Source organism: Neofelis nebulosa, chromosome 3 (genome assembly GCF_028018385.1).
Source record: "Neofelis nebulosa isolate mNeoNeb1 chromosome 3, mNeoNeb1.pri, whole genome shotgun sequence".
NCBI classification, from domain to species: domain Eukaryota; kingdom Metazoa; phylum Chordata; class Mammalia; order Carnivora; family Felidae; genus Neofelis; species Neofelis nebulosa.
The window spans coordinates 146,324,699-146,587,473 of NC_080784.1; the positions used below are offsets into that span (position 1 = coordinate 146,324,699).

At 42.7% G+C, this 262,775-nt stretch overlaps 1 protein-coding gene and 2 pseudogenes across 1 annotated transcript; 1 reads left to right on the plus strand and 2 right to left on the minus strand.

The window, feature by feature from the left end:
• Positions 1 to 10,399: 10,399 nt before the first annotated feature.
• On the minus strand, positions 10,400 to 10,753 carry LOC131508053 (ubiquitin-conjugating enzyme E2 D4-like; annotated as a pseudogene).
• Positions 10,754 to 38,796: 28,043 nt separating this feature from the next.
• PARM1 (prostate androgen-regulated mucin-like protein 1) lies at positions 38,797 to 149,458 on the minus strand. The gene is made up of 4 exons (XM_058722275.1): positions 149,029 to 149,458; positions 78,941 to 79,663; positions 56,586 to 56,664; positions 38,797 to 42,975 (listed from the first exon to the last, which is right to left on the minus strand). The coding sequence occupies exons 1-4, from the start codon at positions 149,069 to 149,071 to the stop codon at positions 42,891 to 42,893; spliced, it is 930 nt and encodes a 309-aa protein (XP_058578258.1). The 5' UTR covers positions 149,072 to 149,458; the 3' UTR covers positions 38,797 to 42,890.
• Positions 149,459 to 199,234: 49,776 nt separating this feature from the next.
• LOC131506184 (NADH dehydrogenase [ubiquinone] flavoprotein 2, mitochondrial-like) lies at positions 199,235 to 199,735 on the plus strand (annotated as a pseudogene).
• Positions 199,736 to 262,775: the final 63,040 nt, after the last annotated feature.

The following is a 262,775-nucleotide window of genomic DNA, read 5'->3' on the forward strand; positions in this document are numbered from 1 at the left end:
CAAACAAAGGGAACAAAAATGATGCCTTTCTCAGGTGATTTTCTTTGGAGACCCAAAATGCTAAGCCATAATGAGGGCAGCTACAGAATTTTGGGAGAAAATATTGTGATCACAGAAGAAACATCCAGTCAGGATGTCTTTTGTATATAAAGACCACAAAATGACTCTCTGTGATGTCCATGGACTCCAAAGCTATTTCATTTGCATATCTTTCTTGAGAAACTTACTTGACTATATTCTCTAACTGACTGAGAAATAGATCAAAAGGAGGAGGTCAAGAATAGGAAGACTAAGAGGAAGCACCAAAATAAGCTAACAACAGAAGAAGAAATAATTGCTGTAAATTTGGCTACAAGCCAAATGCAACTAAAACATTTAAAATTTCTTGAGTTTTAGAACATAATAAAAATAACTTAATAGCAATTAAAAAGAAAGGATAGAGTAATGATCTTAATTTGTTAGTGATTATACTGATCTCCTGACTCAAGATATCTAATCTATTGAGAGAGCCAGATCTTATAAACTCTGTAATGTTATGTCTTGAATGTTTTTAAAAAGAATTTGCTCCAAGTTTCCTAAGAAATATCAATTTGTCTTACCTTGTTCTGCTTGCCATTTGTTGTCTTGGGTTATATGTCAGTTAAGATGGCTCTACCTATGGTACTTCTGTTAAATGACTTCATTCCCTCCAATTTAGAACCATATTGTGGCTCCTAGACTCTTCCATTTTCAAATATGTCTACTTTTCTGTTCACCGTAATGATCACGTTTATTAGTTTTCAAAGGTAACCATGTTCATTTATTCTTTAAAAAATTTATTAGGACAAATTTAAAATTAATATATTCTTGAGAGAGAGCAAGCATTAAGTGGGGAAAGGTCAGAGAGAGAGAGAGGGAGAGAGAGAGAGAGGGAGAGAGAGAGGGAGAGAGAGAGAGAGGGAGAGAGAGAGGGAGAGAGAGAGAGAGAGAGAGAGAGAAAGAGAGAGAGACAGAGAGAGAGAGAGAGAGAATGCCAAGCAGGCTCCATGCTGTCTGTGCAGAGCGTGATGCAAGGCTTGATCTCACGAACTGTGAGATCATGACCTGAGCTGAAATCAAGAGTCGGTCACTTAACCAACTGAGCCATGCAGGTGCCACTAAGACAATTTTTTTAAGAGCAGTTTTAGGTTCACAGCAACCAGCAGAAGTACAGAGATTTCCCGTATACCTCCTGCTCCCCCACATGCATAACCTCCCCACATTATCAACATCTCCCACCAGATGGGCACATTTATTACAACTGATGAACCTACACTGATACATCCTTAGCACTCAAAGTCCACAGTTTATATGATTTACTTTTAGTATTGTATATCCTAAGGGTTTGGACAAATGTATAATGACATGTATCTACTGTTGTAGTTTCATACAGAGTATTTTCATTGCTCTAACGATCCTGGGCTCTACCTATTTGTTTCTCTGTACATCTCCAACCTCTGGCAACCACTGATCTTTTTACTGTCTCCATAGTTTTGCCTTTCTCTATAGTATGTAGCATTGTCAGAGTGGCTTATTTCACTTAGCAATATGCATTTAAGGTTCCTACATATCTTCTAATGGCTTGATAGTTCATTTATTTTTAATTTTAATTTTTTAAAGACTTTTTAAATGTTTATTCTTGAGAGAGAAAGAGAGCATGAGTGGGGGAGGGACAGAGAGAGAGAGAGAGAGACAGAGACAGAGACAGAGAAAGACAGAGAGAGACAGAGACAGAATCTGAAGCAGGCTCCAAGCTGCCAGTGCAAAGCCCAACATGGGGCTCGAACCCACCGACTGTGAGATCATGACCTGAGCTGAAGTTGGACACTCAACCAATTGAGCCACCCAGGCATCCCGAGAGCTCATTTATTTTTAATGCTGAAGAATATTCCATTGTTTGGATCTATCACAGTTTGTTTATCTGTTCACCTACTGAAGGACATCCTAGTTCCTGCCAAGTTTTGGCAATTATGAATAAAGCTATTATAAACATCTGTGCACAGGTTTTTGTGTGGACATACATTTTCAACTCCTTTGGATAAATACCAAAGAGTGGGATTGCTGGGTTGTGTGGTAAAGGAATGTTTATTTTTGTAATAAATTGCCAAACTGTCTTCCATAGTGGCTGTACCATTGTGCATCCCCACCAGCATTTGGTGTCAGTCTTCCAGATTTTGGCCATTCTAATAGATGTGTAGTGATATCTCTTTGTTGTTTTGATTTGCATTTCCTTCATGACATCCAAGGTGGAGCATCTTTTCATATGCTTATTTGCCATCTGTGTGTCTTTTATGGTGAGGCATCTGCTAAAGTCTTTGAGTCCTTTTTTTTTTTTTAAATTGGGTTTTTTGTTTTCTTACTATTGAGTTTTAAGAGTTCTTTGTACTGAGGTGTCTACATTTTTTCTATTGCTCCCTTTTCACCAGGTTATCTATAATATTTAAGCTATATTATTTTCCAAGCTTCATTTTTTTCTCAATGCCTAAAACCCAGGCAACACTTAATAGGTCCATCTCCCCCCCAGGTATAACTTCGGGATCTCTTCCCTACAAAGTGTCAAGTGGCATGTTATTCAGGTAGAGGGGGTGAGGCAGAGAACCGAATATTACAACAAGCTTTGCTAATGTTCTTCATCTTGCCAGTGAGTGCCTATTGATGCAGGAAGAGATTCTAGACCCGCGGGTGTCCGGCTCTCACTTCAGAGATGAGGAGATGGAGAGAAAGAGCTGTCAAAGGGAACCACTGGTTAATCACAGTTGAAAAGGCCAGAATCTAAGGTTTCTGACTCTCAACTCATTAACAATTATGCCTTGGTTTTTTCTTAGAAATGAGAACTACAAATGATAAGGAATTGGGTGAAGAGGAAGGAGATAGTGAGGGCTAGAAGGGATGAGCCCTCGGTGCTGTCATCGAACTTGTGGTTAAATGACCTCATTTGTACCTTTCCACCTTGTTCATTATCTCTCCACTAAGGCTACTATCATCTGGTCCATATTTTACTATCAAAGCCATCCTCTCATATAAGTAGACTTTCTTGGTATGTGATTCTTTACAACCCTTGAAAGGGGTTCCTTTGTTTCTCCTGACAATTTCTATTACTCATTGCTAAGCATTAGCTGCCTTATGTTCCTCTCAATGGGCTTCTCTCTAAGGGGCATTAGCTAGAGGCATCTTTAAATGTATACCACATACTTTCTTTACTTCCCTTTCTTTTGCTCTTTCAGGGTTTAATTCAATCCACAATTGTTAGAGGTTCTTCAGAATTTACATCCAACACTTCCTAGTTTGCGTGATCTTTAAAAAATTAACATGATTTTTAAGTGTACAATTCAGTAGTGTTGAGTACATTTGTATTGTTGTGCAACAGATTTCCAGAACTTTTTCATCCTTGAAAACTGAAACTCTATGCCGATAAAACAGCAATTCTCTCTTTCTCTCTTTGGTTCGATTTTACATTATGGGATAACATCATATAACAAAACAATTGTTTGGACTGCCATTGAAGAAGGAAACAGCTTCCAGTTCCTAGAACCTAGTTTTATGTAAAGATGAAGATGTTAGGATGATTATGTTTAAATTAGGGGGGGAAATATAATCCAGAAGAAACTTTCATCTCTTTGGGTGCAGTAGTCATTATGTATGTATGTGTGTATGTATGTATGTATATACAGGTGGGTTGGTTCTTGGCCTCTGAATCATCAATATTTTAAATATAAAACAGCCGCAGCCATGAATAATGTACAGCACATAGGATCCAGACCATTTTTGTCATAGTTCTTAAATGCATTTGTAGTTCTAACACCCACTGCTCCTGTTGTTCTAACTCTATGCAATTTCTATCTATGAGGCAGCCCTAAATCTTTCCATTCCCAGAGGAAGCCTGCCATCTGTTCATCAAACTTGGAGTAGTTGGAGGGAGCAGCTGCAGTTTCTATCTGAATCTGAATGTGTATATGTTAGTCATTAAGAAAGAAATTTGTGCTCATTTATGTTTTGAGTCATAACTCTGCCATTGGTTGGTCCCAACAAAACTGTCCATGTCAGTCCCAAGGGAGCAAGATCTGTGTTCTGTTCCCGGAAATACTCTTCTGATAGATTTTGGGCAACTCATGTAAAATCACTTTGACTCCATCTAAAAATGGAAAATGTCTTGCTTGTTGTTGTTGTTGTTGTTTTAATTCACCCTTTTTTCTTGTTGAGAATAAACAGGCAGCTCTTTGATCTTCCTTATTGGTTTGGAGAGAGTAGCTTATGTTCAGGTCTGGGGCCAAGTTCTCTTTGAAGGGTCTAAGGAACTATCATGGCTGATAGCTGAGATGAGCTTTGGAGATCAATTGGTCCAGTGCCCCTCAATCTTCAGATTTGCCTATGATCTTGTTAATTTGTGCAGTGTTTTTATATCACCTATTATGTATTTTGTATGTATTTAAATAGATTTCAGATAAACTTATTTTTAACACTTATTTTTGTCCTATGTAATAATATCTGTACATTATAGTTTAGATATGACATTAAATTTATATTACAAATTTAAAAATACAGAATTTATAAATAAATGTATGTCCCCAAATTGCATTAAAATAAATGCACTATTCTTTTTGAAATAATTTTTAAATTTTATATTGTGCTATAATTGTCAGATAACATATTAGTTTCAGGTATACAACATAATAATATATTTGATATGTTTGTGTTATGAAATGATTACCAGAATATGTCTAGTTAACATCCATCACTACACATAGTTACACACTTTTTCCCCTTGTGATGAGAACTTTAAAGATCTACTCTCTTGGAAGCTTTCAATATATAATACAGGATTATTAACTATAGTCACCATGCTATATACATTGTATCTTCATGACTTACTGATTTTATAACTGGAGGTTTGTACCTTTAGACCTCTTTCACCTGTTTCTTTCACACACACACCCCCCAAACCCCACCTCTGGAAACCACTAATCTGCTCTCTGCAAACACACAATTCTTCTAATAAAAAGCAACCGTGTATCATCTAAAACCAGTGGTTTGTGTATCACACTCTGGGAAATGCAGATCTAAACCAGCTCTGACAGCTTTTGCATGTGGAAAGTGAACTTCAGAGTGTGATTTATGAAGTCCCTTAGCTACTTGGAATCCAGAGCTTCTGACTTCAGTTTCCTAACTGGGAAATGTAAATGGGAAAGGCATTCTGGTGATAAATCTATCTGGAATTTTGTCAGGAGAATTCGGGAAGATGTGATGGCTTAGAAACATAGTTTCGGAAGACTGTGGAGGACCTTGGATGTTCTGTGTAGGAGCAGAACTATCTCCTTGGGCTCCAAGGTCTTAATCCTGGGATCCAAGGAACATCTAAAACTGCATGTGATGGCTAGTGGATTTATGCACATGGATATTTTGGTGGGGCACGAAGAGTCCTCTATAAAAAGTTAACAACCACTGCTCTTGGAAATGTGATCTATTTTAGTTCTCAAACAGAGGAATAAGTGCATTTTAGAACGATCACTCTGGTGCAGTATGGGACATAGAACAGAATGAGGGTAGCCAGAAAGAGTGAGAGCAGGAGGTGACTGAAGCTGTCCTAGCAAAGGGTGCCTGAAAGGGCCTTCAGGAGTCACTCTTTTAGATGGACCTAAGAACATACATAGATATAGGTAACAGTGATCCAGAGAGAACTCACATTGGTTTTCTTCATTTATTTTGTGAGGATCACCCTCAGAGCCAAATTGTTGAGTGAAAAAGTTATATACATAAATATTATCCGAACAACTCCTGATTTTTGTGTATGATCAAGAGGCGGATTAGGGCAAAGGAGGGAGAGAAAATGGTGGTAAAAGAAGGGACTTCTGCACCGTCAGAGAGTTGCTAATTTTGCAGCTAATGGGGACACATGTAAAGTAATATTTTCTGGTACTTCTGCCTGAAGGTTAGTAATTTTAACACAGCTGTTGGCCCTTACCTCTCTCAGAGCGCTGTGCTGCCCTGAGGGTAAGAAATGTATTTAACAAACATAGCAGCCCCTGTGAGTCCGGCACCGTGCTTTTGCAGAGTATTTCATTTGGTAAGCATGACTGAAGAGAAGTGCTTCTGTAGAACATTGAGCAATACAGAATGAGGATTTATTCATTCATTTACCAAATGTTCGTTGAACATCTATTATGTTCATGGCTCTGATAGACACTAGGGCCACAAGAGAGGGAGAAGTCATACATAGTCTTATCCTTAAGAATCTCACAATCTATTAGGAATAGCAAAACAAATCAATGCATTTATCTACATACATATATGGAAATTTGCATAGCAAGTTAAATTAAGAAAAATAATCATACACCTGATGATTAACTATTTACCATCTTACAGTAGTTTTTCTAAGGAAGAGCACCAGTACTTTTTATCCCCCCAGAGATTATCATCCTAATTTTTCACTGCAGTTTTATCGTAAACCTGAAAAAGTAGACTACACAAGGGATGATAGAGAAGGGTGAACATAGAAGGAGACAGTCATTTGGGGACTTGTTGATTAATGACATAGGCTTCACTTTGAATAAATAGCTTTGCATCTGGCTCAGAATGCTACTGATGGAAAGCTACCACAATTATTATTTAATACTTTGGAGGTGACATCTATGTTCAAGAGACTGCTTCATAAATAACAGGCTCCCATAAATAATGAAGACCTAGTCTGCTTCAGAAAATTGGAATTGAAAGTCATAAGTGGCTCAGAGGAAGATAAAATAAAAGATGGAACTTTCAGGAAAGCCATCCGTGAGTGGGCTGGTTGGACTTTGGAAGTGCTGATGGAGCCTCAGTCCGGGAAAATCAGAAACAGATTTTCTTCTCTTTATATATAAGGCATCAAAAATCCCACTGAACCTTTTTGACTTTTCAGCAATACCTTTAATAACTTTCTCAAAGATGGCATTTGTAGTTGATCTTCTGTGTTACCATCCTTGTAACTACAGAACAACTTTTTCATGAGAGTGACATGAATAATGTCAAGTTCAGTCTGTTGGTAGCATTTGCATTGGGTAGCTATTGCTGCAAATCAAATGACCTCCAAGTTCAGTGGCCAGCAATGACAATCATTTAATATTGTAGCTCCTATGTCTACAAACCAACTCTGGGTTGGGTGGGAGATTAGGCTTGGATGGACTCTGCTCTATGTGTATCTTGTCCTCCTCTTGGGACCAGTGAGGCTGGATATGTACTACTCATGGAGGTCCAACAAAGCAAGTGGTAAATAAGCAAAGCCTCCGAGGAGCTTGGTGTATAGTTACTTCCCTTTTGCTCTATTGGGCACAAGTCATATGGCTGAACCCAATGGGAAGGGGTGGGAAAATATACTTCATCCACATAATGGGAGGATCTATGAAGTTACATGCAAAGGATGTGGCTAAAGAGATGGTGAAGAATTGGGGGGGGGGTCTCCTTCCTTGTGCCAAGATGAGAAATACTTAGGTAGAAATGTCAATTATATTGCTTACTGATTAAATGTCTTGCAAAGGTTGCTTAATCTTTTTGAGTCTTAACTTACTCATCTGTATTTTTTTTTTTAATTTTTTTTTCAACGTTTTTTATTTATTTTTGGGACAGAGAGAGACAGAGCATGAACGGGGGAGGGGCAGAGAGAGAGGGAGACACAGAATCGGAAATAGGCTCCAGGCTCCGAGCCATCAGCCCAGAGCCTGACGCGGGGCTCGAACTCACGGACCGCGAGATCGTGACCTGGCTGAAGTCGGACGCTTAACCGACTGCGCCACCCAGGCGCCCCACTTACTCATCTTTAAAACTAAACTACTAAAATGTTCAGATTTTTTGGTAAAACTCCTGGACTTAAACTGAATTATCTTTTTTTTCTTTTTCCTAATCTATGTATATGGCCATATATTTGCTATCATCACATTCCGATAATGATGCCCATATATACTCTCTTGTGCTGCTCAGGGCTTCCTCTATCACCTTTCAAAGATATGTTACTGACTAAAAATATTTAAAAAAAGGAAAAGAAAGGAGGGCATACTTTTTCTCCATGTCCAGTAATGCAAAGCTGGGGAGGGGAGAGTGTTTTTGGCCTTCAGAGTGACTATCAACACCATGTTAACTTTCTTTTTGCTCATGTTCCTACCCAGAAATCTGAAGGATTTACTTTACCTGAATAACCAGTGCTTTTCCAATATATCCTCCAATGATTAATATCAGAACTCTATTTGATATCAGCTATGACAATACTGTATGCCCTACTTTCTTGCCCAATGCAATGTGAGGTCTCCAAGGGAATGTATAACTTTTGCACAAAGGATCATTTTATAAAGGTATATACTAGAAAGGCAGTAAAAAGTTGTGATTAGGAACATAAATTAAGTAGTGGAGTGTGTCGTATGCCTTTCCTCATTTGATCCTTGAAACAGTTCCATGAGGTACTATTTTACATACCCATTTTACAGATGCAGATTTTAAGGCTTAGAGAGGCTGGGTAACTGGCTCAACATCATCTATCTAGTGAGTTGTAGAAACTAGTCCCAAGTATAGAGCTAATCCTAAAGTCCATATTATTAACTGCTTTTTTTTTTTTAAGAGCAACAGTGTTATAATCTGGAGTTGAATTCCTGATTTAAGATGTACAATGAAATAAACCATAGGTATAATCTTTGATGTCAAAAAGAAAAAAATATAACAATAAAGACATCTAAAATAATTGAAATTACTTTCCTGAGTCTATAAAATGTATATAAATATTGTGCAAATAAGCCTCCAACAATTATTAGTGATGCATATTTCACATCATAATTCAACTGTACGATATCTTTGACCTGTTGTCAGCATACTAACTACAAGAATATTACTTAAACATTCAAGTCAGTACAATTTTGCTTGCCTTTGGAAAAAATTTAAGGCCTTTCTGGAAATGATTTGAATGGTCTAGTTCTCTCCCTCTCTCTGTCTCTCTCTTTTTCTCAGAGAGAGAGAGAGAGAGAGAGCACGCTAAAGCAGGGGAGGGGCAGAAAGAGAGAGAAAGACTCTCAAGCAGGCTCCATGCTCAGCACAGAGCCTGATGCAGGGCTTGATCCCACATCTGTGAGATGATGACCTGAGCTGAGATCAAGAGTAGGACACTCAACAAAGTGAGCCACCAAGGCACCTCGTTTAGTTTTCTTTTTAAAGCAAAGGGGAATCTTGAACTGATAGTTTCCCCTTTTCTAAGTTTCCCTGCAGCAAGTGGAGGCCTTCTAAATTCCTTCACTGACCTTAGGTTGTTTGCCAAATTGGGATCATTATTTTTATTTTTTAATTAAAGTATAGTTGACACACAATGTTACCTTAGTTCCAGTTGTACAGCATAGTGATGCGACTGTGATCATTATTTTCCAAATTAGCCATTGCTGTACCTAAAGATTTGAAAACCTGGTGGAGATTTTAATGATGAAAATCTGGTAGAGGAGATATCCCTCTAAAGCAATTTTCTCTCTCTCTCTCTTTTTCTTATATTTTATTCTTTGTTTTCTAACATCTTTTAGTCCTTCTCCTGCATCAACTCCTCAATCAAGGAGATTACTAGGTTATATTTTGGGGTCTGTGTACGGAGGCTATTTGAAAGCAGATTTTATGACTATAAGTTTTCTCTTAGACCACCTGGCAGCCCCTTGGGTCTTACCTTCATTTGTTTTCCAGAACAAAGGCCCAACATAATCCACCTTGCCTGCAACACAACCTGAGAGTGAGCAGACAGTTAGTGCAGCATGAATATTTATAGGGTAGCAGAAAGTGGAGAAAGATTAGTACCCAGAACATGCCAAATGAGGGGCGAGTTAGCTACCACAATTGAGAACCTAAAAACAAATGGGGAGCAAATTGTTTTCTTGTTGGATATCATGACACCACCAATCCTGTTTTTCATCTGTCAGTCACCACCACTCATTGTCTTCTGCACCTTCTCTCAGCTCTGCTTCTCAGTGTATGGGTTCCCCGGGATTGAGACCTGGGCTTTCTTTTGGTTCACTCTACCCTTACTTTGTTTGGAAATTGTGTACTCTAACAAGGTTTTACATGTAAATTACATTCCCACAGTTTCAACTTGTTTTCTATCTCCAGCTTGGATCTTTATTCCAAACTTCAGCTCCTTATGTACAGATGCCAACTTGATCGCCCCACCCAGGCATCTCACGAAGCGTCTCAAACTCAACATGTTTGAAACTTGTTTATCCCTTTTTAGTCAGCCCCCTTTTGGTTGGTGCTTAGTAAATGCTAACTCCATCTTTCCTCCTGGTTGCTTCTGCCAGATACCCAGGAGTCATTTTTCCGAGCTTTGTTTTCTCTTTTAAAACAGCAATTTAAAGTTTACTCTAGCTATAATACAGGCTTCTCTGGCATGCTTCAGAACCCATTACAAAGACAGTCTGCTGTACTTGTCTGTCTGATTTATGGGTTGGTGCAATTTCTGGCACTAGGGCATCATCTGAGTTTGGACCAGAGAACAGTGATAGAATGGGCAGAATAACTTTAGAAATAGTTAAAGCTAGAGACCATTATGTTTCTAGGACAAATGGCTATCATTATTATTTAATGTTTGCGTGATAAATTAGAATCATTAACATTTAATTTTTAAATATGATTTAAAATTTAATATTACGTTAATATTTGGGTGATGAATTTTTGTTGTAAATGCAGTTGTCAAAAAGAATATGCATTGATACAGGCTGTCATTAGGGCCTGGAGTTGTGGCTTGTCAACTTGTCATAAGCCAAATGGTTAAGTTCCTTATCAGTGTTTTTGGTCACATGGTCTGTGCTTTCTCCTTCGGTTTTCCACTTTCTCAGTGCAGATGTCAGATGTCTGACCAAACTCCAGGGAAGGAAGAAGAGGCTGTCCTTTTGTGTCACAGCATTTTTGCTGAACACAAATGCCACGTGGAAGACAGGTTGGAGGTGAGGATGCGTTGAGAGGTGGATGAGGGCTGAGGGCAGTGAAGGGGACACAAAAACCTTTATAGGTTGGGAGTCACCCTCAGTGTCTCCTTCCCACCACTCACTCTCCACATCCAACGCGCCACTTAGCCTGGCCAACTAAAACTCAAACCCACCAGTCTTCTCCACCCCACCAGCCACTGTTGCCTTCCTGGAGCCTTGCACTAGCCATCCAGGGGTCTTCCCTCTTATTCTGGCCCACCTTGAATCCATCCCCTATGCTGCAGCCAACATGAGCACTTAAAAGTCATACATAAAACCGGGGCACCTGGCTGGCTCAGTTGGTTAAGCATTGACTTCACTCAGGTCATGATCTCATGGTTCATGAGTTCAAGCCCCACAACCGGTTCTGCATTGACAGCATGGAGCCTGCTTGGGATTGTTTCTTCTTCTTTCTCTGCCCCGCCCCCCCATCTCTCTCTCTCTCTCTCTCTCTGTCTCAAAATAAATTAATACACTTAAAAATCATACACAAAACTATGTCTTTTCCCTTATTAAAATCCTTTCATGGTTTCCCACTGAACTTATGATACAATCCAAAAGTCTTTTTTTTTTAATTTTTTAAAATTTATTTTTGAGAGAGAGAGCGAGCGTGAAGAGTTAGGGGCAGAAAGAGAGGGGGACAGAGGTTCTGAATCAGGCTGCACACTGACAGCAGTGAGCCTGACGTGGGGCTCGAACTCATGAACCATGAAATCATGAGCTGAGCTGAAGTCGGATGCTAACCCGACTGAGCCACACAGGCGCCCCAGTACAATTACATTTCAAAATTCTTAATGTGTCCTACAAAGCCCTGCATAATCACTATTTCCCCAGATTGCTTCTCCAGCACTTGCCTTTCACGCTACCCACCGCCACATTTTCTTCAACATACCAAGGACTTTCCCACCTCTTGATGATGCTTTCTGTCTGCCAGGATGCTTTCCTCCTGCTCTCTATAGAGCTAATCAATTCTTCCTCCGGGTCTAGGCTTAATTGTCACTTCCTCAGAGGGACAGTTCCTAAACTTACTGATCTAAATTGCCATCCTCTCTTATATTCTCACATAATACTTTCCCTTATAATCCTTATCAAAATATATAATTTCGTATTTTTTATGTAGTAACTGTCTCCTATACCAGTCAGCGACTCCAGCCAGCAGGAGAAGGGTCCACTTTGTTATCATGAGCACACATCCAGGTACCATCCATGTGGTAGGTTGGCGATAAGTATCAGTTGGAAAAAAGTTAATCTAATTTTTATTGTAAAATATATATATTTTCTGGAAAATCTAACTTTAGGAGGATCAAATTATTCTTTGCAGAATTTATCACCTAAGTCCACATATAAAAGACATTATTAGGTGGTATAACAGACAATGTGTTTAATTAGGATTTAAAAGAAATATGAAAATATTCATTAAATTGATATTAAAAATGTAATAGTGGCTGATTTTTAATCACAAAAAGAAATACTTGTGTAACTGATATCTTGAATAGGCAGGACTCTTGGGATATATTCAAAAAGCATATTTATTTTTTATTTCCCATGATCTGTTTCACATATATCCAATGGAAGAAGTATTTCCTTTCCCAGTTTACTTTCCATAGTAATGATAAAAATAATTGTATAGTTACAACCTCAGTTTCAATTCAGAAATTAAGATATCCATCCCAAGTAATGACCCAAACTCTGAACTTCATTTAAAGTTAAGATGTTTCTGGGGCACCTGGGTGGCTCAAATGGTTAATTGTCTGATTCGGCTCAGGTCATGATCTTGCAGTTCATGAGTTTGAGGCCCTCTTCGGGCTCTGTGCTGACAGCTCAGAGCCTGGAGCCTGCTTTGGATTCTGTGTCTCCCGCTCTCTCTGTTCCTCCTTCTCTCTCCCTCTCTCTCAAAAATAAATGAAAACATTAAAAAAATTAAAGTTAAGATGTTTCTGTCCTTCTGGTTGGTAGTTTTCTTCAGGCGGAAAAGTGGGGATGAGGATGGGTCACCCTCTCTCTCCTTTCCCCAGTTGGGCCTTCATTCCTCCTTTTTTATTTTGCTAATTGTGTTTCCTATCCTTACCTGTATTGATGTGGTTGGGAGAGGGGTGATAGAGGAAGGAGAGAAAAGAGGGACAGAGAACTTTTTCTAAGACGGATATTGTTGTTAGATAGCTGTGCATTTATTTATTTATATTAAAAATTTCTTAAACTTTACTTATTTATTTTGAGAGAGAGAGGGCATCTGAGCATGGGAGGTGCAGGGAGAGAGAGAAGATTCCAAGCAGGCTCTGAACTGCCAGCACAGAGCCTGACATAGGGCTCAAACCCACGAATGTGAGATCATGACTTGAGTGGAAATCAAGAGTCGGATACTTAATCGACTTAGCCACCGTGGTGCCCCAAGATGGCTGTGCATTCTTTATGCTTGGTTGGTGTTTAATATTCTCTTTCTTTCTTCCCCTTTGGAGGTCCCCTCTGAGAATTCTTGAATGCATGTCCTGTGAGACAGGGAATATATGTATACATATACATACATACATACATACATACATACATATACATATAGTGGAGAGGAACAGAGAAGGGAGGAAAGGAAGGGGGCAACTGATAAAGAGAAAGAGAGACGGAGATAATATTATTTTAAGGAATTGGCTCGTGTGATTGTGGGGACTGGCAAGTGCAGATCGGTAGAACTGGCTGGTAGGATGGAAATTCATGCAAGAATATTATCTGAAATCTCCAGGGTCTTGAATCTGAAATATCCAGGGTGGAAACTCAGGCAGGGTTTCTATGTTTCAGTCTTGAAGAGAATTCCTTCTTTTTTGGGGAAACCTCAGTCTTTGCTTTTAAGGCCTTCACCTGATTGAACGAGGCCCACCCACATTATGGAGAGTAATCTGCTTCTACAGAATTAAATGTTAAACCCATCTAAAAACTACCTTCACAGAAACATCTAGACTGATGCTTGATGGAGTATCTGGACACTATAGCCTAGCCAACTTGACACATAAAATTAACTGTAACTATTTCTGGTAAGACCCATCACACCCACATGATACTCTTTTGGGCAAGGTTTCAAAGGGCTTCAGCCTGGCTTTTTCTCAGGTGCCATATCAAATCTGAAAGAAACAGTCATACATCACTTTCCAAACAAGTTTTACTTTTTTTTTTTTTGCTTTTTTAAGTAATACCTTTTATCTTGTAGCTTTATTGAGGTATAATTCACAACTAAAATTATAAGAGATTTAAAGTATGCAGTATGATAATCTGATATTCATATACATTTTGAAAGGATTCCTCCATCTAGTTAATTAACACCCCCATCATCTCACATATTAACTCCCCTTTTTTTGCTTAGAATACTACATATACTATATTTTTCCTATACATATATCTATGATAAAGTTTAATTTATAAATTAGGCACAGTAAGAGATTAAGAACAATAACTAGTAATAAAATAGAACAGTTGTAACAGTATACTGTAATAAAGGTTATGTGAACATGGCCTCTCCCTGTCTCTCAAAATATCTTATTATACTACACTCACCCTTCTTTTACACTCACCCTTGTGGTGATGTGAGATGATAAAATGCCTATGTGATGAGATGAAGTGAGGTGCATGGCGTGTGTTGTGACTTGGCTTTAGGATACCATTGACCTTCTGGGGATAGTCAGAAAGAGGATCATCTGCTTCTAGACCATGGTTGACCACAGGTAACTTATACCCATAAGTGGGATTGCTGGATCATATGGTCTTTCTATTTAAAATGTTTTGAGGAATCTTCATACTATTTTCCATTGGGGCTACACCAATTTACATTTGCACCAATAGTGCAAAAGGATTCCCTTTTCTGCACTGCCTCACTTGTTATCTTTTGTCATTCTGATGATAGCTATTCCAACAGGTATGAGGTGATATTGTGGTTTTGATGTGCATTTCCCTAATGATTAGTGATGTTGAACACCTTTTCATGTTACCTGTGGACCATGTGTATGTTTTCTTTGGAAAGATGTCTATTCAGTTCCACTCTCCATTTTTTTTTTTTTATATATGAAGTTTATTGTCAAGTTGGTTTCCATACAACACCTAGTGCTCATCCCAAAAGGTGCCCTCCTCAATACCCATCACCCACCCTCCCCTCCCTCCCACCCCCCATCAACCTTCAGTTTGTTCTGTTTTTTTTTTTAATTTTTTTTAACATTTATTTATTTTTGAGACAGAGAGAGACAGAGCATGAACAGGGGAGGGTCAGAGGAAGAGGGAGACACAGAATCTGAAACAGGCTCCAGGCTCTGAGCTGTCGGCACAGAGCCTGACGCGGGGCTCGAACCCACGGACCGTGAGATCATGACCTGAGCCGAAGTCGGACGCTTAACCGACTGAGCCACCCAGGTGCCCCTGTTCTCAGTTTTTAAGAGTCTCTTATGCTTTGGCTCTCTTCCACTCTAACCTCTTTTTTTTCCCACTCTCCATTTTTTAAAAAATAAAATTGCTATTTTGTTTTTTTGTTTTTTGTGTTTTTGTTTTTGTTTTCTTTTTTGTTTTTTTTTGTTTCTTTTCTGTTGGGTTGTATGAGTTCTTTATATGTTTTGGATTTACACTCTTTATCACATATGTGATTTGCAAACATTTTCTCCCCTTCCATAGGTTGCCTTTTCATTTTGTTGGTGGTTTCCTTTGCTGTACAGCAACTTTTTAGTTTGGTATAGTACCACTTGTTTATTTTTGCTTTCGTTGATTTAGATTTTGGTGTTAAATCAAAAAAAATCATTTAAAAGATCAGGGTTAAGGAGCTGACCCTCTGTGTTTTCTTCATTGAATCTTATGGTTTCAGATCTTATATTCAAGTCTTTAATCCATTTTTGTGTTGATTTTTGTGTATGGTGTAAGACAGTGGTCCAGTTTCATTCTTTTGCATATGGCTATTCACTTTTCTCAATACTATTTATTGAAAAGGCTATCCTTTCCTCATTGTATATTCTTAATGCCTTTGTCATAAACTAATTGACCATAATATGCATGGATTTGTTTCTGGGCTGTATATTTTGTTCCTTGGATCTATGTGTCTGCTTTTATTCCAAAACTGTACTATTTTGATTACTACAGCTTTGTAATATTGTGTTATCAGGAAGTGTGATGCTTCCAGTTTTATTCTTCATTCTCAACATTTCTTTGGCTATTAGGTGTCTTTTGTGGTTTCATATGAATTTTAGGATTGTAGAAGATGCCATTGGAGATTTTATAGGAATCACATTGAGTCTGTAGATTGCTTTGGGTAGTATGGACATTTTAACAATGTTAATTCTTTCGATCTGTGAGCAAGGAATATCTTTCCATTTATTTGTGTCTTCTCCAATATTTTCCACCAATGTCTTGTGGTGGTTAGTGTACAGTTCTTTTACCTCCTTGGTTAAATTTATGCGTAGGTATTTTATTCCTTTTGATGCAATTGTAAAGGGGATTATTTTCTTAATTTCTCTTTCCAATACTTCATGATTATTTACATACATCAGATTCCGATAAAAGTCATGGCATTCAAAGTCTTGTTACTAGCCCTGTGGCTCTTTACCATTCCTGTTCAAGCTATGTGGATGGGGGTTATAGATTATGAGCCATCTTGAAGATTAGTAATGATATGAGTAAATCTAGGAGATGTAGGTAATGTGGCATCCTTTTAAATTTTGGCACCATTTAGGGGCGCCTGGGTGGCTCAGTCGGTTAAGCGTCCGACTTCAGCTCAGGTCACGATCTCGCGGTCCGTGAGTTCGAGCCCCGCGTCGGGCTCTGGGCTGATGGCTCAGAGCCTGGAGCCTGCTTCCGATTCTGTGTCTCCCTCTCTCTCTGCCCCTCCCCCGTTCATGCTCTGTCTCTCTCTGTCTCAAAAATAAATAAACGTTAAAAATTAAAAAAAAAATTTAAAAAAAAATTTGGCACCATTTATAGTGACTATAAATTGAACCCTTCCTATCAGTGTAACAGATAAAGATCTCATCCTATCCAAGGCCTTTGTCCTCTGGTGGTTAGGAAACTTCAGCAAACTAAGAAGACAATTCCCCTCTACCCCAGTTATTTGGACTGACACATTTGCTTCCTTACTGGGTAAGCTGGATATTCTCTTATTCTCTGTTTACTCTTTCAGGCTCAGTCTTTTCTCTACCGTTCTCTGTTCCCCTGAAGGTTGACATGTATCGACTGGATCAACCAGGCTCCCATTCTTCCAGAAGTTCAGAGGGTGTCAGAAGAGATACAGGTAAAGTATTTCTTTCCATGTCTCCCTCCTGCCCTGCTCAGGTTGGTAGTGGCTGAGTTCTCCTTCCAAAGACACAGCTCCTATCACGTGACTGTCCAGTAACTAAAGGTTTCACTGCTTTCTGGCAACTGCTCCGTCTCTTCAGGTCTAGGCATGGCATTCAAAGTCTTGGTACTAGCCCTGTGGCTCAACCATTCTTGTTGATTTCCACCACACTTTTGTGAATAATCCCTTACCTTTTCTTCATTACCCTGTTTGAATATGCCATCTGTATGCTGCCAGCAACCTGATGGATTATATAACTCGTACCAGGAGAGACCCCAGAAACGAACTCTTAAAATGGACTCTGATTGAGATTCTTACTTATTTGATGAATACGTGAATAATTTTTTTCTTCTGGGGGAAATGGGAAATGGGACATTGGTGATTGATAATATGTAGTGTCATCATGAATACTCAAAGTATCACAGTAATAGCATATGATGGAGTTCAGGTGGAGGGCAAAGTAATGGGAGACCAAGTTATCCAATTCCTCTGACACATTTATTGAATAACCCAGTCTTTCTTTACTGATTGAAATGATCTCCTTTACCATAAACTAAATTCTTTTATATACTGAGGTCTGTTCCTGGGCTATTTTGTTCCATTTATTTGGATGAATCTCACACGATCACTTTATTTTATTGACCCTTTATGTGAGTTGAGGACACAGCACTGATTCATAGTAATAACAGCCTCTGCTTCAATAGTGCTAACTCTACCAGGCCCCATTCTAAGTGCTTTGTGTGTGTTACCTCATTTCGTCTTCACGGCAACTCTGTGAAGAAAAGCTGCTGTTATCTGTGTTCTGCAGGTAGAAAATGAGGCACAGAGAAGTTAAACCACTGGCACCAGGTGCCACAGCCAGAGAGCAGAGGATCTGGGTTTGAATTTAGGAAGTCTGGATTCAGAGTCTGTGCTCCTAAGGACTATGCTACATTGCCTCTAACTATGAGGCAGTGAGGGCCTTTCTTCTGGAGACTAAAAAAATATAGTCTAGATGCACTGCTCCTGATGACCTAAAGTAATCAGATCAGACTTATATAACCTAAAAAAATTGATAGTTACTATATCTCCTCGACTGTCTCTTTCAATTACATGTTTCTCAAGTAACCTTCTAGTTACTGTCAGACTTTATCTGTATCAGACTAGGAAATCAATCCAAAACATTTTATACCTGCCCATCTTCCCTACTGTTCGTATTATTGAGGGAGCCAAATAATTTCAACTTTTTCTACTGCTGGTTTCTCATAAATTGTGGCTGGCATGTGTATATTTATGAAGCTTCTATTGCATTGCTAGATTCTCATTGTGTTGTTATAACAGATTACAGATTGTGTTGATAAATGCTGTGATGAGACATGATAAACACAGTCCATTTAGACTCGGTAAAATTCTCTTCAGTTTCCTGGTCTCTCCTAAAGGAAGGATTAGAATAACTGAGTCACAGTGTTGGGGTGAATATTGTAAGATCATGTATATGAGAGCAATTAATATAGTGCTTCGCATGTGTAGGCATTCAAATCACGTTGGCAGAATCTGATTCATTCCAGGCTATGGTTCTTACAGGGCTCAGACTAAAGACAGAGAGGAGGTGCAGAGTGATATCTATTTATTGGGCATTTTCCATGGTCCAGGCATTATGTTTGGTGGTTTCCACGCATATAGTTTGATATTAGTAAGTGTTTTTATAAGATGGCTTCTCTGTGTGGTACAATGCCTGAAATTAAAGTCCTATTCTCTATGCTACCCTGATATCTGGGGAAATCAGGAGGGCAAGGGGCACTCTTGAATATCCTAACCACAAGTTCCCCTCCCACTGTCCTGCAGGCAAGGTCCCCAAGTCAGACAACCCTTAGCAGCAAATGGACAAGGTACAGTTCCCACATATCCCTGATAGCAGGTTTCAGTTCCCTGCCAGTCCACAGAGTTATTCAAATGAGCCAATTGTATCCTCCCATGGGAAGCAGCTCTCTTGATACTACAAAGCTTATGTCCCATAGTCCTTGGTTGTTCATTCTGTTCCTGAGCACAACCCTTGTATGGCCTGTGGAGCATGTGGTGTCCTCCCTGCCTCTGGGCTCAGAATATGTGTGGCTACTAAGGCACTGTGATCTCATGCATCCAGTGTTGGGTGTTGTGGGTTGGCCACCCCCGTAGCCTTAGGACAGGAATCCCTCTTTTTACCCACTGGGTAAATAGGAGGTGGTCAAACACCCTAGAAGAAACTGAACTGAATGGGTCCCACTGAATGCCCTGGATCATTCTTCTCAAACTTTAATGTGGAAACCAATTACCTGGAGATCTCATTAAAATCCACTCTGACTGAGCTTTGGAGAAGGTCCTGAGTGGGGCCTGGGATATTGCATTTCTTTGTTTTAATTAATTAACTAATTAGTTTTTAGTTTTTACTTTTTAAGTCTTTTTTTATTTTTGAAAATATTGGAAGTATTTAAATATTTGAATATTTTTCAAAATATTTATTTTTTGAAATACTGCATTTCTAACAAGCTCTCAGATGAGGCAGCTGTTCCTCAGACTGCGCACTGAATAACAAGACCCCAAGGAACACAGAATCCAGGCCTAGGAGACCTGGAATGTTTCCTGCATCACTCATCAATGACCTTCCAATCATCTAGGAATCCAGCACATCAAAGGATGGCTGATAGTACTTTCCACAAACTGGGACATTCAGCCTGAAGGACTGGAAACTGAGCAGGATCTATGTTAAGATGCTAAGGTGGAACAATCCAGTGGTACCAGAAGAAAGAAACTGCTTAGAGATCACATGACCAAGACACCCATAAGTAGCTGGTAGAAAGGTACTTACCCATCCAGAAAGGACAAGTGCCTTGTCCTAGCCACTCTGTGATCAAAAAATTTTAAAGAAGGAAATACTGGTCTCCGTAAAGTTTATCAGACTTCTTAGGATGAAAGAACTTTGCTTATTTCTATTAGCTTTTTAGTAAGGATTGCTGGGAAAATGTCTGACTTGGGGGAAGGGGAAATGAGACAGAGGAGTTGTTGAGAGGTTTGCTAATAACAAGCAAACCAGCTACTTCTCATAGAGGAGGACAGGAGGGAAAGGACAGAAGCAGAAAGAGAAGGGCTGGATGAAATCGAATCATGTTTTCTCCAGGAAGCCTGACCTTAGTGAAATCTAAAAGCAGAGGCCCCAAAGGAGTCCTTCTGTTCCCAAGAGACAGTGCATATTAGATTGGCCTTATGCTTAGCAGACAGGCCTTGATGCTAATTTCTCTTGACCTTCTCATGTGATTCTTGTCAGCCCAGCCCTCATTTGTTAAGCTTGCTTTAATTATGTGCATAATGGCTCATTATTTTTTATAAAGGAAGCAGCAAAGGAAACAATTATGCAAATGAATGAGGTTTGTTGTTCACTAAGGAGTTGGGGGCTAATTGCGCATTGGTACAAAAACACTACCACCAAACACAATGCCAAAAAGTATCTCCCTAATCTCTATCTCTGAGGTCTCTTGAAGCACAACCAGAACCTACAAGATAAACTTAGTGTCTAAGAACAAAGATAAAATGCCAGAGGAATTCACCTAAGGCCAGGGACTTTGGAACCACTGATCTTCCTTGCTAAGGTTGAAGGTTTATCTAAGTTGTCCAAGATCAGGCTTCTCTAAGCAGCACCTCCTTTTTTGTTTGTCTTCAGTTGTCAGACAGAAAGGGATTTGTGTGTTTGGACTTAGTATTCTTCTTTTCTCTCCTTTGGAATGTCTCTCTCTCTCATTCATTCATTCATTCATTCATTTTGCCTGTTTTAATTCCCTTCCTGACTCAGCTTACTCATCACAGGTGGCCTTCTTTCAACCTTAAATGTTTCAACCTTCTTTCATCTTTGATATTTTACCTATAATAGACTAATTCCCCCCATGTAAACTCTAATTCTGATTTATTAGATTAGATCGGGGGTAACGTCATATGCTTCCCTGTTTCCCAATATTTCTCCCTTAGGGCTTTTGTAACATTTGAAATTAATTGCTGTTGTAAAATGACCTAAGCTAACTTGGTCATTTATAATTATTATATCTTCGCCAGAACTCACAACCAGCAAGGATATTATACTGAAGGCAAGTCCCAAAAGGGATTCTGCACAACAAATGTCATCAAGCAGGCACAAAAACTATCACACAACCTATTCTGTAAGCTCAATGAAATCCTAGCTTTCTTTTTATGCACCCAGACAAGCTCCTAATTCAAGGGTTTATTTGAGGCAAAGGGGAAGATATTCTAGCAGCAAGATTCAGCTATATTTCTAATCCATATCAAATAATACCTAAATGGTAAGATATGGAACCAGAAGAAATACCAAGGCCTAGGGCATCATTTCAAAAGATATAAGGCTATTAGGTTTGATAGATTTCTATATTTGTTTATGTGAGGGTAGCAGGGCTTATACAATATTTTCTGTCATTCCATACAACTGGAAGGTCATCTATTTCACCAAAGAAAAATGACTTCCAACATCCATTATACTAAGTAACAAATTTTCTGATGTTGATCAGATATTGAGGTAATTGTACTCTGGTGGTTCCTGGAGTATGGATCTTGATTAGAGTCTTTCAAATGCTAACTAACCACTCCTGGAGTCTGTATTTCTGATTAGGGCAGTTCAGATATTAACTAACCACCTCTAGATATAAATTAAAATGCCCACCTATATATTACATAGTCTGTGAAGTAATTTAAATTAAAATTAAGACAACACAGCAGTTGTTAAATCTGCAGGTTTACTTACTGGAATGTAAGCTCAATGGATGGGGTGGTAATTTATTCATATCATATACCCAGATCTATACAGTTCTAGATGCAAGAAATGTTGGAATAAATGGAGATCATCTGCCAATCTCTGCCCCTTCCCAATTTTGCCTTCTTACTTCTCATTTTCTTCTATCACTTTCCTTCCTTCCTTCTTTCCTTTCTTTCTTCCTTCCTTCCTTCCTTCCTTCCTTCCTTCCTTCCTTCCTTCCTTCTTTCCTTCCTCCTTCCCTCCCTCCCTATTTCTTTTCTTTCCTTTTCTTTTTCTTTTCTTTCTTCTTCCCTTTCTGTCTCTCTCTCTTGTCATCTTTCTCCCCTCCTTTTTTTATTTACATGGGAAATCATGTGGCTTTTTCAGAATTCTGACAGAATATTCTGCCATTGAAGACTAGAGTGTTTGAAGACTTGCTTTATCTTGATTAAATTGCTTTGAGGCTGTATTCTTTCTTTGTTTCCTCATCTGTAAAAGGAGGATAGCAGTGGTGCCTGCTTTGGAGGGTTGTTGGGAGAATTTGTGGAGTGTTCCCAGCATACTTAATTCTCCCCCCACCCCACTTCTAATTTGGGCCCAGCCCTCATTTTACTAATTATGTGATTACTTTAATTTCCTCAGCATGATGTCATTTATTTCTTTCTCCAACTGATCTTGAGAAGGTGAACACATAGCATGTTCTTTGCTGGGTGTATTGACATGTGTGTGAGGTGGATGGGGCAGGAGATGACAGGCCAAGGAGAATTACTTTGCTCCCCTCATCTTTATTTTCTAGTGGGATTTTCTTAGGCAAGCCAATTAATCCATTTCAGTTTTTTGTTTTTCTATCTATGAGAGGGAGTTATGATGCCAACCTCATATACATGTCATGAGGATAAAATGAGATTGGTATATGTGAAAGACAGTTGACCCAGCCAGATAGATGCTCAACAAATGTTAATGGGATTGAATGATTCTTTCTAGCCAATTGTAACATCAGGGTTCAACCAGGAAGCTAACCACTCTGAGCGACAGATAAGGGATTTATTACAGGAATTAAACCCTATTCAGTTGTGGGAGGTTGGGGAAATGAATGTCTGAAGGGTGAGTTGGTAGATCACAGAAGACACCAACCAGTCAGTCTGAAAGCCAGGCACATCCAGCTGCCAAAGCGAGACCAAATGGGGAGTGGATGGAGAGGTTCTATGAGGAACTATTGCCTGTCTGGATCCATAGCCACTCACCTGTTGATGAACTTGTGATCTCTCTTAAGCAGCAGGGTGTGTAGTCAGGAAGAAGAGCTTGACCTTGAGTGGAGGAGAGTGACAACAATATGGAACCAGCTGGTACCTGCGTCTGTCTGTCACCCACGTCTAAGCCTGAAGGCTTTAGAGAATAATGGCTGCTGCTTCATTTCTACCTTTCAAATTTCACACAGATTCCAATTTTGACCAACTTTAACCTCATATAATATACAGGTGTAAGAATTTTGGGAAATGTAGTTTCAGCTTTACCAAGCTGACCCAGAAAAAGAACCATACCAATATTTTACATTTTACAGCTAACCTATTTTAGATCTGATTTAAATTATCTTTTTTTAAAAGAAATAACAGGAGTTAGCCTTTAATCATGATCTTAAATCTATGGAATTATAGGAGTCATATTCTAGAGGAGTCAGACCCTTTACTTTGCACTTGAAATACGATGTCACATAAGAGAAGGATTTTAAACATAATCCTATATTAGTTTCCTTACAAATGGGGAAGGGAGATTTCATTGACTATAAATTTGGGTTTAAATTTCAAATAGCTGCTACAATGACTGTATCCAAGGGCTTTCCAGTTTATTCATTTGTTATTTATCTCCTCCTACTAGATTTTAGGTTTCATTGTCTATCTTGCCATTTCTTTTCTGAGCCTCTTGGGACTCCTGCCATGCAAAGTCTGGACTCTCAAACCTATGCTTCTAGATTTCCAGTGGGTCCAGAACACTTGTAGATAATGACTAAAACAGTAAATGCCATCTCTGACTTGTTGAGGAAAAATGAGTGTTAAGGTTCTTGAGTATATAAGGTTAGGTCCTTAAATTTTTTTTTTTCTGATCCTTAATATTTTCTTAAGATTTGCCTCCCTGGAAAAAAAGATTTGCCTCCCTGGGGTGCCTGGGTAGCTCAGTTGTTGAACATCTGACTCTTCATCTCGGCTCAGGTCAAGATCTCATGATTTGTGGGATTGAGCCCTGTATAGGGCTCTGCCTGATGATGCAGAGCCTTCTTGGGATTCTCTCTCTCTCTCTCTGCCCCTCCTCTGCTCACACACACACACACACACACACTCTCTCTCTCTCTCTCTCAAGATAAATAAATAAACATAAAAAAAAATTGTCTCTCTTAGTTGAGGCTAATAACACAACTGTGAGACTACTTACTTCAGGAATTCTGTAGAGTTTAAAGCATTAGTTCATCTTTCTTATTAAGCAACAGGAGTTGAATAAGATGCCAGCACTGTCTCAAGAGATTTAAAATCTAGTGTGTCCTGGGGGCACCTGGGTGGCTCAGTTGGTTAAACGTCTGACTTTGGCTCAGGTCATGATCTTGTGGTCTGTGAGTTCGAGCCCTGCGTCGGCTCTGTTGCTGATGGCTCAGAGCCTGGAGCTTGCTTCGAATTCTGTGTCTCCCTCTGTGTGTCTGTCCCTCACCCGCTTATGTTCTCTCTCTGTCTCAAAAATAAATAAAGAAAAATTAAGAAAACCTCACTCTTTTCATTAAATAAATAAATGAATAAATAAAAATAAAATCTAGTGTGTCTGGAGGGAGAGGGAGGAAAATGGTAAAGTAACTTCGGGAGTGAGTTTCTCTGGAGGAAAACATGGCCAGTGGCCAGTTCTTAGGAAGAAGACAGAAATTGGGGGAAGCCAGTAGAGAGCTGCCTTCAGGTGTCAGCCCTCGTGAGAGTTCATCAAGCAAAGAGAGCAGCCAGGGTGTTTATTCCTAGTAGAGGAAACTCAAGGAGAGGTGAACGTTTCATCTTTTAACGGCCTGGTTGAGCGAATGGAGAAGTTTCCTTCTTCTTTTAACTAATTGAAATCTGACAAGAATGGACAGAGGAGAAGACAGAGAACAAGCAAAACAGGACCCTAACGCCCTTTGTCTGGGGTCTCAGTCACCTTACGCTCTCTATGCTTGCTCTCTCTACTGTCATGCCATACCTTGGCTCACCGGAACTCTCTTTTCCCCATTAACCTGTACCTATCTTGTCTTATTCTTGGAGGCTCTGTTTATTTTCTATTTTATTTTTTAATTGTTTTAATTTTTTAAATGTATTTTTTAATTCATTTTTGAGAGACAGAGAGAGACAGAGTGTAAGTGGGGGGAGGGGCAGAGAGAGAGGGAGACACAGAATCTGAAGCAGGCTCCAAGCTCTGAGCTGTCAGCACAGAGCCCAACGTGAGGCTCAAACCCACGAACCACGAGATCATGACCTGAGCCGAAGTCGGATGCTTAACCAACTGAGCCACCCAGGCACCCCATGATTTCAGACTTTTAAATAGTCCTTGACATTTACCACATTATATATGAGGGAAAATTGCTTGACAGTTTTTTGTTTTATTTATTCCTGAAAACCTACGACCTAGGAGATCTTAGTTCACTTAGTTACATCACAACTTTTTAAAGTCAAGATGTAAATGGGAAAATATACATTCAGATTAGTTCTGAAGGAAGACCAGCCATGTTTACAGCAAGTAAAAGAGAATTCAATTGGAATGTGGAATCACTCACTGTTTTATTCACATGGAATAGTTGGCAGTGAAACAGGTCACAGGTTTTGATTTTAGAAGGAAGAGAAAAAGTTGTAAATACAAATAGTGGTTACGTAGTGTGTTATGTTCAATGTATTATGCAAAAAATTGGGCAGCAAATGAAATCTACTGATGGCAGGTAGAACACAGATAGCCTGGGGCATGCCGTGGTGGTGGTGTAATTGTTAAGCATTTTAATAGTGGTACACCTGGATGATATGCAGCCTTGACTTTGGCCTCATGAGACCCTCAGCAGAAAATCCAGTTAGGTCTGCCTGGTCCTCTGACCTAGAGAACCATGAGGTAGTATTAAATGGTTAAATGTGTGGTAATTTTTTCATGCAATGACAAAAAATTAATACAACTTAATACAATGTGTTCCAGAGGGTTGGAGTTAAACTCTAAAAAGACTCAGTGGCCCACAGCCTTAATGCAACTTTTAGGCTAATGGTCTGAAGCAAACTGGAACATTCTCTCTAGTAAGGGGCAGATTATTGTGTCTTGCACTTCTCATTACCAGGAAAGATCACAGTACCTGATAGGAGTCTTTGATTTCTGGAAGCAGCATACTAGGAATATTGATTCAGCCCATTTACAAGATGACCCTTAAAGATTGCCAGCATTATGTGGGTCTCAGAACAGAAAAGGGATCAGCAGTAGGTCCAGGCTGATGGACTTTTCCGTAATGGGTTTGATGCCTCTTCCAAATATGCATTTGCCTTTTCTGCCTACAGTACCTTAGCCAGCACCACAGACCAAGGGCTTAGAAAAAGTTTGATCCATAAACATGGGATCCCACATAAAATTGTATGGGACCAAGAGACCCATTATATAGCAAAGGAGGTGAGCAGTAGGCACATGACCATGATATCTGTGGTTCCATCATATGCGCCCCCATCCACAGGCTGCTGGACTGACCAGAGCACTGGAAAAGTCTGTTGAAGGTCTAGCTCATGTGCCATCTTTGAGAGGATGCCCTGTGCAGAGGAAATACTCTCCTTGAAGATGTGGTATACACCTAAATCATTAAATATTATACGCTGCTGTGTTTTAAGATGTAGAAGTCATGGATCCAGGAAGCAAGGGGTGAAAATAGCAGTGACCCTGCTTACCATTTCATCCACTGGCCCCATTAGAGAGTCTGAGCTTCCCTTCCTCCCAACAATGAATTCAGACACTTTATCATCTTGGTTCTTAGAGGGGTGATTGGTCCACTAAGGAAAACAGCAAGATCCTATTAAAGTAATAATAGGATTAAGCACTTGGTTACTTCAAAGATCTTGTCTTAAGAGACCAGCAGGCAAGGAAAGTAGTCACCATACCGGCAGGAATAATTGACCCTGATCATCAGGCAGAGGTAGAGCTGCTGTTCCACACTAGGGGTCAGGGAAGTATGTATTTGGCATTCACGTGATCCACTTTGACTGCTCTCGGTAACTGCCCAATTCTGATGATTAAGTGTGGCAGCAGTGGTCAGTCCAGCAGCCTGTGGATGGGGGCGCATATGATGGGGCCATAGATATCATTGTCATGTGCCTACTGCTCACCTCCTTTGCTATATAACCACCGCCTGGGAAGGTCATGGTGACCAGTGGCCCATTGCCTCTCTTAGAAAATAAGTGTCTGTGTCATCTCAGCAGCCTAGCCACCTAGACCAGCAGAGGTGTTAGTTGAGGGCAAAGAGGCTCAAGAATAGATGGTGGATGACAAGCAGGGTGAGTTTGTTACTGCCTCAAGATCCAGTGCAATGGCAGGGACGGTAGTTTTTCCTACTAAGCTTCCTCCTGTGAGATTCTCCCAGGAGGAGAGACCAAACAGAATATTGGAGGAGCTTCTCTCAGGATTTGCTGTATGAAGCTAGTGGATCCAAGTGGAGTGAGGAGTTGTCTACAAAGGATGCCATTGTGTGTCACCCAGATCCCCCGCCAGGTCGGTTCATTCATTCCTCCACCTGGTAGGAGTGTTGGTGGCAGATAGCTCTCAGCTGAGTTCCTCTTCTGGAACTTTCTATAGGCTGGAGAGAGCTGTCTTGCCTAAAGTTATGCAGAGGGGAACCTGCAATTAATACCCCAATTTGAGACCGCTCTGCAGGGTCATTTCAGCCCCAGAATTCCCTGTAGGATTGGCTGAGACCTTTGCCGCAATGGTATCGTAATTCCAATACACCCTCTGCCCAGCCCTGCTTCCTTCTTTCTCTCTCAGGTGTTGATCTCTATGTAAATAATCCCCCAGTAAACCTTTTGTACACAAATCTCTGTCTTGGAGCATGATTTTAGGGTTGATGACCTGTGACAGAAGGTTGGTGCCAAGCTATATCCTACTAGAAATATATGAAATAATGGTTCATCACAAAATTTCTGCTATTGGATACCTTGGGGTGTTTAAAGTTGGGGATTCAGTTTTTGTGGTCTAAATTTATTATGCAAAAAGGTGCACTGACTTTATGTAGAATTTTAAAAATTACTAACAAGGTTGAAAATAATCTTAAAATGTCTGAGGCATGAAGATGGTTGGATCCGGTCTTTACATGTCATCCAGACCAATGGCCATTTCTTTTTGCCTTTCATACTTCTTTTACATGGTGCACAGCAGGAGATTTTGAAGTATGCTGGTCTTTTCTACCATCAAATAAGACACTGTGCTGTCCTCCAATCTCCCAAATTCCTAGAAGAGCCAATTCATAAAACTGGGTTGGAAATATGCTACATATAAATGGGTTTTTTATTAGAGGCCCGTAAACATACTTCATGACTTCTCTTTGTTTGTTTAAGCTTTTCAAGCTTGTGACTTCAAATTTTCCAAGGCTGGGCTATTTTTTCTGGATACAGGGATACGTATTTCAGGACAAAATGTGCAGACATAGCACTCAGCATCCATGGCCCTGTACTGGGATCCCCTTCAGACTGACAAAAACTTCAACTTTTATCTGACTTCATTTTGAAAGATTAAACACATGTAAGGGTATTTGGAAACCTTTTCAGAAGCCAGAAATACTTTAATAACGCTCCAAACTGCTACTGACATTTAAAAACCTGATTATGCAAAGAACTTCATCTCTGGGACACGGAATTACCTACTTCCAAAAATAACTCATCTTTTTCCAGCTCAGAGAGAGGTGATGTTAGTAGGATTAGTTAACAGACCAGAATCCCCCTTTTGAGCAAAGACATCAGATGTAATTAAGGGAATATTTGGAAATAGACACCACCTGACTTGGGATGGCTTAACTTGAGAAGTGCAGTCTTTACAGGCTTATCATAAGTAACGCTTTAACCATACTGAGCAAATTTTGTATTTATGCATACGTAATAGCTGAAGCTGATGTGCTTTTAGAATAGCCTTCAGTCAATGCAAATAATTAGTGATGACAATATGGTGTGCCGATTTTAAAGGTGAAAAAAGCTCTTGGTGACGTGAATTCATGATTGGCTAAAGAGCACGCTCTTCAACTAAGCCATAAATTCTTGGCTTATTAATAGGTATTGGTCGCCACCTTTTAAAACTCTTACAGACAGAGCTTGGGAAACCATTGAGAAGAGGAAATAAGTGATGTAAAGGATGGCTTAATCATTCAGGAGGATGATAACTGGCTGGCAAATTTCAGATTTCAGGGGAAGCTGGAAGAGCTGATCCAAGGGACGGAAGGCTGCTCTGGAGTAGTTGGCGGACATCTTTGAAGATGAAGATGACTGAGCAAGATGGTGTTTCATGTTTTTGAAAAGGGAGCCGGGGGGCGCCTGGGTGGCGCAGTCGGTTAAGCGTCCGACTTCAGCCAGGTCACGATCTTGCGGTCCGTGAGTTCGAGCCCCGCGTCAGGCTCTGGGCCGATGGCTCGGAGCCTGGAGCCTGTTTCCGATTCTGTGTCTCCCTCTCTCTCTGCCCCTCCCCCGTTCATGCTCTGTCTCTCTCTCTGTCCCAAAAATAAATAAAAAACGTTGAAAAAAAAATTAAAAAGAAAAAAAAAAAAAAAAAAAAAGAAAAGGGAGCCGGAGATACTGTAAGAGAAGTTACCTTTGGAACTCCTCCCCGAGAATTGACCGTTCATGCTCATTAACTCATCAATGGAAAATTTTGCCCCAAGTGAACCGGATATTGAACCTTGGCAGGGTCCCTAGAGCAATGACAGCTGTTGATGCTGATTATAAAGATACCTACCAGGAAAGGAGGCACCTTTGGTCCACATTTTGCTGGACTCACATTTTCAGGAACCAGTTAGCTTATGCCCCCCCTCCCCGATAATTTCAAATATAGATTTATGATACGTGTTTGGTTTAAAAAAATTTTTTTTAACCAAACCACGTTTTATTTATTTTTGAGACAGAGAGAGACAGAGCATGAACAGGGGAGGGGCAGAGAGAGAGGGAGACACAGAATCAGAAGCAGGCTCCAGGCTCTGAGCCATCAGCCCAGAGCCCGACGCAGGGCTCGAACTCACGGACCGCGAGATCGTGACCTGAGCTGAAGTCGGCCGCTTAACCGACTGAGCCACCCAGGCGCCCCACGTGTTTGGTTTTATATATTAAATAGGTATCTGTCAAAGTGGGTATCCAAAGTGAGGGATTTTACTTTTTATGATTAGTATTTGGCATTTTAATTATATGAAATAGATTTTTGGGAATAAAACTCCAATTCAAGAGGCAACATGGGACTCTTAGCTGTCATCCAGAGACTTTATTGTATATCATGGGCCAGTCATATCTGCATTTCTAATTCCAGTTTGTCATTCCTTCCGAGACACAGAAGGGGAAGAGCAGAGATGGGGGTAATGGTTTTTGAGCGCTACACATAAAGGATCTTATTTAGTCTTTATAAACACGATTGCCAAGAAATGATTGCCATCTACACTTTTTTTTCTTAGGTGAGGAATCTGAGGCTCAGGAAGATTAGGTAACATGCCTGGGGTCTTTAAAGTGTGTGATCGACAGAACTGAGACGTAGCTGCAGGTCTATTTTCATATGCTGCTTTTGCCAACAACCTATCCTACAAGAAGATGAAGGTAATAGCATTGAATTACTAACTTGAAAGTAACTATCGTGACTTTTACTTTGTTTTATCCCAAAGAAGTCTAGCTCAGTGCTGGGTACTGTAAATGACCACAGGGGTAGGTGAGGAGCTGGGCAAAGCATGAAATTTGGAGCTGTGGCACCCAGGCTTCAGAGCCAATTCCCAGGGCTTCCCAGATTCACCACTAACCAAATACGTACCCTCAGGAAAGTCAGCTTCCTCGGACTACCTACCTTTTCGGGTGGTTGTGGGGATTAATTGAGTTGATGCTAGTAAACCACTTAGGATAATGTCTCATACATGATAAGTTCTCACTGGATATTAGTTTTTATTACGATTGATCAGACGGATTGTACCGTAGTGTAGGTATGTGAACTTGAGTAAGCCTCTTTTTCCTCCTCGGTAAAATATGGAAAACTCACTTATATGGCTATCATATTTAGCAAACATATGCTTTTATAGTCTTTGATCCGTGCTCTGTGCTCTTCAGGTATTAATTTATTTAACTTTCATAATAGGCCCACGGGGCATACACCATTCTGACCCCCATTTTACAGATGAAGAAACTGAGGACCTGAGAGGTTAAATATTGTCTTCAAGGCAATACAACTGGTAATTAGCCGAGGTGAGATTCAAACCCAGACACTCTAGCTCTAGAGTCTGAGTTTGTCATGTCTAATCCATGCCACGGCTGCAGTGAAACAACATTCGTAAAGCATCTGTCCATTTCCTGGCAAAGAGCAGAGGCTTAGCAGATGTCAGCTCCTCTCTCATTTTCTCAGTATATACCCTTCAAAATTGTCGTGGAGTGCAACATATGCATTTATTAGCTGGCCAGCGTGCCTTCCAAAGATGCCCACGTTTGTGTAATAGCAGCATCCCTGGACTCTTTAGGGGTGCCAGACAATATGTGAACATACCTCTCTCTGATTAGGCCTGTCCTGGATCGTCCTTTCTGTTGCAACGCTGGAGTCCAAGGAAGCAGGACGTCAACATGCACTCTTGCGTGTGCAGTGATCTCCTGCAGGGCAGCTGTTGGTGCTAACAGTGTGGAGTAGAGCAGCCGGAGGGCAGCGCTGATGTTTCCAATGACGGAGAACAAGTAATGGAGATGAGGCAGCCAAAGGGATGGCATCTGACAGTAGTGTGCACACCCCCAGCTGCTGTTCAGGGTTCCTTGATGAAGATGCTAGGAAAATTTTAGGTGAGGCAGTCTGTATCATGTGGGGCTGTCCCAAGAAAATCAACTGTGGATGATTTCATCCACTGAAGGATTTCTAGCATCCTTTACTCCCAGATACGAAATGCTGGTAACTGCATCAGTCATGGCAACAAGCAGAAAACAAAACCCAAATATGCTGCCACACATTGCTACCCGTGGGTAAGGGGCAGTGGTATTGGCCCTATTGAGAATGGCTCCCTGTCGGGCCCTTGGGGTCTACCTGGGATTATGAGTAGAAAGCTGCTTCTTCCACTGCCTTACTGCTCAACATCAGGGGGCAGCGGGGAACCCCTAGCATCAGCACCACCTGGAGCTTATTACAAATGCAGATTCTCACCCCTTCTCCCCAACCTGTGAATCAGAAGCTGCATTTTTTAATAGACTTTATTTATTTTTGAGAGAGAAAGAGTGCAAGCAGGGGAGGGGCAGAAAGAGAGAGAGAGAGTCATAGAATCCAAAGCAGGCTCCAGGCTCTGAGCTGTCAGCACAGAGCCTGAAGCAGGGCCCGAACCCACAAACCAACCGTGAGATCATGACCTGAGCTGAAGTCGGAAGCTTAACCGACTGAGCCACCCAGGCACCCCCGAAGCTTCATTTTAATGAACCTCCCCTCCAGTGATTTGTGTACACATTAAAGTTTGAGAAGCACCATCATCTAGATAGAACATGGACTTGGGAATAAGAAGGTCCAGAGCTGAAATCAAGATTCTGCCTCTTATTAGCTCTGTCACCATGGGAAGTTCACTTAACCTTTCTGAGCCTCAATTTTCTGGTCTCTAAAAAACCCTTCCTCACCATGTAGGCACTTAACAGGCATTCAACACAGGCCATTTCCCTTCTGTCCTCCTCTCTTCCATCAGACGACACAGTCAGGAAGGCCAGTTAAACTCCTTGGTAAACCTTAGCGAATTTTTACTGTAGGAAATTGTGGCAAGATGAGGATAGGATGACATTCTCTCTCCCTGCCCCCTCCTCACTCTCCGGCTTGCTCTTCTGCAGTGAGAGATACAATACTTACCGAGTTCCAGCCTGAGGCATCACTGGGCCATCACAAACACTGGAAGCACGGGCTGATCTGGGCGTGTCCAGGTTGGGGAGAAGCCAGTACCCTTGGCTCAAACAGGTCAGTTAGAAAGAGCAAGTAAGATTTCTAAGATAAAGTCTTGGACTAACGGTAAAGGATGGATCTTCAAAGCAACAGCCCAGAGGGCAAGTTCAGGTCCAGGAAATTCATTAGGCAGATGGTAGGGGACTGAGGATCAGAGAGATCTCTGGGAATGAGGAAGATGAAACCAAACTTGTCAGGACACTTTCAGATCTTTCTACTACATCCTGTTCTGTGCTCCCAGAGTACCCTGTACATTACCAAGGTACCCACCACTCTGCGTGGAGTCACTGTTTTTATTACTAGATTGAAAGCATTTTGAGGATGAGTATTATTTTAGGGATCATGTCTTGTTTCATTTGTTTATACATCTAGAATGTATACACGAATACTGTTTGTTGAGGGGTGAATGAATGAAATTTTTGCTTCCAATGTTACAGTTCCACCACAGGCTATTCCTTAGTGGAATCCACGGGACCTTTAATGGAGCAAACAGTGAGGCTCTCAATGAACAACCGCTTCTCTGTTGATCTCTAGTCCCATATACCCCTACCAGGTAGCAGCCTGGGTTTCCCACGGCCCCCTCTCCTCTTACAGCTAGTGTCCTAAGCACAGAGAAGGAACCGAGGGGAAAGGATACAAAGTGGGGCAGAATTTCTAGCCTACCCGTTCTCCTGTGTCGATGGTTTTGACTCTGGTTGGACTGAGAGCCTGTTATTCCACAGGGAACCAGCTGCCTCATTTCCAGGAGATTATAGAGGCTAGCAAAGAGTGATTTTACTTTTTTTTTTTTTTTTTTGAAGAGCCACGTGTCAGCTCCCTGGATAGCTCAGGATGTCCAGCCCCAAAGGAGCTAGTTCGGGAATTTACCTGAACTCATGGGGGCATTGAAACTGGCCTAGGGGAGACAGACGTAAAATCCAGCCTCTCCATTATAGAGGAGAGGAGGCCAACAGCCAGGTATTGCTGGGAACCCTTGGAGGGTGGAGGCAAAGGCAAAGGTTCCCAGGCTGTGCCCCATTGATTAGGGCTGCTTAGTGAGCTTGGCTGCTTTCCGGAAATGGATGTTCTGAAGGAGAGAGCACAGCCCCTCATGCAGCCCCCGGGCCTCAGGACTGGAGATTAATTGCCATCGGGGATTACTCATCCTGTAAGTTAAATGTATTTCATTTCATCGAGTATCGGCTCCAGAGCTTGTTATCATGGCTCAGCAAGACCATCTGCAGCCAGGTGTTTCCTCACAAGGGGAGATGAAGGAGTGGGCTTGTTGGTGGGATGTGGAGGGAAGAATGGCCGGTGGAACTTTGAAAGGAAATCTCGCTCTTACTTTCCCCCTCTCTTCCTAGCAGATGTTTTTATCAAGTTCTGGCTTTCTGAAGAATGCATTATTCTCCTCAGAAGACCCCAAGCAGAGACGAAGGTCAGGGAGGAGTTGGTGGGTGGATGGGGGGTGTGGAATGACCCAGGGCTCTTGCATGCAGCAACCTAAGTGTTGACAATGGTTTTGAACCCCTTCTCTACCCTATTTTTTGTTTGTTTGGTGTGTGTGTGGGTGAGGTGGGGTGGAGAGAGAAAAGAGCAAGGAAAGTAGGGAAGGGAGAGTATTTGGCACTTATAGACCGCGTAGGCATCTCTCTTTCTCATGTTCATTTGTTTGTAGGGTCCAGTTCAGTCGCACCCTTTCTTTTCCAGTCCCCAAGCTTTACTCACATTTTGGCAGAAAGTTTGAGTCACCCTGCCATGTAAAGACCCATGACCAGACGAGACGTTGGCTAAAACATGAGATGTTAGGGTAAAAGAACGTGCAAAGGCTAGTGGAAGAAGGAAGTTCTCAATGCCAACAAGGTCTAGTGATCAGTTGCAGAAAGGAAGTCTTTTGTAACTATGTGTTATTCTCTTCCTCAATTTAATATATCTCTGTATCTGCCTCTCTATTTGTCTAATCTACCTACAACCTGTTATTTGTATTCATCAGTTCCTCCTCTCTCCTTCATCCCTGCCATGTCTCCCCGCCCCCGCCCCTTATCCAATATGAAGTGGTTAATCGTAGAAGTTGGTATATAAGTCATTGGCTATCAAAGGAAGATTGCATCTGGACTAGGAGTAAATGTTCCCAGAGCTCAAGTCACACGTGGAATACTGTGTCTTTCTTTTTAGGGGGCAGATGAGTGTGTAAGAGACAGTTGCATCACCTTAGGGATAAAATGATGTTGTTACTCTCCTCTTGGGGGAAGTTGTAATCTGGAGTAAGAAGGGTGGACTGTGCTCACTTATTTTCAGCTCAGTATCCTCACCACCTTGTCTAAGGTCTCCTTTGCAGGACAGAGAGGAAGCTGGGAATTGCATTTCTTTCAATTCCCTTTCTTTCAGGGTTCTGGCTAGAGCTTGTCCATAAGACGTTCTCACATGAGATAGGAAAGATGGAAAAAAGGGAAAGTCATTCTCCGGACCATTGCTGGCAGGTGTGGGGGTAGCTGGGGCTCCCCAGTGAGCTCTTAAGAACCCCCTGCCTCACTGCTGGAGCCTGAGACAGTGGCAGCCTCCCAGAGACCCAAGAATTTCTTTTTTTTTTTTTTTTTAATTTTTTTTTCAACTTTTTTTTATTTATTTATTTTTGGGACAGAGAGACAGAGCATGAACGGGGGAGGGGCAGAGAGAGAGAGAGACACAGAATCGGAAACAGGCTCCAGGCTCCGAGCCATCAGCCCAGAGCCTGACGCGGGGCTCCAACTCACGGACCGCGAGATCGTGACCTGGCTGAAGTCGGACGCTTAACCGACTGCGCCACCCAGGCGCCCCGAGACCCAAGAATTTCAGCAGTTACCTGCTATGGCTCCCCTACCCGTTTTTCTTCCTGCTCTTAAAAAGTTTGTGCGAGACTGATTTCTACGTGAAATCCTTAGCTTTGTGTTCAGATGTTCTTATATATTCCAGGAATGCACGGGGAAGTGCTTGTTGTTTTCCCCGATGAACGCCTGTGGCAGGTCTCAGTGTCCTGGCACGGGGGCCAGGGGTGAGCATTTGTCTCTCACACCACCCGACGGCCCCTGGCTTCCATCGGGCTTGAGCTTTTCAGCACTTTGCCCAGCACTGTTTGCTGTGGTGAGTTCTGTCCAAGTGCTGAGGCAGACACGGCTAGTGGGAGAACAGGAGTGCTCTGCACTGTCTCACCACAGCTACTGTGTGGGCCTCGTGACAAGAGAAGGGTCAGCCCGGAGTCCCCTGCTGTTGAGCTGGAGGTTGTCAGGTGGGTGACCTTGTCTGGAAGGACCAGAATCTTGACAGAGGGAGCCCAGAGTCTGCCAGGCCAGGTGCCCTACGAGGGGGCCCCCGTGGTGACTCTAGAAGCCTCCCTTCAGGTAGGGACCTTGCTTCTGTGGCGGGTGCCCGGCCTTGGCCACACTGGATTCAAACATGGATGTCTGGCTGAGTGTATGTGCAGGAAACTCGGGCACTGAGTGAGGGCTCTGTGGAAGCGGTCAAGAGCATGAACTCTGGAGTCTGACGGTTGGCACCAGAATTCTGCTCCACAACTTACCAGCTGTGTGACCTCGGGCAAGTTTCGACACCTTTGGCCCTTAGTTTTCTCATCAGTACCATGGGAATACTGTATTAATAAGATCTACCCCCTTGGGATGTTAATCCACGTAAAGTACTTGGAACAGTATCTGGCTCATCGTAAGTGTTAGGTGAGAATAAGCCATGATGATGATGATACCATGGAAAGACAAGTTAGTGACATAATGGAACAAGAGGGCAAAAGGGGAAGACATTCTGAGGGTATTTTCTAGTCCACGCTGCTGGGGATTCACGCTTGTCTCCTACGGAGAGCAGGGTGGCTTCAAGTGGAAGCTAAGAGGGGGGTTCTTCACTAAACTCTGGGAGACAGTCGGGCCAGTGTTTGTGCTCTGACAGAAGGGGGGTAAGTAGAGGCAGTCTCTTCCTTGGCAGAGAACACAGCCCAGCAGGGCAGCATGAATTGGCAGAAAGGTGCCAGTGCCTGGCAGGGGACATGTGCTTGGGACCTGACTGGGCCTTCTCTGGGCTGCATGCCAGACCCCCTCCAGATCCCCTAAAATAGCTGAGGGGGGTACCTCACAAGACGGGGAAGGGCCCATTTTAGTGGAAGGTGTGAGAGTCTTAAGAGCTGGGTTATATTTAGATCGGAAACCAGCCCCTTGAGTGGAAAATAACCAACGGCTCTGGCAACAGACCGACCTGGTTCGAATTCCACTTCTACCGCTTACTAAACTGTAAACATTTGGCAAGCAGGGGCCATCTTGTTCATTGCGGAGTACATATGTGGAAGGAGTCAGTAGATGTGTGAGTGAATGGAGTATCCTGGCACCTTAGTTTCCACATCTGTAAGATGGAGAGAGTGTAGTGATCGCTGAGTTGATCCAAGGATTACATTAGACAATGCCCACAGGTACCCAAAGTTCCTAATGGATACTACGTTCCTTCTGTTTTATAGTGAATATTCAGTATCTTGCTTAAAATAGGAACACAATACACTTCTTGCCTCCAACGTATTAATGCTGCTTTAGTGCTATAAATGGGGAGTCCATTCTGTACTTGTCATAGATTAGGTCCTTTAAGAGAAGAGACCGTACTGCTTACAGGCATTTTCCCAATTTGATCATTGCTTTTCGATGGTCATTTATGACTCAATACTTTCTGACAAACATCAAAATATAGCCAGCTATTGGTGAGCTGGGTGAGTACTACTGAATTTTAGGAGAGTAAAACATCACAGATAGGTTACTAAAGACTTGAAACATGTTATGATCTGACTTGGAAAAGCTATCATATAGGAAAATATATTGTTGGGGACCCAACAACTCATAATATGTAAACACCACCCGTTAGGCCGTTTCTTTCCATGCACGTTCAAAGTGCTTTCTGACCGATTCTGTTCAGACAAGCTTGGTTGGAATCATGGACTGGTTACTTGCTTTTGTGCCCATGGAGGGCCTCAAAAAAATGGCCGAATCATCAACAGGAAAGGGTCTGTTTGATGTCTGGTCCTGTTTTTTCATCTAGACTCTTCCCAGTCAACCCTCCACGTCGTGCCACTGGAAACCAAGCACCTAACCTTATTAAATCTGGCCTTAAGTTTCACATCATCAAATCAACTTGCTCTAGCTTACAGGTGGCTCCGTTCCTCTCCTGTGTTGCAGAGTGCATGCATCTTGTTGCCGTTCTTCTCCTCAGAATCAGAATAATCTTTGGTTAGCTTCTGAGGGTTGATGGTCTATTCTGAATGATTGAAATTGCTTGCTATTTAACTGTCAGGATGGGTATGATGGACTTAATTTTTTTGAAGGAGAGCCAGCAAGCATCAAATGTACTTGCTGATGTCAAATATGCCTTAATAAGACTTGAGTTTGTCTCACTGCCTACTTACTGAATCAAAGTGTTTATTCTTACATCTACTTGCTAAGACGTGGTGTATTGTTAAGAGCAAAATCACTCCTTAGAAAGTTTTGTTTCTGACACTCTTCAATTCTGTTTCAAGATCAGAGAAGCCTTCCTGCCGTGCAGAAAATGCTATCTATTGATGTGGGGTAAATTTTCTTTAAGAACAAGTCAAGGCTACTTAATATGAGCAGAGCGACTCAATGGCTTGAATAACAAAACATATCAAAATGTGAATCACTACTGTCAGATGCAGGCTTTTAACAACTTTAATTGATATAATTAGTATGCAATATGTCTTACAACAAATGTAGGTACAATGACATCAAATATCAAAGAAGTTGCACATCTTTCCATCTTTTAAGTGATGTTGGCTAACTCACCCCAAGAAAGCAAGCTGGCATGGGTCTTCTGGTTAGCACTATTACCAGTATCAACTAATGCCTTAAAATCAAAGTTGAAATGGTACATTCATTTGCCAACAGGAGGTTAAAGGCAAAGAAGGTGAATCAGTGAATCAACGTGCAAATCAACACGGCCCAGTTGCAAAATTCATTTCCCACCCGTGAGGGTTTGAACCATGCACCCTTGCAAGCAAGACGAAGGACAAACAGATGACTTCAAACCAGAATCAACTCTGTAAAGAACCCAGAACAACTTCAGGGCGGTGAAGGCCAGAGGTCTACCGCTGTTAGTGCTCAGGTATCTATACTGTGTTACCCTAACCTCCTGGATCCTAACTCAGTAGTCCGGGAGACCTATGTCCTGGGACATCTTTTCATTTGGAGACAGAAACCATTCTGGTCCCGGGCACAGCTAACCCTGCAGTCAGTCAGCAGCACGGGGGGTAGCTCATAGCTATGACAGCTGCCCGACGTGGCTACCATAACAGCTGTCGCTTGATAGATGTAAGTGAAAATAACACACCAGTACCACAACAAACAAGAAACTGAAACTGAGATCCCTTATATATATCTGCGTTAATACTTTAAATGTCCATAAATATCTTTTCTCCAGAAACTGAAAACACTAGACATCGTTTCATTAATCCTCACAACACGTTTGTGAGGTAGTGTGGGGTGAGGTCAATGTGAAAGCAACACCCTCATTTAAGAAATGAAGACAGACATCCAGGGAGGGCAAGAGACTTCACTGGGGCCAGGAGAAAAGAAGACAAAGTTGGATCCCACTGTTCATCATTTGCAATCTGTGGTTTCGAAGAGGCTGCTTGCCTCCCTCCTGCTCTGACATTCTATCGCTTTATTGACCTAGTCCTATTCCTGGAAGGAATATGGTTGCTTTAGATCTGCTGAAGCTATTTCCCTTGGGTAGATCTGAACAGACTCTCTGATGTCTAGGCGTCAATTATCAGCATGTATTTCAGGGGTGTGTGTGTGTGTGTGTGTGTGTGTGTTAAGCAACCTATGTTGAATACAGTTGTTCAAATTCTTTGGCCAACTCAGAAAAAAAATGCACTTGGCAAAATAAGGTTCAACCTATGGTAGTTTACACTGACATAACACGGAGTGTTAGAGTTTTTATGGGAAGCTGTCACCTTGCTGAACAGATCTTCCTGAGGTCCAGATCTCTCCCTTTGCCATAAGGATTTGGAAAGTAACAGGAGCCAACAAACCCACCAATCGCTCTTGAACAACAGAAGACTTTGGTTAGGACAGATGTTACTGAGTCCGTGGTTCATAACTGGTCAGCATTTCCTGGGAAGAGGTTGGTCCCTCTGACCCAGCATAATGACTGACCCAGTATTTATCCAGAAGAGCACCGCTTTGAAGGTGTTTCATGGACATTTTGTCAAAATGTTTGTGGCTGAGGGAGAAAATAAAAGGGATATCCTGTTTTTACTGAATTGTCCTTTGCTAAACTGAGAGCCTCTAGGCTTTATAAAGGGCATGAGAGTAGGGAAGAGAGACAACTATTCAGGCCCATCACGGCCAGAGGGGGCACCACTGGTCATCCCTGGCCATTTTTCTGAGAATGTCCACTTTTTTTTTTTTTTTAAATCAGAGATATCAGAATTCTTGGCACTCTACTTCTCATTACCTAGTCCTATTGTAGAATATCTCTGGGGGTTGCTCATTCTCCTTTGATATGGAAGGAATTTAAGAATAATTTCTTCGCAGGGGCGTCTGTGTGGCTCAGTCGGTTGAGCATCCAACTTCGGCTCAGGTCATGATCTCACGGTTCGTGAGTTTGAGCCCCGCATCGGGCTCTGTGCTGACAGCTCAGAGCCTGGATCCTGCTTCGAGTTCTGTGTCTCTGCCCTTCACGTGCTCACGCTCTGTCTCTCTCTCTCTCTCTCAAAAATGAAATAAACATTAAATTGTTAATAAGAAGAATAATTTCTTTGCAGAGTGTGGGATGGCAGGCTGTGGAAAGTGGAACCCTCCTGGCAACTGTGAACAGCGTGGCAACAATGGTTTTCATGTCAGTACTTGCTGGACCACAGCGAGTGACAGGTTGACCTGAGGGTCAAGTTTCTGGAAACCAAACAGAGCCATGGCAGCAGGTCCAGGTTTAGAAAGAAAAACTGATCCCATTTCAAGTTCTTTAAAACACTGTGGGACAACAGAACACATTCTGAAACAGGGCCCAATTTATGTTTCCCAAACCATGGAAGTTTCCCACTCCAATCAGGACATGAGATGCCATTTGCTAACATCAGGTGTTACAGGAGGATAGAGTTTGAGCCATGAAATAAAGCTATCTAGAGAACACACAGAAATACACAGCCAGCCACGCATGCCAAAACAACCCATAAGCCAACAAACTAAATACTTTTTAGATAACAATTTAACAAATTGTTTCATTTAATTAAAAAGAAAAAATACTACTACTCTGGCAGTGTCCTGTTTTGTTAAAGATGGGCATTTTAGTAACTCATGGTTTCTCAAACTCCGTACTATTGACATTTGGGGCCAGATGATTCTTTGTTGCGGTGGGCTAGCCCGTGCCCTGTAGGTTGTTTAGCAGATCTGTGGCCTCTACCTACTAGGAACACCAAGTTGTGACACTCAAAAATGTCACAAGACATTTTTAAATGTTTCCTGGGGGATGCAAAATTGTCTGCCGGTTGAGAACCCCTGCAATAAATGGATATCTGCAAACATGATCGGTTCCTTCTCAAAATTCAAGTTCTAGGGTCTTAAGACTGTATACCTAAGAGTGCTCATTAATTAAAGGGCAGAATTAGTGAGGTAAGTGTATGGGAAGAATGCACGGATTACTCATGGTGTCTGTTTCCTATGGAATTGCCTCCCTGAACAACTGCATATAGACTAATGCCTTTACCCTTAAAAAAAAGAAGTTTACAGCCATTATCCAACAGACCGGAAGGCAGTGGACCAGCTGTTTCATGGGTATAAAGCCAGGATTCCAGACGCCCCTCCAAGCAGTGGATGACACTGTTAGTTATTGAGGGCCGATTCCTAGTTTCCTTAACGCGGCACTCAGTGCTTGTCTGCTCCCAGCCTGCCCTCCCAGCCTCCCCCACTGCCCCACCGCACGCTCACTCGCACACACGCTCCCCCTTTCTCTCCGATAACTAAACTCATGTCACAGCCCTCTCCCACGGAGAGCCTGGGGGCCGCGATCCCAGCCGCAGCCGACTAGAATGAGCATCCTTAGCAGAGATGGGTGGCCTGGAGGGGAGAACAGATAGAGGGCACGCTGAGCTCTAACAGCAACATGCTACTGTCCTTCGGCTTGCTGGCCTCCTCCAGGTCACCTTCTAGTTTCCTCTTCCATTAATGAGGCAGTGAAGAAGCCGGGATCCAGCTTGTAGAGCCAAGCAGGCATCCTGTCAGCTACAACTAGGTAAAAACAGATTAAAAAGGAATCCGAGCAGCCCCTGCTTCCTCACCTGTGGGGTGAAATCCTCCCAGTACTCATTTCCTTGCCCCTCACTGAGATTTAATAGAATTTCCTAAATAAAAGTATAAGAAACGCCACAAACAAAAAGTCCCTCCCAAAGTAACCCCCCCCCCCCCGACACAAAACAACTCAATCCCTGGCCCTCCATCCCTCTTCCAGTGGATCCTGTGGTGGGTCCAGAAGCCTCTACCACGGTGGTCTGGCCTGTGGCTCCGGCTCCAGGCTGGCCCATTTTGGCTGCAGATAAGCCTCCACTCACCTTAAAACAAAGATTCTTTTTGTACCAGAAAGGGGAAGTTACAGCAGCCAGAGGAGAGGGAGGAAAACAAAACAACCAAACCAACAAAACAGGGCTTAAGATTGCCGCGCGATGCGCATCAGGTACTTGTATTAATTCTACTGGGAAAGCACTTATAAATAAAGAACAGTTATTTCTCATCCCAGCCACGTTCCTTCGTTAGGAGTCGTCGTACAGAGGGTTGTTGTAGTTTCCCCAGGATCCGTAGTCGTGATCATCCAGAAGCCTTCCGTAGGAGGAATGCCTGGTGGGAGGAGGAGAGGGCTGTGGTTATTTGGAGAAGTTGGCCGTCTGGGGCTAGCCGACGGCGGCCCGACAGCCTGAACAGGGGAGGCCTCCAGGGCCCTCACGAGGGGGACAGGATGCTTGCACCCACCAGCTGTGGAAGCCTCAGTCCACAAAGCCCTGGAAGTTACCACCTGGGAACTGCTCACCTGGGAACCCAGCTGGCATCTTCCACTGAGACCAGCTGGGTCCTTGTCCCTCTCCTTGACCTCCAGTGCTAGAGAAGGAGGGGGACCCATTCCTATGGCTACTTAATAAGAAGTAATGGCAAAGGGAATGTTGCATTCGGGCATTTCACTTAAGTCCTGGACTCAGTTTCCCCGGAAATAATAATAACACCACTGTTCCTCTCTCCACCCCTCCTGACCAGCATATAGTGTTTTACAATCTACAAAATGCTTCTGTGTTCCATTAGTACTTGAGGGTCCTCAAAATAAGGCCAGGGACCAGGTATTGCTTATTTTTCTGCTGGGGAAAATTTCTCCCTCAGAGCTGTTGACTGACGTGCACAAAGTCACCCAACTGAGCTATGAATCAGATTCCTACCTCCTGGATCCCGAGCTCTGAGCTCAGCTTCCCAGAGTCCGATTAGCACCCCTCAGTTCAATGGCAATATGCGCTTAACAGGCTTTGATGGGTCATTCTGGGAACCTGTCTCACAATCAATATTATTTCTACAAGAAACTGAAATTAGATAGTGATCACTCCTCTGTTTAAAACCTCAGAGTGGCAGGGCGCCTGTGTGGCTAAATTGGTTAAGCTTCCAACTTTGGCTCAAGTCATGATCTTGAGGTTCACGAGTTCGAGCCCCGCATCAGGCTGTCTGCTGTCTGTTGTTGGCACAGAGCCTGCTTTGGATCCTCTGTCTCCCTCTCTCTCTGCCTCACTCTGTCCCTCCTCAGCTTGTGCTCTCAAACAAAAATAAACATTTAAAAAACAAAAAACCAACAACCTTGGAGTGGGTCCTCATCTCATAGAGTAAAAGCCAAAGTTATTACAACAGTGTTCAAAGCCCTTCGGGATCTGTCCCATTACTTTTCTGACCACATCAGCTACTACTCCAGTCCTTCTCGCTCTTTCTGCTCCAACCATGCCTCCCTGCTCCTTCCCATCATGTCTGGCACCCTCTTGCCTCAGGGCCTCTGCATGTACCATTCCCTCAGCTTGGAACAGCTGTCCTCCAGGTGTCCACACAGTTCATTCCTTCATCTCTATCAAGTCTTTGCACAAATGTCACCTTTCCAGTGAGGTCTTCCTTAAGAGCTCTATTTAACTTGCAATTCCCACCCCCCCAGCACCCCTGGCTTGATTTTCTCATAGGACTCATCACCTTCTCACACACTATATAATTTACTTGTTTATTTTGTTATTGCCGCCTCCCTTGACGAAACTGTAAATACGGATGATTTGCCTACTTTGTTTGTTCTTAGCACCGTCTCCAAAGCCTCGAAGAATATCCAGCACATAATAAGTCCTTAATAACTGTTTGTGGAAGAAACAGTGATTGGAAATAAACTACATCCTGAAAAGCCAATCTGTTCCCAAGACAGAAGCTTCCCAGGGAGGATTATCATCATTTTACGGCTAAAACTAATGTCAGGACTGGGAGAACAGCACAAAATGAAACATAGAGTGGTTCTGAGGTTCATGCTAGTGTGTGAATTATCACACCTGGCCACTGGAAATCATGTCTGCTATATACAGGACACACAAATGTGGCCCCCCCACCTCCCACCCCCCAATTTTTTTCTCGGCTCAATGTGAAAACTGAACAAAATGAAAATACAATCTGAAAGGCACAGAAAGCGTGCATTACAATTACATCTCTGGCTACCATAATTGCTGTTGCTCTTCTATATGGTGTTTACATATACCAGGGATTTGAAAAGAGAAGATCTGTTGCAAAGAGCCAGGCCCTTGCTGAATTTGTTTTGAGATTCTTAGACCTCAAAATTCTGAGAGCTGGCTCAGCTCACCCAGCCGATGCACCTGGAAATTTGAGAATGTTCCACCATGTGCTTTGGTTTCCCCTAACGACCCACACTCATTTCTGTAGGTGTGAGAAGGAAAGAGACCAGAAATAACACACCGTTGGATCTGATGGACGGGGATTAAGGGAGGCCAGTTTTGGTAAACATGGTCACAGGCCATGCATTGCCAACACCTCCCCCACACTTAACACCTCCAGCCTCAAACAAATCCTTCAATGGGACGGTTGAGAAATGGAAGCTATAGAATGAACTAGTAAAAACCTCAGGATTATAGGACTGGAGCTCAGCCTAGATTTCAGCATGACTTACTGTTGCACGCCTGGCCAACATCTACCTAATAAACTTGCTCTGATATTGATAGGGTACTCCTGCCTCACCTTTGTATGGTAATATAACGTCTCGCAGCATTTTACATCTACCATATAATTTTATTCCCATAAAGTATCAGTTGGGTCAATAGATGCATGTCCTTGAATATGTTTTTAAACATATGAATATGTTTATTCATCTATAAAATGGAGAAACTTAAAATGTGTTCGAGCTGGTGGGAGGACTAAATGAGGTAATGCATATAAAAGGCCTGGCACATAGTAAATGCACAGTAAATGTTGGCCAGTATCGCTGTTTAATTTTTATTATAATGAAACTTACACAAGCACACAGCAAATAGTGGAAAAGGGCACTGAGTGAAAAGCAAGCCTCCTTCCCACCAAGAACTCCTGAAACTACACTCCAGGCATAGTTAAAAAACCCGTTTCTGATATTATTGTTATTTGAATTAAAAAAAAAAAATATTGTGCTGGAGTGGGGCCAGAGGATTAAAACTCTCTCGGTCATCAGGTTTTACTGCTTATCGTTATTTTCAGGCAAGACTATTTGATCAGAGCCTCCCTGAATCTGCTGTTTTATAAGAGACATTCATGACATCAATACTAGGAAAATAAAAGCAAAAGACAGATCTTTACTTTCATTTTTCTTTGCTTTCTCATTTGAACGAACAGGGAGTTGAATAAATTACCAATAAATGAGGAAAGTGAAGCAAGAGATAGAGATAAGCCATAAGTGGGAATGTACTGAACTTGTAGCTTGTTTTAATATATTAACAAGGCTAAACAAGAAGAATTGGGTGTGCTGGGATCCCAGCCAGGTTTGGATAAAGACAAACACATTTGTGTGTGTGTGTGTGAGAGAGAGAGAGACAGAGAGAGAGAGAGAGAGAGGAGAGAGAGAGGGGTAAGAGGAGAACAATGACCCTTTTAAACTATCTCTCTAGGTCAGAACTTCTTAGATCATGCACGTTTTAGATGGAAATCGGGAGGCTTCAGATCGGTACTCGTGGTGTCTAAGAGGTGAAAACAATCTCACTTTCAAGATTAGGAAGATGAGGCTTAAGAAACCTATGTGACTCTGTCCACGTGATTTAATGGTAGAGCTGGTATTGAAACCTGGTCTCCTGGCCCTGTTCTGCAACATCGCTTCACCTAATTTCACTCCGAATAGCAGTCTGTACGAATGTCACCGCTGTCAGGTCGAGGCGGTTATCTTTACTCAACTTCATGAAGACTGGTACCATTCAACATAGCTGCATTTTCTAACCGCTGTGCCTTGGCTCCCTTAGATGGTAAACCTCTTGGGGGCAGCCTACGTCTTACCTTCCTTTGAATTTTCTGGACATCTAGTATGTTGCTCTTACTGTGGTGGCTCTTTCATAAATATTTGATGACGAGTGCTTACATCAGGTACAGATAAATAGTATATATGGAGTTTGTTTGGTCGATACCAGCAGGGATTAGTCTGGCCCGTGGCAATTCATCGTGCAGTGTAACCGCGGCAAACTGAAAATATTATTAAAGAATACAAAGGATCAAAGCCATCACTTTGACCTTAATTGTAGGGAGAGGAAAGAGAAGTATAGCTAAATTTCTCTCATGCAGTGATGTGGCTTCAAAGCACCCAGCACCGTGCTCACAGGCCCTGTGAATCAACGGCACTCTGCTGTCAGTGCCCTTCTGCGGTACCGTATGGTTTAGGGAGCTAACAGCAGAACCCGGGGAGGACAAAACAGGGAGTGATTTATGTTAAGCCCTGGCTTCGTGGCTTCCTTCTCAAATGGCTTGGCTCTAACAGGAAGCAGCCCTTCCTACTCCCCTCCTCCCTAACTGCTGATGCCTTGTGACAACTGGTACCTGTGGTGGTGACGTTTGTGGTTTGAGGCCTTTTCCACAACTGCAAAATGGTACCTATTTTAAGACCACCGTAGCATCAGTACTTAACGGAACTCCATTGTCTTTGAAAATGAATGAGGTGTTTTACTTGTGCTGAAACAAACTTATTTTAGATCTACCCTATGACCCAGCAATAGCACTGCTAGGAATTTACCCAAGGGATACAGGAGTACTGATGCATAGGGGCACTTGCACCCCAATGTTTATAGAAGCACTTTCAACAAAAGTCAAATTATAGAAAGCCTAAATGTCCATCAACTGATGAATGGAAAAATAAATTGTGGGTTATATACACAATGGAGTACTATGTGGCAATGAGAAAGAATGAAATATGGCCTTTTGTAGCAACGTGGATGGAACTGGAGAGTGTTATGCTAAGTGAAAGAAGTCATACAGAGAAAGACAGATACTGTATGTTTTCACTCTTATGTGGATCCTGAGAAACTTAACAGAAGACTGTGGAAGAGGGGAAGGAAAAAAAAGAGGGAGGGAGGCAAACCATAACAGACTCTTAAAAACTGAGAACAAACTGAGGGTTGATGGGGGGTAGGAGGGAGGGGTGGGTGGGTGATGGGTATTGAGGAGGGCACCTGTTGGGATGAGCACTGGGTGCCGCATGGAAACCAATTTGACAATAAATTTCATATTAAAAAAAAAGGAAAGAAAACACCTTCCCCTTTGTAAGAATCAACCCCAGTTCTCAGTGAAGGCTCCAGCTTTGCTTATTGTGACACCTCCCAAAGTTCTCACCTCTTTAGTCGAGGAGTGAGTCTTGCCATTCAATTGTTAGCTCTTATTATGTGCTAAGAAGAAGAGATGTAAAGATGAAAAAGATATGGCTTAGTGCTGGGAAAACACAGCCTTAACCTGCAGCTCATTAGTCATTGGTAATTAAGCCTTCAGACTCTTATCATCCATTTGCAAAGCCAGTTCGGTGCAGCTGCCACTGTCTCCTTATTCGGTTGGTGGCTTTCTCTGATTGTCATCTCCCTGGCTGGCTCCTTTCATTTCAGTAGTCACTGAAACCTTACGATCTATTAGGCCCGATTCTGGAGCTGGGAGAACGGCCACGATCCATGTCCTAAGGGACTTTACGATCTCCTGGAGGCCGACACAATAAATAAGACATGAAAAATAATAGGACGAATGGTAATATGTGCAACAGAAGGCAACAAAGCAATGAAGGGGAATGAGGAGTTCCAAACGTGAGGTGGGGACTGTAACCACGAATATGGTTGGTGATCAGAAAAGGTCTCACTAAAATGACATTTGAAAGTACAGGTAAACCAGGTGTGGGATGGGCCATGTGAAGGCCCGCCAGGAACTGCACAGGCAGAGAGAACAGGAGTGCAGAGGCTCTGAGGAAGGAGCAAACAACACATCTGTGTGGTAGCTACTGAACTACGATTGTTTCAAAATAAATTATTTATTGGAATGATTTTGGATTTATAGAAAAAATGCAAGGATGGTACAAAGAATTCACATATGGCCCCCACCCAGCTTCCCTTGATATTGACCTCTTATTTAGCCATGGTGCATTTGTTGAAACTAGGGAATTAGCATTGTCAGCTATAGTTTTGGAGCCGAGAAAAACTGTGACTCTTAGGGGTAGATTTATTTGCCCACAGTTCCTGAAGCAAGTTAGTGGCAGAATGAGTATTCTAATTTAGGAATCAGTTTCTGCCTTTCTACTAAAATCCCAATAATGGAAACATTCCAAACATTGATTTCCAAGGTGTTCTTCCCATGGTCTGGGTTTCTTTTAAAGAGCAGCTGTTTTAAATTTATCTTTAAGTAATGACCTCTACTGGGGCGCATGGGTGGCTCAGTCAGTTGAGTGTTCAACTCTGGTCATGATCTCAGAGTAGGGGGATCCAGCCCCACATCGGGCTCCACACTGAGCGTGGAACCCACTTGGGATTCTCTCTCTCTCTCTCTCTCTCTCTCTCTCTGCCCCCACCACTTGCACGTGCTCTCTCTAAGATAAATTTTCTTTAAAAAATAACCTTTACTTTGAAGGAGTAGATGAAATTTATTTTTTATTTTAAAATTATCTGCCAGTATCATACTGGCAGGCTCTCATCACTTGTTTATTTGTAAACAAGTTCAGAGTCAGGAGGTCACTACCGAAAGTGTATGGTTTAATAGATTCCCAGAGCTTCCCCTCCTCTAAATTTAGTTTCCCTTTATTTGGAATAAATGAACACTGCCCACTGCACCCTAAACTTTCCTACCCAGAATTATTCACTCAGCCAGGAACTGTTTATAAAACAATTATTACATGTCAAGTACTGCCAGGGGCTTTCTATCCTTCTAGTGGAGGAGCCCGACCAAGAATACAACGATTCCAGGACAGGGAACGGAGTGGTACAAAGGAGAGGTGTGCAGCTAGGAACTCACCCTGGAGAGGGTGGGAGGGAGGCTTCCCAGAGAGGGTCTCTTTTGAGATAGACAACCTGGAATTAGGCAGATAAAAAAGAGGTGAGCCAAACACCTGTGACCGAGGGATCAACTTGTCCAAAGTAGCCAAGACATGAACCAGCGGGGGCACTGTATCTAGAATGTGTGTGTCTGGTGTGTTGGGAGATGGGGGTAGATCAGGGTCACTCAAAGTATGGTTCTCACACCCAGCGGCACTGGCCTCACCTGTGAGCTGCCACACGGAATCAGAACCTATGGGGACCAGCCCCAGGAAACCACGGTGGTGTTTTTTGTTTTTGTTTTGGGGGGCAATGTCTTGAAATTTATTTATTCTAAAGACCCATGAATAACAGATATAGGAACGGGGACAATGGTCACAAGGAAGACACTTGAAGAAGAAAAAGCGATGAAACGATTATATAAATGAGTTCAGATAGAAATACAAATTTTTCCAATCATAAACATTTTTATAGATTGGTAATTTCTTTTCTTTTTTTTTTAAGTTTATTTGTTTTGAGAGAAAGAGAGATAAAGAGAGACAGCAAGCATGAGTGGGGGAGGGACAGAGAGAGGAGAGAGAGAATCCCAAGCAGGCTCCGCACTGTAAGTGTGGAGCCTGACATGGGGCTCGATCCCATGAACCATGAGATCATGACCTGAGCCAAAATCAAGAGTCAGACACTTAACTGACTGAGCCACACAGGCGCCCCTAGATTGGTATTTTCTAATCCTACATGTTTTCTCAGATTGGTATTAGCCTATAGGTGGATTAAATTGGTTGCTAAGCTTAAATATGCTGATTTGGAACATGACAATGAGCTGCCTAATGTCCATTAAAGCCTTTTTTCCCGTTTAGCAGACAGAAAAGGAGTGCCTAACTTTGCTTAGATAAGCCATGGACACATCCTGGGGATAAAATACAGGGTACTAAATTAATTTTCATTTTCATTTAAGACCCATTTCCTTCATGAAGAGTCTGTCTAGTATCAGCTCTGAACATCTTCCCTTTTTTTGAACTTCTGTCAAATAAGGTTGAACATTACTAAACTGGGTTTAGGGGAACATTTAGGAGGTGTTGCTAACATTGCCAGGCGATCACATGAAAAGGAACCGTGTTTTTAATTACCCCCCCCCCCCATTGATTCTTATGCACATTAAAGTCTCAGAACCACCGAAGTACAGAATCAAGTCAGTCAGACAGACTTGCATGCCAAAAGCTGATCCGAAAAAAGTCAGCTCGCAAGTAACAGATTCTAGAAGACCTTAGACTTTATGGCTGGGCCCTACTCTTCAAACCTACCAACATCCAAAAGGAATCCCGTTGTATAAAATGTGGTCACTGAAAGACTTCAAGCAAGACAGGTGACTTCTAAGAGAATGCCCTGTCGTGTCTCTAAATCAAGATCACATTTATTTTTGTGACGGGAACAGCCCCTGTTGTCCGTGTGGGTTACCCACACCTAATTATAGCAGCATCCACATTGCTGGCGATAGCAGATACGGTCTCCTGCACAGGGGATTATCTCGTGGCAGAACAGCTTTGAGCCAATTTAAACACAGCAAACCCGACTTACCTCGTTCTTCAATCATCACTAATTAAAACCACCCTTCTGCAAGAGGCAGGCAGGGCTCTTGCTTCCTTTTAAAGTTGCAAACAGGCCCTGAGATCAAGAGTGCTCAGAGATGGTTTCTGTTTATGAACATGTAACGTGGATGCAACCGCACGGGCATTTAGAAGAAGCACAACTGAAACCGCCAAGTGGAACACGGAAGTCCGTACATCGGCGTGTAATTGGAAAACGGAGCTGCTGTGTCATCTTCCCCCCTCTCCTCTCCCCTCTCCTTTGAATCTCTGCCTACCCAACGGGACTGTTGGCCGCTACCGTTCTACCGAGCACCTAAGTAGTAAGCGCTGCGTTAACAACCATTACAGTGACAGGACGTCGTCCTTCCATCGTGCTCACCTTGAACCCGGTGCTGAAGGTTTCTCTCTGGTACAATTTAACCCTCATACCAATTCCGAGCTAGGTATTAGGTATTAGTAGTAGTTAGGTAGTTGTATTACCTAACCTGAGTTAGGTATTAGTACTATAATACTGATATAAATATAACTATATACAGTTATAGAACACAAAACTGATCACAAAGTGCATAATACATTTGCCCTAGAGCACATGTTCTTAACCACCCTGCTGCACGGTCTTTGCAGGTGCCGTACGTTCATCACTCCATTTCATCTTCAAAAGAACCTTGAAAGGAGGGTGTTATCCACTCGATGTTTGCAGATGAAGAAATTCAGGATCAGGGAGGTTATCATTTGTCCAAGGCCACTTAAATAGTAAGTAAAAGGGTCAGTGCTGAACTTGACCGCAAAGCCCACGTTCCTCCCTCCGCACGATGCCACTGCAAGCTAAAATGCGGGGTCGGTAATAGAGAAGAGCCCTGGAAGGTTCAGGGCAGCTCATTTTTACGTCTCTTCCAAAAGTGGCTTAGATTACAGAAAGAGATGGTTCCCTAGGCGGGGGGTATTGTGACGAAACTAGAGGTCATGGGTCCCTGAAGAACAGGAGTGTGGAAAGAGATGGCTGAATTTACCAACGCCTTCAGAGAGAATTAAGATTTAGGAAAAGGGGCAACTACTGAGCCACCACTGGCAGAGCTGACAGGACGTGCCCCTCGTCTGGTTGTGAGGCTGCCCTTTGTTTTTTTTAAATTTTTTTTTAACGTTTATTTATTTTTGAGACAGAGAGAGACAGAGCATGAACAGGGGAGGATCAGAGAGAGAGAGGGAGACACAGAATCTGAAACAGGCTTCAGGCTCTGAGCGGTCAGCACAGAGCCCGACGCGGGGCTCGAACTCACGGACCGTGAGATCATGACCTGAGCCGAAGTCGGACGCCCAACCGACTGAGCCACCCAGGCGCCCCGTGAGGCTGCCCTTTGAAGCAGACACTTCTTTTGCATTTGCAGGGACACTGGCTGGGCCAGGGTGATAGCCCGTGGTCACACGCCAGCAACTAATGGTTCCCTCACGGGCTGTGATTTCAGTCACTTTCTGCCCAAGCCAAGTGAGCTGAAAGACCACAGAAAACAGACCGCTTTTCATGTTCTACTTCTCAGAAATCGGGGATGATAGAAATGGAATAAACTTCCAGCCAAGGAAAAACCCGCCCTTAGGTATACACACACACATGCATGCACACAGGCAGGGCCCCGTGCACACACGCACACGCACGTACACACACACATTTGTCGATTTAGCCAAATGTATTTTTGATGAATGATCAGTGGGGCTTTCCAAGAATCTGGCAAAACAACATTTGAAGCGCTTTTAGCCCAGCCTTAAGATGCACGAGGGCTCTTAACCTCCTTATGTTATCGTTTTGCCAAAATAATTAACAGAGCAGCAGAAAGGGGTTTTCCTTAGGGGGTTTCTAAAGAGGGGTCTGATCACTTTACCCATCCTTAAATGTGTAGTCCCAAAGATAAATAACCACCTCAAACCTATACCACTGGGGCCTTTCTACATTTAAGACGGAGGGCCTACACGGGGAGGGAAGCCATGACGAATTCAGTGTAATCATTCACTGAGTTCACCTCGTGTTGAGAATGCCCGGAGAAGATACACTTCAAATTTTTAAAATAAAACGTGATGCAATTTTAATCAGCACTCATTAGAACCAATTTTTATGACCTGCTAGCAAAATATTCCAAACACAGTACATTCTGCGATGGGAGCACTGTGTCTCATCACTGATGGGACCCCAGTGCTAGAAGGGTAACTGGCACACCGCTAATGCTCACGAACTAGAATGCACCTGTTCCGCTGAGAGCCCTTCCCGCTGACAACTTTGATGATGATGGTGATGATGATGGCAGTTCTAGGTACCTGGGAAGCAAGGTCCGTTAATTTTCCCAACAATGCTACCAAGTAGTTAATACCGTGGCCCTTATTTTTACGGGGAAGGGAGAAGTGAGGGCTCGTGAAGCTCTGTGACATTTTCAGGTCACACCAGAGCCTGCTAAGAAGTGGCAGAGTGTGGATTCAAACCGAGGTCTCCCTGCTTCTGGAGTCTGAATTTTTTTTTAAGGTTATTTATTGATTTTGAGAGAGAGAGAGAGAGAAACAGAGGACATGAGTGGGAAGGGGCAGAGAGAGAGAAAGAGAGAGATTCCCAAGCAGGCTCCACACTGTCAGCACAGAGGCTGATGTGGGGCTCGAACCCATGAACTGTGAAATCACGACCTGAGCCGAGGTCAAGAGCCAGACCCCTAACCAACTGAGCCACCCAGGAGCCCCTGGAGTCTAATTTTTAATCATGGTTCTAGACTGCCTGTCTGTAGTCAGTGGTTTGAGACAGTAATCTTGAATTCTCGCCTGGAGTCAAGATGAAGAATCTTTAGATTCTTCAAGATCCTTTTTGGCAAGTGCATGGCGAGAGGAGAGTGTTTTATTTCACTCCACATTCCAGTGGACGTCACACTTTTTGTGACACAGCCCTTAAGAAACTCACCACTGTGACAACAGAATGGTTCTCAAATTTACCCGTAAGTTCCTTTTCTGCCTCCTCCCACCCCAACACGGAGAAACTGGCTACAAAGAGGGAATGAGGTCCCCAGACTAGTTCATAAAAGCCAACTTAACTCAGAATTAAAATGGTGTATCTGCAGTGATAAACTAGTAAGGAAACCAGCTGGAAAAGAGTACCATTTAGTAAGATATAATTCATAAAATTAAGTTTTCTGGTCAAGGAAATACAAACTTAATGTAGAAAAAGATTTTTTAAACTACGAAGGAGACAAAGATGCTTTTATAAAGGCTTTTAGACACAGGTGACGCTGGCCCTTTAATTCCAATTTCTCTTTGAAACCTGGCTTTCCTGTGCTTTGTACCTTAGATACAGGTGATAGTACCAGGCGCTCTCATATTTAACATCATCGTTCGATTGATCCTGTGCACAATTTAGAACAAAAGATGGAGGGAGATAACAGGGCAAGAGGAGCAGAAGGGTACCTGGGTGGCTCAGTCGGTTAAGCGTCCTGAGTTTGGCTCAGGTCACGATCTCACAGTTTGTGAGTTTGAGCCCCACACTGGGCTCTGTGCTGACTGCGTGGAGCCTGCTTGGGATGCCGTCTCCCTCTCTCTCTCTCTCTCTCTCTCTCTGCCCCTCCCCTGTGCTCTCTCTTTCTCTCTCAAAAATGAATTAACATTTTAAAAAAAAGGGAAAGAGGCGGGAGAGTTGGTGAGTGTTGGTTTGGGCTGGGGTGGCCAGGGGAAATGAGACAGGGCAGCCACAGAGACGTGTGAAGTGTGATAGAGATGATAAATGAAGTCCGTGAGATCCACGGAGGCAAGCAGGCCAGGAGGGAAGCACCGGATGTGCACCTCTTGAGGAAGAAGCGCAGCTGAGGAGAAGAAAAACCAGTGAGGAGTGTACATGTGTGTGCACGGCAGTGCCTGAGTGACTAGGTATTCTTTTTTATTTTTTTTTAAATTTTTTAACATTTGTTTATTATTGAGAGACAGAGAGAGACAGAGCATGGGCATGGGAGGGGCAGAGAGAGGGGGAGACACAGGATCCGAAGCAGGCTCCAGGCTCTGAGCTGTCAGCACAGAGCCTGACGCAGGGCGCGAACTCACAAACTGCGAGATCGTGACCCAAGCCGAAGTCGGACGCTCAACAGTGCGTCTAGACAGTGATTAACAGCCAGACCAAAAGCAATGAGGCACTTAGATAGTAAAGAACAAGGGCACCAAACTGGAAAGGAAGCCTTCTGGAAGATGTGATGTGAAAGCTTTGCGTGAGAGGCAGCTAGAAGAAAAGCCTTCAGGGAGGGGGACCAGCCAGAGCCAAGGGCCTGGAGAGAAAAAGAGCCTGGCATAGTCTATAAGAATTGGGCAGACAGCCAGCGCACCTGTGGCTCTGTGGTTAGGAGGGAGACGTGTGATGAGTGAGAAGAGGTAAGGCAGGCCCCGCGAATGACCTTGAAGGTCAAGCTGAAGGGTTAGAACTGAACTCTCAGGGCAGGGGGAAGCCACTGGGAGCTTTTAAGGGAGGGAGCACCAGGGCCACCATAAAGATGGCTCCAGCTGTTGAGAAGAGAATGGGTTGGAGGTCAGAGAGGGGCTGTTCTCACCATGGCCGCACGTGCCCTTCTGTCCCTTATCGGAGGCACCGCACAGACTAGCATGGTGAATAAGACTGCTGCTTGCCATGAGGCATGTTTTCGCCGTGAGGACCCTCGGTGTAAGTCACGTGGTTTTGAGCCGTTGGGATTTCACAAAGCAGGAGACAACAAAAGTGGGCGCTCATAGTCTACTGCAAGTTTCTATTTGACTAGAGCAAGTAAAACCTCAGCTACCATCTGTGACCACCTTCATTTCATAAAAGAGGAGATATTTCGAAACCAAAGATAGAAGGGCATAATCTCAGAGGGGAAAACCCCATTTTGTAGAGAATACACTACATGTTCCGTGTATTTTCAACATTTTTGCTTTAGAACCCGTGAAAACCTCCTTATCGACCGGGTACACAGCCACACATCAGTGTTCCGTACGTCGGTATTCAGGAACCACTGAGCTCACGCCTCTACCCACTTCACAAGTGAGGAACCTGAGGTCCAGGAGGCAGGTGGCCTTCTCAGGGTAAAGGGGGTAGTTAAGGGCAGAGGGCCAAGGCTTCAGCCTCCTGACTACAGGTTCATTCTTGTCCTGTTACGTCATCGTGCTGCGTATGTCAGCTTATTTATTCTGCTTTGACAACATTCAGATACTGTACCATCTATTCCGGTCCAATGTGTAGTGCACCGGCCGTTTTTACTTCCCTGCCAGGATTTCCAAGAACTAAGTACGTATCAGGAAACAAGCACTCAGCAATCCAGCTCTAATGGAATCCTTCTCTTCATAAAGAAGAAAGTGTGGTGCGTCTCACCTGATCTTCAGATACGCTGCGACTCCGAACACCAACAATACGACGGCAATGACAGTCACCGTAATGGCGGCAATGCTGCCTGTGGAGAAGGAGAGGCACAGAGAGAGATGAAGGAAGGGCATTCGTTTCAGATCAGTCTGCACAGAAGTCAGAGCTAGCATGAAACCCAGGATCTTAATTCTGTCACCAAAATGCTTCTCATTCTAGGAGAGATTTGTTAAATGACCAACAGTATTAAGACCTTTTGGCTGGTCCGGAGTTCCGGAAACAAGCCAACAGTAACATTTTTTGCTTTAAGGATGACACAACCTGTTGCTGTTGCTATTGGTGTTTGCGGGGATTTTCGGGGACTCTTGTCTCAAATCTCCTGACACCCTGTTTCCTTCTTCTATAGGCTTGGGCTCCTCTTTCTATCCCTTGTGAAATCTTGGGAGGCTTAGGATGTTTTATTCAAGGGTCACTACAAAGTACTGTGGTTGGTTTTTAAATAAACCAAACCCACACAGCCGGATCAGTAGTGTCTGCTTCAAAAGGATCACCTTGGTAGGAGAAGCGCTCATTTTAATGATGCCATCAGATCATGTTTTAAAACTCCTTCTTGGAAAGTGTGTCGAACTTTCATCCTCGAAAGGTGAATTCGGTTTTGTGGAGAGTAAAGTCAAGTTTGGTGTAAAAATAAGGTCAAGTCTGATAGGTAACACCACTTCCTGTGTATAGAAATAACCAGGTGTAATTATAAAGTAACATGAACATTTCATTGTGTAGTTTGAAATCTGGCTCCAAAGGCAACTATTAATGAGCAGCTAAAAAACCCTTTGAGCACGTAGCCTTATGAGAATAGCCACACTGCTTCCAAGTATTACGACTTTGGAGCACAATGCTCTTTTTGTGTGAGCTTTGGATTGTGATGTATATACTTCAGTTTTGTTTCACCTGGGAAATGCCAAGAATCAATTGGGCTCTTGTCCCCTAATAATTAAAGTGACTTTTTTTCGATGCTAAAGCTGGTGCTAGGGACCCCATCAGTCCACTGAGAAACTATTTACCACTGCAACCAACACACGGGGCCCTTCGTCACACTGGAAAGAGCATCAGGGATCTGGAGTCCGAATATGTAGATCCAAGCGTGGCTCCATCGCGGTTAGCTGCGTATGTAGCACGGGTAATTTAGGGAACACCGACTTGGCATGCCCGTCACCTGCAGCACCCGAGAGAGAAGAGCTGCTCCACCCCCCACACAACTTGAGGAGGGATTAAATGAGGAGCCATGTGCGTCAAGCCCAAGTCTTATCCAAAGCGTACCGTCCTGCCCTGGTGCCCATCTGTCGTGTACTGGACCTCAAAGGTGATGCATCTGCCCCACGCTTTTGGAGATTTACCGTTTGTAGGTTATTTTGCCATTTCTCCTTTTATTCCTTTCCCTCTCTTATGAATGCCTTTTGTATATTGTTCTTATTAGACCTTTCCACCAAAGGAATTAGAGCAGAGCTAAGAAGCAAATCAGTCTACTTACTTATTAACTCTTTACTAACTCCCCAAAAGCTCTGGGTGAAAGAAGGCTACATCAAACATCCACGCGCTGCTGGTTATGTCTCTCAAAGGGAGCCAAGGAGGTCCGCTGCTAACCCTGAGGCTAAGACCAGAGCTTGACGTGTCTACACAGACTGACCACATTCCACCGTTTCAGAGTTGCCACACGTGTGGATGCTCACATGCCTACCTGCTTGCTCCTGGAATCCTTCAGAGCCAGCTTAGTACAATTTATCAGGTTAATCCTTTTCCCCTTGTTACTACTGTGAAGATAGAATTGTGGCACGGAATGGTCCAATGTACACATCGGATCGAGTAGAGAGAGTTCAAGGTCAGATCCCCTTATGGAAAACTTCCACTCCTCCTCTGAAAGGCTGCACTTGGCTTTGTGGCCTCCAAACTGTGCTGAAATTAGAACAATTCAAAGTTCACGGAAGCCTCTTAACAGCTCTTTTAAAAGAGCTTGTGAAATGAGGATTATGACTGCAAGGTAAGGTGCTGGGGGCCTTTCAAGACTCACAGAGATACAGTGGTTGCAATTAGGAGCAGTTGAAACACTGACCTTTAAATTTAATTTGCCCCTTTCAAAAAAATGGGAAAAGAGACAAAATAGAGTTGATTTCTTTCTGAGACGACTCTTTCTTGCTCCCGCAGAGTTTAATGCAGGAAACTGTAGGTTTGACCTTTTTCAAAGTTTCTTTCCTAACCTTAGGCAGTTGGATCTCCTCCAAATCCATGATTTACTGGATATATTTATGTATCACCTCTCTCCAGAGATAAATCAGGCAGTTCCCCAAGTCAAGTGCCATTCTCAAAAAAATGGCAATAGTGACCCGCTGCCCCTCTAAGTGGCTGCTGGCCGTCTAGCTCTTGATGAAGCCCCGATCCTCAAATGGGGCTCTCAAGGTCATCCTACCTTGTTCACAAGAGGGCAGCCCCTGCAACCAGAGCTGGGATTAGCAGGTGATTTTCCCCCTGCTGGGCTCTTGAGGGCAGCTGGGCAAAGGGGCCCTTCTGAGGGTTGGTCCTGCTCCACATGAGGTAGAATAGGTCGTACTTAAATATCTGGACCACTTATGAACTATTCCGCCACCCGCTGGCTCTCCTCACAGGGCGCCAGCCAAGGGAGCAAGGGTCCTCTGGAAGTCGATCTCTATCAGGCCCCGAGCCTAGGAGGTCTTGTGTGGCAAGCCTGCTCTGCCCCCCCCCCCCCCCCCCCCAGCAGCTACCTTCAGAAGTAGCCGGGAACCTCATCCTGGGAAGTTCCGCACCTCGGGGCATCATGGTTCCAGCATAATGGGTTGCTGAGCCAACATTAGCATAACTTTTATGGTAACTGAAAAGGCTTGATTTCCTCCTGGTGAAAACAAATGTCACTTCCCCCAGAGTTCTGTTTAAACTAAACTGGAATTTCCCTTCTCCTCCTACTTACTCTTTTTTCAAGGAGGGGCAGGGAGAGAGAAAAGGAGGAAGGTGTGGCCGGCCAGGGAAGGTTTTGCCCCGTGAGGAAGGTATGGACACTTGTGGGCAGGGTGCTGTGAGTGGGGGATGGGGAAGAGGCTGGCATTTCACTTCCTCCTTACTGGGGTTTGCCAGTTACCGACTGGGTGTGACTCATGCTGAAAAGCCCTGGAGCCAGAAGAAATTAGAGAGAATTGGAGGAAACTTATCTGTATATTTTACAAGCTGAGACGCAAGAATATTCCACTGTGCTAGCACATTCCACTGTGCCAACATGTTCGGCCTGACCGGAGGGGTTGCTGAAGATCCACGAAAAGCCTCCTTGAAAACTGGGCCTCTCTGTAGCTGGGATTTCTCAGGGTGCCATTTTTCCACTTTCACAACAACTCAGAACAAAAATAAACAAGCTAAAGGACAACCATAGTTGTGTCTGCACACGGGTACTTTGGGCCAGTACGTGCCCAGAGCCTTACAGCCATCAGGTCACTGAAGTCTCTTTAGGAGATGAGTGGAATTATCCCCACTTTATGGATAAGAAAGTTAGGGCGCAGGGAAATGAAGAGCTTGGTTCAGCTCTTACAGTCTGATAAATGGTTACGCTAACATCTGAACCCGGACTATTTCATCGCACGCTTTGTATTTGTAATCACTAATACACACGTTACGTCCACTGTCCCTTCTCTTAGCTTGGCCAGCTCCTTCTCTTTCCTCATGACCTAACTAAATATCAACCCTTCTGAGCGGCTTTCTTGACACCCCGACACGAATTACCACGTTACTGTGGGTTCTCAACTCTTCGTGTCCGCTTCTTTCAAATGCTGTGTGTTGTGTTTATAAGCTTCCCCAGGCAGGTTCTAACCATATTCATCTCTTCCTCTTCTTCCTGCCCTCGCAACCCCAGATGCAGTCTCTAGTCCATAGTTGGTACTTGACTCATTTACTTAATGCTGAATGACGAAGTGTAATGTTGGCAAAAAAAAGAGAGAGGGAGAACTGGCAGTTTTGGAGCCCCATCACTGTGCTGAGAAAGTTCCCAAGCAGCAGGTTTTCCGTCTACCCATCTTGGAATCCCCTGCCCCAGGTCTTACCTGATCACCTACACGAATGACTCTATAGCCATGGTCCAACCCCTGCATCATGAGCTTGTGAGTGCCCACGGAGGACAGAGCTGGAGGAGTTATTTGGGGAACAGCCATCCAAACAGAGTCAGATGACATCCTTGAAGTAGGCAGAGCAAACTCCCAGAAGGCCATGCTCCTGGTCAGACCTGGCACTCCGGGAGGCAGGCTGTTCCGGAGGTCATCACTTGCCCTGCTTTGAGTCTGTTCTGTGCCCTGTGCTGTCCTGTTATAAACGATGGCATCATTTTAAGGGGTCTTTCTTCTCACACCTGATACTCACGCAACAGGCATGTCCCTTTCTTGATCACACTCCTACTGGTCCTTCACGGACACAGAAGTCCTCATACTCTGAAGGGACTCCGCTCCTATCCCAACTAACCCCTCGCCCCACTTGACCTAAAGAGGCCCACCTATCTTAAATGTTCCTCTGGGGACTTTTCTTGTTGAAGGATTTTCTCTTTTCCCCACTTTAAACGTGGAAGAAATGTTTCATATGAAATATTCAGCAGGATACTTGTCAATCCTATGGAGGATGGGAATATTAGGATACGGCAGGGCAAACCCGAACAACCTCTTCCCAGGCTCTTTAAATTTTTTTTTTTTTTCAACATTTTTTAAATTTATTTTTGGGACAGAGAGAGACAGAGCATGAATGGGGGAGGGGCAGAGAGAGAGGGAGACACAGAATCGGAAACAGGCTCCAGGCTCCGAGCCATCAGCCCAGAGCCCGACGCGGGGCTCGAACTCACGGACCGCGAGATCGTGACCTGGCTGAAGTCGGACGCTTAACCGACTGCGCCACCCAGGCGCCCCTACCCAGGCTCTTTAAAGGAGCTGCCATCGCTCCGAGAGCACAGGAGGTGACAACGGGCAGTTCCTGGGTGATGAAGGTGAGCTGTCCACAGGCGACTCCTGAACAATGTTTTCCTTGGAAATGCAACAACCGGCTTATTTAGAATGCACTCGTAAGTATTTTGACCAACTTCCTGGGTATGTGTGTGCACGTCTGATCTATTTTGAGAAGTCTGTAACAGACCTTTGGCTGTTTTTCAATATTCTTGCACTTCTCTTTCCTTTTCCTGGTCCAGAGGGTAGGTAAGACATGGAGAAGAGGAGCAGGTGACCACTTCAGAGTGTGGCGGCCTCTCCAGTCAGGGTCACCAGAGGAAAGGAACATCTTTTCTCAAAGGAATTCTTCCTCTATAAACGCAGGTGTCTGCGCATGGGCTGGAGGAGGGGCGTGGGTAGTGAGTGGGGGAGAGGCTGCAGTGCAAGACCTCCGTGTGTGCCCGATTATACTAGGAAAAGTTCCTCCAGCAATAGTCTCCTATCACACCTCTATCCTCCCAACAACAACGATAACAGTAATAAACAACGCTCAAAATGATCGCGACTGACACTGTCTTGTTATTGGCTCTGGGCCGGGCACTGTTCTATGAGCTTCACTTACTCGAATTCATGTCATTCTCATGAGAACTTCGTAAGGCAGGTGCTCTCATTATTTTCTTCTTACAGATGGGGAAACCAAGGCACAGAGAAACTAAGGGCAGGGAGGCGCAGAGTTGATCATTAGAATTGCTGGGACCCCAGCACAGGTTGCGGAGTCCATGTTGCTTGGGGCTGGGCTCTCCTGACTCCCCGGGCTGCAGCAGTTAAGTGTGAGTCCACCTGGGGGTTAACTGGTGGCCCTGGCACCTCCTCTGCCCGCTGTCGCTGTCCGCGAACCAGGTCCTAACTCACGGCTGTGTGGCGTTTTGCGTCCTCCTGTAGGTACTGGTGAAGTTGGTCGAAGCTCTGCAATTCAGAATACTTGTAGGCAGGACTAGTTAGAAGCAGACAGTAGTCACAGAACAGCGACCTAATAAGGCCATGTCCTTGGTTTCCAGCATGTGTCGGGGTCCAGAAGAATCGCCGAGATCACTGCCCAGTGCTATTCACCGCAGCATACCAAGTCACCAGGGGTAGCTGGCAACTGTAATTCACGCTGGGGTGTGTGTGTGTGTGTGTGTGTGTGTGTGTGTGTGGGCGCGCCTGTGTGTGTAGGATGTGCTATGGGGGAGAGAAGGGAAAAAGAAAATCTCAGTTTTTGGATACTCTCACCCCAGTGGGTCCTAATTTTACCATTACTGAAGGTCACTTGGACTTTGGACCTTGAGTTCTGCTTGGATTTCACTTCTGTTTTTTTTCCCTGTTCACTCTGTCCCACAACAGGGGAAGCTAAGCTTATCTCACTCTGATCCCAAATCAATCCCATGAGTTTCTCCTGAATGAGCTGCATGGGTTCCTGTGAGCTAAGGCAGTTGCCGGGTGTGGAGAAGCAACAGGCAAGGCTGTGAGGTTTCACTTCCCAGTTGCAGAGACGTGTGTCAGGCTCGGGAACCACACTGGGAAGCGTAGGATTGGATGGATAGGCAGGAAGGTAGTTATGGGGGGAGGTGTATGGTACCGAATTCTGTATTTGTCTCTAACTTGGGGATGTCTATAAAAGTTGGAACCTTGGGGAGACATGGGAATGAGGCTGTTCTTTAAAGGATGGACAGGACTCGAATAGACAGTGATGAAGGTTTGAGTCTGGGGCCAGGTAGAGGGAGAATAGACACCTAACATTTCTAGGCTGAACATTTAGCACTGAGTCTGGAGACAGAAGCACCTCAACTGGTGTCCTTAAGTAAAAAATGGCATATTCCTTGTCTTCTCCATTTCATAGGAATATTGAGATGGGGGTGCTTTGTAAATCAGCACAAATGAAGGGGACTGTTGTGATCTTTGCAGAGCCCAGCCCCTTGACTTTAGGGTTCAGGAGTCCTAAGTACTGAGGGATTCACTGAGTAACTTACCCAAGGTCACCCAATTTACAGTGGTGACAAAACCAAAGTCACACTCTACGTAAAAGGACATAATAGAAATTAATAGGGATCATGAAATGGTTGGTATTTGGGACCAAATCATGGAGTATTCTCAAAGTCAGACATGGTATTTGGGGACACCGTGACAGTATGGGGAATGGGGACCATGGAAGCGTTTTGGGCAGAGGGATGATTTGCAATAACCTTCTCAAAAATCCAGTCTTCTCTTAGAACTCATCCCCAATGACGTCTGTTCATCTTGAGCCCTCTTTTTCTAGATATTTGCCCTTTTACTTAGCATGGCACCATTTTTTAAAGTTTATTTATTTATTTTGAGAGAAAGAGAGAGCACAAGTGGGGGAGGAACAGAGAGAGAGGGAGAGAGAGAGAATCCCAAGCAAGCTCCACACTGTCAGTGCAGAGCCCAACGCGGGGCTCGAACCCACAAACCGTGAGATCATGACCTGAACCGAAATCAAGAGTTGGACGCTTCACCGACTGAGCCACCCAAGTGCCCCAGCATGGCACCATTTAATAAACTTATTCTAGTATATAGCTAATACTGACACGTGTGGTTACGGGTAGTTATGCACACACACACAAGATAAAGACGAGATATGGTATTATACTAATGGTTTTATGTGAGCACGTTCTTTCTGCCCTCTCTAGACTGAAAATCCCTTAAAGCCAGAGATACCAAATACATTTCTTTATTTGTCTAGGCCCAAAGTAAGAAATTCATAAAATATACAATTGCTTCTGAAAAGCGTAGCTGTTTTTAAAATTGGACTTTATTAGCAGCTATGATGCAAATATGGAGCTCCCTTATAAGGCATACAGCTTGCACGCGAATATGCTACAGAAATGTTTTTAATTAGCAAAACCTAAATTTGCCTCCGTAAGTTAGTCCTGCTCCCCCATGCCCCATGCCCCCAAACCTTTAAGTCATTAAATTATTGCTTACTCATTTCTTCAGAATGGCGGGGGGTAAACTTTATCAAATTTAGTCAAATATGACCGCAACTGGCATCTTTTATTTCACATTTCTACTCTTATTTAAATGCTAGTTAATGAGCAGAATTGCTTAATGGGCAGATGTGGGATTCAAATTTTGGGGCAGGATCCCGAATACCTATCTTTTTCTTCTTCTGGTAATCAGAAGACCTGGTTTGGGGCCTGGTTTCACTTTCATTTAAATATTTTACCTACGTGGGTAGCATATAAAGATGTATACTGGAAATACTAATCTCTTCAGAGATGTATATTGGAAATGTCAGTATCAGGCAAATGCTTATTTCCTCTTACTCAGTTCCCTTTCATGTGAGCACATCAGATGTACTTCAAGGATGCAGGGAGCACAGGTTTGCAATGAATACAAGTGGGCACGGTCCCTGGTTATCACGGTTTTAAGGTTTTCTCATTTCGGGGCACCAGGGTGGCTCCGTTGGTGAAGTGTCTGACTCTTGATTTTGTCTCAGGTCATGATCTCACGGTTCGTGAGTTCAAGCCCTGCACTGGGCTCCGTGCTGACTGGGCAGAGCCTGCTTAGGATTCTCTCTCCCTCTCTCTCTGCCCCTCCCCTGCTTGTGCTCTCTAAACAAACAAGCAAACAAACAACATGTAAAAATTCTCCATTTCACTTAACATTGACAGTCTTTCCCAACACAAATGAAGCCTCTGTCCCACCAGGAATTTCTTCGGGCTATGTGTTCAGGTCCCCTGATCCCAACTCTTCTTCGACACTTGTAATGTGAACTAGCTTGGGTTTCTACGAACAGCAAACGGTGCTCCCCCGCCCCTTTGCCCATGGCCAGTTTTGCAGCCTCCAGTCAACGTCAGGGGGCATTCCTCTCACTCGGCACTCCCTAGACTAAAGGAGCCCTGGGGAATGAGAACGCCCTCCTGAAACGTGGGTGAGCCCTCCGTCTGAACTCTATTACAGAGTCTCCTCCAGGACTGCTCTGAGTTCAGTCTTGGCGCGGCAACCGTTCTCAGGGGACATCTGTAGTATTATGCTAAGAACAGTAATAACAACAGAAAGGAAAGCAAAGTCATAGCTGCCATCATTTACCGTGGCTACCCTGTGCCAGGCCCTGAGCTGGGCACAGCGGGGGAGTATCTCCACTTTGGTGGTTAGGAACTGGAGGCTCCAAAAGAAGTTACCAAAAACCTGCTCCACTAGTTAGTGGGAAGGAACGGGATTCAAGCTTTAAAGCTGCATCCCCCAAACCTATGCTCTTCTAGTTTTTGTCATCAGAAGACCCGGCATACAGACCTGCCTTACAGATGCACCCACGAGCTGAGTAACCGTGGGCAAGCCACTTTACCCCTCCCTGTCTGTGTTCATGACCTCATTTGTGTCTCTGTCTCTGCTTGTAAACCGAGGATTCTTTCAATCATTCACACAGCTGCTGTTTATTGTTTACGATGTGTCAAACTTTGATGAAACACACCCTGCCTCTCAGCGCCTCTCTACAAATTAAATCGTTCATTTCAAATGCTTTGTCCATCACGAAGTGCAACACAAAGGTCTCACGGGCTCTGGGCACCTTCTACCCATAAAACTCTAAAAAGCCAGTAAGGAACTTTGGTTCCATAGGAGATGTGAGCCAACCTGGGTATTTTAGAAATGACCGCAGATCTGAAGTTCAGGTTTTGCTTCCAGTGAGGTCATGACCAAAGGAATAATGCAATTTTACCATTCAACTGAAATTCTAAGAAGGTTCACTGAATCTAACCTCTTCATTTTACAGAATGGAAGGTGATAGAAATTAAGGGATTTGGTCGAGATCAGACTCCATCAGTTGCAGAGCTGGGACGAGATACCTTTTGATTTCTGGTTTGCATTCTTTTAAATTCTCTAATTCTGGGACTCATCCCAAGTGAAGCCTTAAAGGACTGATAGCTGAGACAACAGATAGGGATAAGATCCTGGCCTCTACTTCACAGCCATGTTTCCAAAAATCATATGGAGTCATGAATTCAACATGCTGTTTTATTCTTTTCTCAAATTCAGATGAAGACAAAAACCAGTCTTTATTAGGACAAAAAGGGTTCGCCACCTTGCATGCTATCCACCCAGAGTAGGGACCACACTCTGGGAACATAGCTCCCAGGAACATCAGTTTCTCAAAGGGGTTGGGAGAGGAGATGCTGGGCTGGGGGGGTGAGGCACCGGCCCTCAGGGCCCCGAAAGAGGCCAAAAAGAACAGAGGGCAGAGAGCTGGGGCCAGCAGCGTCTGCCCTGTCAACTCCTGTCCCTGCCCCTGGGAATGCAGCAGCTTTATGAATACTGCTTCTTGGTGAAGGCCCAAGTTGGTGGAAATGTGACGTAGGAGTGACAACTGTCTCACCCTGCCTCACCCACTCCCAGGAGCAGTGCAGACACGAGGGAGGACTTCACTTCTGGGTCCATCAAGCTAAGCCCTATGTCTGCCCCTTCACATGCGCTATGCCAGTTTCTGCCCTTCTCAGCTCTCTCCTGCAGGACAAACTTGCAGTGCCTGGCTTTATAGCCTAGCGTATTAGTTTTAAATTACTTTATACAAGGTATATAATTCAGCCTAGACTGAATTATAACTTCTTTACAAAAATGTTGTTTTTTTTTTTTTCAACGTTTTTAATTTATTTTGGGGACAGAGAGAGACAGAGCATGAACGGGGGAGGGGCAGAGAGAGAGGGAGACACAGAATCGGAAACAGGCTCCAGGCTCTGAGCCATCAGCCCAGAGCCCAACGCGGGGCTCGAACTCACGGACCGTGAGATCGTGACCTGGCTGAAGTCGGACGCTTAACCGACTGCGCCACCCAGGCGCCCCTACAAAAATGTTTTTTAATGTTTATTTATTTTTGAGGAGCGGGGGGAGAGGCAGAGAGAGAGGGAGACATAGAATCCGAAGCAGGCTCTAGGCTCTGAGCTGTCAGCACAGAGCCCGATGCGGGGCTTGAACTCATAAACTGTGAGATTGTGACCTGAGCCGGAGTCAGACGCTTAACCCAGGCACCCCTGGACTGAGTTATAACTTCTAATGAGCTAAGAGAACTACAACTTGCCATGGGGTGGGGAGGGGGGATTTCAGCTCAGATTCTTGGGGCAGAGGGAAGGCGGGCAGGGTCGGAGAACAGAGAATCCCCTCTATGGTTTGCCCCAGATGAAGGAGAATTCTCTTTCCTCTTCTGAAAATTCTGATCTCTAAGTGTGAGCGGGTCAGCTGTGTCATGTCAGGTCACCTAATTCCTTGACTGGGGGGCAGATATTTCTATTCAGGAGTCAAGTCAGAAAGAGGAAAAGAAATCCCTAAATCACTCTGCTACGCGAGTATCCTTAATGCAATTCGCGTTGAAATTATGGAAAAGAATTCCCTGGGGTTCTTTCAGGTGGGAACAACTAACTCCATGGCAGTGGGGAGGAGGAGGAGTGTGGGGGCTGAGAAGTCAGCCTTTTGTGGCCCCTGACTTTCAACAGTAAGGGACCAGGTTGAGAATCTCAACTCGGAAGTCATCCCTTTGTGAATTCCACGGAGGGGGCGAAGAATGGATGGCACTGCTTGCTTAAAAGCTGTCACTGATCTCCATGGACTCCATGGACGGGGAGGTTTTTGTTATTGTTCCTTCAGTATTTCAACGAGGACAATGAGGCATGACCATGGATAAATCAATTCTGGGTAAAATAAACCAGAAAAGTTGGCCCAGGCTCTTTTTGAGACTCACCCAGTCTGTAAGGCAAGGCTCAGGGTCCTTTGGGGTTCACCAGCCTTAGCAAGTGAGACCTTCCACACTAGTGTTCCCTTGAGGACATAACCAAGAAGGAAGGGAAGAACCTCTCAGAGCCCGAGATAGAGACCTAACCCTATTTGCCAAGCGGTGTGCAAATGTATGACTTTTATCATGGAATATGGGTGGAGAGCAGAGAGTTTCAGGACACCTGTTCCAATACTTACCTTGGCCAATGGCAGTGACACTAGTGTAATTAATGCAGCCCAAGGACTCAGGGATATCTGCAGAACCATTAATTAATTTAGCCTTGCCTCCATGTATTTAGTCACCTAGGCCAGGTAGAAATCTGCTTTTGGATATTATTATTTTACCAAATTTTAATTTTTCCCAGACTCAGGTCCCCAAGGTTTTAGCGTTAAAAACTTTGGAAAGAAAATAATTTCCAGGGCGCCTGGGTGGCTCAGTTGGTTAAGTGTCTGACTTTGGCTCAGGTCATGATCTCACGGTTCCTGAGTTCAAGCCCCGCAGCAGGTTCTGGGCTGACAGCTCAGAGCCTGGAGCCTGCTTCAAATTCTGTGTCTCCTCCTCTCTCTGCCCCTCCCCTGCTTGTGCTCTCTCTCTCTCAAAAATATATAAACATTAAAAAAATAAAGGAAAATAATTTCTAAACTTTGATGCCAGTAAAGAGGAGTGAAACCCTAGCTCCTAACTGGCCACACTCAGGGGCCAGTGGGTCCTTGGCAAAATCCTAGCTCGGCTTTTGTATCCCCGTCTCCCCGCAAGATTTCTTTTCTCCCCGCTAGAAGTCTCCAGTTGTTGGAGATTTCTTTACCCTTTCCCTCTGCGTTTCCCAAATTCCACAAAAGAGTTACTATTTCAAATGTGAACCTTTTTATTTCTCCTTTACACGCTCTTCTGATTATCCTTTTCTGTACTGTGTTATAGATGGGTACTTAAATGGATCCTTATTACCTAATATTTACAGTAATAATCCTTTTGGGAGTCTTAAAGTGTTTTACAAACATTCCATTTTTTTCAAGTTGAGAAAATCAAAGTCTAGAAGAGTCAGACTCTTGTTGGTATCCACACAGAGAGCTGGAAACCCACTGTAATAATAATAATAGCTAACATTTACTTAGTGTGAACTGTGCAAAAGACACTTTATATATACTTGTCTCAGTTAATGCTAATAAGCACCCTATAAGGCAAGTACTGCAATTCTGTTGTCCTTGTTTCATAGATGAGCAAAACGTGATACTCAACGACAAACAAACTTGTGCCCGTCTCCTCTCCAACGAGTGGCGTCGGTGGAATCTGAACCAGGCAGTCTCGTGCCAAAGTTTGTAATTCTTACCCCTCTTAGAGCCTGTCTTTAAAGTGACCCCACAATTTCTCCAAACAGAAATACGGCAAAGTGTTTTTGATGGCCCACCTCCATGGACTGAGATTTTATGATTTTAACCTAAATTCACCTTCAGTTTTGAGATTGTGGTTCCCCCCGCGAAGGTTGGGAGTCTGATAATAAAAGGAAAGTACTGTGACATAAGATGCTGGTTCTTACTGGCCAATATTTTCCTTTCGTAAGACCGGAGAAACAAGGCATGCTGAGGAAAATATCAATTAAGCATCCAGTATGCGTTCTAGAACACACTGGGGTGGGATTTCTACATTCTTATCTGATAAAGATGATGGATTGGTGCTGATCCGTTTTCACTTTCCTGTTATTATTTTATGATGAAAAAGACATGATCTTTGCAGTGCAAAGATTACGGTAAAGGGTCTGGATATAGAACTGGTTCTATTCCAACCAGTTTCCCCAGTGAGACAGTAAGCCACAGATTCATTAATGATATCAGCTGTGCTTATAAGCTAAATCCCACTCTCTCAGTGAAGCATTTCCAGAATCACTTTAGTCATATACGACTGGTGAAATTATTTGAAACAGAAAGTAAGAAAGTGTTCCATGGAGACAGAAACTCTCCAAATGTAATGAAAGGTGATGCTAAGACTATTAAAATATGGGATGGAGTTGCACCCCTACCAGGTAACAACATAAATGGTAACTAGCTGGTTTCATTACCTTGACATGTATTTTTTAAAGGATATTTTGGAAATATCTCAAAACCAGATTAAGGTTTAGGTAGTAAAAGTAAACCAAAGGAGAAATAAAAGTCATAGAGACAAGAATGCAGAATAATTTTTACCTAAAATGAAATCTGATCTTTGGAGTTCCTTTGGGCAATTTACTTGGAGTTAACAAACTTTGAGGTTTAGCCTAACCTTCAAAAATTAGGCACAAAATAAAAAAAAAATAAATGTGAGTGAGGGTTTTACAGCAATCCATAATCTCATCAGCTCTGAAGTCCATCGGAACCAAAGGCAGGAGGCAGTCAGCAGGTTAGGAAGCAGGTGTGGTGGGAAGGGGCAGTGGGAACCCACAGTGGCAGCACAGAGCCCTTTAGGTCGTCTATAATGATTGCAATGTATTACAGGGGTATCTGTGTGCATGGGTGTTATGAACTAAATGTTTATGCCCAACCCCCAACTCATATGTTGAAATCCTACCCCCGGTATTATAGTATCTGGAGGTGGGGCCTTTGGGAAGTGACTAGGTCATGAGGTGGAGCCCTCGTGAACGGGATTAGTGCCCTTATAAAAGAGTCCCCAGAGAGCTCCTATGCCCCTTCTGCCACGTGAGGACACAGTGAGAAGATAGCCATGTGTGAACCAAGAAGTAGGAGGTCTCATCAGACACTGAATCTGCAGGTGATTTGATCCTGGATATCCCAGCCTCCAGAACGGTGAGAAATAAATTGTTTAAGCCACCCAGCCTGTGGTATTTTTGTCGTACTAGCTTGAACTGATTAAGACAGTACGTGAAAGTGTTTTTCTTCATCCTCAATCCAAAGGTCAGGGTTTACGAGGCTAAGAAAATACGTGGATTTATTATGTGAAGTTTGATATTTAGTCATTAAACTATACACTGTCGGGTGCTAGGAATTTCTTTGTGAGCCCAAACAGACAAGGCCCCACCCATAGTTACCTGGAAATGCAGGGTAAATGACGAACAAAGAGCCACAAGCATAAATGTGAAGAAAAGACACAACTGAACTGTGACAGTGTAACTGGAAGACCAGAGCTAGACTGGGGGGCCCAAGAGAGACTTCCTGAACAGGTGATCTGAGCTGCTGAGACCCCAGGAATGAGTTAGAATTAACTGGTGAAGGGATGTGTTTTGGGTTTCCAGGAGAAGGTGTGTCAAGAGGGAGATCAGCATGTTCATGAAACGGACAGATGTCAGCGTGGGAGGGGCAGAGAGCAAGGAGTAGGGGGTGGGATGAGGCAGGGATGGCAGGGCTCTGTGGCCTTATGGATTCCATCCTAAGGGCAGTGGGATGTCCCAGAGGGGCTGGGATGCGGGGAGGAGCAAGGGGTGTGTGACCTGATCAGATCTGTGTGTGATCCTCACTCTGGCTGCTCTTTGGTGAATGGGCAGGATGGGGAGATGGGTGCAGGGGAGCACAAAGAGGGGCCATGGCGGTGGAATTATGGGAGCTCGGACATGAGAGCAAGAATGAAGTGAAGCGGATGCATTTGGCAGCTACGAAGATTTAGAAATCAACAGTGTTCGGTACTGAGAGGACACAGGGAGCAAAGAAGAACAACCTGAAAAGATGGTGGCACCTGTTATGGAAAGAGGCCAGGCTTGGGCATGCACAAGGATAGGATGTCTGTACCACTGAGCCTGAGATGGATATAATACACTTCAGGATTATCACTTCCTGACACATTCTGGGCATTCCAAAAGGATGTGATCGGCAAATTTGACATTCGTTGAGATGATCTTCTCACTATGTGCTCTTATTGAATCACCATTTTCTCCCTTTAACATATTTTTAATCATCTAAATACGATGGTAATTAACTTACTACAACACACATTTTTTATTCCTAAAAGTTTTCCATGTGTCCTTTAAAAAATATTCTTCCATAATTCGCCTATTTTTGAATGATATGGAAAATTTTAACACTTCAGTGTGACTGTCAACTATTCAAGATTACATAGACCTTGCAAAATAGTGATATTTTGGTTAAATAAGTAAGTAAGTAAATAAATAAATATATTCTTCCATCTTTTTAAGGACTTAATTCTTTCTCAAATCTATACTCATCGTTACGAGTTAATCATGGAGTAAGGAGCTGTCGTGTAGAGCTAAAAGTCCCCTGCAGGTATGGATGTAGAGATGTCTAGATGCCCATGCCTGCCGAGTGCCCTTTATTTAAGGGTATTTATTAGCACAGTTTGTACTGAATAAAGACGGGGGTTCAGACAAGCAATTTAAAGTTCGAAGGCCTGCGGGACCTGGGTGGCTCAGTCGGTTAAGTGCCTGACTCTTGATTTAGGCTCAGGTCATGATCTCGTGGTTCATGAGCTCTAGCCCCGCGGCAGGCTCTGTGCCAACAGCGTGGAGCTTGTTTGGGATTCTTTGTCTCCCTCTCCCTCTCTGCCCTTCTCCTGCTCACTCTCTCTCTCTCTCTCTCAAAATAAATAAATGAACATTAAAAAAAAAATAAAGTTCAAAGGCCTTCATCGATTTTCAAATATGTCCTCTTTGTAACGGGAAGTATAAGATAGCATAAAGAAGGCCAGTGGACGCTTGGATTTTATAGACAAAAGAGAATATCCCCTTTGCATCAAGCAAAGTGACTGTAATTTTAGTTTTCATTTGCATGAATTGAAGACATTTTGAATATAACTTGGAGCGCGATGTCAGTTAATCTCTCAAGCATTTGCTGAGCACCAAATCGTGCACGACACCGTTTAATTTAGTTTATGGGTCAAAACATATCATAGTCATAGTTTCCGCCCTTTTAGAGTTCTGATTCAATAACACAAGAGGATCCAAATTTAACATATCGTGCGTCTCTTTCTTTCTTAAAAACAAAACAGAAACAAACATCAGAACTCATTTGCCCTGCAGAGCCGCTTTGGGATGGCCGTGACTACCACCTGCCTCTCCTTCCATCAGGCAGCCCCACCGCCCCTTGGACTTGGCTGGCCACACTCCATCCACGGGGCTTATTTCCACAGTGGTGCTGGAGGCCATCAGTCCTCCCCTGACTTTTCACTTCTGTGATTTCAAGTAGGATGGGTCTAGTGGAATAAACTCTTGACTCAGGGCCAGTTAGGAGAACTGAATGGCAATCCTGGTCTGGGTGCTCAAGTGAAAACTTGAGTAAGTTACTGAATCTCTTTGGTTGAACAGATACCATCGAGATCACATCACTGGAATGTTCTGAACATCACACAAGGGGCTTACCTGTGTCAACTGCTAGCCTGACTCTTAGAACACGTATATTCTCAGTCAGCTTCATATGAATATGGATCTCATTCTTCTGCATCGGACAATTGTAATACACAATTTCATGGCAGATAAGCCAAAAGGACCTGAAAGACTGTCTCTCTTATATTTAGTTTATAGCTAAGAGCCCTAAAAGTCAAAGTAGTTAAGTGACATGGTTTATCAGTGGCAACAGCAAACTGGAAACCACGTAGAAACTGGTCTTTATGTTTCTAGCACTGAACTTCCTGCAACTTAACCATACGTGTTCCTGACAACTGAATATTCTTAAAATATAATTCTCAGCATTTTCTTCTCCTGATCAAAAGCTCTTGATGACTCTTAATGGTCTGGCAAGTAAAGTAAACCACCTTATCCTGCTACTCAGGGTCCTCTAACACTTGCTCTGAAATCTTGTTTCCTGCTTCTTCGAGTTTCCTCTCCATGCAGTCTGGGATCCACTAAACTAGGTTACTTGCCATGTTGTGTTCAGGCTACATTGTAAGCTCCATGAGAACAGTGATGTCTCATTCATGGCCAAATCCCCAGTACCTAGTCAGATGCCTGACTCATAGTTAAAGCTCAATGAAAGTTTGTTGAAGATGGTGGACATTCTTCATTACAATAAATGTAACAGCAACAGAAAGAATAATAACAACAGTAAAATGGCAATAATAATAATGATGATAAATCATAGTAAAATAATAATCAGACATTGACTGGGCCATTGGTCAATAGTCACTAAGCTATAAATTTCTTTTTTTAAAGTTTATTTTATTTATTTTGGGGGGGGCGGGGCACAGAAAGAGGGAGAGAATCCCAAGCAGGCTCTGTATCCTCAGCGCGGAGCTGGGATGGGGGTCGATCCCACAGACCATGCGATCATGACCCGAGCTGAAATCAAGAGTTTGATGCTGAACTGACTGAGTCACCCAGGCGCCCCTAAGCTGTAACTTTCTTAATTAAACCTTATAATAACCCAGTCATGTGGATACGGTTCTTATCCTATTGATGACATGACCAATGCTCAGGCAGATGAAACAACTTCTCTGGTGTTGGTTGACTGACTCTTTCATTCACATGTTCAACAAATGTTACCGAGGGGCTACCCTGTGTCAGGCTCTGTTCTAGGGATTGGGGATGCAGCCTACATATTCCTCTTCGTGAACAAGCTCTTTGCTTTCAGGGAGCTGACATTCTAATGGCAGGAAACACACACCCACTCACTAAATAAATGAGATAGAAAGTGGTAAGAGATCGTGATGGGATGACGGTTTCATACAGGGCTAAGGGTAAAGGCTCACTGAGGGGATGACCGACGAAGTCTTGACTGATGGAAAGGAGTGAGCCATGAAAGACCTAGAGGTTTTTAAAATATCTCAGGCAAAGGGGACAGCAAGTACAAAGGACCTGAGGTAAGAGTGTCTCTGGTATCTTCCAGAAAATGGCAGGCTGCCGGTGTGTCTGCAGGTGAAGGTGGAAGAAGAGAGCAGAAAGACCGCACAGATTAGATCACATGAACACTGCAGGCGCCTCACAAACTTGGCTTTGGCTCTGATTCAGAAGGTAAGCAACAGGAGAGTCAGAGCTGGGGAGTGACAGGTTCTATCCTGGGTTCTAAAAGGATCTCTCTGGCAAGGATGTAGCTAGTGGGGATCAATTACAGGAATATTAAAATTGTATCTGTGACCGAAGTCAGAGGAGCCTGGGTTCTGATGGGCTGCATGAGGAGTCTCTGAGGAAAGGAGTCCAGGATTAGCCCAAGGTTTCTGGAAGGTGAGGGAGGAGCAGGTCAGGGGGGCTGAGGATTTCAGGACCTTACCACATACATATTCAGTGCAAGACGCCTACGAGCCACGCACGTGGAAATACGAGTTAGCTGACAGCTGGATGTACACGTCTTTAGTTCACCGAAACGAAACAGGGATAGAACTTTCTGTCTCAAAGTTATCAGCATGTGGATGGCATGGTGAGTCCTGTGGTGGGATGAGATCATCTCAGGAATGAGTGTGGAGAGGTCAGCAGAGAGGAGGGCAGGACTGGCCCTGGGGTTGCTCTGGTGTGGGAGGGGGTGAGAGGCAGGGACTTTGGAGGAGTGGTCAGCAAGGCAGGTGAAGGAATGAGAGATGTGTCCTCGACGTCAGATGGAGACTGCGCTTTAAAGACCAGGGCAGTGACCATCCCTGTCAAATGCTGTGGAAAGGTCAGGTCAAGCCAGGCCTCAACCCCTAGACTCGGCAGACGCGGAGGGCATTGGAAAACTCACGAAGAGCGATTCTGGGGCTTGCAGCTGCTGGGTAGATTCTGAACTACTTTGCCACTGCTTCCCTACTTTGCACGCAGGTGCTTGGATCTCCCTTGCCCTGTCTCTCTTTAGGTCCAAATTCCCTTCCTCTCCTAGGACCCCGCTCCTGTGCCCCCTCCGTCACAGAACCTTCCCTGATCCCCTAGTCAAATTTCACTGCCGTGGCATTTACCTTGTTTTAGCATTATTCGTTGGTGACTGTATCTAGATATTTGTTGAATGGATGAGTCCCTGGGCCAATAAAAATATGCCATGTGAACTTCATGCAGAATAAGACAAAATGCTAAACAAAAGTGTGGTATTATTACTGCCACAATTAGGGCAGCTCACGCATCTGAACACGAACACCCCCAAACGGTAACCTGCCAGCACGGTCTCTGGGTGCTGCTGGGCCTGCGGGGCTGGGGGAGGAGGGAGCGCAGAGACACCGGCTGTTGAAAGAAGACTTGATTGTGGTTTTAAGGATCTGGGCTCTGGGCCCAGCTCTGCCACTGGGTGGTGTGACCTTGGGTGAGGCCCTCCAAACTTCTGGGACATAATTTCTTCACCTTTGAAACGAACGAACAGATTGTACCCCATCTGCTCAAAGATCCTTCCACACACTTCAGTTTATACTCAGGTTAGAAAGTAATGTGGTCACTCTAATGGTATTAAGAGTTACTTGCGCCCTTTCTCTCTACTCAAACTGCAAAGATTCAAAGACAGGTCTCCCACGTCTCTGCCTCAAGCACAGTATACTGGTGGATGCAGAGGAAATGTTTTTTGATTTAATAGATCACAAGAATAAATCCTTTCTGGCCTATGAAATGTACACTGGCCCGATCTCTCTTCACCCTGCCACCCATCTCTCTTCTCAAATCGGTCCCTCCTTCCTTCCTTAATTCACCTCGGAGTTGCTACTGGGTGTAATATTCCCTAGAGCTATAAAGGTTCATGACCCAGCTCTGTCACTAATTTTGCACCTCTTGACTCTGTTGGCTTAGAGTTGAGGACATCGAGACACAGGTTCTACAACACAGGCCAGAGCACTGGAACTGGACGGTCTCAGATAATCCAGCCCATGGAACTACGGTACTTGTAGAAAGTGGTAGGTTGTGTCTGATTCTGGAGATTTATGCATGGCAGGCTCAGAATCTGTGCTCAGGAATCTTAATCCACCATGTCTGAGTATCCCGGAGGGGACAGAACACGGAGAGAGGGCCATCAGCCAGAAAGCCGAAGACACGGCGTCACGGGGGTGGTGTCGTGGCCTGAACTAGGGAAGAGAGAAGAGATGAAGGCCACTTCGAGCCAGTACTTTGCTGGCACCTTTGACAGGGACAGTCCTTCAGACACTGAGTCAACACCCACCCTGTTCCAGGAACTGGGTCCGCGTTACAGAGGTCACCTGCAGGCTGGGAGCACAGCATCCTACAACACCACACCGAAGGGCACTGTGATGAGTGCTGGCCGGAGGTGTAAACAGGGTGCCAATGGGGACGGGGGCTGCACAGACGAATCAGCCTTTCAACTGGGTGTGCCACTCTCTACTGTACCCTTCTCCACTTTGCTCTCTGATGGGCCCTCCGGGAGGCTGACCTGTATGGACGACGTCCATGGGCTTCCCCGTTCTTGGCTTCTGGCTGTAAATCTAAGGGAAGGGAGACGGGGAGGGCAGAAGGTTTATTTATTTCACTCTCAGGGTTAGCTGTGTCTTTCAACCAAGAGTCGGTGCTTCTGTCAAGGTGGTCTGTTCTACAAGACTCTCCTTGTGGGTTCTGGTGACTGTTCCCTCCTCCAAGGTCTGACTCACGATAGCTCTGCTATTATGCTCCCCTGTGGTTACCCTGGACCTTCGTAATTAATTCCTTTACCCCCGTTTGACTGCCTCGCTGTCTCTTTCGGGACTCTCGCGGATGTATTAGGCCTTCGGCATCAGAACGCGTAATTCTTCGGGACTTCATCCCCTAGTGAACTCATCTTCCGTGAGGAATCATGTCTTGTTAATCTTAGCCCTCTCTCCCCACCTCCACTGCTTACTGGAGTTTCTGTTCGTAGAGGTTTTCATCGTTAAACGGGAGTTCAATTCTCCTCGGTCACAGCCATTCCTTTGACTCCAGCTGGTCATGTGTGGCTCTATGCTGAATACTCCCAGGGCAGCCCACAGCTCTGGCAGGACTGTCCCAGCGAAGGGGCCACAGAGCCATTTCCCCCTTCACCTTCTGGCTGCTCTCACCTTATTGTTTCTTGCTCAGGAGGCCAAACGCTCCCACTAAAGCCTATTCCTGCTCAATACCCTCAAGTTTACCATTTTTACGTCAATGTCACACACAGGGGACCTTCGAAGAGACCCTAGATCTCCCTCCACTGTAATTTCCGAGATTGGAAAATCAAGATAAAAATAATACTGACTTCACAGGGCTGCTGGGAGAATAAAAACAAATCCAATGTCCTGTAAAATTTATTGTCTTTCCCATGAACTCTAGCAGTGACTATCAAGAATCAGCCAAGTTCTCTACACACACACCCCGCCCCCTCCCTACTTTGCTTTACTGGTTTCCATGAAGTAAGCACTTCATTAATACACTGAGAAAAATACTAATAACTGACACGTCCTGAGCACTTACTAAGTAAGCACTTCACAGGCATCTCATAGAATCTCCCCAAGGATCATGTACGATAGAACCCCTTGTGTCCCCATTTTACAGATGAGGAAAAATAAGGGCACAAAAAGATGAAGTCACTTGCCCAAGGTCAGGAGCCAGAACTAAAACGTAGGAAGCGTGCCCAAAAGCCACACCGGTACCCCCTTTGCTTATACTGTCTCATCTGCTGCCATTGTCTGTGACATCTGTGAAGACAAATTGTAAAGACTGGCTGTAATAATGAGATATCCTGTAGAAATTATCACGTGACTAAAGGCAAAGTTTGCACTTCTGTGGACATTCTTGTGAATTCAGCTCAGGCACTGCACCCCCAAATTCAAATGTAACCTACTGTGTCGCGTTAGCGGAACCGCATTCTTAACATCTCCGTGGTCTAGTGACTGAGACTCACCTGAACTTAGAGCATGCTCCACTTCCTGCATGATCACCCCGGGGGAGGCAGTGGTCTCGACGTCGATCAGCATACAGGTCACTTTGGCCGGCACTGTCGCTTGGGGTGTCGTCTCCGTGGGCACGGGCTCTGCCGTGGCATGCGAAGTGGGTGTGTGGTCAGAGCTGTGCTCTTCTGCTGGGGACTCTGGTGTGGCTGGGGCTCCTGTGGGCTTGAGGCTGGTCTCAGCAGAGCTGTGGTTGGTGCTGGCAGAGGAGGCAGACGAAACCTCGGGGGGTGAGGTTGACAGGGGTGGAGGTGATGAGGCTGGAGCCTGAGAGGAGGTGAGTGCGGGAGACTCGGTGGGGGACTCAGCGGGGGACTGAGCTGGGGTCTCAGAGGGGGACTGCGACCCTGTGGGTGGCACGCTTGCCTTGGGAGTGCCTGAGCTGTGTTCTGAGGGCGTGGGTGTCAAGTGCTCCCCGCTTGTTGGGGAGGGGTCTGTGTTCTTGCGCTCCCAGTGAGAGGCCGGGAGGCTGGTGTCCTCCTCTCTGGGCTCTACGGAAACGTTCTTGGGGAGTGTAGGTGTTGGAGCCGAGGTCGTAACTGGGAAGACGGATGTGCCAGTGGTCGGGGAGGCAGGGGGGCTTTGCGGAGAGCTTGTCCAGATGCCGGTCGACGAGATGTTTGTCGGAAGAGAAAGAGGCAAGGGGCCTGATGTAGGCAGGCTCTGGACCCTCAGCCCTGTGGAAAAGCCAGTACGAACGTGGTGAATGCGTGGAAACCCGGGAGGCAAGGCTGCTTTATAGCACATTCACAGATCTTTCTCATTTTGCATTGCACCTCCCCAATTGTGCAGGTGACTTTTAAATGTTTTCTTCCCGCTAACGGCTCCCTCCTCCCTTTGTGACTTATCAGTAGGAACCAGCCCGAAGGCTCCGTAAGAATAATTAGTGGGTCAGGCAACACAAGCCCGGCCAACACACTGAATGAACCCATCTCGTCTCCTGCTTGCTTAGAAGTGTGCCCTTAAAATAGACTCTCTGAGGAACTGACCTTTATGGGGATTTGTCCAGACTGCTGAGGGGCTGGTTCCCCAAAGCCTGCAGTGATACCCAGGGTATGTGCTGAGGGTGGGGAAGGCGTGATTGGTGAGGACACAGCTGGAGGAGCTTACTGATTGTCTGGTCCCTCTGAGGGGAGCTCACTGATTGGCTGGTCCCTGTCCCAGGGTTGTGGGCTCTGCATTTATGCACAGGGATGCTGGCGCTATGGGCTTGCTGGCTGGCATGAGTCAAGATGTGGACACATCCCTTGAGAAGGAGGAAAGTGGGGGGGGAAATCCCAGAATAAAAGCTGAGAGGAGGAATTTGAGGTTTGGAAATATCATCTGAGACTGGAACCCAGTTCTTTCAAATTCTAGCTGGGGTCTTTACAATCGTACCATCTTGCAAAATGTTCTCCTTCACATTTTGTAAAATTTAGAATTAGTTTTTTCTTCCTTCCTTCCTCCCTCCATTTACACATTCCGTTTAATTAACTAATTAATTCTTTCATTCAAGTACTTAATAAATGGCTTCTATGTGCTATCACTCTGCTAGTACTGGGTTTTGATTTTTTTTTTTAATTTTAATGTTTATTTTTGAGAGAGAGAGATAGACCATGAATAGAGGATGGGCAGAGAGAGAGGGAGACACAGAATCTGAAGCAGGCTCTAGGCTCTGAGCTGCCAGCACAGAGCCTGATGTGGGGCTCAAACTCAGGAACTGCAAGATTGTGACCTGAGCTGAAGTACGTCGCTTAACTGACTGAACCACTCAGGCGCCCCTTGATTTCGCTTTTTATGTAAACCATCTTTTGATTGACTCCCATGCCCCTTATCATCCCCCCAACTAGCTTTTCCCCTAGTCGTTGGCACCCTCTCTCACTCAGCTGCTCACTTAAAAACCGAGTCAACCTTAAGTCAAAACCTTAAGTCATCTCTTTCCCTCATACTGCACATCAAATTCATTGGCAAATTATAATGGCCCAACCTTGAAAACATCCCAACTTAATCACTTTTCACCACCTCCCCCATTATCTCAACATCACCTGAGCCCCAGTCACTTGCTAGACTATTGCCATAGTCTCTTCATTGGTCTTCTGCTTTCCAGATTTTCTCCCTTTCAGTTACTTTTCACATAGCAGCCAGCATATTTTATTTTATTTTATTATTATTTTTTTTTTAATTTTTTTTCAACGTTTTTTATTTATTTTTGGGACAGAGAGAGACATAGCATGAACGGGGGAGGGACAGAGAGAGAGGGAGACACAGAACCGGAAACAGGCTCCAGGCTCCGAGCCATCAGCCCAGAGCCTGACGCGGGGCTCGAACTCACAGACCGCGAGATCGTGACCTGGCTGAAGTCGGACGCCCAACCGACTGCGCCACCCAGGCGCCCCAGCAGCCAGCATATTTTAAAGTGATCAATCAGATCATGTTCGTCAACTGGTCAAAACCCTCCAAAGCCATCTATCTGCTGCACCTAGAACAAAATCACAAACTAATCCCCCATTGTCTCCCCATGCTCTCTTCATCATTCCAGTTGGTCTCTACTCAAATGGCCACCTCCTTCTCAGAGGAGCCTTCCCAGATGATCCTAACTATAATCATTCCTACTCCAGCTAGCTCCTTGCTTATTTTTTTAAAAGATTACTTTTTTAATTGTTAAAATATACATAGCATTTACCATTTTCACCATCTTTAAGGGTACAGTTCAGTGGCATTAAGTACCTTCCCATTATTGTTCAACCATCACCACTAACCCATCTCCAGAACTTTCTTATCTTCCCAAACTGAAACTCTGCACCATTAAATAATAGTACTCCCCTTTCTTCCCTCTCCCCAGTCCTGGAAACCACTATTCTACTTTTTGTCTCTATGAATTTGATTGCTCTAGGTAATGCAAGCAAGTAGAATCATATTATAATTGTCCTTTTATGATGGGCTTATTTCACTTAGCATAATGTCTTCATGGGTCACTCATAGTGTAGCAGGTGTCATAATTTCCTTACTTTAAAAAAATGTTTATTTTTGAGAGAGAGGGAGAGAGAGAGAGAGAGCGCGTGTGCACAAGCAGGGGAGGGGCAGAGAGAGGGGGACAGAAGATCTGCTGTGTTGACAGCAGAGACCCCCGATGAAGGGCTCCAACTCATGAACTGCAAGATCATGACCTGAGCCAAAGTCAGATGCTTAACCAACTGAGCCACCCAAGAGTTTCCTTCCCAGAAAATTCCACCCAGAATTTCCTTCCTTTTTAAGGCTGAATAATATTCCATTGTATATATAGACCACATTGTATTCATCCATGCATTCATTGATGGACTTCGATGGGTTGCTTCTACCTTTTGGCTACCGTGAATAATGCTATGAATCTGAATGTACAAATATCCATTTGATACCTTGCCTTCAATTCGTCATATACCCAGAAGTGGACGTGGTGGGTCATATAGTAATTTTATGCTTGATTGCTTGAGGAACCACCATACCCTTTGGTCATTTTTGTGTTTCGTAAAATAAAATAGTTTCTTCCTGAAATCATTTTATTTATTTATTTATTTATTTATTTATTTATTTATTTATTTCTCTCTCTCTCTCTCTTCTATCAGAATATAAGTTCCATGAGGGTATAGGGACATGATCTTATTCATTGCTGTTTGCCTCAGAGAATGGCTAGGTCATAATAAGTGCTCAGTATGTACTTGTAGAAGGAAGGGAGGAAGGGAGGAAAATGAATTAACTTAAGAACTTCATTCAAAAATACCCCAGAATCTCTCTATTCTCTTCTATATATCCCTTAGTACGGCCACACCCATCATAGCTACCTCAGCAATGGCTGCCTACCGGGTGTAACATGAGGGAAGGAACCTTGCTTTGAAAGTCAGCCTCACTCTATGTCACTCTACCATGACATATACCTATCCCGGATGTCATGTTGGGTCTTCAGCTATTTAACCCTCCATACTCTGAGGAGATTTCCTTGGGGGTAGCATACAGGTAATGGTCAACCATGATCAAAATTCATAAGGAATAAAACATGGGCTAGATTCCAGCACAGAGGAAGGGGGGAAAAGATGTATATGGATGCATTCAGGCACTCAGGATAAAACTGCTTACTTCTTCATTCTTGTGCATAGTAGCCTCAGCAACTGATGAAAAGTTGTGCAACAGAATCTATCCTGAAAACATAATTTTCTCATGCTTAACCAAATTTAACATTTGGATTGTTATCAAAGCACTTGGTTTTATCTTACAGAAAAGGAGTTGGTCAAGACCGTAAACCATACGAGGGCGACTGTCCTAGGAAGCAGGAGGGCAGACCTCCTAAGTTAGCCACATAATAGTCCATGTTGCTAGGGCGGACTTTTGGCAGTTCTGAAGTGTCAATGGTTTCAGGATGGAAACAGATCAAGAGATCATTCAAATATAGACAAAACAACAGTTGGGACAAAGATTATTAAAACACTAGACCTTCATATGTGACCTTTGGAGCTTACTAGCTCTGCCTCCTGGTAGCTTCCATGGCTCATTATTCTGTGGCCACAAAACAAAAATGGTAATGTTTACTGTTGACAGTATCATTGAACAGACTGGCAGAGGGAGGGAGAAACAGTCTCAGTCTGGTAGCCGAGTCAGAATCTTTGGAAACCTGGGATAAACTAGGAATAAGTCATATACAAAGAAACACTCATTCATTCATTCATTCATTCATTCTTTCATTGAGTAGCTTCTATGTCTATAGCTTTGTCCTCAGGGAGTTCAATATCCAGCAGGACGGAAACGACACCTGACTTCCTGAAATGTGATGTGGTAAGTGCCTCGCTGAAGCAAAAGCAGGTTAGAGTGGGACCCCTGAAGTACAATGAATCCAATCTGCATAGGGACCATGGAATGCAAAAATATACAAATGTCATTTTCAGAGGACATTTAGAGAAGTCACAGAAGAGATGACATTTGAGTTGGTTCTGAAAGGATGAGAACACACAAGGTGCCACTTAAGGTATGTGATGTTCAGGGTGACACTTGCATTGTCATTTCCAGTGGAGCTAAAAGCTGTACCATGGAAATCATTACAGTGCTAAAAATAACATGCTCCAGTAATTGGTTTTGTTGCTAGAAATGTCCATTTTCTTGTTTAACCCCGACTAATGTACTTTAATAACCCCTACCCTTCCTGCTTCCAAAGAAGACTGGAGGCGGTCATTTCCCATGGCTACCTTCTGAATACTTATTTAAGGTTCTTTTAAGTGTTGATTTTTTGAAAGACAGAGACAGAGAGGGAGAGAGAGAGAAAACATGAGTCGGGGAAGGACAGAGTTGGGGGGGCAGAGTGTAGGGAGGGACAGAGGATCTGTGCCCCATATCTTCTGAATACTTACTTAAAATACTTTCCAGTCTAGGGGCGCCTGGGTGGCGCAGTCGGTTAAGCGTCCGACTTCAGCCAGGTCACGATCTCACGGTCCGTGAGTTCGAGCCCCGCGTCAGGCTCTGGGCTGATGGCTCGGAGCCTGGAGCCTGTTTCCGATTCTGTGTCTCCCTCTCTCTCTGCCCCTCCCCCGTTCATGCTCTGTCTCTCTCTGTCCCAAAAATAAATAAAAAACGTTGGAAAAAAAAATTAAAAAAAAAAAATACTTTCCAGTCTAATTCAAGCAATTCCTACTCCTAACGAAATAACAATGCAGGAAGTTGTGACTGTGTTGGTTATCTTCCCTTGAACAAGGCATCAGAAGCCTCTGATTTGCCTTATTTGACGGTACACACACCATACTGCTCTGATTGCATGGTGGTGGGTATCTTCAGTGTGAAGATATCCAAGGCTTATTCTGACTGTCCTAGCGAGTGCCTGCTGTCTTCATCCGCTCAGGCTGCCAGAACAAAATACCATGTCGACTGGACGGCTCTAAGAACAGAAATCTATTTCTCACAGTTTGAAGCCTGGGAAGTCCAAGCAAGGTGTGGGCCTATGCAGTTTCTGGTGAGAGCTCTATTCCACACTTACAGATGGCCACCTTCTATGTCCTCACAGGGTCTTGCCCCCTGGAGAGAGAGAGAGAGAGAGAGAGAGAGAGAGGGAGAGAGAGAGAGCTCCCTAATTTCTCTTCTCACAAAGGCACTAATCCCATCCTGAGGGCCCTACCCTCATGATCTCATCTAATCGTGATCACTTCCCCAAAGCCCCATCTCCAAATACCATTACATTGGGGTTAAGACTTCAACGTTCAGAACCACAGAGAGAGTCTGAGGAAGTATCATTTCTGCTTTCTTACATGTTGGCCTTGTGTTTCCCAAGGGCTACCAAACTGAGTAAGTCAAACAGATAAGGATGTATACTTTCTCAGATTAAAAAAATTTTTTTAGAGCTGAGAGGGCCTACGTAGTGAATGAGTACAGCTCCTCATTTGACAGACAGGGGACAGACTCAGAGTGGAAGTGGTGTCAGTGACCTCAGACTTCTAGGAGGAGGATCTGGGCCATGTTGCCTGGAAAGAATCATTTAGGGACAGAATCAGAAGTAGACCTTCCATCCTCAGCTCCCCCTACTCCACACACACACACACACACACACACACACACACACACACACACACTGCCCTTGACATGAAAATAGTGGTAGAATGTACTGTAGTAACCGCCATTACAGAGTAAGCAAGGAGGCGTCCATAGGAGACAGGGCAGTTGAGTCAGTTAAAGTAATGCAGTGCCCCATACACCTTCCCACCCAGAGTAGAGTCCCTTTGCCTTGAGGAAAACAATTAGTTCTAATATTTCCTTGAGAAAATGGCAGAACAAATAGGATGAAGAAATCCAACCCATTAATCTCTAAATTAGAGGTGAATTGTGCATTGTTCCAAAAAACAGTGACCCACGTTGTCAGATATGATGTGCGCTGCTTGGGCAGTGACAGGCCTCCATGCTTGAATGGACTGACTCAAGGATTGACTCTCTCAGACTTGGCCCGCATGAGAATTCTAGGGGTATGATGACCAACCAAATGCGATTGGAGATTCCTCCTTGTAGGCTAACAAACGGCAGTCTTTCCTGAAGTGTGGGCAGCTTGAGGCTTTTACATTGCGAGAGCAGCTGGCAGGCTGATGCTCAGAAGAAAAGCAGATTCTCAGTTGGATCGAAAAGGACTCACGTCCACGTCCATTGGGCTGTATGGGAGAGACTGATATCCTAGTTTGTGTCACTTGGATGGATGAAAGAAAGGTGTCTGGCTTCAGCCCCGGTTTCTTGCCTTGCTAGGAGAAGGGACTTGGCAGCTGATAGCTGGGGCGGGTAGGTGAGTTCTCCCAATGCCGAGAGGAGTCACAGGATATCCCGGGGAAGGGAGTCCGCACTGTGCACATGTGTTCGGGTCTCCCCACCCAACTGGCCGTCAGCAGCAGTCGGGAGCGTTGGCAGCCGGTGGACAACGAGTGCCCTGAACTGGCACCTTTTCCCGGGCTTCGTGAGCAGCAGCTTGGGTCAGTGCCAGAGTTCCAGGTAGCCCGATTACCTGTGCTGCTTGCCTATCCCCCACCCCCACCCCCGGCATGTCCTTTCCTGCCCTTGCCTCATCAAGTACCTGAGGAAACATGTGACAGAGCTTTGGCACAATCAGTGAAACTCGATCAAAACACAGTCAGGCTTTTCCCTGTTGCTGCCAAGTCAGCGTGAGCATTGCCTTTGACTGTGGTCTTGAGGATCATGCCAGGCCTGTCTGGCAGAGGCCCTGTGGCTGCTAAGTGATTGCTAAGGTTAGCCAGACAGCCACGACGGTGAGCTTCCTAAAAGGCCGACTGGACCCTATCACACCGCTCTGACGGTTGAGAGGAAGAAAGGAAGCCCACACTGGCTTCTCCCTCCACTGAGGATAAAACTTCAAATCCCCAGCAAGGCCTGGAAGGCTCTCCGTGATCCCAGTCTGCCCCTCCAGCCTTGCACCCAACAGGCCCTCAAAACACACCAGGCTTTTCCCTTAATTCTATTCCTTCTGCCTAAACAGTGCTCTCTCTTTTCTCTGCCTGACTTCCTCCTATTCATCATTCCAGGGTTAGCTTAAGGGCCTTCGCTGATTCTCCTGCTACATCTCTCCCTCGCCTGCTCCCAATCTCTCATGTGCTCCGAGCACCCAGTCCCTTAATGTCAGAGCACTGCGATCCACGTGTTAGCTATGTAATTGCTTACAAGAAGCTTGGTTTAATGCGTGCCTCCCTCTTTAGCCTCCAGAATGCACGTGGAACAGGGACTCTAGTGGATTTGCTCACCACGTATACCTCACTGCCTGGCCCATAATAGGAATTCAATCCCTAGAATGACAATATTTTGGCAATCTGAAATATTGCCTCCTGTCTACCTCTCTGCCTTTGCATTTGTTGTTCTTCCCACCCTGAATCCCCTCTTCCCATCCCAATTCCGAGAACTCCAGAGCCTCCCCTCCTCTGTGAAGTTGCCACAGCACTTCACACATATTTCAACTGAAGCACACTGAGCCATGATTTCTCTCCACGTTTGTCTTCCATCCGTTGGGAGCCCTAATAATAGAGACTGCGGCTTGTTTTGTGTGTGTGTGTGTGTGTGTGTGTGTCTTAGTGCCTGGCACAGAGAAGGGACTCAATAAATATTCATTGAGTACAAACATGGATCCTCTACCCTCTGAAAGACAGAAATGTTCTCTGGCTGATAGGCTGGGCCCTGATAGCTACAAATGCATTTTCCCTCTGATTTGTCTGTAAGTTCCATAAAAACCATTGGCTAATATGAAATTGTAGACGGGTCTTGAAACAGACGTTTGCTATTTTTGCTTGCTTGTTTCCACTTTGAAGACTGCAGGAATTTCCCCTCTGTGAGCATGATATAGACCAGAGTTACCAGCTCTTGAAACGCTGGCCATCGATCAGTTGGCCCAAACACAGGCCAGCCCTACCAACTCTTTACAGAATGGACTACCCTTCTGTTAAACAGACAGGAAAAGAGAGAATAAAACTCATCTTAACATGACATATAATTTTCAATATCAAAGCTAGGTCCTAGTGTTCTTTAGTTTGAGTGAAGTCACCATTAGGGACATTCACACTTACAAAAATTGCCCAACCGAGGACACCCGACACTTCAGAAGGTTCATCTAACATCTGCAAGACCATTACTAATCAGAGTCTGGTCCAACCATATGGTATTTGAAGGCTATCGTATGTCTAGACAGAATGTGTATGCCCCAAAGCCATCAAACTGTGCTAAGAAGACACTTGTTTGAAGTAGAAAAGCCATATTCTCCTGAGTGTTTTGTTTATGGAAATGAGATGCAATTCTAGTCCAAAAAGAGGAAAAATGTTTCTGTTTTTCAGCCACCAAATCAGAACCTGCAAACCTGGAGTATGACTCAATTTCTCTATCCATAAAATCAGGACTAATGATATCACCAGGCTCCCTGTGGGTGCTGTGAATGCCAACGAGGGAATAACACTTGTGAAGAATGTTGTACTTCCTGGAGAAAAAAAGTAACATTTTCTTCCTTTTCCCCAGAAGCCACATCTGTCTTTGGTCAGTCAGATGTCCCCCAAAACTCATTCTCTTTGGTTGAGTGGGGGTTGTGGTGGTCTGTCTCCAGGAGGAGGCTATGCTGAGCAAGGATGCCAACAGATACCCAAAATTCCAAAGTACCATATTGGGGTTTCTCAGGATAGAGCAATGGAGAGAAAGAGACAACGTAGGGAGGGCGAGAACCTTCTCATCGGCTGTTCTGTGGTTGAGGGGGATATGGGCGTGTACAGTGGGTGGTAATAGGATGGAAGAAGAAGAAAATCTAACACCTCCAAGGGGATGTCCAAAGGCTCAAACCCACGAACTGTGAGATCATGACCTGAGACAAAATCAGGAGTCAGACACTTAACTGAGGGCACCACCCAGGTGTCCCAGGGAATCTTCTTTTAGGTTTCAAATGGCCCCCGTGGCCGAGGCAGCCCTGGTGGAGGTCACCACTGTCTTTTCAGCCTAAATGCACTTGCCCACTTTTTCCCCCAGGTTGTGCCTAGTTCAGGGTGCCATCCATGACCCCTTGTTCCACACAAAGAGCTGGAGCTCTTTAGATGGCCAGCTCCACATCAGTCTGCCTTTGAAAGGATAGTTCTCAAGGGCATCCCAGACTGACACATCCTGGCATTCTTCTTGGTGAATTAGTAGGCAATCTGGCTAATTACAGGATAATGCCCCAAAATGCAATCAGATATTGTATTCCTGTTTGACTCACCACTAAAGTTCACCAATGATCACCCAGAGGTCATGGCTCCAGTGCAAACATATTTCCATGACCGGGCTAATGACTCAGAGGAAGTTTCCTCTGAAGGGACAGGACAGCAGATCTTTCTGAGAGAAGACAAATAACCCTTGACATTGGTGGGCCCCCTTCTTCTTCCTACCACCAGTTTTTTTTTAAGAGTTTCCTCCAGAAATGGCAGTCAGCATAAATGGTACGCTTCATAGTTTCTTTCTCTTACTTTTTATGTACTTTGAAAATCAAAATATAACATACCTGTGGTATGATGCACACACCTTAAGGGTACAAATCAATGCATTTTTACATGTGTATTTCCTGGCATAACCACCACTCAGACAAAGATACCCTCTCCAGCAGCCCAGAACGTTCCCTCATCCCCTCTCACAGACTTAACTCTCCAACGGTAACTCTTACTCTGACTTTTATCACAAAATATTAGTTTTGTCTGCTTTTGAACTTCACATACATGGAATCAGTGTGTACTTTTATGTCTGGATCTTTCACTCACTGTAATAACACTGTCTTGTGTTTTATGTTTAATAACCCATCATTTTTCATTGCTGGACAGTATTCGATTGTATGAATACACCACAATCTATTTATCCCCTCTTCCAGTGGCAGACATTTGGGCTCTTTCCAGTTTAGGGCTGTTATAAATGAGCTGCTTGCTTCCTATCTTCTTAGTTAACACTTTTCTAGTGCTTACTCCAAGCCAAATTTTCTGGGGACTTTATAAGCATTAAGGTGAGCCATCTAAGGTGAAAAGAGGTTAAATAACCTCTCAAGACATATAACTCAAAGGTGGTGCAGCTTGGATTCAGTCTAGAAGGCAATCTATCTCAGCGACTTGCCTTCTTAGCCACCTTGCTAGATGGCTGCCTTCTATGTTGAAAGCTATAAGCCCAACCACTTATTAGCTGATCGATCTCGGGCAGGTCTCTTGATTATCATCTTCTCATCTTCAGACTGGGGATAACTACAGTATTCCTTTTGTACATCTATCGTGAGGATGACATAAATAATATGTACAAGGCAGACACTGTTGCTTGACTAAGCTAACATCCATTCCAAATCCCCTCTTGCCTGCCTCCCTACGAGGCTGTGAAAGCTAGATGCACTTTTCCTAGTCTCCTCTGCAGCTAGAAGAACCTGTGGACCCCAGTTCTGCACAGTGAGATTGATGGGATGTAGGTTAACGGGCTTCTGGAAAAATTTTGCTTTCTAATGAAAGGCATATATAAGAAAGGGAAACTCCCTTCATACCTATTCTTTCCCCCTCCTTCCTGTCTTAATTTTTTTTAATGTTTATTTTATTTATTTTGAGAGAGAGAGAGAGAGAGAGAGCAGGGGAGGGGCAGAGAGAGAGGGAGAGAGAGGATCCCAAGCAGGCTCTGCACTGTCAGCACAGAGCCGGACACAGAGCTCGAACTCACAAACCATGAGACCACGACCTGAGCAGAAATCAAGAGTCGGTCGCTTCACTGACTGAGCCCCCAGGTGTCCCCCCTCATCCCCTGCCTCCTTCCTGTCTTTAATGCAGATGTGATGTCTGGCACAGTGGTAGCCATCTTGTGAAGCTAAGAATGAAAGTCAATCCACTAGGGAGGATGAAGGCGTAAGAAAGAGCCTTTTTCCTTGATAATACTGTTGATCTTGCCCAGCCAGGACTGGTTTGCCTTGTCTCCAGACTTCCTGTTAAATAAACAATAAATGCTGCTGGGGATTAAGGCACTATTGGTCAGGTTTCTCATGACTTGCAATTGAGATGAGAGACTATGTAAAAAAGCTTATCCCAATGCCTTGCACAAAGTAAGAGCTCAGTAAATATTAGGCCATTGTGTTGACCACTATCTAATCGGAAACTGGGCCCTATTGCCTTCACCTCCTTTAATCTGCTAATAACTTGCAGAAGGCACTTTTTAGGCACAATCAGAGAGAGACTATTACTCCCCATGGCATCAGCTGTGAGCCTTGGAGATGGAGTGCCCCCACATCCTTGAACGAAGCCACAGGCAACAAGGCCTGTCAGCGTTTCTGGGGGTGTTCGCTAGGCTGATGCTTCTGGACGCTGAGCCACCTCACACACCCACAACATGCCTCAGAAAGGAAAAAAAAAACAGCTAAAGGTGATTTGTATTTTTCCACTTTATTAAAAAAAAAACATTCAGAGAGTCCTGGGCGGTTTCATCATGAATCTTGATATGACATGAATGAGGCTGAGTGGCTTCAGTAGGCTGAGCAAGCTGAGGAAACAGCACTTAACTAACCACCAAGGACCTGCCTCTCGTTATTCTCAGGCAAGAACACCCTCACGAGAATGGCATCCTCCTACTATTTTTAAATTTTAAGCTTTGCTTCGCAGTTTACTTTTTAAAAATTCAATTAGACTTTTGTTTGTTTAGGTCCAATGTGACCAATCCCTATTGCGCGCCTGCTATGGAAGAAGGCATACTGGGGGAGATAGATTTCTTTCATATTTCATATAGCCTTTCCACTCACCGCGGCAATTTGACTCTAGTTTTCCGCCGTGTATGTTGATGCTTTATGCCTTTTGCACCTGACGCTTCTGAGTAAAGACCTCTGACACTGGAGCAGTCGTGACTCCTCCTCTCCCACTCTTCCCCCACATAAATCATCTGTTTTGTCAAGTGTGCTGAAAGGTGGGTGCTATAGTATGAATGTTTGTGCCCCCCCCAATTCATATGTTGAAGTACTAACCCCCAATGTGACAGCATTAGGATGTGGGGCCTTTGGGAGGTACTTAGATCATGAGTGTGGAGCCTTCATGAACGTGATTAGTGTTTATTTTTTTTAAGATAGAGGGAGAGAGGGAGAGAGCTGGGGAGAGGACCAGAGGGAGAGAGACAGAATCTCAAGCAGGGGCAACACACAGCGTGGAGCCCTACTGGGGGCTCGATCCCACAACCCTGGGAATCATGATCTGTGCTGAAATCAAGAGTTGCACACTCAACACACTCAGCCACCCAGGTGCTCCGGATTTGTGCTTTTATAAAAGAGACCCCACAGGACTTCCAGTCCCTTCCACCTTCCGAGGATGCAGAGACGATACCAGCTATGCCGGGAAGAGGGCTTTCCACAGAACTCAACAGTGCTGGTGCCTTGATCTTGGACCCTCCAGCCTCCAGAACTGTGAGAAATAAATTTCTGTTGTTTCTAAGCTACCCGGTCTGCGGAATTTTGTTACAGCAGCCTGAACAGAGTAAGACAGAAGCAGATAAACAAGCAGATAAACAACTAGGTGAAAGGGATTGGTAGGCTATGAAATAACACACTGAATTAATTAATTATAATTTCTGTGCTTTTGCTCTCTTTCTGCCTTTTAAACTGTCTCCTAAATAACAGGTTTAAAAGCTCAGAGTGTTGGCATGAAAAGGTGCTTAACATCACTCATTGTCAGGGAAATGCAAATCAAAACCACAATGAGATACCACCTCACACCTGTCAGAATGGCTAAAATAAACAACTCAGGCAACAACAGATGTTGGTGAGGATTTGGAGAAAGAGGGTGTCTTTTGCATTGCTGGTGGGAATACAAACTGGTACAGCCACTCTGGAAAAACAGTATGGAAGTTCCTCAAAAAGTTAAAATTAGAACCACCCTAGGATCCAGCAACTGCTCTACTAGGTATTTACCCAAAGAATGCAAAAACACTAATTCAGAGGGATACATGCACCCCGATGTTTACAGCAGTGCTATCAACAATAGCCAAACTACGGAAACAGCCCAGTGTCCATTGACTGATGAATGGATAAAGAAAGGGTGATGTATATACATATATACATGCATGTGTATATATATATACATATATATATACATATATATGCATGTATATATGCATGTATATATGCATATATATGCGTGTATATATGCATGTATATATACATATATATGCATGTATATATGTATACATATATATGTATATATAAAATATGGAATATAAAATATATACATATATGTGTGTATATATACATATACATATATATGTATATATAAAATATGGAATATAAAATATATATATACATATATGTATGTATATATATATATGCATATATATGCATGTATATATGCGTGTATATATGCATATATATGCATGCATATATGTATACGTATATATGTATATATAAAAATATGGAATATTACTCAGCCATCAAAAAGAATGAAATCTTGCCATTTACAACAACATGGATGGAGCTAGAGTATTATGGTAAGTGAAAATCTGTTGGAGAAAGACAAATACCATATGATTTCACTCATATGTGGAATTTAAGAAACAAAACAAAGAGGGGAAAAAAAAGAGGCAAACCAAGGGAAAAAAAAAGAGACAGGCAAACCAAGAAACGGACTCTTCACTGTAGAGAAAAACTGATGGTTACCAGAGGGCAGGTGGGTGGGGGGTTGGGGCAAATAGGGGGTCGGCAGTGCACTTGTGATGAGCACTGGGTAACGTATAGAAAGAAGTGTTGAATCACACTATATTGTGTACCTGAAACTAATGCTACATGGTGTGTTAATTCAAATAACAAGTTAAAAAAAAAACCACCATCCAGTGTCAGGACATAGCCCTAGGATCGGAGGATCTCTCTCCTCTGTAAACATCTGAGTGAGAATGCGGTCTGTTACTCATTTGAGTGTTCTAGGCGGGAAGCGCTTTGCGGGTGTCAAGGCCACGCACGGTGCCGTGGACATGCTGCTTCTCCTCTCTGAGACTCGAGTCTCCAGTCATTAACCCCTTTGCTGGTGAGGGGGCCTCAGTGCTGCACTTGGTCTCTCGGCTGAGAGGTGTCACTTTTCAGAACTAACCCTGGGTGGGGGCTGACAACTGTGTGGATGGAAACACTGCATGGGAAGACCTCATTCCTCACCAGACACTCCAGGAGAAGACTCTGTGTTTTATCTTCTCGTGGAATGTGGTCCGAGTCCTGCTATGTTGTCCAAGATAGGCACAGCATCCTAGGGGAACAGAGAACCATGTACCCATTATTTCCCTGAATAAAGAGGGGGGACTCGGTCTCTAGGCGCCTCCAGTCACATGTGCAGGCTCACAGCTCACACGAAGGGGTGAAGGGCAAAAGCTCAGTGGCGACAAAGCTTATTTCCAGTTTATGTGCTATCAGGGTACCCGGTTAATTTCGGAGGAGTGACTCTTCTCCGCAGAAACGTTCCCTATAATGAACTAAATCAGTAGAAATCAGTATGAGGAACCACGCTTTATAGAAGAGATGTTGTGGGGTAATGAATTTTAATCAAATACGTTAAGTGATGAGGGGAACTGGCTGTGTGAAGAGATTCCACGGTGAATCCTCATTTGATGTGATTAATTACTTCCTAATTTGTCGCTTGTGGAAAGCAGCTTTCTGATTTCTAATTTGCCTAGAAACCCAGACTCTCTCACGCTCTTGCTCCTGAACGCATTCACCACTCCAGAAAGAATTAGCCTGCTCTCCCTAATCGCCGAGTTTACGTCGCTGCTTAAAACACCGTAAATCACTAGTTGGGTACACACAACCGCATAAACATCGTCTCCAGGGTTTCATTGGTTAACCACCACCCCCCCCCCCACCCGCCCCCGACTGGCGCTCCTCTCAGTGTCTCTGCCACAAGGCCACCTCTGCTAGGAAAAGTGTCAGCAAAACCATCGGTGGGGATACTGGAGTACAGCGTATTCTGATGAAAATCTTCGGGATCCAAGAAAATGCTGCTCTGCAGCCCCTGCTGACAGATGCTATTAAACGCATCAATCTGGGAGGACAGAGGCCGGCGGCGTGAGCTAATTTGGATGGATTGACGGGAGAGATACAGAAATTGGTAGCTCAACTCGAAGAGTAATTTTTTTGCTTCGGTACACTTAGAGTAAATTGATAAGTGTTGCTGCTGAGAGAAAGTTTATGCAAAAAGTAACTCTGCCCATTTGATACCTTCTGAACCACTTCTTTAACATATTCCTAAATTCCCTCCGGTAACGCTGGGATGGATGACACAGCGACACCGAATGCACGTGTGCTTAATTTGAGGCCGAGGCAGGTTTAGCTCATGGCTGCATTTTAGGTAAAAACCTAAATGTTAGTTTAGGTTAGTTAGTTAGGTTTAGTTTAGTTATTTGTTTGGTGTGGAGGGGCAAAGAGAGAGAGAGAAAGAGGAAGAGAGAGTGAGAGGGAGAGAATCCTAAGCAGACAGCTGTCAGTGCAGAGTCCATCACGGGGCTCAATTCCACGAAGTGTGAGATCGTGACCTCAGCTGACATCAAGAGCCAGATGCTTAACCGACTGAGCCACCCAGGCACCCCCTCATGGCTTTATTTTATTTTATTTTATTTTATTTTATTTTATTTTATTATTTTACTTTTTTAAAGTTGATTTATTTTGAGGTGCCTGGGTGCCTCAGTCGGTTAAGCGTCCGACTTCAGCTCAAGTCATGATCTCAGGGGTTGTTGAGTTCGAGCCCTGCGTCGGGCTCTGTGCTGACAGCTCAGAGCCTGGAACCTGCTTCAGACTCCGTGTCTCTCTCCCTCTTTCTCTGGCCCTCCCCTGCTCACACTCTGTCTCTGTCTCTCTCAAAAATACATAAACATTAAAAAATTTTTGGAATATATTTATTTTGAGAGAGAGAGAGAAAGAGAGAGAGAAAGTGTGAGTGGGGGAGGGTCAGAGAGAGAAAATACCAGGCAGGGTCTACACTGTCAGTGCAGAGACAGATGTGGACTTGAACCCGCAAACCGCGAGATCGTGACCTAAGCCTGAGTTAGATGCTTAGCTGACTGAGCCACCCAGGCACCCTACTCATGGCTTTAATTTAAAAGCAATTCCCAGGCCAACCTATCCAGCCTCCTGGGTTCCAGTGCTCTATCTCCAAATGCCATTTGGGCTTTGCACTCAAACTCAGTAAGTCCAGCAACTGGTCACCTTTCCTCCTCTCCATCTTCTCCACCAGCTCCTTCCCTTATTTCTGGCATTACCTTCCCTTATCCAAGTTCCTTTTATTTTATTTTTAATAAAGACTGTATATATTTAAGGAGTACAACATGATGATTATACATATACACATAAAGTGAGATGACTTATGTGAGTCAAGCTAACTCACGTATCATCTCCTCACGTAAGTGCCCCTTTTTTGTGTGTGTGATGAGAGCACCTGAAATCTACTCTTAGCACACTTCCAGTATTCAGCACAGTATTATTCACGGCAGTCCCGGTGCCATACATTAGATCTCTAGACTTAGTCATCCTGTGTATCCGCAACTTTGTATCATTTGACCAGTCTCTCCCCATTTCCCCACCTCCAGCCCCTTGGTGACCACAGTTCTACTCTCTGCTTCTATGTATTCGACTTTTTAAAATTCCACATATGGGTGAGATCACAGTTTTTTTTTGTTTTTTTTTGTTTTTTTCCTTTCTGTGTTGGTTTGCTTCACTTAGCAGAATGGCCTCCAGGTTCATCCATGTTGTTGCAAATGGCAGGATCTCTTTGTTTTTTTAAGGCTGAATTAATATACATAGAGATAGAGATAGATATATAAATATAGGTAGATATAAGTGCCATGATTTCTTCATCCGTCCATCCAAAGTCACCCAGCCCACAAGAGGCAAACCTGGGGTTTGTTTCAGATAAATCTAACTATTTGAGCAATTCTGCAAGTCCTTTTGTAAGGAGGATCTTATTCCTGTAGATATGGAAGCCATAAAGGTAAGTGTTTACACTATGGTTAAATATTAAGCTACAAATGAATGCACATGTGCGCATGAGTGCGTACACACACACACACACACACACACACACACACACATATACACAGTCAAGCCAAACGTACAAATTCCTCATATATCCAGTCAGAAAGAAATGGGTGGGTCATTCTTTAGACTATAGAACAGGCACCCACATATCCTTTGGCAGGGATTATCTCCCAGCCAGACTACTGACACGCCTCTTGTCCAGCTCAGAGGCTATTTTTAGCATGACAGCATCACATCTCACCCTAAAAGCACTTATCAACTGTTAGTTGGGTCTCTGCAGACTGAAGCAGAAGGTCTCTGCTTGCTTGGTATGGCTATGGGGCTGGAATCGCATTCACAAGTCTTCATCCAGAAAATCTACCTTTTATTAAGTCCTTATCAAATAATGATACATAGAAAAGCCAAATTCTTTGCAAGATCAGGAATAGCATTTCTATTTGCTGTGTAATTGAATCAAGAGCATTTCGGCTTTGGCTTCTCTCTCTGAAATCCGTCCTTTCATTTATGACCTAAGCAAAGGACAGCAGAATAAAAAAGATACAAGCAACCTTTCTGAACCATTCAGACAAAATTAATTCTCCTTTCTATGTAAGGTTGCACACACACCCTGGAGAGGAATGTGTTTGATGATAACTTCAATTTCCGTTTCACTCTAATAAAGCTACACTTTATTAAAGTAAACACTACCGAGCGAAGAAAGGAAAGCAAGGTTCTCTTCAAAGAAAAAAAAGTTTGGGGCGCCTGGGTGGCTCAGTCGGTTAAGCGTCCGACTTCGGCTCAGGTCATGATCTCCCAGTCCGTGAGTTCGTGCCCCGCATCGGGCTCTGTGCTGACAGCTCAGAGCCTGGAGCCTGCTTCGGATTCTGTCTCTTCCTCTCTCTCTGCCCCTTCCCTGCTCGTACTGTGTCTCTCTCAGTCTCAAAAATAAATACACATTAAAAAAACTTTTAAAAAGGTGGTATAATTTTAAGAGGGTAACATTAGCAAGTCTGAATCTCCAGCTTCACAAATGAGCCCGCAGTTCCATCATTTCAGCGGCACACAGGGCATTCCTTAGATGACATTTCATCACCAAATTCAACAGGTCCCAATGTAACCTGAACAATTCCAAAACAGTTCTAAATGCTCCCTTGATGTTGCCCAATGGCACTAGCTAGTCCCAGTGAATTAGAAGGAAATTTGATTTCTTCCTCACTTTTGTTTTCTGTATCCCGTCAAACTCAATCCTTGTTTATCCTTCAATTAAAACAACTATTTAGAGCCCACTCTGTGCTAGGTACCATGCTAAGTGTTGGGGATAGAATGATGAACAAGGTCACTGCCCTCGCAGAGCTTAATATTCAGTGGAGTGAGCCAATTAGCAAGTGTGAGGTTAGACTGCTGTGTAATTAGCGAGGGCACAGGGCACTGGGTAGGCACATCAGAGGGAGGGCTGCAGGCGTATGCAGGTCAGGGGGTCAGTGTGGAATTTCTGAGTGAAGTGACCTCTAAGATTGGATGTGAGGGATGTGTGGAAGTTAGTCCATGGAGAACAAGGAGGGTGGGAAGAAGGGGGAACAGTATTTTTTTTTAATTTTTTAACTTTTTAATGTGCATTTATTTTGAGTGAGAGACAGACAGCAAGCAGAGGAAAGGCACAGAGAGAGAGGGAGACACATAATCCGAAGCAGGCTCCAGGCTCCGAGCTGTCCGCACGGAGCCTGATGCAGGGCTCGAACCCACAAACTGTGAGATTATGACTTGAGCCAAAATCAGATGCTTAACCACCTGAGCCACCCAGTGCCCTGGGGGAACCGTATTTTAAATAGAAAGAGCATCATGTATGGAATCCCAGAAATGAGACAGCATGAAGTCTCATGTCATGTCTGGAACCTAGAATGCCAGAAAATCTGGGACCAGACCAGGTAGGGCCTCAGAAAACAGATGAGCTTTGGACTTCATCCCAGTAATTCTGAACAGGGGGTGATGTGATCAGCTTTCAGCTTCTGGAAGATCGCTCTGGGGAAGGTAGAGAACTGGCCAGAGCCTGGTGAGTCTGGAGCTGGGGAAGGCAGCTGGAGGCTGTTTCAGAGAGGAGAAGCTACTGTCCTGGACGAAGGCAGGGGCCATGGGCTCCTTTTATGTCACTTTCTGTACTCACATGGGGACCGCACAGAGAGAACACTCGTGGGTCTGCAGAGCAAACATACCACTCTGGGGCCAGAACAAGATCTTCAAACCCCGACGCTGCTCCTCATTAGCTCTGTGACCATGCAGAAGTTACTTAATCTCTTGGTGCCTCGGTTTTCTCAAATGTAAAATAGGGATAATAATAGTGTACACCCCGTAGTAAATACACAGTAGATGCAGAACTCCTACACCTAAGCACTTAGAAAAGTGCCAGGCACAGAGGAAGCAATAAATATTAATTATTATTATTAAATGTGTTTGGAATTACGCTGCCATCTGCTTTATTCATTCTCATCACGCTTTACTTGGTCTACCCCATGGTGACATGTCCAGCCCTCCCGCCTCACTCCTTCCTTGCTTAATTCTACTCTGCTCATGCCTTCTACGTCATTGTCAGCACACCTTTCATCACGTCCCTCTCCTTTTCCAGATAGCAGAGGCCTCCCAATCAAGCCCCACATCCTTAATCTAACAATAAAACCCTTCTTTAACCTGGTCCTATTCGCTCTTCTCCAAGCTTATTTCCCAGGTATACCCCAGAGTATGCCCTTCTGGCTTACAAGAATTTAAATTTGCAAGGAGTTTCATGTAATATCGGCTTTAGCTTATGATGATGCTTTTATTCATGTTTATGAGAACTGCTTTGGTGTGTGCTTCCCAAGTATTCGAGTGCCAGGAAACAAGAGCCCCTATGAAGTCATCTTCCCAGTGGTGAAATATTCCCAGTGTTTTTTGGTTCATAAGTCTATAGCAGTGACAATCTGATGCTCCATTTACATTGCTTTTATTGATTTCTGTTGTCTTCTGTTGGCTAAAACAGAATAGTAAATGTTTAAATGTATGGTATGCAATAGCCATAAATAAGCTGAACAAAGGCATTCAGCCTTATCACAGAGTAATTAACGAAGGGAAATTGCCTTGGAAGGCCATGCCATGACAACTAATACCATTTAGTTAAGTGACAGTGTCCGTTTGAAGGGGATTTGATGTTGTCTTAGAATAAGTAGATTAATTTCAGGGCTCAGGAAGTATCAACATCTCTTGAAATTAATAGTAATTATGTCTCAGACATACAGGAATTTGCCTTCTGGAGGTTTTCAGGAACAAATTACCCTTGAAAGACTGAAGAAGGCTGTTTTCTCAAAAGATACATTCTGCTCAGTGTTGGGCACTGGCTTATTCTTCCTGTCCACACACCAATCCCAACTCCTGCTTCTTGGTCTTGACATTCTACCCTCTGCCTTAGTTCCCTCCCTGCTTTCCTTCTACCACTTTACCAAAGCCCGACTCTGTGGCTAGGTCCTCTGTCCTTTGTGAAGTCTTTTGTGATCATTACAATTTACAACCGCTTCTCCCCTCTCTAAACTGCTATCGTTTATTTTTTATTCTTTTATTCCCATCTTTTTCGAGCATATAAATAATGTATGATTAATGCACAATGGGATTTAACCCAAGCATACTCCTATGAAACCATCACCACAGTCAAGAGAATGAATGTACGTATCACCTCCAAAAGTTTCCCTGTGCCCCCTTGAAATCCCATCCTTCCCCATACCTAGCCCTGTTTCTAAACCGCTGATCTGCTTTCCGTCACCACTCAAAAAAATTCTCATGCATTTAACTTCTTCGTTTGCTATAAAATTAGTTTTGCCTTAAACACTCAGTTATCTTATAGAGATATGTAACAAACAGGGCAAAAGTATTTTATATCTATCCCCATATATATTCCGTTTCTCTTCTCCTGGCATACCAGTTGCTGCCTAACAAATTATTCCAAAAATGAGTAGCTTAAAACAACATGTATCATTTTGCAGTTCCTGTGGGACGGGAATTAGTATGCAACTTAATTGGGTCCCCTGTCTCCAGGTGTCTCACAAAGCTGCAAACAAGGTATCTAGAGCATCAGTCAGCTCAAGATTCAACTGGGGAAGGAGCTGCTTCTAAATTAATTCATGTGGTGGCAGGATTCAAGTCCTGGTGAGTTTTTGGACGGAACACTTCAATTTCATCATGGCTATTGGCTAGAGTTCACCCTCAGTTCTCTGCCACCTGGGCTTTTCTATAATACAGCACACAACATGGTGGTTTGCTTCATCTGAGTGGGCAAGCAAGAAGAAACAGAGAGAGAGTGTGAGCAAGATGGAAACCACAGCCTTTTATAACCTAATCTTGGAAGTGAGATTCCAGCACTCTTGCTAGATTCCATTCCCCACAAGCAAGTCTTCAGATCTATCTCACACACAGGGAAGGGAATTAAACCTGGAAGTGGGGATCACTGGGAACTACTTTAGAAACAGACTACTGCTGTTTTGTTCCTGTTTTTGTTTTTGGTACATATATCATAAAGAGCACAACACACTGTTTTCATTTCTGCTTTAAAAAGATAATTCCTGAAGCTCTTCATTCTTTGGTTAGATCTAGATTTCCACCTGGCATCATTTTCCTTCTGGATTTCCTTTAATATTTCTTACATTGCTTGTCTGTTGAGGCACAGTCTTTCAGCTTTTATATGTCTGAAAGAATCTTTACTTTGCCGTTGTAAAAGTTAGTTAGTTTAGTTTAATTCACTGACTTTTTTATTTTTGTGGGATACAGAATTCTTGACTGACAGTATTTTTTTCAAGTATTTTAATGCTGTCACTTCACTTTCTTATGACTTGTATTGTTTCCAATGAGGAATCTGCTATGATTTTTATATTTGTTCTTAATTGTCTTTTTTTTTTCCTGGTTGCTTTAGAGACTTTCTCTTTTTCATTGGTATTAAAACAATTCGATTAACATGTGGCTTGATGTAGTTTTTCTCTATGTTTCTTTTGTTTGGAGTTAGAATTGCTTATATTTCTAAGTTTATAGTTTCCATCAAGTTTGGAAACATTTCAGCCATAAGGTCCTCAAATATTTTTTCTGAACTCCCCATTTCCCTTGAAGACATGTATATGAGGCCACATGAAGTCATCCCACAACTCATTGCTGCCTTTTTCAATTATTTTTTAAATCTTTTTTTATCTTATTTCGGAAAATCGTCTTTAAATTTACTAACTTATCTTATGTTGCATGTAGGTCCTGTTAGTCCCATTCAATGTTTTTTTGTTTTGAATTTGGGTCTTTTTGGTTTTGTTTTGTTTTGTTGATGTTTAAACATTGTAATTTTCTTCTTTATACCTTTGTTTTGGCTCTTTTAAAAATCTTCTACATCTCAGAGTGCCTGGGTGGCACAGTTGGTTAAGTGTCCAGCTCTTGGTTTCAGCTCAAGTCATGATCTCATGGTTTGTGAGTTCAAGCCCTGCATTGGGCTCTGTGCTGACAGCAGAGAGCCTGCTTGGGATTGTCTCTCTCCGTCTCTCCCTGCCTCTCCCTCGCTGTCTCTCAAAATAAAGAAACTTAAAAAAAACCTTCCACATCTCTCCTTAAAATGCTTTTCATTAATTTTTCTCTTCACTGTGAGTTGTATTTTATTGCTTCTTTACATGTCTGGTAATTTTTGATTAGGTGATAGGCAGTGTGTATTTTCATGTTGGGTTATTTATTTATTTATCTTTTTAGCTATCTATTTATTTTTGCATTACTTAAACTGTTTTTGAACTTTGTTTTAGGACATGGTTATTTGGAATCATTTTGATTCTTTCATGGCTTACATTTAGGCTTTGTTAAGTGGGACCACAGCAGGCTTTAGAATAAGGTTAATTTGGCCCCTGTACTTAGGCAATATCCTTCTGAGTACTAAACCTGATGCCCCATATATTATTAAATTTCTCTCTTGTTGCTGCTGGGAACTTGGAATTACTCCCAGTCTTGAATGAATGTCAGAAATTTTTCTGTCAAATCATGTCTGATGATTCTTTCTTCAGCTCTAAGAACTTTTCACACAAACATGCACGAATCAGTACCCAGCTTAGGCCTTGAAAAGAAACTTCTTCAGGTTCCGGAGCTCTCTCCGTGTGTAGTTCTGGTAGGGTACCTTAGGAATTTTAGCTTCTTTGTCCTCCTCTAAAATTCTCAATTCCATTTCTTCAACTCAGGGAGACTGCCTGGCTCTACCTAAATTCTTTTTCTCTGTACCCCAGACTGGCACTCTAAGTATCAGACTGAGACAATTGTAGGGATCATCTTGATTGCTTCCCTTCCCTTAGAGATTACTCCCTATTGTCCAATATTGGAAAACCAATGATTCATATAGTTCGTCTGTTTTTTTTTTAGTTGTTTAAGGTTAAAAAAGTTAAAACTGGTCTCTGTTACTCCATTATGTTCAGAAGCAGAAATCTATTCCATATGCTTTAGTAAGCTATAACACAGTTTACCCTCCTTCCCTCAATTTTCATATATCCCTTATGCTCGTGAAAAAGTGCTCCTGGAGAGAGACACGTATCATTTTCCTTCTTTTTCACCTAACACAGTGCTGTACATATATTGAAAAATATATGTTTCTTTTTACATGGTCTCTTAGAAGGGCTGGCTGTGAACTATCTTCTGTTTGCTCTGTAATAGTGCATCCTTGTGTTCTTTCTCTTATCTCTGTTTTCTCCATATTTAGTTCTTCTTGTCACCCCCTGAATATAAGAGCTTTTTTGCACAATGTCACCAAATCTGATGGCTTCAGCTCTCATCTTTGTTAAATCCTGGGTGGCAACTTTACTACACCAGAGGACTTCAAAGTGGAATTTATGTGTCAAATATTTTAAAGAGGAACACAGGCAAAAAAACAAAAAAACAAAAAACAAAAAAATCCAAAACCTGCCATTTGGAAAAATTAGTCTAATGATCTTAATTATTATACTTGGTTGAATCCCATTAGTTTAGTTATCTTCCCGCCTTCTGATCCCGAGCTCCAGCTCTCTGTTGTGATTTTCAATGTCTTCTCAACTCAGATGGTAGCATCCTACCTGTGACTTACCAAGACTTTCCCCGGATGATCCTAAGTCCCTGTCTCTTGGATCACAGACAGAACCTAAGGTCCATTTGCTGTTTCTGGTACTGTCCTAAATTTCATCTTAGCTAGATCTGTGTTGTTCTGAGGCCAACAGTATTCTGGAGGAGCTCAATAATCCCTATTTATACTACAGTTGTGAAATTCTTCCTCCAGCTGGAAAAACTGGTTTTGTAGATGAAGATATCAATGAAATTACTATCTCATAGGTGAAATTCGTTGCCTTAAGCACCTACTGCAGTGGCTCCAAGGCCTTGCTTGCTTGAATTAAAAAGCCTGCCAACTATGCGCACACTCTGTTCTTACCTCGAGTCCAGTATATCCACAATTTATCTTATCATCTCTCTTGCCTTTCTGATCCTTCCTCCGTGGTTCCCATGTTCATTAATGGTGCCTTCAGTCTCCCATTTAGGTAAGCTTGAAGCTCAGGAGTCATATTGGACACCTCAGTCTCTTCCTGTTTTCACCTGATCTGTTTTCCAGTTCCAACAGTTTTATATTTATGATGTCTCCTGTATGTTACAGATTCTAACCCTCCAATGTGTTCTCTTATTCATTTTTTTCTCTATATTCCCATCGTCATTCCGTTCCTGCAAGGCCTCATCCCCGGACCCCTGACTCTGGTGTCACCAATCCATCCCACGTGGTCTTTCTAGATAAGTCTCCCTCAGAGGCAGCCCACTTATGGGACTTCCCTCCTCAAAGGTTTCAACAGCTGCCCACTGTCTACAAAACGAAGTCCAAACAAATCCTCCAGCACCGGAGGCTCTTTCCTCGGTGACTTTGGCTTATACTACCATCGTGATCTTACCCATCATGACTCCCCCCACAGCTGCCATCTCCATCCGAACTGCACTTCTCGTTTCTCTCGGAATTCTCTGAGGCTCGGTGACGCCTGTTTAAACCTACACGTCTGAACGTTAAGGTCCAGCACACATGCCAACCCCTTCATGTCATTTTCTCAAAGTTTCTAGCCACAAGTAATAGCCACATGCTTATGCTTAGAACACTGCCTGGCACACAGAAGACACAAATAAAGTATTTGTTTGATCAATAAATGACTCTTTCTCTTCCATGCTTTCACAACATTTTTTTCACTTGTCCAATAGCACTTTTATCATCATCCTGCCTTGAGGCACTAATTAGTTTATTCATTCAACAAGAAATGGTTGAGCACCGATGAGGTGCAAGGTTCCATGCTATAGAGTTAAATGAGTAATGTTCCGTCTGTCCCATAGCAGTACGAATGTGTCCACTGTATACACACCTATCTTTCCCATGGCAGTATGAAGGTGTCCGCTGTATACATGGCTGTCTCTCTCATGGCAGTGTGAATGTGTCCACTGTATACACAGCTATCTCTCCCACGGCAGTGTGAATGTGTCCACTGTATACACACCTGTCTTTCCCACGGTGGTATGAACGTGCCCATTGTATACACAGCTGTCTCTCTCATGGCAATGTGAATGTGTCCACTGTATACACGCTTGTCTTTTCCATGGTGGTACGAATGTGTCCACTGTATACATGGGTGTCTCTCTTCTGGCAGTGTGAATGTATCCACTGTATACACAGCTATCTGTCTCCCACAGCAGTGTGAATGTGTCCATGCATACCTGGCTATCTTTCCCATGGTCATGCACGGTCATGTATGGTCATGTCGAAGTATATCTGGCCATCTCTCCCATGGCACTGTGAATGTGTCCACTGCATACACGGCCATTTCTCCCCTAGTGAGGTTCCCAAAGGAACAGACCACATCTTATTCCTCCTGACTTCATTCATGGAGCCTAGCACAGGGCCTTGAATGACTTGAATGACTTCCGAAATAATGAAATAAATGCAGCTCAAACAAGAGTCAGGATGCTGACAACCTGTTTATGTCTCAAATAATGGAAAGGAGGACAAAGGTCACTTAGTACCCCCAGAGGAAGGAGGTGCTGACTTACTTCTTTTTATTTGACTTTAATCCCTTTCAAAACGGAACAGAATTCTGTCCTTCGAGATCAACCGTAAGAGAATACCACAACCAACACAAAATCTCTCAAGTTTAGTTTCTTCAAAAGGTAATCAAGCTAATGGAGTGGCAAACTTTAAAACTGCACAGTTTCATTTACTGACGTTGACAAAATCTGGCTTAAATAACACCTCAAGTATTTAATTTTTAATAAACAAAAGGGATATTCAGTGAAGCTATTATTTCAAATTTAAAAGGAGTCTTCATAGATAATTTTACTTCATGATCCTCTTATATACCATTTAGAATAGGGTTTGCTTTTGCACACCTTTCCTTAATATAATTGTTGTTTATAGATAGGGCTACTAGAATATTCACTGCCTCTAACTTTTAATGATGAATATTTATAGTGAATACAAAAAATGTCATCAAAATGTTAGTGTCTTCCCTTCTAACAATGAATAACGGAATGGGCCCCTGTCACACCCAAACACACTCCAATGACAGCTGACTGGACCGGGGGTGTCGTCACCTGACCCAAGTTGGACCAATCAAATCCTTTCCTCTGGAAAATTAATTGCATTTGGGACCGAGACATTAGGTGATTTGTCAGAATTAATGTTTAAATTGGGATGGCATCATCCCGTATGCATAAAGAAGGGGAAACCAATTTACAAATGAAAAAGAATGAAGCAAACATAAAAGAGAAGCACAAATAATATTGAACATTTAATGTGTCCAGGTACTATATCGTTGAATTCTCACAGAACTCCACTAAACTCAAGTATTTACAGTTAAGGAAACTGAGGCAGAGAGAGATTAATGGGAATGGCAGGGCCGCGATGTGAACCCTGTCAGACTCCAGAGCCCAGCTTGTTAGCATGACCTTATACTGCCCTGGACCAGCAGAGCTGGGTGAGGGACCTCGAGACCCCAGGGAGCAGAGTTGGCTGGCTTCTTTATCAGATTTCCTGATCTCGCCTGAGACTCCTCTGAACTTTCTGCCTTTGGATGTTATACGGAAGACCAATTTCTTTTATGAAATTCTCCCCCTTCTGCTTAAACCATGACAGAGGGTTCTGTTAACCTGCAATCTAAAAGTCCCATACAACAGCCCTGGCCCCTTCATTCACACTCAAAGTCAGACCTTGCTTTGTCATTGAACTTCACGTGCCTGTGCTCATATCCCCATTCCCAGCAACCTCTGGTGCTGTTGTATTAGTCTCTGTACATAGGCAACACCCATGTGCCTCAGGTCTTTGCACCTGCTTCTCTGCTGTACAAACAAATCCGTTACTTGTCGTGGAAACGTACAGAGAATAACACAAAGGGCAGGAGATGCCTGGGACTTTGCTTAATTGATGGGCCTGGTTAAATTATGAGAAAATATTTTATTGTGAGCTGGTGTCTGTAATGTCTGCAATTAACATCTTTAGTATAATTAGGCAGTTCCAACATTAGCTAGAGAAGGGTAATTAAATCTGTGTTTTGCCTTTCATACCACAAAAGAAACCTTTCAAAACAACCGAGAAAGGTAAAACCTAGCTAAATACATTTTTTTTTTAACCAGGAAAGTTTGTGGCAAACTTTTGTTGGCATCAAAACACATGTAAATCTTCAAGCCGGTTATTCGTGGCAGGCCCTGTGCATTGTAAAAATGCCACCTCTCAGCATTATCGTTATTAAAGCAAGAAGGCAAGCATCGAATTATTTTATCAAGCATATAATGGAAGTCTAGCCCTTGTGGTTCTTGGCTTCCGGCTGAAGAAAATGAAGAAACTGTATTCAGGGCTCTGCATTCAGACGGGTCAGGGCTAAATCACTGCTCACCGCCTCTGAGCTGTGCCACCTTGGGTAAGTCACTGTGTCATTCTCCTTCCTCTAAGCCTCGGTGTCTTCATCTGTAAAATGGGAGATTCATTGTATTTATTTACTTCACAGGATTGTGGCGAGGATGAATCGGATGATCCCCTGCTGGGAAAGGCCATGTGCCCCAGGCCCCAGCATCTGTAAACTTCCTTGTTGAGGGTACCAAACTCAAGGCCCAACTGTCCTCTGACACTGAGCCATTTCTGGAGCCAGTGACGTAGCCAGCGAAGGAAGGTCCCCAGGGGGGACCTGGCTTGTTCACTCCTTGCTATTAAAAGGTGCTGAGCCCCTCGTCCCGGATTCCTCAGCTTTGCACAATTGCCTGCATGGGTGACATCTGGGCCACAGTGTCGGGTGGGATTTAGTGGGAGAAGTGTTACCATGTGACACTCCTAATGTCTGCCGTGCTGTAAGGAAAAATGGGCCTCGCTGCAATCCACTGAGTCTCACTGTCTTCTTTCAGCGACTGTGGGGTTTTGGCAAGCCAGTCTTCCTGCTTGCTTGCTCACGCTCTTTGGGTCTTTTGGGGTCTTTTTTTTTTTTTTATTCCTTGCCATTGTCTGTGACGGGAGTTGGCAAACCTTTTTCTACAGGGGCCAGATAGTAAATACTTCAGGTTTTCGGGCCACGTACAATTTATACGGCAGATTTTTTTCTTTGTGAATTTCTTTTCTTGAACAACTCTTTCAAAAATGTAAAAAACCACTTCTAATTCACAAGCTGAACAAAAATAGGCTGAGGGCTGGACAGGACTCTCACTTTCATGAGGCTGGGGTCCTTCCCTGCTATCCACACATAGCACTTAAAACAATATGTAGTAGATTAGTGAAAATTCAGAAAACGTTAGCTCTTTTTACACTTCCTGCTTTTTGTTTGTTAATGTCTAAACCTAAGGAAGCCCTGTTAGTACTCAAAATCAGGGTCCCAAATGACGGAGAACTTTCTGGTACATATCATAATGCACCGTGACTAGTTTTTCCTACTCCTGCAAGTGAGTTCTGCCTCTTTGGTTACAGGACAATTCTTTACTATCAGGCTTCCCACTGCCATGCCAGGAAGAGATTACAGGTTAAAAACAAAAAGAATAGATTACAGGTGTGTGGAGACAGTGTGGAGACAGTGAACCCCTCAGCTTTCAGGGCAGCTGGGCAACTGGGCTGGGACACTCGCCTCTGTTTACCCCAGTGTGCTGGGTAAATGTTACCATTTTTAACATGATAAAGGTTGTTAAGCTCTGCTTCAAGCCATTAAGTTATTGTTTCCTTAAGTCCAGCTTTGGGCTATATGGGGTTTTACATGTTCAAATCACTCTTTTCAACTAGAGTATGGAGGGTGTGGAACTCCGAGTCTCTTTACTGATCCCAGGTGACTGTGGGATGGCTTCTCCGACAGGACAGGCGATGATACAAGTCACATTAACTGGTGAACTCTTAATGGTCTAGACAGCCTCTGAGGAAAAAGATGAACTAAAGCAGCTAGGAAGACATCAAGGTCGTAGAAAAAATAAAGACAAAGTAAATCTCAGAAGACCGCGAGACTGAAAAGTGAAGGGTTAGTGGGGAAAAGGAGGCCAGAGGGAAGTAATCATTCAGTGCCCATGAATTTCCAGGCACCGATTCTCGTGAAACAGGCAAACTCTCTGGGGCCTGACATAAAAAAGAGACGAGAGGAAAAGTAGTAGGAGAGAGAAGTAAATGGGAGGAAGAGGGAAGAAGCTAGGGTAAAGTGCTGTGGGCTGCAGAAGCTGTTCATAGGAACAGATGCACGACAGGTGACGCCGTGTCTCGGGTCCAGCATGGCCACCAGCCCATGGGAGGATAGACTCCCCCGGTGCCTCATGGTCGGACATGCCCACATCCCACGGCATCGCTGTATCACGGTGCCTAGCAAGAGTACCGTGTATCACCCAGAGATGTTAACAATGAGTTATATACAGTCTGCTTTATTTTCTGAGTCAGGAAAGCATTTCAGAAAGATTTCCCTCGAAAAACAGTTGCGAGTTATGGTTTCAAAAACACCTTCCATAAAAGGATAGAGATTTTAGTTTTCCGAACAGCCTCATTCCCAGACCATCGTCAGTAACAAAAGCCACACTCTGCTATGACTCTCACAGCACGTGAGTGGCGGTGCAGGTCCCCCTCGACGGACCTGTCCGGGTGCCCCCTGTAGTCGGCTCCTCTAATTTTTCCTCTGAGTATAAGATTCTGAGCTGTCATTATAGAAATACGACAATATCTGGTCCCTGGAATAATTTCTTATGATATCAGGGGTGAGCTAGGGCAGTGGGGATCTGATTTTTTTTTTCCTGTTAAAGTGTTAGCGGGAAAGTAGGCAAATATGCACGAGGCTAACAAGCATCCTTTATGGGGTCAGAGCCCAGAATCCTCTGAATAGTGAGCTGATTGACTCCAGAGGTGACAATGATTTTCTGTATAAAAAGAATTAGAACTAAACTGTACATGTCCTGGAATAATGGCATCTTAATTCAGGCATATCATTGGGGAAATTGCTTTAGAATTTTTTTTCTGTTAAAGCTTGACTGAACTTCTCAGAAAATGTTCCTGGAGGAAGTATTTCTGAAAGGCACCCTAAACCCTGGATGTGGAGGGCCACTGCCTCGGGACTAAGTTCCCATTCACCAATGGTGGCCAGGCTTGAAACCTTAATCCCCAGTGGCAGCGACTTTATTTGAAAAATGCATGCATTTCACTAAGGTGGAACACAGGTGTTCTTTGTGTGGTTGGAAGAAGAAGTTGTTATTTTTTTTTTTTTAAAGTTTGCTCATTTAAATTTCCTAATTTTCTACCAAACATACATATTACAACTGTAATAATGCAGAGCTTATTTATTTATTTATTTATTTATTTTTTAAAACTTAAAAAAAATGTTTTAATTTTTTTTGAGGGACAGAGAGAGACAGAACATGAGCAGGGGAGGGGCAGAGAGAGATAGGAGACAGAGACTTTGAAGCAGGTTCCAGGCTCTGAGCTGTCAGCACAGAGCCTGACATGGGGCTTGAACCCACGAACCGTGAGGTCGTGATGTGAGCCAAAGTCAGACATTTAACTAACTGAGCCACCCAGGTGCCCCAATGCAAAGCCCATTAAGAAAGAAAAGAAAAGAAAAGAAAAGAGAAAAGGAAAGGAAAGGAAAGGAAAGGTAAGAAAAGAAAAGGAAAAGGAAAAGAAAGAAAAAAAAACTATACCCAAGCCATTGTAGGAGGGTTGATTATACAGGGGTCGGTAAATTACCAATTTACCTGTCTCTCCTAACTCTATTAATCTAATCAATACAATGAACGGAGTCAAAGGCGACTCAATACCAGTGTTTCACAAACCTCTTCAGTACACAGACACCTGTAAATGTCTGGGAAGTGTCAAAAACTAGTAAGGGATATCCCTCCCTTTGTATTCATAGGTGTGCTTGCGTCTTTCAACTCTCCCAAAACTCACAAAGTGGATCAAGGAAATTGAGATCAGTGATCTATTGCTGGTTGGAGCCTCCCATCCCATATTGTTGTTTTGTTTTGTTTTGCTTTCCAGAAACAAAAACAAAATCATAATCTAGCCTGACTGGGAAGGGCAAAACTCTCATCAACTACATTGTCTGGTTATGTCTCATTACAGCCCAGTTAACTGTAACACTAGGCTCAAGATGCCTTAAAAAACAACAACAACAACAAAAAAACCCCGATACATCTGAATTTAATGCATCTAATAGAAGCTGTAATCTTTCAAAAACTGGATGGTGTGGCCCACCTGTTCTAGCTTTTCAGAGGCTGTGCTGACAACCAAAGGTGGGGGTTGGGTCAGTTGGAAATGTGCAAACTGTCCCCTGAGCTGATAGCACCAGCTTTCAGAGTAAGCTCGTGCTGGACAGAGTCTGAATGAACCATGCAGTGGGGTGGCAGGATCGCTGCTGTGTCTGGTACTCTACTGTGGATGCAACCACCTCCACATTCTATGCTGATAAACCAAAATGGGGAAGGAAGGCTAGTGTGGCCAATAAAAGTCTTATATGTCTCCCTGTCTCCTGAAATGGAACGAACAGCGCCATACTGGCAGAGATATGGAAGTCTAAAAAGCAGGACAAAGCCTCTCTTGGATACTATTCCACAGTTCCCAGTGGTGGTCTTTCCCCCAGCACATCTGTGTTAGGTAGAGAGGGAGCTGGGAGGTGCCAGAGTCCTGACACCTGAGAGAGGTGGCCTGGGCTCCCTTGCTCCAGGACAGAGGAGACAGCCAGAATCTGCAGCATGTGGACAGTATGGGTTTTCTACATCTGAAAAATGTATGTTCAACTCAATGGCCAGCTTGAGGCTTATGCCACTGCAAGACGGGGGAGGATCTGAGGTTATCTAGAACCCACGGCAGGACTTTGTCTTCAACTTATACTCTCTTCCAGGACCCAGATGCAGATGAGGACACCTGACCTGCCAGTGGCCTCCAGAAGAGACAATGTCCCCAGCTCTACCCCGGGGCTGTGAATATGAATACTGGAAAAAGTGCACTGACTGCTTTCAGGATGCTGAGAATTTTCGGGGGGAAATAAAAGTATTTTACATGCTGAGATCATTTATTCTTTTATACTCTTTGTAAGTCTGTTCACATTTATTTGAAAAATGTTAGTCTCTTCCACGTATACTCTCCCGCACTGTCTAAATAGCAGCTCTTGCTAATTATCCTATTTCAAGTATATGTTGCATACATGTGTCCCACTGTGAAAACAACCTGAAATACAAAACCAAAACCAACATTCAAACCAAAATACTGAACAAAGTTTCTGAAAGCACTGTGGAAATGGGAAGGGAGGAGTAAATTTAAATATCTAATGTGTGATGGGATTGTAGTGTGTACATTTGCATACTATTCATTTACTCTTAAGAATAACACTCTGGGGGGCCTGGTGGCTCACTGGGTTGAGCACCCGACTCTTGGTTTTGGCGCAGATCAGGATCTCACTGGTTCGTGGAACAGAGCCCAGTTTGGGATTCACTCTCTCTCTCTGCCCCTCCCCTGCTTGCCAGTGCGTGCTCTCCATCTCTCAGAATAAATAAATAAAACTTAAAAAAATTTTCTAAAAGAGTAACACTCTAAAGTATTACTGTCTCATCCTTTACAAATGAGGAAAATGAGGCTGGGAGAAATAAAGACCATTTAGCCGATAATGGGAAGGGCCAAGGTTTTCAACTGTCACCTGCTTGAAAGCAAATCCCATGCTTTCTCAGCTATATTGGACCAGCTCCCAGACGTCCCTCAACTCTCCTATGCCAAAATTGTAAACTTTCATTTCATCTCACTGCCTGGAAACCCAGTGCATCATCAAGATTACATCATCCAGGACTTTATGTTTAAAATGAAATAATCCAGGGGTGCCTGAGTGGCTCATTTGGTTAAGCGGCTGACTCTTGATTTCGGCTCAGGTCATGATCTCACGGTTCTTGAGTTTGGCTCCACACCGGGATCTGTGCTGACAGTGCAGAGCCTGCTTGGAAGTCTCTCTCTCTCCCTCTCTCGCTGCCCCTTGCTGCCTCTCTCTCTCTCCAAATAAATAAACTTAACAAATTATAAAATGAAATAATCCAGAGAACACAGAAGCACCCATTACTAGGCTCAGATTCAATCTGCATTACTCTCTTAGAGTCTCGGCCGATCAGAATAAGAAATCGTGGGGTACTACTTTGAATGTCTACAGAACATGTTTTCACATGGGTGTTTAAGTAAAAGATAAGTCCCTCAAATATACCTCTTGATTCTAAGAAGCCATTTACAGCACAATGTCAGCGCTCAAATAACACTACTGAAGAGAAACACTAAGAGACAGAATTTTGAGAACACTCAGATTCAACCATGATGTTTAGGAAGGCAAAGATTTCAAAAAGGTTTTAACTTAGTTTTGTGCTTCTTTCTGAAGTTACCTTATTGTTCTAAAACATACAAGCATACAGCTCAACGATAAACAGAGGAGTTCTGAAAGAAACGGAGAGGTTTCAAAAAACAAGTGGACAGAAAGGGTTGAGAGGGAAGTATTGTCACAGGCATTTTTGTTAACACTGTAAAACACACACACACACACACACACACACACAGTATTTAGAGCAAAAAGCAGGGATCCCTAACGCGGCACAAGAGGCTGTGGATGATTGAGAGATTCCAGAGCAGTGTGGCACTGACTTAGCTCATCCTTCTCGGCTCTATAGTCCCTCAGGAAGGTGATTCAGGCAGCCTTGCTCCACCAGGCAGGACTCAGGAATTTCGACGTTTCCACCCCCTGCCCTGCTCAGAGACAGGGACATGCATGTTATGTAGACTCCTGCTCACCCTTGCTCACCTTTGTACATGCCAGCCCGGCCCCTACTACCTGTGACCTCAAGGAGCTGTATGCAAATAAAGAACGATCTGCGACAAGAAGTCATTAGGCTGGTGGCTGTCCTCTGGTCCTGGGGCAGATGAGTACCAGGCAGCTAACTGGTGCTACAGGGAGAATGTGTTCTGATACCCTGGACTTCTCAGAAACCTTTGGGACTTTCTCCCGAAAAGAAGAGTGTAGACCAGACTGGGAGAAAATTAGGATGAGGCATGAGGTCATTAAACAGTTCCACCAGTGGAAGAAGGCGATGGAATGAACAATTCAGCAAAGTGGAACTCAGGACCTCAGAGCTGGCCTCCCCAATCTCTTCGTTTTCGGGTAAGCAAACGTAGCCCAGAACCATGACTGTACTTTTATGAAGCCTAAAACGTAATGATGATCAGATGCACCATTATTTCACGTACCATGAAGAGAGAGCCAAAGTGCTGCCCACAAACCACGACAGGCCACCAATTTGGAGACGCATCCAGGTTCAGGGGTGGTAAATGTAAGACAAAAAAGCGGGTGTCTTAGAACTGATGAGCTGTAGGAAGCAACTTGCCCCCAAACGCCCCAATCTCCGCCCTTGGGTGTCTTTTGTCTGTGCTGTACCGTGCGGCTTCACCTTACGGATGAGGAAGCTGGGGTCCATAGGTTGGGTGACTCACTGAGCCACTGAGCTGATGAAGAACAGAAGTGGGGCTCCGACTAGACCCTGACCCCTACACGTGGCCTCTACTTCAAGGTATCCATCTTTGGCTCTGGAAAACAGAACTAAAAACGTGTCTGCAGAACATCTGCTTCCTGACTAGGTTTTGCTTATGATAATACAAAAATTAGATTGCTGTCCTGAACCCAGGGAGCAGGTTGGAAGCAGTCAGCGTAAAGGTTTGCCAGTGCGGGAGACAGTGCCTCTGGACTTATAAATGCACTCGGGAAACCTATGAAGTAGGTAATTCACACGCCTGGCAATTGAGGAACTACTTATGGCAGATTTGATGTTTCACTCGACCTAGACTTACCGGAATGTGGAAGGGGGTGAAAGCCACTTTCTTTTCCACAGGCCTGGCCCTTCCCTCCCCAAAGTTACCCATGATTCTTCCACCAGTCCTGTGCCACCACGTAAATAGTGGAAGCTTGCCCTGTTTGTCACTACACGCTTTGGTAGCTGACCAGCTCCAGGTGGCCCAGAGCCCCCCCAGACTTGAGAAGAGGGCCAAAGCCACACAGGAAGATGGCCCCCTCCTCAGTGCCTCCTCTGGTCAGGCTGGCATCAGAGCACAAAAGAGGCTTGGAAAAGAATGATCTGGAATGTCTCATCTGGCTGGTGCCCCAGGAACCCCAGACACGGTGTACCTCTTGTCCACATACTGTCACTTCTAAGTTTAGCTCAGGGAGGCGTGGCCTCTAAGTCCTCGTGTGGGGACAAGCTTCCAGACCATTCCAATACCTGGATTACAGGTGAATGCATTTAATGTCCCTCTCACTCTTCCCGCCCCGCCGCCCCCTCCCCCCTGCCCCAGGGCCCAGGGCCCAGGGCTGGTCACCTGGCTGTGAACAGCCTTGGTTTCCTGAACATGCTGATGTCTTAGACAATAAATTAAAAAGGTCGTGCCCAGATTCACTTGGCCCCTGTTAGGAGCCCTGGGAGCTCAGCCCACAGATCTTCTCGAGATGAGAGTGTGATCTCAAAAGCAGTGGGAAACAAAACCCCACTGCTCTCCGGCCGCTCTCTTGTTGCCTGGCCTGACAGCAAGGTGTGGAAAGGCTCCCCAAAAGGGGAGCGGCCAGGCTGCCCGTGCTGGGACAGGAACAAAGGCATCGCGTCCTCTCCAGGTATCCGCTTCCATCATGCCCCCACTAGGTCTTTTGGCCTTTGTTTTCCTTGCACTCCGGGCCGCAAGAAGAAAAGGAACATTCTCAGAGCTGTGCCTTCAGACCCAGTTGCTGGAGAAAATGTATCATCCCTCTCGAGACACTGTTTTCAGGAGCATGACAGGCACTTCAACCCTTGGGATGAAACGTGAGGCCATCTGCCTTCCCTGTCTTCCTCTGCAGGACCACTGTGGGACTCAGGGAGGCAAGACATAGGCCTGCACTGAAGAAAATGGGAGTGGCCAGAGCATTCAGGTTCGGTGTTTGCATGTCAGCAGCTTGGGTAACACAACTTCTGGAAGCCGTGCTGTGCTCTCTGCATTTAAGTGCCTCCTCGTATGTTAAGCGGGAGTTTAGGTTTGTGCTTTCTTCCCAACGCCTACAGACCCTTTTTAAGCCACTTAACCGCCAGGAAGGGCCCTGGACCCCCAAGGTGACCACAAGGGGCCTGCGAGCTGGGCTCCCTCTGGGGGGTCTCCCAAGTAAGCCTGACCAGGAACGGCCGGAGGATATCAGCTGCTCCTTCCCACCCTACCTTGTCATCAGGAGAAGCCCCACATGCACACGCCAGGGCCACCTTAAAATAGCCACCTGCAAGGAGAGACCGCAGCCAAACGTGGTTTACCTCAGGCCTGAATTCAGTTTAGTCTGGTTCTCTGTCCGGAAGGTTATTTCTGGTTTTGAACACGAACAGCTTTGGCAAGCTATAGCTCACCATCTACTCTCGTCCCTCATGGCGTTTCTTTGGTCTTCTTTTACAAAGAAGTATTCTTCCAATTGTGGTTTTTCACTTGAGTTATACATTGGAAGCAGGCGGTGATGTTGCAAAATTACCAACATCCAAGCTCCGTCCCCCGAGTTTCGGGTTTGAATGCTCTGGTGTGGGGCCGTGACAGTGGAACGACACGGGTGTCAAAGCTCCTGACACTAATTACGTAGTTGGAGACGTTCTCCCCTTTACCCCACAGCATCGCTTAAATACGGGAAAGCACCGCTATTCTCAGAATGAGCAGAAACCCAAATCTTGCTGGTCTGCCTCTATTTCTAGGATACGAGTTTGAGACCCTCCCAAACTTAACGCTCGGTTTAATTCAGCCTGATGACAGCACATCAGGGATTTTGCTACCTTTAAGTAACAGGGAGACAGAAGTACATGATCAAAAGGAAAAGTTGCTTTTTTTTTTTGTTCAGGGGAACAAAGAAAGCAAGTGGATGCAAAACTGGCCAAGGAAAGCACGGCAGACAACTGACCCTAAACTGCCTTTTCTCCCTACATACGGTTAACAGGACCATGTCAGCGGGAGGGAAGTTGATTTCACACTGTTTAAAAGTTTTTTTTCTTTAGTTTAAATTTATTCATTCTGAGAGACAGAGAGGGAGAGAGGGACAGACAAAGTGGGGTAGGGGCAGAGAGAGAGGGAAAGAGAATCCCAAGCAGGCTCTGTGCTGTCAGCACAGAGCCCGATGCAGGGCTTGAACTCATGAACCATGAGATCATGACCTGGGCCGAGATCAAGAAAGAGTCAGTCGCTTAACCAACTGAGCCACCCAGGCGCCCCATGATTTTACAATTAATTATGGTTTCAGTTCATTTAAGTGTCAGTATTACACTTCCCTCCTTTTCCTTCTTCAGTGCACCCTGGCAAATAATCAGGGTATGACATGAGAAAATTTCAACTCTCCTTTTGGGTTGATATGGTATAGAATTCAGGATGCATGAAAGTCTTCTTACAGAACATGGAACCCACATAAAGGGTGAAGCATAAAACCAGAATAAATCAACTTTCTTATTTCCTGACCTGTACAAACTTCATTATCTAGACCTGATGTTTCGGTAACCTGATTTCCAAATGATGCAATGTCCCTTTCCTTTAATTTTTCTTGAGACAAATGCTCTAATTTTATTTGTAGGATTTGGGAGGAAGAAAAGTTCAATGTCTAATTTTTCTGATATATTTAGAGCTATTTTCCTCTGCTTTCTAGGAGACCAAACAGAGAAACAGAAATGGGACCAAATTTTATAAATCAATTATGGTTGGCTTGTCCTTAAATATCATAAACTGCTGAAAAGAAACGAAGTCAAATAGACATGTATTAGTTTTATTTTGAAAACTGCCTCAGAGAGGGTGTTAAAAGTAAAGAGTGCTGCAAGAACGAAAATGAAAGGAGGGGGAAAAAATCCTGGGAAGACTTCAGAAATAATGAACTATTTCTTACCAGCCTCTTCTAAGCCATCAGAATCCTGTGCCAGCCACTTTACCCACTGTGCTGGTCTGGATACGTAAGCGATCCAACGTGGTGGGGTTAACAGCTGACAATCTGTCACTGTGTTGCCTAATAATGGGTACATTTTGCCCAATATTCTAGCCACTGCTTCACCTTCTTGGCATATTAAAATATCCCCCAAGGAAAAACCACAAGTTAAATAACAGCAGAGCAAGAGGACCTTACAGGTAGACGTGAATTGGGCTGGATTTTGTGTCCTGTTTTCATGCCCTTTCAGAATTTATTTAAGGAGTTGGGAGAGTCAGAATGTGTTAGCTTATGAAGTTTTTTTGGAACTGAAACCAAGAAGAAAGAAAGAAAGAAAGAAAGAAAGAAAGAAAGAAAGAAAGAAAGAAAGAAGAAAGGAAGAAAGAAAGAAAGAAAGAAAGAAAGAAAGAAAGAAAGAAAGAAGAAAGGAAGAAAGAAAGAAAGAAAGAAAGAAAGAAAGAAGGAAGGAAGGAAGGAAGGAAGGAAGGAAGGAAGGAAGGAAGGAAGAAAGAAAGAAAGAAAGAAAAAGAAAGAAAGAAAGAAAGAAAGAAAGAAAGAAAGAAAGAAAGAAAGAAAGAAAGAAAAGAAACAACTTTGAACTTAAGTTTTCACCAGCTCAGCCTGTGTGCCAATGTCAACCTCTGCTGGTTTCCCCGACAAGACCCCCCCCCACCCCCCCCCCACCCCCACCCCCCCGTCTAGTGCGCCCCATGACAGTCTGTGTCTCTGCAGGCCGAGCCCTAAGGTGTTCCCACAGCCAAAGCCAGGTGGTGAAGCGGGACCACCGTGAAGATCATTTTAGGTCAGAATACAGGCCAGACCCCCAAACTGGTTCTGCCCAAAACTGCCTGGCTGTCCTTATTTTATCACTTGGCTTTACATGGAGAGATACGGTTCCAGGACTCACCACACGACAAACAACTGTGACATTCTACCCCAAGACTTAATGCGAAGTGGAGACTGAGCTGATCAGTGTTTGCAAAGCCTTGCACACCTGGATATGTTAATGTGAACGAATGTGCTGGCTGGCACAGGGGGAAACAAAGCCCTCCCGCAGTTCATCTTCTTGACCTAAACTGGCAGATTTAGGGGATTTGTGTTTGCACTACGTCCAAAGTTCTTACGTCTGCGTAAGGATTTCTGACTGGAAAAAGGACTTCTGCTCTGGGAAAGAACTGCCTGGTGGATTCGAGGTACCAAGCCATCTGCAAAATTCCACGCCAAATCCTCAAAGCTTGCTGTTTCCAGACCCCAAAGCTAATCAATTTGGGAGGAAATTGGCTCATACAATACCAACCCAGGAATGCCAGCAGCCAAGATCCAGATCCTGGATGTGAAATCACAGGTGGAATCCGCTCCCAGTCTGCAACACGCCAAAATTACAGATGTAACCAAATCATCTGGATAGGAGTCAAGAGGGCGGATACTGAGAGTATGGGCGCCACTCAAATTGGAATCAGACGGCATCAGCGAGACTGGTGGCGATAAAGACTCTCCTTGACCAAACTGTAGCCAGGTTCCTCTGGGTCTTCTTCTCCCCTAGGCCTTGACCCTGGGGTCCCTCCTCCCCCTCCGCATCCTGTCTTTGGCTTTCCTAGCCCAGTCTCAGCAAGAATCCTGCTAAGTCAGTTTACTGAGACTCCCCCCACCTTTGAAATCTGATCACCTTTGGTACCTGCTAAGGAGCCTCCTTCCTCTCCTTTGATGTTTTATACATTTACTTGCAGGTGTCTTTGGCCTACCTTCAACACAGTTCCCGGTGAGGTCAGTTTAGCAAGAATCCCCCAACCGTTGATGTGTCCTCTTAGTGATTTTCCATCCACTGCCCCCTCACCCTGTTCCTTGGCTGTAAGTCCCCACTTGTCCTTGCTGTATTTGGAGTGGAGCCTGGGCTCTCTCCTCTAACTCCAGAGTCTTGGCACCTACTGCAACCGTCTCGAATAAAGTCTTCTTTACCATTTTAATACATGTTGGAATAATTTTTTCATTAACAGTAATGACTGTACTGCAACAGGACCCAAAGGTCAAGGCATTTTGGTGACAACAAATGTCACCGTCTGCTTAGCATGGAGCTTATGTTTTCCTTTGTGTGATTGCTTTGTTTAAATAAACTTAAAAAAAAAAAAGAAAAAAACCCCTTAGTTATTTATTTTATTTGCTTCCCCTACTAGTTTAACAAAGAGCCGACACTGAGTATTTTAGCTTTAAGGCTTTATCTTTAAATAAACTGTTTATTTTGGAATAATTTTAGATTTATAGAAAACACTGGCTATTTCAGTTATGAGGCTTTACCTTTAAATCAACTGTTTATTTTGGAATAATTTTAGGTCTACAGAAAAATTGCAGCGGGAATACAGAGAGTTGCCACATAGCCCTACCCAGTTTTTCCCATTGTTAATATCTTACTTTTGTCAAAACTAAGAAATTCCCATCACATTACTATTAATGAAAAATTTAAATTTAATTAAAATTATTGTTAATTAGACTTTCTTCAGATTTTATCAGGTGTTCCAATAATGGCCTCTTTCTCTTCCAGGATCTAGCCCAGGTACACACTGCATTTAATTTTCATGACTCCCTAGTCTCCTGGGGTCTGGGACAGCTTCTCAGCCTTTCCTTGTTCTCATCCCCTTGGCCTTCAGGAATGCTGGTCAGGCATCCAGTGGGATGTCCCCCAATCTGAGCTGATCTGATGTTTTTCTCATTGAACTGCAGTGATGGGGTTTTAGAAAGGATATCACGGAGTGAAGTGTCCTTTTCAACACGTGGTCATGTTTTTGTGATTATCTGGAGTATTACAAAGATGGCAGGTTTTGCCCCTTAATTTCAGAGCATGAGTCTTCACATTGCAAAGGTATCCAAGGGGAAACCCACTACCCAAGACATTGGTGAGAAATTTTACTGGAGGGTTCACGGTGGAGGAGGAAAACGTTGTCTGGCATGTGACAGAGAACAAGTTAATGGAAATCCTCTCTAACGTCAGTGTTCCCTCTTACACAGGAAGGTCAGCTCATGCGGCCTCTTATGTGTGCCCAGGTAGCCTCTGGAGCCACCAACCCCACTCCATCTGCACCCCAAGAACCCCCTCAAACTCCCATCTTAAGCATCTGTACACCCATCTTCTGGCATAGCAAAGGCCATTCTGTAGACCCATCTGCACAAAAGTCACCTAGGGATAATAAACCAGATCATTTTGTCAGTCACAATTTTTGTCTTTTACATAAGGAAAGTTTATTAAATTCTTTTCTACTCATAATCTAGTAGGCAAAAAAGAAATGACTTCAATATAGAGTCCACCCATGCCAGATGAACTGGAGAGTTAAGGCAAATTGTCTTGGCCATGGGACCTGGTGTGGAGGGGCAGGCTGGGTGAGTAGAAACTTAATTTGCCTAAAGTTTCAAAATTGCCCTTCTTCACAGTCATGCACACAAGGCAATACCAAAGTCACTCAGTTCGCTTCAGTTGTTGGCCACTCACCCCTCCCTCTCTATGTCCCAGATAATCTTCAGGCAAGACCACCCCTAAATTCCAGGAGAAGGGAACATGAGATGAGGAGGGCAGGCCATTGAGTCATTCATTCCATCACTCAACAAAAAATTATTCCTTATGTTTAGCTGTTAAATCAGGCAGTCCCTGCCCTTAATGCAGCTTTTATTTCTTTAGGTTTTAATTCAACAGATGTTTTTTAAGCTCCTACAAAATGTCTGGGAATGGACTAGACCCTAGAAACACATAGTAAATAAAACAGATACAATCCTTACCTTCACAGAATCTATAGTCTAAGGAGAGATCAAAGAATCATAAAAATAAACTCATTTGGGGGCACCCAGGTGGCTCCGTCGATTAAGCATTCAATTCTTGACTTTGGTTCAGGTCACAATCTCACCATCATGAGATAGAGTCCCATGTCATGTTCCGTGCTGGGCAGGGAGCCTGCTTCAGATTCTCTCTCTGCCCTTACCCTCCCATCTCTCTCTCTCTCTCTCTCTCTCTCTCTCTCAAAATAAGTAAATAAATATTGAAAAATAAACTCATTTCAAGCTATGACAAGAATCATAGTGAAAGCATCAAGAAAAGATGTAATAAGATCTACTCTGTGTGTGTGGGTGAGAGAAAGAGAGAGAGAGAGAGACAGAGGGAGAGAGGGAGAGAAGAGAGAGAGAGAGATTTGCAGGGTGGGGGAGCAGGAGATTTACTTTTTGGAAGTAGGGGTCAGGGGATGCCTCTCTGGAGGAGTAACATTTATAGGGGAGGGACCTGGGGAATGAGTCAAATTAGTTAAGCTATGAAAAGCACAGTTCAGGCTGAAAGGAGGGCCTTCTGGAATGTTCCAGGAACTGCAGAGGACAGTGTGTCTGGAGCATAGCGACCCTTATGACCTTGGCAATCATTCAGGGCCAGGTTAAGACCATGTTCAGGGTTGTGAGTGCTGCCCTCCCTGTAGGAGGCATGGGAGGTGCTCGGGAAGGCAGGAATTAAGTACCGCCTTCACTTCATAGAAGAGCCCTGTGGAAACTGTGAATAAATGCTAACCGACCTGTCCCCACCTCCGTTAGCCAACCACCCTGCTTCTTCTACACCCATACCCACATCTTAGGAAGGAGAGCAAGGCAGCAAACCCCTAACCAGGGTCTGATACAGATAAAAGCTGAAGCTCCTCTCTCATGAGAAGGAAAGAGCTACATTTGTATACTGGGTACCATGCTAGTCCCCTGGGCATGCCTGCCTCTGAATTCAAGGATGACAAACTACACTGGTGGTTGCAAAGACTTGTGTCTACACCCCAGCATCCCTCCTTAAGCAATGACTCTGCTACATGGTTCAATAGCGTCAATTTTCCAACGGTAATTTGGGCTCACGTTTTGTAAATAGGGTAAGAAGGTCCGTATTTTTGTTGACAGTTTGGTTAACAACCAGGCAAAGCCACAAAAAAACAACAGTAGTAAAACAATGACAACGAAAGCCCTAGTTACAAAGACAATGGTGTTCAGCGTTTTGTACCAAATGAGCGGCCGCAGACGCGTAATGCTCCCATTAGCATTTGCCAAAACCAGGGACTAAAATATCTGTCAGTGAATTATGGATTATTGGCAATCTACTGGGTGCAGCATGTGTCTGAGAAACAAAAGGGACAGAAATGTTTACGATGGGGGAAGGAGAAGTGGCCCAACGGGACATCAGAACCCACAATGCTTATGCAACAGGAACTTTCTAGAGTGAAAAGGATAATCCAGACAAACTGCAGGATAATAAGAGCCTTGCCCAGGGAGCCAGAAGACTTGCTGGGTTCTAGCACTAAGTTTGTCATTAACTATCCGCGTGACCCTGGGCAAGTCAATTTCCCTCTCTGAGGCTCTATCGCCACATTTATATCATGGTGCGGGGAAGGAGAAGTCTGAAGAATGTTTATACCAATCTCTAAGGTCCTTATCATCTGAACCTTCTATGATTCCATGATGCTAGATCTCCACCGTCAACTCTAGAAGCCACCAGATGCGTGTGGCCATTTGAATTCAATACAACGAAATGAAAATTCTAGTTTCCTGTTGCACTGGTCACACTACAAATGTTCAATAGCCACGGGCAGCTAGTGGCTGGTGCCGAAAGAGAACATTTCCATCATGACAGAAAGTTTTATTGGACAGCGCTGTTCTAAACCTTCTTCTTTAAAAGAGACTCTTGAAGAGTCTAATGTGAACACTACTCATGTTCTTAGTTATTGAGTTTATTGTAAAATTACTGCTATCACAAACACTACTAAGAGTTGACATTCATTGAGCACTACTTTGCTAGAATTGTGCTATGGGCTCCTTTTGATTTAATTCTCACAAAAACCCTTAGAGATAGGGGCTGTTATTTTCCTTACTTATAAATGAGGAAAACAAGGTTCAGAGTGATTATGTCGGCTGTTCAGAGCCACATAAAAGTGGCATCCTAAAAGTGGCAAGGATAAGACTTGAGCCCACTTGACTGTCATCATCCAGAGCTCCTGATGTTTGTTCTAAACTTGTTCTCTGGTCTCACTGTCTTATGACCAAGCCTCTTGGACTTCTCAGTCTCTCCCGTGGTGGACGCTGGACCTTTGCACATGCTGTGTATAGGATGTCCTCCTTCTCCTTTTCTCCTTTGCCTGGCAACTTATTTGTCTTTTAAAAACTAACTCAGATATGGGGCGTCTGGGTGGCTCAGTCGGTTAAGTGTCTGACTTCAGCTCAGGTCACGATCTCGTGGTTTGTGAGCTCAAGTCCCGTGTCAGGCTCTGTGCTGACGAGCCTGCTTCAGATTCTGTGTCTCCCTCTCTGTCTGCCGCTTCCCCACTTGTGCTTTGTCTCTGTCTCTCACAAATAAATAAAAACATTAAAAAATTAAAAAAAAAAAACCTAACTCAGGTATCACTTCTCCATCAGGCCAAACAGTTGCCCTGTCTGCTTTGGGTTTCCACTACACTCCATTCATGCCTCAAGAAAGCCCACAAGGCTCCGTTATGAGATCTGTCTGCAGGTCAGGTCTCCTAGCAGACTGTTTGTGCATTCAAGATTAAGTCTATATAATTTTTATATATCCTCAGTTCGCAAAAGGTGCTGAGTCCATGTTTGCTGAACAAAAATACCAAATATCTTTCTCAGATTACGAGTCACCACCTTTTCCAACCACTGCCGCTTATCTAGATGCTTTGCATTTTCCCTGGAACTTGCAGTTTAGATGCATTCATTACCTGCAAGCAGACGGTTCTAGGTTCTGGGTTCTGGAGCCTGCTTCAGATTCTGTGTCTCCCTCTCTGTCTGCCCCTTCCCCACTTGTGCTCTGTGGCTCCAAGTCTCTCTACAAGCAGGCTGTCATTCATAAGCAAGGAAATGTTGCCACTTCCTACCAAGTCTGGTAAAGTTCTGTCCGCATTTTCCGCCATGCACCAGGCCTGGGCAGCACTCTGGGCTAACTGCCTACAGTGTTCAGAGGCTGTTCAGAAACACTTCAGTCCCATTAGGGTGCAGCTTGGCCAGTGTCTTGCTTCAGTCCCTCCCCGCAGCAACAGGACTTCCCGCAGCTGCTTTATGAAGGATGCTGAAGTTGTTCACAAGGGTCTTGGTGCACAGTTAACAAGATACCCGGTAACCCCCACACATTCTCCCCAGGAGGAGAATGGCATTACCCCGCTCCCTGCCTTGTAGCTCTTCACGGCACTTCTGTAGCTCTCAGAGAAAACAGGAGAACAAAAAGTTCTTCCTGCCTGCCCTCCCTGTCCTCTAAAGTCATACAGGCACCTGTATTCAGAGTTACCTTTTGGCTTCTGCATTTTCAAGAGCTGAGGTAGGTCCAAGTCTTAAAAACAAAACAAAACAAAACAACACAAAACAAAACCCCTAATTGACCAACCTAACAAACAAAAACAGAATCAGAACTATCAATAGAACAAAGCGTAGGAAGAGAAATGCTATTTCCGGTACCTGGGTGGCTCAGTCGGTTGAGCGTCTGATGTCGGCTCAGGTCATGATCTCAAGGTTTGTGGGTTTGAGCCCCGTGTTGGGCTTTGTGCTGACAGCTCAGAGCCTGGAGCCTGCGTCGGATTCTGTGCCTCTCTCTTTCTCAGCCCCTCCCCTGCTCACGCTGTCTCTCTCTCAATAATAAATAAACATTAAAAAAAAAAAAAGAAATGCTATTTATGAAGACCTTCTGTGTAACAGGATTGTTCTGGGTAAGCTCATCTCTTGTTATCCAACAGTGCAAGAAGGTATACTGAATGATCACATTTTACAGATGGGGATACTGAAGCCCAGAAAGCACTGAATAATTGAAAGAGCAAGGGCTTACTGGCAGAGAGAGCTGGGTTTAAACTTGAACATCACTAGTTCTTTGGTTTTGGACAAATGTTTGGATCTCAAGTCTCTTTTTCCTCATTTGGAAATAGAGACCAGTAGTACCAACCTTCCAGGGTTGCCGCAGAGCTGGACAAGAAAACGTCTGTAAAGTGCCTAACATGACATCTGGCACTTTATTAGGTGTAATGTTAGTTCCCCCTTCCCTTGCCTGCTACGTGCCTGAGATGGGAGTTCAAAAGCAGGGTCATGGGCTCCAAACCCGAGTTCTTTGCAGATCTGGAGTGAGAACGTATCTCAGCTGCCCTTCTACTGCAAGCTGAACTTGAGCGGTTCTGGCAAACGGTCTCCATTATTTTATGTATTTATGCCCAGCTTTAACTCTTTTAGAAACCAAAATCAAAATACGTAAGTCATGTATCTCCCAGTGCATTTTAATGCACCTTCAGCGCAGCCTGCTCATGAAAATATCTCTGCCAGCCACTTAATGTCATAGAACCACTTAGGATAAAGGTTTAACGTTGGCAAAAGATAAGAGAACAATCATTGGGTTTCAGTTCCTATGGAATTTGCAAAAAGCCCATAAGATACAGGGGGCAACCATAGTCTTTCCTGTCCTAAATCTTTATTGTAGTCCCCTTCCTTTGAAGGACGCTAGGTATTCTTGTGGAAAGAAAAAAAAAATCTTTTTGTATAAAGTGTGGGCTGCATTTAGAACTGGGGAGGATTTCAGTTTCAGTAGTTTCCTTGCTGGCCAGAGATATATTTGTTCTTTGCTTGGTATATGGTAGATTACTCTGAGCTTCTAGAAAAACTCTTCAAATCTAGACTCCAGGCAATGCACTGTTGATCCTCCCATGGAATTTCTTTCTCCTTCTCCAATGCACGGGTCTATGCAAATGTGGTCTCACATGTTTACGTACGTTGTCACATGACCACGTATTTCCCAGCCTATGCACCCCTTCCCTACTTTCAACGCCCTAAGAGCATTGTAGAGACAGCTGTGGTACAACGAGAAGGTGCAAAGTTGGAGTGGTGAGAGTAGCACTGAGTTCTGGCTCTGCCCCTTTCAATGCGACTTTGGACATGTTGCCTCACTTCTGTGAGTCTCGTTTTTTCTCATCTGTACAATGGGGGTACGAGCCAACTGCCAAAAGCTTGTGAGGATCCAGTGTCATTTTGCATCTGAAAGCTCTGTGGAAACTACCAGGTGCTATTCAAATGTTTTCATTAGAATTTAAGGAGCAAGAGCCTGAAGAACTACATGCTTAGGGTAGTCTTTTCCATTTGTAAAGGTTTTTTTTAATGCTTGTTTATTATTTTTGAGAGAGAGCAAGGTCAAGTGGGGGAGGGGCAAAGAGAGAAGGGGCAGAGGCTCCATGTTGATAGCAGCGAGCCCCACGTTAGGATCGAACTCATGAACTGTGAGATCATGACCTGAGCTGAAGTCAGACGCTAAATCAACGGAGCCACCCAGGCACCTCAGTGTTTTCCATTTTTAATTTTTTAAAATTGTTTTATTTATTATTTTTGAGAGAGACAGAGACAGAATGTGAGTGGGTTAGGGGCAGAGAGAGAGGGAGACACAGAATCTGAAGCAGGCTCCAGCCTCCGAGCTATCAGCACCGAGCCCACTGTGGGGCTCGGACCCACGAGCTGTGAGATCATGACCTGAGCTGAAGGCGGACGTTCAACCGACTTGAGCCACCCAGGCACCCCTCCACTTTTAAATTGAAATTCACCGTTGCCAGTAGTCTGATTAATTTTGGATCAGGTATTGAAAAGCTTAGAGATTAAAGACTTTAACTAACATACGTGATTTCCAAAATACGAAATTGTGCATTAAAATGTGGCTTTTATGGCATTCTACCAAACAGACTGTAACGGAAAGAGCAAAGTTAAAACACCCATGACTCGCTCCCAGGGCTCTCACTGACCCACCACCTCAGTGACACATCTCTGAACCATTCTGCCCCCCCCCCCCCACAATGATTTCCTTATCTGTAACTACAAGGACAATCTCTGCCTTTGTGGGTGATCAGAGGGTGACGAGGATGCATCCAAGAGCAATCTGCACATTGGAAGCTATAACCCATGTAAACTTGAGCCAGGACTACCCCTAGTATAAGGACATCCTCTGGCACCAGACCATCCTGAGGAGCCATATGTATTTTCAAAGCAAGAATGAACGTCAGATGTTCTTAACCTTATTAGGGACCCAGAGTTCAAGTACTGGATGCAATCTATGGATCTTCTCCCCACCCGTCCCCGCAAAAGGACACATAAGTACATATATGCAATGCTGGGTACAACTTTAGGAGTTTCATAGAGTTCCTGGTGGTCATTTATGGATCGGCCAGGTTTTCGTAGACTTCAGGTTAAGAATCTGTTGCAGGTCATAAAGAGCAGATGCCAGAGGTCCTCGCATTTGAGACTTTTACTTAACAGATGATACACGGAGGCAGGGCACTTATCAGTGACCTTGCCACAAATGTTAAATATAGTTTTAACAATGTTGTTCTTCCATTTTAAAAATCTGACCACTCATATTCTATAGAGAAAGCTCAGTTATTTGGAATATTTTATTGGTAAATAAACACTTAATTTGTCATCCCTGTTAAATCAAGACAAGTTTATGCATATCTTATCCATTTTCCATACCACAAATTGAATGTATACCTTGAAATGATGCTGTGTAGTAAGGAAGTATAGACTGAATTAACCAATGTCCCATTTGAAGCCAAACTGCTAATGCTTTTAGAAGGATACTTTATCCACCAGGGCTTAAACCTAAATTCTTAGATGCATTTTGATCTACCTATTAATCATGCTTCCTGAATTTATATACTAGCTAACTGCCAGTACCCCATCCAAAAGAAAAATCAAGTGTTGGTTAAGTCTGATGCTAAAAAAGTGGATCTTTATAAAAATAAAATCAAGAAAAGTTGTGAACAATATAATTTGCACATTAAGGAGTCCAGGTGGTAAGGGTTACCGCTTCCCTTGCAGATGGGGATTTAGTGCCTGTTACGTATTCACGGTCATCACAACCAGTAGAAATTTCTTTCTTGCAGTGCAGTGGGGTTGGTTCATGTTTTCTCAACATGTTAGAACATATCATCAGTGCCACAAGCGAACAGCAAATTAGCTGGTTTGTAGCACTGAGTTTATAGCAAAGTCCAATCTATACGTTGCTTGCTGTGTAGTTTCAAAATAGCAGCATTTTTTGGCCAGACATTATGAGTCAGAACACAGGTCAAATTTGGGATGTTAAAAACCTTGTAGTGTATAAAAGACAACCTACTGAGTGGAAGAAGGTATTTGCAAATGACATCTCTGATAAATGGTTAGCACTCAAAACATATAAAGAACGTATACACCTTAACACACACACAAAAAGACAAAACACAAAAAACAAAAAACCAAATAATCTAATTAAAATGGGCAGAAGACATGAACAGACATTTCTCACAAGAAGATATACAGATGGCCAACAGACACGTGAAAAGATGCTCAACATCACTCACTCTCAGGGAAATGCAAATCAAAACCACAGGGAGATATTACGTCACACTGTCAGAATGGCTAAAATATAAAATACACGAAACAAGTGTTGGCGAGGATGTGGAGAAAAAGGAACCTGCATGTACTATGGGTGGGAATGCAAACTGGTGCAACCACTGTGGGAAACAGTATAGACGTTCCTCAAAAAGTTAACAATAGTGTTACCATATGATCCAGTAATTCCACTACTGGGGATTTACCCAAAGAAACTGAAAACACTAATTCAAAAAGTTATATGCACCCCTATGTTTATAGCAGCATTATCTGCAATAACCAAATTATGGAAGCAGTTCAAGTGTCCATTGACTGATGAATGGATAAAGATGTGGTATACACACACACACACACACACACACACACATATGTGTATATATATATGTACACACACACACACACACACACACACACACACTGGAATATTACTCAGCCATAAAAAAGAATGAAATCTTGCCATTTGCAACCACATGGATTATTTAGAGCATATAATGCCAAGTGAAATAAACCAGTCAGAGAAAGACAAACACCGTATGACTTCACTCATATATGGAATTGAAGAAACAACGGAGCATGGGGAAAAAGGAAAACCAAGAAACAGACTCTTAACTATAGAGAACAGACTGATGGTTACCAGGGGGGAGGCTGGTGGGGGGATGGGCGAAATAGGGGATGGGGATTAAAGAACACAGATATTGTGATGAACACTGAATAATGTACAGGATTACTGAATCACTATATTGTACACCTGAAACTAATATAACATTGCATATTACCTACACTGGAATTTTAAAAAAATTAGAAGGAAAAAAAAAGCCCTTTTCAGGAAACAAAGAACATAGACGTTCTCTTAAATCCAAGCTGCTATTGTTGATAGTTTGACCAGAAGAGGCACAGCTTCAGACAGAAGATAAATGAAGTCACCTTGGCTAGCACAGACCTGGTGAAGTACCACCTGGCTCATGTCAGTGAACTTTGTGCCTCTAGTTCAAGTTTTCTGTGTCTTCCTAGAAACCCAACAATAATGACGTCAAAGAGAAATTGGGTCCTTTTCTCCAGAACTCCCTTCCCTTCATACACCATCTCAGCAGGCTTTTAATTTTTCCGGGGTAGTTCTTGCATCAATAGTGAATGACCTCTTCCCACCAATTCTGAGAAGAATTTATCATGGAGATTGAGGCTTAGAGCTTCGGAGGTTATATTCCAGATCTGCTCCTAGCTTCTGCCTCATGTGCCGTGTAGTCTCAGGCAGCTGCCATTCCAAGTTTGGAGAGGAGGTGGAGAGGTGGCCAGGCGGGTCATGACAGAACTGGTAGCCTCCAAACTGGCCAGCTTGACTTGCCAAGGGAGACAAGCTATTTCACCAGACCTGACCCACTTTCCTTCCTCTTCCCATCAGGCCCCTCAGGGTTTGAGCCCAGCTGGCTCATCTGCTTTCTTCGGTCTCATGTCTCTGGAGAGGCCAGGATGTTCTCAGATGTCAGTGGTGGGGATCGCTTTTCAGACTTTAATGGTTCTTGTCACTCCTTTCATTCTGGAAGAATTATCATAAAGAACAATCTTCCATGGAAAAGATTGGTCATCCCAAGCATGTGCCCCAAAACAGATACATGAGCTGGTTGACTTGCTCAACCCTTATATAACCTCAGATTTCCTGATTAACTCCTTTAATCTTAATTGTTTTAGAAAAAAAAAATTCAAAGCTTCTAAAGCTCTTTACTCCTAGTCTCCTGGGCACTGATGTTGGGTCCCAAGCTGTTTGACCACATTGCTTTGGCAAAACAATGGCTCTCCCTGGGATTTTAAAATATAATGAGGCTGTTCTCTTGCTTTGTAACTATTTATCTCAGCATGGACTCAGTTCTCATCAAGGAGCTTTGTTTATAGCTTTACATTTTTTTACTCCTTTGAGAATAACCCAAATCAATAAAGACTTTAGACAGTAGACCTCTCACTTTTCTTAGAATATTTCTCTTGCCTATATAAGCAAAACTATCTAGGTAATTACATCTCCTATAAGAGAAATTATACTTTTTCTGGGGAAAAGAATTTCAAATATTGATTTTCACTCTGCCCTATCAGGAAAGCTGTAATTCCAAAACAACTTTGACTAGGTAGAACCAAACAAATGTCCATGTCCTACCTAATCAGAAGATGTGGATGTATATGAGTATAGCTATTGAATATACAGATTATCCAGCTTTTTATGGAGACGAAGAGTTGAGTTTTAGATATTAAAAAAAATGCATGAATCCACTGAATATTAATTTTCCCTGAAAAAAACATCCTTTCTCACGTTACCTGGTCTCCTCCTTTCTAAATTCTTCTAATTATTTTGGTAAGGAAGGATCCAAGTAAGAAAGGAGGAAAACACACATTCCACCCACAAATACACCGGCAGAGAAGTGAAACAACGCCCTCAAATTTGCCCCATGCCTCCCAAACAGCATACATGCTACAAGCCATGCCAATATTACAACATTCCTGAAGCATCTAGAGTATTCTTGAAGTTAAGCTGGCTGCATAAGCAGAATTGCTATTGCTTAGTGCAACCCATTCTGTGATCTAAGCAGAGTCATTAAAAATCTCATTAATTTAGACCATTGGTTTTCAATGAGGCTGATAAGTTTAGAAATATGTGAAGGCATTTCCTTCCCTCCCTTTTTTTTTTTTTCTCTCTCTCTACTTTTCTTTTATCTTCCTTGTCACAATGTCTGTAGGTGCTACTGTTTATGTAGTGGTCAGGGACCAGGGATGCTGTCTTTTTATGCTATGTCCCCTCCAAAAGCCCACAGCACTCTGATTAAGAAATACCCGATTTAAACGGTCTCAACCAGCCCTCTACAATCAAGGGAAATAGAAATTAAAAAGTTAACAAGTAAAATAAAATATACCTGACGCGACTGCAGCTGCTATCTTGAATAAAAAGTTAACTTACAGTTGATTAAATTATTGCCTGCTTCTTTTATCAGTGGGGGGAGTGCCTCTCACGAACATGGCTTAGTAGTGAAAATAATACAGCTGGCGTGGGTTAAAAACCATGTGCCGGCAAAAAGATATGTGGAAACCCTAACCCCTAGGCACCTGTGAATGTTACCTTAGTTGGAAATCTGGTCTTGCAAGATATAATCAAATTAAGATGAGGCCATACTGGATTAGGGTTGGCCCTGATGCAATATGACTGAGTGACCGGTGTCCTCGTAAAGGGAATCTGGACACAGACGCAGAGGATGAAGGTCACGTGAAGACGGAGGAAGAGATTGAAGTTAACGCTTCCACAAGCCAAGGAATGCCTGGGTTACCAGGAGCTGGAAGAAGCGAGGAAGGGTCCTCCCCTTGAGGCTCTGGAGAGAGCATGGCCCTGCTGAAACCTTAATTTCCAACTTCCAGCTTCCACAACAGTGAGAGAATACATTTCTGTTGTTTTAAGCCATCCAAGTTTGGGGTAATTTGTTATGACAGCCCTAGGAAACTAAGACAATAGCTAATCTATATTTATCCCAAACTTGGCAGTTTGGCACAGCCCAAGGGAGCATGCAGTTTGCAGCGGAATGGGGGGAGTGCTGTTTGGGTACAGGCCACTTACTGGCATCTTCTGCTGCCGGGTGACAGAGAAGGCAGGAGCCGGTGTCCCCTCCTACCCGGGAGAGCACACTTTCCTTTGAATATCTCTACCTATGAATCCTTTAAAGGACAATCTTTACTGGATTCTCTTAGCTGAAGTGAAATTTTATTGCAAAAGTATGTGCCGCTAAGGGTGGTTGTCCAAAGACAGCACGCTTGTTTGGAAAGCGATTACAATTCCTTTCCAAATTTCACGAGCTGCTGTGTGATCCTGTGAAGCAGGCTAACAGGATCTCCTCTCCTTTCTGTGCTTCCCCTGGGACCTTCTGATGTCCGTTGCATTCGTGGAGCCTCTCACCATGCCTCCTTACCCAGGAGCTGTCCCAGCTCCCAGGCCACTCTCCACTCCCAAAATGTTTTTGTCCTACAGGCTACTAGAGGCTCTCTGCCCTTCTATGTGCCAGTCCATGGCAATAAATAAATTACTCTCAGCTACTCTAATGCATTACTTCTTTTTTTTTTAAAGCTTATTTTTTTTATTTTGAGAAAGATAGAGCATGAGCAGGGGAGGGCAGAGAGAGAAAGGGAGACAGAGAATCCCAGTCTCCACACTGTCAGCACAAAGCCCCACACAGGGCTTGAGTTCACGAACCCCAAGATCATGACCTGAGCTGAAACCAAGAGTCAGACATTTAACGGACTGAGTCATCCAGACACCCCAATGGTTTACTTCTTTCAGAGATCATGAAGCCTTTAATCCTAACTCTAAGTGGAGGAGTGCTAGGGAACAATGAAGAAGGGGCTTTGGAGTCTTTAAAGTCGGGACACTCCTATTCCTATAAACATGAGATTTGTAGTCTAAGTTCAGCCGCTAAGGAGCTGTGAGATCTTGGGTCTCCATCTTTGAGCTTCAGATTCGTCAGTTCAATCCAGTAAGTCCTGAGCACCTACTGTGTATACACTCACACCTGGGCAAGGGATTTGAAGCTAAGACAGCATTCTTCCTCTCCAAAGGCCGGAAGTCTAAAGGGGTAACGTATGCAAACAGCTGAAGGGGAACTCTGAGCTTACAGGATGAAGAGAATTTTGGCTGGCAGCCAATGGAGTACAGCATTCTAGAATGAGGCACTGGCAGAGCGAAGGCCTGAAGGTAGTGGCGTGTGCTTCCATCCTGGGGAAGACTTCCCAAACAAGAATCATCTATTTGTTTCTGTAGCCTCTCATACCACGAGTACCCGCACTATCTCTCTTTCGTTCTGCCTCTAACTCAGATCTTAAGCCACTTGCTAAGGAGTTTGGACTTGTTTCTGTAAGAAATGGGGGGTTTCTGGAAAATTCTTTATAAAAACTTTGAATAATGGGAAAATGTAATCATCTACAAAAAATGGGAGAGAAGAGTGCAATGGACCCTTATGTACCCTTTGCCCAGTTTCAAGAATTCAACCCCAAATCATTTTTTTCTGTTAATCCCCCCCCCCACACACACACACAAAACTATTTTCTCTAGGATTTTGAAGCAAATACTAAGCACAGTGGCACTTCTTATGTAAATATAACAGTGTGTATTTCTAAAAGATAAGGGCTGTGGGGCACCTGGGTGGCTCAGTCGGTTAAGCGTCCAACTTTGGCTCAGGTTGTGATCTCAAGGTTCATGAGTTCGAGCCCCATGTCAGGCTCTGTGCTGACAGAGCTTAAAGCCTGCTTCGGATTCTGTGTCTCCCTCTCTCTCTGCCCCTCCTCAACTCATGCTCTCTCTCTCTCAAAAACAAATGAACATTTAAAAGGGCTGTTGCTAAAAACATATGGCTATGTCATTGTCATACTGAAACGATAATACATTAATATCATCAAATGTCTAGGCAATGATTAAATTCCCAATTGTCTCAGAAATATCATAATTTATTCTTACAGTTTTGGTTTGATCCAAGTAAGGTCCACAATTGTGACTGGTCACTGTGTCTCTCTTAAAGTCTCTTTTTCATCGATAAATCCTGCCTCCCCATCTTTCTCTCAATCTCCCTTTTTTCCTTGCAATTTATTTACTGAAGAAACCAAGGATGTCTGTCCTGTAGAGTTGTCTGTGGTCAGAAGTCTGTTGATTCCACTTCTGTGGTGTTACTTAACACCCTCTTTGGGCCTCTGTATTTCCTGTGACTTCACAGTTGGATGTGGAGGCTTGATCAGATGTGGGTTCCCTTCAGTGTGGGAAGCCTATTTCACAGGGGATGGTGTACCTTTCCATCAGGAGATATAGTATCTGGCTATGCCACCCTTCACGGTGTTGTCAGCCAGCGGGGGTCAGTGCCAAGATTCACTAACTCATTAGGTGATACAATACGGTGCTATTCTGTTTCTACCATGACATCCTCATTTATTAGCTAGGATACCTATATAAAGACAGTCATCCCATCATCTAGTATGTGGTCACCCCGTGGGACACAGCACAAAATAAAGGCAAAAATAAGATCAGTCAATCAAGAATTTTAATTCTATTTATGTCTTATTTCCCCCAAATAACAGCCTCCTCCAAGGGAGACCAATGAAGCTGTGTGCTGTTACTGTTTTGTTCTGGTATCACAATTAACTCGTGAGTTTGAACAATGTGATCCAGTCCACTGCAGTTATCCTTACTGACGTTCAATTTGTCCCATCTTTGGCCAGCGGGAGCCTCATTAAGTGGTTCTGAGTCTTTCTGACAGGAGCCTGGTAGCCTTTGACAGCATTCTTACTACCTGGTAGAACAAGATATTCTAGGCTCATCTTATGTATTTTCTAACACAGACGTGGAATTCGCCACTTCTCTAAGAAGGCTTCGTTCTTTTTAAAATTTTATTTATTTATTTTTGAGAGAGAGAGACAGACAAGAGTGAGAGAGCATGTGTGAGAGGAGGAGGGACAGAGACAGAGGGAGAGAGAGAATCCCAAGCAGGCTCTGTGCTGTCATCACAGAGCCCAAGTCGGGGCTTGATCTTCTGAACTGTGAGATCACAACCTGAGCTGAGATCAGGAGTTGGACACTTAACCGACTAAGTCAGCCAGGCACTCCTCCTTTGGTGGAAATGGGGTTTAGGAGCCACAATCAGAGCACCTAGAAGACTCTTAAGTAGATCTAGGGTTGCTTCTCCTCCTTCGGTGGGGAGGAGGCAGTTTGGCCTGAATGATTTCCAAAAGAGTGGTGCGAGACTGTGAGAAGGGAAAGGGTGGCCAGTGACCATTTAGGAGTTACTGTGACAGTCTAGGAAAAGATGACAAAGTCCTCGGTCAAGTCCGTAGATGCGGGGATGGGGAAGAGGACCAGAGTCGAGAGAGAAACTTCCGAGACCAAATTTACATAGTCTGATTTGGCCATTCAAGACAGTAGGGGCTAAGGTGGGTAAAAGAGGACAGACCTGGGTTCAAAGCCTAGCTCTGTCACTTATCAGCTGTGTGATTACTTAACTTCTGAGACTCAGTGACCTGAACTACAACATGGGATTGGTACTGTCTCTCCCATGGGATTAGATGAAGTGGCAAAGGAAATCAACATCAGAGTATAGTGTGATACCTACTAAAACTAAAAATTACAAATGCGAAATCTCTGCCTTATACTAGCATGTTAATGAGCCTTATTTGGAATACAAAGGGGTTGACCTATATGCTCATGGGCTGTTAGTGATGGATGCTTTCACATTTGTTTAAACCACATTTTATTGATTATTTTATCAAAAAGATGATATAACAAATTTAATGTTGCTGAAGAAAAACAAATCCTATATTCTTTGCAGACTGTTTTTCTTATTTGATGTCTAAGATGACAGATTTCATTTTAGAGAAGCTTAGAATAATGTTTTAATTTAAAATTGCTCCCATAAGTGACAAAAAAATCAAAATCAAGATATTAAAAATGAATGAAGTATCTGAAATACTGATCAGTTAAGTCAGAGTTTCTTAAAATACTGAGACAGTTGTTCTGATCAATGATTTATGTAGCGCTCTGGTTTTACAAAATATAATATTACTTTAAGTCAATTCCTTCCCAGAACCTTCCCTGCCCGTTACGTCAGTGATATCCTGTAAACCTTCCTGAGGTTTTTGCTTTTCTAAGATATAGTGTTTGAAGGCTCCATCAGAAGGATTTCTGAATCAAGATTTTGAGGATAAAAATAGCTATCTAACAGTTACTATAGCCACATTAAATGTTAATAAAGAGGAATTGAATTACTGATACTATCTTTACCTTTTTAATTGTGAAGGTAATACAAACTATTTAAAAAATTTCAGACACAACAAAAGAGCATAAAAAGCAACACTGATCCAAAGCCCACCTGCCAGAAATAACCACTGGATTCTTCTGAATCATTTTCTGTGCAGGCACAGATATAAAAATAATGCTTTCAATATTTCATCACAATGTACATTTATTCTGTAACTTGCTTTTCTGATACAATTGTGAAATATAAAGTGACAATTATTATTTCAACAGATCATAACCTATTTAATGTGTTAGTACATAAATAAACTAACCGCCTCATTCATCCAAACACTTGGTATTACGTGATTGAATGAACCTTGAATGTATGCTAGTTTACTGGATTAGTGCTTTATACCTAGACATTTACATTATTTCCAATGTACTAACATTTTAATTATTTTTGCCAACATATTAATATTTTTACAAGTTCTTCACCAAGGGTTGCCTGGGTAGCTCCGTTAAACAGGTGACTCTTGGTCTCAGCTCAGGTCTTGGTCTTGGGGTCATGAGTTCAGCCCCATGTTGGGCTCTGCAATGGGTGTGAAACCTACTTAAAAAAACTACTTAAAAAAAAAAGTTCTTAACCAAAACAAACAGACTCTGAATCAGGTCTGGGCCAGTAAGAGACACATTCTTGTCAATTTCTGTGTCTATTTATAGTTTCCATAATAAGAAAAAAAAACAGTGGGGGGGGGCAGCTTTTAAAAACTGTTACCAAACAAGAGACAATAATCCCTTACTGACATTTCATTTTTTTTAACAAAAACTTGGCTGTAAATTTCCTAATCTCAAAAATCACATCTCTCCCTCTTTCTGATAACCCTCCAAACTGGAACGGTTCTCAGTGATGTAATAATTTTTGCTCCTTCAGCAGCCACATTTGTCTTCGAGATTTGGGGAAACTTGTCTTGTGGATGCATGTTCCTTTCCCTTCCTTTATTTAAAAAAAATTCACTTGAGGGGCGCCTGGATGGTTCAGGGGGGTAAGCATCCAACTCTTGATATTGGCTCTGGTCATCATCTCACGGTTGTGGGATTGAGCCCCGTGTTGGGCTCTGCACTAACAGCATGGAGCCTGCTTGGGATTCTCTCTCAAAAGAAATAAATAAAAACTTTAAAAAGTGTTACTTGAATAGCTTTATTGAGATGGACTACACAAATATAAAGTGATGCAGCTACTTTCGAAAACAGTCTGACAGTTCCTCAAAAATTAAGCCTAGAATTACCATAGGCCCTGCTTTCCATCTCAGTCGGGGACACGGTCTTTCCCAGAGCCGGGAGGTGGGGGAATGGTCACCTGTCGTCCAGAGTCACGCCCACACCCCCAGAGACGGTTCCCTGCTGGTCCTCCAGCATCGGGGCAGACTCACTGTCCTTTGCCCCTCCCCAGTTTACAGTCAATGTTGCTACACTTCAAGATGCCTGGGCGCCTTCCCGCCTCAAGAATGGGCAATGGACCTCACTGGTCAAGCAAGGCAGGTGTTTTTAATGCAAAGTGTCATCTTTTCTATTCTTTGGTTTGTTTATAGATTGCGCTTCAAGTACAATCTTAAATTTTACCATTGCCCCTGAGGCTTCCAGACAAGTATGTGGTTATATCCTAAGCTCCTGTTCTTTTTGGCAGCTGCTATATAATGAAATGTTTCTATGTGAGCCGGAGAGTTCCATGAACATTTGTTGGATAATGAAGCTGAGGGATATGCCAGCCTGGGTGATTTTAACACCAGCCCTGTCAGGGGGTGTCAGCTCCGCAGGTCGGTAACACGTGCTCTCGGGATGCAGGTTTGATTTAGTCAAGGCTTTAATCACTTCCATCCATTGCTTGTACTAAAACACAATTCATATTTCAGAATGACCAGTGAAGGCAGAATGCAGAGTCTTTAAGGTCAAGAAAACTCCCCATTCTGTTCAAGTTTATTAGTAAATAACTTATGCTCTCAACACTCAGCATCTGAATTTACTTCACTTTCTCAAACATCACTGGGAAACCGCCAGTCATGCTTCCTTCAGACTCAAATTATTTTTCACCATCGGGTTGTTTTTAGTTACTCAGAAAATTCTCAAAAATGTTCAAATAGTGGAGGTATCTTTATCTTTCTAGCTGAGCTCAAAGGTGACATTTTCTTTCTTTCTTTCTTTTTTTAATGTTTATTTATTTTGAGAGAGCAAGCATGTGCACGTGCAGGGGAGAGGCAGACAGAGGGGGAGAGAGAGAGAGCACAGAGCCGGATGGATGCAGGGCTCCATCCCATGAACCATGAGATCATGACCTGAGCCGAAATCAGGAGCTGGATGCTCAACTGACTAAGCCACCCAGGTGCCCTAAAGGTGACATTTTGTTTTTTTCTTTAAAGTTTATTTGTTTTTTGTTGAGTTAAAGGGAGAGAGAGCATGAATGGGAGGTGCGGAGAGAGAGGGTGAATCCTAAGCAGGCTTTGTACCATTAGCGTAGAGCCTGACATGGGGCTCAAACTCACGAACCAGGAGATCATGACCTGAGCTGAAATCAAGAGTCATATGCTCAACCCACTGAGCCACCCAGGTGTCCCAAGGTGACATTCTCTCTGTCTTTTAGTTGGGGAGGGAGGGAGAGAGAGAGATAGACAGAGAGAGAGAGAGTGGGAAGGGACAGAGAGAGAGGGAGAGAGAGAATCCCAAGCAGACTCTGTGCTGTCGGCATGAAGCCCAACCTGGGGCTTGATCTCAGGAAGAGTGAGATCATGACCTGAGTCGAAACCAGGTCAGATGCTTAACCGACTGGGCCACCCAGGTGCCCCCCAAGGTGACATTTTCTTAATTGGCCAGAGAACTTAAGACATTTCAGCTATTTTAAAGTGACATCCATGGGGGTGGGGGGGCAGGGAAGGCTTACATTTTTAAAAGAAGTGTTTTGTATGTGCATAGCTAAAAAAAAAAAAAAAAGCTGATTTTAAAGCTTAGCTTTTGTAACCCTCAATGAAAACTAAAGGCTGACTCATATTTTTTAAAAAAACTAACTGAAAACACTAGACATGTGCACCTGATAGTAAGCGAGTTTGCCAATGTCTCATTTTTGGGTGATCTAAGGTAAAATTTGAATTAAGTCTTCATTTTGGCCACCCTCAAAAATGTATTTTAATCATTCAGTTCAACAAATATATTTTGGGCACACCCTAAGTGCCACATAGTATTTAGCACTGGGGATCCTACAGAAAACAACCGACAAAATCCCAGGGGGGCAGGGATGGGTAAGGGGTGGAGGGAGATAGACATTAAAGAAAAAGCAGAGGGAAAGGCAGTTAAGGGGCACTGGTAATATGGTATTGTGAGGTGCAACAGGCTGTAATTTTAAAGTGCTGGTCAGGAGAAGTCTCATTGAGAAGGTGCCATTTGAGCGAAGATTTTCGTGAGGTGAGGGAATTAGCCATCTGGAGAAAGGATGCGCTAGACAGAGGAACCAGCCATCGAGGGCTTTAAGAAAGCCAGTGTGGCTAGCGTGGGGTGAGCGAAGAAGATGCAGAGGCCCAGGTCCAAGGATGAATGTGATGGTGGCTCATGGTGGTCTTAATGGCCACGGTAAGGACTTGGGATTTCACTCTGGGTGCAATGGGAAGCCACTGTAAAGCTGTGAATAGAATGATGACGTCATCTGATACATTTCGATTGGATCAACTGTTGCTATGTAGAGAAAAGACTTCAGGAAGGCAAGGGCAAAAGTTGGTTGACCTACGAGCCGGCCACCACAATATTCCAGGAGAAAGAGATGGTAGTTCACCCAGAGTGAGAGCAGTAGAGGTGGCAAAGCGTGTTTGAATTCTGTATCTATTTTAAAGGTAGGGCAAAGAGATCCTGAAGGATCGGATGAGGGGCGTTGAGAGAAAAAGACTCAAAAGATTTTCAACCTGACTCAAAGAGGACTCGTGATTTTCAACCTGAGCAGCTAGAAAGTTGAGTTGCCATGCAACATTCCCTAGAATGTAAATGATGAATGATCATTTATCCTTCAAAACTGGTAATTCCCTCCCTTGCTCAGGCCTGTCCGAACAGCTCTTCAAAAAGGAGAATTCCAGAGCTCTCGCCTCCTGAATGCTGTCCCCATTACCCCTGTAATTTTTAAGACAAACATCCAGGGTTCCGTTCCTCATCAGCTGGGTGGTGGCCATATTCATCTTGATGTTGCCTCTCAGGCAGCATCCATCGATAGCAAGGATTCCTGACTGGCAGAGTGTGCCCGCCGATAACTTGCCTCTTTTCCCCAGCCAACAAAGAGGTGTTAGGGCCACCAGATCCTTTAGGACCTTCTGATGAACAGATGGGCATCTAGATTCCCTTGTGTTCTCATTCTCAGATGTGTTGAAATCCTTTCATAATCTAATATAACTTGACATGTTCCATGAACTCAGTAGAATGACGGTGTCTTAAACATTTCCCTAAACACGTAGTGACAAGGCATTGTAGTGAATAAAGAGAGCATTCGCTATTTGCATAGTGAATAAAGAGGGCCTCCTTTTATCCTTACAATGATTGTCATTGTTCTTCCTAAAGAATCCGAGTTATAGTACAAAGCAAGAATCATATAGCATGGAGTGTTTAACAGTCAAATAAATGTTCAACACCAGTATAATGGTATCTGTCTGTTGCCCATATGCGGGACCACAAAAGCTTTTCTAACAGAAACTGAAAAGATTTTCTAAGAAGCGGATAGTACCGGTAATAATCCGATGTCACAGATACAATAGTAAGTGAGCAAACTCTGTCAGTAATGAGGTTATGCTTCTGGACAACACAAAACTGGCAAGAATATCGTAATTTAAAAGGTAACATATATTTTCATCACCCCATTCAACCATGGCCAAAAAACAAAACAAAACAAAACAAAAAAATCAAACAAAATCTTCTCCCCTCCAATTCTTTTCATGTTCAACACCTGCACTAGAGTTCCTCTGTCCTTATTTTCTCCCTCATAAAAAAGTAAATCAGGTGTCAGAATTTGGAAGATGTTATCATCAAAGTATTCTACCATTCATCTTATTTTGTATCCTATAGACATGTTTTCTAAATACCACACTGGTAACTTCCCACAATGGTTTTCCACGAACAGTTACCTATTCACAGATTTTGCCTTAGGTATAAAAGGTGCAAATTCCCACCACAGTCCAATTGCTTCAGGTTGTTGTTGTTTTTTTTTTTTTTCCAATTTGCCTTGAAATTCTAATATGCTGCTTGAGGCTCCATACCTACAGATTTCAAGTATTCCAATAGACCTATACAGCAAGAATTATGTAAACCTTACATAATTAATATTTGTGAGATGTACGAAGATCCTGGCACAGAAGAAAGCATTGAAATCCAAAGCTATTCTCTAACTTTCTTTTTTAATCAGTTGCCAGCTGGATTCTAGAAGGCTTCTAGTTCCAGCTTTCAGGCAAGAACATTGCTACCATTTAAAATACGTATACTGTTGTGTGTGTTTTTTTTTTTAAAGGAACGGTACAGGAGGCTAAGGTAATAGAGCCTCAGGAAGGCTACGGAAATCCCAATTGTTCAAAACCACGTAACAATGCTATCCTAGAGACAGCTGCTCTTAAATTTGTCTTCCCAAGAACAGACTGAAAAGGTACAGGACAACTAATGCTAGGTGAGGTGGGGTTCAAAATAGAGCTAATCCTGTATCAAACCCCTTGTTTAGGTGAACCGCAGATGAAAGGCTAAAGGTAGGGGTTCTAGATAAAATACGGGATGCCCAGTTAAATCTGAATTCGAGATAAACCACGAAGAATTGTTTAGTTTAAGTGTCCCAACTATTATGAGGGACATACTTAGAATACACTGTTTATTTGAAATTCAAATTAGACTGGGCAACCTGCGTTTTTATTTGCTAAATCTGGCAGCGCTAGCCAAAAGAAAACTAAAACAGCTTATTTTCAGTTGACATTATACCACCCTGTACCAATGAAAAACATAGATGGAAAGAATTATGTAATTGTCTGTTTTGTTGTAATGATTTCTACATCACTGAGACCTTGGCAAAGGTCTCAAAGTTTATAAACGACATTAAAACAGGTAAAAGACAGGTGAAAGAAACGGGCTACTTTGGCATAAGGATTATGACGAGCCCTTAATGATCTACACATCAGAAAATCTGATGTTACGTGAATTCTGTCATTTAAATAATTGAAGCTGTGACTAAAAATATAAGCAATGCCACACATAAATCCGTTTTATTTTATAGTCACCCCACTTGCACATTCACTGGACAACCTATTAGCCCTGCATTTCCAAGTAAAAAGCAATCATTGCCTAAGGCATGCACTCACTACCTGCCTACCTCTTTTCAGAATTGCCACTGTCTTCTATTTTTTTTTTTTTTTTAACGTTTATTTTATTTTTGAGACAGAGAGAGACAGAGCATGAAGGGGGAAGGGGCAGAGAGAGAGGGAGACACAGAATCGGAAGCAGGCTCCAGGCTCCGAGCCATCAGCCCAGAGCCCGACGCGGGGCTCGAACTCACGGACCATGAGATCGTGACCTGAGCCGAAGTCGGACGCTTAACCGACTGAGCCACCCAGGCGCCCCTGCCACTGTCTTCTAAATGAAACATTATTTTTTCCCAAATAACTGTTTCATTCAGTATCTTATTAGCAAAGTAAATATTTGATTCTGAAACTAACATGTCCAACTTAAGTGACAGATACTTGCAAAAGAAAGCAAACTGTTGTAAAGGCTATGGGTGTTAAGACAGCCAATCCCTTTTGAAAGTATTTTTAAAATGTCCATTGTTTCCAAATTCTGTGGCCACCTCCTCACCTACCCACCCCTGCAGAGAAAACTCTTGCTTAAGAATGTCTGATCAAACATCAGACATTGGCCAATATTTTCCTTATGAAAACACACAATTAAACCTGGCCCAAATGCTCAAGGTAAATTAGAGATCTGACGATTACTGATGATTTTGGGCTTGAGAGACAGAGACAGAGAGAGAGAGAATGAAAGAGAGCCATCCTGGATCATTCAGATAACCATGAGCTGCCTATTCCTAAGTTCTTGGATCTGAATCATCCAAAATTTATGGCTCTAGGAATCTGACTTTAAGGTTTAGCTGAGTTGGGCTTCTGAAACACACAGAGTTTGCAAAAGGCTTTGTGGAAGAAATAAAGTCCTTCATGAGACTTGACTTCTATTCGTTACAGAGCATTTTTTGGACTGTTGTGCTAAAGCTGAGAGGACACATTATTAACCTTTTCAAATTAGGCATTTAGTAGGCTCAGTTGAATATTTTCTTAATTTGCACATTAAGGTTTGCCAGAACAGCTGGCACTGTGCTAGGATATTAGTTGAGATCTTTGATTTACATAGTCTAAGCACAAGCACAGAAACTCTATTTCCGAGAGGGGGATGTGATGGGTAGCAATTGCTACTAAACTTTATTTACAAGAGTAATAAAAACAACAGTGGCTAACACTTATTGAGTGCTTACCACGTCCTGGGCACTGTAGGTATATTCAGTCACTTAACAGTTTCAACAACCTTATGGAGGTTTTACTTTCCCAATTTTGTTTCTTGTCCTAAATTATACACTGAGTACCTAGTAAAACTTAGCTTTGTACCTAGGCAATCTAGAATCTTCCCTCTTACCACTTTGCAACACTGCCTCGGTAAAGGTATCAGATAACAATGAAGAGCTTCCTCCTTCTCAGGTCAGGTTTCATGGGAAGGAGGTGTCACTTCTTTGTGCTACTGACTTCAGGGAACAGGAGATAACCAGGCTAGAGGACCGTGAGCAACCGGTCACCCCCACTCCCAGACAACCACGGATAACCTCACTGTTCTTAAATGTGTGTGCATTTTTGGTTTATTTTTAATAGGTTTATGATATGATTTATGGTGAGGCTTTCCTATGCTTATGATAAGCTCTTGACCTATATATCAGGATCGGCAGTGAGAACACAGCCATAAATGTGTAGGGTGGGGTTGCCCTTCCATGATAAGGACATTCTAGATGTTAGTCACCTGGAGAAGAGCTACCTGATAAGCCCAGAGCACAAACAGGAACTCTAGCTGGTGGCCGACTGCAGTCTAGCTCTCTTGGTCTTGATCACCAAAGGGCAACCAGTCGTTGCCTAGGGCAACCTAAGTACTGGGGTAAGATATGATAGTTTCTTCGAGGAGAGAGCAGGGATAGACAAGGCAGACTCTCCAGGACAGGAAAGTAGGATCATGGGGTTTGTGTTTCTTTTACCTGTGTTTGCTTCCCTTTTGTTCCCCTTGAGTGTTGGAAAAGGGCTTTATCTCAGATGTCTCAGTGAGGAAGTTTTTTTTTTTTTGCAGGGGTGGGGGAGAGCGCAAGCAGAGGAAGGGCAGAGAGAGAGGGACAGAGGATCTGAAGCGGGCTCTGCACTGACAGGCTGATGATAGCAGAACGCCCAGTTTGGGGCTGGAACTCACGAACCACAAAATCATGACCTGAGCAGACGCTCAACCAACTGAGCCACCCAGGTACCCTTGAGTGAAGAAGTTTTTAAACAATTCAGCCATAGAACACCAAGAGGTGGCAATGATGGTGGTGGGCAAGGAGAAGAGAATCCAGAAGGGAGAGGGAAAGGAATGAAGATGGAAACTTCCTGCGCCCTGCCATCCTCCCTCCCTCCCTCCTCAGTTCTGCAGCCAAAACGTGATGGTGCCGGCTTGTATTTCAATTTGGAGGCAGGACTCCCGTGTGCCTTGTACAGAGAGATGTTTGAGAATGGTCTGTAAAATACCCTTAACAGTTTATGCCACAGTCAACTTTGAAAGAACTGAAGATGGTCCAAGCTTTCTCTCTTCCTTCTTTTTAAAATGCAAGTGAGTAAGTGTCAAGATTACTTTTGTTGACAATGCCCACATATTTGCAAGTGTCCAAGTGTCTGTTATTCAGGCAGGAGTAAGTGCTCTGAATATACCAAGTGGATTTACTAAGCTACAAAATGTCCCCTGCCAAACCCCATTCCTGGCTCAAGAAGGTATCACCTGAAGAATTTTACTGGAGGGGTGAAAAAGAAGGAAGAGGAGAAGGTAGAAGAAGAGGAGGAGAAGTTGGAGGAGGAGGAGGAAGAGGAGAGGAGGAGGAAGATTACAGGAGAACACAAAAGTAGCAACTACTGGGTGAAACTAACCAGAGCTTCACCAGAGGAGCTGGGAGTCACTGAAACATACATGCCACACTCATTTCAGGAACCCTCACCCCTCTCTCCTTTACTGACCCCTCTATTGTTTTTCCTAGAAAAATGCTATTTTGGTTTCTGAAAACACCCTACTTTGAGATGCAAAGAATCACATGAGGTATTTATGCCAATTTTTATATTATTTTCCTGACAACTAACTGCAAGTAGCCTCCCCTAAAGAGATTCCTTCAGATGGAAGGTTGAAAGACATGCAGAAATGTTAACTATGTTTCCAGGGTCAGGAGAGCCCCCAAACTGGGAGGCTGTGGCTTTCTCCCTTCAGAACCACCACCGCCCCCCCCCCCACCATGTGTACATCCATGTGTACATGGATGGGGATGAGGCTACTCTGTGTGTCCACCAGCCCTCTCTCTCCACTGATGGACAAGGGCAATAGTCTCACCTCCAGAATAGCTGGGCTAAACTCGAAAACTGACCAAGAAAAAAAAATGTTGAGTTCCTTAGAAAAAAAAAAAAAAAAAGCTACAATACACTGCCTAGTAGGGTTAATACAGGTAGTGCCAACTGCCAGAGCTATCAATAAAAATTAAAAAGACAATGGAGCCCCTGGGTGGCTCAGTCATTGAGACTGACTTCAGCTCGGGTCATGATCTCAGGGTTCTTGGTTCCAGTCCCTCTTCCGGCTGGGTGTTGACAGCTCAGAGCCTGGAGCCTGCTTCGGATTCTGGGTCTCCCTCTCTCTCTGCCCCTCCCCTGGTCACATTCTGTCTCTCTCTCTCAAAAATAAATAAACATTAAAAAAACTGAAAAAAAAAAAAAAAGACAAGCCACAAGATCAAATTGGGAAACAAACCTATCTATAGGCTCTACTGGCTCACTCAAGTTTTTCTGAGCTTTGAGCTTCATGAAAAGATTCCTAGCGAGGAGAAAAGTAAAGGCACCTTTCATGTCATTTCGTAAACACCTCTTGCCTGGAGTGGGGCTGGAATTGCCTCACATGGCAACCCCGTGGTTCGGGATGGCGGCTGTTACACCTGCTAGGATCCTGGCGCTCCCCGCTGAGGCTGTGTAGCCAAAGCGCCCAGAGTGTTCCGGAACCTCCGCAGACGCGATTGCTAACCGTGCGGATACCAAAACGAAAGGTTTTCTCAGGCTTTCAGCAAGTCGAGAAAAACAAAAACAAAAACAAAAATGAAACAAAACACGCTATACTCTCAAGTCTGGAAACTTTTCCTGAAAATTGCACTCTCTTTTGTGAGCTGTCAGGAAACTCCTGGCTTCTTTTCCAAGGATTGTAACGACCCCTGCCCACAAGCGATTCAGGAGGAAAAGAATTCACGGACTATATAGGCAGCAGTCAAATCGGCTTGTGCCATATGGCTTTGGAACATTCTTATCGAAACATGCCGGTGTCCGCGTACTCCGCTGCTTGTTCCCCTGCCACCTTATCCAGAGTCAGCTGTCCCTTGTCCGGCTGCATTTTCTGGAAAAGCTGGGTACCCAGCACCAGACTGAAAGCGTTGGTTGAATGTCTCCCGGCCCCCACTAAGCCGAGCTCAGTCCTGATCCTCTCTCCACAGCCCCTGCCAGAGGCCGCGGTCGGTGGTCCCGAGACCCGCGAGACGCGCGCGGCGAAGACTTCCTGAATTGGTGTCGGGGGCGGGGGGTAGTTTTAGCCAACTTAACGGGTTGTGCCACGGTTTCTCCCCTTTTGGGGAGGCTCCGGGTCACGGGGTAGAATTGCAACCCCAGGTTTGATCGCGAGTCAGGCAGCTGCCGGTGGGGCTGTTAGTGCCGCATCATCCCCAAGCGCACCTCCTCACAGACGCGGGAGACCGGAGAGCAGAGACCGCCAAGTCTCAGGGACCGCAACCAGACCCGCCGCGCGCGCAGCCACCGTTTAGAGCCATCCAGATGCCATCGCCCCGCTCCCCCGCCGCTTCTCCCGCTTTCTCTTCCCTCCCAGGGTCCAACCTCCTCAAGAAGTCGGCTGCCCGACTCTGGCAGGGTGTGCTCGGAGACCCGAAAAGCCTCAAGTCGCCATCAGTATCGCCCACCAGGGTTCGAACGCGTCGCGCAGCCACCTGTTCCACAAAGCCCCGAGTTTGTGCGGGCGCGGGCTGCGACAGGAAGGACCCCGTCACCCCCTCGGTCTCGCACAGCCCAGGCTCTCCACAGGCTCACACCACCCCAAATTCAAGTGCGCACATACCTTCACGCAACTCCGGAGGCTCGCGCCACTCGGGCCGCCCGCGCGCGGTGACTTACTTCCCGGTGTCCCCGCTCCAGCCCCAGCTCCAGCCCCGGCCGCCGGAGCCCCTCCCGCGCCCGGCCGCTCGGGGAGGACGGCGCCCCCAAATACCTGCTGTGAAGATGCAGAGAGCGAAGAGAGTCGTGCAGACCATGGTACCCGGGTGTTCGGTGCCGAGCTCCGGGAATGACCGAGCGCTCCGGGCGCGTACGGCTCCTCCTCTGCCCGGCTGGCTGCCGCGGGAGCCGGGAGGCGAGGGCGGCTCTGCGCGCTCAGCCCCGGCGGCTCGGGCTTTTCCTGCGGCTGACGGAGAAGCCAGGCAAACGCGGTGCGGCTCCGTCAGCTGCGTGTGCTCCCGCGCCGGGCGCGTTTCTGCTCCATCCCAGCCGCCCGAGCCGGGGCCGCCTCTGCCGCCGCGCCTGCCCCCGCCAAACCCCTCCCACCCGGGCCCCGCGGCGCTGACAAGGCCACCCCCTGGCCTCCCCTCTCCCGGCGCGCTCGGGTCCCGGGAGCCCCGGCCCAGGGCGGCCTCTGCTGGACAGACTCGAGTTTTGAAAAGGTTTAAGAGTCTAGCACGGTGCTGGGAACTAAACGGATGCTGAGTGTGAGCAGATCTCTGCCCTGGGGAGTTCATCTCAACTTTTCTCATGAATGCTTACAACAGGTGACCATATGCCACCTTAGGCGTCAACCCGAGGAGCCCAGACCCCACTATTGCGTAAGAGAATACACATTACTTTCCTGCGTGCAGGTTACACCCTCATGCACATTCAACCCCACTGCACTTCCTGCTGCCTGAGCCAGGATGTCTTTTATCCTATTTAGCTTCTTACCAGAGGAAATAACACTAAGGTCAGGTAACAGTGATCATGGGATCACTGAGCCAGGCAACCTCCTAGGTGTGGTATCATGACTCCTTCCAACAATCTTGTGACATAAGATTGCTGCTATTCCATTTTCCAGATGAGAAAACTAAGGCCTAGAGAAGAGAAGTAATGCACTCAAGGTCACATAGCTGGTAAGGGCTGGGACCCCATAATTGAACAGTTTGTGCACCGGGGTTATAAAAATAAAGGCTGACATTTCCTGAGTGAGTGCCGTGTGCTGGGCAACTATGCTGCACAGATATTAACTGTGTGAATTCTCACAACAGTCCCTTGAGGTGGGCACTATTATATCTTCGTTTTCAGGGGAGGAAGTGGAAGTACAGGGAGGTTTAAGTACTTGTCCAAGATCACACAACTAGCTAATGGTATGGGTAGGTTGCACCCGCACCCCCATCCTCTGTACTAAACTTGGTTTTCAAACCCCAAGGTTTCTGTATGTTCTGTATGATCAAAGCTGACCTTGCACTTAATCTTCCCCACCACCTTAGACTTGCTTGTTTCTCACACCTCTATCAGACCAGATGCCAGATCATCTCTAATATCTCTGTTGTTATGAGCCTGCTGGTCCCCTAGTCACCAGAGCTGGAAAGCGGCTGGAATTAATGAGCCTTCCTAAAGAATTAATTTGCTCAGGACCATTAGTAGCACTGGGGAGCCGCTTTCTTTTCCTGTGGCTTCTTTTTCCTGTACTCAGGTTTCATTTTCTCACTTGTTTGGGTCTTATCACGGTATCTGTGATGACGTGCATTCCTCTGCCTGACCCCACCGGTTACCAATCGTGCAGCTGGTCACGCCTTCCACAACCAGATGAAACTGGGCTCAGAGGTTTGATGGTTTGTTTTGTTTTACTGGGATCTTTTTTCTTGGTTAATTGATTGATCCTTGTTGGAATGAGAAGTAAAAGATACCACAACCAGGTGCCTATCCTCTTTCCTCCTCCCTAGCCAGAGAACCTGTAAATTCAATTTGTTAAACATGTTTTCTGAGTGCTTTTGACCTTGAGGTTTTTCCAGTTTCTGGTGCTCTCTACATGATTATGAAAAATTTCTGCATCTGCGCTGTGGTTGTCTTGGGGGCAAGGATCATACACAGGTGAATTTTATATGTAAAATAAAACGTGTATATTTGTATATACATATTTCTTCTTTATCTTATTTATATATAAAATTTATATAAGGCAATGATGCCTTTCAAGGAGGGCCATTTCAGTAACTAACTCTATGATAGAAATAAATGTTTTTCAAAATCCCTGTACAGAGAAAAATATTCGATTGGATTTCAGCAAAACTTTAACGGAAACCCTCTGGGGCACAAAGCATGTGTGACTCCAGCTTTGATATCTAAGATGATGGTTTGGTACCCAAAGGATGGTGATTCCCACGTCTGAATCAGTTAAAATTTCCAAAGCTTTTCATTGTATACGGAATAGAGTTGAAAATGGTTTTGTTCACTAAAATCAGTCATTTTTATTAATGGTTAAAACTTGTAATTTATTAATTTGGTGAAAACATATTTGATCACTTACTAGATGCCAGACCTCATGCAAGGCTGTGGGAATGTAATAGGTTGTAAGAGTCAGGGTAGGCCAGGTTATGCTGCTGTAATAACCCACCCTAAAGTCTCAGAGGCTTAAGCAATAATGATTTATTTCATGCTCATCAACGTCTGCTATAAATCCAGGTCGTTTCCCAGAGTAGCTATCCTCTACATCGGGGAACTCAGTGCTATACCTCCATGTCAAATCCTGCTTCCACAGTCACCGAGATAGAGAAAGGGAGAAGCGGAGACTTAAGTGAAGCCTTTCCATCTTCTACCTGGAAGTCGCATGCACTTCTGCTCATATTTCGTTGGTTAAAGCAAGTCATTGGCCATGCTCAACTTCAGGAAAGCAAGAAAGCACAATCTTCTTCTTTGCCCAGATGGAGAGGAGAGCTAGAGAGCAGGGGACAGTTGTGATGTGTGCCACAGTGCTTCATTGTCTCTGCCATCAGGAGCTTATGTTCTGGTAGTGGAAAGTCAAACATCGAATGAACAATCATAAAAATACATGCAATAACTTATTGTATTAAAAATGGCGGGGAGACAGAAATGGGTAAACTGTTTTTAAATTTTTTCTTTAAATAAATAGAATTTTTAAAGAGTTTTGAAATATATGCAGTAGCTTATTATATTAAATTCTATAAATAATAATACCCACTAACACTTATGGAACTTCTGCTATGTATTAGGAATTGTTCCAGGCGTTTTATGTACTACGTTTAAACTTTGTACTGCATAAGGTTATATGAACTTTACAAATAAAGAGACTGAGAGATACTAAAAGAGACTATAAGTGTGAAGGAAACCAAAAGATGCTATGAGATATTCCACCAGGGGGACGTGGACTCCTCAGTGGGTCCAGGAATGGAATTTGCATGCAACTCTTTAGTCACGTCTTATAGCAAAAGCCAGTTTCCTCATAGAATTCTCTTAGTCCCTTTATAATACTCCAGTGGGATAAAATCTAAGATAAATCTGCCTTTTACTGACTTCCACTATTTTTTGATCACTGTTAAAATGAATTTCTAAGGTTGTAGGCTTTCAACATCTTATGAAAAATTGACCTTGGTTGACTGAGTTTTCGACATCCTGAATTTATTATAATTTACAGATAATATCAAATAATATAGTTAGGTAATACAGAAGTGTTAGCTTTGGGCCCTTGGATTCTTCCCGGCCTGGGAGAGACAGAATAACTTGGTTGAGAGAGCGGGGTGAGGCAGTACGTGCAATGGTTCAAGGCTGGGTTCTGATGTCTATCTAGCCCATGGTCCCCGAAGGCTGGATTCTCATCTGCTTTCTACCATCTACTAACTGAGTGACTCTAATTACTTGGCACCGCTATATCTCAGTTTCCTCCTGGCATTATTGGGAAAAGGAAATGGATTATATAGGTAAAAAGGTCTGCATGTTCTCAGTGCGGATCAATGTTATCTATTATTAGAGGAGAAACTTTGTGGGGGTGCATTAAAAAACATTTGTGGATCTAAAGTACAAGAGCAAAACGTTACTGCCCGCTACATTTATTTCTTCACACATTCAGCTGTGGACTGGGCTTCTGCCTTCGGTAATCCCACGCTGCTACAACTAGGTTGCAGGGGAAAGGCTCTTAACCTTCTGTGACAGCCCCTCCCCACCTCACCCTCTTCTCCAAAGGCAGGAATGCAGCAGCCTCCAGACACTGATAGCTTTTGTCCCGGTTTTATTTCTTTTCTCAAATTGCATTGCAAAAAACATCTCCATGGGCTCTGCTACGTTTCCTCACATCGCTTTGCTTTTCTCTTCTCAACTCCCGATTTTCTCTTTTTAAATATTAATGACAGAAAAGAGTAAAAGCAGTTATGCAATATGTGTAAAAGTGTAAATTTGGAACTTTGCCAAGAAATATTTGCTTGAACAAGAGCCATTTTAAAAGGGCGAGATGAAACATGATTACTTCCCTCATTTAAATACAGTTGTTTGAAGCCACTTGGGCTCTTTGAGGACACAAAACCACATGTCAGTAATTTTTATTTTAATTAAGGAGGAAGCCCTTAAAATATTTCAGGAAGACACTGGCTTCTTGGAGGTGATGCACATAATGAGACCGCTTATTTAAACAAGTCTAAAACGTGATTGAGTTGATGCTGGAGACCTGGATTATTAAATAGAAGAAAAAGATAAGTCACAAATGTAGTTTAAAAATTTCTAGAAGTCTGATTTTAAAAAAGGAGAAAGAGGTGAAATTAATTTATTAAATGTGTTTAATAACATGCTTTATTTAACTTAATATCTCTAAAATATCATTTTACACGTAATGAATATAAACATGTTAATGAGATATTTTACATTCTTTTTTTCGTCCTAAGCCTTCAAAACCCAGTGTGTATTTTATACATACATAACATCTCAATTCAGACCGGGTGCACTTTGAAAATTCAATAACCTGGCGTGGCTAGCAGTTATCATAATGGGCAGTGTGGTATAGAACATCGATTGGCCCTGCGCATTACCTCATGATATATCCTGTGAAAGTACAAAGCAGTGCTTGTGGGACTTTCTTAACTGACAGTGGAGTAGTTAGAAGTCTAGGATTTGCTTATTGCATGGCCTCTAACCCTCATTAACCTCTCGACTCTCAGTTTCCCCTTCTGTGAAATGGAGATTATGCAAGGTGCCTGGATGGCTCAGTTGGTTAAGCATCCAGCTCTTGCTTTAGACCTCACAGTTCATGGTTGTTGTTGTTTTTTTCTCAATGTTTATTCATTTTTGAGAGAGAGAAAGATGGAGTGCAAGCAGGGGAGGTGCAGAGAAAGAGGGAGACACAGAATCCGAAGCAGGCTCCAGGCTCCAGGCTCCAAGCTGTCAGCACAGAGCCTGAGGTGGGGCTCGAACTCACGGTCGGCGAGATCATGACCTGAGCCCAAGTCCGATGCTCAACCGACTGGGCCACCCAGGCGCCCCCACAGTTCGTGGTTTTAAGCCCTGCATCGAACTTGGGATTCTGCTTGGGGATTCTCTCTCCCTCTCTGTCTGCCCTTCCTTGGCACATGCACTCTCTCTCTCAAAATACATACATACATACATACATACATACATACATACATACATACTTATAAAGAAATGGAGATGATGATAATAATAATGATATCTTGCTTCAGAGGATTGTTGTAAGGATTAAATGCACAGAGGGCATTTAGAACAGACCCTAACAGAGGAGAGCCTCAATAAATGTTAACTGTTACAGTTGGTAGGAATGGTTATGATGATAATGATGAGAAATGATTATTAATAGTAAAATCTTTTCAATTGTTATTGCAGTATTTGCAATAGTAAGTTCCTTACTATTCAGAGGCATTGACCTTGTCGTTTCTGCCTAGAAGTTTATGTACGCATTCAAAGTTTAGAACGACATTTCTCAAACATTTTGGTTTCAGGAACCCCTTACATTCTTAAAATGGATCAAGAACTCCAAAAACTATTTGTTTATTTATGTGGTGGGGGCCTTTTCAGGACCCTTTCAGATAATTGTAGCTTGTTTTCTTTTACATTGCACCAAAACCCAATCAGCGGTCTTTTCTTAAAAGTTAGCAGCAGTGTGGAATCTGAAAGCGTCTCAGTGAAAATTTCATATTCTGTTCCATAAGAATCTGTTGGTCTAGGGGTGCCTGTGGGGCTCTCTGGTTAAGCATCTGACTTTGGCTCAGGTCATTATCTCACAGTTCCTGAGTTCAAGCCCCGTGTTGGGCTCTGTGCTGACAGCTCAGAGCCTGGAGCCTGCTGCTAATTCTGTGTTTCCCTCTCTCTCTGCCCCTCCCCCTCTTGTGCTCTTCTCTCTCTCTCTCTCAAAAATAAATAAACATTAAATAAATAAATAAATAAATAAATAAATAAAATCTGCTGGTCTATTTTGCACATTATATCTTTTACCCATGTATAATTTTGTTACATCATGCATTGGTCATATAGAAAATATTGGTTCACTGAGTTATGAAGATCTTCCAAATCTTAACACGCTTTGTCATACAACATCAAAAAGATTACATTCGTTAATATCTCCACCTATATCATCAGAAAAATCTTTAAATATTAGGAAGCTGTCAAGTTAATGACGGAGGATACAAGTTTGGCCAAATTCTAATTTTCACTTGACAGCTTGAATCTTACCATTGGCGCTAATCACTGTCAACTGCATTCCTTGAAGTGACAGCCTCGTGTATGGGGAAGATGGCATACAAATATCCAAGTCTGAATAACCGTAGTTTGTCTGAGTCATTTTTTCAACTAAAACTTGTGTTCCACCAAAACGCGGTTAGTACAGCTTGCAACTTGAATCATCACATGAGTACGTTTCCTTGGGACAATCATCTCATTTTGGTATACGGCAAGCATGCCTTGTGCATACGTCCCACTTATTTACATAGACTAGAAAAAAAGATGTGTACTTAAGATGATGATTTGATAATGATTTTTGCTGCTTATTGAAGGACATTTCTAAGCGAAACATGTTTTTTTCCCCTTTACACTGAGCACGCATGGTGGTGAAGAATATAACGGCTGCAAGTATAACGTGCTGCCACTGCCTTCTGTGACGCTAAGACTCTAAAGTTTTACCTACAATTGCTCTGACACTATCAAGGCCTAAGTCAACATCCAGAAAGATTAAATAAAATTAAAAAGGTAAATAGCATCTTCGTGTTATTGTGAGGATAGTTTTGACTTTGCAGACCTGACAGAATCTTGGGAACTCCAGGAATTAGTGGAACACACTTTGAGAACTGCTGGTGTAGGGAAATACCTTCAAAATTTGTTAAGGATGTCGACTGTTTTATCTGTCCAAGGAAGACCTTTTTTTTTTTCCTTTTCCTTTTTTTTTTTTTTTCCGGAGAGATGTTTATTCCCCTTTTGTAAGCAAGTGGCTTGAACGATGATCGCAACTTCCTATAAAGCCTGTCTCTTTTGCAACAGTGATTGGTATAGGGTGGACATCAGACTGATTTACTGAGTGCACTTTCCAGGATTTTAATACTTGCTACACCAGAAAATGCCACTAAGGGTTGCTCTCTGGAGATGAAATTATGGGGCTCTGGTACTCTGGTAGCCACTGCAGCATGTGGAAAAAAGCTAGTCTGAAGTAGGATACAGAAACCTGACTTTCAGAGAGAAGGAGGAATGGGAGAAAAGAGGTCCGATGGCTTTCCGGTCCCTAGTCACACTTGTCTCTGAGATGTAACCACACCTTTGCCCTTCTTGCCACTCTGAGCATTTCAATAAATTGCCCCTCCCGGTCATGCTAGTTCAAGCTGTGTTTCTGTCATCTGAAACCAAAAGAAATTAGCTCACGCCGAGGGCAGCAAAAGCTAACTTCCAAAGTCATTAAGTGAATGTTCAGTAATAGAGACTGAGGATTGTCTTTTCATTCAGGAAAATTCCAGTCTAAGCTATGAGCAAAAAAAAAACCCAAAAACCAAAAAACAAACAAAAAAACAAAAAAAAAAAACAAAACAAAAATCACAGCAAAACCACACCACTACTAAGTTATTGGATCAGTATATGGTGAAACAAGTCAGGATATTCAGCTTCTATTAAAAAAATATGCATGGAACTGAAAGTGGTGAATTCATAAAAGTAAATAAAGTTCACCAATGACACTACAGGCTTAATAATACATTATAAATTCCAATTCTTTCCACAAATAGTTGTAATGAAAAACATTATGAATAGCCTTGGCTTTAAATACCTTACATTCTCATAATATTTGTAAATTTATCCAACGAAGCCTTTTTTTTTTTTTTTTTTTCTGTTCTACACATGTTTTTGCCACCATCAGTTGTAACAAATCTTAATAGATTCTACTTCGGATTGTACTGAGTTCGTGTTTTTTTCATCTTCTTTAAAAATATTCTTGGGGTGCCTGGGTGGCTCAGTTTGTTAAGTGTCCGACTTTGGCTCAGGTCATTATCTAATGGTTCATGAGTTCAGGCCCTGCATTGGGCTCTGTGCTGATGGCTCAGAGCCTGAAGCCTGCTTCAGATTCTGTCTCTCCCCCTCTCTCTCTTGCCCCTGCCCTGCTTATGCTCTGTCTCTCTAAAATGAACAAACGTTAAAAAAATTAAAGAAAAATATTCTTGACTTTAGTTTTCCTCAGACATCCCTAGATACTGATTTTCCAGTCATTTCAAATTCAGTCAAATAACTACAACTGAGCAGCGTTGATAACGTCTACTGACCCATTAAGAGTCAAGGAAAACCATTAGAAACATTTTCCTAGTTTTTAAGTTGACTAGTGCTGTCACTCCTGATGTCCTCAACTCTATGAGCAGTAGAAAGGCTAGCAGTACAAACCAGTTTATTTTTTCTGGACACTTATTTTTGGCTGCTGCAATCAAATACAATTTAATTAACTCGCCATTGGTAAACAATTTTTCTTCCCTGGCTAACAAATGAGCTACTTAGAAAGTTCCTTTGGTTGCAGGTTCATTTTGATTTTTCATTTTCATGGAAAAATTCTATTCTAATGAGGTATTTGTTTTAAATCTTATAATCTTTCTAACTGGGGAATAGTATGTATTGGTAACAACGTGGTGATTTTTAGTCTGGTTATACTGACTTCTTTTAGTACAGCAATAGCATAATGCTTTGCAGTTTCGTTAGATAACAAAAGAATCCACACCTCCTTGTGCTTAAAACGTGTGATACTTAGGGACTACTTTTCATTTTTTGCAATTAAAGTTTTTTTAGTTAATTTATTTATTTTGAGACAGAGCTAACAGCAGGGGCAGAGACACAGAGGGAGAGAAAGAGAGAGAGAGAATCCCAAGCAGGCTTCCACACTGTCATAGAGCAGAGCCTGATGTGGGGCTCCAACTCTCGAACCGCGAGATCATGGCCTGAACCAAAATCGAGAGTCGGACGCTCAACCGACTGACCCACCCAGGCACCCGTACTTTTCACTTTTTACATTTGTTTTGACACGATGGGTACGCGATAACAATACAAAGAAAATACAACGTGGCGGTATAGTGATGTGCGTGACACTCCAAATGCTGCCTGGTTGCGACTTCATCCCTGTGATTTGTAGCAGCAGCGTGAAGCCCCGAGAACGCCACGCAGCTTGTCACCACCGCTCCACCAGGCACTGCAGCTGGAGTGTGAAAGAGCTGTAGGCAGCACGTCAGCACACAAGTACAGCTGTGTCCCAATAAAACTTCAGTTACGGTAAACGCTGAAATGTGAATTTCATGCGATTTTCTTATGTTATGAAATATTTTTGTTTTGATTTCCCCCCCCCCCCGCCCCCCGCTATTCTGACGTCACAGGCAATACAAAAACAGATCTGGCCTCCTGGCCATAGTTGCCGACCTCTGCTGTAGCAAGGCTTTGCGTTGGATTCTGCTAGGTCTCTGGGATTCATTCCAACCTAAAACAACTTCAGATTATCAGCCTGGAGTGTCTTGAACTTGATAACGTATATTCATACTCCAAATCCATGTGAGGTTAGGGCTAGGGTTCTGATTTATGAGGGAGACTATTTTCCTTATTATTGTTTTTTCTCTTTTTTCACATGGAGCTGAGCAGAGTCTCTGACAGACAAGTTACCTTTTGTGTTTCTCTTTACCAACAGGTATATTTTCTTCTAGCCTATTTCTTTTTCTTTTTTTAACATTTATTTATGTTTTGAGAGAGAGAGACAGAACGTGAGCAGGGGAGAGGCAGAGAGAGAGGGAGACACAGAATCTGAAGCAGGCTCCAGGCTCTGAGCTGTCAGCCCAGAACCTGCTGCGGGGCTCGAACTCACGGACCACGAGAGCATGACCCGAGCTGAAGTCAGACGCTTAACCCACTGAGCCACCCAGGCACTCCTATTCTAGCCTATTTCTTTATTAAAATTGTAGTCATCCTTCAAGGGCCCTTGCAATAGGTCAGAAATCTAATCCCATTACTCATGCAAGAAATCTAATCCCCAACTTATGCAAGTCAAGCTCTTATCTCTTGGTCCCCATTTGATCATCAAACCTAGGGCCTCTATGGCTATAAGAACTGCAGACTGCTCTCCTTGCATACAGATCTATTGTCTTTTGGGAGAAGGATCTTTGCTTTCTTTTGAGTCCAGAAATACATTTATGAAAAGTTTGCAGTATTTTATCCAGAGTTTTATAAAATGTTTGCCTCAGGAAGTGTTTTTTTTTTCAGAATAACTAGACTTACACATTTATAGATATGAAAGTCTCTTATATTTTCTTAGCCCCCACTCCCATTTTCTAGTTTTAATTCCCTTTACTTTGTCTAACTCGATTTCTATTTTAAGCCTTATATCCCATTAAGCTGGTGGAAAACCTTAACCCTAGTCGTTGTGATTTACCCCCAACTTTCTGGATTGTTCCAGGATCTTATGCAATGCTAACATTTAGAGTGGGATGACAGCATCTGGTTGTTGGGTCATCTGTTTTGAAATCCAGTCATTCTCTTCAGCATAGCTGTTCAAATCCAGGGGCTCTCTGTCGGGGTGGGGATGTAGGAGATTTTGCAAAGCTGCCTAGATTCTTATTAAGGTAGTCTTTTCATTACTGAAATCTTTTCACTCCTCTAGTAGCTTTGCCTAGGACATGCCCTCTGTATTTAGACCTTTGGACCTCTCTGTTCTCATTATGCAAATTACGCTCTAAAGTCCTGGGAATTTCTTTCCTGTTTTAGGGAAATCATTTTTCTTTCATGATTCTGGCCTAGATACTTTGCGCTCTATCTAATCTTCTAGTTTTAGGGATTACTCCGTTGGAAAAAAGGCCTGGGAGATTACCAAACTATTTCTAATTTTTGCTCTGCTCTAGTCTCTTTGTCTCCGTCCCTTCCTACCCAGCTGGCAACAAAAACTGGATTGATTATTTGAATTGGGGCAAAGGAAGAAAAAAAGTACAGCAATAATTTTATTTTATTTTAAATTTTTTTAATGTTTATTCATTCTTGAGAGAGAGAGAGAGAGTGAGTGAGAGCACGCGTGCGAGCACACGGGGAAGGGAGAGAGGGAGACACAGAATCCAAAGCAGGCTCCAAGCTCTTAGCAGAGCCTGAAGCAGGACTCAAATCCACGAACCGCGAGATCAGGACCTGAGCAGAAGTTGGACTCTTAACCGACTGAGCCACCTAGGCATCCCTACAGCAATAAATTTAAAAGTAGATTAATAGTTTAAAATAGTTTCCTGACACATGTTTTAAAGGCGATAGTAGATGAAAATAGTTCTGATAAAAGCTAATGACGCTTAGAAGAGAGCTGGGGCAGTCAGGATGGAGGGGTAAATACAGACTTGACATATATTTTGGAGGCAGAAAGAACAAGACTACTAACTGATAATGTGATGAGGCTGAAGACGAGGTTGGAATCGAGTGTGACCCCCAGATTTCTGTTGGACTATCACTTTGTGGATATTGACCAGTTTGGCCAATCTTGCATCCGTTTGTAAATTCACTTCAGCGCTCCTTACCTACCTAGAAATACATGGTTTTGGAGTTGAGTCAGTTGTAACATCTTACTGGTCCCCTCGCTTACTAAGGAGTTAAGTAAAACCTTTGCTATGCGTTCATTTTATGAGTCATGACTTTTCCTTTTAAAATTGTTTTTAAAGGATTAATCACAACTTATGATATTATAATGTTTTTAGTCTAAATTCGTTTTTAAAAATGTTTACTTATTTACTTTTGAGGGAGAGAGAGAGAAAGTGAGGGAGGGACAGAGAAAGAGAGAGAGAGAGAATGCCAAGAAGGCTCTGTGTTATCAGCCCCGACTTGGGGCTCTAACTCACAAACCATGAGATCGTGACTTGAGCTGAAATCAAGGGTCCGATGTCCAACCAACTGAGCCACCCAGATGCTCTGTCTATATTCTTGTTAGAATAATTATAATTATAGGGATGCCTGGATGGCTCAGTCCGCTGGGCGTCAGACTTTGGTTCAGGTCATGATCTCACGGTTCATGAGTTCCAGCCCCACATCGGGCTCTGTGCTGACAGCTCGGAGCCTGGAGCCTGCTTCGGATTCTGTGTCTCCCTTTCTCTCTGTCTCTCACCTGCTTGCACCGCCTCTCTCTCTCTCTCTCTCTCTCTCAAAAATAAACATTAAAAAATTTTTTTAAAGGAATAACTATAATTATCATTAGTGTAATGAATTAATAATTAATAATCTATCAAGGGTGGCAAAAATCTTGACAGCTTTATTGTCCACTGTCTTCATTTCACAGATGAGGAAACTATAGAGCAGAGAAGTGAAGTGATGTTACCAAAATTGTAATCGGTTTCAGAGAAAGACCCTCTCCAGCAACTTTTAGTCCAGTGCTTTTTTCATTCGACCCTTTAACTGAGCGTACTTTCTTCACCTTCTTGTTTTTGTGAATGTGGGCAATCCATGAAGCTTGAGACGGGTTGCTTCAGAATGATAAATTGAAGCTCTAACCACTTTCTGTGTGCCTTCAGAAAAACAAACAAATAACAAAACAAAACAAAAAACAAACATGTATCTGGAAAACAGAAGGGAAATTTAACTCTGAGGCTGAGAGGGAAAAAAAAAGGTGATTCGATATATTTTCATGATATGTAACACTGTTACCACGGCTAACCCAACTGGCTTGGAAACTTATGTCCTTCCCTCTACCACCTTTCCCTTTGGGTTCTATCATTGCGACTTTTTTGGTTGTTTTGAGCATAAAAATATTCTATTTATTAAAGCTAAAAATGCTGAACCTTTTATATTCAACTTGCAATTTTATTCTGTTTGTTAATTCTATAGACCTACGTAGACTATATGGCATTTTGAAAGTTTTTAGGTAATAGCCTCTTATGCAGAACAAGTTAAATATCTTAAGACATTAAATTCCATGGTGAATTTAATGTTTGTATTTCCCTTTTAGGCATTTCTGATGTCAGGCTCCATGAACAAAACCTCTCCGAATTCTTGGATAATTCTTTTAAGACTAACAAGGTAAGTTTGCAAATAGTGACTCTTTAGTTCCTTTAGATATTCAGATAATATGTAAGCTCGAAAACTTTCTATTTAAAATCACCAATTATTTGTTTATTTATTTATTTATTTATTTGTAAGTTTATTTATTTATTTAAATTTTTTTTTTTAATGTTTTTATTTATTTTTGAGACAGAGAGAGACAGAGCATGAGCAGGGGAGGGGCAGAGAGAGAGGGAGACACAGAATCTGAAACAGGCTCCAGGCTGTCAGCACAGAGCCTGATGCGGGGCTTGAACTCATGAATCGCGAGATCATGACCTGAGCCAAAGTCAGACGCTTAACCGACTGAGCCACCCAGGCGCCCCTTATTTATTTATTTTTAAGTTTATTTTTTTTGAGAGAGACAGAGTGGGGCAGGGACAGAGAGAGAAGAGGAGACAGAGAATCCCAAGTAGGCTCCATGCTGACAGCTGAGGAGCTGGAGGTGGGGCTCATACTCAGGAACAGTGAGATCATGACCTGAGCCTAAATAAAGAGTCAGATGCTTGACCAACTGAGCCACCCAGGTGCCCCTAAAATCACCAATTTAAATGACCGATTTGTGTATTTTGAAAGAGAATTACAAAATGACTATACTAATAGGCCAAATTCTCTAAAGCAGTAGAATTACACAAAATACAAAATATGTGGAGATTCCTAAACCACAAATATTATTATTATTATTGTTATTATTATTATTATTAGTTCATGATAAATATAATTCTCTGACACATGTTTTTATACTTACCTTTAAATCTTCCTGGGATTAAAATATGTTTACCCACTACAGAAACATTTATCAAATCCTAAGGCATTTTAGGGATACCTTCTCACACATATGATGACTGAAGATATTAGCCAAGGTGATGACTGGATTCTTCTGTCAACACCAATTATTAGAAGGACTTCATAATGTAAAGTATTTAGGCTCCCAGTCCATGAAATCCACTTCCCTGCTCTGCTCATGAAAGCCTTCATTCCCATCCAGGTGGCTTGGCTGAACCTGGTGTTTCCTTGACTGTTGACATAGTTGTAAATTCTTTAAACTTGACAGACCTTCTTTCAAATGCTTCTGTTTTGTGGAACCGTTCAACTCTTAAAGCTGTAAAAATGACATCCAGTTGAATCTTGGAAATCTGGTGCCTTTGGGTGACTATTTGATCACAAATTTTAAAGTCTAAAGCAATAAATGAGTTTGTTTGAAGGATATAGGCCATCCAAAATTGAAGGAACATTTAAAGGTCAGGCCTCTGGAACCAGGAATCCTCCTGTGAACAGAAGGAACAAAAGGAGTGGTTTTTGGCAAGGACAAAGGAGGTTCAAGAAGACTTTTCTTCATCCATTTTCAGTTAAGACTACCCACACGGGATTAAAAATCTTAGGTGAATGAGTTCATTGGCCTGCTCTGTGTCAAATGCCGTCCCTTAGCCAGCGAGGTCCCAGAAGGAAAACATACCCTGGGACCTGAGAAAAAAATCTGAAACTTGAGAGGCTAATGAAGATGGCCCTACCAGCTTCTGGGGATAACGATTGTTTGGACAGCTCTGATTTCTTTCAAGCCAATGACAATAGTCCCTTTTGGGTAATTGTTGGAATGCCAGTGCTAGTGTAAAACTAATCTCAATATTTAACCAATTTCGATGTTATTACCATTCTAACGGAACTCATGCTAGAAAGCAAACTTGGAGCAGTATAACTTTTCCCCCCAAATTGACTCCCATATCACTTAATCCTTAAAGCAGTAGCAAGTAATCTTTCCGGAAGAAGAGTAAGATCACATAAATAATAAGGTCAACCCAACTGCCTTTGGTCAAAGAGCATAATAAATTGACTCCTTGAGGCCGAGAGGGTGTCGCAGATCACCAGTGACCACATGAGTAACTGCTTCATCACCGCATCAGCAACCATTGGATGGGAGCATCTTGAGAATTCAGAAGAGCAGAAATGGTCCTCTTGGTAGCCACCGCCATAGAATCAGCATCACCTACTTTTGATGGTAAGCACTGCACATTTAACTTTTTAAAAATAATTTTCTAAAAATTTATTTTTGAGAGAGATACAGAGAACAAGCAGAGGAGGGTCAGAGAGAGAGAGAGGGAGAGAGAGCATCCCAAGCAGGCTCCATGCTGTCAGCACAAAGCCCAATGTAGGGCTCGACTCACGAGTTATGAGATCATGACCTGACTCAAAACCAAGAGTCAGATGCTTAACTGACTGAGTCACTCAGGCACCCCACAATTAACTTTTAAATCAACTTTTTTAATCAACTTTTTTTTTTAAATCAACTTTTTTAAATCAACGTGACCTCACAAGAATATTCTCCTTTGGTATTTGCATTAGAATAGGAATCCATTTTTCTATAGTAAATCCAAGGAAAGACTATGATCCTCAACTAATTTGTTTTGACTATTAACTTGCAATATTATTTTCTGTTTATTGCACTTGACATTGGGGATACACTTGCTATTATTTAAGTGACATTTTGTGCCTGTAAAACATCCAAAGACATTAACTAGTAATTCTTGGCTTTAGATGTGGCAAGAGTTCACGAAAATCAATTAGAGATCCCTGTATTAGTTCTTCTCCTTGATGCTAAAAAAAACCATACTGAGCTATAGTTTAAAGCCCAGTGCCATCCAATTTTAAATTATTTACACTTTTTTATATTATTGCAAACTGTTTCTGGGTATACAGCCATGCTACATTAGGTTATACTACTGATAATTAAATAAGGGTAGGCTTGGTGATTAGAAGAGAACTTTGGCCAAGGAAGTGTTGAAAACACTTAGGTAGTTTTTTGCTGTATGTAAAATTTGACACCCCATTAAATAAAGCTATAACAATAACCCAATAAAGCTGAAATAGCTTCAAGGAGCATAAAGAGAGCTTTCAGGACTTTACTGTTAACAATGCAAAATGTCAGTATGAGAAAGGCCTTAATAGGGCCATGATTTCACATGCAAGATTGACTAGCAATGTGCGGATCAGAGGATTTGGGCTTCTGTGTTTTTGGTAGGGAGGGTTGTTTCGGCTTGAACTATCTGGGTTGGCCTGATCGTATGTTTGTGCTAGTTACATTTTAGACATCCACTAAGAATCTGGACTCTCTTTTTCACATGTCGTACTGTCACTGCAGGGAGGATGCCGAGACAAGGACTCCATTTCCCAGCACCTCTGCCTCCAGGTACAGCAGATGATTAATCCCTGTGAATGGAGTGTGATCAGAAGTGATCTGTGTTCCTTCCAAGCTGAGACTTTTAAAACATAGACGAGGCGGCTCTAACGCTCCCTTTTCTCCCTTCCCAGGACAGAGGGAGCCTGGGTTCTGACTCGCCATGGAAGAGAACCCCTCTCCCCAGCTAGGAATACCTGCACTAAAGTATTATGTGAGAAAGCCAAGAACTTCTATTGTATCAAGCCGTTATGATTTTGATGTTTTCGTTATCAAAGCTAGTGTTGCTTTGATTAAATATAGTATCTTTAGCAGGATACTTGTGCGACCGTCTCCTTTAATTGGTCCTATCCATCCGTTCATTCGACAAATATTTATTGAGTGTCTATTATGTGCTAGGCAGTATGCTGGGCATACGTAATGAAGACATAGGCTGGATATTCTGTTGTTTGTAGTGTAAGGGGTGGATTCCTTGGAATGGATTGGGGGAAGAAAGAGGAGAAGACAGGTCTTTAGAAAAAGTCAGTTGTGGGAAGAGTGCAAGGAGAACTACAGCTGCTAGGAGAGCATGTATGCAGGGGAACCTCATCTAATTAGGGAGTCAGGAAGGCCTTTCCATCAAAGTGGCCTCGGAGCTTAAGTTAGAAATGTGGGTAGGAATGAACCTGACAAAGGCTGGCAAGTAAGGGATGGAGGCACAGGTGGGAAGCCGAGAGAGCGTTGTAAGCAAAGACAGCACTGTGTGTGAGAGCCTTTCGAGTAAGGAAAAAGGCGTGGCATTTAACAACCAAAAGGAGATAATGGCTAATCTATTATTTTATGTGTGGTGTTTTTAAATAGACAAACAAATTGCAGCACTAACATTTTCCAAGGTGTTTCACAGGATGACCCATTCTCGTCAAACATCGGTAACCTAATCAGAGTAGTTGGTATGGCCTGATTAGCTGTGTCTTTCTTTTGTAAACTGTACTACTACTGTGTGAGACTAGGAACAAGGCAGCTAATTATGAGCAGACTTTCAGCAGCTTTTATTGGTGTGGCAAAGATGCATCTCTGATTCTCCAGCAGTGTCTATTTTAAATATTTTGTCTTGTTATTTTTTCATAGACATGCACCTTTAAGTCAGAACCCAAATTGGTGAGGCCATGTTGATTCCACCTTATTATTTTTCCTCTGGCCTCCTCCTTTCCTACTCTTTCTCCTCCTCTTCCTTCCTTCCTTGCTCTCTTCAGTTATTATATTCCTCTGAGTAAAAATTATAGGCAAACACCAAAAGTACCGCGTTGTGTATCTGTAGGAACTCATGAAGAACAAAAAACAGTTAACAGTGATCCACGGAAGCCCCTGTCTCACCTAGTGGCTAGTATCCGGGAGCCTTGGATAATTGTTTACTAGAAATATTTATCATATCAAAAATACTTCTTGAAATGCCCCCCGCCACCGCCTCCCCAGACATTGATTTCCTCCTGTAGAAAACAGGCACAGAATCCAAGGGGGAAGCAAATCAATTCGGCAAACATCGGCACTGATTCATACTATAGCTTTCAAACCTATAAAAGCACAAAGCAGCTGAAAGATTTGTCTCTCAGAGGAAAGTCAAGATTAATTTTATTAGACCTGGATTAGGTTGAGTTAACCCAAGAGAAACCAGTTGAATACCTATCGGCCCAAGAGAATTACTAACTAGAGAGGTCTCCCCATTTCTCCCGGTCCTTTGTGGATCATAAACCCACCAGTGATCACATTCCCATGACGTTTGGGTTTCTATTAAATTTCTTTCTCCAACAACACAGGTTGGTTACCTAGCACTGAACGGGTCTGGCTAGTTTCTTGCTGCAGCCCTGGTCAAGAACAGGCTGAGGGTCAGTGACAGGATGAGGACATCTGTTGCTGTAATTACTACTTTCAGACAATGAAATTATTTTAGGTTGGATAAAAAATGACCTGTTTGGTTGTTATTATTTCAGGCTTATAGATGAAGAAATTTAGAGCTCGGAGAGTTTAAATGGCTTTCCCCAGTCACACATCTAATGAGTGACAGAACTCAGAAATTTCCTAAGCCCCTCTCCTCCACTTAAGCACTGCTGCTTCCTAAAGCTGCCATTCACCAAGGGCCCCATGTCACTGTCAAGTGCTTTAGACATCTGCAACCTGGTTGAATTCATCCTCACCTGGCCTTGCAAGAACCGATATAAGCCGAGGCAGCTGGTCCCCTGCCAGCTTTGGAGTAACTTCCCTCTCCAGCAGGTCCGTTTGCTGCATTCCATGACCCAAACCAGCCTGGCTTTTTAACCGAATAACTTTTCTTTCAATTTGGATATTTTAGGTTTCTCCTGCTGAGATTTGGCAACTCAGCTTTTGCTTCAGCTTCTTGGTTCCCAAACCTCATGGTGTGGCTGATCTGGTTTTGGTTCTGGATTCCTTACTTGTGGGTTGGGCAGCCCAAACTCACCCCATAACGTGGAGACAAGACCCCTGGTTCTGGCTTTCCAGCCCTGCAGTTCTTTTTTTTTTTTTTTTTTTTTTTTTTTTTAAATGTTTATTTTTTAGAGAGAGAGAGAAAGAGAGAGACAGAGTGAGAGTGGGGGAGGGGCAGAAAGAGAGGGAGACACAGAATCCCAAGCAGGCTCCAGGCTCTGAGCTGTCCGCACAGAGCCCCATGCGGGGCTCAAACTCGCGAACAGTGAGATCATGACCTGAGCCCACGTCGGACACTTAACCGACTGAGCCACCCAGGCATCCCTCCAACCCTGCAGTTCTACTTGGTCCCTTCCCTGCAAGAGAGCAACAGCATGTTGGCACAATAGAGGAGGAATAAGCTAGGAGTCAAGGTGCTTAATCTTTCCAGGGATCCACTTGTTATTTGTAAAAAGAGAATAATGGTAATAATAATAATAGCCACTTTATAAGATCATTTGGAGGGTTAAAGAGGTGATAATTTTAAGTGGGTCCAGCACACAGCAGGCACTCAATAAATATTATTAGAATCACATAAAGAAGTTTACCTTTTCAAAGCACTTGGAACATAACTAAACTTTACACAAACGTGAGCTATTAGACAAACTTTGGGGCCCAAAAGAGACCTTTGAGGTTACCAAGTTCATTTCTGTTTTGTTATACTGGGAAATATTGTTTAAATATAGTGACACCTTGTACTTCCTTGTTTTATTTCGTAATTACAGTAAGAACATGCCTATATTGTTGAAGAGCGTGCATATTATAGGAAAAAAAATCCTACCAACTTGTAAACGTCTATTTACAATAAATGCACCAGGAATCAGCCACCTTATTAGGAACTATCCCTTTGCTCACATCTTTGATGATCAAAATCACATGGAATTTCACACTGTCATGCTATTTTGCTTTAAGCACAGCACGTCATATTGATAGTAAGTCCTCTTTTATTTAGGCTAGTGAGATTTGGAGAACTGCTCAATATTAGTAAAAATTCTAATGAATGGCTCAGAAAAGCAGGTATTTTGGCAACGATGCGATCAAGATGGCAGCATAAGTTGTTTCTGACTTCTGTCCCTGCAGTGGGCAGCGACCAGCCATTGACAAGACACTGCTGTGAAAATCTCAGAACATGGGTGAGGCTGGAGCACCCCCCTGGACCCTAGGGACCACAGACAGTATTAGAAGGGTAAGAGGAATGCTGCACTCTGAGCACATCACCCTCCCCCAGGATGGCACATCTCCATGCTGAGAGGGCCTGCGGGGAACTATGGTTTCTCTGGTGGGAAAAAGAGAACCCAGGGTGGACATGCTGCTCCCCTAGCATTGTGGCTTGCTTCCCTGGAGGCCAATCAGGTGTGGCTTCATGGGGATCATGGGGAATCCGGCTTGACCACCAGAGATTAGATTGGTTACAGAGAAAGGGGACGGGGTTATACAGTAAAGTATGCTAAGTCCAGAGCTAACATCATAATCAGTGATGGAAGGTTGAAAGCTTTGCATCTAAGATCAGGAACAAGACAAGGGTACTCACTCTCACCGTTCTTTATCTTTTTCTTTAAAAAAAATGGTTTTTTAAAAACGTTTATTCATTTTTGAGACAGAAAGAGACAGAGCATGAACGGGGTAAGGTCAGAGAGAGAGGGAGACATGGAATCTGAAACAGGCTCCAGGCTCTGAGCTGTCAGCACAGAGCCCGACGCGGGGCTGAAACTCATGGACCACGAGATCATGACCTGAGCCGAAGTCGGATGCCCAACCAACTGAGCCACCCAGGCGCCCCAATTCTTTTTCTTTGTTTTGCTAGAGAGATAGAGAGCAAGTGGAGGAGGGGCAGAGAGAAAGGGAGACAGAATCCCAAGCAGGGTCTGTGCTGTCAGCCCAGACCCCAACCCAGGCTGGAATTAAAAAACTGTGAGATCGTGACCTGAGCTGAAATCAAGAGTCTGTTGCTTAACCTACTGAGCAACCCAGGTGCCTCCTCCCCCTCCCCGCTCCCACTCTCGGGGTTCCTATTCAGTATAGCATTGGAAGTTCTAGTCAGGGCAATAAGAAAAAGAAATAAAAGGAATCAATCAGAAAGGGAGTGAAATTGTTTCTATTTTAAGGTGACATGAGGGGAGGAACCTGGGTGGCTCAGTTGGTTAAGCCTCCGACTTCAGCTCAGGTCATGATCTTATGGTTCGTGAGTTCCAGCCCTGAACAGGGCTCTGTGCTGACAGTTTGGAGCGTGGAACCTGCTTTGGGTTCTGTGTCTCCCTCTCTCTCTGCCCTCCCCTGCTTGTGCTCTGTCTTTCTCTCAAAAATAAACCTTAAAACAAATTAAAAAAAATAAAGATGACATGATTTTATATATGGAAAGTTCTAAAGACTGAACCAAAAACCTGTTAGGTATAATTAATTAATTCAGTAGTTGCATAATACAAAATGAACATAGAAAAATCAGTACCATTTCTATATATTTGTAGCAAATTACCTGAAAAAGACCCAAAGAAAATCCCATTTGCAACAGCATCATAAACAATAAAATATTTAGTAATAAATTAAACCAAGGAGGTGAAAGATCTCTATACTAAAAACTATAAGACATTGGTAAAAGAACTTGGAAGAGGTACAAATAAATGGAAAAATATTCTGTGTTCATAGATTGGAAGAATTAATATTGTTACAATGTCTGTAATGCCTAAAGCCATTTATAGAGTTAATGTAATCTCTATCAAGATTCCAATGAAATTTTTTAATAGAAATAAAAAACTATCCTAAAATTGGTTTGGAACCACAAAAGAGCCCCAAATCTAAAACAATATTGATAAAGGAGAACAAAGTTGGAAGCATTACACTTCTTGATTTCAAACTATAGTATAAATCTATAGCAATCAAAACAGTATGGTATTGGCATAAAAACAGACATATAGACCAATGGAACAGAACTGAGAGCCTAGTTTAGTACTAAACCCACACATATGTGGCCAGCTAATATTTGACAAGGAAGCTAAGAATACTCAAAGAGAAAAGATAAGTCTTTTCTTTAAATGGTGTTGGGAAAAGCTCCTTGACAATGGTCTCGGCAATTTGTTTTAGATACGGCACTTAAAGCACAAGCAACAAGATAAAAAATAAATATGTGCAACTACATCAAACTAAAAAGCTCTGCACAATCTCAAAAATGATGAACGTAATGAAAAGGCAACCCATGAAATGGGAGAAAATATTTGCAAAACATGTATCTGATAAGGGGTTAGTATCCAAAATACATAAAGCACTCATACAACTCAATAGCAACAAGCCAAATAATCCAATGAATAAATGGGCAAATGACCTGAATAAACACTTTCCCAAAGCAGATATTCAAATGGCCAACAGGTACTGGAAAGGATGTTCAGCATCAGTCATCATCAGAGGATTGCAAATCAGAACCAGAATGGGATATTTTCTCCCACCTGTTAGGATACTGTCATCAAAATGTCAAGAGATAACAAATGCTGAGGGGCATGTGGAGAAATGGGACCTTTGTGTACCGTTAGTGGGAATGTAAATTGTGGAGTTACTATGGAAAACAACGTGGGGGTTCCTCAAAAAATTAAAAATAAGACTACCATATGATCCAGCAATTTCACTCCTGGGTATATATAGAAAGAAAATGAAACTGCTACATCAGAGATATTGGGACCCTCAAATGTATTGCAGCATTATTTACAACAATCAAGATGTGAAAACCATCTATGTGTCCACTGACAATGAATCAATAAAGAAAATGTGATACATATATATCACATGGATGGACTTTGAGGGTATTATGCTAGGTGAGACAAGTAAGACAGAGAAAGGCAAATACTATATGATCCTAGTTATACGTGATATCTAAAAAGCTTGAGAAGTACGTGGGTGACTCGGTTAAGTTTCCAGCTATTGATTTTGGCTCGGGTCATGATCTCATGATTCCTGGGATTGAGCCTTGTGTCCGCTCTGTGCTGATAGCACGGAGCCCGCTTGGGACTCTCTCTCCCTCTCTCTCTGTCCCTCCCCTGCTGTCTCTCTCTCTCTCTCTCTCTCTCAAAATAAACATTTAAGAAAACATTTAAAAAAACTTGAACTCATAGAAATAGAGAACAGGTTGGTGGTTTCTAGACAAGGGGAAGTAAAGGGTGGGAGAGATGGATGAAGGGGGTCAGAGGGTATAAGGTAAATAGATTCTGGGGATGTGATATGCAGCATGGTGGCTATAGTTAATAATACTGTAGAGTATATTTGAAAGTTGCTAAGAGAGGAGATCTTAAAAATTCTCAGGATAAGAAAAACAATTATAACTATGAAAGATGATGGATGTTAACTAATTGCAGTAATCATTTGGCAATACATATGTATATCAAGTCATTGTGTTATACACTTTTAACTTATATAATGTTACATGTCAGTTATATTCCAATAAAACTTGAAAACGTATAAAAAAAGGAAAGTAGGTTTTTAAACTTTCAGATATACACAATAATTTACTTAGCAAAATACTTCTTTGTGGGTAAATAGCTTCAGTATTTTCCTTATCTGAATTATCAAGTATTCTGAATTTAAGAAACCAGTTAATGAAGTTTTATTATATATTTTCAAATTTCTTTTTGCTGTGACTTCCCCCAGGCAAGCATAACAAGAGATTTAAAAATCAAGACTTAGATTTAATGAATATCATGTTGGATGAACATAATTACTTATAGCCTTAAGGGCCAACCAATCTGGTTTTTATTGCAGTAACTAGAAAAGAACATCTCAAAGATGAAGATCGTCCTTAAAAAAACTTCATCTTATCTTGCTCTAACCAATGCTCTTTACAAAATGCTTTCTCTGCTTAAATGTTATGTCTGTGTGCTATAGACAGAATGTTTGTGTCCCTCCAAAATTCATATGTTAAATCCTTATGCCCAGTGTAATGGTTTTAAAAGGTAAGGCCTATGAGAAGTGATTAGGTCATGGGATGAAGCCTTGATGATAGGGATTAATAGCCTTATAAAAGAGACCTTAAGGCTCTCTCCTTCCTTTTGCCGTATGAGAACACAGAGAGAAGACGGCCATCTATTAACCAGGAAGCAGCCCTCACCAGAAGTCAAATCCGCTGACATTTTGATCCAGGACTTCCCAGACTCCAGAACTGTGAGAAAGAAATTTGTTTATAAGGCATCAGCCTATGTTATTCTGTTATAGCAGCATGAACAGACAAAGACACTGTGTTACAATAAAATACTTTTTATGAAGGGGTAAAAAAAAATAGATCTTTAGGCTTTGAGAAGCTATACAGATGGACAGTGACCAAACCATATATGACAACAGAACTTTGACCCACAACCTTGCCATCAACCAGTCCAGAATGGTCAGGATTTGGTCAATTACTGACAATTTCTCTATTTTTTTGCCTTGCTTCCACCTCAGGACCAACTAAGAAAAGCCAATATGCTCCCCAAACCAATTACATATGATGCCTTCCTTCTGGTGAGCCTCTTTCCAATTTCCCCATATGGACACCTTCCCAACATATCATACGTGAAGCCACACCTTTTTATTTTCACTATAAAACTTTCGCATTCCCTTGCCTGTTTTTAAGTCTTTCCCAAACACAAGGAAAGGTGTTGACTCATTTGCTATATGGCAAACTTTGAATAAATAGCCTATGTTGCTCCCATTGGATGGGCTTTGCTTATCTGTGTTTTCTTTGTGGGTTTTTTTGTGGTTTTCTTGTGGTTTTCTTTGTGTACGTTGCTCAACGCTGTGGATCCCCACCTTCAACCTGTCACAGTACCCGCAGAGTCCCCTCATGTCTTGCTGCTCATGGCTTGTCAAGTCCACGACAGGATGTTAAGTCAGGACCAGGTCTGAGCTCTGCTTTCTTTGCCTCGGTTATTTATTTACAGATCAGTACACGGGTTTTGTTATTGGTTTCCATTTGTTTGGCATCCTTGGGAGAATCAAGTCCTTTCTTTTCATCCTGTTTTGCTCCCTCCGTGATCTGCTTTGCGTTGTGCTATCTAATAGTGTTATTTGTCATAGATGGAGAACAAAAGTGTGGAACAAAGGCACAGGAATTCCAGCTAGCCTCGTGACTGGGTAAAATTTGAAGTTGTCACTGGCCTGGTGTCCATTTAGATAGATTTTGGCATCAGACACCAATGAAACTTGCTAAGTTTCTCTTTTTGTCTTGACTTTTGGCCAGGAAACTTGGCTTTGATTCAGAGAGAGCCCTGTCTCTAGTTTTCTATCTGCTAGTAGTGGGTGGGGGAAACGCAAATTTTGGGGTCTGCATTCAAAGGTAGACAGCCACAGTAGGTTAGAGACCGAAGACACAAAGAGCATAAGTGTTGTTCGTTTGTTTGTTTGTTTTGTATACTGTTGGCAGCTCTCATTGGACCCTCTAAGTCTAAATCCTCTGCTCTTCCAGGGAAAATTCCTGCATCTTATATGCACTCTCCTTATCTTCATTATTCAGGCTACTGTATTTCTAAATAGCATAACTTCACCAAGGATGATTTGAGCCTTCAATGACCCCTCTGGGGAGCATTTGTCATAGACAAAATTGTTCATTGAGAGGCACCTCAGGAAGGAAAGGAAATAAGATTTCTCAAGGCTGATGGGCAGTATTCTTCATTTTAATGCAGAAGCTTCCAAATCAAATGATCTCTGAAACAAAATAAAGCCTTTATTTAATAAATTGTCCCAGAGGTAATTCATGGAAGTGTAACCCTAAAATCCACAAATTAGACAGAGCCTTGAACCCTCTAAGACTCAATTTACATTCCCTCCCCCATGTTCACGTACAAGTCACAGAGGCAATCTCTAAAATCCTTGCTGAAGACTGATAAAGGTTCATTCCTCCTTTCCATCAACAGAGACTTCAGAGCAAAACACTAGATTCTGATGTTGTAGATAAAAATATGTAGTGATGCAGAGCAACATTGTAACTAAAACAAAGCAAGTTATAGGGATTCATATTTCAACAAAATACATCAAAAGTAGTATTTGTAGATGTTGAATATTTCGTGAATAAATTCCGAACTCCATTATCAGAAATGGTAATTGTTCTGACATTGTATTTAAATTTAATTACAATTTCATTTTCCTTTATTGTAGTAAGAAAACTTGAGATCTACCCTCTTAACAAGTCTTTTAAGTGCATAGTACAGTATTTTTATGTATTTCTAATCAAATTCTAATTCTTTTTTTTTTAAATCAAATTCTAATTAGAAATTGTTTTTCCAAAAGATTCTTTGGCCAAAGCTAGTGAGCCATTTGACAAACTTAAGCAACAACCAATTAAACCCATTTTTCTAATTTTTAAAAATGTTTATTTATTTATTTTTAGAGAGAGAGAGAGAGAGCCAGGGAGGGGCAGAGAGAGAGAGGGAGAGAGAATCCCAAGCAGGCTCCGTGCCATCAGCACAGAGCTTGACGCAGGGCTTGATGTCACCAACCGTGAGATTATGACCTGAACTGAAATCAAGAGTCGAACACGTAACTGGCTGAGACACCCATGTGCCCCTAAACTCATTTTTGTAATGAACACTCCCCTTTCTCCACCTGTTGCCTCCCTATATAGGGCATGCCCTACCTGAGAAGAAAAAATGTTCTCTCCTGATAAAGACCTGCAAACTTATCCTAGATCCCTCACAAAATGACACTTGGGAGGATTTCTAGGTTTAATTGGATATTGCAGACAGTGGACACCACCTTTTCTGCATTATTACACCTCTTTATGAATTCAGAGTCCTCAGTAAGAGACTCTTCCTTCAGGGAGACCACACCTGAGCAGGTCTTCTGGAACCTAAAGAAGGCTCTTCAACAACCTCCTTTCTTTGGAATCTCTATTAGTTTCCTGGGGTTGCCATAGCAAAGTAGCACAAATGGGGCTGCTTATAATAACAGAAATTTATTTTCTCACTTCTAAAGGCTAGAAATCTGGGGCACTTGGGTGGTTCAGTGGGTTAAGCGTCTGACTCTTGATACTGGTTCAAGTTGTGATCTCACAGTCCTGAGATCAAGCTGAGCGTGGAGCCTGCTTAGGATTCTCTCTCTATCCCTCCCCCCCTCCCCTTCCCCTTTGGCCCCTCTCCCACTCGCTTTCCCTCTCTCTCTCTCACTCAAAATAAATAAATAAGCATAAAAAAAGGCTAGAAATCCGAAATCAAGGTGTTGTCAGGATCAAGTTCCCAATGAAACCTGTAGGAGAAAGTACTTCTTTTCATGTTCCTAGATTCTCGTGTTTGCCCTCAATCCTTGACATTCCTTGGCTTGTTGATGAATCACTCCAGTCTTTGCCTCTCTCATCACATGGTGGTCCTCTCATCAGTCATATTGTATTAAGGACCGTATCTACTCCAGTGTGACTTCATATTAACTAATACATCTCCAACAATCCTGTGTTAAATTAAGGTCACATTCTAAGAAGATTAAGAATTCAGCACATCTTTGGGGGGGATGGTGAGGGGGACAGTTTAACCCATAACAGCATTCCCAAATCCAGACAGTCTTTTTGTCTATTTGTGTGCGGACAATGTGGACAAGCATTTGTAGTTTTTATTTCAGCTTCCTGGTAAGCATCACTTATTACAGCCTCAATATTGACCCAGTTGCAAGGACCCTTTTGTCTTAAGGTAGTAGGTACCACTGCAAAATTTGTTGCAACTTCTGCTGACGTAGTCCTAGGTTCCCTATTTGACTCCTCACACAGCATCGACATTACTACTACTGCCTGAAAATACATAATACTTTTTAACCAGCCTATTAACCGCTTATGAGGTTTCATAACTTTCACCCCTGCACATTACTATTGACTGCTGTAGCACCCTGAATCCTGCCTCTACTGGAAGAAGGGGAATCTCATGATTGCTTGACATCTTTTCTCTGCCTCATTCAGATTTATTAGAGATTCTCACTGAGAACCCTAACCTAATACATTATCTGTCGATGGATCTTACCTTAAAACTGAAACTGGAGGTTAACAAATAGGATATGCTATTATTAATTTAGACTTTTCTTTAGAACATAGTCCTCTGTCTGAGGTAAAATTAGATCAGATGACAGAACTTTCTGCAATTCCCAGAGCTTGTTAAGCTATCCAAAGACCAGAGAGTAAACATATATACAAATGACAGATAATATTTTGGAATAGGGCATGCCTTTGGGAATCTTTGGAAACAAAGGGAATTTCTTCTGCTGGAACCTTAATCAAAACTGAATAGCAATTAAGGAACTTTGAATGTACCCCTGCCTCCTGGAAAGGTGGCTATTATAAAAGTTGAGGCCCATGTTAAAAGGCATAATAGAGGAGGGGAAAGAAATGATCTAACAGATTATTATGCCAAACCAGCAGTCTTAACTAAACTTGTGATTTTAACTAAACACCCTAAGGATTAATATTTGGAGGAATTTAAAAAGACCATTATAAAATATCTACACTTAGCTCCTGATTTGAGAAAGAATAGAAAATTCTCCCTTTCACTCCAATCATCTCTGGCACTGTTAAGTTAGCTACTTGGTAACATCAGATGATTTCAAATGGATATTATTTAAATTGCTTCATAAAACTACTTACCATGATACAGACACATTGGCCATGTGTTATTAATTAATAATAAAATCTTGGGAAAACTGTAAAGATGGGGCATGGCCAGGAATTGACACTTTTAAGGACCCTCTTGGAACACCTTCAGATGGATTTTAGCCAGCTTCCTTTCTCCTTAGGATTTGAATGTGCTGTAGTTTTTACATATCTGTTCTCAGGATGGATTGAAGCATTTCCTTGCCAAACAGTTACAGACAGCCCTTATCGTTGCTGAAAAGCTGCTGGATTTTGTGTTTTAACCTGAGGTATACCAATTTTTATATCAAGGGACCAAGGGATACACTCCATAGGAATTATTATAAAATAACTCAGTAAGGCGTTACCTCTTACTCAGGAATTACAGTGCCTTTACCACCCACAATCTTCCAGAAATGTTGAAAGAACCAATGTTATTTGCAAATTAAAATTAAGAGCTTTCAGAAACCTTTGAGCCCCCATGGCCAAAAGTGCTCTCCGCAGCCATTATGGCCATATGGTCCACTTCCTTGGGAACACATTGGTAATCCTTCTATGAATCAGTTACTGATTCAGTATGGGAAAGCCCATACATTTACGAATTTCACCTCTGCTACTAGACTTCCTCCTGCTGTAAACACACATGGCAAAATATTACAAAGGACTCAAATACTATACTCAGTCCCATCACCAACAGGTTAAGGCTACCTTCCTATGGCTTCTTCCCAAAGATCCCCTTCATGATTTTCAACCAGAATTTGTCTGTTGGAAGAGACATCAGAGAAAAACTGTTCTCTAACCTCATTAGACAGAACCTTATCAGGTCTTATTAACGACAAATGTAGCAGTGAAACAGATGCAAGTCAATCCTTGGGCTCCACATTTAACAACTAAAGAAGCAATCGGAAGTCCACATAATTAAAAGATTACTCCGACAAGAAACCTCAATCTGAAGATTTTCAGAGATCATCTAGAAACAGGTGATCTTCAGTAGTGGACTGCTGACCCAAGGCCTTTGGAAGAAGCTGATGAGTTCAGAGAGTGGACAGATTCACTCAAGATGTTGGACCAGAGAACCTGGATAATTCTTGCTTTGCTTTCCATTGCTTCCTTATAATCATCCTCATTTTCTATAGATCTATAAGATCTAAAAGGCATAATAGAGATCTATAGATCCCTGGTTGTCACCCACCCATAATGGTCCCTTTTCTCTTTTTCTTTATGATAATTGTTAAATCAAAACAGAGCCATTCTAATGCCATTACTGACGAACGGATAAAGAAATTGTGGTTTGTATACACAATGGAATACTACATGGCAATGAGAAAGAATGAAATATGGCCTTTTGTAGCAACGTGGATGGAACTGGAGAGTGTTATGCTAAGTGAAATAAGCCATACAGAGAAAGACAGACACCATATGTTTTCACTCTTATGTGGATCCTGAGAAACTTAACAGAAGTCCATGGGGGAGGGGAAGAAAAAAAAAAGAGGTTAGAGAGGGAGAGAGCCAAAGCATAAGAGACTGTTAAAAACTGAGAACAAACTGAGGGTTGATGGGGGGTGGGAGGGAGGGGAGGGTGGGTGATGGGTATTGAGAAGGGCACCTTTTGCGATGAGCACTGGGTGTTGTATGGAAACCAATTTGACAATGAATTTCATATTTAAAAAAAAGTAGTCAGTTCTTTACATCTTATTGACTGCTGGACATTCATTCCATCGATCATTCTGTCACCATGACAACTGATAAATTCTGGTTTCATCAAATGGGATCATAGGGAATTATAACCAATAACATTTCTACTTCACCTTAAATATGGGCAAATGACCTTAAACAAATCTACCTGTGACCTTGCCATGTCCCTCTCTTCTAGAAAAAAAAAGTATTACGATCTACTGATAAAAACTAAGGTTATTCTAAATTTGAACTCAAACAACATTCATCGGGTGGTGTACTGAATACTTGCCATGGCAGGAAAATAATTGAGATCCAAACATGTAACACAACTAATGTTAAGGTCTTGGTTCTGACCTTCTGTCATGAACCATTTCTTTTTTCCCCCCACGTCTCCATGTGCCCCTACTGGATACTATTTCCTTTTTGTCCAGGATGCCTGGTCCTGTTTGCCTCAGTTGGCATCTTATACACTTGAGGAATAATACTCTGAGACCTGACTGTACAGAGAGGCCCTGATTCAATAAATCATCAAGGCTAGAAATTTTGATTCAGATACAAGCTCCAAAACAATGCCACCCTTAATTATTCAGGTATTCTACCTGGGAGAATTACTGAGTCATAGTTTGTGCAAACAATCAGATCAGTGTTCCCACCTGTGGCAATCATAAAAATGGAAAAGACCGTGAGAAACTTATCATTAACTTTGGCAGAAGTGATTAATGATACCATCTCTGCTTTCAATGGAATACAGAGCAGTCTCCACTCAACGTGCTCATACAGAGCAGGTGACGGACAGCCACAGTGGTCTAGATTTCTTGTGGGCTAGTCATGGTGGCATCTGTGCCGTTGTTAATTCTTTTTTTTTTTTTAATTTTTTTTAACGTTTTTTATTTATTTTTGAGACACAGAGAGGCAGAGCATGAACGGGGGAGGGGCAGAGAGAGAGGGAGACACAGAATCGGAAGCAGGCTCCAGGCTCTGAGCCATCAGCCCAGAGCCCGACGCGGGGCTCGAACTCACGGACCGACCGCGAGATCGTGACCTGAGCTGAAGGCGGCCGCTTAACCGACTGAGCCACCCAGGCGCCCCAATGCCATTGTTAATTCTTGCTCTACTTGTATCAATGGTTGGACATGGCAGAATAGGTGATACATCACCATAATAGAAAAGCAACTTGTCTCTCTGAGGTTGGTCCTCATGAAATTGGTTCTTGGCCTGGGTTGGGCAATTGGAATTCTCGGTTCCATGCATTTCATAGGAACTATTAATTGTCCTTGTTTTTGTCATGATGGTCATCATGTTGCTCAATTGCATTCTGCCCAGAACAGCCAATCCCTCATCGGATGACTGCACTGACAATAGAACAGAAGGGTCAAGACTATCTTGCCATGCAGTTGAATATGAAGGTTACTTAACAATCCCTGAGCATTGAAGGTTGGGTCTCTAGGCTTCCATGAATTGGTTAACCTTTCACAGGTGAGATACTGACCGAAAAGGGAGATGAGAGACTGACCATACAGACAGAGAGTGGCCAGACCAGACCATATGTGACAATAGAACTCTGATCCACAATCTGCAGCAAACAGCCTGGGAAGCCAAACCACAACCTCTGTAACAACCATTCCAGGGAGAGAAAATACAGCTGCTCCAGCAAGTGTTCCTTAGTGGGCTGGGCATGCTCAGTGGCTGCTTGCGTCCCTATTTTTTTGCTTCTGCTTCCAGCTCAGGACCAATCAGAGACAGCCACACATGCTCCCCGCCAAACTTACGTTTGATGCCCGGCTTTTAGTTTTCCCCTTTCCGGCTTCCCAGTGCCAACAGCTTCCAATCAGATCATACCTGAAGTCTTCCCTTTTGTTTTTTACTATCAAGTTTTTTCACTTCCCTGTTCAGTTTTGAGTTTCTGCAAGTGATGGCTGACTTCCTTAGTACGGTAAACTCTGAATAAATGACCTCGTTTGTTCAGATTTCAGCAAGTCTTCACTTATTTTTACGGTTTTCATTCCATGGCAGCTTTGTTTTAGGATATCTATTACAATGGGCATAAAGGTAGTAAGATTATAAAGTCGGTCTCAGACACACAGGGCAACTGTGAGGGCAGGAGGGAAGGTTCTTTTGTGACAATGAAGGAAAAGTGGTTTCTGAAAAATTGCCCGGAAATCTTCTGGAAAACATGAAGGGGAAGAAAATAAGTGATTTGTTTGGCTTTGTAAAGTGACTTGATGGGTTGGATGGAGTCCTTATTCTTTACAGCAAGAAAAGAAAGGGAAAAAAATGTTCAGTGCTTTGTATTTGAGAACAAGCTCTTTACCCAGGTTCTAAAAGCACTTTGCAAAAATAGTCTGGTGCTAAGTATTATAAATCCTTTTTCAAAAATGAGAAGTGCGAGCATTGTTGATTTTTCCGGGAGAGTAGAATAGAGATTTTGTACTTTTTGATTAAAGGTCCTAATAATTATGCCAGTAACATATTATTCCATAAACTAGTCTGTATGGCAGGGTTTTATATATTATGTATGCTGTGTCAACCCCTAACAATTAAAAAAATAAACAGTTTTTGACTTTTAAATTAGTCTGTTTCTCCTTACTATGTTCAGTGAGCTGGCACCAAAATTACATATTTAAACAGAGTGATTTCATGGCTTGAAGTAATCCTCACACTTCATATCTACTCTGTCGACAGCACTTTCTATCATCTTGAATTTACTCTCTTTGCCTTGAGTCTATAAATAAGAAAAAAACCCCATTGCTTTAATTTTCATTTTTTTCTGCTTTAGTCTGAAGGAGTGCTTTAATATTATAAATGTGGCTTATAAATCTAAGTCTTTGAAGCAAGGTTTATCGCCTTAGATTCCATCAAAATGGCATGGAAAAAATGATTTAGGTGTATAAAATGCAAGTTCCTATCTATTATTTTAAAATTACAATTTACTGGGGCGCCTGGGTGGCGCAGTCGGTTAAGCGTCCGACTTCAACCAGGTCACGATCTCGCGGTCCGTGAGTTCGAGCCCCGCGTCAGGCTCTGGGCTGATGGCTCGGAGCCTGGAGCCTGTTTCCGATTCTGTGTCTCCCTCTCTCTCTGCCCCTCCCCCGTTCATGCTCTGTCTCTCTCTGTCCCAAAAATAAATAAAAAAAATAAAATAAAATAAAATAAAAAAAAAAAAAATAAAAAAAATAAAATTACAATTTACTACTAAAACAGTGATTCTTCATTTTCTTTTCTTTCTTTTTTTTATGTTTATTTATTTTTGAGACAGAGAAAGACAGAACATGAACAGGGGAGGGTCAGAGAGAGGGAGACACAGAATCTGAAGCAGGCTCCAGTCTCCGAGCTATCAGCACAGAGCCCAACTCGGGGCTCGAACTCACGGACTGTGAGATCATGACCTGAGCCGAAGTCAGACGCTCAACCGACTGAACCACCCAGGCGTCCCAGTGACTCTTCATTTTCTAGAGGGACTCCAGTGTTATCTGAAAATGTCCAAAAGGTGTTAAGCACAACAGAAAGGATATAACAAGGTTGTTGTTGTTGTTTAGCAGAGAGATGGGTAGTGAAATAAAATACCAACAAAGCTTTGTAATTCCAACAGGGTTGGCAGAGAATCTCTTGAATTTTGAAAGTGGTCTTTCCTTTACAGTATTGGTTTCCTCACTACCAATGTTAGAGTAGGACACTGGGTTTTGGACACTACTACTGACTTGCTGAATATTATATACCAGTTCAATCTGATTTTTTTTTTTTTTTGGCCTCTGGTTTCCTGTTTGTTATATATGTTGTTGCTATCTGCCTTGCAGAGATGATGTCAGAATTAATTACCTAAGTAACACTGTACTGTTGAGGCTAAGCTTATCAACTTGGTCATTATTTTTTTTTTCATATAATCTGTGCATACTCCTATATTCTTTCATAAGGATTTCTTTTCCCTTTATATTTTACCTGCTCTCAGTGTTACCCTCCCAGCTTTATTATTCATACTTTTCAGAAGTGGAACATTACACGTAAATATATGAGACTCTTTTCTGTTATAGGTCTTTGAATATGAAATATAAGACACGATCTCCCGCTTTTTGATACTTTCTCACACCAGCAAGAAACTACCTAACCTTCTAGCCCTAATAAAATTGAACTGTTTTTTTATCCATGTATTTTTATCTATTTATTTAACAAATGCTTATTGATCACTTCCTATATGTCATACATACGTCTGTGCATGACATATAGTAAGTGGAACGTAAATATAATCATACATACATCCGAGATGGCAGCTGGAATACCCTTTCCTCAGACTTTTAAAAAAATTGTCCAAACACTTATCGTACATCAGAGGAAAGGTCCATTACTCTTAGGATTTCATTGCTGTTTTTTTAGGTTCCATAGGCTCATATTCTCATGTTGTCTTCACTACAATTTCTGGATGACTTCAACGACTTAATTTTCCTTGTGTCTCTCAGCTTCCATGGCTGTTCTGTTTTCTATGCCTTCAACAGATCCAGATGCGGAGTTCAGCCCCCTTTCCTTGACTTCTTGCAAAACACAGGCATTCATGCGTTGGTATACTTTATTAAAGATTTGGGGTCATATAGTGACAAAGAACCACATACAAAGTAATTAAATGTCAATGTTACCCTACTCTCTTTTAGAATCTCTTATGCCACCTTCATTACTGGCGGCTGGCTGATTTGGCTCCATTGGTCCCTGCGTGTTTTGGTCCTTTGCTCTCTCAATAGTCTCCTTGCATTTCTCCATTGATCTCCTTCCAATCCCCCCAATTCCTACCCAGTTTAAATACAAACGATTTTGTTCTCTTAGTTTCACTGGACCACTCCAGGTCATACTCTCGCGGTCACGGCCACGGTGGACTGAGAATCTATTTTGTTAAATAGAAGACTCTGTAGAGAATTTTTGCCACTCCCTCAGGACAGAGGTGTCTGCAGTTGATTTTGGTTTTAAAAAGCAGTGTGGTTTTCGGTTCCTTTGCATGTGTGGACAATCTACTGTAATGTGATGGGATTTGCTATAGAGGTCTGGACAGAGCATGGTAAAATTGTTCAGGAGAGATAACTGGGAAATGCAGAAAAGCTTCGCAGATATGGGATCAGAACTGGTTTTAAAGCCTGAGAATGAATTTACCAATCTGAAAATTGGTGGAGAGGACAAGAGAATCATTTATCCTAGGTTACTCTATAAATATTTGTATAATTAGGGGAATCTATTACCTATAATTAGTAAGTGTGAGAAGTTATTTTTTCACCCCTCACATTTGAAAATATGTTGTTACCCTTTCTCAGCTCACCCCGCTATCATGTGACTTTTTCAAACCTTACTCTCATAGACTCTGATATTTCTTATTTCAACCTCTGCTCTTTTTTCTTCTTCTACTAGTCTTTGGACTCTTTTCTGTCTTGGCCCGCCTTCCTACCCTGTGCTCTGCTATTTCAGCTATGTTCTCTTCAACAGGCTTGACTCTGTCACCATCTTCACCAGTTACATGACACAACTTGTCCGTTCTTAATTCTGAGTAATCCCACGTTTACTCCTGGTCCTTTCTTGCTGTCTCCAGAGAAAATTATAAAAAGAGGGCTGAAACCAAACAATTTCCTGTTCCTATGTTAACAGTAACTGGGTATAATTTCCTGTCCCTACGGTCAATAATTCTGAGAATAAGCACAGAATGCCCTAGCTCCTTGTTCTGGGAAATATTTGCTCCTGAGAAAGAAGACTGACAGGTTGACCATAAGGAGTTGCTTCAAGATGCTTGCCTCGCTGAGCACATCATTCCCAAGCTATTATGTCATAGCTCTGTATAATCCCAACCTGCCTAAAATCACCCAGCCAGGTTCTAAATCCTATAGATACTCTCCGCTGCCTCTTCTCCACTGTCCAGCAATGCTTTCATTCATCTATTATTCTCTTTTAAGCTTTCTCCCCCTAGATGTCAATAGTAGTCCTATATCCCTCAATCTCAGCAAGTGACCTAAGTCCATCTTCTCTGTCCTTACAAAGATAGGAAATGAACCATGAGAACAGTTTCAGTGTGGTTTTCTTTCTTAGAACTCTCTTCTCCATTGGTTTCTATGGCTCCTGTGGGCTTCACCTCACCGCTACTCTTTATTGTCTTACTCATCTTTTGCCATTTGCCCTTTAAATAAAAGTGTCCCACAAGGTTACTTTTTCTTTTAATCCTCTCTTTGAGGCCAATTTCATTCAGTTTCATAGCTTTGACAATGATCTCTCGGCAGATAGTTTCACTAATCTGCTTTTCTATTCTAACCTTTTATATGAGCTTTAGACACAAAACTGTGACAAGAAGGAACCTCCGTCTCAACACAACTCACAATCCTCCTCTCTCCTACCTCTGCTGTTTCTCTTGTATTTCCCATCTCAGTTAATGACCATCCTAATGACCATTCTCTGACAAGGAAAACAAACCAAGAACAAAATAATGGAATATCTAGTTGTGAGAGGAGTTTTGGTTAAGTGGAGCCCAATTTACTTTTCTTGGCCAACATAAAATGAATCCATGGATTTTTTTTTTTTCTCTACCATTCAGGTGTGCAAAGAAAATAGAGTTTCTTTATTTTCTATTTTGGATCACAGGGAGTGAGAGCTAACACTTAGATGTATGTGCCTAAACCTTATCAGGAGCCTTAAAAGCCAATGTGTTTCTGTTCACAGAGTCACAGATGTCTACCTGTCTTCTTCCTACAGAGTCCCTTCCTCAGTCTCCTCACTGATGAAGTATAGAAAAGAGCCACAAGAGATTAATATGGTGATAACCCCACCCAGGAAGACCAACTGCCCAGTCTCCTGTTGGAAGGATTAAGTGAAGAGTCAGTCTTATGCCGTTTTCAGCCTTCTACTACAAATGACAATTTTGGTGGATGGATAAAGTAGACATGGAGGGAAACCATGTTGGAAAGCTACCATGAATGGTCTCTTGGCAGTGGGGAAGGCTGTCCCTCAATTCAACAATGGCTCTGAGGCTGTATGGTGCAGCTGGGCTGCTGAGTTTTATTTTAGTCCCCCCTGCTACACGAGAACCTAAGACTCTGGTGTGCTGGCTTAGACCCTTTCTCTATCTCTGCAAGTGCTTTGTGCTAACATTTTTTACTCTGCCCTGTTGGTATCATGTTACTCTTACCATGAGGCCATGCTATAGTTTGGTCTTCTCTAGAATTCACAACAGAACATGGTACAAGATCCTTGAGAGCTCACCTTTCCTATAAATTATACACTTTAACTACCAGGTTTTCTGCCTGAGGTGTTATAGGGCCACCACAGAGCATACAAGGCTGACTTCTGCTTCCTTTCTGTCCATTCTTCTCACAGACCCCTGGACTGGGGCTGTTCTGGCTTTCTCTTTCTTCCCTTACCATCTTGATGCCTATTTCTATTCATTTTCTTTTCTTCTTCTTCTTCTTCTTCTTCTTCTTCTTCTTCTTCTTCTTCTTCTTCTCCTCCTCCTCCTCCTCCTCCTCCTCCTCCTCCTCCTCCTCCTTATTTCTTCTCCTTCTTCTCCTTATTTCTTCTTCTTCTTCTTTTCTTTTCTTTTCTCTTCTTCTTCTTCTTCTTCTTCTTCTTCTTCTTCTTCTTCTTCTCCCTCTCCTTCTCCTCCTCCTCCTCTTCCTCCTCCTCCTCCTCCTCCTTCTTTAAATTTTAGTTAACATACAGTGCAATATCAATTTCAGGAATAGAATTCAGTGATTCACCACTTACATACAGCACCCAGGTCTCTTCACAGTAAGTGCTCTCCTTATACCCATCACCCATCCAGCCCATCTCCCACCTACCTCCTGCCATCAATCCTCCGTTGATGCTCTATTGTTAAGAGTCTTTGGTGGCTTGTTTCCCTTTCTTCTCTTCTCCCCTTTCCATATGTTCATCTTTTTGTTTCTTAAACTCCACATATGAATGAAATCTTATGGTATTTGCCTTTCTCTGATTGACTTATTTCACTTAGCATAATACATTCTAGCTCCATCCACGTCAATGTAAATGGCAAGATTTCATTCTTTTTGATGGCTGAGTAATATTCCGTTGGATATATATATAGATATATATATATCTATATAGATATATTCTTTATCCATTCATCATTCAATTGACATTTTGGCTTTTCTCCATACTTTGCTGATAATGCTGCTATAAACATTGGGGTGCATGTACCCCTTTGAATCTCTATTTTTGTATCCTTTGGGTAAATACCTAATAGTGCAAGTGCTGGGTCTATTTTCAGGTTTTTAAAAATGTTTATTTTGAGAGAGACTGAGAACATGAACAGGGGAGGGGGGGAGAGAGAGAGAGAGAGAGAGAGAGAGAGAGAGAGAGAGAGAATCCCATGTAGGCTCCACACTCAGCGCAGAGCCCGATTCGGGGCTCAATTTCACAACCGTGAGATCATGAACTCAGCCAAAATCAAGAACTGGACACTTAACCTGTTGAGCCACCCTGGCACCCCTCTATTCATTTTCAAAGAGGAACACACTCTTCCCACCCTTCCTGAAAGATACAATGATCGAATGGTTACTAGAAAACATGATCTATGGAGGAGATAAAATCCACACCAGTTTAACACATTCAGAGTACTATCCCTCCTAACACAAAGTTATAGATGTTATTTTTTAAAAAATTCAAGGATGCTCGTTTAAAATGGTAAGGCGCACTTTATTCAGGACCATTACAATAGGTGTGGAGACCACATAATGGGTTTTTATAGTGGAAGAGAGGGATCGTGCTGAACCTCACCACAGCATGGGCCAATGGGAATTTATAGCCAAGGAACCGTGTGGTGGGAGTCAGTGAATGGAAAATCACTAAGAGGAAACATCAATGGTAAAAGGGGATTTCTGGCTAAACAGACGGTTGGGACTCTTGCTAAAGGCAGGCCAGGGGGATCATACCTCACCTGAGGATGGTAAAGGATGAGGAATCTGATCAGAAAATCTGATCCAGAGGGGGGAGTTCTGGTAGAATTGAATTAGCAGGGTTCTTGCTGAAACTAGATTTTACAAGGAAGTGCATATAGGGGCCTAGGAAGATTAGGGAGCCTGATTATAGTTTAATCAAGCATAGAGCCTTTGTCAATATATATATGAGTTTTCTGGGCCGGGGACTGGCACGTTTGCAAGAGGAGGCCAGGGGTATTATGGTCGCAGAGGGACCAAGACCCACTCCCTTCAGCCTGAATTCAAAGTTACAGGTATTCGAAGGGTAGAAGGGATGTTTCTGACTAAGACTTAGTGGCAGAGGAGAGCCGTCAAGTCAGACATGGGCAGGTGGAAAGAAAGAAGCTGGTGCTTTGCCAAGGTATGGGATTGAAGAAGAATGTGGTCTGGAACCGAGAGGTAACAGCCACTGGACATGTTCTGGTCCAGGCTTCCCGGAGCATGTAGGTGTTCAGGGAGGTAAATGATGCCTGGGGGTCTGGGGACCATTTTATTATGGTAGGAGAAAGGATGACACCATTCTCCTTTACACGTGGAAGCTTTTTGTGTGGCCCGGGTCAGTGCCTGTGGCAGTGCCTGAGACAGGAGGCAGGGGATTTCTTGACTGTCTGACTACCGGCTCCAACACTGGTTCTCCAGTTTGGAGACTCAGTAGTTCATTTCAACATAACTGTGTCTTAGAGGTATTTGTAGCATTCTCCAACTTTAAAGGGGCATTTCTGATTTTTGGTTCTGGTAGCAACGTGAGAGTAAGCAGGATTGGTCCCTTGGACATGAGTACACCTTTTGGAATTCCTGAGGATTACTATTAGAAAGAATGACCCAAGGAAGGAAAGAAAGGGGTGCTGCTAATGGTGTTTGGTGCGTTTAATTGCAACCTAAGTGGTGCGACCGTGATCTACCAAGCTGTAAAATGGGTCAGTTGCACCATTACCCACCAAGGCCTTCTGCTTTCCCTGATTCAATGTCATTCAAATTTACCTCCTATTTGCTGGTCTTGTTGTCCCACTTTCGGCCCTGACTGTTGTTGTTCACTTCTGTCATTGCTGTAGCCACTGAACTGGTTTCTACCTCTAAAGTTTGGCTTTTGTGGTCCAATATCTACAGTGTCAAAGGGGTTACCTTCCTGAAGCACAGGAAGGAGCTTGTGTTCATCTTCATTTCCCACTATAACATAGTAAAGTCTAAATTTCTTGGTGCTATTCAAGACCTTCCATTTATTTCAGATCACAGCTTCTTTCCCAGCCTGGGCACACACTGCATCTTTTCTTGACCTGCGTCTTTCCATCTACGATTTCCTTCCAATACAGGTGACTGCTCTCTTTGCCTCTCCCCACATACACCCCCACAGGAAGACCTCTGTCTTGCTCATGCCTCATCAAATGTAATTCCTTTGTCTAGCTTTCCCCTATACCCATAACACGTGAGCCATGTGCTTTCATGGGCATTATGCACCTCTCAGATAACATTTCTGTAATTCCACTGGATATTTATTTACATCAATGACTGCCTCCCCTACAAGGCTGCTACTTTGTGGGAAGGTACTGAGTCATCTTTAGGTATCCAGAGTGGTCTACGTTGTATGTGCTACACAAAAAGTGCTCACAAATTTTTAAATGAATTGAATGGATAGACAGAGTGCATGAGTGGCATTGGGGTAGAGATTTGGAAGGGGCAGGTAGGCAGGAACGAGCAAAGGCGTCAGGGCTCTGGGTAGCCTCTGGAATGGAGTGAGGGTGTTCATGCATTTCATCTGACGAAAGGCAGAAGTTGTCAAAATGAAGTTTCTTATATCCCAGCTCCCCATTTTCCTCCATTGGCCTCTTTCTCCTGGTTTCCAGAGAACCACCTGCACAACCTTGACCTATAGCTCATCAGTTTCTAACAGACCCTCCATCTGGGGTTGGGGGGCGGGGAGGAGAGAAAGAGTTTTCAGCCTGAGAGTGGGAATAGACTTCGGGCAACAGGACATAAAACGGCTTGCTTTGCCATCACTGTTTACGTCACCCAGAAAGAGAGTTTCCTCAGGAGTCTATATAGCTGTGAAATAAAATGTAATCATTTGATGTTTCCAACATCTGATTAAACTGATTTGTTCTGGTCAGGTAGCTTCCTGGCCATCTGTCACTGTCACTCCATTCTGTGGCATCAAAAACATCTCTGCAGCCCAGGCAATCGCTGCTGTCCTGTCCTGTCCTGTTCCCTGAGCCTGGGGACGCTAGGCTGGGACTGACACTCAGGTTCCCTGAGAGTGATGCAGCCAACATCAGCGATGGAACTGAGGGAAGTGCCAGGCTCGCCAGACCTTTCTGTCCGGCAGCTTGGCTGATCACAGCTTCGTCACCTCTTCTGATGATGGGCATCTGATAATGCGGTTCTTGGGATTTCAGAAATGTGGTTGTTGTCCAAATAGGAATGGAAGGGCCGCTGTTCCTTAGTCAGGCTGTCAGATTTCATTATGAAAATATGGTCTCTGCAGTTTCTGATGTGGTAGTGGGAATGGAGTGCTAACGGGAGCAGAGTTTTCTGTTGTATTACCATATTTCTCTTATTATAAAACTCACCATCAACCTAATAACATAGTTGAGATTAAAAACAAAGTTACGCTGTTTCCACAATGCTAAACATACGTGTTGATTGCAAGGTGTGTCCTGATTTCCGAAATGTTTAACTGACAGGAGAAACTTTCATTTAATAATCAAGCCTTGTAAAGACTTTCAAGACAAGTAAAGGTTACGTTAGCCAACAGGACTCATAGAATCTAAGGAGAAAACAGCTTAATTCACCTTCTGTGCAAATCATTGAACCTACTTTAAAGCTTTTTGGAGTAGCTCTTTCCCACCCACTGAAATGAAACTTAAACCAAGCCTCGTGAATTTTATGGCTACCCTTTTGTCCCCAAATGTAGTCTCAGTTCAGGACTTCATATGTCCACACCAAGCCAGGAGACTGAAGAATAGGCATGATCTCTTGCTTGAAGTCCATTTGGCACAAGGGAGGGAGACTGTTTCATTGGATTGCTATGGGACTCCTTCCCTTACCACCAAGGACCTAGTGAGACCCTTCTAGATTCTTTCTGCTGAGGTCCCCTTGACCTTCAGATAGTCTTCTTAGACAAGATCCAAGAAGACTTCTAAGAAACCATCTTTCTTGTGCATGATCCATATTTACTCTCCAGGAAATATTCATGATTTTTTCACCTTAACAGACTCTGGGAACGCAGGTCAACCCCAGGGAAGCCACTATTCCTCCACTTCTCTATCAGAGCACGAACTAGTTGCAGTCTCTTGCTCCTTACATTCTTAGCTGTGATTCCGATTGCTGTCCACACACTTCGCTCCCTAAGTGGTTCCTAATTTGAGGTCTGGAGAAGGAAGATTTTACTCATGTCCCATGAGATGGGACCTCACAGCACAGTGACACTATCCCATTTGGCACAGTCTTCCAAACTGATCAGCGAAGGGTCACAAAACCGTGTTTCAGAACTACTTTTTTAGTCTTAAAGGTAGTACACTGTGGAAGAGAGATAGTATTTTTTGTTTTGGGGACCTCAGCTGAAATTAATGCTAAAAATTCTATTTTAACGTGTAATCTTAGATTTCTCAGATCTCATCAGGCTGTATGTTCAAATTGGTATCATTTTTCTGGTTAAAGGGCTTACCAGTATTCATCACCACTATTACAGATACCATGATACTATGGTTTATAATAAGAAATATATATTTGGTCCTCAGCCTCACTCCTAAGTGATGGCAGCCATGCAGGTATCTTTGTTATGTTAATGAGGCGACTTTGGGGAGGCACTTAAGGATGGGGGCTCTTTGCCAGGAGAACCAACAGGGAGATAAGAAGTTTGGAACTTTCAGCGCCCCCATCCGCCCTTGAACTCCAAAGAGGAGAGAGGGGTGACAGGTTGAATCATTCACCAGTGGTCAGTGAGTTATTTCAGTCATATCTATGTAATGAAGCTTCCATAAAGACCCAAAAGAACAGCATTCAGACGGCTTCCAGATTGGTGAATTCGAAGAGATTTGAGGAGAATGTCTCACTTGGAGAGGCACAGGAGCCCTGGGTCCCCTTCCCCATACCTTGCTCTATGCACCTCTTCTAAATGCCTGTTCCTGAATTATATCCTTTTATAACCAACCAGCGATCTAGTCAAAATGAAATGTTTCCTGGGTTCTGCGGGCCAACTGAACAAATCAATCAAACCCTAGGAGGGAGACGTTGGAATCTATAGGGGTGCGTCAGAGGCACAGGGAGACAACTTAGGCTTGTGATTAGTATCTGAGGTGGGGGACAGTCTTGTGGGACTGAAACCTTTCACCTGCGGAGTCTGATGCTATCTCCAGGTAGACGGTGTCAGAATTGAGTTGAATTGCTGCACGTCCAACTTGTGTTGGAGAATTGCTTGGAGGCGTGAGGAAAACTGCTGGAACTGAGTGTCAGAATATTGGATACAAAAGATACAAACCCAGCTCACACTGGCTTGCCAAAATATAGACTATATTAATTCAATGGATGGTGCAGTCCACATGGAGGAGTACCAGGATTTAGGTATTGAAATGAAGTAGATAGGACTTGTTTGAAATGAAGTAGATAGGACTCTATTTCCTTTTCCCCCCTTCATCTCTTGTGTTTAAGTATACTTTTCTTAAAAAAGTAATTTTTGTTTTTCTTAAAAAAAATCTTTTATTTATCTTTGAGAGAGACAGAGACAACCTGAGCAGGGTAGGGGCAGAGAGGAGAGAGGGAATCTCAAGCAGGTTCCATGCTGTCAGCACAGAGCCCGATATGGGGCTCGAACTCACAAAACTGTGAGATTACAACCTGAGCCGAGGCCAAGAGTCAGATGCCTAACTGACTGAGCCACCCAGGCACCCCAAAAAAGTAGTCTTTAAAAATAACTCTTAGGTGAATATAAAATAACCACGTGTCAAAGATTTTATTTAACTTGTTAATTAATGAGGGAACTATAAAGATATTAAAACCAGTCCAAACATCTTTGAGAAGCTAGGCATTTATGCGCAACTCAATAAAGGCATAGTAAAATAAGATTTCTAGAGGGACCCAAAAAGTCGTTAATATTCAGCAGGGCAATAAACTGAAATGTTTAAGATGATCTGTTCCACTGGACAAACATCATTTGCATCTCTTCAAGTTAACATGGCACTCACTACTTCTGGATCTTTAATCAGTAGAAATGAGTGAATCAAACTAAGTTTATTTCCTCAGGTAGTCTTTGGGAGACCTTCATCTCTGAAAGGACATGTTAGTTACCTAACATTTTGCCTCGTCTCCAAGTTTTGCAGAATTCTTCACAGCACTTGGCTTTCCCAGGCAAGCGTTTACCATGTATCAGTCTCTGGCGGTTCTAGGTTTCCTTTTTCCTGATTATTTGCAATCCCAGAATGTCTCTTTTCCAAAAATTCTGTAAAAGTCCTGTACTTTCATTTCATGGCCTGACTTTGGTTATGTGCCAGTCTGTAATATAAATCACAACAGCCAAAAGGAAGGAATAGATCAATTAGCCTTTCCTGGGACTCACGCCCACCCCGTGGAGCTGGGAAATGGATCAATTGTACTCAAACTACTAAGAACAAGGGTGAAGCAGGGGTGGTTTCCTGAAGAAAAAGTAGATTCTATTACAGGAAAAAGGGCACATGCACATTGTGCAGTTGAAAGCAATATTTTTGCTCTGGGTTTGTGTTCACTCAGGCCCTCTAACCTCTGCAAGTTCTTTCAGAGTCAATGGGAATCCTCAGAGCTGTCTCATGATAGCTCCAGATCTACTCTGTTTCATGCCAGGAGCTTCCAAGTACTGGGGACCATTTACTGGGCATCACCCGGATGTCCTGCCTGGTGCAACTGTTGCTCTGTGGGCATCCCGCCCTCTCTGTGCATGGCTGTGCTTCCTCCAAGAACCCATGCGACCACATTGGAGGCCTCTAGGGGCCAGGATTCTGGGCTCTGGCGATGATGATAAGTTGAAAATGCCCACTTTCCTTTTGCGACACAGTTTGTTAGAAGGTCACAAAACTATGCTTTGGGGCACCTGGGTGGCTTAGTTGGTTAAGCGTCCGTCTTTGACTCAGGTCATGATCTCATTGGTTTGTGAGTTTGAGCCCCGCGTCGGGCCCCGCACTGACAGCTCAGAGCCTGGAGCCTGCTTCGGATTCTGTGTCCCCCTCTCTCTCTGCCCCTTCCCACTCTCTCTCTGTCTCTTTCTCTCAAAAATAGATAAACAAACATTTAAGAAAAACAAAAACAAAAAACACTATGCTTTGACTCCGTATTTTTTAGTGGTTTTATTTTTTAATGTTTATTTTTGAGAGAGAGAGAGAGAGCATGAGCAGGGAAGGGGCAGAGAAAGAGGGAGACACAGAATCCGAAGCAGGCTCCAGCCTCTGAGCTGTTAGCACAGAGCCCGATGTGGGGCTCGAACCCACAAACTGTGAGATCATGACCTGAGCTGAAGTCGGACGCTCAACCGACTGAGCCTCCCAGGCGCTCCAAGTGTTTGTTTGTTTATTTGTTTATTTGTTTGTTTGTTTTAGTGAACCCAGCCTTCCAGTTTTTATTCATTGATTATTAATTAATTACTTAATTAGTCTTCACTGGACTTAGACATGGAGTTGGGAGACAGATAAGAATGGTAAACACTGTCACTCATTCAAAAAAACACTTTTCTGTCAACTGAGGCTTTGTTGTCTGTTGTCTGAGGCTTCTGGAGTCTGGCTTCTTCTTCCTTCAGGATGAGCTCTTCCAAGAATTATCTGAGTCTTCCGGCTGCCACAATAGTCTGCCGAACACGCCCCGTCGTGTCCACGTGCTCTTTGGCCTCAAGCTGGGAGCCCAGCTTCCAGTAACACAGTACCAAGTGTCACAAGAGAAAAGAAGCTTGCGTGTTCAGATGTCTATCATCTGACAGAGGTAGTAGCAATCAAGATCGAGAGAGGTACAATAATTTGGCCAAGATCATCCAGCTTGTTAGTGACGGATGTAAGGCAGATCCCGGGCTTCCTGACATCTTGACAAGCAGTCCTTCTACTTCAGATTTCTACCTGTTCTTACCAGACAGTGATCCTGAAATTATACAGAGAGAATATTCTGTGGAGAAAATTACTTCCTGGTTTAGAAACAAGTAACATTATACTCCATTATTAAAAAAAAAAAAAAAAGTCAGCAGAATTTAATTCAGAGCTATCCTTTATATGTGGGATGTCTGCTAATCCTAGATGGTAACTTGCCAATTGGAAAATATTCCATCAAAGAAGAAAATATGTGTTCTCTTTCCCTCATCTCTTTTGTCTCTCAATTCTAATTACATTATGGGCTTTTCCAGTATTTCTCTTCAAATCTGAGGTAAAGTTTGGCAGATTTGGAACAATTACTTGCTTCATTATTAGTCCACATGAGTGGAAACCCTTGGTAAATTATGGGGGAGTTTTAAATAAAAGGGACATGGGAGGCTGGGAGGCTCAGTCGGTTGAGTATCCGACTTGGCTCAGGTCATGATCTTGTGGTTCCTGGGTTTGAGCCCCGCATCCGGCTCTGTGCTGAGAACTTGGAGCCTGGAGCCTGCTTTGGATTCTGTATCTCCCTCCCTCCCTCCCTCTCTCTCTCTCTGTCTCTCTGCCCCTGCCCAGCTCACACTCTGTTTCTCTTTCTCAAAAATAAATAAACATTAAAAATATTTTAAATAAAAGGGTCAGCTTCTGGCTTTTCAAAAAGTAGCCAAAGAAAATGGGATTTTTGAAGCGAAGACCCCAAAGTTTCATAGGTTAGAGTAACAGCACCTTTGGGACATGTCTATGTGGATGACACTGAAGGCATCCCCACAGAGTCCTGAGCACCCCAATATCATGTGGGAATGCGGAGTAGTTTCTGAGTCCCTGGGAGCCTGCAGAAAGATTCCAGCCGTGGGGTTAGAGGGAATGAATATTCTGAGAAGTGGAGGGCGCCAGGGGCTGAGGGCCTCAGCAGCAGATGCTATGTGGACAGTGCAGGAGACCCAAGACCGACAGGATGGGCCGTGCCTCAGTGGAGGCTGGCAAGGACTGAAAACGGCATTTCTTGGCCCAACGTCGGTCAGTCTCCTCTGAGCCCTCTTTCCAACTTCACCTCTGCCTTGGTCCTGCCCAGCCCAGGGTTCACAAAGAGTCCTGCTGAGTCACCCCCCTCCCCCCCATGACATCTGATCAAGGTCCCTTATTCCCCTCCTTTGATGTATGCATTCTAGGCCTCCTTTTAGCAAGTATCCTGTTGGGTCAGTTTAGTAAAAACTCCCCCATCCTCGATGTGTCCTTTTAGTGATTTTCCACCTGACTACCCCTCATTCTGCTCCTTGGCTATAAATCCCCTCTTGTCCCTACTGTATTTGGAGCGGAGACCCATCTCTCTCCCTTACTGCAAGCTCTGATTTCAATAGTCCAATAAAATCTCCATTTTAACAAGTGTCAGAATAAGTTTTTCTTCAGGGGGTTAGATGAGAGCACCTAGACTCAACGCACCCTGCCTACCCACAAACTTGTTCTGGGATGCTGCATAAGCTTTCCCCAAATCCAGATGCCACCTGGGGGTAAGGGAGGCAGGAACCCCTCAGCTGAAGAGAAATAAACCAAAGGAACCTGAACAGCAAACCACAAGAATCAAGTTTCTTGAAATGATACCATTAAGTATTTCTGTTTGTGATGGAAATTGGGGCTGGTAAGCCACATTCGGGTATAGGAAAGTAAAGAAAGTTGTAGGATTTTGTGTATCTCAGCTGCTTTCCTTCACTTGAGAACCAGAGGCTTCTGAAAAATATTATCTCTAGGATAATTTCTTTGACCCCTTTTGACATTTGACAAAAATGTACCTTTTGCAGAGAATGAGCACTGTTGACAGAGCTATTTGTCTTATCTCATTAACCCTCCCCTTCAAGAGTCAAGGGGGCAGCTCAAACCTAGTTATTTCTGGAGGTCCTTCATGGCATGCATTTCTTGTTTAATAAAAATGAGACAGGGGCACCTGGGGGGGCTCAGTCAGTTAAGCATCTGACTCTTGGTTTTGGCTCAGGTCACGATCTCGCAGCTTTGTGAGTTCGAGCCCCACGTCAGGTTCTGCGCTGACATTGCAGAGCCTGCTTGGTATTCCTTCTCACTCCCTCTTTCTCTGTCCCTCCCCACCACCCTCTCTCTCTTTCTCAAAATAAATAAACTTAAAAAAAATGAGACAGGGGCACCTGAGTGGCTCAGTGGGTTAAGCATCTGACTTTGGCTCAGGTCATGATCTCCCAGTTTGTGAGTTTGAGCCCTACGTCGGGCTCTGTGTTGACAGCTTGGAGCCTGGAGCCTGCTTCAGATTCTGTGTGTCCCTCTTTCTCTCTGCCCCTCCCTGGCTCATGCTCTGTTTTTCTCTGTCTCTCAATAATAAATAAACATTAAAAAAAAATGAGACAGGGGCGCTTGGGTGGCTCAGTTGGTTAAGCGTCGGGCTTCGGCTCAGGTCATGATCTCAAGGTTGGTGAGTTTGAGTCCCGCGTCAGGCTCTGTGCTGACAGCTCAGAGCCTGGAGATTGCTTTAGATTCTGTGTCTTACTGTCTCTCTCTCTGCCTCTCCCAGGCTCGTGCTCTGTCTCTCTCCATCTCTCAAAAATGAAGAAACATTAAAAAAAATTTTTTTTAAATGAGACATTTATAGCCCCAAGTATGCTTCCTCACCACATAATTTTCATGTACTTAATCAGTACCTTATTTTTCATTCTTCAAAATACTCAGTCTAAATGAATACCTATGCTTATGAGCTCTCCAAATAATAGTTAGAGATGTCTGTCACACTCAGCCCAGCTCTGCAGAATCTAATAAGCCTAGTGAGCTTCAGACAGTAAATGTTAGGGAGACAGATTGCCAAATCCAGAGAAGCTTCTCCTCCCAGCAGTGAACACTTTTCAGATCATTTTGCTTTCAAGTTTTTTTTTTCTTATTTCTAATATAAGAGGGAGAGGGGGAAAAGAGTAATGTACTTTCTTCTCTCAGATTTAGTTATAAGTCAATAGCTGTCCCCAATGCAAAGAGAATATTCGTCCTGTTATAGTTCAGGTCTGGTAGATTTCTGAAAGGCCAGCGAGCATAAGAAACTCTCTTTGGAAGTGTAACTTTTTTTTTCTTTTTTCTTAAAGGACTATGGTAGTATTACAAAAGATTAAGGAGTGAAATGGGGTATCGCAAACATACATGTATTGCTATCTTTTGTAAATTGTGGAATGCTAGCGCTCTGATAGTTCTCTCTAGTTTCTGAGACATTCTGTATGCAGTTTGTCAGTGTGTATTTATAGTCACAAGAGCTTTTTCTTTGGAAAGAGGCCCCTTGCCTCTGGATCCCTCTGGAATCTGAAGGGAAAAATGACAGTTTAAATTGGATGTATTTAAAAATAATCTGCTGAATCCACACATTCAGGGCAATGTGTCATCAGTCATTCTCACCCTCACTCTATTCTCACATACGGTCATATAACTGAGGGAAACTCCAAGGCCAGGGTTATGCCTTCAACTTGAAATGAAAACTCAAGGCCTCACACCTTGCTCTGGTGTGAGATTGAACTAAATACCTACAAAATCCCTTCCAAATCTGAGACTCAGATAGTATAAGGTCCTAAATTTTATTGGGAATTAATTATTTGAATAATTCATGTGATAACATTTTTCAGGTATATGTACCATCCATCAACCAAGTTCTAGGTCATTGTTTCACTTGTAGCTTTCTTGGGCCGAACGAACTCGATTCCCATATGTTGTCTACCATAGAGCCTGGAGATGGTATTGGAATTCCGTCAATTATCAGACTATCATTATCCTTCTAAACCATTATGTTTCATCCTTCAAGCAAAACCCTTCTCTCTCTTGAAGCTCCTACACTCATATTTTATCACCATCCTTGGTGTCATTCAAGTCTGCTCACTCCTGGTTTTGCTTTTTGGACTCAGTCTTTCCAAGTTATCCCCTCAAATCCTCATCATGGGTGACTTTAGGGTCCATTTGACTTCACACCAGAAATATCTAAGGGGATAGAAGCAACTGTACACAAACACACAACACAACACAACACAAACCAAAACAAAAACCCCCCAAAACATCCACAAGGGCACAAAGCTGTGCTCCAGACCTGGAGTTAGCCCAAAGATAGAACTGATGGCTACTGGTCTCTGCCATGAACAAGGGTGACGTTTTACAAGTACCTCTTGTGAGAATATATGAAGTAGCAACTTTTTATACAATGTACAATTGAGAGCCAGTTGGAAATGATCAAATCCAGGTCTACGAAACACCTAGCATGCTTCAAAGCTCTGACCCCTTACAGGAGGCCATTCAGGAAAACAAAAACAAAAACAAAAACAACTTAGAAAAAATGCTGGAGATACGATACCTGACAAGCTTTTCACTCTTATAGAGGTGGAATGCTCAGGCGTCCGTGTAACTACGCCAATAGCTGAAATAAATGACAACTACTATGAACTCTGACACTGGCAAAATGCCAAAACCTGGGCCAAAGAGTGGACACTTCTCTTTGAGACAGCTGGGGGTCTTACCTCTTTGGACTACCCAAAGGACCTGGCTTTGGTGTGCAAGCAGCTCTTTAATTAATTAATTAATTAATTAGTTAATTAATAATTTTAAGTTCATGTATTTTGAGAGAGAGAGAGAGAGAGGCAGAGACAGAACCCCAAGCAGGCTCCCCACTTGCCAGTGCAGAGCTGGACGTGGGGCTTGAGCCCACGAATCGTGAACTGAGATCGAGAGTTAGACACTCCACAGACTGAGCCACCCAGGTGCCCTTCGGGTCTTTAACTTACCTTCAGTTGCAAATATGTCACTGGAGAAATAAAATATGAATCTCCTATTTAAAGAAGGAGGTCATTGGCCTCTTGGAAATTCTTGACCCAACCATGTCATCTCAGTTGTTACCACCCTTGAATGATTTAATTTTCTTTCCTTTCTGGAGCTTTTAGTTAAGATTGCATTCCATTTACAGGAAATAGAAAATCAACCAGTGGTTTAGTTTCAATAGGTAGGTGCTTCTTTTTCTCATGTAACAACAAGTTTAGAGGTAGGACGTTACTATAGTAATTTGTATTGATTTTCTAGGGCTGCCATAATAAAGTACCACAAACTGAGTGTCAATTTATTGTCTCGCGGTTCTGGAGGCTAGGAGTTCAAGATCGAGGTGTCAGCAAGATGGATTCCTTCTGGGGTTAGGGAGGAAGAATCTGTTTCACGTCTCTCTCCCAGCTTCCGGTAGCTCCGACTTTGTCTCCGGATCAGTCTCCCTGTGACTTTCACTCATTGATGCCCACTCTGCGAGCATGAACGATGGGATAAATTGCATTGTGTTTTTTATAGGGCAATCCTTCAGTATTTGAATAGAATGATCACACTGTTACCTAAGTCTTCTTTCTCTTCAGGGAAATACTCATTCTTTGCTGAAAGGACCAGGTTTTGAGACTCTATGATTCTGTTCTCTCTCTTACAGATGGAGTCCCATTTGTTATCTCCCCTCTTAACTGAGCAAAACACTCCACATGTGTTTGGGTTAGTTTGGGAAGTTTCCTTTAACAGGGCACTCGCTGCACTTCTATGAATGTAGGCTAAGAGAAGATTATTTAGTTCTTTTGCCAGCCGCATTATCCAGTTGTGATCTAAACTACCCAGCTGTCATCTATTTAACATATCCCATTTTGTACAAGTTAATTATTTGAAGGTAGATTCAGGACTTTCCTTTATCCCTGTTTTTTTTTTTTAATTTTGTTTATTTTTAACACCTCTTTTGCTTGTATGAAAGGCTTATCACTCAATAGATGTCACTATCCTTATCCTCACATTTTATTTTATTTTTTTCAAATATTTTAATGTTTATTTATTATTACTGAGAGACAGAGAGAGACAGAGCATGAGCAGAGGAGGGGCAGAGAGAGGAGGAGACACAGAATCTGAAGCAGGCTCTGAGCTGTCAGCACAGAGCCGGACGCGGGGCTCGAACTCACAAACCACGAGACCATGACCTGAGCTGAAGTCGGACGCTTAACCGAATGAGCAATCCAGGTGCCCCGTTATCCTCACATTTTAAATGTTTTTGCCATAAAAGCACCAGTATGAATAATAAATCATCCTAATTTCCTTGGCATATTTTAGACTAAAGCCCCATTTAATTTTCATAATTTTGGCACAGTGTGAGGCACCTTTATGTTTTTCCCTTTTCATGTATCTTTTTCCCACGCAGCTGCACTAGGACACGAACTAGAATCTCCAACTGCACTTGGCTGGTGTCAGCAGTGGCATCACTGTGTTAGCCACAGCAAAGCTTTCTCCATGCACCAAGCACCCTGAAAACAACTCTATCACATCTTTGGAAATTCCAAACACTTTAGGGTGTGGAGCATCCCTTCCTCAGAAACAGGAAAAGGCAGCAAGGAACCATTCACCGAAGTCAGAAGAAATAATGATGGCTGTCCAAAGTCAGTATGGAGAGACATCTCCCAAGTATCTGCTCCTCCTTGCTTGGTAACACTCCTTGTTTAACTACTAAGTAGAAAAACTCAATGGCATCTCCTTAAACGTTTCATTTTACCCCAGGGGACTCTGTCTCATTGTGAGCTAATGAACAAGCACATGGGTTGGCATGAAATGTTTGCCTGCTTCGAAGGAAACCGAGGTCTACTTCTGAAAAGATTCAGCTGTGAGACCAGTGTATGAAGGTGATGTTAGGGAAATGTAAAGCAAAACAGATTATCAGCCCTTAACCTGAGGGTCATCGAAAGGCATCCGATGTCCTAGCGCTTTATCCAATTGACAATATCCATTCGTTTGTTTGTTGGTTTCATAAAACTCCATCTCCCTGGCAGCCTGAAGAAAATATAGGGTAGCAAAGTATACATAAGACTGAAAGAGTGGATTCCCCTTCTCCCCATCTAGGTCTAGTTCAGTTTGCTCTGTTTTAGACTGACATCTGGTGGTCATGAAAGATCAACCAAAGGCCCTTGCAGGGAAGAATTCTATCAAAGCAAGGGTGTGGCCATTTTGTGTTCAGTTCTTGCCTGTAAATATTCCACAGGGTTACTTATATTCATTTTCTGTTGTACATAAATCAGAGTGGCTATCTGAATTTGACCATACTTCCCAAAGTCTTTAAAAATACTTAAAGCATGCTGACCTAGACCCACCACTTTTTAAAAATGTATCTCAAACATATGCAGACAGATTTATGAATAAGCATGTTCCTCAAAGTGTAATGTATAATAGTAAGTTTGGAACGCACCCAAAAGTTCAAAAATAAAGACTGTTAAAATTAGACTGTTCCATTACTCAAACTTTAGAGGATTATTTAATGACATGGGAAAATGTTTATGATATATTATGAAGTGAACAAAGCCAATTAAGAGACAAGTAAAACTTCACAATCTTGGTCTTCATTTTATGTGTGTTTCTTCCTTTCAAAAGTATGAACATGTAATATTTTTGGAGGCAGAAAGAAAAAAACAACACCCTAAATATTTTATATATGGTTACCTGTGCGGTAGAGCATCAGTACCAACTTTTTTTCAGAGTAGCACTTCTTGAAGATATGTCTCCTGAAAACTTGTCAAGTAAATAAACATGCTCCTGTAGAATATTGGTGCAAAAGGTCAGAAACAATTACCTCGCTGTTCCTGGGATCAGGAATAATCCAGGAAGCTTTAACATGCAGCTGCTACATCAAGTTTGCTGATAGGTCTGTGGCTGAGACAAAAAAAAAAAAACCATGTTATTTCTTGCATGACCCTAAAGACTCATTAATTTGTTCCAAGGCTTGTATGTTGCTTCCAAGAGTTGTTGGTGGGGTTGCAGAAGAAGGTGCAATTCAAATCACTGTGCAGTGTGTGTAATAGCCAGAGTTCTGTTTTATAATTGGACACAGTCCATTTCGTAAAGCATTTTTAAGACACAGCTTTGAGATTTTCCTTTGACACTGACCAGGTATAAATAGATTGATTTGCTTGCTTAGCCCGGAAAGAGAAAGGGATCTCACGGTTTTTCTTAAATGGAGCTCAGAACAGCTGCCCATAGGTCCTGGGAGCAGCTGTGTAGTTAACCAAACTTACCTAAGGTTTTCCTCTTTCCTTCCTCTTGCTTTACATTTCACATTTGTTTGCTTAATGCATTTGGACACGATTTCCACATACATGGTTAACATGTCACGTTTGTCTACCCTGAGGGCACCAGGTGGCAACCCCAAGAAGAGGAAAATCATTTTCAGAGCTCCCCGCTGGCTCAATCAACACTTCTCAGTTCTAATGAGATGGTTCACCTCTTTTTCCATTTAGCCATTTGGTCGACAAAACTTTGATGGCTGTTATAGGAATAGCTTATGATTTTCACACTTACAGGTATTAACACCATTGCTGTTAGATTGACAAACAGGAATGCAATTAACCCTCCAGCTCCAGCTGGAAATATACCTCCTTCTGGATCTTTTATTGCATAAATTCTGCTAAATTCCTGGTTGAGGCAAGGCCAATGATGCTACGTAGTCATTTTCAAAGAAATAGAAATGAAATGTACTGATGTACATTAGCCTGCGTGTGCTTCTTAAATAAATGTGCAAAGATAAATTGACTTAATCATTCATTGCACTGTTACCTGACATGACGTTCAAAATGAATATGCACAGCAGACTATGGTTAACTGTACAGTAAAAAAAAATTAGAGTCAGGGAATGCGGCAGTGAAAGACAAGTAAAAATTTTTAGTTATTGAGTAGTTCTGCCTCTTGAGTTGGTCATGTTTTAGGAATTCAATAAATACTCATTGGATGTTTCATGTATTGGTGCTATTTTCTTTTATCTAAGTAAAACATTCCCAAAATAACACACACTGGGAGATACAATTCAATGCATAAATATTCACTTTACACATAGCCTTTTGGGAATGTAACACAGGGTCAAGTTCTGTGGTCATAAAGATCTTTAAGATGTGGATGGAGTATATCGGTGCCAGAGTTACAGAGAATCAAGGACAGAAGAATTTGCTTTTCAAAGTTAGATCTTGAAATCTCATGTGTTCTGACTTCAACTAAAGTTAACCTTTGAGAAATTATTCCTATCCTTTCTGTGTAATGTACTTGGCTACTTCTGAGGTTTATAATTCATCAAAATTTGGGGGAAATGTTCTCCTTCATTTTTTTTCTTTTAATCAAGGAAACTATGCAGAAGAAAATGATCATTCACTCAAGTGTGTCGAGCCTAAATTGTTGACCTAGAATTTCAGGTGTTAGAAGTCCATGATTTAGAAGTAAAAAGCAAACTACATTTCAGTGGGTCTCTTTCTAGGATTTATAAATTGAGGAATAAAGTGAGAAAAAAATATAGATTTATGAGATATGTTCACATAATGGATCCAATTTATGGAGTCTCTACTATAGTTTCTTTTCCTCACTGTACAGTTGTTTATACATATTATTGCCATCTAAAGCAGTCCCTTACCCAAACTTCTCATCACTCTAGTTAACAGTGCCACCAATGGAACTTTCTGCAATGATGGAGAAGTTCTGTATCTGAGCTGTCCAACATGATAGCCACATGTGGCCATCGAGGACTTGGATTGTGGCTCCTTCAGCTGAGGATCTGAATTTTTAGTTTCATTTAGTTTTAATCAATTTCAACTTAAGTTGCTATGTGTGGCTGGTGGTTTCTGTATCTGACAGCACAGCCCTAGTCCATTAACTGGTTTTTATTATTTTCATAGTACTTAGCACAAACTGCAATTATCTTTCTAATTTATTTGTTTCCTTATCGATTGTCTATCTTCTCTTTACTAGGTGTTAGGCTCCCTGAGAGACCTGGTCGATCTTTTTCTCAGCTGTATCTTTATTACCTGGAACAGAGCTTGGTGTGGGGTAAGAACTCCAATTATTTATTAAAAACATACGCAAATGTTATTGTTATGCATGCTCTACAGATGATCAGGAATAAAGAGGGAACATACTTGTGGAAGCTGGCAAGGGCTCGAAGCCTAGACTATCTGACTCAAGCTCAGAATCCTACCCCTCTACCAATTGGCCACAACTGCATCTGTGGCCTCGCTTCAGACCCCTGACAGCTGAGCCCCAAGAATGGATGATGTTTGGGTTGGATTAACACCAAAAACTAAGAAGTTCATGATCTGCTTTGGTTGCTGGAATCCTGACCAGGAATCTTTCAGGCCTTCGGGTGAAGGTACTGTCCCAGAGGTTTAAATGCACAGATATTACTATTGAGGCAAAGTATTCTAACCTAGACTTTCCCAGAGTGTTCATAGCAGTTAAGAATTCCATCGCTCTTTGAGATGTTATGAATTGCCCTGCTCGGGGAGGAAATGGCTCTGGAAATGTGTTTTTTCTAAAATGTATTTATAATATATACATTAGAAATGAACAAAATGCATTTTCTGGCTGTTCTCATTATTTTGAGATAATCTGCTGGAAAAAATGAGTCAAAAGTCCTGAGAACCTACACATAGGAACCCCTACACTGATGCAAACTAAGGACTTAGAAATAAATCTTCATGGTACCATAGACCATCAGTTCACGGCTGCTTGCCTGGGTTGTCTGATGTGATCAACTTACAACAACACATTTGTGATATTAGCACATTTATTTTTTGTTCAACACTCATACTATACGCATGGATTTTTTTGGTGGCTATCTGAGAGAAGCTTTAAACAGAGAGCATTCAAACTGACTTAAATAAACAAGTTAAATCTTTCAAAGAGAAAGCAAACAATCTTAGGGCCTGCTTTCTTTTAAAATATATTATACATATATACTTACTATGGAAGTAAAGTTGACGTACAATGTTACATTAATTTTGGGTGTGCAGCATAGTGATTCAACAATTCTATACACTCCTTGGTGCTCGCCATGATAAGTGTAGTCACCATCTGTCACCTACCTAATTACAATATTATTGACTGTATTCTTTATGCTGTGCTTTTCATCCCCACAGCTTATTTATTTTATAACTGGAAGTTTCTTTTTTTTTTTTTAACGTTTATTTATTTTTGAGACAGAGAGAGACAGAGCATGAACGGGGGAGGGGCAGAGAGAGGGAGACACAGAATCTGAAACAGGCTCCAGGCTCTGAGCTGTCAGCACAGAGCCCGACGTGGGGCTCGAACTCACGGACCGCGAGGTCGTGACCTGAGCCGAAGTCGGATGCTTAACCGACCAAGCCACCCAGGCGCCCTTATAACTGGAAGTTTCTTAATCTCCTTTACCTATTTCTCCCATCCTCCCACACACTTCCCCTCTGGCAACCACCAGTTTGTTCTCTGTATTTAACAAACTCTGTTTTTTCCTTTGTCTCCTTTTTTCTTTGTTTCGGGGATTCCACACATGCGTGAAATCATATGGTATTTGTCTTTCTCTGTGTGGCTTATTTCATTTAGCATAATCCTCTCTAGCTCCATCCGTGTCATTGCAAATGGCAAGATTTCATTCTTTTCTATGGCGGAGTAATATTCCTTTGTATATATACCTCTGCTTTTGAAAAAAAAAATGAGAAATGTGCTTTACAAGATGAAATAAAGACTTTTTCAATGGCCAGATGCAAGACTACCTGACCACTGGGAAACTTCAGTTTTATGTTCCTATCTTTTCTGCCTTATTTTGATTTCCATAGGACGTTATAATGAAAACAAAGTAGAGTTATGGCTAGGTCTGATACATGCTCAATAGCACTTCTAATATTAAAAAATATGTAACTGCCATAAAATACTGTTTGCACTAAAAAATAGCAAAACTATAAAATTAGTATTTTAACTTGAAAAATTGACATATATTATCTTTTTTTAGTAAGAGAATCAGTATTATTTAACATATTTAGCACATTTAATAGGTTAAATAATTAATTTAAGTTTAATATAAATACAAGGTAAATAATTGGATATATTTAATTGCTTTTTTTGTTCCATTATGAAGTATACAGAAATGCACATGAGTGAATTTTCACTCATTTCTTAAGGTTTCAAATAAAGTATGTCTTTGACCATTTTTGCCACCCTTTTAATCTTAGTGTGCATTCCATCTCACAAGCTCCTTTTGGTGTTTTGTCAGTACAGTAACAGTTTCAAAGTGTTTTGTAGGAAACTTTGCTTTAGCCCCATAACTACCAGTAATTCAGCAGCACACATTAGCATTTTTGCTAGCTTTTTTCTATCAGGAAGCATGACTCAGCAAACCAGGGTGAGTCTGTTTGGACTGAAAATGAAAGGAAATTAACTAGCAGTCACTGACACGGGGTGGGGGGGGAGGTGGGGGGGCAACAAGGCCTTGCTGAATTTTCCAGTGGGGGCCTAGGATGCTAAGTGGACACATGTGGACACCTGTGGGAGTGTTACAGAGAGAAGTCCGGTCTGGCCTATGTCCTTATCTCCCTTGTGAAGTAGTTAGGGGCACATCCAGGCTTGGGGTCACCGGGTGCTAAAGTGGAATATATTGGACAAGGTCGTCAAGCGTGTCTTTACAGCTGAGGGAGCTGGCTGTCAGTGAAAATTCTTAGAGTGTGTGATGAATGAAACAAGTGCAAACAAGTTAAATAAGGTCAAAGGTGAGACCCCCCCCACACTGGAGAAAGCCAAAAAGTGTGAGGCAATTCATTGCAATGAAAGCGAAGTTGGAAATAAAGTAGCTTGAAGCTAGCTGGGTAAGTGCACAGTCTTGGAGTTTTATATTTTAACTTGAAATAAGGATATAGAAGATGGCAGTGACGGAATTGGAACCAACCCCAGGACTGAAATTCTTTCTCCTCTTCTCACTGTAGGGTTCAAATTCTTTCTCTTTTTCCCACTAAAGGAACCTCATTGATGCTTACTTTCCTTTTGTATATAATGCTGATAATAATAGTCTTTATCTTGTGGGACGTCTATGAGGATTAAGTGATTCTAAAGCCATAAATCATTTCGACCCACATCTATTACACGTAGTTCTCCATAAATATGGGCTGCTGTCGTTAAAACAAGGAAGGTCCTGGGCCGTGGCCATGAACAGAGCTGGAAGAAGGTAGGATACTACAGTAGCACACGTGTGTTTTGGGATCATGTTTTGGACAAGTTCCTCAACCCTTCTCCCTGTTAACAAAACCAGAGATAATACTCCCCTCCTTGGTTTGCTGTGTAAGTGAAGTTCAAGGATATGTGTAAACTACCTAGCACACTGCTGTCTGTTGCAAGGGGAAGGCTCCATAAGCCAGATACTTCTGATTGCTAAGGATACAAGAGCCTCTCATCATTAGACCTGTATTCCTACCGCACCCCCCTCCCCGCCCTTGATGCAGCCTTCATATTCATTTGGGCTACATAAAAATAACAATAACACCATATTATCAAAGTCACACTTACGGAGGCCTTTCAGAAGTGCCAACATTTTATTTCACGTTCCAGAAAAAGGATGATTTGTATTAGAAAAAAAATGGCTGGTGGAGGCATGTGGTCTCTTCCCTTTGATGAGTGCTATTTTTCGTGTCTTTTTGTTTTTGGAAGTTCATGACTTAAAAGGACCGAATTAGTTGGAAAGAAATCATATGCAAATGTGATGAACAGTTTGCTAGACGCAAAAGTCTTTGTGGTGAATTAAGGGAAAAGAGATGTTATGTCAGACACTAAACTTGATAACTTTTGCCTCTGTGGAAGATGCACAGAACTTTCTTTACCTTTGTGTATGTCAGAAAATAGGAAATTATGAAAGGTGTGCCATTATAGAAATCCCTGGTTGAAGAAATTTACTTGATCTTCTGGATATTTTCAAATATCCAGCTTGCATGTTTTTTTCTGTTTTTTGATTATTTATCTAATTTTTTAAATGTTTATTTATTTTTGAGAGAGAGAGAGAGACAGAGCATGAGCAGGGGAGGGGCAGAGAGAGAGGGAGACACAGAAAGCGAAGCAGGCTCCAGGCTCTGAGTTGTCGGCACAGAGCCCGATGCGGGGCTCCAACTCACAAACCTTGAAATCATGACCTGAGTGGAAGTCAGGTGCTTAACTGACTGAACCACCCAGGCGTCCCATGTTTTTTGATTATTTATCTAAATCACTGGCTTGAATATTACCAGTGTCATGACAGCCTTAAAAATAAATTATTGACTTCTTGCCCATGTGCTACAGCTTAATGGTTTTGAATTGGTTTCTTTAAAGATTTAAAAAATCATTTTTAATAAAATACCTTTATCCAAAAAAACCTCTTAAACAATGTAAGTTAAAGTCCTTTTGGGGGCTTTGTAATACATTTCCCAGAATTTGCTTTCCTTTATGTGTCTGTTTAGAGGGCACAGACAGATTCTTGTGTGGGTGTGGAGAACACAAGAAAGCAGCAGCCATCTTGTAGCTCACCGTGGTGATGCCGATCTGAGGGCTCACATCCTTGGTGGGGGCAGCACGTGGACCTGGACTGTCCCACTGCCCCCGACATGCTCAGATGGCTTCTCAGACTCCTGGGCTAGAGTATGTGTTTAAACTTGTAGCAAAGGGCTCTGGTTTCTGTTGGACACCTTTGCACAAAGGTCAGACGTCAAAGGATTACAGTAAGTCCAGGCCATGCTTGTGGATTCCACCTTGTTCTTGCTCTTCCCCACCTTACATCTGTCTTCCTTTCCAACTGCCAGGTTAAATGCTCATAACAAATCTGTGTGTGTGTGTGTGTGTGTGTGTGTGTGTGTGTGTGTGTGTAATTTACATATATTTGGAGAATATATTTTATCTAATTATATATGGAGAATATATTTTTTGCTAGTAGTCTGCTACCCTGATTGAACCCTAACTGAGCCAGTTCTCCTTGACCATCGGCCTTTCTCCAGAGATAACCCACTGTTACTAATGCGCCATGATCTAGATTTTTTTTTTCCTGTGCACATAACTAAACATCACATGTTTCTCACCATGCCAGGAGCTTCCATATAATTTAGGAAACAATGGGGGCCCAGATTGCTTATACAGTCTCTCTTCACGTGTCACTTCATTGATACAGAGCTCTGCTTATAATTCCTCAGTTTTGTTTGCTGAGCTGACGGTGATGTGTCGCTGACGGTGAGGTTTCTCTTTTTGTTGGCGGTTAGTCTAATTAAGGTTTTCTGTTCATAACTTAGTTAAAATTTCTCTTCCATTGTTTATTCAGTTACTTTTGCAACCGCCGAAAACCCATAGGTCGTCTGGATTCGCAAGGAGCATTCAGAACTCTCATGCATCTGTCAGGTTGCTTTTTCGCTTGGTGATTTATAGTACTCCTTTTCACCTTTGAGTTTTGCATTTCCCAGTCCACTTTTTTTAGGTCCAGGGTGAACATTCCTAATTTTAGACCAGGAAAAAGCTGTCACTCTTATGTTTCTCTCTTTCTTTGATTTATATTGTTTCCAAGTTTGTCAGTCTCAGGGGAGGTCCATGGTTTAGGGGCAAAATAAAATTGCATTATTGAAAACCTAAATTATGTAAGGCATAGTAGCATTGTGGGAAGATAGAAGACAAAGAATATCTCTCTTTTCTAGTTTATGAGGATAGGTATACATATGGAAAAACTGAATTCATAACAAAAGACTTAAATTACAGCCCAGAAAACTGATGAGATGTCACAAGATAGTATATAACAAATTGCCACAGTAGAACAGATTTGGAGGTCTTCAACTGGTGTTGAGATGGAGGCTGGAAAAGGGGGCTGAGAGAGAATGAGCCGGGAAGCTTCTTTCTAGCTCTTCAGCTGCCATTCCTCTTCCCCAACCCAACCAAGAGTCATTGGTTGAAGGAAGAGCACATCAAGTCTTTTTGTCTCGTGGGGCCTCTGGGTGACTCAGTCAGTTAAGTGTCCAACTCTCGATTTCTTCTTGGGTCATGATTTCACGGTTCATGAGTTCGAGCCCCGCACTGGGCTCTTTGCTGACAGCATGGAGCCTTCTTGGAATTTTGGGATTCTCTCTCTCTCCCTCTCTCTGCCCCTCCCCCACCTCAAAATAAAAAAAAAAACCACATTAAAAAATCTTTTCACTTCTCTCTTTGTCCGTATATATATGTATTAGCAAACCAAATTTCTCCTTTTGGAGTATGTCTCACCACTGCTTTATATACCTCCATAGCCTCCTCCTGCATCCTGGGTTTTTTCTCAATTATTGAAACCACAAAGAGCACAAGTTTTGAAAGCACTTTTACTTACATTCGGTAATAGAATATCAGTCTGCTAGCTTTCTTCTAACTGTATTTTCTTCTTCGTGATTATTTTTAAACTTACTATTTATGCCAAAAATATGTAAATGCATAAAATATGTATTTTTATGCAAAAATATGTATATGTAAATTTTGATTTAATTATTTTTGGAGGGTGGCTGTGACAATATTTTTACAAGTTCCTGGGTGACTTTTATGTGCAGGCAGGATTGAGAACCACTGTAATAAGCATGATTTGGGAAAAGTGGACCTGACTATAATTGGCTGTTTACATACCTTTTTCCTTATTTTCCCCAATAGATTGTAAGCTGTCAAGGGAGGGATCCAAGTTCTTGTTCATCTTTGTGATTAATGTATGTACTTATAGGAAGGGAGCTACTTGATTAACCCAGGTCTATAGTCTATTACCCATGATTCCATAATCTCAAAGCTCTGAAAATGGAAAAATATTTCTTTCCTTAAAAGTTTATTTATTAAATTCAAGTTAGTTAACATACTGTGTAGTATTGATTTCAGGAGTAGAACCCAGTGATTCATCACTTACATATAACACCCAGTGCTCATCCCAACAAGTGTCCTCCTTAATGCCCATCACCCATTTAGCCCATCCCCCACCCACCTCCCCTCCAGCCACCCTCAGTTTGTTTCCTGTATTTGAGAGTCTCTTATGGTTTGTCTCCCTCCCTGTTTTTTATTATTTTTGCTTCCTTTCCCATATGTTCATCTGTTTTGTATCTTAAATTCCACATATGAGTGAAGTCACATGGTATTTCTTTCTCTGACTGACTTATATCGCTTAGCATAATACACTCTAGTTCCATCCACATTGTTGCAAATGGCAAGATGTCATTCTTTTTGATCACTGAATAGTATTCCATTGTATAAATATACATGTGTATGTGTGTGTGTGTGTGTGTGTGTGTGTGTGTGTATACACCACATCTTTATTCTTTCATCAGTCAATGGACATTTGGGCTCTTTCCATACTTTGGCTGTTGTCGATAGTGCTGCTATAAACACTGGGGTGCATGTGCCCCTTCGAATCAGCATTTTTGTATCCTTTCGATAAATACCTAGTAGTGCAATTGCTGGGTTGTAGGGTAGTTCTATTTTTTATTTTTTGAGGAAACTCCATCCTGTTTTCCAGAGCGGCTGCACCAGTTTGCATTGAAAATGGAAAAATACTGCTTAACTCATTTGAGAATAGAGGCTGATCTCAACTCAGATAAGGTTATTTATAGACCATTTATCCCACTTTGTATGGATATTTGTTTGTCTCACTATAGAATGGTAACATAGTTGATGATGGGGTGCTACCCTAGACTTTTCTGGAGGTGTTACATATTTTAGTTCCCACACACACACAGACATTGGGTCTTCAAAAATATTCAGAAATCTGAAATACGTCTGACCCCAGGGTTTCCGAGAAGATGTTGTAGAGAAGTATTTATTGATGTTCCACCTGGGGATTTAAGAAAGCAGAGATCTTGGGAGACAGGGTAAAATTTGGAATTCAGGCAGGGGTTTTCAGAACCCATAGGCTTACCTGTGCAGCTTTTAAAACCCAGCAGTGGCCCTGGTACCACTTCCAGAAATTCTGATTCAGTTGACCTGGGGTTGGGCCTGGGCATCGGATTTTTCGGTAAACTTTCCAGGTTATTGTGGTGTGTGGCCAGAGTGGAATATCAACGATAGACTAAAAATTCTCAGCTGGAAGCTTGCACACCTCTTCCCTTCATCAGAGGGACTTTCCAAATGTCATACAGATCTTTGGAGATATCCCTCCACCACTTTATACTACTAACCTGAGCTGTCATCATCCACAAGGAGCATTGTATCTGTCTAGAAAAAATTTGAGGGCCACTGAGTGAGATATCAAAACAGGGAAAGGGATCCCATTCGAGACACCAAGGCTAGCTCGGGTAAAAGGACAAAGACTGGAAAACACAAAGGACGTAAGGAGAATGGAAAGCAGTTTGGATTAAACGGAAGGGTAAAGCCAGAGAACGACTTTAGCCTTCAACGTTAGGACTTTGTGTGTCTATTGTACCGTCATTAGGATACTTTCGTTATACCTTAAACTGGCCTTGGCTATATTCGTTGTTTAACTTTTTTCATTCGTCGGCTTTCTGGCAGTAAACAGACTTTTCAGAATTCGTCTAGCAATGCTCTCTGCTCCCAGGGTGGTCTCACCGCAAGCATCTCGAGTCCCAGGTGCGGGATCTTGATGAAATGCTGTGAAAATTCACAACAGATGAGAGTGAATTATCCACTGGAGAGGGTGGGGAAGGAGTCTGTGTTGTGAAATAAGTGCGGCGTGTGCCAAGGAACACAAGAAGTTATCATACATAAGGTTTTACACGGCATGCTGGCTGCTTTCCACCTTCGAGAATGTGTGTTTCATGGGTAGAACGTCATTCCTGTGAGCTATGTGGGACACCCACCCCGCTTTAATTCATAGTGGCATGTCAGAGCCATAAATCATAAGCTATAAAAACCAGCCTCAATAATGACAAATGCATTGGGTTATGTAATGCGCGTTATTAATACAGCCAAGCTGTGTATGTCTTCTGATGGTGTGCAAGAAAAGAAAACCTACAAAGATTTTACCTCCTTTTTTGGAATCTTAAAACAATGAATGAATGCTTAGAAAAGCTAACAAAAGTGCGTGGTTCAGGGTAAATGTTCAAACACGTCAATTATTGTCCCTGTTCATGGTATTGCTGTTGCCATTTATGGAGGTGTGGGGAGGTTGGTGGCCTGCCCGGGCTGTAGAGTTTGATGCTTTGGAGATTCGACAAAGTGTAGTTCTCAAGTGGGATAACACCCTCCCCATAGCTGTTTATCTATCTACCTTCCTTCCTTCCTTCTTTCTTTTTTCTTTTTTTCTTTCAGAGAGAGAGAGAGAAAGAGAGAGAGAACGAGTGGGGGAGGGGCAGAGAGAGAAGGAGACACAGAATCTGAAGCAAGCTCCAGGCTCTGAGCTACCAGCACAGAGTCCGATGCGGGGCTCAAACTCACCAACGGTGAGATCATTACTTGAGCTGAAGTCAGATGCGTCATCAACTGAGCCATCCAGGCACCCCACAGCTGTTACATTTCTATGCCCCAATTTGCTAACTCATCCCCATCAGTTTTGAAATTGGGACCAACTATATGATCAGCAACTATATGATCCAACTGTATGATCGGCAGGGATGCCGGTGTATATAAACTTGAGTGGTTTGGTGTTGGTGATTTGAGAAGAATAATCTGTAAGAGGCACCTCAATATAGAGGGAAAGGTCCAGGATCAGGAGTTAGAACCAAGGTCTTGTTTGAGCTCTGCTGCAGACTAGGACTGAAGGCATGAGCAAGTTGCTTCAGAGCCTCGGACCGTTTCCTTACGGCGACGTGGAAAAGTCAGTTAGACAACTGCTAGCACCCTATCCATCTCTAAAGCTATTCAGTTATGAGTTCAAAGAAAGCCAAGATTAAATTTAAATGGTAGGGGCGCCTGGGTGGCTTAGTCGGTTAAGCCGTCTAACTTCGGCTCAGGTCACGATCTCGCGGTTCGTGAGTTTGAGCCCCGCATCGGGCTCTGTGCTGCAACTCAGAGCCTGGAACCTGCTTCAGGTTCTGTGTCTCCCTCTCTCTCTGCCCCTCCCCTGCTCACGCAGTCTCTCTCCATTTCTCAAAAATAAATAAACGTTAAAAAAACATTTAAATTTAAATGGTAGACTCTGAGGGTTTGCAACCTGGAGGCCCGTACCAGGGGTTGGCAAGCTGTGGCCTGAAGGACCAATTTAGATTGCCACCTGTTTTTGTATGAACTGAGAGCCAAGAACGATTTTGTTTTTGTTTTTGTTTTCAGGATTTTGAATGATCATATTTTACATGGTTAAATACCTACATCATATCCTCAATTTTTCCTCTTGGTTGCAAGGCCTAAAATATTAGTATCTAGTCCAGTAAATTTTCCTGACTCCTGCATTATTCACACCCTACATAAGAAATTAAAATAGAAATCTGTGTGATGACCATTAGGTCCAAAGAGAAGTTCCACTCCAGCCCACTCCTTAGGGTGGACGACTATCTTCTATTCTCTAGTGTGTTCCATTAATTATTGTCTTGGCTTTTTTTAAATTAGTGCTTTAAAAAAAGCATTACGTTGTTATTTTATCAGAAGAATAGCAATCATTTTTATATGTAGTTCTCAACAATTCTAAGTTATATGCTCTCTGTTTGACTCTTTAGATTGGCCATGGTCTCAGCCTTTTTCTTTTTTGGCCATTGAAGGAGAACATATTTTTTTCTTTCTTCGTGATTTATGCAGCACAGCCCCCTTTTTGTTTTTGGAAAAAGCCAACACAGTCCATTCTGCCTCGGGATCTGGGCTCGAGATGGGCAACACGACACTTTCTATTCTGATCAACGTGAAGACAAGAGTGTGGGGCTGTCAGTGGCCCTGTCTCCAGCCTGCGGGTGAGGCCACCCTACAGGTATAGAGGATGAAGCGGACACAGGGAAAAATCAGCGTGCATGAGCAGCACAGCAGGGCAGGCAAGCTGGCAGTATTGGGCCCCTGCTTCATACTACTATCCTTTCCACTTATGTGAGTCCCAATTTCCCCCTTTCATCCAGGTCAGCTCACCATGGGTCTGTGACTTGCAGCAGAGTTGTTCTTGACGGAGAAGGCCCTTCATTTTTCTCAGAATGTGAACCTTAGAACCTCAGAACGCGACCTTATTTGGAAATAGGGTCTTTGCTGATGTGATTACTTAAGGATCTTGAGAAGAAATTATCTGGAATTTAGGGTGGGCCCTAAATCCAATGAGTGATGTCCTTATAATAAGATGCCCTCTTCTTAAAGGACAGAGAGGCGTAGGAGAGAAGGAGACCTTGTGAAGGCGCAGGCAGAGATTGGAGGGAGGCTGCCACAAGCCAACGGACTCTAGAAGCCACCAGAAACAGGAAGGAGCAAGAAAGGTTCTGCTGTTACAGCCTTTGGAGGCTCTGCTGACACCCTGATTTCAGGCTTCAGGCCTCCTGAACTGTGAGGGAATACATTTCTGTTGCTCTAAGCCGCCCAGTTGGTAGTCATTTTATGTTGACAGTCCTTAGAAATCAATGCACTCTTCTCATATCTGGTCAGAGAGAACAAAAGCACCTCTTGGTTTTCTTGTTACATAACGAGGGTCACGACATCATCTGTATTACAGCAGCCGTCACACTGCCGTGTAATGACAAGCTCACACCTCCCTCCTTCCCACTAGATTGTGTCTCCTGAAGGATGGAGAGCCCACGTTGTCCTCTGGATCTGCCCCCTGTCCTAGCACAGTGACCGATCCATCACGGGTGTCCAACAAAAACGTGTTGCATGAGTGAATGAATGAACGAATGAATATGTCCGTCACTGTGCTAAGCATCAAGGGAGAGACATACAAATATGAGACTTCTCTGGGAGTCTAAAAGCCGAGGTAGAGAGGAAAGACAAACCAGAAGCAGATATCCTGTAGCAGAGTTCATGAAAACCAGTCTAAGTGTGACTGCAGGAGGGGCCAAGGATGTATTCAATTCATAAAGCTCTCTACACCCTCCCCTCCCTCTGGCCTCTATAGCACAGGATTTTCTCTGGAATCAGACTGGCTGCCACTTGGGAAGCTGTGTGGCTCTCCCAGCCAGATCTCTCAAGTGGGGCCTGGTTTTTAGGGGTTTTATGTGGGTCAAATAAGATAATACGTGTACAGTGCTTAGATAGCGCCAAACTCCAAGCTAAGCGCTCAAAAACTGTTAGTCGGTGATTACTATTATTATTCTAGTCCTTTCTCTCCAGGCACCACTGCTCATTTCCACAGAACACTCTGCTGTCACCTTGAACATGACACTTCTGAAAGCCAACATTACCTCCCTCCCCAAGCTGGCCTCATTCTCTCTTTACCTTAGAGTGCATCGTCTCCCTGCCAGGCTTACTTAAAACCTTAAGGCCACGCTTAACTTCTTGCTCGTGTGAATAAACCAGCAAATTCTGTGTAAAGTCTTTCCACTTGTCATTTCCTTCTAGATCCTGAACATCCTAATTCAAAGTAGAAAGTCACCAGCAACTCACACAGGACTCAGAGTGTCTCTACTCCTTAAGGTGGCTATAAATCAAGGTTAAAATCATGTGTCTGTGTGAATATAGGTACAAATTTGCAAATGTACTGTAGATATGACTGGTGCTATTTCTTACACAGCGTGTTCCTGGAGATCCTCAACATTTATTGTAAGATTTCAATTTTCTTTTGTTTTAAAGCAAAGACGATTTCCATTTAAAATCCTTGTGTTATTGGGGCACCTGGGTGGCTCAGTCGGTTAAGCATCCGACTTTGGCTCAGGTCATGATCTCATAGTTCATGGGTTTGAGCCCCACGTTGGGCTCTGTGCTGACGGCTCGGAGCCTGGAGCCCGCTTCGGATTCTGTGTCTCCCTCTCTCTCTCTGTCTCACCCCTGCTTGTGCTCTGTCTTTCTCAAAAATAAATAAACAATAAAATAAGAAAGTAAGTAGGTAAGAAAGTAAATAAATAAATAAATAAATAAATAAATAAAATCCATGTGTTATTTTGTAAGGTTTCAATATGTGAGAACCATGTCTTATGTTTCTCTTGTCTCCCATAAAGCAAGTAGTAGTGTTGGGAATATTCTGGGGAGTTATTTAGTTATTCTGGGGCTCAAACTCGAGGGAATCACCCTCTGGGTCTCTTGGCCTGTGTTCCCACCTCCAAGATACCAGCGAGTCCTGCCAGTTCAACTGCCAAATGTGTCAGCGGGAGTCACATTTCCCCTCCCCACTGCCACCTTGTGGTCCAATCACCTTGCCTAGAGCACTGGAAACATCTCTTAATGGTAGCCCTCCCCACCCATGTCTCCTTTAATTCTATTCTTTACACAACACCCAGCAGGATCTTTTAAACTCCCTATCCCACTTAGAAGACATTTCAAACTTGGACTCTCCACAGGGTTAAATGTAATTTCTCTCTGACCTGTTGTTTAAGTATTCTTCCTGCTGTGTAGTCTGCTCTGTTTCAACCCTTTCTTATTCCACGAATATTCAGGCTTCATTCTGTTATGTCAGTCACCTTTCTGCTGCAGTAACGCTTTGGAAATCTCCACTTCCCCAAATCTTAGTGGCTTAAAATTGAAACCTTCTTCTTGTTCATGGCCTTGGGGGTTAGTTGGACAGCCCTGTTTCAGGCTTCGGATCAGGTCGTGGTGAGCTCCACGTGAGTCTCCCATTCTGAGAGCCGCAGTCCCCAGCACTGCCACTTTCTGATGACAGATGGCAGGAACACTAAAGACCAAGCCAAACTCATACAGGAATGTGCAAAACTTCTGGACAGGTGTGATTTTATTACATCCATTCCCGGACCATTGGGCCAAAAGCAAAATGCACACCCAAGCCTACAGTTTAAGGGGAGTCAACTGCGCAGAGTGGAGCCACAGCAAGGGTGGGGAAGGAAGAACAATCGTAACAAGTAATACTCTCTGGCTGTTGGCCTCAGGGACTTTGCTGCTGCTACTACTTCTGTCTGGGTGCTTTTTGACCATATTTCATTTCTTCATTTTGGTCTTTGTTCAAATATTACCTCATCGGAGAGACCTTCCTTGACCTCCCCTGAGACAGAGTCCCAGAAACCCAGTCATTCTCTGATACTCATCTTGCTTTAGTTTTCTTCTTAGCACTCACCTCCTCCTGAAATGATATATTATATTTATGCATCTACTCTTATCTTTGGTGTTCCTGCCATTCTCCCTGAGGGCAGAGGCCTCGTCTGTCTCTGTATCTGTATCACCAGTGTGTGCAATAGTGTCTAATAAATATTGGTTAGGTTAAGGAAATTAAACAATAATAATGATTGCTTTTCTTTTATTAGAAGGAAGATTAATTGAATAAGCAAAATTACAATCAGAACTTATCATGCCAGGAAGGTGATATCATTTTTTCTTTATTTAAAGCTGTGTGTGTGTGTGTATGTGTGTGCAGGAGTATGCATGCTTGTTTTCTGCTTTTATTGGAAGTTTACTTTAATGCATTTAAATTTCCATGAAGGCTTAGATGCCTAATTAATAGAAAATTTATAATTCTGTAAGGCTTTTTTTTCATTAAGAAATTTTTTGCTTAATTTATTTTTTTTTAATTTAAATCCAAGTTAGTTAGCATACAGTGTAGTCATGATTTCAGGAATAGAACCCAGTGATTCATCACTTACATATAACACCCAGTGCCCATGCCAACAAGTGCCCTCCTTAAAGCCCATCACCCATTTAACCCAACACCTCACCCAAAACCCCTCCAACAAACCTCCATTTGTTCTCTGTATTTTAGAGTCTCTTCTAGTTTGTCTCCCTCTCTGTTTTTATCTTGTTTTTGCTTCCTTTCCCCTATGTTCATCTGTTGTGTTTCTTAAATTCCACATATGAGTGAAATCATATGATATTTGTCTTTCTCTGGCGGACTTATTTTGCTTAGCATAATACACCCTAGTTCCATCCATGTTGATGCAAATGACAAGATTTCTTTCATTTTATTTATTTATTTATTTATTTATTTATTTATTTATATTAAAAAAAATTTTTTTTAACGTTTATTTATTTGAGACAGGGACAGACAGCATGAAATGGGGGAGGGTCAGAGAGAGAGGGAGACACAGAATTTGAAACAGGCTCCAGGCTCTGAGCTGTCAGCACAGAGCCTGATGCGGGGCTTGAACTCACGGACCGCGAGATCATGACCTGAGCCGAAGTCGGATGCTTAACCGACTGAGCCACCCAGGCGCCCCAAGATTTCTTTCATTTTAACTACCCAGTATTCCATTGTGTATATGTGCCACATCTTCTTTATCCATTCATCAGTTGATGGACATTTGAGCTCTTTCCATACTTTGGCTATTGTTGATCGTGCTGCTATAAACATTGGGGTGCACGTGCCCCTTCGAATCAACATTTTTGTATCCTTTATATGAATACCGAGTAGTGCAATTGCTGGGTCGTAAGGTAGATCCATTTTTAACTTTTTGAGGAACTTCCATACTGTTTTCCAGAGTGGCTGCACCAGCTTGCATTCCCACCAATAATGCAAAAGAGATCCTCTCTCTCCTCATCCTCGCCAATATCTGTTGTTGCCTGAGTTGTTAATGTTAGCCATTCTGACAGGTGTCAGGTGGTATCTCATTGTGGTTTTGATTTCTATTTCCCGGGGGATGAACGATGTTGAGCATTTTTTCATGTGTCGGTTGGCCATCTGGATGTCTTTGGAGAAGTGTCTGTCTATTCATGTCTTTTCCCATTTCTTCACTGGATTATTTGTTTTTTTGGGTGTTGAGTTTGATAACTTCTTTATAGATTTTGAATACTAACCCTTTATCTGATATGTCGTTTGCAAATATCTTCTCCCATTTCGGCGGTTGCCTTTTAGTTTTGCTGATTGTTTCCTTCACTGTACAGAAGCTTTTTATCTTGATGAGGTCCCAATGGTTCATTTTTGCTATTGTTTCCCTTACTTCTGGAAACATGTCAAGTAAGAAGTTGCTGCGGGTGATATAATTCTGTAAGTCTTAGATATGTTTTACAATATTTGCCCTCAAAATCAGCCTTTTCTTCTGATTTCCTCATTTGCCTCAAGTGAGACTTCTATTCTTCTAGACTTATAACTCTAGAATTACATTTGACATTTAATTTTCTCTTTTCCTCCTCATTTAGTGAATGCCTAGACGTGTAGACTCATTGGTCCAACATCCTTCGCACTCTGTTCCTTTCTTTTCTATTTGTATTTCTGTCTCTGAATTTCAGACTTGTCTCCTGCCTTGAAGAGCAAGATCTTAACTGATTTGGCTTATCTCTATCTGTGCTATATATTATGTGCTAGAACTCTCATCACGGGGGAAAGTTCTGATTATATGACTCCTATATTTTAAAACATTCAGTTCCTTCTAGTTGCAGACTACATTAAGGGGGGGAAAAACTATGTAGAGAATGTAGGTACGCTGCTGCCTTAAAATATGTCACTTTTCTTCCCCCAAAGCAACTGGAGAGAATTATTTGCTTTGGATTAAAACAGATATCAGCGGGGCGCCTGGGTGGCTCAGTCGGTTGAGCGGCCGACTTCGGCTCCGGTCATGATCTCGCGGTCCGTGAGTTCGAGCCCCGCGTCGGGCTCTGTGCTGACAAGTCAGAGCCTGGAGCCTGTTTCAGATTCTGTGTCTCCCTCTCGCTGACCCTCCCCTGTTCATGCTCTGTCTCTCTCTGTCTCAAAAATAAATAAAACGTTAAGAAAAAAAAAATAAATAAAACATATCAGTGATCAACTCTTCAAAAAAGGTTTAAAAATTATTTGTTGTTTATCTGAAATTTAAACTTAACCATGTGTCCTGTATCTTTATTTGTCAAATCTGGCAATTCTACCTTGAAGGCAGGAACAGAACATTCTTTGGTTATTATTATCATTATTTTTTACCCTTCTGGAATTCTTTAAAAAAAAAAAAAAAAAGCAAACAGACGAACAAAAAACATGCAAATCTATCATACAATTCTCACCTCAGAGGGACCATAATTATTTGGTTTCCAAATTCTTCGTGACGTCTTTAATATCTATCCCCCGAAGGAATTGTGTACCTAAGAAATTTTTGTTAACGCACATCCGGGTAATACACTGGCGGTGTATTACAGGTGATACGGCTGGTGGTGACGTTGTCAGTAGGATCTTTTGTGTTGAACGATCAGTTCAGAGTTAGTAGTGCCTCCTGGGAATTTGAAGTTGTCCCTAGAATCAGTAAAATAAAATAAGCAAAAATGGTCTTATGCCACCACATGGTGTCTTTCTTATTAAATCCTTCCAGAACCGTAGAAATGGAACATTCCCATCCACCGTTCCCATTTTGCACATGGCAGAGGCCCAAGGAGTCAGAAGGGGAGCCTAGACGTCTGGCTTCATCTAGCCCTCAGCGGCTTCCAAGCACATTGCTTCGTGCGCCTTCCACAGGGTGCTCAAAGCATAGAGTGTGTTCTCTGAAGGGAATGATGGCAGGGACGGCAACAAGAAGGCCTTCCATTTATAGGCTGGTGACAAACATGAGTTCATGTGATCCTCATAAAATGCTTGTGCGTTAGGTCTGACTTCCTTTTTACACAGGAGGGAATTGCATTCAAAATGGGAGCAAAAGTCACTGGAATAAAAGCCTGTATTATTTTGTAAGGCAAAGCAATTAAGTGACGAACACTAATTTCCTTGAAGCTGACGCAACCTTCCCCCTATATAATAATGCCGATGACGCAGCTGCAGTGCCTGGATGGAAGAGGTCCAACTTTCTAATTTGCCAATGAGGAGTAACTGAGAAAATGATACTGACCTAATTTTTAGCAGTATGGACATTGAGATAGAACTAACGTTTGCGAGGTGCTTTCTTATTTGTCTAATAATAGTACCAGTACCATTTTTCGAGCACTTTTGTGTGCCAGGTACTTTCTAGCAGGTTATCAGAGTAACTCTAAAAGGTAGGTGATACTCATCACTAGTCCATTAAATACTTATTACTTTAGCCAGGATGCTCTGTTTTACCAGCCTCACGGAACTAATGGGTCAAGTCTCTCTTAATTTCCCAGTTAATCACTGTAGCATCCCATTATCAGGAAGGTCCCTTTTGATCCTTTGACCCCCCTGCCCCCCATCCCCATGGCCCTGTTTTCTGTTACCACTATTCTTCTCTGGCTTAAAGGTCAGTCCAGTTTTCACAGGCCAGGCAGAAGGAGAAAACTGCCAAGCCTTGTCGGTCCACAAGCACCCAAGTTTCAGTGCTAACCCCATGGTGCCTACATGCTTGAACACTGGCCCTGAATGGTCCCATGTGCAGACATCCATTCTGTGGCCGAACTCTTGTTGACCCAGGTGTATGTTCAGCCTGTGGTTCTGCCTATGCTTGGTTTTCAGAGCTCTCCGCACGCTTACATATTTGGCCAGTGTTCCTCATGTTATAGTATCATGCCAAGATGGCTAGATACCTGATGTGTAGAGGTTTCCAGACCCAATCATGTTTTGTGCCGGAATCAGCCTCTCCTATAAAGACTCATGGCCTTATGCTCACCCTGGATCCTCAGCCTGAACTCACCTCTCCTTCCTGGTGTGTTCTCCTTACCTTTCATTGGGGTCTCCATCTGCCAATAGACCTTGGTCAGAGAGTAAGGTTGTCTCCAATAAAGACTCATGGCCTTATGCTCACCCTGGATCATCAGCATGAGTAAGGTTGTTCACTCATTCATAAATTCATTTATCCATGCAACATGTATTTATTATGCACTTACTATGTGCCGGGCACTGTTCTTATCAATAAACAAAATAAAATCTATCTTCATTGGCATCTTTTGAACAAAAGTGGAAAAAAAATAAAAATTGAGTACATAGAATATCATACATAATATGGAGAATAATGAAGTAGGTGTTGGAGGAAGAGATGGGAGCTGGTGGAAGCTGCTGTTTTAAATAGAGTGGTCAGTGCAGGATCCATTGAAAGGGAGATGTTTTATGAAATGCTTTAAGGGCTGGAAGGTATTGCAGGTAGGGGGAACAGAAAGAACAAAAGCCCCGTGGTGTGAATGTGCTCTGTGCATTCTGGGAGGAGCAAGGAGGTGAGGTGGTTGGAGCAGAGTTGGTCGGTGCATAAGTAGAGATGAGAATAAATTTAGAGGTAGTGGGGAGGGAGGAGGGAGCCAGACTACAGGACTGTGCAAACAGTTTAAGGATTTTTTATTTTACTCAGAGCGAATTGGGAAGTCATTGGAGGGATCTGAGCTCAGGAAGACTATGATCTGACTTAAGCATCAACAAGGTCACATTGGATTCTGGGGGGAAATAGGCTGCAAGAGAATATAAACAATAAAGAAAAAAAGAGTAGACTTCTCATTAAATTCAGAGGATTGAAGACGTGCATTTATCTTGGATCTCTCCTGAAATAGCGCTAAAATGACAGCATAGAAGTATAACAATAATATACTCATAAGGAGAGAGTGAGAGAGAATGAGAGTGAGAGACAGAGAGAGAGAGAGAGAGAGAGAGAGAGAGACTATGTTAGCAGTCACAATATCTGTATCATTTATCTATCTATCTATCTATCTATCTATCTATCTATCATCTATCTATATCATCTATCTATAAGAAGATAGAGCAGTACGTCCAGGCATTCTTCTTTGTAGCGAACGAAACAGTATTTCTTCTTTCATCCAACTTTTGGTTGGATGGTTCCATTTGGTGGAAGGGTGGGAAATAAATTTAAAAAAAAAGTAAAAATATATCAGATCTTGCAACTTAGCATCTTGCTGAGGAGGCTGAGGACCAGGAAGCCTGTTCACTCCAGAGAACCCCAGAGGGGCTCACAAATGGGAGGAACTAGTTACCTCAGAAGACTGTGGCAGGCAGAAGGTTGCAAAGAGAGGGCATCGATTGAAAACCTCTACGTGAAAAAAGAGGTTAGAGTGGGAGAGAGCCAAAGCATAAGAGACTCTTAAAAACTGAGAACAAACTGAGGGTTGATGGGGGGTGGGAGGGAGGGGAGGGTGGGTGATGGGTATTGAGGAGGGCACCTTTTGGGATGAGCACTGGGTGTTGTATGGAAACCAATTTGACAATAAATTTAAAAAAAAATTGGAGGATAAATAACATGACTATAGGTATCTTGCTATAGAATAAATAAATAAATAAATAAATAAATAAATAAATAAATAAATTTGGAATGTGTTAAAAAAAAAAAAGAAAAGAAAAAAAAAAAAGAAAGAAAGAAAACCTCTATGTGGAGTAGATGGATCCCTGCTCTCCTTTCTTTTACCCTTAAAGGAAAGTATGGGTTTACTCTTTAGAAAAATTGAGAGGCCAGGGACATCAGCATATGAGAGGGCTGGAGTGAAAACTGGAAATTAACTAAATGTCCACCTGCTACTCCCACAGCCCTTTCCCCCTTTTCCCAAAAGCTGCAGCCAGAGGTACACCTCCAGCCGGAAGTGTAAAGGATTAGTATCTGGAAGAAACTTTGCTGAAAGCCCGACGGGCCACCCAAAGAATTTATACGGATGTAATTTAGGGTTTAACTAACATTTCTTGAGCAGCCAGCGTTCCTGTATGGATGTTGGAGGGACAAAAATGAGTCAGGCATGTTCCCTGCCCTAAGCTCAATTCTAGTGGGGGAGAAAGGCCCCCCAAAGGTGAGGAGGGTTCTGGGCAATGTCAGTGTGGTGAGAGGTGCAAGGTAACATGAGGACTCAGAGCAGGGCCTCCCGAAGCTAGGAGGTCAGAGAGGATATCCTGGTGATGGGAGATAGAGCCTGTGCTGAGTTCTGAAGGCGGTTGCTGTAGCCGGTTGGGGTACAGAGGATTCCTGGCAGAGGGAGCAGTGTGAACGAAGTCTGGGAAGCATACGTGTTCAATATTGGTGTCTTGCCTAGTGTGTGTGTTGGGGGCAGGGTGGGTGGGGACATGAGATGAGGCTCCAGAGGCTGTCAGAGTCAAATCAAGGGGAGCCAGCCATGCCATTGCTGGAGTGAGTGGAGAGCCCCGGAAGGGTTTTCAGAAGAAGAATGACATGGTCAGATTTTAGGAAGATGGCTCTAGTCTGTCCAGGTCCTGGGGAGTGGATTTCAGCAGGGCAAGATGAGGAGTGGGAACGGAATGTCCAGATGAGAGATGAGCAAGCGAGGGGTCACATCAGCAGGAGAACTTGCTGAGTGAGCGGCCATAAGCAGCAGTGTTGGGGCAGTGTAGCGTGGACCCGGGTTCTAACCCTGGCTCTGCCAGTCACTCCCTGGGCAAGTAACTGAACCTTCATATCGCTCAGCAGATCACCCTTTCGTGTTCACTTTCTTGATCTTTACCTGCCTCAGTTTGCCTTCGTGACTCTGCTGGTACAAGTTCTTGCTGTTGTTCCGTGTTTCGCCAAGATCCTGAACACCCCTCACACCTGTTCTGTCTTTAACTCCGGGCTCACTGACCTGCTGTCAGAGTCACATGGGTTCCTAAGCAAACCTTCCCTTTCTTTCTCTTCCAAGTATGTGTGTGACTGTCTGTGCCAGTGTGGGTTAATGTAGAGCGCAGTCTTGCCTGATGATACAGGACTTGGCTTGTTAGTTGAATCTCTACACTGGTCCATATGCTTCCAAATATTAGTTGGTGTGCATGATGTGGATAGTATCTCCTTAGATGTGGCATACTTGTGCAGTGCACAACCTGAACATATGTACCGGAAGGGGTGGCTGGTTTTTCAATACCCAAGTATTTTAACAGGTAAGCCTTTGGGTATACTAAATTTGGTACTTAGAAGATCATACCTTAGAAACGAAAACTTACCCAATATGTGTCTTTAGTGATGGCAGATCATTTGGTAGATTAGAACTGGCAGCCTGTGAAAAGCATGTAGGGCTCTTTTTCTCTACTTGGATATCTTTATAGTGTACATTTTCCCAGTTGGGTTTAGATATTTTCAGAACTAGGCAACCTTAGCGGCATTTGCCTAGGAATAGCCCACACTTCTTACTTTAAGTCATAGCAATCAGAAAAGGCCTATCACCCCTAACAAAATGTATGGCTAATACGTTGGCACCATGGCTCTTTGCCCAGCCTCCTTGGCTGAGATAACTCAGTCTTGGACATTAGTGCTCACTGCATTTTCCTCTGGGCCACTCACAGAGGCCACACCTCTCAGGTGTAGTCAGTTGCCTTCTGAAATGACTGTCACCCTGGAGCCATAACATCATTAATGACATACACTATCCCATATGCTACTCAAGTCAGTGTGACTTTAATTATTTCTCCTGGGATGAGCTCAAGGGTTCAGAGATTCTCAGAAATTGTGGAATAAGACTGTGACTTAATATGCAGCCAGACAGGGCGTGATGGATCCCCAGTAGGGCTTAGCAGCTGTGGCCCATCTACATTGAAACAGTGATGCACACAGATGTCACCATGGTGACCTCCATAACTCAGAGGGTGTGGGAATTTAGAGATTCCCAGGGGAACACTGCAGTTGCACTCATAAGGCCCCTGTAACCTGGCACTCGCAGGCTTTCAAATATAAGTTGTCCCAATTAAGATTTCTAAAAATCTGGTTCTCTGGTATCCATGTGCCACAACCAGGTGAACTTTAGTGGAGGAGCGGAGGAACTTTCGAGCCTGAGTGCATGTGTGTGTGTGTGTGTGTGTGTTATGAAAATGTGGTGGGAATTTTACAGTGTTTGTATTAATGTCTCACAAGGCATAATATGACCCATGAGCTCCCTTTGAATTATAAGTTTCTGTAGTATCCTCTTCATTTCCAAAAGTTCAAAAGTTTTTTTCTCTTTATGCTCTACGATTCATCATAGTAATCTTGACTACCGTGTCTAAATTTTGATCATTTAATTGATTTATCGAAGAAGAGTTATTGAATACCTACTCTGTGTATAGAATTATGCTTTATGGTTAGGCGTCACATGTGAAAAATGGTATGGAAGAAGAATTAATTTCGGTTGAAGCAAAGGTATTTAGTGTTCCTTGTGCAATTTCATCATTTAAAATCTCTACCTTGAAAATCTGATTTATGCAGATAGGCAGAGGCAACATGAGTCAATTTGTCAAGTTTGCAGATGAAGAAAATTCTTCATCTGGTTGACAGTAAATTAGTCCTCAGACCCAGATAATCAATTAATCAGAAACCTCATTCATTCATTCAACACATATTTATTGAATCTATAGTCTGGCCAAGATAGGCACCTGGGCATACGATGATGAATGAAGCAATTGGAGGCCCTATTTTCATGAGCTTATGGTCTAGTGGGGAAGAAAGACAATAACTGCTTAAACTAAGATGAATATAGAATTACAACTTGAAAAATACATTCAAGAATTAAATAGGACAATGTGGTAAAGAGTAGCTGGAAACTTACTTAAATATATGAAATACCGAATGTAAATGCATGTATGATTAAGAACACAGCACACACAGGCGTGTCTGGGAGGCTCAATCAGTTAAGTGTCTGATTCTTGGTTTCAGATCGGGTCACGATCTCACAGTTCGTGGGATCCAGCCCTGCATTGGGCTCTGCACTGACAGCATGGAGCCTGCTTGGGAATCTCTCTCTCCCTTCCTCTCTCTCTCTGGCCCCCTTAAAATAAATAAATAAACTTTAAAAAAATAGAACATAGCACACAGAGATTCATCTCAGGGGTAGAGTAAAAGGACAACTGTGTATTTGTACATTAGGGACACATGCCTGCCGAAGATCATGGTCAACTGTATTCAGGGCTTGAGGATTTAATATTTGAATGACATAGGAAGATATGGGAAGAGAGAAATGAATCTGTGGCCTCTTCTAAGACCAAAATGAATTTACTTTCTCACCCGGGAAGTGAGAGAAAACTAAGGGGGCGGTAGGGGTGGTGTTAAAGATGCATCTAGCTTTATCAAAGATGCTGGAGAATCAGAGTTAGTGTTTTTGTGGGACTGATTCCTAGGTCAAAACAAAAAAAGAGAAGTTGACATTTTTCGAATACCCACCATGTACCAGACACTTTTCATATTATCTCATTTATGCGTGGGTATTGTTTCTATTGGGGAGATTAAGAATCGAGGCACAGGAAATTAAGTAATTTGCCTGAATTCTTACAGACAGTAAGTTAAGAGGCTGGAATCCAACACTTGGTCTGCTTGACTTCATAATTTTCTAGTCTACATTGTTTTGTTTTGCTTTGTTTTCTTTTTACCACCTCTATGGTCACAAACAGGCACAATCCCATTTATAATTTATAGGACCAACTTATGTTTATATCTTTTAAATAAAACATTTTATTTACATTTGTATATTTCTCTGTAGTATAACAGTAGGTACTATAATAATTTAACACAACTATTTTATTTTTTATTGATTTTTATTTTTTTAATTTAATTTATTTTTTAATTTATATCCTAGTTAGTTAACATATAGTGCAACAATGATTTCAGGAGTAGATTCCTTAATGCCCCTTACCCATTTAGCCCATCGCCCCTCCCACACCCCCTGCAGTAACCCTCTGTTGGTTCTCCATATTTAAGAGTCTCTTATGTTTTGTCCCCTCCCTGTTTTTAGATTATTTTTGCTTCCCTTCCCTTATAACATAACTATTTTAAAGCATCTTTAGAAAACTTAGGATATAAAAGGTAGAGAAAGACTATGTTCATGGATTAGTGAATCTATATTATAAATATATAAATTTGCCCCAAATTAATCTATAAATTCAATATAACCCCAATCATAATACTAGTATGATCTATTTTAAGGAAACTTGAGTCATTCTAAAATTCTTATGGATGAATACGGTTCACAAATAACTAAGAAAAAATAAAGAACACGGATTCACACTTTTAGCTGTGTTTTGTAACTAGTGTGATAACAATGCAGGAATAGTGTCCAGAAACAGAGCCACCTTTATGTGGATATATATTACGTATCAGGGATGGTAACACAAATCAAGACAAAGTGGCTACCTATATGGAGAGAAATATAGTTGGATTTCTCACACAGCATTAAAGAAATGGATTCAAGATTTAATTATGAAAGAGAGGGCTACAAAATTCTTGTTGACCTCAAGTAGATTCAGTGTTCTTAAGTAAAACCTTAGAAGTTCAAACACTAAAGGCAATCAAAACAAAACAAAGCAAAACAAAACAAACAACCCCCCCCCCCAAAAAACGCTCCAAAAATAAAATGAAAAAACAAGCCAGTGGATTTGACTAAATAAAGCAATTTTAAATATTTTTTTATAATGAAGAACCCCAAAGATAATTAACATTAGGGCAACAGATTGGAAGCGAATATTTCCAATACAGGTAAGAGATAAATATTCAGTATATTGAAGAAATTCCTACAGGTGAAAGGTACTATCTCATTATGGTTTTGATTTGTAAATCAACAAGAAGGAAGAAAATTTAAAAGAAAAGTGGCAGAGGTTATGAAGAGGCAATTCATTCAGCTGATAAATACATCAAGAAGTGCTCCACCTCACTATTAGCCAAGAAAGTGCTAATTGGGGCTCCTGGGTGGCTCAGTCGGTTAAGCATCGACTTTGGCTCAGATCCTGGTCTCATGGTTCAGTTCATGAGTTTGAGCCCCACATCAGGCTGTGCTGACAGCTCAGAGTCTGGAGCCTGCTTTGGATTTTGTGTCTCCCTCTCTCTCTGTACTCCCACCCCGCTTGTGTTCTCTCTCTCTCTCTTAAAAAAATAAACATTAAAAAAAAAAAAAAAGAAAGTGCTAATTGAATAGCAAAGAAAAAGAAGGTTTCACCCCATAATTTTGTCAACAATTAGAAAGTTAGATAATATGCAGTGCTGGCAAAGATGTGGAAAAAATACAACTCTCATGTACTATGGCGGGAATGACAGCTTGTGCGGGCATTCTGGAGAGGAATGTAGTCGTACTTAGTAAAACTCCACATGAAAATACCCTCTGACCCAGAGTCTCACATCTGGGTATATACCCAAAGAAATCCCTCACATCTCTACAATTCCATTCCTCGCCCTATAGAAAATCAAAACGTGTATGTATGTTCACCGAAAGATTTGCACGAGAATGTTCATATAGACACTAACACGTAATAACCAAAATAGTATATGTGTCTGATTATAGTACAGTTAAGTAAACAAATACAGTAAGATAAAATAAATTAGGATATATTCATAAAATTGAATACTGTACAACAAGAAGAATAAGTAAACTAGAACTGTAGAGAATAGTACAGCTGATCTCACAGATATTGTGGTGAGGGAAAGAAGGGAGAATCCTGAGTATGTACAACAGGATTTGATTTGAAAAGTTCCAAAAACAGACAAAATTAACGTGTGGTGTTAAAATTCAGGATAATGGTTACTCTTGCTCGGCGAGAGACGTGCCTGGAAGAAGGCACAGGCGGGACTTCACAGGGGGTGCTGGAAATGTGCCGTTTCTTGATCTGGATGCTGGATGTGGGTGGGCTCATTTTGGAGAAATCATGAGCTGTACATCTATGATTTACATACTTGTCAGTATGCATGCTGTGCTTGAATAAAATTTGTATTAAAAATAGATACATGCACAGAACAACATTATATAATTTTCAAGTATACACATCAGTCTAAGTTACCATTGCGTAAGGAGTCAATTAAAAAAATACTGATAATTTCCGGGGCGCCTGGGTGGCTCTGTTGGTTAAGCATTGGACTTTGGCTCAGGTCATGATCTCACAGTTCATGAGTTCAAGCCCTGCGTTGGGATCTGTGCCGATAGCTCAGAGCCTGGAGCCTGCTTCAGATTCTGTGTCTCCCTTCCTCTCTGCCTCTCCCCTGTTCACACTCCATCTCTGTCTCCAAAATAAATAAACACAAGGAAATTTATTAAAAAAAAACGGATACTTTCCAATGATGTTGAGCTGAAGATTAGATTATATACAAAATGCACTAATGTTGATATTTTGTAGGGGGAGAGAGAAATGCAGGTAGGGACCAGCCTCCTAGTGTGAGGCCCGGAACAACAGGAAACAAGGAAAACACAGCCCCTGCCCTCAAAGATCCAGGAATCCTGTCAGGAGACAGCCATTGAACAAATGCCCAACTAATAATGACTTAACAATTCTGGTAGGTGCTACAGAAAAGAAGAAAGAAAGAACTGGGGAGGATAGAAACTATAAAATGGAGTTCCCTTCTGCGGTAGATCTGGAGGAGAGAAGTCCACAGAATGGGAGAATAAGGTAACTGGGAAATTGGGCCAGGGTGTCAGCAGGAGCCCAGGAGTGTTATAGACACAGTGGGGGAAGGTTAAAGGATCATAGGGCATCAAAACTTAGATATCCCTCACCAAATGGGATTTCCATGCCCCTTGCTTCATACAATATTTCGATGTTTGCCTATTGGTTTTACCAATATGGCAAAATTACCTGGCCTGTAATTGAGAGTGGAAGTGACTTAGGAGACAGTCAGAGTAGAAATGCCATCTCATTTAAATGGGGATTATCTCTTCCTTATTTGCCTACAGAGTCAGATAAACCTAGTAAACGGTTTAAATATTGTTAAAGGGGCCATCATCAGAAATTACCAGTATTTTCTAATAAATTTTTAAAGTATGCATTATGATACAGATGACAAGTCTTCTAAAAGCAACTGAAAGGCTTAGAAGTTTCTAGGAAATATTAGACATAAGGACTGATTTCAAAGTTAGATATTTTTTATCTCTTCTGTGTATGCATTATGGACTTCTGCTGTAAAATATACAGGCCCTGTCTCTATGATCTCAAAATTGACTCAAACACTAAGACAAACAAGACAACCACATTTCACATTTAGGAGTACAGATTTTTTTTTTTTAACTAAGTTTTAAAAATATGAAGCCCACGAAAGCTAGGAAACCTCACTAAAATAGGACCCCTGGAAGAATTTTATCTTGGCATCTATGGGTCTGTTTCAGCTGCAACAACATTAATGGGCTGAAAATTCAAAGTCATTAAAAATGACTGGTATTATACAGAGTGTGATATGTGTGAGTAATACTTAACAGACTGTTTCTGGAGAGATCTCATGGGTTGTTAAGCACTGATACGATTAACAGCATCCAAAACAGGTACTTAGCTTTTCATGTTTAGAAACAGAATTTCTATCTGGTTATGCAAGAGTGATCAGTCTAATGTGTTCTGAATCTTCTTACATATGTGTGTATATATACACATATATAAACATATATATTTATGTTTCATTTTTTGTATTTTGAGAGAGAGAGCAAGTGTGAGCAGAGGAGAGGCGGTGGGGGTGGGGTGCGGGAAACAAAGGATCCTAAGCAGGCTCTGTGCTGACAGGCTGACAGCAGAGAGCGCCATGCGGGGCTCGAACTCATGAACCATGAGATCATGATCTGAGCCCCAGTCGGATGCTCAACCAAGCGAGCCACCCCAGCGCCCCTGAAGCTTCTCAAGGAGAGCAAGCGGACAGAATGGATCTGGCTTCTACTTTGTTCCATCCTTCTGGGCTTGTAGGCAAGTGCATGAACCTTGCTGTGGACTGGTCTCCTCACCTTGGGGTGGGTGGGTCAGTAGTAATGCAACTCCGATGGTCTCTTTATTTCAACAGGCAACCTCTCTCCCTGGGGGCTATGATACTTTGAGTTGGCTTCCTCAATGACTTGTTTTCCAGTACTGGGGTCACTACCAAGCTGAACGAGCCATGTGAATGCTTCTTGATGAACGCGAACCCAGGACAAAGAAGGGAATGTACGTGGAGGTATTTCACCTTGGCTGCGGCAGATCTTGAGGAAGACCTCCAGCTCCTTAACAGAACGCACCTTCTGAGAAAGCCACAGAGAAGGGCCACTCAGCTCTCTCCTCAGGGAGGAACTTACCTTCTAGCTGCAGGGAAGCTTCCAGCTGCAACCCACTCGGCATCTACCACAGCCTGGGAGTGGGGGCCACGCCTTTTCTGGGCAGCCCACTGTCGGGGAGTGAACAGAGCAGCGGGGTCCCTAGGGCCTTGCCATTTCTGCCCAGTGGGTTCCAAATGACCCACTAGACTGGTAGAGGCGTGCCTTGCAGTCTGAGGCTCTCCCTGTCCAAATCTGCTTCCTCCTCCCTTTCCTTTCCACAGGTCATCCTGCGGTTAGAAGGCTTTTCTGCCCGTTCCTGCTTCTTCGTCCCTCTGTGTCTTTTGTGATGGTTCATTGGAAAGATGGGGGAGGGGCAGATGGCCCCCGCTGTCACCTCTGCCTCCATAAGTGTGCGAGATACATTTCCAAACCAGGCAGTTCATGGTATTTTGTTATTGCGGCCCGAACAGGCTAAGCTACCTTTCGGCGACATTCTCCCCTCTCCCATCTTTCTAACAGGCCTCTTGCATTTCTAAATTTGTCTCACCGTCTGCTGTCTGGACAACCTACACTGGCATTCCTTTCTAGTGGCCGAGCAGTATGTCTACCTCGTTTCACGTCTTTCTCTGTGGGGACAGTGCTGGATCTGTGTCATCACCAAACACACACAGAAAACGAGCCAATCGAACAAAACCCCAAATGAAATGCTCTCCCCTTTAGTTCCGTCTTTCTCGCCACCTTATTTTTACGGTTGTCGTGATAACATCACCCATCTTCGTCTTAACGTAGTCTCCTTACAAGTGACAATTCTCAAAACTATACGTTTTTTACTGGCCATTTTATTTTATTTTTTTATTATTATTTAAAAAGTTTTCATTTATTTATTTTGAGAGAGAGAGACAGAGAGAGGCGGAGAGAGAAGGAGAGAAAGAATCCCAAGCGGGCTCCATGCCGTCAGCGCAGAGCCCCATGCCGGGCTCGAACTCACGAACTGTGAGATCATGACCTGAGCCAAAATCAAGAGTCAGACCCTTAACCGGGTCACACAGGCTCGCACAGGCTTGTAATTTTAGATTGTTTCTGGTAGGTCTCACTCCCACGCTAACATCATCGAAGACTCGGCAGTGGCTCTGGGGAGGAACAGAATGAAGAGATGCCGGGGTCCGGGCGTTGTGTAGTCGAGTTCTGCTCCCAGCTTCGTCACTTACTGTCGGTGAGACCTTGGAACAGTCACTTGACATCTTTGAGTCTCAGATTCCACCTTCTGTAAAATGAGGGTAATATAATTTTTGATGTTGTTGGCAAGATCTAAAAGCTATACGCAGTGATTGGCATACCACTAACCCCATTACCCCGGGAAGGTTTTGGTATAACGCTGATGTCATCTAGGTTGAGCTGGTTTTGAGAACAGTCACTTCTGGCCTTTGTTACTTGTACCGTTGTATTCCTTGCTCTAAGTCTTGGGGTCAGAGCACCTCGGTGGCTCCAGTCAGTTAAGCGTCCGACTCTTGATTTAGGCTCCAGTCATGATCTCACGATTTGGTTCGTGGGTTCGAGCCCTGAGTCAGGCTCCACACTGCTAGCTCAGAGCCTCCTTGGGATCCTCTCTCTCCCCCCTCTCTCTGCCCCTCCCCCACTCACCCACACACACTTTTGCACTCTCTCTCTCTCTCTCTCTCTCTCAAAATAAATAAATAAACATGATTTTTTTTTTTTTTTAAATCTTAGGCTCTATTTCATTTTGGGGCCTGTAACCAAATAACTTCATAAAACAGAAGAAAATGAAAAAGCCCTGGTTTGTTTCTTTGCGCCATATTATAATCTCATTTACTTTTCCAACCTTAACCTGAACAAGTGGAGTCAGCAAATGGAAGTTTCTTGGTAAAAGCTAAACAAGTGGAGTCATCAAATGGAAGTTTCTTGGTAAAAGCTAAACATTCACCTGCCTAACTATGTGGATTTGGTTAGTCGTCATTGAAAACTAGGTAAATGTTCTGTAGAGGGATAGACCCTAGCCCTTAGAATTAAATCTCGTTAGACTTGTTGAATCGCTATGTTGTATGCCTGAAATTAATGTAACACTGTGTGTCAATTCTCCTTCAACAAGAAATGATAATATTTAAATCTTGTTAAAGATTTAATAAGTTAAATAATAGTTAAAAGTTAAATAATATTAAATATTAAATAATAATAAATATGAAAAGCTAAGTAATTTCTAAAATAATAACAATTAAGCCTTGTTAATCACAAAGCCCTTCCAGAGTGAGCAAAAGAAACACCGCCCTGGCATGGAGAACAGGCCTGCACCCATTGCAAGGTCTCAGTGCCCTCCTGCTGAGTAATTTCATAGAACACCAGCGTCAGACAAGGGTCTGATGGGTCGAGACAACAAGACCACTCCATAATCACAACTGAACACTACAAAATCATGAACCTTGTCCAAACCACAGAAAGGACCCAACGTTCTCCCACCCTGCCTGAGGCGAGTGGCTGCTGGATCTTTACCAAACACAGCGTCAGCCTCCCTCTACTTTCCCTTTCTCTAGATCAGGTTTATCAAGAGGTCCAATCAGAGCCACTTCCCGACAGCACCCCATCTAAAGCAAAGCCCCATTTCCTTAACGCTCCCCAAAAGCATCTTAAAATAAAGTCGGATTCCTATAATAAGTCCTTCCTAATACTTACTGAGATGCCCCCCGTTCCCCAAGGTGTACTTTCTTCCCGGCTGTGGAGATAATAGACCCATCTTGTCCAATCACAGGTGTGTTCTTGCTAGAGGACATTGATAACAGTATTCTAGTAGGTGACGTACCATGAGATTACTGCGTCCCCCCACATCCATTCATTTGTTTGCTCACTATTTATTCTACACACATTTTTAGAGCACCTACTTTGTGCCAGGCCTTCTGTTGGACATTGAGGAGCTGGAGATCGATTACATGCTGCTGGTCACGGAAGCTCTCTCAGGGAGGTGAGAACCACCGTGGGTTACATACCAGCAATGTGCCTGGCACTGTACCAACCGCTTTACATATTTATCTCTGGTCCTCCTAACTAAGACTTATTATTTCAGTCCTACAGATGAGAAAACTCAAGCTCAGAGAGGTTCAATATACACCACTGGAAAGAGACAGAAGCAGGATTTACATAGCTCCAAAGTCCGTGTGCCCTTTCTTTCTAACAGGCTACAGAAGGAGAGAATAAAGTTACAACAACAATTCTGGTGCAACAAGAATAAAGTTAGTTACCAGTTAGTACATATTAGTTTGAGAGAGCAGTTTCCAGAGGAAAACATTCTGAACAATATTTAAAAATTTTTTTAATGTTTATTTATTTTTGAGACAGAGACAGAGCATGAACAGAGGAGGGGCAGAGAGAGAGGGAGACACAGAATCCGAAGCAGGCTCCAGGCTCCGAGCTGTCAGCACAGAGCCCGACGTGGGGCTCGAACTCACGGACCGCGAGATCATGACCTGAGCCGAAGTCGGTCGCCCGACCGACTGAGCCACCCAGGCGTCCCTGAACAATATGTTTTAAATGTTTATTTATTTTTGAGAGGGAGAGAACACACCTAACCGACTGAGGTGCCACCTAGGCACCTCTGAATGGTATTTTAAAATGATAAAGTCACTATCATGATCTCATAGAAAGATCACTTATATACCCTAACTCGACACCTATTACTACCTTTGTAAATTAACTTCTGGTCTTTTTCATACGCGTAATGATTATGTACAGCTCTGATCAATACATAAGCTTTGTGTCTTATCATACTAACTCTGAAGAAAGAAGAGTTGCCAGGCCAGCCACGGTGGTGGTTGTGGTAGTGGTGGAGGGACAGGAGGGAAGGGCGTTCTAGACAGAGGGAACAGCGAGTGTGAAGACATGCACGTATGCTAGAAGTTAGGACATAACCACCTGAGCCTCAGCAGTTGCAATGTGCATTCTTAAAGTCCACTATATCATATGAAAATCTGTTGAACCCAGAAAGAGGTGTAATAAGAACAAAGAGAAGGGACTCAGCCAACATGGAGATCAGAACCAGAAATGAATGTGTCGACGTTAATGCTGCACCGCTCAGGTAAGGGCACTTTCCCCGGGTGAGCCGCATACCATGATGGGCAGGGGGTTAGCTCATGTCATATCATGGTTCTCTGGTGGCTTAAATCAAAGATCCCTCAGGAATGTCCTGCCCACCTGCACTGATCCCAGCTGAGTATGTAACTTCCCAACTAGCTCCCCTGATTCCAAGGAAGCTGAGGGATGATTATGCTTTTCTAGTATTTTGGATGAGATCTGACGTCCCGTCACTCATCCATTCTCGGGTGACACTCGTTCCGACAGCAAGGACAATACTTTTTGCCCTGCCTACCTCACGGAGCTGCTGGGAGAACCCGATGAGGAACCGGAAACGGCTTTGTCAGGGTCCAGGTCGTCCCCCTGAAACTGTTACACCGTTTTTGGTTATTCCGTTAGAATGACCCGCTTAAAAATGTCTGTTTTCCGGAAGCCCCTTAAAGGGCGACCCTAAGGGAAGGAATTTCAGACACCACAGCAGAGGTGACAGAGAGGCCGAACTCCCACAAAACGTGCTGTGCACGTGACTGCTTCATTTCACTCAAATGCGATTGGCCCCGTGGGAATATAACAAAAGTGATGCCCCAGAACTATCTGTTCTATGGAGAGAGGATTTATGTGTGTTCAGGACTACGAAGTCTTGTGTTATAACTTGCTGCTGCCACACATCCCCTCGCGGTGTAGTTAATGATAATGATTTCATAACGTATTAGTCAGCTCAGGCTGGCAGAACGAATTAGCACAGACTGGGTGGCTTGAACAGCAGACATTTATTTTCTCACAGTTCTGGAGGCTGGAAAATCCAAGATCCAGATCCCGCTGATTTGATTTCTTGTAAGTGGCCTCTTTGTGGTTGTGTCCTCACATGGCAGAGAAAGAGAAGCAGAGAGGGAGAGAGTGGGGGGAGAGAGAGCTCGCGCACACGCGTGAGTGAGCATGAGTGCTTGTGTCTCTTCTCATAAGAGCTTTAATCCCAGCATGAGGGCCCACCCTCATGATCTCATCTGACCCTAATTACCTCCCGAAGGCTGCATCTCCAAATAACATCACGTTGGGGGTTAGGGCTTCAACATAGGAATTCTGGGGTGACACACACACTCGGTCCGCGATACACAGTCTCGTCTCTGATGAAGCATCTGGCATTATAGACTGAATGTTTTGCCCATGCACAGCACCCAGCGGTGGAGGGGGGGTGCATTTTAACAAACCTACCGAAGAGAATGCACTTGGAGCTTTCTTGTTTCTTATTCCTAAATCCAAAGCAGGGCATACGCCACAGACTGAAGCTGTGCCACGTTTAATGTGGGCCTCTTGTGAATCTTTCACCAGTCGTCATACTGCCGTGGATGGTAATAAGACTGTTGGGCTGGAGGTGATGCCATCACTGTCTAACTCAATTCCTGCTTTATTCTTGGAATCAGGGCAGGTTCTAGCAGCTAGACAGAAGGCCAAAGAGGCAGAAGAAAACTGAGCCTCTCGAATACGTCCTATTGATAATATGATTATTCTGGCCAAGCCACATTCTCTTTAGACTCCGTAACTCCTAGTCAAAAGTCTCAAACTCAGTTTAGATTTTCTTCCTTTTTCTTTTTTGCAAATTCTTAAGAAGCACATGTTAAATAGTCACCACCATTTTACTCTCTTTTTATGAGTTTGGTTTCTTTAGATTCCATGTATAAGTGATATCCTACAGTACTTGTCTTTCTCAGTCTGACTTATTTCACTTAGCCTGATGTTTTCAAAGTCCATCCATGTTGTTGCAAATGGCAGGATGCCCTCCTTTCTTGTGGCTGAATAATATTCCATGGTATGTATATATACCACATCTTCTGTATCCATTCATCTCTTGATGAGCGCTTAGACTCTTTTTGTTGGTTCTTGTGAATAGTGCTGCAATAAACATGGGCATGCACATATCTCTTTGAGATCCTGTTTTCATTACCTTTGGGGATATGCCCAGAAGAGGATTTGTTGGATCATAGGGTAGATGAGTTTTTAATTTTTTAAGCAAACTCCTTATTGTTTTCCATTAAATTATGTGGATAATTAAAATTTTTTAATGTTGATTATTTTTTGAGAGGGAAAGAGAGAGAGAGAGCACAAACAGGGGAAGGGCAGAGAGACAGGAAGACACAGAAGCAGGCTCCAGGCTCTGAGCCGTCAGCAGAGAGCGACCCAGAGCTCAAACTCACCAACTGTGAGATCATGACCAGGCCAAAGTCGGATGCTTAACCGACTGAGTCGCCGAGGCGCCCCAATTATGTGGATAATTTCGATTATAATAAGATAACTAGTGATTTTGCTGAATAAATGTAAACAAGGAAAAATAATCTTAGAGAATAGACTTTAATCTTTTTTATAAAAAATTTTTAAATGCTTTTATTTATTTTTGAGACAGAGAGAGACAGAGCATGAGCAGGGGAGGGGCAGAGAGAGGGGGAGACACAGAATCCGAAGCAGGCTCCAGGCTTTGACCTGTCAGCACAGAGCCCGACGCGGGGCTCGAACTCACAGATTGTGAGATCATGACCTGAGCCGAAGTCTGACGCTCAACCGACTGAGCCACCCAGGCGCCCCATAGACTTTAATCTTTTATACTTGATTCAGTATATAACTTAGGGTGATAGAAATGATTGAATATATAAATACATATAACGTATTAATCATGTGTACATCACGTATGGCTATTTACTCAACCAGACATCACGAGGCCACCTGCACTGGGCCACCACTAATAACAGACCACCCAGATTTGTGCAATAACAGTTAAGCTCCAGCATCCTTAGCCAGATACAAAGCATGGCTTCACAAAACTGTTTATTTTGTTACGAATGCGTATCTGTTAAGATGGGAGAATAGAACATATGTTTTGAACAGCTTTTTAGCTCGAGTTATATTTTTGCAATATTTAGATATATGATATACGGGTCTCTATTTTTATTCTTTCCCTAAGCCTAACAATTGTTTGGGGCAGCTTAGGTGGACCCCGTTCCTATCTCTAGAGAACGCCTCACTCCAGTCCTTCATTTTTCCCCAATTACGTGTCAGTTCTTCTCTTTCCATCACTTTCTCCTCCTATGAGCATCCCTGGTTTTCTACCAGCAGGAAGCCATTCTGACAAGTCTGGCACCGGGTCTCCTCCTGACAGTTCTGGGAGCTTCCACACTCCTTGGTAAGGTGATGCTGGCACTCTGACCACTGCCGTCTGCTGCAGAGTTGTGAGGCTTCATCGCGGAGGGCCAAGCCAGACAGAATCGTGTTGGGGCCGTGTGTGCATGTGTGCGCATGCGTGCGTGCATGTGTGTGTGTGTGTGTGTGTGTGTGTGTGTGTGTGTGTTGGGATGGGGATGGTCATGGAAGAAAGGTGCGGATAAAGAAAGGAAAATCAAGAGGAAACATGAAAATAAGATGTACGAGTGTACAAAATGATAATTATGGGTATTTGTTTGTGTTACAGTTTCAAAATGAAAACCAATGGTGAACTCAGGGTTCTAAGGGTAATGACAAAGTGGCGGTGAAACCCATCTCTTCATCAGTAGTCATGGGAAGCTCACTTTGGGAACTACAGATATTTCGAATCAGAATTCTTTAACTCATGTAATCCAATTCACTTTATGAATAAATCAGAATTATACTTATTCTTTTTAGCCAAAGCCTAGACAAATTCATTAACAGGACATAATACAGCTTTCTGAAACTTTGACCCTAAGTGGCTCTCCTCTGTTTACTTCAGGCTAAGCTTCTCAACCCTCTCAAGCAATTGGTCAAGCTAACTATGGCCTCATCAGTCCAAATGTCCTTCAATATTAAAAAGGTAACTGGGAGGGGCGCCTGGGTGGCGCAGTCTGTTAATCATCTGACTCTTGATCTGGGGTCAGTTCATGATCTCACGGTTTGTGAGTTCGAACCCTGATAGCCCAGAACCTGCTTGGCATTCTGTCTTTCCTTCTCTCTGCCCCTCCCCAGCTTGTGCTCTCTCTCTCTCTCTCTCTCACTGTCACTCTGTCTCTCTCTCTCTGTCTCTAAACAAACAAACTAAGGGGGAAAAAAGGTAACAGGGAGGAGCACCTGGGTGGCTTAGTCTGTTGAGCAACTAATTTTGGCTCAGGTCATGATCTCACAGTTTGTAAGTTCAAACTCTGCATTAGGCTGGCTGCTGTCAGTGCAGAATCCCCTTTTGGTCCTTTGACCCCTCTCTCTCTGCCTCTCCCCCCACCTCTGTCTCAAAAATAAATAAAACATTTAAAAAAATGGTAACAGGGTTCTGGCAATGGCTCAGGTCTTCAGAAAGGTATGAATGGGAATTAAAGGCAGTGAAAGATGAAAGGAATTCCAACACCTTCTCCTTAATAGTTGTAGTCCCAGAATCAGCAATCTGCTTCACAAACAAAAATAGGGAGAAATAAGATAAGATGATAAAAAGAATTCAGGAGAACAACGGAATCAAGAGATAAGATACAAAGCAGGGGGCTGGGGAAGCTTCATACGTCGTCACTCTAACGGGTGTGACTCCAGTGAGGGCCAATTACAATACCGGGGGATACCATTCCTGGATCCTGAGAAAATGCAATAGGATGATTTTGCTGTAAACCATAAATCGTAATTTGCAACTCCCGCTTGGGAAGGAGGTGTTATGAAAGCTGTCGTGAAAAGAGATGCTGTCCAGATCTCTCCTAGCTTGCTCTGAGAATCAGAATCCATCGCCTGCATCAGAATCACCCGGCACTTGTGAGGTGATTGCCTCCGGGGCCTCACCTGAGACCTACTGGAGCACCAGCTCTGAGATCGGGGCCTGGGGGTAGGAAGTCTCTTCAAACTCCACAGAAGGTTCATATGCACAGTAACGTGTGAGAATTTCTGGCTTGGAAAGTAACTAGGAATATAAATTTTCTTTAATCAATTGTCCCAACTTGTGTTTTGACTGGTGAGAAATGAAGTGGTGACACTGAAGGTTTCCAGGGAGAACCCAGAGAATCTCTGTAATGATCATGATCATGAGATCAGGTCATGATCTCATGGTTCATGAGATCAAGGGCTCTGTCGGGGTCTACACTGCCAGTGGGGAGCCTGCTTAGGATTCTCTTTCTCCATCTCTCTGCCCCTCCCCTGCTCCTGCTCCCTCTCTCTCTGTCTCTGTCTCTCTCTCTCAAAATAAATAAACACCCATTAAAAAAAAAAAAGAAAAGAAAAGAAAATCTCTGTAAAACAAAAGCTTGATTTCATAGTGTGTCACCGAATGAGACAACTGTTAGTGTGGAGGGCAGGTTGAATATCCTCACTGACATGAGCTTACCTAGTTTGGAATTTGAAGAATTACAAATTACAGAAATTTATTGAAGTCGTAAGTATGGAATAGGAATGAATGTAAATAAAATATGATGGAGTATTTAGTTAAAGTGACACAACAAGCTCTGAATCTGTAATGTTTGGATAAGGTAACTCTGGTTATTCTTAACTATTCATTGAAGTCATACTGGACTGAGCAATGGTTACAAAACAGGCTGTTAAAATAGAAACATCACCTAATGAAGGGAGTGGTGAGAGAGAACATTGATTTGAAGTAGAAAAATATAGGTGTCCAAGAATTAGTTGACTTTTCTCAGCAAGAGAAAACGCAACTCATCTCAACTCAGAGGGAGATGCCAAAGGAGGTCCTTGAGAGCTTACTGAGATCATTGTGAGTTGCTGGCAGTCTGAGAGATTCACCATGACTATGTGGGAATGCTACCTGAAAATATAAAGGGCAAAAGTGTAGCTGCTGACAGATGGGCTGATGGGTCAGTGTCCTGGGACTGGCCTGCACCCTCAGGGTTGCAGTGAAAGGATACCTGGATGTTCCCTTTTGGTCAGCTGTGGGCACACAGGGTATTCTGCACAGTGGAAATGTTGGACTAGAGTTGCCTTAGTTTGAAAAGACCCCCCTGGATGGACTAACAGGGCTCAGCAAAGAGAAAACTAAGGACACAGTCAGATTCCTAGGATGTAGGCAATAAGGTAGAATAGAGAAGTACTCAAAAGAATCAAGGGAACTTCAGAAAGACCACCCTAGTAATGGAAGGTTCCTGGACAATAAGTGAATGTGCTCATCATTAGAAAGGGCAACTCTAATTATCTTCCAGGCTTTGACAGTTCTAGGCTGGCTTATGATGGTGCCAGTCCAATGAAGAACTTTCCTGCTTCCCTTCCCTTTCTTCCCTTTCACTCTCCCACATCCCTTGTCGCCAACCTCAGAGGCATCAGAGGCAGCAGTTGGCTGACTAGGGAGAATTGAGAGAAAGGGAGAAAAGAAGCCAACCAAACTCTCCCTCCCAGCTTCAGCCTTGTTATAGGCAGCAGGGCCTGGCTGGGGACAAAGGGAGAAGGCTCACCTTGAATGAGGATCAGACATTCCAATTCTGAATTGAGACTTTCCAATTTTCAGTAATCCCATTTTAAAATATTTAAAGATGTGTAATGGTATAAAACAAGGATCTTCTGAGTGTTCATCCAGGAACAAGGAAAACAAACAATAATGACAAAGCGATAACAAAATAAGGACTGGAGGAGACAAAAAATAACGTTGCTTTATACTTGTGTCCCATGATACGACTGCGCGATGTGCTAGTTTTATTTGGTTAGTGTAGCTCTAGAAGTTGCGTGCCTTGGGTGTAATTTGAACAACCTTTTCGCTTTCTTAATATTATCCTTTTTGCTTGGTAACTCAGGCTAAAACCCCGGAACTAAGGAAGATTCAAACTCTCTGGACCCTGAAGTCCTAGGGGTCCTGTTGAAACAAAGGATTATAAAATTACAAGTATGAAATTTCTAGGGCCCATCTCAAACGCCTGGAAAATGTCCTTTCAGGTAAGTGGCCTTGAAACTTGGACTTCTTCAGCTTTACGGTATATCAACCTTCCTCTGAAAGTTGGCTTTTCTCTCTCCTGTCCGTCATCCAAACGATTAGCAAGTCCTGTCGGCTCTACTTTTAAAATATATCCCAAATCCCATTACATCACAGTATCTCACTAACCCTAGGCCAACACACCATCAAATTCTCGCCTGGACTGACTTCTCATTTCTAACTTGTCTCTGGGAGTCCACCTTTCTACCTCTTGCACATTCAATAGTCAAAATGATCTTGTGAAGAGATAAATGAGATTCTCGTGTTGTTTCTCTTCTGTGATGGATTCCTATCAAACTTTGAAGGAAACCCTAAGTCCCCTATGGTCTTATGGGACATTCTGTGATCTGGCCCATGACTGCTTTCTGACTTCATCTTCTGTCATTCTTCCCCTTTATGGGGGAATATTGGCCATATTGGCATACTTATTCCTCATAAACACCAAACCATTCCCACCCCAGGGCCTTCACGTTTGCTGTGTTCTCTGCCTGAAATATTCTTCCCTATAGTTTGCATTTCAGATTTCACCTCCTGAGAGAAGCCTTCCCTGAGCACCCTATCTAAAAAAGTCAGAATAGGGGTGTGTGGGTGCCTCAGTAGGTTAAGCGTCCAACTTCAGTTCATGTCATGATCTTTCAGTTCGTGAGTTCGAGCCCTGCATCAGGCTCTGTGCTGACAGTTCAGAGCCTGGAGCCTGCTTTGGATTCTGTGTCTTTCTCTCTGCCCCTCCCTTGTGCTCTCTCTCCCTCTCTCCAAAATAAGTAAACATTAAAAAAAATTTTAAAAGCCAAAGCACACACACACACACACACACATGCCCACTCCCACATTATCACCTGATTTCAATCTCTATTCCCTAATGCTGCTTTAATTTCTTCACAGCACTTAACATCGTTCATGATTGTATTAATTGCTTAAGTTCATTGTAGATGTCCCTTATTCCCCTATGAGGCAAATACTTCATCTCATTTAATGTCACATTCACAATCGACTAGAACGATGTTTGGTACACAGAGAATGCTCAAACATGCATGGGAAAGTAATGAATACAAGTCTTAAATATATCCTGAGATGGAGACTTTCTGTGAATGCAGAAGACCTCCTTTCCAGCAATCTGTTCTGGGGGTATTTGCTACAACAAAAGCATCTTCTAATTCTTCCCTCTTAAATTAGAGACATCCAGAGGTTAGTGTGAGAGAGCATGGATGTTGGGGTTCCATTCACAAAGACTCAAGAATGAGTGAAGCTCAGCCCCCCTCCCTTTTTTTAAGCGTTTATATTCTAAATAGGAATAGATTCTCCTTCCAAAAAGTCCAAGTCCTCTGGGGCCTTTTCAAGCCCATGATGGAGACCAGACTAATAGGCTAGAATTTGGTGCATCCAGCCAGAGTATGACTTAGTGGTCTTCTAACCCTAAAGGATGCCCTAAATAGAAGACTGTTCTGCCTACATCTTCCTGAACCTGCCTTATGACAACTGCTACTGAGCCACGTTGCTAGCGAGAGCATATAACCACAGAAGGATGAGCCTCCTTCTTGCTGCTGCTAGGTGCTTAGAAATCCCAGTGCAGTCAGCAAGGTGGCCACATCTATTGAATGGCTACTGGGTGGAAGAAAGGGGAAGGATATGGCGTTCTGTGATTTCTCCCTATGAAGATTCACCATGTTCATTCATGTGGAGACACTCCCATATCACAGTGTCTGCATTCTTGATGTGCTGATCAAAGACATATGCCTGCCAAGGACATACATGAAAAAGCTGATCAGAATAGGATTATATTCATCTGTTCTCCAGAGAAACAGAACCAGGGGTCTTTATTTTAAGGACTTGGTTCATGTAATTGTGGAGGCCAAGGAGTCCCATCATCTTGATGTCTGCAAGCTGGAGAACCCGGAGAGTCCATGATGTAGTTCCAGTGTGAGTGCAGGAGACGACGGACATCCCAGCTCAAAAACTGCCAGGCCAAGAGCAAATTCACCCTTATCCCACTTTGTGTTCTATTTAGGCCACTAATGGGTTGGATGAGGTCCGCCCACATTAGGGAGGGCAATCTGCTGTACTCAAGTCTACCAATTCAAATGTTAGTCTCATCCAGAACCGCCCACGCAGACACACCTAGAAAAATGGTTAACTAAGTATCTGAGCACCCGGTGGCCTGGTCAAGTTGGACATAATTCACCATCACAAAAATTAAGGTGCAGACTTCTTGAAGAAAAATTCGAGGGTGGTTTTGAAAAAGGAGAGACTTCCCTACGGAAAAGGGATGTGGGATTACCTCGGCCTTTAATGTCTTCCAAGAGTTTTTTTCCTACTTCTGGCTGCACAGACTCCTTCTATGAGAAGCCTTCCCTAATCCTTACCATGGATAACAGGTCTACTCCCTGCCCAGTGCTTCTTCTGGATCTTGTTTATAGCTTTTCTGAATTTTTCCGAGTGTACCGTTTTGCTACTGCACATTTACACGGCTCTGTGCTCCACTTAAGCTGTGGGTTTTTTGCAGGCTTCTTGGATATCCAGCTGTGTATGGCACATAGAAAGTACTCAGTGTGTGCCACAGGAGTGCTGGCCAACGAGGCAGGAATAGAGGTTGCAGGTGTAGATGTATACCCAGGGTGGGGTTAAAGAATGAAGACCTGGTCACTTAATCTGCCTAACGTGCCTCAGGATATGTGTCTGGGTTTAAATCAGGGCTTGGTCCTTTATCAGCTGGTTGGACAAATTACTTCACTTTCCTGACCTGCAAAATGGAGAACAATAGTATCTGCCCTTATAGGGCTGTCTGACTTAACACATGAAGAGTTAATACTATGGGGAAAGTCCTGTGTGGCTGGGACGTAGTACAAATTTAATTAATTTCAGCAACCATTGTTGTTCTTGTTATTATCACTATTACTCTATTTATCATACTTTACACAAACCTTTGATGTATTTTTCTGTTCTTTAATCACACTACACATTCTGAGAGCAGAGTCTTGTATAATATGCTACTCCCAAAGCCTTGCAATGTACCTGGCGCATAGCGGGTACTTCCTTCCCGCCCCCGATTGTTGAACGAATTAATTGAATGGATGTGAGTATGAAGGAAGTACCCTGGGAAGAGGGCAGAAGATTCTCCTGGTCTATTTACGCTGCAGATGTGTATTTTGCTGGAAAGCTTGGGCTGGAGGAAACAGAGCTGTGCCCAGGGTGGGTTATAATATGCTCAGCAAGATAAACTGAGAGCACAGACCACATTTTGGAGAGAACTTTCAGCAGCAGCCCTGTGGGTTTTTCTTACTCCCTGTCTCTTGGCCTGCAATTTGAAGTTTAACTGACCTTCACGCACAAAATCCTAGTAATGAATTCAACTCATCTTTGAACAGAAGGTGATGAAAGTAATACTGTGTGTCGGGAAAGTAGGGGAATTAATGAAGTAATTAACCTTAGTCAGCATGTTATGTGACCCTGGCCCAAGGAACAGATAACAAAACAAGGAAAAATGCCTGAACCAAAAGAAGGCTTATCATCAGTGGGGAAAGAGGAGGGTACTTGAGAGCAGGAGTGAAAGGGCAGCACCAGAGAAAGTTTTATGGGGCGAGTGCTCAGGGACTGCTCCCACTGAAAGGTTGTGGGTTGAGGTTTGGGCTAATGACACACAGGGCATTCATTGTAAGGGTGGTTTTGATGGAGGAAGAAGCAACATTTCTTTTCTCTTTTCTTTTTCTTTTCTTCTTTCTCTCTCCTTTTCTCCCTCTCTGGCTTCTCATCTGTTCCTGCCTCAGCATTTTATTTAGTTGCCATTATTGGAAGCTCCTTGCAAGTAATCCCCATCCTTTGTGATGGTCCACCCCCTAACCCCTATACTTTAAGAGAGACAGCCTGGAGTGAATGCAATTCAGGAAAGATCCAGAGATCTGGGTGGTGCAGTAGGACCCTCCCTTGGCCACCATGCCTCCATCAGCAGGTGTGAAGGCTGTACCCCAGGTTCCCTGTGTGCTCCTGGTTGGACCCCTACCTTCTGTCCACGTTCAGTACTCTCTGCCTCACCTCTCTTATCTTCCTTAAAAGCAGCAACACTAGTCTGGAGTTCAAAGCAGAGAGGCAGAATGGCTGACCTGGAGGTGCTTTGCTTTCTAACCTACGCTTTGCTATTAGACGTATTAGAATAAGCAGAACCCAATGGACATTTTCCACTCCTTCCTATGAATATATCACAACATATATTGAGTATCTGTGACTCATATGACCTTGTTTGCACTGGGCAAAATGCTGGGTAAATGAGTAGGTTCTCTGCCCTCAGGTCACCTGTAATGTAGTCAAGGAGAATAGCTATGGAAACAAAGGAAACCAATCCAGTGTCTTTGCTGCTGAGATAGAACTCTCTCGGGATATACCAGGGGCACAAAAGGAGGAGGAATTCATTCTACTTGGGACTGGAGAGTCAAGAGAAGCGTCACAGTCGAGGGGACATCGTGAAAGGTAGGAGATACTGCCAGGAAGATAAGACAGCACAGACATTCGGGTCAGCAGCATACGTTCAGCTGTATGACCAGGAAACCACACATAGTGCACGTGCTTCAGTGCCACTGCGGTGAGCTCTCACAGTAGGGCTGGAGGAATGGGGAGGGACCCGATGGCCAGAGCCTCCTATGCTGGCTGAGAAGTCTGGACCAACCTCCGGCAGTAGGGAAATCCTGAAGGGGATTCAGCGGGGTGGTAACGTGTCTACTCATTTATTTATTCACTGTTTTATAGGATAGATATGTTTTGAACAGGTTGCATACCAGGCATTTTTCCAGGCATTAGGTACGTATCGATAAACTAAGAGATAAAAGCCTCTGTCCCTGTGGGGTTTACTTTCTACTGGTGGGAAACAACTGATATTATCACTAAGTACACCACAGAGTACATTAAAAGGCTGTATGTGCTACGGGAAAATACAGGGCAGGTTAAGGGGATCCATAGTACTGGGTGGAGGAAGAGTTGCATTTCCAAATGGTGGGGGCGGGTGGGGGGGGACGGTCAGAGATTTGAAGTAACTGGAGAAAATAATGCAGATTAATGGACAGAGAAGGTGTCGCCTGCAGCAGGACCTTTTGGTTCCCCGGGAGCAGGCCTGACTTGTGTGAAGAATCTTGGAGGCCTGAGGGGCTGTAGTTAAGTAAACTAGGAAGAGTGTAGGTGGGGATGAGGTGAAGGAAGTCATCAAAAGGGGCCATGGGCACTGCAAGGCCTTGTTGACCACCATGAGGACTTAGGTTTATATTGTAATGAGATGAACAGCCTTTAGGGAGAGACTGAGAGACAAAGGGAGAAGAGAGAGAAAAAAGAGAGAGAGAGAGAATGAGCAAGAGTGAGCAGAGGGCGACATGATCCAACTTAAAATTCAAAGAGACCACTCAGCCACTGAGCGAGGCACAGACTGCAGGGTAGGGTCCAGAGCAGAATCAGAAAGAGTCGCAAAGGGGCCGTTGGAATAATCTAGGCAAGCGATGCAGGTGGTCTGGACCGGAAGGGTAAGGACGAAAAGAGATGGGAAGTGGTGGATTCTGGATATATCCAGATTTTTATTGCAGAATTATCAGTTGAACAGTATAGAGGATGCAATTTTGCATGGGGTTGACATTTACTGAGCGCCTATTATGTGCTGGATACCGTCTACACACTTGCCGTGTATTTACTCATTTATTTTCCACAGCCATCCAATGAAAGAGAAATCATTATTATTCTCCACTTTATGTATGAGGGGACTGAAGCAATAGTGGGGCTGGGAAAGTCAGAAGATTATTCCAGGCACGAGGTGATAAGGGTCTGAGTTAATGCAATAGGATTGGAAATGAAGCGGGAAATCAGGCTATGAAGTGGTGGGGGAGACCAGATAATATTTTCCATCTTTAGTTATTTTATTTCTTTCTTCCTGAGTGGGGCATCACATAAGTGGCCATTAAGACTGCGCAGACAGCTTGAACCTCTTCTCTGGACAAAAGACTTGTGGAAACATTTTCTCTGTGAAGCCAGGAGAGACGTTTATTGTTTGCAGGAGCTATCATTTTGATGCATGGGGAACCAGTATTTTAGGTGATAATAAAGCAGATCATTGAAATAACTTCAGTATAAATATATCCTTAAGCTGGGAGAGGTGATGGAAATGTAAAAATTGAGAGGGCTGAGGGAAGGTTTTTATAATAAATGTTTTAATTTCTTTCCCATACCATTTTCTGCTAAGCGGATTTGTAAAAGAGGGGCGTAATTTCCTTGTCGTCCCTGGAATGATAGGCGATGCCAATTTGCAGGTCCAGGTTGACTTGAAGTGGGTCTTATCCAGGAAGTTGTCAGCTCTAAGCGGCAAGATATAGCGTGCCAGATTATGTATTGGATTCGGCGGTAAAGACCTTGACTCTGGCTCGAATGCCGAGGCTTGCCTTATAAAACTTCCTTATGCCTTATTTATAAAAACAAAGACAACAAGAGACAGCAAGGGCAAGGGATGCTTTCTTGTTGTTGGGGTGAAAAGGATGCTAAAGAAATGCAAAGGTACATAATGAAAAACGAAGATCTCACACTACGAAACTTTGAAGGCAGAGAGTTAAAGTTGGGTACTCACTCGGGATTTTTTTTGCTGGGTTTACCATTTTGACAGTTTGCCCAAAGAAAGGGATACAGCACTTAGAAGTTATTAAGATTTACAAACGTCATTTGTCATCACAGCTGGAAGACTCAATAACAGCTTTGCTGTCTAGACTGCATTTCAAGTCTCACTCTTCTTCTTAGGGCATTGGCTGTAGTTACAAAGAAGCCTTCCTTTAGGTTTCTCTGCTCATGGGAATGGTGGCTGTGTTTTGGTGCAGTCTATGTTTGTTTCTACTGCTGCATAAATCTCCATTTTGTACCCTCAGGCCTCCTTACAAATATATTCCAGATAGCTTAAAGAAGGTGGCTTGGGCTGTGTCAAAATCTAACCTATGTAACTCACATTTAAATGATCGGGTGATTGACGTTACTTTGGACTTGTTGATAGGCTACGAATGCAGAAGTGGTTCAATTGTATCATGTAGGAGACCAAATAGACCATGATTTGTAAGAAATACATTTCAGTATTTAGTTTTTATTTCTCTGGGAGCAAGTGAGCATATAAATATTATAGGCCATAAACCAAAAGGATGGGTCTTAAATTAAATTGCAATTTCAAGATAGTCTAGAATATGGGGAATCCTTCGCCATTTATATGCTAATTTGCTTTTTAAATGATTTTTTAAATGGCTAGTTTCATGGCAGATTTAAGCAGAAATAGTTTCTTAGTGACCATCTGGTCATATTAAACTGTGTTGAAAGAAGAAATCTTGACATGTTGTATTTGCATTTTATGGCTAAAAAAAAGCTTTTAAGGTCATCTCATCTTGGGGCCTCAGGATCTCCAGGTTAGGAGTGAGACGAAATTATCTGAATTTCCTTTTCAATGCACAGCATGCCCCTTTCCAGTGCCAGGGAACTCATTATTTCCCAAAGGAATCTATTCTCTCATTAGAATGTTCACTGGGACTGAACAGTACGAATATAATTTGGTTTCTATGTGACATCTCTTCGAATATTTGAAGAAATCTCTCATGCAAGCTACCTGCCCCCTTGCCTATGTCCTCTCTGCTTAAGGCTAACCACCCCAGAAAGAACTGTTATTTATGAAACAGAGGCAAGAACCCTTGCCACTCTGGTTAAGTTTAGCAACCTATCACCTTCTTCCCTTTTGGGATCACTAATAAGTATGTTTCCTTATCTTCAGTCTTTTGGAACTGATTTCACATAGATTGCTAATAGCTCATCCTCACCCCTCCCAGACCCCTGTGTCTAGGAATGTAATTCATATGAATCAAAACTCTTGAATTCATCAAAGGATTTGGGACTCTTTTAATTTTTTTTTTTTTCAACGTTTTTTATTTATTTTTGGGACAGAGAGAGACAGAGCATGAACGGGGGAGGGTCAGAGAGAGAGGGAGACACAGAATCGGAAACAGGCTCCAAGCCATCAGCCCAGAGCCCGACGCGGGGCTCGAACTCACAGACCGCAAGATCGTGACCTGGCTGAAGTCAGACGCTTAACCGACTGCGCCACCCAGGCGCCCCAGGGACTCTTTTAAAATCTCTATATTGGCTTTGGATTCTTTTCTTTCTTTCTCTCTTTCCTTCTTTCTTCCTTCTTCTTCCTTTCTTTCTTTCTCTCTCTTTCTTTCTTTCTTTCTTTCTTTCTTTCTTTCTTTCTTTCTTTCTTTCTTTCTTTCTTTCTTCTTTTCTTTCTTTCCTGTTTAAGTTTATTTATTTTGAGAGAGAGAGAGAGAGAGAGAGAGAGAGTGTGTGTGTGTGTGTGTGTGTGTGAGCATGAGCAGAGGAGGGACAGAGAGAGGGAGAGAGAGAATCCCAAGCAGGCTGTATGTTGTTAGCATGGCCCAACTCGGGCCTTGATCTCACGAACCACCAGACAGATCGTGATCTGAGCGGAAACCAAGAGTTGGGTGCTTCACTGACTGAGCCACCCAGACATCCCCGTTTCTTTTTCTTTTTACATTTTATTTTATTGTGGTAAGAAGACAACATGAGATCTACCTTCGTAACAAAATTTCAAGCATACAATATATTGTCGTTGGCTGTAGGGATAGTGTTGTAAAACCAACTTCCAGAGTTTATCTATCATGATTAACTGAAGCTTTATGCTGGTAGATTAGTAACTCCTCATTTCTCCTTCATCCTGGCCCCTGGCCATCACCACTCTACTCCTTGATTCTATGAATTTGACTATTTTAGACATCTCATATAAATGGAATCATGTGAGATTTGTCTCTATGTGACTAGCTTATTTCACTTAGCATAATGTCCTCAAGGGATATCCATGTCGTTGCATATGGCAGAAACTTCCACCTGTCAGTATGGTTATTATATGAAAAAACAAAAGACAACAATTGCTGTTAAGGATGTGGAAAAATTGGAACCCTTGCCAGTATGGAAAATAATATGGGAGTTCCTCAAAAAACTAAAATTAGAACTACTATATGATCCTGCAATCCCACTTCTGGGTATTAATGCAAAAGAATTGAAATCAAGACCTTGAAGAGATATTAGCACTCCTGTCTATGTTTCCTGTGTCACTATTCACAATAGCCAAGATGTGGAAAGAACCTAATTGTCCGTCGACCGATAAATGGACAAAGAAAATGTGGCATGTACATGCAGTGGAATGCCATCCAGCCTTTAGAAAGAAGGAAATTCTGCACTCATCTCAGATTTTGATACCTTTTCAAGCACTCTTCCTGCCTCTTTTGTTCTCCTGGGCAGAATAATTAAACCACACCAAAAGTAAAAACTTGTAAAAATGTGCGTGTGCTTGTGGTGAGCATAGTGTAAGGTAGAGACTTGTCGAATCACTATGTTGCACACCCGGGCTAACGTAACACTGATACACAATTTTTTAAAAAGCTAAAAATAGGGACGCCTGTGTGGCTTAGTTGGGTGAGAGTCCAACTTCAGCTCAGGTCATGATCTCGCGGTCCATGAGTTCGAGCCCCGCGTGGGGCTCTGTGCGGACAGCTCAGAGCCTGGAGCCTGCTTCAGATTCTGTATCTCCCTCTCCCTCTTCCCTTTCCCCACTCACACTCTGTCTCTCTCTCTCTCTATCTCTCAAAAGTAAATAAACATTTTAAAAAAGGGGGGAAGCTAAAAATAATGTGCACGTGCATCCCATGTATGTTGCAGCATTGGCCCAGAGTAAATTGGTCGTGGTCCCATTTGCTATTTTCATTGTGAACATAATTAGGGCAAACTTTCCATGCTCCCAAATCATTTTCATGTATCTCAGCTTCTTCAGATGCTATTTTCATGGGTCTGTGACAGTTGTTCTTTTTTCTTTTTAAGTCTATTTATTTATTTTGAGAGAGAGAGAGAGAATGAGCCGGGGAGGGGCAGAGAGAGAGTACCATGCAGGCTCTGCCCTCTGTCAGTGCAGAGCCCAATTTGGGGCTCCAACCCACGAAGAGTGAGATCGTGACCTGATCCAACACGGAGAGTACCATGCTTTACCAACTGAGCCATGCGACACCCATCCTTATCTGCACGTGGCCATGTGACTTCCCCTCCCACTTTCATAGAATTCTTAACTGGAATTGTTAATAATTACATGATTGGAGTCATGTTTTTTGAGAACTTGTAATTCTTCTCAAGCATTCACTCTTTTTAACTCCTTAAGCCCTCTGAATATGCCTATTTGTCTCCAACATGCCTTTGAAAGCCTGTCTTCTTTCAGTTGAGGCTGCATAGCTGACTCCAGCCTTTCTCCGTGTGGCCATGACTCATTCTAGGGTTGCACTGTCATTTCTCTCCTATGTTTTATCCTGCCTTTAACTTTACAACCAATTTCACCTTGTGAGTTAGAATTACATACAAAACAGCAATCCTGGCCCCCTACCCCCGTCTCTTCTTCTGTATTTTGAAGAGATACAATTTTTTCAGTAAGTCAAGTGAGGAACTCATTAGATACGCTGTGATTCCCGAATGAGACTTCCAGCAGGTGGCTGAAGGATTGACTTTACCCACCACTGCTATTTGAGCTGCTTAAAGTCATAGTCAGTGGTTTACTATTCTGGGTCATTGGAGTTGAGGAACGTGCTCAAGATTCAGAATTTGAATATATGACAGCATAGCTCTGCCACAAATCAGCTCTGTGATTTTGGATAACCTCTTTAACTTCTGTGTCCTCATTCCCTTATCAGAAAGGAGAAGGGCAATAGTTGATCATTCAAGATATAGTCAGTGAGCATTAAAAAAGTTAGAATTCCCACCAACGGTGCAAGAGGGTTCCCGTTTCTCCACATCCTCGCCAGCACCTACAGTCTCCTGATTTGTTCATTTTAGCCACTCTGACCAGCATGAGATGGTATCTCAGTGTGGCTTTGATTTGTATTTCCCTGATGAGGAGCGACGTTGAGCATCTTTTCATGTGTCGGTTGGCCATCTGGATGTCTTCTTTGGAGAAGTGTCTATTCATGTCTTCTGCCAATTTCTTCACTGGATTATTTGTTTTATGGGTGTGGAGTTTGGTGAGTTTTTTATAGATTTTGGATACTAGCCCTTTATCTGATGTGTCCTTTGCAAATATCTTTTCCCATCCCATCAGTTGCCTTTTAGTTTTGTTGATTGTTTCCTTTGCAGTGCAAGTATTTTTTATTATAAACAACACTGTGATGAAAAAAAAAATACTTAGAATGGTGGCTGGTATACGATAAGCATCACTAAGTGTTCATTGTTACTGTCACTCTGGCAGAGGGATGTGGCACTTATGTCCCCTTAACTGAAAAAAGCCATTTCTCCCCTACCTGTAAAGGGGACCTATGGAATAACTGGGGTGGACAGGAACATTCACCTTGCCCACAGTGGGGTCAAAGATGCTACAGACTGACCACCCTCGTATCTGATGTGTTTATTTGGGTAATCCCAGGACTTCCTAACATATGACTGGTACAAGGTAAGCATTCAGTATCTGTTTGATGAACTGGAACATAGGGATGAGAGCAGAAAAAAAAATTCTTTTGAACAATTTTGCCATTATACGGGTTAGGAAAATATTCTCTATCTGGCCAGTTGTTTGCAAGATAGTCTCACAATAATGTTACTTGTATGCCTCTGTCTCCCCCTTTCCTTACCATTAAAACTTTCCGCCATGCTTCAGAAGCTCTGTTTTCAGGACCTGAGATTCCCGCAGAGGTATAAATCTCTACCTTCTAACAAATCTGCTTCTTTCTAATGTCCCGTACCAATGATCGCTATAATTGCACCACATCTTGGGATAACTTGGAAGCCGTCTTGAGTATCATCATCATGATACTCAGTTAATACTGAGTACTTACTGTGTGCAGCCACCGTGCTGCATGTCTTATAGGAACTCTCCCTCATTAAACCTGCTGTAAGTTTCAATTTAGAGATGCAAAACTTTGGGTGCGGAAAAGTTAAGTGGCTAGCCCAGAGTCACAGAGCTGATAAGGGACAGTGCTGAGATTCGAACTGAAGTTGTATCCTTCCTTAAGATTTAGATTTCAAGACTGCAGTTCTCCTCACTTGAACGTTTTAACTTACTTTTCGTACTTATAACATTAGCACATATAAGACAGTGTTGTCTAAAAACTTTCCCAAATTCTCTTTCTCATGGAGTCTATTGTAACTCTCACGGATTGAGTGCTGGCCACTTACATTAATCTCTAGGGGGTGCTCTCTTTACCCTTCTGTACTTCATCCCAAGGGAGGAATAAGATACAATGGAGTCTCCAGACATTGACAATTGAGCCACTGTGCTAAGAGGTGAAGTGTTAGATGGAGGAGCGAGGGATCATTCCTGCTGTTTCCTTCATGGTACTATATTCTAGTTTGGAGAAAGAAGACTTTCAGACATTGCAGGACCAGGATATGGTACAAGGTAAAGGAGGTAGACAGACTAGACCAGCTTTGCCCTCTATCAAAGGGAAATGGCTCTCTTGACCCTGTGCTTGGTCTCCTCACCTTCTCTTGAAAACTGTCTGATAAAAGTCAGAGGACAGGATCAGGATGTGACCTAGAGAAAAGGCACTGAAGAGCTGGGTATATCATCTTTTAGTTTCGCTATGCTTGGTTCATTGTAACTTCTCCAGGAAAAATAACTAATGGAGTAATCAAATGATGAACTAATTACTCTAACAATTCAGTTGACTAGGGGTTTGTTCACACTTCATATTCTTTCCTTTGTTTCCACATTAAACATTTTATAGTATATTTATTTGTCTTGAGAACTAATTAAGAAGCTGGAGGCCATAATCAACTTTCTAGATTTTTCTTACAGGTTTTTCAGCAATTTTGCATCTTAATAGAGGAAGAATTAGTCATTGAGACTATTCCTGGAAGGTCCTCTGAATTTTAGCTGTCCGGATTTAGAACATCTCTACCCCAGATTCATCCAGCTTTGCAGAGTCCTACCTTTTTGCTACAGTCTATAAAGTTGGTCTAAGTTTCCAAAAAGGTTAAATTCTCTTCTATTGTGGTTGCAGCAGTAAGATGCCATCCCACCAATGCACATCTCCCGCATCCAGGCTCACGTGAAGAAGGAAAGTTTGTCAAGGGCCTGGAAGATTCCATCTTCAGGATATATGGCACCGTCCCCAGAACGCATGTATGTAATTACCTGTATTATGTCCCCTATGACTTGACTTTACCTTCACAGCTTCAAAACCAGCAGAGAGGCCTGATCTTATGTTAGAAAAGTCTGGAGTTCTAAATGATAGGCTCTGAGAGCGAGACTTAGTTATATCACATCCCATGGATGCATCCCTAAGCAAGTCATTTAATTTACTTTAGCCTTACTTTTTCATCTTTACCATGAGGGAAGTAACACCTTGCAGAGTTATGATGAAAATTAAATGAGAAAATACAGCAAATAGATTCTTTGTATATTATCTCTATTGAGGTTTTATAAAATTAGTAGCAGATAGTTGCACCATCATGGTGCTCATCTTAACCAGATTTTATCTGTGTGAATAGGAGGCACAGGAAAAAGGCCTGCTCTCCCCAGGTTCAGCTCTACCCCAGGTCGAGTGGGGAGGCACCTAGGTTTGCACTTCCAATGAAATTCTACAGATCTTTCTGCTAGTGGAGGACTGTAGGCCAAAGTGGATCATAAACAAAATGGAGGGGAAGCAGACTGCCTGGGATTTCCCTTCCCTGAGCTTTCACTGGGATCTTTCTCCCTTCTCTTATTCCCTTGCCACAGCAAGCTGACCTAATTTTGAGACTCGCATCCCAGCCAGCAGTCTTTAATGATGCCTTATGTAGCAATCAGAAACTGCTTGTCACATCTCACCTTTTACACTAAATTTGTTCATTGACACCAAGATGATGGCAAATGGTATTAACATCTCAACATGTTATCTCTCTCAGGTAACAACTCTGAAGTTTTCATAAGCCCCTGTGGGAACTTTATTCACTGGAAAAAATAATTTTAGTCAATGGGAGTTTTAGCAAACCAGAGAAGGGCAGTTGAGTGTTTATATTGGAGGCCCCTGAAATCACACAGCTGAGTCACCAGCATGTCTGCTGAAACTGTGCTGCCCCAGACCAGGAGATAGAGGAGTTTATAATTTTGAGTTCAAAATGCCATATTTTATCTAATATAAAATCCCATTGATAAGATGCATATTATTTTATAACCGTTAAGAAGTTTTTTGAATTAAAAAATTTAAATTATAACCCATCCTTTCTTTTTTTATAATGTTTCTCTACTTTTGAGAGAGAGAGAGAGAGAGAGAGAGAGAGAGAGAGAGAGAGAGAATCCGAAGCAGCAGAGACAGATGTGGAGCTCACATTCAAACTCACAACTCACAAACCATGAGTCATGACCTGAGCCACCCAGATGCCCCGTATACTTTCTTATTACTTAGAATTTTAATTTTGCCCTAGTTGAGGTATATATACATAAACCTCAGGATTAATCACATTAATACATGAGTATTGATACATATATGTCAACATTCGATGTGCACAACAAGGAACACATAATATGTGAAATAAATTGGTTAATATATTTCTAAGATTTTTTCAATTCCAAGTCCTACTTTTCCTAACCATGTTCAACTCTGAATCTTTGGTATTTTTGTCTTTTCACACATTATTTTCCCTTATGCCTTTAAAAATGTTGGTGACGTAGCATTACTTAAAAGGGTGTTCCCCTTTGGTCTACAGGATTTTCTTCTAAGCCTTTGAAACTGCTCACAAGCCATGGCGATTTCATTGTAACTGCTGCCCCGACAGCAGCAGGGATACATCCTGATGTCAAAGTATCAAAAAATATGCAGCTTAGGATGGATACATTCTAAATTAGTCATGACTGTTAAGGGTAAATATTTACATTTTCAATACGTATTTTTTTCAGTGCATGAAGCTAAAATGAGAAATCACCATGATACTTGACCCTTGTGTATAACTAGTTGTCAGAGCATTTTTATACACATTATTTGATTAAAATTTCAGCCAAGAACCAAGGTTAGCAAGAGTGTTATTTTCTCTGGTAGTAGATAATGAAGATCAATGTATTCACCCATGTATTCCCTTTCATCTCATTTGCTAGCTGGGGCAGAGGCTCTATGTCCACCCAAATCCATTCTTCTCTTTCCCCAGGGCACAAAATCCAAACACAACAAATTTAAACAGAGATGTTTGCTTTGTTTTCTTTGGATTACAGTTCTTTGAATCTCAAAACTATTGGTGTGGACCACCATTAGGTGGTAAGGCTGAAGACTAAATTATTAAAGACCTTCTGTAGTTATCAGGAGGGACATTAAAAACTTTAATTCATCAAGCAAACAGAAGACCAAAATAGCAGAATACTCTGCAGGCACGATACCAAATTTTCTGCGAAGTCATTTGACAACATTTTACATCGGTTATAACATTTTAAAAATACTGTATCAACGGACAGAGAGCAGGTATATATTACAGGGCTAAGGAAACATTTCAGAAAAAAAAATTATGCTATGAGAAATGTGAAAACAATTTAAAGCTATCATTAAAAGAGCACGCATGGTTTCCTCTGAAAAACAAACTCAAGGGATTTTGAGGTTAGGACATAACTGAATTGTCTGTGGGAATCATAAGAGCCACTAAACTATATTGATCATTTTAAAGAATTATTTCAAGCTTAAGTGTCCCCTCCTTTCCTGTTTTGCTGCTTCCTACTTCTTACTCTCTCTTTTTTTCTTTCCCAAAAAGTTGGAGGAAGGAGAGGGAATGAGCTTCTAAAGCCTGGGGGGATTTATCTTCTACTTACTTGTGAAAAACTAATTGAACATTAATTTCTTTGACTTAAAAGATTAAAAATTTATTTCTTTGGTTGGAAAACTAGATAGCTCATTTATTTGGACCTTCAAAACATAGTACTTTCAATTTACTGTTTAATAAATTATTATACCTTGGGTTCTATGTCATCTTGATCTCTAAAGAGGAGGAATGAAAAGGAGGGAGAAGAAGGTCAGAAAGGTCTGAGGGAGGATGAAAAGGGAGAATTAGTGCCCAAATCCCTGGAATTTTGGGCTCAGCATTACTTTCCCATCAGGGTTTTGCTGGGTACTGTTTCCTTCCCTCCAGCACAACTGTTAGCAAGAGAGGGCTAGTGAAAGAAGCCAGTTCCTACTTTCTACGGACCTACAAACAGATTTTGATAATAATATGACACCCCTAATGCCCTGAATAACTTCTAGTACGCAAGATTCTTGCCTTAGAGATATACATCATTGTGAATCATAAGGATTGCAAATCGTTACCATCACATTTTATAGATGAGGACACTGGGCTCAGAAAGGTGAGTAATTTGTGACCCAGGCCTCCAGCTCCAATTTGCACAGACCTAACATACTCAAAAACCAATTGTACATAATAGCCCACCTCTGTTGTCCTAGCCAGAGTGTCTGGGACCGCGTAGGAGTGGATGAAACCACCGTGGAAGGTTTTACTAGGTTGGGATGTCTAGGGCCTTTGCCATATTATAGCTTTAAAATCATACCACTTAGGCACTAGCTTACTTTGTCTACACTAGGGCCAGCACAAAAGCCCAGGTTAAAAAAAAAAAAATCAGCATTTATCTTTTTGGTGTATGTACGAATGGGTAAAGACAAAGATCATAATGATGGGCTGAAACTAATAGATATAATATCACAGAGAAGATTATATCTTAGATTTTATTAAGTTTGTATTAAGCTGCCATTTTGAAAATATGGCAAGTCAAACAGATTGAGGCATATACATTTAAAAAAACAGCATCCCTAGGAAAGTGGGGGGATGGATGAAATAGGCAATAGGGGTTAGAGCGTACCCTTGTCATAATGAGCACCGAGTAATGAGTAGAAGTGTTGAATCACTGTATTGTGCACCTGCAACTGATATGACACCGTATATTAATACCTATACTGGTATTAGTGACCTAACTGGTATTAGGTATTAATTAATACCTAACTGGTACTAAAATTAAAAAAAGCTTAAAAAAAAGATCCTTGAAAGACTGAACAGGAAGGTACAATAAAATAGATAAGAAAAAAATAAAAGTAACAATCCTCTCCTTCCAGAAAAACTAGATTGTAAAACAAAATCACTTGAATGCAACTTTTGGGCAGTGATTTTTCACTGGTTTTCCTTAGAGACTAGTTCAGTGGCTTCAAATGGAATATTTAAAAGCTCTCTACATAGATCATACCACTAATTTTCAACGAACTGCAATGCAAAATGTTTATCATTACAACAGAATATTATTTTTTAAAACTTTTTCACCATTCATATTTCTTTTCAGTCACCCACTCTTACTGGATTAAATAAGGTTAGTAGCCATTAGGAAGTCATCCTATACTACTGAATGCCTTAAAGCGATAATTGGGAGAATACAGGCTGACCTAGAAAGAATACATTCCCACATTTTCTTTTCTACCACCACCTGTGGCTTATATGTTGTGTCCACAAATAATCACAAGCTTACATTGTCCTATCCAGAGGTGGGAGGAGTGTCCCAGCTGGAGGCTGATCTGTGTAGGAGAAGATTCTAGCATAAAGGCCCTCCAAAGGAATCCACTCAAGCCTCATACCAGATTTGGGAGGGCTGGTTTTACCAGCCTAAAGCTGGCACAGGAAAGACACCACTAAGCAGTCACGTGGCCGGGGACAGTGGGGATACAAATCCTACCTTGTGACTCTGGTGGACTCTCCTTCCATCCTTAGTTTACAATCTTAAGCTCAGTTTACAATCTGAAACATTCAGACACACCTCAGCTACCCGAGTGAGGCCACAGAAAGGTCAGTTCTTACCTTCTACTCTTCCAAAGTTTATGGCTGAAAGCATAAGAGACTCTTAAAAACTGAGAACAAACTGAGGGTTGATGGAGGGTGGGAGGGAGGGGAGGGTGGGTGATGGGTATTGAGGAGGGCACCTGTTGGGATGAGCACTGGGTGTTGTATGGAAACCAATATGACAATAAATTTCATATATTGTAAAAAATAAAAATAAAAAAAAAAGTTTATGGCTGGATCACAGATAGACCTTCCTCCACCGAGTGAATGAATTGAGAGAGAGTGGGGGGGAAGGAAGGGAAGGAGGAGGAAGAGAGGTAAGAAGGAGGTGAAGAAAGGTAGGAAGGAAGGAAGGAAGGAAGGAAGGAAGGAAGGAAGGA

Bases quoted from the DNA above. Each gene is read 5' to 3' on its own strand.
- PARM1 (XM_058722275.1), bottom strand. From the start codon at position 149,071: ATGGTCTGCACGACTCTCTTCGCTCTCTGCATCTTCACAGCAG. The intron at 79,664-149,028 runs GTATTTGGGGGC...GCTTTTCCACAG, and splicing joins TCTCTGCATCTTCACAGCAG to GGCTGAGGGTCCAGAGCCTG. The intron at 42,976-56,585 runs GTGAGACGCACC...TCCTCCCACCAG, and splicing joins GCAGCGTATCTGAAGATCAG to GCATTCCTCCTACGGAAGGC.